Here is a 245400-nt window from a genome sequence, read left to right on the forward strand (position 1 = left end):
GCAACAGCGGGACCCACAGGTACCACCCCACAGCGACCCACGGCTGCCCCACAGCGACCCACAGCTGCCCCATAGTGACCCACAGGGACCCACAGCTGCTCCACAGCGACACACTGATTGATTCCCTGCCCCACACCTCCCTCTGCCCTAAAGATTGGTTTCATGCTTCATGTCACCTCCTCTGCCCCACTGATTCCTGCCCCACACATCTCATCTCTCTCTGACCCACACCTCTTTGTCTGCCCCACTGATTCCTGCCCCATAGAGATGTCAAGGCCGCCAACATCCTCCTGCCCCATACCTGGCCCCCTGATTCCTCTTCCCCACATCTCTTCCTCTGCCCCACTGATCTCCACCCCACTGAATCCTGCCCCACTGATCCCTGCCCCACTGATTCTTGCCCCACAGAGATGTCAAGGCCGGGAAAATCCTCCTGCCCCACGACAGGGTCCCTGATTTCTCTGCCCTACACCTCCCACCTCCTCCTGCCCCACATCTTTTCCTCTGCCCCACTGATCCCCGCCCCACTGATTCCTGCCCCACAGAGACATCAAAGACGGGAACATCCTCCTGCCCCACACCTGGCCCCATGATTCCTCTGTCCCACACCTCCTCCTGTGGGGTGGATCTATGGGGCTGAGGATCTATGGGGCTGGGGGTGAGATGTGGGGCTGGAGGGGATGTGTGGGGCAGAGGAGCTGTGGGGCTGGGGAGGAGCCGGAGGTTGGATCAATGGGGTTAAGGATCTACAGGGCTGGGGGCAGATCTGTGGGGCAGGGGGCAGATCTCTGGGGCTGGATCTATGGTGCAGAGCAGGATCAATGGGTCTGGATCTATGGGGCAGGGGCGGATCTATGGGGCTGGATAACGTTTTGGGGTGTTTGGGGGCATTTTCGGGTGTTTTATTTTAAAGGGGTTTTGGGTTATTTGGGGGCCTGTTGAGGGCATTTTGGGCCATTTTTGGTGTTTGGGTGTTTGGCGTTGTTTATTATTTTGGGGCATTTTATATGTTATTTTTTTATTTGGGGGCATTTTCTGGTTTCTTATTTTGGGGCATTTTCTGGGTTTTTATTTTGGGGCATTCTGGGGCATTTTCAGTGGTTTTATTTTGGGGCGGTTTGTATCATTTTGTTTAGATTCATTTTAGTGCAATTTGGGGAATTTTCAGGTTTTTCATTTTGGGGCATTTTCAGTTTTGTTTTGGGGTGGTTTGCATCATTTTGTTTTGGTTCATTTTAGGTCAATTTGGAGCATTTTCAATTGTTTTATTTCGGGGTCATTTGCGGGTATTGGGGGCATTTTCAGTTGTTTTATTTTGGGGTGTTTTGGGTGTTTTCGGTTGTTTTGGGGTTTTTTGGCTTATTTTGGTTTGCGCTGTTTTGGGTCATTTTGGGGTATTTTCAGTTTTATTTTGGGGCACATTGGGTCACTTTAGGTCACTATTTTGGGGTGTTTTCAGTTGTTTTCTTTTGGGTTATTTTGGGTCACTAAAGATATTTATTTTGGATCTTTTCAAGGGTATTTTGGGGTCATTCTGGATTGTTTTGGGTCACTTTGAGTCTTCGTTGGCCATTTTTATTCTTTGTTGGACTTTGTTGGCTGGTTCTGTGTTGGGGTTCTAGAGGGCTTTCTGCGAGAGAATGGACATATGAGCAATCCTGCGTGAGAACAAGACTGATGAGAGCCTCAGCCGAGCGCGAATGCGATAAGGATGTGACCCTGAATGAGGGGGGAGAAACTCGAGGAGACAAACAACCCCCGGCAGGGGTTGGGACGGAAGAGGAAGTTCCACAGGGCAGGCAGCCTGGCACGGCCGATGTGGCACTTTTTATCCAATCGTAAGAAGGTTTAAAGCGCGGGCTAGGTTAACTGTCCAGTCTTGAGGACTTGTACTGCATGTTACTCACGTGTGCGGGAGAACATTAGAAAAGGGCTGAATTAGTTGTAATACACGGGCATGGCTTGATCACATTGGCCGTGTGCGTGCTCAGCTCTCCCGCAGTCATTTATTTAAATGTCAGTTTCGTAATGTACAGTCTTGGAACAGCATTCGAAAAGTCACGAGTCATCCAGGGAAAGACTCTTACTCTGTCCCCCTGCAGAGCAACCTGGAAGCACTGATGAGCTGAGGGCTGTGAGCAGAGACAAGGCTTTTGCTTGTTGGCCCAGACTTTGTGGCCACTTGTGTGTCAGCCAACAGAAATTTATGATTTGGCCATTGAGATCAAATCTGGCTGGGCTTTCTGTGTTATGCTAGGTCATGAGCAAAGCCTGGGCATTGCCCCGGAGGGGCCTGCATTGCTATTTTAAGTGGCAGAAACATGCTTTCTGTATACAAGTTTCCTTGCAACCCATTTTCCATACTCAGGGGTAGGATCTTGAATGACTTCTGACTGGAATAACTCTCAGTGGGGATCAGGAGCAACAAACTCATTTCTCTCTGTATTCACAACTTACAGGTCAGTGAAGGAGACGCTGGAATCCAGCCTGTTTGAAGCTCAGCAGCGCTTATCTCAGCTGGAGATCACCAGGAGTCAGCTTGAAATCCAACTCCACACGGTCACGCAGGCCAAGGAGGTGATACAAGGTGAGAGCCTCCTGTCTCTGGTGATCCCCTGCCTAGGGAAGGTGGTATAAAAATAGCTCTGTGTCCACAGTGCTTCTGAGGAGTGAAGGGGATGGAGGCAGATCTCTCCTACACTGAAATTCAGATGGCTTAAGGTCAGGGAAGTCAGAACCAGTGTTTAGACACTGAATCTTGCCATTTGTCCTGTTTGCAGGGGAAGTGAAGTGCCTTCAGTGTGAACTGGAAACAGAGCGATCTCTAATGAGGCAGGAACGGGAAAACATGGCACAGCAGCTCTTGCAGATGGAGCAGCAGTATAACAGTTCCCTCAAACTGCAGCAAACTGATCATGAAGTGGAAATAAACAAGCTCCTGCAAGACCTGGTAGGAAACAATACGCTTCTGAATTCTTCAAGCAAGCTCTGTGGGCTGGCTTTAGAAGAGTAATAGCCTGAGTGTGTGAAAAGGCAGCAACATCTGCCATAGGTCACACCTTGCTGGGCCAGGCAGCAGAGCCAATGGCTTGTACTTGAAGGCGTGTGAAGACCCCCGGGACTCTGCCTCTACTCTCAGTAGAAGCAGCCACAGGTTCAGTGCGGGCCTAAGGCGAGTTTAACTGGAGGTTGGGTGCTCCCCACCCAAAGCCTGGCAGGAAAGGGGCAGGATCTTACCGGACTCCTGTCTGCCATGAAGTGGACTCCTCACATTGCTGTCAACTGCAGTTATGGGAACTTTCTTCCTTTCTTTCTGTCCTTTCACTGTCGTCAGAGCTGTTGTCTCTGGGCTTGAAGCATGTGGAACAGGCCCCTTGTTCCTGGTACTTTTGTTCCTGGCCTGTCTTGTGACCGGGGCATCAGGGTACCCGTCTCTTTCTCACCGTGCAGTCCCTCTACATCTTTTCACTGATGAAAAGGGATGTGAGCTTTGAAAACAGACTCTTAAGAATAGAGGGAAATCCTGAGGAGACAGGTGCTAGGAAACGGGCAGCCATCGGAGAGAGGAAGGTAACATCTCCTTTTCATAACGGTTGGACTCAATGATCTTAAAGGTCTTTTCCAACCTAAATGATTCTGTGATTCTTCCACCTGCTGACCCACCTTTTAAGTCCCTTGACAGGATGTGATTTATGGAGAGTACAAAGCCGTTGTTGTTCACTGCTGAGGTGGGAGGGATGAAGCTTCACACTTGTTTTGAGGAGCGTGGCTGGGACCTTCACCTTGAAGTCTTTTCCTCCACTCATCAGGCAAGCGAACAGGAGGGGCATCATTCAGAGCTGCAGAAGATACTGGAGAAATGGGAAAAAGAGAAGGCGGAGACAGAAGGGGAGCACGAGAAGAAGCTGTTTGATATGAAGCAGAAAGTTGCTGCCATGCGAGCTCAACAAGAAGAGGAACGAACCAGAGTCGAAAATGCCAAGCGAGAGGTAAAGACTGTGAGAGGAGAATTTGTGTCGCTTTTTGCAAGGCTAGAGCTGTGGGAGATGTCTGGATATTGGGCTGTGTGGAGCATGCCCTACATGTTTTCTACGTGAATTTGGTGAGGTGAAAGGCAAGCAGGGTTCTCTTTGAGACTAGAAGTGAGTCCTGTCTTAGGAAGCTGGGCAGAAGCATCACCTTTCAATTGTGATTTTTGTGTTGCTGTTGTTCGGGTTTTTTTAAGACTTACCTCAGAGTATCTTCACGGTCCTCTTTTGATCTTTACTGATACATGCTTATAACCTGAACTCCATTAAAGACCAAACTGAATTTGTAGGACTGGATCTCCATGAGGATGGGGTTTTTGTTTGGAGGGGACAGGGGGACATGGCAGGACATGGCAGGATTGTTGACAAAAGAAAAAAATTTTAGATTCCTCTGAAATATTTCTGAGCAGTAAAACAGGGGTGTTTTCTGGGCTGTTTCAAGTCACTTGCTGGTAAGCAGTATTTTGTGCCCAGATCTCCTGTGCAACCCTGTCACACAGTGAGAGTCCTCCTTGTGTCCCCCCCGAAGTCCTCTTCACAGAGTCTGCCTGGGGACAGCAGTACCCCCAGCTGTGTCTGCAGGTACTGAAATGCCAGGGCAGTGCTCAGAGATGTCAGCGTGTCCCTGTAGCGTCAGTACTTTACCAAAGTCTAATGAATACCTTAAAAATGAAGTAATTTTCACCAAACCCCACTTGGAATACATGAGTTTTCTGAAGGAGCTGCTGGCTTCAGCCCTCTGGCAGCCCTGCATTTTCTCTGCTACTAACTGGGTGTAAAAGTCACCACTGAAAGACAAACAGGCCACAGCAGAAGAAGAGGGATACCCTCACCAGCAAGGCGAGACATCTGAGAAGTGCCACTCATTGTCCTGTTAGGTGTTAGCTGTTTGCTGGAGATTCAATCACAGAGGGACTGTGTCTGGACCATGTTTATGCTGCCAGTCTCACTGAGGGAGCTGTGTCTGCAAGTGGCAGAGAAGGGCCTGGGGGAGCAGCAGCACAGCGCTTTGAGAGCACCTCAGCCCACCGGTGTTGGAGCCTTGCCACACAAATTCTGTGTGGGAAGTTTAAACCTGTCTTCTCTTTGTTTCTGTGCAGGTCCTGCAAGAAAAGGAGCATGAGAAGAGTGCTTTATTAGAGACACTGCTTCAGACTCAGGGAGAGCTAAGAGAAGCCAACCAGCAGCTGGAGCAGCTCAGGCAGGAGGTGAAAGAGCAGCGCGAGGACGGGCAGGTAATTCTGACTAGTCGAGTGGGTTGAAGGAACAGGCTGTGGCAACTGGACGTAAGCTGAGAGAGGCTGAGAGTCCCAGATAAGAGTGAAGGGCAGTAACAAGGAAATAAAGCCTAAGTGCTGTGAGTGAGGAGGCAGGGATATTATTTGTGTCCAAATCCATATTTAGATTTCTAAATATCTGGATCAGAAAAAAGGGGGGAGAATACAGAAGTTTGCTAATGATAGAAAGCTGTTCAACATTGCCATCTGAGAGCAGACAGTGGGGACAAAATAGAGACGTTTGAGAAACAAAAGTGCTGATCCAGATAAATATGTCTGCCTGCAAGGGGACAGCTAGTCCTGATGTGAAACACAGAATGACAGTCTGTGCTCTGACCATCACTCCTTCCAGAGGGCACAGTGTGGTTCTGGAGGATGGTACCATGAAAACGCTACACAGTAGAGGTCGTAAAAAAATCCCAACCCCCAAAATGGGAAATCAAATGTCAGGGTTGTTCTATCTTCCCTTCCTCCCTGATAGAGAGAACATCATCATGCCGCTGCCTAAATCATGCTTAGTCTGGACTTTAAGTCCTGGCTGCAGTTCTGGTGGCTCCTCCCCAGAAGAACATCTCAGAATTTCAGAGAAGGGCAAAAAGGCAGATAGGACTGGCTGAGTGAGCTGGGAAAGACTCAGCCTAAAGGGTGGCTCAGGAAAGGGGTGCAGCATACTGAGAGGCAGGGAGGGGGCAGCAGTCGGTCACTCTATTTCCAAGAGTCCGTCTGATGAACAGACACTGATGAACAAGCACTGACTCTTGCCCTTACCAAGAGTGAAACGGCCCATGGGACTCTGAGGGAAGGAGCAGCCATCCTGCAGAGTATGGTTTCAGAGAGGGACACGGGCCGGTTTCATCATCTATGAGGGATTCTAAAGATGTTTCCCATAAAGATATGGGAATCTCTGTTCCCACAAATACATGACCTGCTTGGCCAGAGAAACCATGACTGCAGCCAGCAGGTTTGCCAGTCTGTATAGCTCCAGCCGGAGACCCTTCACCTGCTAGAATGTTTTCTGTCAAGCCCAGAGCTACTGAAGGGACTATGGAGCTTGCTGTTAAAATAACCTCAGGTGCAAAAGCTGGGGACGGGTAACGGGTTCTCTCCTATCTGGGCAAGTGCTGCCAACATGTGAGGGTGTGGTGGTTTGACCTTGACTAAATGCCAGGTACCCACCAAGGCGCTCTATCTCTTCCCCCCCTTTCCCCTTGTTTTCTCAACAGGGCAAAGAGGGGAAAGAAAATAAGATAGACCAACCCTTGTTGGTAAAACAAAAGCAGTTTTAATATAAGCAAAGTGAAGCAAAGGTCCGTGTGCAGAAGAAAAAAAGCAAACAGATTTAGTCTCTACTTCCCATGGAGAGATGCTGTGGGGCCTTCTCAGGAGCAGGGCTCCCGTACGCGGAGTGGTTGCCTCGGAGGAACAAGGGTGACCCCACCCCCTTCCTCCTTTCTCCCAGCTTTATACTGAGCAGACGTCACAGGGTCAGGAATGTCCCTTTGGTCAGCTGGGGTCAGCTGTCCTGGCTGTGTCCCCTCCCGAGATCTTGCCCACCCCGTCCCACTGGGGGAAATGTCAGAAAGAGCCTTGGTGCTGTGTAAGCACTGCTCAGCAGCAGCCACCACACCAGGGTGCTGCCAACACCCTGCAGCTCCCAGCACAAACCACAGCACCGTGGGGGCTGCTGTAGGGGAAAACCGATTCCAGATCAGCCACACCCAGTACAGTCTCCACCCCTTATTCCATACCATTTACATTATGCCCAGGTCCCACATAATATTCATTTATCCATTCCATCAGCTTTCTTCACTCCTTCAGATGTTCAGTGACTTGGTTCCCATCTGTCAAGACAGATGTTCAGGACAGAAGTATGCTTGACCGTTGGACTCCAGCACCGGCTAGGTTTGGGTCGTCATTGCACGTGTCTGGTTCACTCTTCATCGTTCCTACTTCCTCCATCACTTCCTGCAACATACAACTCACCCCACAGATTACTTTCCCCCCAAGGTTAAATGTCCTTGAGGCACACACTGAGTAGTCCCATCCTCCCGCATTACCCACCAAGTACATCCCGCGAGTGGGCTTGCCTTTTCCCAAGGGAGGAGCAGCCATCTCCCTGTGTGTACTACAGGGACCTTATCTCCTCCCACAGGATGAAGGGGGTTTGTTTGGGCAGGACCAGGACAGTTAACAGATCCTCTGGTATTAATTAGCCAAGTGGCTTCTGCTAAATTTATATCCCAATGCTTCCATCCCCCATTGTCCAATGCTCTCAACATAGTCTTCAACAGTCCATTATATCTTTCAATCTTTCCAGAGGCTTGTGGGTAATAAGGGATGTGATACACCCACTCAATGACGTGTTTCTTTGCCCAGGAGTTTATAAGATTATTTAAAAAATGGGTCCTGTTGTCTGATTCGATTCTTTCAGGAGTACCATGCCGCCATAAAATTTGCCTTTCAAGACCCAAGATGGTATTTCGGGCAGTGCCATGATTTACAGGGTACGTTTCAAGCCAACCCGTAGTTGCTTCTACCATGGTGAGTCTGTAGCGCTTGCCTTGGCGTGTTCGTGGCAGTGGTCCAATAGAGTCAATCTGCCAGGCCTCACCGTATTGAAAACTCAGCCATCGCCCTCTGTTCCAGGGAGACTTTACTCTTGTGGCTCGCTTGATTGCAGCACATGTTTCACATTCGTGAGTGACCTGTGAGATGGCCTCCATGGTCAGGTCCACCCCGCGATCACGAGCCCATCTGTACGTTGCATCTCTGCCAAGATGCCCTGATGTTTCATGGGCCCATCGAGCTACAAACAGCTCACCCTTACGCTCCCAGTCCAGGTCCAGCCGAGCTACTTCAATTTTGGCAGCTCTGTCTGCTTGCTCATTGTTTTGGTGTTCTTCAGTGGCACGCCTTTTGGGCACATGAGCATCTACATGACGCACCTTTAGAGCCACATTTTCCACTCAGGCAGCGATGTCCTGCCACAATGCAGCAGGCCAGATGGGTTTACCTCTGCGCTGCCAATTGGTCTTCTTCCACTCCTGTAGCCACCCCCACAGGGCGTTAGCCACCATCCAGGAGTCCGTGTAGAGGTATGGTACTGGCCACTTTTCCCGTTCAGCAATCTTTAGGGCAAGTTGGATCGCTTTTACTTCGGCGAACTGACTTGACTCGCCTTCTCCTTCAGTGGCCTGAATGACTTGTCTTGTGGGACTCCACACAGCAGCTTTCCACTTCCGATGGCTTCCTACCACACGACAGGATCCATCAGTAAAGAGAGCATAACGCCTCTCATCTTCTGGTAACTCGTTATATGGCGGTGCCTCTTGGGCACGAGCCACCTCCTCAGGCAACGCTCCAAAATTTCTACCTTCTGGCCAGTCCATGATCTCTTCCAGGATCCCTGGATGGTTGGGTTTCCCCAGTTGAGCCCGTTGTGTGATTATCGCTACCCATTTACTCCAGGTAGCACTGGTTGCCTGGTGTGTGGAAGGGATGTTTCCTTTGAACATCCAATGTAATACAGGCAGCCGTGGTGCCAAGAGGAGCTGTGCTTCTGTACCAACAACTTCTGAAGCAGCTCGAATCCCCTCATGTGCTGCCAGTATCTCCTTTTCAGTCGGAGTGTAGTGGGCTTCTGATCCTCGATACCCCCGGCTCCAAAATCCTAATGGTCGACCTCGAGTTTCACCTGGTATCTTCTGCCAGAGGCTCCATGTGAGTCCGTGCTCCCCAGTTGATGTGTAAAGTATATTTTGCACAGCTGGTCCTGTCCGAACAGGCCCAAGAGCTACCGCTCGAGCTATCTCTTGTTTGATGTGCTCAAAGGCTTGTTGCTGCTCAGGACCCCACTGAAAACTGTTCTTCTTTCGGGTCACTTGATAGAGAGGGCTCACAAGCTGACTGTAACCTGGAATATGCATCCTCCAAAATCCCACAAGTCCTAGGAAAGCTTGTGTTTCCTTCTTGTTGGTCGGTGGAGACATAGTTGCTATCTTGTTGACAACATCCATAGGCACATGACGGCGTCCATCTTGCCATTTTATTCCCAAGAACTGAATTTCTCGTGCTGGTCCCTTGACCTTGCTTTTCTTTATGGCAAACCCAGCTCTCAGAAGAATCTCAATTACTCTTTGTCCTTTCTTGAACACTTCTTCTGCCTCATTGCCCCACACAATGATGTCATCAATGTATTGTAGATGTTCAGGGGCATCACCCTTTTCCAGTGCAGTTTGAATTAGTCCACAACAAATAGTGGGGCTGTGCTTCCACCCCTGGGGCAGTCGATTCCAGGTATACTGGACACCCCTCCACCTGAAAGCAAACTGTGGCCTGCACTCTTCTGCCAAAGGAATTGAAAAGAATGTATTGGCAATGTCAGTTGTGGCGTACCACTTGGCTGCCTTTGACTCCAGTTGATATTGGAGCTCTAACATATCTGGTACAGCAGCACTCAGTGGTGGCGTCACTTCATTCAGGCCACAATAGTCTACTGTTAACCTCCACCCTCCGTCAGACTTTCGCACTGGCCATATTGGGCTATTAAAAGGGGAATGTGTCTTACTGATGACACCTTGGTTCTCCAGTTGACGAATCAATTCTTGGATGGGAGCCAGAGAGTCTCGGTTTGTACGATACTGCCGTCGGTGCACGGTCCTCATAGCAATTGGCACCTGTTGTTCTTCAACTTGCAACAGTCCCACAACAAAAGGATCTTCTGAGAGGCCAGGCAGATTAGACAACTGTTTGACCTTCTCTGTGTTCACACTGGCCACACCAAAAGCCCATCGGTATCCTTTTGGGTCTTTGAAGTATCCCCTCTTGAGATAGTTAATGCCCAAGATACAAGGGGCTTCTGGGCCAGTTACAATGGGATGTTTTTCCCACTTGTCCCCAGTCAGGCTAACCTCGGCCTCCAGTACTGACAGTTCTTGACATCCCCGTGTCACTCCTGAGATCCAGATAGGTTCTGCCCCTCTATAACTTGATGGCATTAGTGTACATTGTGCCCCGGTGTCGATTAAAGCCTGGTACTTCTGTGGATTTGATGTGCCAGGGCATCGAATCCACACTGTCCAATACTCCCGATCATCCCTTTCCTCCTCCTCGCTGGAGGCAGGGGCCCTCTATTCCGGTTTTGGTCAAAATATTCACTGTCTGACCCTTGCCGTGCCAGGCTGGAGATTCCTTCATCAGGGTCAAGGGAAATGATCTCATTCTTCCTGCCTTTGGGAGATTGCTGGTTCCTTTCTCACGGTTTTACACAGCTACATTAACAATCTTCTTGGATGTCTTCTTCTTGTCAGGGGTCTTTCCTCGCAATTCATGTACACAAGCTTCCAACTTAAAGGTGGGTTGACCATCCCACTTCCTCATGTCCTCCCCCTGGTCGCGCAGGAAGAACCAGAGTTCACCACGTGTCATGCGCCTTGGCTTCCCTTTCCCCCTGGCTGGGGCAGAAAAGAACTGATTTCCTGGGGAGCTCCTAACATCCAGGGCACTCGCCCGTAGAGATGAGGAGGTACCAAGACTCTCTTCAAAGTTCTGAAGCCAGGAAGAGACTGCCTCCACAGTTGGCGTACATCTTAGTCCTTCTCCTGCATCCATTTCTGGGTAATACATTGCAGCCAAGCCGGCAGAATACGAGGATGGCGCACCTTTAATCACCTTCCTCCACATGGCCCGTGTGCATGGGACATCCTCTGGATTTTTAGGGGCTTCATCATTATCTGGATCACCATAGATGACTTCCATCACTGCTAATTCTCTCAGGTACTGGACACCTTCATCTGCAGTAGCCCACTTCCCTGGGGTGTGGTCCATAAGATCTTCCTCGAAAGGATACCTTGCTTTAACACTTGAAAGGAGCCGTCTCCACAGACTGCAAATTGCTGTCTCTTTTCCAATTCCCCTTCCAATTCCTCAGTTTCTAGAAAGGAAACCCAGCTGTTGGGCTTCCTTACCTTCCAGCTGTTGAACATCTGCCCCGTTATCCCAGCATCGCAGCAGCCAGGCAGCGATCCGCTCACCCAGCTGGCGACAGTAGTCTTTCCGCAGATCTCGCAGTTCTGGTGACGTCAGGGACCGGGTAGTTTCTGCCTCCTGTTTCAGTTCTGTTATTCCCTCTTCCGATTCCTTTGTTGAAGGGCCAGCTTCTTCCTCCTCTTTCTCCTCCCTTATTAATCAAGGGTATGGGCCTGTTGTTCTCCTTGTCCATTGTTTCTTTTTTACTACTGGGGCAATCTCGTTGTTATTGTTTGAGTTCCCATGCCAACCACAGCCCTTTGAGAGTGCTGAACTGCAGCTCGATAAGCACAGGCCAGGCCCCAGTAAAGTGCTAGAAGTTGCTGATTCTCACTGGGATAGGCAAGGCACCCCTCTATCAGGTGATGTGTCAGTTTTGTGGGGTTGCTTGCCTGTTCAGGGGTGAGATCCCAGGCTACAGGAGGGGATAACTGTACTAGGAATCTGCCCAACTCCTTCCACTCGCCCTGCCACCCAGGAACAGGCCGCCTCAGAGCACATTTTGATATTGACTCATTCAAAATTTGCCTTCTCTTACACCTAAAACCATACCAAGCTCCACACAGACCACAACAGGCGAACAGCATTCATAAACAGTATCAATGAACTAACATAAGGATGACTACCTCAGGAGACTGCAAAATAAAACCACTCATGATGTTCCCAATTCCTTGCAGCATGTTCCTGAGCTTAACAAAATAAAGATAAGCAGAGCAATCAAACCCACGACCAGCACAAGAGCTTGTTGCCTAATAACTACTATAGCTACAGCACATTTAATATAAAACTGACGTTGTTTTGCCCCATGTTGGGTGCCAAAATAGACTGTGATGGTTTGACTTTAGCTAAATGCCAGGTATCCAGTCGCTCTATCTCTTCCCCCCCTTTCCCTTTGTTTTCTCAACAGGGCAAAGAGGGGAAAGAAAATAAGATAGACCAACCCTTGTGGGTAAAACAAAAGCAGTTTTAATATAAGCAAAGCGAAGCAAAGGTCCGTGTGCAGAAGAAAAAAAGCAAACAGATTTAGTCTCTACTTCCCATGGAGAGATGCTGTGGGGCCTTCTCAGGAGCAGGGCTCCCGTACGCGGAGTGGTTGCCTCGGAGGAACAAGGGTGACCCCACCCCCTTCCTCCTTTCTCCCAGCTTTATACTGAGCAGACGTCACAGGGTCTGGAATGTCCCTTTGGTCAGCTGGGGTCAGCTGTCCTGGCTGTGTCCCCTCCCGAGATCTTGCCCACCCCGTCCCACTGGGGAAATGTCAGAAAGAGCCTTGGTGCTGTGTAAGCACTGCTCAGCAGCAGCCACCACACCAGGGTGCTGCCAACACCCTGCAGCTCCCAGCATAAACCACAGCACCATGGGGCTGCTGTAGGGGAAAACCGATTCCAGATCAGCCACACCCAGTACATATGGTTAGGATTTGGCATGGAAAGGAAGGGGCACCAGTGACCAGAGTAATGTACTAAACTCAGTAGAATTATATCACGATGACTGAACAGCAGCCACACTGGTGGTGCTTAGAGGCTGCTTTCAGAGATTTAGACTTCTGAGGTAGAGTTTTTCCAGTGTATTGAAAAAAATGGAATTTGTCCCATTGCCTGATCTGCTTAATGGCTTCCTTGCACTTTCAGGATGTCCTTGTGCTGTGGTCCAAAAAGCACAAAGGCAAATTTGCATGGATTTCTCCAAGGTGTTCTGGAGGAGGGCCCCTAGGAAGACAGTGTGTTTTCTTGGCCTCTGGACCAGAAGGAGAAGAAGGGACTTAGCACTGTCCATGCCTTGGGCCGGTCACTCTCCCTGACTTGTTGATTCTGGCTCTTCCAACCTTGATGTGGCACCAGCTCACATAATCCCCTCTCTGTACCCAGCAGGCTGCTGCAGAAGGGGAGCAGCTCTCATGGCTGTCGGAGAAGAGACTCCTGTCGCAGCAGCTGGAACATCTACAGCAAGCGGTTGCAAGGCTGGAACGTGAGAAGACGGAGATGAAGCAACTCATTGCTGAGCTCAGGAGGACTCCTGAGCAGGCAAAACCAGCTTTCACTGCCTCTGCAAAGGCTCACGGTCCTCTGGAACACAACACACTTCCACAGACAGCACTTTGGAGTCCTCTGCTTGTTTCCTTCCCTCTCCCACTTTCCCTTGTGGACACACACTTTGGTATTTTCTCTCCTCCCACCCCATTGCCTTCACAAATGCACATTCATTCCAGTACCACCCTTCTTGCCCCAGTCTCCCCATGTGCACCCATTTGTCACTCTTGTGTCAGGAATTGTTTCCTCTTCCTATTTGGAGTGCTTTTTGCCCTCATTGTTCTCTGGTGCAGTTACAGTCTCTGAGCAGAAATCTCCTTGCCGTGATGTCCAGAGGTCCTTTCACTCCTTGTTTGGTCACAGCTTTCTGTGACCCTTTCTCCTGTCCGATGTGCAGGTGGAATGTGAACGGAGGAGACTGAAGAGATGTTGCAGTGGTCGGTCGCTGCCAGATGCACGAGGATTTTCCCTCTCTGACCAGCACAAGATCCCTGCTTCTAGAGAGGTGAGAATGGAGTCTTACTCGGTGGGAGGAGGGTCTGGCCATACAGAGCAACGATGGCAAATCCCAGTGGCAGCAGCCCCCCAGTACAGACCTATGAGAAGTTGAGTAGAGACCATGGCCCTGACCAGACCGGAGACTAAAAAGAAATCTTTGCGTTTTCTTCACAGGAGGAGTCTCAGGCTTGCTGCAGTCATCGATTAGCTGAGTTGCAGAACCAGGTGAGGAGTAGGAAAGCTCTCTTCAGAAGCTGCTGTGCCTGTGCTGATGGGCTCAACTTTGCATGGCACTACAGCCCGAGTTCTCTTTGGTGTCAGGACGTGAGTGCAGCCGGCGCTGGCAGGGTCCCGTCAGACACAGCTGTTGGCCATGGCCAAATGACATCATTCACTGGGTCTACTCTCTGACTTGTCGAAAGGTGGGGCATGGTGGGAAAGGGGTTGAAGGAAATTAAGAAAACTGGAACTCGATGGAAAATAGAGAAAGAAGGATGTTCCCCTTGAGTTTTACTCATCTTGTTGACTGTTTCCCTTTTCCCTTGACTCCGTTAACAGTGGACTTTGCATCATATCAGAGCTCCAGGGATCTGAGGCAGTGCCAGAGCTTAGAGCCTTCAGGCAATCATCAGTCTTGTAGTGCTGTGCTGTGCTGTGCTGTGCTAATCATGATCCCAATAGCAGACTGAGTCAGCGTCCTAAGCACTGTATGGACATTTGTTTTATCAGTGTAAGAATGTACATTCCAGCAACTGAACCCTTTTGCATCCTTTGACCGTGGTGTTGGCAGGAGCAGCAGTAGCCAGACTTCTCTTCCATGTACTTTTATGGGTCTGGTAGACCCTGGTCTCCCTGAGGACCTGAATCTTTATGGGTATTTGGGGCAAAATGGGTGTAAGATTTATGGGAGTAAAGTACGTCATGCTTAGCTCTGGTAAATGGTCCAAGGATACTGCTGGAGCCATCGAGTTATCTCTGAGGGCTGTTTTCACCGGGAAGCCTCAGTGTCTGAAGTTCTGTTGCTGCAGCTGACTAACTGAACCCCATTCCCTTGTGACTGTTGTGTCTGCCGGCACTGTGGATCTGCTCGAGCAGTTCGGCAGGGAATTGAAGGTGCTCTGCTCAAAGCATCATCCTCACCTGGCTGGCTGGGCACACCTGTGGGTCTGGGAAACAGCGCAACTGGGACTTCATCTCCTGCTTCCTGGGAGATGCTCTTAGCAGCAGATGGCCGCTTCTCCCACGCATAACTCTGGGCTACCTACCAAAGCAAGGCTTTTCAGGCTTCTAAGCCCAGTTTCACAGAGGTGCCCTTACTTCAGAGAGAAGGTCAGATCTGTCCCTTTCTTCAGTGGTGGTATTCTCTAGCCTATGCATATTGCTTGCTGTGAAGTCCCTTTGACATTTTACTTTCCGTGTGCACTGCTGGCTTTGCATCCAGCACTGCGCGTTCCCCTTTTGGAGCTGGCTGTCTGGGTTTCACATCTAGTCTGCTCTCAATGCTTAGCAGATTAGGGTCCCCCTTTTCATCTGGTTTTGCTTTATTTTGACAGGCCTTGGTATTGTAATTCAAATATAGCAGGTTCCATAAGCCACAAACCTCCTCAGTGAATTGCTTCTGTTATTTGAGTTCACATGCCAAGAGAATATTTTCATATTCCTAGCCTGAGGTTGGGGGTGGCATTTCCGTGGGGAAATGGCCCTTAGCAAAGCACGCGTCACTTTGAGAACAGAGGAAAGCCTCTGCCCTGAGCTGTTTCCCCCAAAACAGCAAATCACCGAGCGCTGCTCCCAGAGCTGGCGTCTCCTGCTCTCCAGAGCAGGCAGAGGGCAACGTGCCAGAGGTGCTGTGGCTGCACCGCACTGCAAACCTACCGGGGGTGGGAGCAGCGGGGTCTGTCCCACCAGACAGCCCAGCAGGCACCACCCCACGTTGCCAGGAAATGGTAGAGTTTGAGGATTGCCAGGGCCTCAGCAGTCCTCATCGAGTTACACTCTGCTCCTTTGTGAAACACTCTAAATTTAGGGAAAATGAGGGTTTGCTCCCTTCTCGTGTGGTAGCTGTCAACTTTTTAAGCTAGACCCTAACAGAGCAGTTCTTCGCTGCCTTGTGCAACCAGTAGAAACTGGAATTGTTGATCATTTGAGCTGGGCTGAGGGAACTCTGGGAACCTGCTACTCCCCGCTGCACGAGGACACAGTGTTGGTCAGTGCTGGAGGTAGAAGGTGCAGCCGGAGCCGTGGAGCTGCAGATGGTCCAGGTGCTGTGGGCTTGTCTGAGCTCGGCCTTTTCCATCTTCCAGGCATCCCTCCTGTGTCACAGCCAGCCCGAGAACCAACAGACAGGCAGAACTCTGCTGGGGCGAAGAGCAGCCAGGAGCTGTCGGACCTTCCCCCAGAGCTGTCGGACCTTCCCCAGAGCTGTCGGACCTTCCCCCAGAGCTGTCGGACCTTCCCCAGAGCTGTCGGACCTTCCCCCAGAGCTGTCAGACCTTCCCCAGAGCTGTCTTGCTCCTCAGCAGCCGGGGTCAGAGAGCCCGAAGCTGCTGTGCTGGGAGCAGAGACTGGGGAGCCGGGTCACCCCCCCTGAGTCTTCGTGTCCTGCAGAGGAATAGCTGCAGTATCTCGGGGTTCCTTTCTTTTCCTCCCAGAAATGTGTCATGTTTTGTTGTGGGAAATGGGGGGTGCATTAGTTCTCTTTGCATTTGGAACCATCTCCTAGTGACAGAGATTTTTAAAATTATTTTTAATAAAAGAAATTTTGCAGGTCTGCACTTTTTCACCATTCTTGGTCCCCATCCCTGAGGGGGTTTAAGGGCCGCTGGGATGAGCTGTGGGGGGATGTGGGGTAGGGGAGAACTTTGTAGAGTCGGGCTGAGGGTTGGACTCGATGATCCCGAGGGGCTTTTCCAACCTGAATGATTCAGCGACCCAGTAGGAAGAGGCAAGCGGTGGGTAAATGTGTGGTTTCGGGGAGAAGGTGACCCTAGTTTTTTGCTGGCACAAGGAGCCTGTTCCGAGCTCCTCTCGAGTTCCGTTCGCGGCCGTTGGCGGGAGGAGAGAGGGCAGGGGGGGCCTTACTCAAGCGAAGAGCGGGGGGCACAGGGCGGGGGGGGGGACAGGAGGGGGGTTTCCTCCCTTCCAGCCTCAGCACGGAAAAGCGCCGGTTCCCTCCCCGAGGCGGCTGAGATGCTGCCAGGGAGCTGCTGCGAGAGCAGCCTGAGGGCAGCCCGGGGCCGCTCGAGAGGGCCGCGGAGCCCAGCCCCGACCTGCCAAAGCGGGAGGCGGCGGCGGGGGGGCGATGCCCGACCCCGCGGGACTGCTCTGCGGCAGCGGCCGCGCCGCGAGGTCGGGCCCTGCCCCGCGCACGGGGCCCGGCACGGGGGGGGCCCGGAGGGGCCCTGCGGGGGCCCGGGGCCGGTGGCGGGGAGGCCCGTCCCGCCGCGGGGAGGGAGCCCCGGACCCCCGCCACAGCCCCCCGCGCCGCGCTGCCCGGCGGGGCGGGGCCGGGGCGGGGCGGGGCGGGGCGGGGCGGGGCGGGGCGGGGCGGGGGGCGGTGCCGACCCCGCACCGGAAGGCGCGTTGGCTTCCGGCCGCGCGGCGCCATGGACGGGCTGCGGCGGCTGAAGCGGTTCGATGCCTTCCCCAAGACCCTGGAGGACTTTCGGGTCAAGACGTGCGGGGGCGCGCTGGGTGAGCGGGCAGGGGAGGGCGCCCGGGGGCGGCGGGCAGGCCCGGGCCTCGCCGAGGGGCGGCGGGAGGCGGGGCGCGCGGGAGCGGCGGGGCTGACGGCGGGTCTCGTCTTCCCGGCAGTGACGGTTGTCAGCGGGCTCATCATGGTGCTGCTTTTCTTCTCGGAGCTGCAATACTACCTCACCAAGGAGGTGAGTGGCGGCGGCCGACGGGGGGGCCCGGCTCCGCGGTGCCGCTTCCTGCCCGCGGCGCCTCGGCGGAGAGGCCCCCCCGCCGTGCCGCCGCACCCCCGCCGTGCCGCCGCACCCCCGTTCTGCCCGCGCAGCAGCCCCGCCCCCCGCAATCTGTCGGGGCTTTTCCTTGCCCCCGGCCGGTCGCCGTCTCGGCGGGAGCCGGCTGCTCTCCCCCGGGAGCCGCTGGGGCCGGGCTGGGCCTGTCGGGCTGTGGCGAGGGAGCGCGGGAGCCCCCGTCCCCACCCCGGGCTCTGAGCTCCCCGAGTTACAGTTCTGTCAAGGCGTTGCACGTGGCGAGGGCTCAGCTGCCCCGGGAGGGGTGGGGGGCAGCGGCTCGGCTCTCGCTGATCCCACGTTTTAAAAATCGTCTCCTAAGCCGGAGCGATGGAGGGAAGGAGGCCCTTGGATTTGCCTCCCAGGGAAAGAGGACTCTTTGTTTTTCCTTTGCTCCTAGGTTCATCCGGAATTGTACGTTGACAAATCGAGGGGAGATAAACTGAAGATCAATCTAGATGTTATTTTTCCTCATATGCCTTGTGCCTGTGAGTCAGACTTCTGAACTCTGGGGGTGATTTTCACACTTGCCAAGGGCCGAGAGGCTCACTGTGTCTGGGGCTGCCGAGCGCTGCCTGGGCCAGGGGCAGGGAGGGCTGGTGGTCCCTTGGGCTCCTGCAGTGATTCCAGCCGGGCCCGCTGGGCGCCTCAGCCAGCGTGCCCAGTCAGGAGGCGTTATTTTTCTAGGCTGTAAGTGAGGCTACAGTGTAAACCCACTTAGACTTCTGTATGGTGGTGTGCTGTGTCAAAGAGCTCAGTAGTACTGAAAAAGCTGCACAGAGTTCAGCTGGGACTCAAGATCTGACTGTGTCATTGTTGAAAATCTTTATAGAGCCTCCTTTGGCAGTTATTTGATGAGGCACAACCTTTCCGTGATTTTTGTACTCTTGACTGCAGTGCCAATGCCACATGATAACCTTTCTCCAAGATGTTTACAATCAGAACGAGTATTCATAATGTGATTACCTTTGAACTAAACTCAAAACAAAGTTGCAGGGTGAAGTGACAGAAGATTTGGCCAGTCTGACTGGGTGTTACTGCTGCACACGTTACACGACTGTCTGCTCATCTCCCCTGCCTCTTGTTCTGTTGTAGTAAGTCCTCTGGGTAACGTGCTGGGCTCTAAACGTAGTGAGTCTGACTTCCTCTGACCACCCAAGATATTGCTGGTTTTTCCCTTCCTCACGTTCAGAGGGTGTGGGAAGGCTGCAGAGACTGGCGGGCTCTGCTGTTCTGTGCAGAGCAGCTTCAGTCTCACAAGAGCGTGTGGCCGCAGGTGCATCATGGTGCTTCAACACCAGGCCAAGACCACAGACCTTCTGCATCTGCTGTGTTAAAGGGATCCCAGGGAAATGTGCTGGTGTTGAAGGGGGAAGGGTGAGGGGGGTCAAGGTAGGAGGCGACTTTCAACCAATGTTAAACTGAACTGAAAATGGTTCTGGTCTTTGAGAGGTTTGGTTTTGGTTTTTTTGCCTTGAGTGTATTATTACCTTTCAGGGTAATGCTTTCTGTGGCAGTTGGCAATGGTTCTTCTTGTACACCAAAGCCCAGCTTGTATTTGGAAGGGTCATTCAGGGTGCTGCAACGTGCATTTTATTCCCTATACGTCCCTTGGCCTCAGCCATACATACTCGTCCAGTTTGGCACAGTCTCATCCCCCTCACTGACAGATTCTGTGTGTTTGCTGGTTGAATGCTTCCTCAGCCTGCCACAGGCCGTAACAAATGTCTGTTCACAGACCACTTTCCTTGCACACTGGTTTCAGATTTGAGCATCGATGCCATGGATGTAGCAGGAGAGCAGCAGCTGGATGTGGAGCACAATCTGTTTAAGCAACGTTTAGATAAAGCTGGCAATCGTGTGACTCCAGAGGCCGAGCGACACGGTAAGATGCTATTGTGCCTTTCCTGGATGGGTGCTGCTCTCATAATATTTCCATCTCTGTATGACTGTTTTGAGATTCACAGGAACAAGTGACAGCTGAAGAGCATTTCAATACCACAAACTAATGAAGAGTTTATAAGCACACAAATCTATTGAACTGGCAGATCAGGCAAACTGATGTTATACTCACTACTTCTGTGAGGCGAATCTTTGCCTAGTCCCTCTGAAATTATGACAGGCAGTCATGGATGCCTTTCAGGCATAAAGCTGCTGAGTTAATGGTCTTCGACTAGGAATCAAGCAGCAGTTCTGGCACAACTTGGCTTTGGTTGTATCTTTAAATCACAGTGGGCTGACAAATGAGACAACGTGGTTAGAGGAGAGCGCCTCTCTCTAGGGAGGGCTCCAGTGACTGAACCCGTAAGCCTAAACGTACACCTCGCAACGTTTACTTTGTGTTAATGCATACCCGATGAATATATATTTTAGCTGACTTACTGGTTACAAATCATAGCAAGTAGTAAGTGATCCTTGGCTACATTTTCCAGATGTTATGTCTCATCGTTGTACTTTGACACAAACCAGAAAGGATTCTGGCAAAGAGTTGCATTCTAACAGTAATACTGTCCTGACTTTTCCGTGGTTGCTGTAAGAGACTCCATGTATTGTACAGGTGTTCTTGTAGAAATGGTGGGAATCACGGCTTTGAGAAACCGTAGCAATGATTAAGCAGTCTTCTGTCTCCCTGATGCTATCTTCTGGTGTTAATTAAAATTAAGATTAAAAGCCATATCACTTTTTAAACACTTAATTCCAAAGTGCACTTTCAGCTGCTGTGAATGTTGTAAGCTTTAAACAACTGTGTGAGACTTTCTTGCTAATAATGGGTGTATTTTCCTAAAAGTTTATTTACTTGATCATAACTACCATAAAGTATGTGACTAAAGAATTAAAGTTAGTGGTTGATTTTCATGCATATTTCATACTTTCTAATTAAAATATCTTTTTTTCTGTAGCTAACGTGAAGTACAGACATCTTTAATACTCCCTTCCATCCACCTGTTATACCTCCCGATCTTGACAAGCAGGGCCCTGATGATGTTTTATCCCCTCAGCAGTGTCTGACTCTGTAGCTTATCCCCTTCACCAGCATTAGTTATCCAAGGAGCCACCTTTTCAAGGCTTACAGAGCAGTGCAGCAGTGCTTGGACAGGGAGCCTTAGAGGACTTCTGTAACCCCAGGACTTGGTCCTGGCCTTCAGCGTTTGTGAGCTGAAGCAGCCTGATTCTAAGGGGGCCTCTTATACTAGGAGCCAGTGTTTTTGAAAATTTTAGACACACACTTCCTTGGCTCACTTATTCCTAACTCAGAAACTTGTGGACGTCTAGTATTTATTTTGGTTCTTGAGAAAACAGAAGCCCTGTTTGAATTTTCTGTAGGCATCTCCTGCCCTTCGACAGGTTTCAGCTGCCACCAGTTCTCATGTCCTCTGGTGCAAGTCCCTCTTCAGGCTTCTGCACATAAGAACATAAAACTCCCATGAGTTTGTGCCCTAGCCATACTGCAGCTGCGCATTCAACACACACATGGCGCAGACATGACAGAATTGTTAAGCCACGAAGAAGGTAGCAATTCCTTGGAGATTTCTAGTGAGCAGTGGCACACGTGTGTGCCTTGTCAGCATTGTCACCCTGCAGGACGGGTGTCAGTTTTCCACTCAGGAGGCTCCCACTCTGATCTTGTTTCACAGCAGTATAAAACTGTGTTCCGTACATGTATTGGGATAGGGTTATGCATTATGCACTGTTGACTGCTACGTAAAATTTTGTTTGTGTAACAGGTCCTGTATCAGTCGCAATTTACTGATTGGGTCTACTTTAGACAATGTTTTGACAAAGTCTTTATGCAAGTAACGTCTGATCAGCACTTCAACAAGGCTTACAGATAGCCAGTTCCTTCTATGGAGGATGTTCTTGAGATGACAAGTGCTACTCTGCTTCTTGTGCTTGCTTCACACCTCAACAGGCTCTATGCCTACCATTTCAGGTGGGCTTTGGGTGCAGGATACGCAGCTTCCGACACAAAATCATTGCGTTCTTGTGGAGAACAGTTATTGCGTGTAGAACAGAACAGTAGTACAAGACAGTGTTTCTAGACATGCCTCCTCACTTGAATCCTCTTTTGTCTTAGAGCTGGGGAAGGAAGAAGAAGAAGTGTTTGATCCAAATTCTTTGGATGCCAATCGTTGTGAGAGCTGTTATGGGGCAGAGTCAGAGGACATTCGGTAACCTTTAACCCTTTCCATATCTTCTAAGCACTTGACTTAATGCGATTAAGTTGCATGTGTAGGGGTTTTTTTTTTTCAAAATGTCTATGAAGACCTGTGCAATGAAATCCTCCTGGGCACGTGTTCAGAGAATGATGACTGTTGTGGTTTTGGTATGCCTTTGGAAGCTGTAGTTGTGATTGTTAAGAACGTGAAGCATTAGGTTTTCTAGTTTGTCTACGTGCCTGTTGGAGGGCAGTGCAAGTTGCACTACCTTTGCAGTAGCACAAAGACCATATCTCAGCAAACAGAATCTTTTCTGGGGTTATTTGGTGTCCAGAGGGGAGCTGTGTAAATTATTTCACCATTATGTGAGCTGTCTTGGAATAAAACCTGGTTATGGCTTTGCCTTCTTACTTCAGCTGCAGGCTTTGCATCCTTACAGGGGCAAAGACCAGGCATTTATCACTCATACAAACAACAGTGTCTGTTGGTGTTTCTCCTTCCTCCTACCTGCAAAGTTGTGGAAGAATGGATCCGTGATAGTCCACAGGTTCTGGGCTGTTCTAATCCTTTACTATTATTGTCTCTGTAGTAACTTGGTTTGTCCCATCTGTCGAGTTGTGTCTCCTTCCCCAGACTGTCCTGAAGGATTCAAAATTCTCACCTTCAGCTTTTTCTTTGGCCCAGCAAAACATAGAACCCAGAAAGAAAACTGTTTTTTCCAGTGTTTCCAGGGGTAGAAAACTAATTAAGAAAATTTCTCACTAACCCTCCCTCCAACGTTGACAGTCTTGCCCTAAAAAGAGGAAAGGAGGAATAGAAGCAGGCAGATGCTTTGTTGACATGGGGAAGTTCCAAACTGCTCAGAGCTGTGGGACACTGCTGTTGTTTTTGTAAAAAATTTCTTTGCCAAGGGGTGACTTGGCTCTCTGAATGGACAGGCAAAGCTCTCTTCAGACTCAGGCACGGCATTAAACCAGCTTGCACCCACATGCCAGAATCTCAAAAAGTACATCAAGAAGCTTGAGCTCCTTCAGGAGCATTAGGCCACCTTTCAAAGTCCAATCCCTGATGTCTGCTTTATTGCTCTGTTGAAGAAAAATCCACCAAGGATGCAAGTCTTCAGCTGGAGCATCTTTTTATAGCCGTAACAATGGTAAGATGGTGCTTGTGCTTTTGCAGGTGTTGTAATACTTGTGACGATGTCAGAGAAGCATACAGGCGGCGAGGCTGGGCCTTCAAGAACCCGGATAGCATAGAGCAGTGCAAGAGGGAAGGGTTTAGCCAGAAAATGCAAGAGCAGAAGAACGAGGGCTGCCAAGTGTATGGTTTCCTAGAGGTCAACAAGGTGAGAGATGGGTTTTGCTGTGAACCTGCTTCATGATGGTGACAACTGTGAAAAGGCAGAGTTGGGGCATTCCTCTCCCTTTCCAGCTTTAGGTGTTCACAGGACTGTAATAGAATAACCCCTGGGCTCAGCAACATCCTTGTGCCCATAAAGGGGTTCAGTAGGAGAGTCAGGATAAGTGTTGGGAAGGGGATAATTGTCTGTTTTGGTGTGTGGGCTGGTAGGAAGCGTGCTGGCTGAGAAGCTTCGCTTTTCCTACTGCCTGGCTAGCAAGTCTTTTGCCAAGGTTTCTGGAGGAGGAGAGGCAGCTTCTTTGAGGTTAGAGTGTCCCACCTACCCTTCAAGTGTTAAAACAGACCACCAGTAACCACAACTTGCTAGCAGAGGTGCTGGAGAGAGGCAAATGTTATCTTTAGAAAAACAGTGGAAGCAAGACTTATTGGAGTTGATTGTCAAGGCTGAAGATACTCAGGGAGGTGGTTTTTGCAACTGGTGTATGAAAATGTAGTAGGAGATATACCAGAGCACTATGTAACGACTCTGCTATTTGGTGGGTTACCAAGGATTCAGAGAGGAATGCTGGAGGTAGCAAGGGTCCAAGGGTGGGTGTCCTGGGGGAACTTCTGGGGACTGTTGTTATGCACTTGGAATTTTGCACATCTCCATTCTCATCAGGTCTACAGTTAACATAAGCAATGGATATGCACAGACACCAAAGGTGTAATGTAGCACATGAGATTGGGACATTCAGATCTTCCAGGGGAGAGTCCATATGATTGCGAGTAGGTGTCATGGAGGACTGGCACTTGATATCCATATCCCTTTCAGATTCTAGGAGGAAATTTTGACAGCCTTTGTCTTTTGGAGTGGGTTGGTTTGTTTGTTTGCTGGGGGGGGGGGGTGTAAGTTTTGTGCATTATTTTTGCATGCAGCTTTATTTTCATGGATGTGTACATAGGGTCACCGGTTTATTGTATTAAGCGTTTTGTTACCCTGCTCACTCTCCTTCTCAGTTACTTTCTCCACTCCTTTTCTGTGATACCTTTTTGTATTTCCTGCAGCAGCAGTCAGTTCCCTCTCCATAGACCTAATTCCTCCTTCGTCCCATTTTTATGTCCACTAAAATAATCTGCATGGAACAGTTACTGTCAACGTCAGTATGTAACTATGGGTTTCCACATGACTGCTGTGAGGATGAGGGGAGATCCATATCTCTCTTAGGACAGTATCTGCTGATAGTGTCACCTGTGGAAATGAGTTGCTTGGTGTATATGTTGTTTAAACAAAAATCTAAAAATTCAAACAGCTCTATGACTGCTTTTTATATAGATTCACACCTTTTAATGAAAGATCACTATCTCCTGCAGGTAGCTGGAAATTTCCACTTTGCACCTGGAAAAAGTTTCCAACAGTCTCATGTACATGGTAAAGTATTTTCTTTTCCTGCTTACTGCGACCTTTAGCTTCCAAGTATGTCTGATTGTTTTCTTTTAATATCTTTGCATTGCTATCCGTAATACCAGCAGCACTGCTTCAGCAGGGAGGACATTGTTGAAGTTTCATTACAGAGGTTTAGAACCATCATGAACAAATAGCAAAGTGTTTTCTGGAGGTGCTGTCCCATGGGTGTGGAGGAACTTGCAGGACAATATTTCTGGGCAGTCTATCAATCTCACTTGTTCTACAAAACTTTGCTGTTCTGCTGTAAACCATCCTCAAGTAAGGTGTTCAGTCCAGGACCTAATATCAGTATCTTTGGAAGGGGTAGTTTGGAGAATACCTCAGGAGAATTTTAAAGCAGTTCAGAAAGCTTAGAGTAAAATTTAAGTTGTAAAGGACTTCCTCAAGTATACATATAAATACGGTGGCCAGAATATTAGTGGTACTTCTACAGAATGGTTTGGGGTGGAAGTCACCTTTAAAGGTAATGTAGTCTGACCTCACCCTCTGCAATGAGCAGGGACATCTTCAACTAGACCAGGTTGCTCAGAGCCCCGTCCAGCCTGACCCTGAATGTTTCCAGGGACGGGGCATCTACCAGCTCTCTGGGCAACCTGCTCCAGTGTTTCACCGTCCTCATCGTAAAAAGTTTCTTCCTTATACCTAGTTTAAATCTACTCTCTTTTGGTTTAAAACCATTGCCCCTTGTCCTATCACTACAGGCCCTCTTAAAAAGTCTGTCCCCATCTTTCTTACAAACCCCCTTTAAGGAGCTCATGACGTTCCCATGGGCCCACTTCTCAAGCTTGTCCAGGTCCCTCTGGAGGGAATCCCATCCCTCAGGTGTGTCAACTGCACCGCTCGGTTTGGTGTCATCTGCAGACTTGCTGAGGGTGCACTCAGTCCCACTATTGGTGACATTGATGAAGGTATTAAACAGTACTGGTCCCAGTACAGACACTTGAGGGACACCATTCGTCACGCATGTCCATCCAGATGTTGAGGTGTTGATGGATCCACTACTCTCTGAATGCGGCCACACAGCCAGTTCCTTGTCCACTGAATAGTCCGTCCACTGAATAGTCCACCCACTGAATCCATCTCTCTCCAATTTAGAGAGAAGGATGTTGTGGGAGACTGTGTCACAGACCTTACGGAAGTCCAGATAGATGACATCACAGCTCTTCCCTGGTCCACTGATGTAGTCACTCCGTTATAGAAGGCTACTAGTTTGGTCAGGCAGGACTTGCCCTTGTTGAAGCCATGCTGGCTGTCTCGAATCACCTCCCTGACATCCATGTTCCTTAACATAGCTTCTGGGAGGATCTGTTCCAGGATCTTGCCAGGCACAGTGGTAAGGCAATTCCCTCAGGACTCTAGGAGAAATCTCACTGAGTGCCATAGACTTGTGTATGTTCGGTTTCCTCAGGTTGTCTCAAACCTGATCTTCTCTTACAGTGGGAGGAACTCTGCTCACATAGTCCCTGCCTTTGTCTTTAACAGGAACTTGATTAAAAATATTTGTGGTTTAATGGAATGTTTGCAATTCCCTTGATCAAGTTTTTGAAGTGTGAAATTTCACAAAGGTTTCACAAGGAGCTTTAATTTCAGCCTGATTTTTCCCCTTCCTGTCACTCAGGCCAGTTTAACCTGTACCACTGAGGTAAAGGGAGGAGAATGTGAATCTGCTTTGTGAGACTAACTGGTATATTTGGAGAAAAATAAGCAAGCTTTTAATCACAGTTTGTACAGATGAAGAAGCACTTCTGTGGAAAAAAAAAAACAACACACAACACAAAAACACAACCAAAAAAACCCACCAAACCTGTTTTCTCCCCCAGTATGACTTGTTGTTAATAATAAAACACTTCTACCTGCAGAACTTTGTGGGCTTAAACTACTATAACAACAGCAACCTTACTACAGCCAGTATGTGCAACTTCACAGCGTGTATCTAAGTTAACAAGAAGCATCTCTGCATTGCATCTGTTCTCTGTAATAGGCATAATGCAGGTTGGCTGTCCTGAGAGCAAGTACTCTGTGTGTGTAGAGCAGGGAGTGAGGTGAGGTAGGTCTCTAATTGCATGTGCTGTAGAAGTCTTGCACAACGGAATTGAAAAATGAAGGGTTTACACTGGAGAAAACACAGTTGAAAACCAGAAAGGACTGTGTAGTTACTGCAGACCTTTTGGAGGCAGAGTTAGGAATACTGGTGTTTTAAGGACAGTGAAGAGGAGTAGGAAGAGGGATGATGGGCAGACAGACTTTCTGGGAATTCTGTCACATTACATAATGAGGAAAAAAGGCCCCTAATACTTTTCTTCATGTGCAACTGTTTTCAGCTCTTGGGATCTCCTGAGTCTGTTGGGGTCTATTGAAAGCCCTCGGTGGTTCTCTTTCAGGTACTTTTCCCACCTCACCATGAACCCATGTGAACATTTTGCATTCACAACACCCAGTTGCGAGGCGTTCAGCAGCCCTGCTCTGCTGTAAGAAAAAACACCCCCCCTCATTTGCTTGCTCCCACTAGCTGTATCCAGAGGCTCTTGTTCCTCTGCTGCAGAAGAGTGAAGAGCTGCTGCCTGCTCTGTCCCTGCCTCTCAGGATGTCACAGGCCGTTCCTGTGCAGCCCACAGGCCGTGTCTCTCCCCTGCTGAAGAGTCCCAGCTTACCCAGGTGGTCCTTTGTGGAAGCCATTTGACCTCTGAGCTTCCTTGCTGGATTTCTCTGAACCTTTCAGTTCAGTTCTGTCTGGAGGTACCAGACTGCACCCAGGATTAAGATCCTGGATGAGCATGATGTAAGCAGTGGTGTAATGATTTTCTTCCTTTTCTTCTCTCTTCCTTCCTAGTTGTTTGTAAAACATGATCTCCCTTTTTTCCCAGCCTTTGTCTGGGCGATGTTTTCATGGCACCAATCAACAATCAAGGAGTTTTCCCTGACCACCAAGGGAAATGAACAGCTCAGGGTGTGGTCTTTTTCTTGTATGTGAAGCTGAGACTGTTTTCTGCCTCAGGATAACCTTTCTTCATAATCCTTTTTTTCTTTAAGTTTACAGAAAGAAGGAATGTTTTTTCCCCTTTAATTACAAATACAGGACATGACTAGTATTAGTCAGAGGATGGAGCTCTGTGAGATATTTCCAGAGCTCCCCTAGAAATACCTCATTTGGATCATAATTCCACACAAGACCTTAGGAGCGTGTGATTTTTGATCCATTTAAGGTGTTCTGCATTGATGATCATGCCTATTAATATACTCAACAGAATGTCAAGCAGAATGAAGTTGAGTGTCTGAGAGGTCTGAATATTCCAAACTGTTATCATCAAAACCCACGTTAACAATCCATTCAAAATAATAATTTTACTAGACCTGTTTGATACAGAACTGTGATGACTGACAGTACTTTTGCTACTGCCTTCTATTCCCTACTGATTTGAATCAGTAGAGAATAAGGGGGTGAGTGAGAATGTCATTACTGTGGAAACTTCATTCCATTGCACCACTCTTCTTGCCTCATGTCAGAGTAGCTATACCACATTTGTACAGCCGGTGGTTAGACCTGAGTCTGTACTTCTGTTTTTTGGTGCTATTCAAATACTGAAGCTAGCACACCAGCTTTTGTTTCTTGTGCTGTTACTCTCTCCTACTCCTGAGGGTTACTGTTGTTTAATAGATAACCTGCTAGGGAATCTGCACAGTGTAAAGGGTACTATTCAGAAGCACTTTGTAAATCTGACCATTAATATAATTCTGATCCGAGCTTCCAAACTTTTGGTGCGTGCTTGCTGTTAACATCTTCAAAATTGTAACTTCTCTATTGGGTGGAAGTAAGTTGAAATTGGTTTTTTTGGAAAGTAGACTAAGAAGTAAGAGGAGATCTGGGGCTCACACGCATGCAAACCAGAACCAGCACTGAATAAGGTGCAGTTTTATTTCTGTTTAGTTATGTTATCTTTAACTGTGTGTACCTCAATCTTTATGCTCTTTATTTTGTTTGAGTAGCTGCCCTAGGATAGAAGTAACCCAGAAGACATCATCTTTTTCAGGGATTATTCATTTCTTGTTTGGGCTTCCTTCACACACAGTTCTCTCTCCTTGCCTGTGTTTTTGTTCTTGCATACTCGTATTTTGTCCCCAGAAATCATTTGCCTGCAATAATACTTTCTAGATTCCCAACATAAGGTGTGGTTTGACAGTGCTGGCTGAATGTGAGAGGAATATAGGTAAAAGGCAAGGAGCGACCTTGGCCAGAGGAGCTCATCCCATTTCTCACATCTGTGAACCTTGATTCTTTGTCTTTAGCTTGGCAGAAGTCCTTCCCTTAAGACAGAGAAGATCAGAGATCCTTGTTTAGACTAGGAAAAAAGATTGAAATTACATTCAAGTTAACATTAGCTAAGTACAGCAGCCTAAATTCAGCTACTTTCCTAATCAGGAGAATGCTAATGAGTAGCCACCAAAATCAAATTATCAACAATTGCTCGCCAATTTTTTTTTTCATTTTTAAACACTGTATGAGTGGGTAAGCCTTATGAAAGCCACCCTTCTTAAGAGTTTACTGAATATCAGGTTTTATTAGTTACAATCACATTGGGTGATTCAAGTTATTTATTGACAATATGGTATGTATACGTGTTTTAGTGCAGACATATATGTTGACTAACAGGAATCAAAGTTTTGAAGTGTAGGTAGCCCATGAATCTCATGCTCTTAAGAGATGCAAGTGCTTTATCTCTCAGAGGGTGGCATCTGCTGGAATAGATTCAAACCATATTTCACTTACGTTTGGCATTCTAAATGTCCTGAGGGTTTTTCATGAAGAATCAAGCCCCTAACATCTCAGATTTTCTCAGAAAAATGCATTACCCAGTCTTATGTGACCACAGACTTACTTCTTAAATATCCTTATACCATGGTAACCTTTATGCCCCAAGGACCTCTTATGTCCCGAGAATCTTTTTTTTTTTTTTTCAGAGTAAATGTTTGACATTTCACTTGTTTTAACGCAGGTTCTCCTAGGAAAGACAATATTGCATGTTGTCTTTATGCAATATTCATGTTTCTGAAGGAACCAGAAACACTGGAAATACTAAAATCGTGTTAAAAAAAGAAGAGAGTTTGTCCACTTGTAAGAAAAACGTTATTTTGTCCTTTTTATTTTGTTTTGTTTCTGCCTGTATGAATGCTAAATCCAGGTGAGGTGATTTACTTCCCTTGCTGTTGTTTGTGTGGATGTTTTTCTGTGCTTGTATGTAACCTTTGTTCTTGTGTGCTTTTGATGTTGTTCCATGTTTATACATATGTACCCAAACTAGGTGAAAGCCCAGTCATTAAGTACAACTTCACATTCCTTTTGGTTTCTCATAATCCCCAAGACCCTGAAGAAAATGTAGTTTGGAAGTTGAAGGAGGGTGTTTAGTTAATCTGCCTTTAGATAACTGAAGAGAAGGGTCCGGTCATGCTGCGGTAGTGCAATCTTTATCCATCTATATTCATGTTTCCAGCATACCAAAATGGAAGACTCAAGAACTGTTCAAGTTTGACACCTATCTATAAAAGACAGACTTCTACTGTGCATTCCCTCTTGGCTGGTTCATGAGTAAGGACATGTTCTTCTCAGCTGACTACTGGAGGCTGAGCACTTTATTACTAGAGGTATTTCTTCAGCATAGATTTTGTTCATATTTTGTCTTAGTTTTTGTCATTACTGGATGTTTTAGTGTGTGTTGCTATGCACTCCTCATCTTGGGTCATCAAAATTTTTCTCTCTGGGAGAATTCACACAACTGATGAGCCTTTGTGCCACCTGTAATGGTTAATTACCTTTTAGCCAGTGCATAAATATACTGCTTGTGCTTCTTGGGCAGGTGCTCTGTCTGTCTGTCCTTCATGTGCTGTGGTCTTGGAGAATCCAAGCTGAAACTTTGGGAATTTGCTATAGAGGCAAGCAGTGATGCTAATTTTCATCCCAAGTTATTGGAAGTATTGAAAACTGGACACTTTAAGCCTGCACTGTGATGCTCCATCAGACCAGAGTGTCAGAGAAGACCCCCACCCAACTCCTGAATGTCGTACCAGCTGCAGATGCTCTTGTCTTGTTCCTCAGCTCATCTGTGGTCCAGTTGCACTGAGAAATCCCAGGTCATTAGGAGAAGGACTGAAGGAAGTCATGAGGAGGACTGAAGCACTTCCAAGCAGAGTTTTTGGCACTGAAACTAGTATTCCTGGCTCTCCTGCATCAAGGGAAAACCAGAATCAAACATTATTGATATTTACAGTCTTCTGTTCCAAGCAGCACAGCCTCAAGCCCTGCTTATTCATTTGGTACTAGTTGAGCTTGGGCTTGCTTCACTGTTTTTTGGTCCACAGGCTTTTAATTCTAAACAGCGATTTTTTTGTTTAGTTTGTGCAGGGTGCTGCAGGTATTGGTGAAATTACGTATTTCACTTATGCCTCTTTAAGGACAGCCTACAGCACCAGTTGTGCCTGTTTGTGGTTCTGGATATCACAGCTGTTTTCTTTGCAGCAATTCACACGTTCTTTCTTTCTTTCCTTCCTGCCTCTTAAAAGAGGAATGATTGAATAATCTAGCTTTTTAACCTCCTGAGGTTTGTGGTGTAGGTGCTGCTGCCATTTCTGTCCATGCCTGTACAGTAGCAGTCATCTTCTAAGCCAGCTGTGGTGATTGGCAGTGAGTTTCCAACATGCAGGAGAGTTGTTAGCGATAGGTTCCTTAGGAGAGAGATGATTGTCATATCACTTCCTTCTTTTTTGCCATATTTCTTCTAGTGTAGAAGCTGAGGCTTCTCATTCATCCTTTAGATTATCTTTGGACTGTTCTGTTGTTGAGGTTGCATCACCATTATTTTTTAGGGGAGGCCTTGTGCCTTACTGACAGCCAGAGAGCTTTTCGGGATTCCTTAAAATGTATTGTTAGATTCCTTCAATTCCTTAGAAAAGAAGCTGGTGACAACATTCAGGACATTTTCTGTCCTACAGACACACTCTCAATGAACAGGACCGTTTCTGTGGGTGAAGCAATTCTGTATGTGGTCTGAATTTTGTGGTTTTCTTACTCCCTAAGTGGTCAACTGGAGGAACAAATTTATCTCTGAAGGGACTATTTGTGATTTCCATTTGTTTTTCTCCTTGTTTGTGGTGATGATTGTGGAAGGAAAAAATCCAAGTAGGCTGCTCTTTGAGATAATGATAGTTTGGGCAAAGGAGCAGCCTACTCAGTCACCAAGCTTTGCCTAGAAATGTGCAAAGCTTTGTTAGCTGTCTTAAGAGCACAGATTCAGTGGTCAGTTGTATAGCTTCATTAATGTTCTGCCTGTGTACTTAAGGGAGGATTTATTCCCTTCTCTACTAGAGACTTGTTTGACAGCCGGAACCTATTTGAAGGCATCCTTGGGCTCTATGGATGATCCCTAATAGCCTCTCATATTTTACATACTTTTTAATGTTTTAAATACTGAATTGGAAAAGGTCATACTGTCTTTGACTGAAGACTGGTTGTCATTTTTAGGTCCCTTGGCATCTTCTCATTGGCAACCAAGAGCAAGTGACACTAACTCTTTTCTTCTGCAGAGACTGCAGCTTCTTTCTCTGTTCCTTCCCTGGAGTCCTATTAGTTGAGGGGCTGTTACTATTGCACAGGCATTTTACAGATACCAGTTCCTCTTCTGAGCTCTTCTCCTGCTCATCAACACTCCTGGAAGAAAAATAATGTGAGATTCAATCTCCATCAGTTGATCTAAATCCTCTGTACAGTATTCCTTCCACAGATGGTGTTTGTGTGAGCTCATTCTGACTTCTGCCCAAAAGTAGAGTCTGCCAGGGAATTAACCATTTTGATACCCAAACTGAATGCTGAAAGCTGAGATTCTTATTTCGTTCTCAGTATTGCTAACAACTTTTCTTTTTACACTGGTGAACTCCTTTTACACTGGTGAACTCCTTTTACACTGGTGAACTCCTTTTACGCTGGTGAACTCCTTTCGGAGTTTGGTTGTCTTAGTGCTGAAAGACATAAGGTCTCACCTATTTCCATGCAGATGGACAAACTGTTTTCAAGATAGATCAGATCGGGTCTGTTTTGGAGACCACAAACATGGTATTTCCATTTGTCACTGGACTATAATCCATCAGAGCTCAAGTCATACCAGTTGTTGGGAATGTGTAATGTTTGTCAAGCAGCCACCTGGAAGCTCTCCATTACCAAAAAACATGTTGTTGTAGAAGCACCACCAGGGATGTAGCGTGTGGCAAAGTTAATCAAAATTTCCACATGAAGGATTCAGAGGCCCATCTCTGAGGAGGTGTAAGTCTGAGTGTTACTGGTTAGCCATGCAGCGTTGAATATATGTGAACAGTCTTTAAAAACAAGCAGAAAAGGAGGTTACTTAACCTCCTCTGAGGTATGCCATCCAAACATACATTTTCCCTGCCTCACATCCTTTGTTGGGATCTTGCAACAGAACAAATAAAAACCTCATGGTTTACTACCTTCTCTGGGCATCAGGTATGATGAAAGAAGTACAGGACTCACCAAGAACAAAAACTTGTTCCCCAGCTTTGAATGTTAATACATTGTGAATGTAAATCTTGAGTGCACTTCTGGATAGCTTTGGTTGCTGGTAAAATGACCTTTCTGTTACCTTAAGACTGAAAAAGAATCTAAATACAACCAGCGTTGTTATCTGCCATGCTGCTTTAGAGCTCACTTAACATATGTGGACATCCCACTTTATTTTTCCTTTTAATAATTCCTGCATTTTTATTTCTCTGTTATACTTTAAACGACTGCTTGTCCAAATATAAGTCCTTTGGCTAGCTAGGGAATTATTTTATATGACCTAGAAAGTAAGTACACTGGCAAAGCTGTTGCTCTTCCCCTTTTTGGTATGAGTTGTGAATGTTGTTCTATCTGAATCTTTGTATCTTTTCACTGTAAGGACCTGAATATTTCTCTTTTCTCTCCTATTCTGCTCATTTTTGAAGTGCACGCTGTTGAGAGTAAGTGTTGCTGTATCCTTATCCTTTTTTTTTTTCCACCAAAACTGTTTATTACAGAACTAATGTAATTTCTGTTATTTGCTGTGTCTGTAAATCTCCTTTGGGAGGAGCTGTTGATTAGGCCAGGATTTGAGAAGATTGCCTGGAAACTAAAAGGAGAGCCATCTCCTTTTAGGAGAGCTAAAAGGAATGCATTCTTCTGTGGTAAAGGGGGTACCAGGTGGAAAAGGTTGAGAATCTTTGTCTTAAACGATTTTAATGTATCAGTGTTGGAAATAATATGTTGGTGGATTATTAGTTGCTCTGTGCAGATAATGTAATTGATGGGGGCATGATGTCATGTTGGAGAGACTTTGCCTTTTGAAGTCGAATGGGATAATTCTTTAATCTAATTTGTACAACAAGCTAGATAATTTCTCCTGGGAATTCAGGCACCAAGCCTGCTAATCTCAGAATACTCAGTAGGAGGTTTTCCAAGGGTTTGTAAACCATTGGATTTTTTTTTTTTAAGGGTAATCATGGTGATTACAGGTTGAGATGTGATGTTTTGACTTGGTGACATCTGGTAGAGGGCTCAGGCTCTTGGCTTTGCTCACTCCCTACCCTTGCTGCAGCATTTTTTGTGTTGCTCCCTGCTTCAATCTCTTCTTCACTGCAGCTGTGCTTCTGTAAGATATTGTCCTCCAGAAAATTTTTTCCAGTTTGAAAATTGGTGTCCTAGTGCACCTTGGAGCAGTGTGTTTGGGTAGCTGTGTTGGGTTTTTTGCAGTCTTAAGGTGTTTATTGACGGAGTTCTGAGCAGCCAGAAGTGCTGTTAACCCTGTTTTACAGTCCCTAGACTTGGACATTAAGTCCTTGAAGTCTTTGTGGAAGTTCAGGTCAGAAATGCAAGATGGGGAGAATTCTTCAGATAGAAAGCAGTTCTTAAAACTGTTACTAGAAAAGTGAAGAAAACTAGGTTGTATAAAAATAGTCAGACTTCTTGATGTCTAGAGACACTAAGATGTTTTACAGGTGTCTCTGTTTTACCTAGCCAGGCACTTAGCTGCAGTTAAGGGAAAGGAAGGAATGTGTGTCTTTCTTCAGAAATAACAGTCTCTGATCCTATCTGATAATCTCTTAGGATCTTCTGTTTCTTCTCTACACAGGCCTGTTGTTTTATGTTAAACAAACTATGGCTAGCTAAACGTTTATCTACAACCTAGAGTATATACACAGGTGATCCTCAGTGATCAGACATAAACCTGTGGTCTGGTGGAAGACTGCTTCAGAAACTGAACATATGAATCACGCTTTTTTTTGCAGAGTGGTACATTTATTGGAAAGTTTTATAAAAACTACTTAATCGGTGTTTTATCTGTGGAAGGTATAGTAGAGCAGTGTGGGGAAATTTTTGTTTTGGATAGCCATGTCTGTTAAAATGGGTCAGGCAGGATGTGAATTAGTGTAACAGGTTTGATAACGACTGGTTAAGTGCTGCCCTTGAGTTTCTTGGGTACTGCCCTATTACGGTAAGATTTGTCGACCTCACTGGTACTCAGCTCCCATTTCACATGCCAATGAATGTGGGTACCCAAGTGTTTTAGCTGATAAACACCATAATCCTGTGCAGGGTTCTAGGAGCACAGGTACCAGGAGGAGTCCCTGTCCCTCCTAGTGCATCGCTGCACTGAGCCAGCACAAGGATTTGTGCAGCTGTGTGTCTAACCTTACTTTGGAGCTACTCTGGCTGGAAGAGTAGCTTCACATAAAGTAATACTTAAATTTCAGCCTGTTACGTTCTTTGATGTGGCTCATGACCAAAAGGAGAGTGGGGCAGCAATGAGCCATCAACAGAAAGATGGGAGGATAAAGACTGTTTTATTCCTTTGGTAGTAGGTCCAATTTAAATGCAGATCCACCAGAGCCAGGATCTCTGTAAAACTTCATTGTTAACGGAAGCTTAGCCTGCTGGTGTCTATACAAAAGGCAGCGGACCTCAACACTTCACTGACAGCTAAGCCTCTTAACCCTTAAGTGCAAATAATACTGCAGCGTGGAAGAGGGTGTTGCTGTAACTGTTCAGAAAAACAGAGTAGCATAACCCCAAGGCGACTTCTCCATTCCTTTCCCTGCCCACCATTCCACATCTGTTTCCAAAGTTTTAGTAGGAGTTTCTTTTTTAAAAACAAATGAGTTCTTTGGTCCAGTTGCCAGCACAGGCACACAGACTGCTGTGCTAGTGGCAGTGGTAGGTCTGCACACTTGTCAGAGACAGCAACAGGAAGATCTGAAGCCAGTGCAGCTCTGAGCTCTGCCTTAATTCCAGTGACTTCGGCCTTGGTTTCTGAGCACTGAACATTTTAACTGTGAATTGCAAGGGCCTCCCCATGGATCAGACCTTTAGGAATATAGTTTTAGGCTTAGGCTTAGCATTTCCTTTTCTCTGTTTTGCATGCATCTCTCTTTGGGTATAGTAGTAAGTAATGCTTCTGGTGTTTTACTGAAAGAAGTTAGTGGAAAAAAATGAGTTCACAGCATGCTAATGTTAAATAAATGTTTTAAAGGAGGGGCTGTTTCCAGTCAGTTCTTTAGCTTTGCAGCCTGTCTTGTGCTGGGCTGTATATCAGAAACCTTTCAAGGCAGCAGCATTCCTAACCTTTGTTAATAGTGTAGCAGCACTTGATATGCCTCTAAGCAGCTCCTAAAGGAATAGCCCACAATTTTTGAAGTGTGTTTTTCTTTGCTAAGGTGAAAGGTGAGGTCTGGCTTGCTGAGAACATGAATTTACCTGTTAAAATGCACCACAGCCTCTGGGGACTTTAAGATGATTGTGTGACTTTGGACAAACCTGCTAGGAGCGATACTGAAATCGAGTTGTAAGTTATATTTTTCATCCTGAGACTGATGCTTCTGGCATTGCATAAAGTCTTTAAGTAGCCAACCAAAAGATATCCTGCCATTGCTTGGATCTTTGCTGGACCCCTTCTAGGGGGGCATGGTGCTGCCAAGGGCGTCATATCGCTGTATGCAGGAAGGGCAGAGAGAGGGCAGGCCTTACCCAGTTCCTAGCACTGGTGACAGTCATCTTGGCCCCACCAGTGATTTGCAGATACCCTCCTCAGGCAGTCCCTGCAAAGACTTTTCCTTTCCCTGGGTGTTCTCTGGCCAGCAGTAACAATGATGATAGGCAGACCACTGAGAGTTGCTAAGATGATGATGATGATTTCTTTAGGGCATTTGCATGTGATATTAAGGCATGTGCCCTCCTCAGTTGTTAGTTTAGATCTGTTCTGCCTCTGTGTTTTACAGTAGCTAGAGGAGTTATGTGTATCAGGTGGTAACTGAGATAACAGTGAAGTTTTCCTTGCTTGCTTCTGGGATCTTGTTTTTAGCCTAGATTAAGAGTACATTCAGGTGAGGACTAAAATACCTAATCTGAAGTAACCCCAAATTAAGTTACTTTACTTTAGCAGTGGTTAGTCTATGTCAGGGGGGGAATTGCAGCAGTTTTATCTGTCCCATGCTCTACTGCAAGCAAGAGAGAAACCCAGACCATTTCCTTGCTGTTGTAGATCGTGATGGAAATGAGAGGAGATCTCTTATAGTCTAGAATAAGGTAAAATAGATATGCTTGTTATCACAGTCTAAACTATATTGTTAAACTACTTTTCTATTACAGTTCATGATCTGCAGAGCTTCGGACTTGATAATGTAAGTGTTCCCAAGACAGTGTTCTACTTCTCTTGGCCTGTTTTCCTTCTGGATGTGCCTTTGACACATGGAGGTCCTAGTGTAGTGATCTCAGCAGGATTTGGCTTTATGAGCCTGAGCAGAACCTGGGACCTGCTTTCACACAGGGCTCTGAAGTATGTTCTGGGACATTTGTACATTGCTTGGCAGTCCCCCTCTTCCTGAGACTGCCTTGCTCCTTAATGTGTGCGTCCCAGTTTTTTAAGGTTGACATTTTCACAACTGCTTCTGGATCTGTTGGAGTTTATCTTGTGCTGGGAGTAAAGCAGATGATACCCCTACCTATGCCACCCAGGCAGCTGACAGTATGATGCTCCTATGGCAGGGAGAGGAGTGGGTGGGAGAACCTGCATTGGAGATGGGAGGGAAGGGCACCGGGATTTATTGTTTAATTGTTAGGAAGTACAGAATAAGGGAGGACCTGTCCCTGTTCCAGAGCCAGGAGAATATACAAACAATTAACTTTAGGCCCCTTACCTTGTCCCTCAGATGTTGTGCATTTGTTTGAGTTACTAGCATTTCCGTTTCAGATCAATATGACGCACTATATCAAACATCTCTCATTTGGAAGGGATTATCCGGGCATTGTGAACCCTCTGGATGGGACAGATGTCACTGCACAGCAAGGTAAAAGCCAGCTGAGAGAAATCTCTTTTTAAGTGTCTGTATTAATAACTGTTAGAAGAGAACAGGAGTGAAGTTCTCAGTCTTTAACAAGAACCCTGACAGCGTTGCGTAAAATGGACTCCTCTACCTTGTGCTCTTTCTGGAATAGCTGCCTCCGTTCATCTGGAACAAATCTGCCAACGTGTTTTGGTTCTGTGACCTTTCTGAAAGATCTCTCTTTTCAGCGTTCATGGGTGCACAACAGCAGGTACAGCACATCATTATGAAATGCCTACATCAGGTGTAGTTCAGAGAGAGCCCTGTCTAGCTTCTGTGTACAGCAGGAGATAAACCAGAAGATGCAGGATAGAGAAGAAAGGCCTAATAGAAAGTTGCTGGAGAACCGTAGTGTCTGCCTGACCTTGGTCTATCCAACAGTAATGGCTGAACAGCTGCAACGAAGTTGAAATATTTCTGATCTTCTCTGGATAGCTCCAGTTTGCTGGCTTGGGAAAGAAAGGCAATTCCCTCTTCGTGTTACTGCTACTCAAACTATAATCTTGGTTTATTCACATAAGCTTTGTACATTTTCCATGAAAGGTCCTGATCATGCTACTTTATATGCCACTGTGGAGATCACTTATTTTTTTTTAGATCTGCTGAAGTCTGCAAAGTTTGTCTTTGCAGGTACTTGGGGTGCTGTTATACAGTAAAGCTTGGAGAAAGAAGTCATTTGCTGTGAGGTGGTGGTAGGATTGTTAATCCTATCTGAATCCATTCTTTTAAATTTTTCACCATCAATTTTAATTCTTGTACCCAAATCAGAGGATGATGCTTAAAATAAAATACAGAAAAATGAAAAGGTATCTTAATGCTCGATGTGGTTGTGATGCTGTAGTTTTTCTGTGGAGTAACAGACTGTCTGAGAGGGGGCCTGTAGCTGGCTGGTAAATTCTTTCTGTAGGCTGAAGCTTTCCATCCTGGTCCTCAGAGAACCAGTTGGCAAATTTTTGAGGAATTAGGACTGAAGACATGCTCTGGAGAAGTGGGAGGAGTAGATTGTAGGTCAGATTTGTTTATTGCAAACCAGCTAAAGTTATCATATATGAGAATTACTTCTTCTGTAGAAATGGATGAATAATCTTCTCTAAGGAATTTCATAGAAAATAGGTTTTCAGAGCGACTCCAGCTTCCCGTTATCCTGAAGAGAACTGAAGGAACAGGCTGGTCTGAGGCGGCAGAAGTTCTCCTATTTTTTTCTTCGCTGATCCAGATGTTCTTCTTTATATCCTGATAAGATAAAAAACATACTTCTACAGGAATAAACTGAAGTGTTAATTGAAGTTGATAGAGTATGCTAATTTAGAGTTGAGTATGTTTTCTTAGGGCTGTGCTGTTAAATATAAAGGTTTTTATATGCTAGGATAAGAATTTTCAAGAAGCTATACTGGTAACAGATAGCTGCTTTCTAGAAAGTTTTCCATTTAGTCAAGGCCAAAATGACAGTTTTGGTTGGAACATGAACGAGATTCACGTTGGCAAAAGGAAAACTCATGTCAGACATCAATTTTACTGTCCTTGAAAACTTCCAGTAATGTTGTGCAGAAAGATGTTCCCTGACAAGCTGAACAAAACCAGTTTGTGTCTACCTAACCTGTCAGTTGTGCTTAACAGCTCTTTTCCAGTTGTTAATTGTATCTTTCTGTCTTTGCTTACAGCTTCCATGATGTTTCAGTATTTTGTGAAAGTGGTCCCCACGGTGTATATGAAAGTAGATGGTGAAGTAAGTAACTTTTTTCCCTATTGTTTTGGCAAATGAAAGCCTTCAGACTTTCTCCTCATATTCTGATGTTGACCTTAGCTGGCCTCTGGTGGAAGCAACACAGTCTGACTTTCTTTGTATCTCCACCCCAGCAAGAATAACAATTTCTGTGGTGTAATGCTATCTGTAATGTTGCAGCAGTGATAAAGCAGATTTCAGCCTCCTCCATCCCACCCAGATCAAAGTGACCATGACATTTTCATAGTGTTCCCTCATGAATCCCTCACAGTGCATACTCAGGAGAAGTCAAAGCAGCAAGGACATCCTAAAAATGTTCTTTGGAGAATAATGCAAGATCAGCTTGTCTCCAATTTAAAATCTCCTTTAGCCTCCAAAAGAGTGTGGCCCCACTTTCAGAATATGTCCTTCTTTTGGGACAGGAAGGATAAACAAATTACCAAGGAGATACCAGAGTGAGACAAAGATCTTGAGAACAGGCACAAACTTAGGCTCTCTTCGGAAGCCAGCAGAAAGAACTGTGGCTTCTTTTGTTCCTTGGAAGCGTTTATTTTTGGTTGCTGTCATTCTGCGGGGATCTCAAGAGCTATGGAGAAACTCTTTTTAAAAAACAAACCAAACCTGTCAGTTGTTATTGTTTGGGCCCCCATAGTCTTGGGGCAGCAGAATGATGTACGCTGTTAGGTTTCTTTTGCAAAGAAAACACCAGTAGAGGCAGAAGCCCTACTGTTGTGCAGACTTCACCACCAGTGCTACCCAGTGTACTTTCCTAACCCTGTGAGGAGGCAGCAGGTGCCACGTGCCCCAGTACCTCTGTGAACACTCACGTACAGGGTGGCTTAGCTCCCTAGCTGTCTCCCAGGTTTTGGTTTTGTATCTGCTATGCTGTGTGCAGGGTCTGTGCCCAGCTTCACTGTAACACCAAACCAGTTTCCTCTGAAGTTAAACCCAAGTGTGGTTCTGGAGCTTGTTCAGCGTAAGGACTGATCTACCTGTGGACGAAACTACACCAGAATTTGACTCCCTTGTCCTGTGCGGTTTTATAGTGCTGTGCAAATGCCACAGCATTGGGAACCCTTACCACCTCAGGCTCTTCACCCAAACTCATGCCACTTTCAGGCCTGTACCACATACCCTTGCAATCAGAACAACATACTACTGCCCACCCACACAACCTGCATATTGCCTTCGGTACTCTGAAATGTAAACCACCAACAGATTATTAGTTACGTCAGAGGCTGCATAGGAGCCACAAATCTGAGGAGCCACACGGCCAGAGTAGACACGTGCATACATTCAGGCAAAGCTATCCTAGAGCAGTGTGGGCAGAGCAATCTAACAGAATCCATTGGGAAGGTAGACGTAGTTTGTGTTTCTTCACCTGCCCTGAAGATTGAAACTGAGAGACTCAGTTCTCATGTGATAAATCTTTATGTGGACCACTCTTTCTTCAATGCCTCGCCTAGAAAGGACCCATCTGTTCTTTCCTGGAAGTCAGGTGGAAGTTACTTGCTATGGAGTGATACTGTGAGAACGCAGACCATGTTTGAAGCTCATTCTGCTTGGATTCAGGCTGTCTCTGCAATTTCTATGTGTGATTGAAATTCCTGAAGTACAAAGGATAGTTAATTGGAGCTCTGTTCTTAGAGCCACTTCCCAGTATGCCTTCTGTTTCTCTTGATGACATCTTGCATTCTACTGTATAGAGCTGTTGTTCAGTTTTCAACAGACTTCTGTTGAAAACTCCTTCCAGGAGAGGAATCCATACAGTCCATGGTACTCAGAGTAACTGTGGATCCAAGTGTGCTGCCAGATGTATACCAGGGGCTGTGTTATTCATTCAGTACTTAGAACCCCCAAATATAGAACTTGGTAAAGAAACTGGATAGTATCTTTCTCAGCGTGGATCATAATTTGCATCAGATACCTTATAATAGAACATCATTTAATTTTACGGAAATAGAATTTATTTGCTCTAAAAACAAGACTGGTATGAACAAAGTGTGGAAGGTGTGTAGGATGCAGAAGAACGATGCAGGGTGATCTTTATTTGTATAAAGATGGGCAGTCTGTGTCCTTCTGCAGCCCTGGCACTCTCCTGCCTTGATGTATTATTTTCTTTCTTCTCACTCTTGAATATATATGGCTTTCTGACATCGGTGCTGTCTCCTGAGGCATGCTTAGGCAAACTGCATTTTGGTAGAGGATGACATGGACTTGGGGTTGAGGTCAACAGGGACAGCTTACTCCATTACTTGCCAGCAGAGACCAGAAGAGTCCAGCCTGGAGACCGATGCATCATTCATTCTTTGGGCTAGCTGAGGGCTTTAACTGATAGCCTGTAGTAAAAATAGACTTGATCCTGATGGATGCTCTTTATGACCCTTTGTAGCCACTGTCAGGCCCTCCTCAAGGGATTGGGCAGGGCTACATTGATGTGGTTCACCAAAGACATGTTTTTACAGCCTTTCCTATTCCTTGTTGGCAAAACAGACTTTGCTGTGTTTGTTTCCTGCTAGGTTGTAAGAACTAACCAGTTTTCAGTTACACGACATGAGAAGATAGCCAATGGGCTACTAGGAGACCAGGGTCTGCCTGGTGTATTTGTGCTATATGAGCTTTCACCCATGATGGTGAAGCTGACAGAAAAGCACAGGTAAGTGACATTTCAATCTATTTCATTCACCCTCCACTGATTTTTGTCATTTTGCATAGCTTAAAACTGCACCCTTGCTTAGACATGACAGCGCAAATGCCTGAAAGTCATCCAAGCTCCATCCCAGTCAGTGGAGAGGAAGAGCCATTCCCAGATGCCCTTCCTCTCTGTGAACATCTGAAAGGGACTGGGGTTTTTCTGATACTATCTGAAGCATTTTAATCCAGTATCAAGATGGAGAACGAAATCAGTGCAGCTAGCAGAAGCCTGTTACAATGATTCTCGGTTCAGACTCAAAGTCTTATTTAACGGGAAGACTAGATTTATAGCTTATCCATCTTACCAGCACCTACAGCAGCACCCGTGCTGATCCAGCCTTGTTACTTACTCTGCATTTACCAGAGCTTTTCTGCATGTTGTAGTCAGCGTGGAACCTCTTTCTTCTTTCCAGGTCCCCTGTTAATCATAGGCATGTCATTGGAAGGGGTTGTAGCTGTCCGATCTTTTGGAATCATAATGAGAGACAGCCAGTGTCTATCCCTTAACGTGTGCTTAGGGATTTAGTTTCTGTGTTACAGCAGCCTGCTGTGCATTCTCTCTGGGCAGGAATGGATAAAATCGTAGGGATTACAGGTCCACTCTTTTGTACTTGCCTCCTAATGTTGCCATTGAGCTCATTAGAGCACACTGCCCTAATGCTACTTAATGCTGCTTATTAAAAGTATCAGTGACAAACTGCATTCTGTAGCCAGCTGGGGGTATTGTAAAATCTGTTAATTGTCAGCTTATTTGTATAATGCATAATTGTGTGCCATAATCAACATTATTATAATTATGAATTAGGTTTTAGTAGTTAATTGTTACTTATCTGACTTGGTATCTGAGCTCACGATGGTTGTTCAAATTGTTTTCCTCATTCTAGGTCCTTTACACACTTTCTCACGGGAGTTTGTGCCATTATTGGAGGCATATTTACAGGTATTGCACCTTTCAATCTTTTTTCTTTCTAAAATGTAAACATTTGCCATCTTACTCTTTCTAAACTCTTCACGGCTGGTAATAAATCCCTGTTTGATAGGGAGAGATGATTTCAGCCTTCAGGAGGGGATACAGCATGTTCTACAGAGCCATGGGAGTGGCATCAGATTGTAATTAGCACTGCAGACTTTCAAGAGGCTGTAGATGATGTAGACCTATTATAAGATTTCATTTGATGAAATATTTAATTTCATAATGATATAGACCTATCATAATATTTCATTTTTATGCTCCAGAGGACTTTGTTTTCAAATAACGTGGTCTTTCACTTAGCATATGAATGCATTTGTACTGTTTTCTTGGCCATCCTGGGTCTGTAAGCAGATAGTTGCTTTCATGTGGAGCCAAAGGTCAGTAAAACCAGTGAACCCAAGTAGCCATGGGCATAGCCATCTCGGAGGTCTCAAACTGTGTTCCCAAACATAGGAGCTCCGGTGAGTGCTCTGCATGGACTAAAAGCAGCCCTCACAGCTAGACAAGGTCCTGGAAGGCTGTTCCTGCAGAGCCGTTTGAGTGTCTGGACTTCATTCTCAGTGCTGGCTTCTGGAATAGCTCTTCAGTACCTGCCCAGCTCCATACATGTGACAGAGCCCAGCTTTGGTCCACCCCTGCACTCCAGCTAATAACCCAGGAAGCTCTGAAACATAGTCAGAGATGTCCCAATGGCTGTGAAGGGCCAGCCTAGAGATCTGGTCAGCAGATCTTATGGCCCTGAGAAGCCAGCTGTTGTATCACCTAACACCTGTATACATACCTGTATTACATAATACCTTTATCTGCAAGGTTTTCCCATCACCTGAGGTGTCACAATGCTCAGTTAACCTGATACTGTTAAACAGGATTTCTGTATGTAATAAATTTGATCATTCATACTCATTTCTATGGTTGACTTGGGAAAAGGCTTTCAGAAATTATTTTCATGACAAATGCAAGTGCCCTCTAGCACTGATTAGGTTTGACAGCCAGTTCATGGTGTTTGCTGCCATATGCCATGTTCAGACTCTTCATATTCTAGAGGACAGATCGAATCAGCTGTGTAACAGTTTTTCTGCTACAGCATCAAATTGGTTCCGCAAGTAGAGATAATTTCAGTGCGAAACAACCACAAAAGACTGATCTGAAGTGTTACTCAAAGACCAGATAGTACGGCAAATAATTCTGTATTCTGTAGTAATAAACAGAAGACTCAGTTCCTGTTTTAGCTGCTACTTTTGTCTTTGTTTAGGGCCAAGTAATTGCTTACTTACTCCTTAGATTGAGGTGTTGAATAAAAGAAAAAAGAACATGAAGCTTTATAAAGGCATTGAAAATACCTTCACTCACTAGCACTGTGTGTTCCCTCCCCTGCGATCTCAGGGTTTCTGTGCTGTGAAAGCTTCCTCGATGGACGCAGATTGTCTGGGTATTGTAGTGCAGTAAACCCATTCTGAGCTTTTCTGTGATCCTAAACACGCTCAGGTAATGGGCTGCTTCTGTGCTGGAGAGATTTGGGGAAAATACTGCAGAAAGAACTAAAGGCATCTGCGTTTTTTGCTTTGTGTCCTTGGTGGGGTAAACATTGCAGTCTCTGATAAAGGGCATCCATCAAGGGCAGCATCGGGTAGAGCAGCTTACTTCTGAGGTCACTGTGAAATGAGCAAGAAATGGGAAACATGCCCTTGGCAAGCTGGGTCAGGGAATGACATGGCATAAGGCTCTCGGCATCAGCTTCTTCTCCAAAGTCTTCTCACTCACACATGACTTGGCCTGTCTCATCTTTACTTCTGTAAGAGAGATCTTCTGAGCAGCAGCAACTGTTTTCTGTCTGGGGGAGCTGGAATTCCTTTCCACTGACAGAGGGGTGTGTGTTTTCTTTCCCTGAGAGTTGTTCTCTCTTTGAGGCATGTCTGGCTTGATGCATCTGTTTTTTCCTTTTAGTTGCAGGATTCATTGATTCCTTGGTCTATCACTCAGCATGTGCCATCCAGAAGAAAATTGAACTTGGGAAGACAACATAAAGAAGCAATGACCTCACCCCACAAAAAAAACCTAGAGAGAGATAAACAGGTTTTTCAAAACAGAGGTGATCTTCTGAGTGCACAAGAGGTTTGGAGTTACCAGATGGCCCTGACCCCTCTTATTTTACTGCCCCATTGTTCTTTGTTTGGCATTAATTTGTGAATGGAACTGCTTAAACCTTGCTGCTATAAAGATTAGCAATCTTGTCTGTCTGTGCAGACCCTACTGTAAAAACCCTTTTGTGTCAGTCCATGTTCACCCAGTTCTGTCCCCCTCCCCAAAAGAGATGCTGGATGGAGATACTGCATTCTCTTTGCTTCCAGGAATAATGTACTGTATTGTCATGAGACCTGGAATGAAGTTGCCATCAAATAAGCTTTCTAGCAAGACCATCTAGCTTTTTAAGTTTTTGTTAAATGAGTTTCTGAATGTGCTGATGCTGTATGCCAGACCTCTGTGAAAATGTGCTGAACCCCATGTGCTTTCCCTTCAGCTGTCCTGGGCAACGTGGTGAGACCTAGCACTTAGAATGTGCTTAGTGTACCGTGAGGCATTGCAGTTGCTCCAGATGGCTCTGCCTACAAAAGGTGCAAGTTGATGTTTCAGCAAAAAAAAAGTGTTTGGAGTTCTAATTTTTAAATTGGGTTGTGCTTTTCACTTCCCCCTTGAAATAACAGTCCATCCTCTGTGTGTTTTGGTAAAGCATTTGGAAGAGTAATTAAATTATTTGAACTAATCCTGGTATTGAATTGGAAATTATAGTTAAAAAACACACCTGCCTTGTGGTGGTGGGGTTTTTATCTTTTTAATGATCTATGCAAGTGAGTAGAGTGCTTGCTATGTGAAATTATAGTGGGATAAATGTGAAAATAATGAGGAAAAATATAATATTGTGAATTCCTGCCTCATTTTGAGGCAAAATAGACTCATTACTCTTAAATCTCAGCTCTGAATTTGCTTTGGTGCTGACTCTAAACTTGATCCAAGCAGTTGGTCCAACACTGCACAGTGTGACAGACACAGGATGAGATGTCAATCAGGGAGACAAGCAATTTGAAGTGTGCGGAAGGAGACCCTAAGATTAATCTTAAAGCTAGAATACTGAACAAAATGAGTTTATTAAAAAAAAAATAACATTTCAAACAAGGATATTTAATTAATCTGTTGGTTTAGGATCATACAGTACTACTACAATGTGAGGAAGGGGTCATAGTATCTGTATGTTTTATCAAGAATAAAAGAATTTGAACAGCATCGGTTGCTCAGCAGCTTTGTAACTAAATTTGAAAGAATAATGAGGAGGGGGAAGATGAATGGAAATACTACAGCAAGAGCTTAACCCACAGTTTAAACAATTACCTGCTAATTGCTTGTCTTTTTGATGAGAAAGCCAGTTACCTGTAAGCATTGGCGAGCATTGCACACAGCACTGCTTAGCACCTAGAGAAAACAGAGGGAAGGTGAAGGGGCAGGTAGGTGCAAGACTCGTAGTGTGGGAAACTGGATATAATAGAGATGAGAAACAGAAAACATATAGAAATGGAGGTTCCACCTGGAGGGGTAGGAAGTCAGTGAAGCTCATAGTTAAGTGGGAGCTTATGAGTAGAAGAGATCTGGTGATTTTAATAGACTGGAAGACCAAGTGACTAACAGCCATGGAAAAGCTGAGTCTGATTCAAGGGTGTGTATTTGTGATTGAAAATGGGAAAAGCCATCCTGCTAACCCTACTGTGGAGGAGAAAAACTCCTTTGGGGAGCTCAGTCTGCAGGGTCTGCAATCTTGTTCTGCAGGCTGGGGCTAATGTAGATTGTGCTGTCTTTTCAAAGCAGTAAGGGCTCAGAAAGTAAAGCAAATGTTAATAATATTCACATATATTTTCAAAGTTTATTCAACATAAGATCGTTTCAGCTGTAGTTCAGTGTCACCTACTGATTTAGCATGCTTGTTTTTTTCCTTTCTTACTCATTGATATAAGTTTAAAAATATTTCCTTAGTTATAAAAAGGAAGGGAAGATGCCCCTCTCCCCCTGCCCAGATTAGAACTATGAACCCTCCCTGGAAGCCATCAGTGGGTGAAAGTGTCAGCTCTGTCATGCAGCTAGCCACACTGGAGCAGCTGCTGTCACCACCCCCTGTCACCCGATGGCTTTGTGGCCACTGCAGGGACAGGCACAGCAGCTCATGGGCTCCACACACACTTCCAGCCCCAGTGTCTCCCCTTCTTCTCTCCCAGCCAGTGTGGGTAGAGCCATGCCCACCCCTTGTCCGGCTAAATGCAACATCGCTGGTGCCATGGAAGTCTGTCAGCTCCTGTCACCCACGGTGCCCAGTGGGTGTGACCAGCACAAGCAACACAAGACCCTGAGGATGACAGGGTCTGTCAGCCTGGGCACATGCCAACTCTGGGGGGAGAGGGAGAAGCAAGCTGAAGATCAGTGCAGGGGGGGTGCCGGTTCCTGTGCTAACAGCCTGACTTCAGCTTGGAAATGCATCATTTGTAGAACAAAATCCTGCCTTCAGCTGCCAGTCTGTTAATGATGCTGAATTCAACGTCAGCATCATGGACCCTCGTCCTGCGAAAGGCTCCGGACCAGCGGTTCTTCTCCCAGTAATGGTGCCAGTTCCCTTCGCTGTCTGCTCCAAAGCCAAACACGGAGACCTGCGCACATGCCAGCAAGAGCCATTGCTGTGCAGGTGCTTGCTCAGCCTGAGAGCACACAGGCCCGCGGCGTGGTGGCAGTGCCTGGTCCTGCTGGCCCCACTCACCTGCTGGCAGAGGTGCAAGGCGAAGAGAAGGGCTGTGAAGCCAGTGGAGGGGTATCGCCCGTGGCGCTGTGTCCAGTTGTCGTGGATGTACTTGAGGAAAGCTGGGCTCAGGATCAGCACCTGAGTGGGGAGCGGAGGAGCCATCAGCTTACTGTGCTGCGAATGGGACAGCCCGCTCCCACCACCAGTGCAGCCACCAGCCCTTCCCCTCACCAGCTCAGCCCACATCCTGCAAAAAAAAACCCAGCCCAGTCTCTGCCCAGAGGAGCCCTACCTGCGCAAGAGGAGCTGGAACCCACCAAGCCCTTACCTTGTTTCTGTCAGCTTTGATGAATTGTTTCACTCTCACATATGTGCTGCAAAAGCCGGAGAACAGCTGTGAGCATGGGGCACTCCCACTACCAGGGCCTCTCCTTTGGAGGCAGCTGGTTTGCAGAGGGTGCCTGTGTCCCCCAGCACCTGGCCCCATAGCACCCCCAGCCCCTTGGCTGGGCCAGCAGCATCCCCTGGCCTGGCTGTGGGAAGGGACACATCAGGCCCATGGCCCCACAGCGGGGACAGCCACCACCCCACCCATGGGCGTTACAGGCCTGCAGGATGCCCAGACCCTGCAGGGACGGGTCAGTGCCCACTTCCTCAAGCTGCAGTGCAGACGGATACCAGGACCCTCACCCAGGGGCCCCTCCTACCCTGCCAGGACCATGGTGCCAGAACCCCAGTGAGGCACCAGGGTCCCCAGGACCACCTCATGCCTTCCCCAGGCTCTCCAGCACAAGAGGTGTCACACTCCCAAAGCTGACGCACTGTGTGAGCTCTCCAGTGGAAAATGCACTGGCCAGCCACCACAGGTCCAGTGGCTTGAAGGGGATGAGGATGAGGTGGACGTTGGGCCCAAGGTTCACTGCGCTCTCCGGGTACATGAAGTGATGGGTTGTTCTCATGCCAACATCCAGCTCAAAGCCAGGGATCTTTGCTCTGTTCATCCTGGGGACAGCGGGAAGGCACATGCCGAAATGCAGCTGCACGCTGTACCCGTCCCAGGCTGCTGATCCCACCAGGCAGGGACACCAGCTCACACTGGCCAGCAGCAAAGAAGGGGACATGAGTGACACAGGGCTGGTATGTGCCCCAGGGTGGGGGCGCCACAGAGCAGGCACCGCCTGGCTTGTGTTGACAGATTTCACAGTGGCCAGGGGCTGGGGCATGCCAGGGTCCCAGGGAGACAGGGAGGGGCTAAGCTCCTTCAGGTCACCCACCTCAGCACCCAGTCATGGGCATCAATCCGCAGCCCGTGGCCAGACCCCTTCAGCCGCCCTGAGTTCCCCACCACTGCACAAGTCCTGCAGCGAGATGTGTCCCACATGCTGCTGGCTGGGGCCCGGAGGACAGTGAAGAGCTGCTGAATTATGGCCTGGAGTTGGCCACCACGTGGGGGACCCTGCAGTGTCTGGGGGAGCAAGGCAAGCAACATGCAGCATCACCACCCCCACCAGTACCCCCAAAGAGGGGACAGAGCCCCACTCCTCCTAGTGGAGCCCTGAGAAATGCATGGGAAAACCCGATGGAATATTAGGAAAAGGGTGTGGGACAGGCCCGCGGGGGGGGGGGGGGGCGGGAAGGTGATAAGCTGGGGTTCCTGCACCCTCTTCACCCCCTTCACATATGTCCAACTTGACCTTGGCCCTGCCCCACCACAAACAGATTTGGGGAGCCCGGGAAGAGCCCTGAGCTCCTGCCCAAGCCCTGACTCACCAGCCACCACTGAACCACGTCGGAGGAGAGCTCATGGGCTGCGCCCGTCAGCAGAGGCCCCATGGACATATTATAGCGGGCACGGAACCATGCGGAGCTGTTGGTGCTGGCGCCACAGTGGGCAGCAGGGGTGTCGAAGAGGGAGGGAGTCCAAGGGAAGGGGCCAAGGCCATCCGTGGGGGCTCGGAAACATTGCCACAGGACCAGCAGCAGGCACAGGGCCAGCACCACCCGCATGCGCCTCTGGCACAGCATCCCTCATGCCACCTGCAGCGAGATGTTACAGGGACAGTTGCATGGCCCCACAGGACCCCTTCCCACCCACTGTCCCTATCCAGCCTCCTGGGACACCCCTTGACTGCTCACCAACCCTGCAGGGACCTGAAATAACCTGGTACGTATTTCCTTTTCAAACCGTTCAATGGCTTTATTGCTGTTCTCTGCTTCGGGCACTGCTGCAGTTACTTAGGTCCAGGCAGGGCCACCTGGCAATATGTCCTGTAAGAGGTTCTGCTCTCTGCCTGCGGCACTTTTAAGGTCTGCAAAACTAGCCCGCAAACAAGCAGCAAAGCGTCATCACCAAAATCCAGCTCCCGTCCAGAGTGGCAGCTGCCCATCCGCAAGGCGCTGCTGCCAGGAGTGAGCCCCGCTGCCTCCTCCCCACACATTCCAGCCGTGCAGAGCAGACACTGGGCACAGCAGCCCCTTGACTCTCCACTGCCACCAAGCCCACACAGGTGCCATGCAGCCGGCAAGGCACTCCCTCCCCAGCAGCCCTGGGGTTTTGCAGTTTCAAGGGCACTGAATCATTGCCGGGAGGAAGGAGCCGGAGGTACTAACTGCCATCTGTGTGCATGAGCCTCTCTTAAATGCCCATATTTAAGTGACATTTCTGTTCTCCATCTAAAATCACCCAAGTAAGCCTAAAGTCAAAGGGTTTTCTCATCCTCAGGGAGTTCAAAGTGCTCAGCCTCTCAGGACCAGGCTCCCATGGGCAAGGCAGGAGTGAGGATCGGGGATGAAGGGACGGCCTCCATCCCATGATCAGAAGCTACTGCAGCAGGTTTGGGGGCGGGGTGAGGTCCCCTCTGTACTGGAAAAGCTAAAGGACAGAAACCCCCTCCTGTCCTCTCAGGAGTACCCGGTGCTCCCCCCAGTCCTCTGGGTGCGGATGTGGGGCTTTGAGTCAGCACCAGCTTAATTTCTCCGCATTAACCATTTTTTGTAACTCCTGCAGCGTGGACATACCTGCTCGCCATTGTATCCAACCAGCTGCACTCAAATCTGACCCGCAGGACATATACCTGACAGCAAAACTGCTGCTCCTGGGGGTCCAAGCAATGAGCAGAGACAGGAAACTGGGGGTGGGGGGGTGGGGGGGTGGGGGTAGTGTTTGCATGATCCCAGGTGGCCACAGCAGGATGCCTTCTGCTGCAAACCTGCCCTCTCAAAAAACAACTGAACCGTAACCTCTTCTTGAAGGGAAGTGCAAACAACTACCACCAGTGCACCCGAAGTGCCGATGTGGGTGCTCCTGAGCAGGAAGCGGCTGTGAAATGCCAGCTCTTCACCCTCCAGGCTCAGGGGGACCCCAAAGATCCCCAACACTCTCCCTGATGGTGGCTGTGGACCCCCATGACTTAGTCTGCAGCAGCCATGAGCATTTGCTGTGATGGAGGCACAGAGCACCTGACATGCTGGTCAGGCCAGGAATCAGCAGTCCCCTGGGCTGGTTCGGGCACTCATGGAGCCTCAGGGTTTATTAAGCTGCAGACCATGGACGGGGACAAGCTGACTGGCAGCTGCACGGCTGGTGCCAGCAGCTCCATTAAGCCCTGAGCCAAGGGACTCAGGCAGTGCAGTGAATATCTCATGAAGCCTTTAGCAGTCACCCCTCACCAGGGAGGACAGGGCTCTGGACAGGCAGGATTGAGCAGTCCCGTCTCCCTGCCTGTGCCCATGCACAGCCCCTGCTCCATGACCGGGACCTCTCCACCTGCACCTGCAACCCCACGGTGGCTGAAATGACCCCTCCTGGCCCTGAGCCCAGAGGTGCCCTCACCTTGGGGTTCCTCAGCCCAGTGTCATCAGCCACAAGGCCACAGCCACGTGGCTGCTACATCGGGCTGCACCCAGGAGCCACAGACCTGTCCCCATCCTTTCTCAGCCCCAAGGGACACCAGCAGGAGCTCCCCAGACCTGGATCCAAGAATGAGACCCTCATGGGTGTTGCAACCCCCCGGTCCCCAGCCAGCTGTCCCTACGGCTCCTCACCTCCTCAGAGGAAACGCCACTGAGCAGGGCCAGGCGATGGTGATGCTCCCGGGCTTGGTGGCCTCACCAGTGCTTGTTGCAAGCTGCAACAACCACCACAGGAAGAGGAAGTGTTGCATCACGACGTGGGGGAGAACAGAACTTTGCGGCAAGTGACACAGTGAGGCCAGGGCTGCTGTCCCTCCTCCGGCAGTGCCCACCACGCTGGTGTCGCGGTACAGCCCTCCCACCCAGCGCAGCACCATGGTGGCCACCAGTCCCACTGGAGCTGGATGCTCTACCCACGTTCCCTGGGCTGAATCAGGAAATTCATCATTCAAATGTTCCTCTGAGGATGGCAGAAGTTGCCTGAAGTGGAACCGCCCTCCTGCCCCTACAGGTCCTGCTGGGATGGCTCAACTTTTGCCAACACTGACATAAGTAACACTTGAAGTCTCAACAGCCTCATGCATGCAGCACCTTACCAACCAGTTTCTTTTGCTCACCTGGATGGGATTTTGGCTCAAAGAGGACAGGAGGGCTGTGAAAAGTGCCTCAGCAACCATAAAAATACAGCCATGCAAGCTGAATTATGAGTAATTTTATCCAGGGGAGGTCATCCCTCTGCTCTGATGCCTGCAAGGAGGTTTGATGCCTAAGGGAAAGAAGTGAAGAGGAAGGATCTAGAGATTCAAACTAGAACAACCCTGCAAAATGCAGAGCACCAAAGAGCCGGTATTTATTGGCAGTGGGCTCAGAGGTCCTTTCCACCATTGCTGGGGGGGGGGGGGGGAGGCACCCAAGGACCAGTGCCCTGAATTGCCACAGAGCATATTTCTGGAGCACGGACAGTGAGACCTGGGTGGGAGGAATTAGGGATGGCACAGCACTTGTTTGCATTGCCAGGCTCCCAGTGTGCTCAGCCCTCAGCAGAAGCCCCTTTCCCCAGGGTTCAGAGCCATGCAGGGCACTGTGCTGCCCTGCTCTACCATCATCTCCATTAGCTCTGGAAGAGCAGGGAGTACCACAGGACAGGCAGAATGGTCAGGGCGAGGCCAGAGTCAGGCATTTGGCAACGAGTGGCCCAGGCCTGTGTCCTGCATGGGGAGGTGGCTGGGGCAGGAGCACACGTGTGGAGCCTGTAGGTTGATGTGTTCTCTCCCTTTGCCTGGTCAAGGGATCCTCTGAGACAGCCTGGCACTGCTGGCAGCCTATGGGAGGAGCAGGCTGTGGGGACAGGGATGCTCAGACGGCAGAGGTGACAGAGACAGCACACGGTGAGGCCCTTGGTACAGATGGGAGCTTGGGGAATTGCATTTTAAGCAGCTGATCAGATCTTCCTTCTTGAATCGAAGCAAATCCTACTCATTGAGCACGTGAACGAATGAAGCGGGGAAGACACCTCGCCTGTAAGGCTGTCCTTCAATCCACCCTTTCTGCAGGGAGAAAGGAAGAAAAAGGAGTGGTGAGGATGGCACAGGGACATTCAAGGGGATGAAGAACTGGCCCTGTAACAGCTGTGTTTGTTTGCCAAGGAAAAGATGGAGGATGTAGAGACAGATGCAGAGCAAGAGGTGACAATCCCACAGTCATGGGCAGAGGCAAGAGATGGACAGAAAGGGAATCATGTGCAATCCCAGTGCTGGTCAGTATACACAGGTTCACTCACCCACCAGTTGCTGTCCTCCTTTTCAGACACCACAATGATCTCGCCTGTGTGGAAAGTCAGCTCATCTTCCCGGTCAGCATTGCAGTCATAAAGAGCACGGACCCTGCAGAGCAGCCGTCTGTTCTGCAAGCAGGAGAGAGAATCATCAAGCCTTCCCAGCTTCGTCAGACACAAACTAAAACAGCTCTAGTGTCTTGATCCCAAAGCCACTTGAAAAGATGTGAGGAGCAAGGATGAGAGACTGGGAGGTTTCCTGTGCAGAGGGAAGGCAGAGGTGGCAGGTTAGTTGCTGGGAGTTTGAGTGGGACAGGGATCCAGAAGACACCTCCTTCTGCGGGAGCATCCTTCCAGAAGCACCTGCTCCTCTGCCTCAGGACTGCGACGTGTGCAGTTGCACTGTCTGGGGTCCCCGTTCTCTCAGGGCAGGTCTGTGTGAGGAGCTAGTGGCACTGCTTGACAAAATCCCAAGCCCAAGCAACCCAAGGAAGGTCCCCTTAATGACAGATCTGTGTCTGCACAGCGTTCTGTGGGAGAAGAGGGACCCCTGGAGCACAGAGAGGCAGGGCCAGTGTGGACGCTGCACACTTGCCCATGTCTAAAACTGCACCCTGACCTGCCAACAACCCAAAATCATAAGCAAGGCTTTCCTCAAAAGGCAGTGGAGCCTTATGGGGATTTTGGTAGCATTCCCAGCACCTAGCAGAGAGACATCAATGCCAGAGAGTCACAACTGAAGTGCTGGGATGAGACGTTGCTGGGATTGATTCCACCTCAGTTCAAAACCAAAGGTGATAAATATGGGCAGATGTAGGAGCTGAGCTAGCCCTGGCTGCTGGCCACCTACCAAACTGCTCCTCCGAGGAAGAAGAGGTGGAATATCCAAGGTATGGCCAGAACATGGATCTGGCTCCTCGAGGGACCGGTGTGGGCCAGGCTGTCCCGCTTTGCTGGGGCCAGGAGTGCAGAGGGAGTCCGTGGCTTTCAGGGCACCTAGGACACAGGCTGGTCATCTCCTCCCACTTTTCATCATGAGTGGACAACAGCAACCACCACTGTCAGGCAATATGCTGCAGCATGGTCCTTCTCCATGGTACAGCATAGGCAACAAGTACCCCATCAGTCTGGGAGCTGGAAAGGGGAGGGACTGGGGACAGGGTAGAGAGAGGCATCGGGGGAAGGGGATGTGGCCAGAGAGCAGATGGAGATAGAATGCAGTCTGGGGTGAGAAATGTGTTACCCAGAGGTGGAATATGGTCTGTGCAACTCCAAGGTGCCCCAAGAGCTGCCAGCACTGGGGGAAGGATACAGCTGCCATGGGCCATGCACTTGGCACCTTCTGTCCCCCCATACTCCCCAGGCTGCTGAGCTCTGCTGGGATGAGGCTGGTTCCTAGAGGTGCCTGGAGGCTCCAGCTGACCTCCATCATGAAGCACCCAGGGCTGCTCCTGGCAGCCCTCACCCCCTTGTCAAAGGGTTATGTTCTGCAAGCCACTGCCTCAGTCCCCAACCTGCCACCCTGCCTGGGTATGGAGAGGGGGACATCATTCTGCCACAGGGCACCCGTGGAAACAAATCCACTGCCTGAAAGATGGAAACAGAGCCATTCGCTTCTCTGAATTCAACATCTTCAGCAGCTCAGCAAACCCCAGAATAACCCTGCCCTGGAAGCACCCGTGTCTAATAGCCAGGGTGCGGGAGCCCCATCGTGATCAGCTGTGGACATGCCATGCAGTGCTGCAGCTCCCACAGATCTCCCAGCCCTGCATTCGAGCAAGAGGCCTTGCAGGCCTGATCCAGGAACAAGGCTTGGTCAGAGAAAGCCACAGACAATCTGACCTAGTGTGGGTGCTGGACTGCAGACCTCCAGCAGATCCTTCCCACCAGCGTGGTCTGGCTCCTTGTGCTTTCATTACCTGAAGCCAGGCTGGTCAGACTGGGCTGCTCAGAGCTGAGTGGTACCCAAGGCGCTGGCTCTGAGGATGTGCGCTTGTACTTGACGCTCAGAGGCAAAGGTGGGCTCCTGCTGCTTCTTGTGTCCTCAGCAAAGACAGATGAGCTGGTAAGGGAGGGTGGATATGCCCGCTGGGGAGCTAAACACAGAGCAAGAACAGATCAGGAGTCAGAAGCAAGCTGGCACTGAGCAGGGCTCCTGAGCGAAGCTCCAGGGGAGAATGGGCACAAACACGTGGACAGAGATTTTCTTTTCTCTGCTTGCAGGTCTGACTTTTTAGATCAGGTTGGAAGCAGAGCTGGGACTGGCAGAGGGGAAGTCAGTCAGAATTTGTTGAGTCTCCCAGAAAGCAAAGTGAACTGTTGGAGGTGGGTCATGCCATGGGAAGGCTGGGCAAGGATGGCAGGAGCCGGTCTTGCTAAGGAGCAGAACTGCGATGCTGCTGCTGTTTCTGCCAGCAGCTTTGTCTTCCCAGCCCTGTCTCTAAAGACATGTGCCTCTGCCTCTCCCAACAGGCAGGGGACAGAACATCCTAACCGCGCCAGTGTAGGAGCTCCAAGGGTGAGAATACATTGTGTTGCCCTTCAAAGCAGGGATCAGTGCTAGGACACCAGCCAGCACAAGCCAGCCTTGGTCCCTCAAGGAGCAGAGGGCTAAAGGGTGCCCTAGGCCACCAGACAACCCCTCACACCCCATCAGGGGCCCAGCTCCCTCCCAGACCACCCTTTGCGGATGAAACTAGGTTGCAGCAGCAGCGGCTCAGCCTGCCAGCCCCTGTATCACCCCACTGCAGGCTCTCACCTGGCTTTGCCCACTGGTGTGGAAATGGAGGTACAGAGGAGGAGGCTGGCGTCACATCCAGGTGGGCAGCTGGCGCGTTGCAGGTGTCTGGCCACTCCCCCCAGGACACTGCCCCTGCTTCCTCCAGCCTGGGGGCAGTGGCAGGGGGGTGGTAGCAGCTCTGGGGATGAGCAGACCCTCTCTTCACAGAACCCAGCTGGAAAGGGATATTTTCAGATTAGATGGATTGGGTATGGCTGGGCAGGTACAGGTGCCTGCCCCTGCATGTGTGGCCCTAAGCCAGAGCCTATCAGGACCTCACCTTCTCATCCAGGTCTTCGTCACTCTCATACATGTCATCTTGGCCCAGCCACCACTCATACTCCACGTGGACATGGGGGTTGAACTGATTGCTTTTGGCCTGCAGCAGCTGGGGCACAGGAGCTCCCTGAGGACCCAGCAACCCTGTCCTGCCCTACCAGCCCCACAGGCAGCTGCTGGCCCCATCCCCAACCACCTAACAATCAGGGCAATGTCTGTGAGCTGCGAGCGGTGCTTCCCATCAGTAATGGGGTTTTGAGTTCTCCAAACACACAAATCAGGATGTGGCAGAAACAGCCTTGGACTCACCCCAGGCAGTGTCAGTACAGCTCCAGGTCTCCCTGCCCAGGCACAGCACGACCCCTGCCTGGCCTGTCCCAAACTGCTCTGCCCTGAGTGACCCCACACCAGTAGGGCCAGCCCCCACTGGACTCCTCTGCACCTTCCTCTGCATCCCATACTGGCACTGGTGATGCTGAGGGGCACAGGTGGCCCTGCAGGACGTGTCCACACAGGTGTGGGACCCCTGACACTCTCTGCCACTGGGATGTGTCCTGAAACTGGAGAGGTGATGAGACACAGTCTTACCAGCTCCTCACACAGGGGATGTCTCATCCTCCTGGCAACATCCAGGGCCGTGTCTCCTGCTTTGTTAGCTGTTGGGGGGGGAGGAAATGGCAGCCTTGAACACCACTGGTCTCAGCAAATTGAAGAACAGTGCTGCATTCAGGGCATCTGGGGTCAAATAAGCCTTCTAAGAAGGGACAGCCTAAACCCAGACCAAAACAAAGGCTCAGCCCCTTAAGGGATGGTGACTGAGGCACCCAGATAAGGAGAGAAAGGAACACGAATAAATCCTGATTGACTCACAGAGATGGAATAGGATAGAGAGACAGAAGAACTTAGTCACTGCCAGAGCCTTAAAGGCTACAAAACCAGAGGGCTCCACAGCCAACACCCTGTGTGTCACCACAGGGAGCTTTGGACAGACCCAGTATGTGTGCCCTGATACCTGGTAGACAGAGACCACACAGACACCCAGCTCCCAGTGCTTGCAAGCAGGGGTGTGAGTGCAAGTCTGAACAAGTGACAACCATTTTACTTCAGTTTCCTGGAAGGTCTGAGGGTGGGACCTGTGATGGTGTTGCTGTAACTCTGCAAAACCCCTCCTCACAGGGCTGCAGCACAATTCTGGCTGTGGAGGGGTAGGCTGGGGGGACTCTGGGGACGGGGAAGGGTGGGAGAAGGGAACAGCAAGAGGTCTGTGCCTTGAGGAACCACAGATTATCCCCAGACCAGCAGTGGGGTCTGCACTGTGAACTTCAGATGCTCAAGATAGTCAGTAAAGACAGGTCAGGCACAGCTGCACCCAGCAACGCTGAGGTGGTGAGAAATTTGGCTGTCAAACCACTGTGCAATGGGGGGATGTGCACCCAGTTTCTGCTGCTTGCCACAGGGTCTTTTCCCTCCAAGGGTCTGCCACCCCGCTGCCTGGAGCAGGAAGCATCTCCGGCCATCCCTGGGAGCATGGCTCAGTGAACCCAGCAGCTCAGCTGATAGTGGAAACATCTGTGCCCTCGCATTTCCTCCAGGATCCTAGTTCTAAAGCTCACTTCTGTGTTGGGCAGTATAAATGGCTGGACCTGTGATCTGGGCTCCAGAGCACCAGCACACACTGTCTCTGAATCAGTGCTTTGGCAGCCCTCCCACCTGCTCTCCAGCATTGCAGCGCTGGCTTTGAAAATGAGTTAAGTGCCTGTTTTGTCTCCTGCTGTGCAAGTGCTGCGTGTGGAAGAGCAGCTCAGGCAGTGTTTGCCTTGCTGGACTCTGCCAGCTCAATGAGCCCACCTCAGGGCAGTCCCACCACGGAGCTGCCTGTGGCTGCCCACCTGGGAGGAGGAGAAGTGAAGTGGGACACAGGCACAGTTTGCCTGGGGTCAGGAGTACCCCAGAGCAAACCAGTTCCTCCCTGGGGAGCAGAGAGGAGCATTCCCTGCTCCAAGCTGGAGAGCAAAGCCACTGCTTCAGTCCTAGGCTGTTGAGAGCAGGAACCTGTGAAATGTGGTCACCCCCCTCACAGAGGGCCACGTGCACCCCAAACTGGCTTGTGAACACCACTGATCCTGAAGAGCCAAGAGCAGTATCAGAGCAGGGCGCCTCACTAGACATGCAGAGAAGAGCCTGGGGTTGAGTCTGCCACCCTGTGAGCAGGGTCCCCACCCAACTCTGTCACCAGTCCACTTCTCCCCAGATGCAAACCCTACTGAGCACTTAAGCAGGGCTAAGGAGGTGTTTCCAGAGAAAACCTGAGAAGCACGCTGTGTGCGCATGGGGTGGGGAATCCTGTGACCACTCACTGATGGTGATGTTGGCTTTGGCCTTCAGCAGCAGTTTGACACACTCAGGTTTGTTGTGAGAGCAGCAGTAGTGAAGCGGCGTGTTCCCCTCTGCTGTCCGCTTTGCCAGGCTCCCGCTGCAGCAGAGGGTGGATAATGTCAGCACCCCTGGGAAGAGCTGCTGGCCCCAGCCACAGCAAACACTGCCTGGTGCTGGCACACGTGTCCTTCCCACCTCGCCTGGAGAAGAGGTGGTCACCACAACCATCACACCTCAACCCAGAGGAGACAAGGCCCCCCCTGATCTACAGGGTAGTTACCCCAAGCCCAGACCAAGGTACGTTTGCTGGGAGGCCTGCCCTGGTGATTTTTCTCTTTTTTGGGAGCATTTTGGAGAAGATCATCAGTCTTGCACCTTTCACTACCACAGCTTAGCCATGGCAAACTGACTGGGTGTCATGAGCTCACCTGTTCTGGACAAGAAAATCAACTATATGCAAAGACGTTCGATCAGACAAGAGCACTGCCAGGTGGAGAATGGTCTCCCCAGGTTCCTGTAGCCAAGAAAAATACAGCAGGGATGAGACTGTGTCTTCCTGCACCATGAAGTGGGAGCACTGTCCTCTAGGGACTGTCCTTAGACGTTTTAAATCCCTAAGAGATGAAGAGGTTTGACTGTCTCTTCAGAGCCCACCAAAGCTAGTGAGAACCTAGTTAACATGCATAGAGTCATGGCTTATGGCTTCATGAAGAAGAATCAGTTATTCCCTTTTCACATTTAGAAACTGAGGCAACCAAAGATGACTTTTCTCCCCAGGCCAGTGGCTGAACTTTGCTGAGTCCATGATCTCACCAGAGGCCTGGGGTATGAAACAACTGCTTCCCATGGAGCTGCTTCTTGCTTGCCATATTGAATTTCCAAGACATCCCATACTGATGGTGCTTCTTGCAGCATTTTGCTCCCTTGATTTTACTCTGGAGGACAACCCCCAGCATCCTTGATGGTAAAGGGGGTGTCATGGCACTGTGTTTGTGGCTGTGCTCTCCTCTTGCACTTACAGCTAGGACCTTTGCTGAGGTTTTGCAGGAAAAAATGCTGCCCTGATTTTTCAGCCTACAGTGAGATTTGGACTCTGCTCAGAAGTTTACAGGTGAATCTTGGTTACAAACTGGCCTCTGGAAAGCCTTGGGCCTGTGGTTATGGATTCTGTCCCCTGCATACACAGCACGAGGAGGGCTGTGGGGTCACAACCAGAAAGCCTCCCTCTGCTGTGATGTTCCTCACCCTGCCCAAGTCTGCCTGCCAAGCACTGTTTTCATCAGAAAACTGTCCCCTCCTGGGCACAGGGACCCTTATGGACAGGCTGGAGAGGCAACAGCAAAACTGTTTGCCATACAGGCTCACAGGATGGGTAGACGTACCTGCAGAGGTGCCAGCACAGGCTCGCTCAAATCCATGTTCTCTGCATACGCTTGGAGCAAAGAAAATATGTCCTTGTCTTTCACAGCTTCTGGAAGGCCAAAGCACTGAGCAGCAGGGCTCCTCTTGGCATATTTCTTCTCAACATACTTGGAAATGATGAAATTTTTCCGAAAAGCCCTGGCAGAGACCAGCCAAATGAGAGTTAGGGGCCACAGAGTGACCCAGTGAGCATCCTCGGGCCATTCGCCTCCTCTCCTGCTGCTTCAGGCACCTTCCTCTCTCCTTCAGACATGCCAGGCAGTTTAGCACCTTTTCTCTCTCTGTCTCATTCCCCAAACTCCTCTGTGGCAGCATTCATAACTCCTCTTACAATACAATGTGGTTTCCTTAAAGCTTCCTCTCCTACAGTTATATAATTAAACGAGGACTTGACTACCATGCATTTAGCGTGTGAGCCCTGCCATGGCTGGGGCAAGGACACCTGCACCCACCAAGGGAAGCCAGAACCAGCTCCCCGTCTTTCCTTCCAGCGAGGATCCCACTGCCTTCATCCAACACCCAGAGGTCTTGTGCTGGCCGGGATGGGGAAGGGTCAGTGCTTCTCTCTCTCTCCCAGGCACTCCTTGCTTTCCAGAACCCCCTCCATCACCTCTGCTCTGGGATGAGGAGCCCTGACCCCTCCACCCTTCCTGGGTGGGAGACACTCAGGGGTGCACTGGGGATTTCTGTACAGTCCTGGTCATCTTTTCTGCTCTCTTCTCCCTTCCTTTCCTCCCCAGTCCTGACACATCCTTTGCCTTTTGGACCCTTCTGCCCTCACAGTTCAATACTGGGCTCAGCTCCCTGATGGTGAGAATTAGGGGAATGAGCAGAAATCTCATTCCCAGACTCATAAGGTCTGGGAAACACCATGTGGCATGAACTGGCCAAGATCCACAGGTCAGGAACAGCATCCAGACTGGCCGAGTAAGTTAGGACTCTCCCCCTGGAGAGGCCAAGAACAGCAGAAGCAGTGGTCAGCCAGAGGATCTGAGGTGGCCACAGGTGCCCCAGGGGAAAAGAGGTGCTCCAAACAGAAAAGGCCACCGAGGAAGAGATGAGTTATTAATTTCATGCAGTTTCAGTTTCACCAGCATCCAAGCAGAAGGATAGATCTGGCAAGTTGGGTCTTGACCATGTATTTTCCTGCTCTCTCAGCTCTCTGCTTCTCTCTCCCTGCCAAGTGCAGTTCCTTATCCACCTATTCACTGCAGGGTATGTCCACACTGTCTAAATGATGACCTAGTCAGAGCATACATGCCTGTAATGGAACCTCATCATGCCTGTTCTGCTTGCTCTCCAGCCTCCTGAAAGTTCCATCAGCCCGTGACAATAAGCTCCCCAGCTATATATTTCCCCCAAAAGCTCTGCTGCACCCCAGGTTTACAGCACTAAGCCCTGGAGAAGACCCCAGCTACTGCTGACACCAGTCACACCATCCCAGCTCTCCTCATCCTCTGCAGAGCCTCAAGGCTGGGGCACTGTGGGATGAAGAACTGGGGGTTCCTGCATCCTCAGCAGATCTTTGCTCAATGCCTACACTGATCACAGAATCACAGAATCGTCTCGGTTGGAAAAGACCTTGAAGCTCCTCCAGTCCAACCGTTAACCTAGCACTGACCGTTCCCAACTCCCCCAGATCCCTCAGCGCTGGCTCAGCCCGACTCTTCAACCCCTCCAGGGATGGGGACTCCCCCCCTGCCCTGGGCAGCCCATTCCAACGCCCAACAGCCCCTTCTGCACAGAAATCCTTCCTCAGAGCCAGCCTGACCCTGCCCTGGGCAGCTTGAGGCCATTCCCTCGGGGCCTGGCGCTGGCTCCTTGGCTCCAGAGACTCATCCCCCCTCTCTGCCCCCTCCTGGCAGGGTGTTGCAGAGGGCCAGGAGGTCTCCCCTCAGCCTCCTCTTCTCCAGACTAAACCCCCCCAGTTCCCCCAGCCGCTCCCCAGCAGACCTGTGCTCCAGACCCTGCCCCAGCTCCGTTGCCCTTCTCTGGCCACGCTCGAGTCATTCAATGGCCTTTTTGGGGTGAGGGGCCCAAAACTGAACCCACTCATCGAGGGGCGGCCTCACCAGTGCCGAGCACAGGGCTCAGATCCCTTCCCTGTCCCTGCTGGCCACGCCAGTGCTGACACAAGCCAGGATGCCATTGGCCTTCTTGGCCACCTGAGCACACTGCTGGCTCCTGTTCAGACAGCTGGAAATCAACACCCCCAGGTCCCTCTCTGACTCTGAACCTGGGACCCAGCCACAGGACACAGTGAACTGCTCTGCATTGTGCAAGTCCCTGTCCCCTGTCCCACTCCAGCCTCCCACCCTTCCCTGCCCTGCCAATGTATAGCCAGGGCTGTCCTGCTTGGCAGCTCCACTTGTTTTTTTATGTTTCTCTGCTTTCCTTTCCCTTTCCAGCATCAATTCCTCAATCCTTCTCCTGACGTCAAGGCCAATCCCTGAGCTGTCCTGCTGGCTCTTCCTCACTCTTCTCTCCTTTAACAAACTTTTCATGCTGGGCTTGATGAAATTGCTTCTAAAGAGAAGTAACAGTCTAGGGAGAAGATCAGGCAGTGCCATGTGCCTGGTCACTATGGGGATCACACAGGACTGCAGATTGTGTGCCCGTGGGTGAGGGCCCCATATCTAACCTCCCACAAAAAACAGCTTTTGCAGAGCAACTCACATGTCACTGTGCACTGTGGGCTTCAGGGAAAAGCTGGGGAGATTCACTTCCATGATCTTGTTGAAACCAGAGTTGCCAATATTCCTCGCCAGCTGCAAAACAGCCAAGCCAGAGGTCACATGGGACATGCAGCAGTTCTACATGTGTGGCAGCAGGAGAGGGAGCTCCAGACTGAGATCCTGGGTTTGAGGGGATGTCACGGGGATGCTGGAGACTCTGCCCTGACTCCTACTGCTGAGCTCTCCCAATGCCAGCAGTGCAACCAACCCCTGAGCTGACCCTCGGCTCAGACCTGGGCAAGCAGATCCCTGTTAAACACTCCCATCCCCTCCCTGATGCCCACCAGCTGCCTGCAGCTCCCATCACAGCCCTACCAAACCCCTGAGCACCTGGAGCATTGTGGCCCTAAAATAGCCTCATGCAAGGTCTCCAACCCCCTGCCTGCCCCACACTCTTCTCTACTTCAGATCAAGCTTGGCCCTGCCCCACAGCTCCCCTGCACCAGGGGACACAGATGGGGCAAGGGGACTGAGGGAGATGGGTCACCCAGTAGCAGTGAAATGACTCCCTCCTCTCCTCCTTGAAGATGACAGTTCCTGTCACAATAACCACTAAACCCTTGGAATTACAGAAGGGTATGGGTCAGTTTAACAGGTGGAAACCCCACTGAATTAACTTAGTTTCAGGAATGTCACAGCAGAAGCAGGGGGAGGCTTAAGGACAAAGTGCACTGTCAGTGTCCTACCAGCAATTCGGAGGTTGACAGCTTGTCCAGAGACAGCGACTGGATACGGGAGAGATGCACACCCATCTGTCTGTGAATCCCAGAGCACTCAATGCAGATCAGAATGCCCAAATTAATGGAGAGCCAAGTGGGGTCTGTAGAGACAAGATCACCAGGCTCGTGCACATCTCCTGCCCGCTAGCCCCACACCACCCCAGGGCACAAACTCCCCAGCAGGAAAGAGGGGAAGGGCAAGAACCCAGATGCCTGCAAGTCTCCAGGAACTGGATGTTGTGGAGGGCCAGGCAGAGCTCTGTCTGCCCAGGGTGGAAGAACCATGGCAGACCCATGGCCATGGGTTGGCTCTCACCTGGGGCTGAGCAGTCGCAGCACTCGCTGTTCCCAGGCAAGCCTCTGACCTCCTCGATGATGGCCTGTGTCAGCTCCTCCCAGCTGCTCTCCCTTCCGCCCTGCCCCTTGCTGAAGGCCACGTTCAGCGCCTCCTCCTTGCTGTTGCTGAGGATGGACACCCAGCTGCATGGGCAGAAAGCAGCTTAGGAGCAGGGTCCCGTGTAGCTGTGCTTGGGATTCGGGGTGAGGAGGGCAGTGGGACTGATCCCATTGCTGCAGGGGAGATGCCACTCTGCCTCAGTCTGCACAGCAGCCACCACACTCCTGCACGGGACTCCAGCAGCAAACTGGATGCCAGGAGCCTCCATCAAGCTCCATGTCCTGTTTGCAGGAGGCCAGACCCCCGGGGAGGCAGGGACACAGTCAGGATGGGAAGGGCATCAAACAAGGGTCTGTGGCATGCTTCTCAATTAGACAAAGAGCTGGCTCCTCAGCAGCAGCCAGAGGAGCATTTTTTGGTCCACAGCAAGGCACTGGCGGTACTTACGCAACACAGTCCTGCTCATCCTCTGCCAGAAAGCGGTATGTGCGGTTGTCTGAAACACACAGAACCGGTCTTTTCTAGGCACCCCTCTCGTCCATCTCCCCTGCCAGCCTCATGTCAGGGACAACACATCTGAGCTGGGCTCAGCAGAGCTGGGAGCAATCTCCAGCCCAGGCACCCAGGGTGACAGTCACCTCTGTCTGACTCAGGCCCTCCCCAGTGCACCCCAGACAAAGACACCTGCTCCTGTGCCAAGAACGAGGGATGCTGGTGTTAGCTAAGCTGCAGCCTGGGAACTACACTTGCGTGGTTCCTAGACACACTGCACTGCCCCGTGGCAGTGCTGCCTATCTCACACCCTGCATGTGCATCACTGCTCCTGAGCAGAGCTGCCTCCTGGCATAATTTCCCCAGAGTGACACCCCAGCCTGAGCTGGCCCAAAGCTGCAGAGCTTCCCCTCATCCCTGCCCACACTGGCTCTCTGAGTCCAAAGCACTGTGGCCTCTCTGGGCCCTTCCCAGAGGAACAGCAGGGCAGGTGCCACCACTCACGGGAAACCAGATCGAAGCACTTCTTGTCATCCATGTTCGGCTTCACCTGGCAGGTCAGTAAATTCAGCTTGACTGGTGGGCGGTTAAGCTACAAGCAGAATGAGGAAGCATCAAAGAGCTGTGGTCCAGGGGTGTGGAGCACTGACTGGCTCTGGAGACAGAGCCATGGATCTGCCTTATGCCCAGCACTTTGTCTTTGGCTCCACTCTCAGGAGCAATGCAAGAAATAGCAGCACAGACCTTTTCTCTCCCAACAGCCACCCCAAGCTTGGAGCCAGGTCCCAGGCTCATGCCCCTCCATGCAAACAGGCACGTGAAGACCTCCTGTGTTTATCTAAATCTCGCTTGGATTACAGGGACTTAAGTCTCAACAGAAAGTCTCCTACACCAGGGCAGCCCAGCAGGGTAAGCAGCAGGCATGAGGGCTCTGACAAGCCCCACGAAGCCACTGGTGTGCCCGGCATCAGCCGGCTCTGTGGATCCTGCAACAACAGGCAGCAGCTCCCAGGCAGGAACAGAGCAGAATGGAAGAAGCAATTCCTACCATGCTGTGAGAGATGGTCAGGTAGCCATTGCTGATGGTGCATTTCCTCTTCTGCCAGACTTTTCTCAACCTGGAAATGAGTGGAGGGTGAGCTGAGAGGACACACATACAGAGGAGCAGACATGCAATGCAGTGCAGCACTGATAAATGCAAGAGTCATACAAGGCGCAGCATGGGCCTGCAGCTCATAGCAGACATGCCGGCTGGGCTGCCACAGTCAGGGTCTATTGCTCTTGGTCTGTTATGGGCTGAGAAGGACCCATCATATGGCATAAGCCAGGCTTGTACAGACAGGCAGCACAGCAGCTGTGGAGATGATACAGATGCAGAGGGGCAGCAGAACCTGCTAGCAGAGCATGAAGCCCTTAGAAGAAGCCCTCAGCAAACATCCAAGACCATCCCCTCCAAACTGCTCCCAAGCTGGTTTTTCTGCGCCTGCCATTCAGGCAAGACCATAACACAGGTGAAAGGTGGAAGAGATACACCCAAAAGTGGAGAGAGACCGAACTTCAGTCTGCAGTGAAGGCGACTCCTGAGCCCCAGTTCATTATTTTCTGTCCAGTTTCAGGTTTTTCTAGGATACTTCACAGTCCTTTCCAGGTGTGCAACTCCCGGTGCAGGACCCATGTGATTCCCAGGAAGCATACTTCCACACACTGGTGGGAGATGATCCTCTTTCCAAAGACAGTGGAGTGCTTTCCAGGAGCTCAGGGTGTGGCTCCTGGGAGAGAGGCACAGAATGGCTGCTGGCTCTTTCCCTCCTCTGGCCTACTATGCCATCTCCAAGGCAGCACTGATGTATGCTGTGTCTAATTCACCCCAATTTCTGCTCATTCCCCTAATTCTCACCATCAGGGAGCTGAGCCCAGTACTGAACTGTGAGGGCAGAAGGGTCCAAAAGGCAAAGGATGTGTCAGGACTGGGGAGGAAAGGAAGGGAGAAGAGAGCAGAAAAGATGACCAGGACTGTACAGAAATCCCCAGTGCACCCCTGAGTGTCTCCCACCCAGGAAGGGTGGAGGGGTCAGGGCTCCTCATCCCAGAGCAGAGGTGATGGAGGGGGTTCTGGAAAGCAAGGAGTGCCTGGGAGAGAGAGAGAAGCACTGACCCTTCCCCATCCCGGCCAGCACAAGACCTCTGGGTGTTGGATGAAGGCAGTGGGATCCTCGCTGGAAGGAAAGACGGGGAGCTGGTTCTGGCTTCCCTTGGTGGGTGCAGGTGTCCTTGCCCCCAGTGCTCACAGGGCTTAACAGGACGTTGGGCAGCTTCATGGGAGAGGAATGCCCCCAAAGCTAAAAGATGGACACAAGCTGCCTGGAGTTCTCTGTTGTCAGCAGTTGGAGGCTAGCACAGTGCTGAGCACACCTTCATGCATGCTTGTCCTGTTCCTCTGCCTTGTGGCCACACCAGGGAGAGGAGGGTGGTCTGAGTGAGCCCTGGCCCCAGGTCACCAAAGCACAATTGAAAGGGGCATGCTAGATCCCAACTTACCCATCACTTTTCTTGAAGAGGGTCCCCGACTTCTCTGTGCCATACTGCTTGTTCCCTTGCAGCTGGTGCATGTTGTACACTGCCTGCTTGTTCCCAGGGTCCTGGCAGAGGAGAGAAATAGAAGCAAGGCCCTAGCCCATCGGTACCACTGACAACCAGGAGCCTGTCCTCACAGGACGGCCAGGGATCCTGTGCTCCCCAGAGCTCACCAGAAACCTCACGGCTTTTTGCACTGGCAGGCAGGTACTATATAAGCAGCTGCCACGTCATGCCTTCTGTGGGCACCACCCCGCATTCCCTTCCAAGAAGGATCAGGCTTTACCTCTTTCTGCTCCAGCTGCAATGTTTTTTTAAGCTGATCCCGAAGGGAGCAGAGCTGCTTCTTCTCCTCGTCCTGCCTGATCTTCATCTGAAAGGCACAGGAGCACAGTGAGCTGCTCACATGGCAGCAGGAGGATCCTGTCTCAGCTGTGGCATCTCACTCCTCTTGGTCACAGCAGAGGTACCCCCCACGCCATCCTCTGCCCTCTCTGCCTCCCCATGTCTGTGGGACTCACCAAGCCCCATTCCTACAGTGGGAGGTTGCTACTCGACCTTCACATGGTATGTGGTGTGTGCAAGAAGCATTTCAGTGGAAACTTTGCTGAGAGGAGGGAGCGGGCATGTCCCCAGCACTGGGACTCTTGCAATGTGAGACTGAGAAAACAGCTGTTTGCAGCTCTCTGCAGTGTAAACACAACAAAGAGCTTGAAGGTCACTGTGGTTGTTGTTTTTTTTCCCCTTGGTAGTGTCAGTAACGAAAATAATTAAAAGGTCTCCAAGCCATCAAAAAGTTGATGGACCTTGGCGCAGGAATGTGGCCCTGAAATGGAGCCTGGAGTGAGGGATCCATAAGTTGCTGCTTGCTGTGTTCAGCTACCCTGCTCTGGAGTGATGCCCCCCTTCTTTTTGTTATTTATATAATGGATTTTAATATGAATGATTAAAAATTATGGAACAGGAAGGGTAACACCCCTAAAGCAGATTAATTCAAACAAAGTGCAGATGCCTAGAGGAGACCTGCACCACAGGATCAGGGGAGACAAGTACAAGTGATGCTGACACAGTATTTGGGTGAGGACCATATCCCAAGCCTCTGTAAATTTTTGCTTGTAAAGAGGTATGGAGAAGGATGAGCAAGCCCACATAAACTTGAACAGCCGTCTAGACATGCTGGTAAATCAACATAAACCCTCTGCTGTACTTGGAGGATGTCATACCACCTGGGACGTGAGTGCACAGACTGTCTCTGAAAGCCTTGCCACTTGGAAAAACTCCTTTCTGTCTCTGGGCCATGTATGACTGACAGAGCTCAAAGTCAAAAGCTGAAGTTCACAAAACTTACGTGACCTGCCTCTACAGCAAAACAAGGCCCCAAGGAAATGCATTAAGAACTTGAGTTGGCAGCAACAGGCATAGAAAGCTAGGAGCACAAACGAAAAGTCTGGAAGTCTGCAGAGCAGCTAGGTCTCTGACAGATGAATATGTTAGTGCCTCCTTGGTATCCACCTTTACGCTTGTTCTTCCTACTCTGTGTCCTGGGGTATGGCACTGTAATTTTCCCACTGCTGGTTATGACTACATTTCCCCCCTCCATGGGCCACTTCCACATCAGAGAGTCAGGAAATAATGATTAAAAGATGTGAAGAGCTGCAAAAGTCCTCAGTTCTGCTTCTGCAGAGAAAAAGGAGGCCCTGGGATATACATCCTTGGTCTCCAGCCTGCTACTGCTTGCCACACCTGACTTTAGATGAATACTCACAATCTGCAGTTCTGGGATGAGCTTCTCTGTAAAATTTTTAAGTTTTGCTGTTGTGTTTAAACATTCCTGGAAAAAACTGAGAGGACATGTTAATGTAAGGGCAAGTCCTGAAATTCTGCTCTTAGCACTGGCTGTGGAGCTTACAGACCCCAGGCTCCCCCGAGCTCCTGCCTCAGAGCCCATCATGATTTCAGCAGGCAGCACTTTCATTTCATGGTGGAAAAAAAAATCTTTCTTGGGAAATATATTTTAGAAAGGTTTGGAGGCATTTAAATTCAGGGAGAGTGCTCAGCACTCTGTCTTCATTGCAGCCCAGATTTCCACTCTACAGTGTCAGACTAAAGAGAGGAAACACATCCCATTGAGATCCTTGCCTCCACTGCCTCCAGGAAAAGAGGACTTCTGCCAAGTTACAGGACAGGCCAAACTGACTGCAGGAACTCACGTTCTTCAAATTAAGCCATCCCCAGGTCCCCTCTACAACCAGCGCTTCTGGAGAGAAAGAGTGTGAAGGCAGGTTACCGGTTGCTCTTACTTGAACTGTGAGCTGCAGTGCTTGATGTGGTTTTGCAGCAGACCAATCCCTTTCTTGGTTTTGATCTCATTCACTTTGATTAGATACTGAAGGGAAAAGGACACAGGGACTGAATGTGTAGCTTAGAGAGAAATGCCTTTTACACACTTTTTGATGGTCCCCCTCCCAGTGTGTTGTGGCCCATCCTGGCAGTCAAGCCCTGACAGGAGCAGCTCATGTGGCCTTTATGGGGTGAGAAGATGGTGGTAAGCAGAGCCCAGTGATTTGATCTGGCCTATAGAGTGGTGGGCCCACTGTGGTGGCATGGTCCCTGGGTTTGCTGGGTTTTACTTATGCAGAATAAACACTCAGTTAATACACCCTCAAGGAGAAGAACAGCCAGCTTTCCTATAGACTTTCAAACCTCATTGCTCAAGACCCAAGTTCCTCCAAGTCCCACTAGACTCGATCCATGAACTGCACCATTTCCACTTGACCCTACTGACAACATCAGTGCTGCAAACCTGCCTGCCTATATCCTACACACAGCCTGCCTTGAGGACCTTCAGAAGTGAGTTGAAGGTTCAGATTCCCAGTCCAAACTTACCTGCCACCTCACCCAGCCCATCCTCCACCATAATAAGCTCACCTGTGAAAACTAACACTGGCCCTTTCATTTGGTGGACTGACAACATGAAACAGTGTGTTGTGCTGTGAAATACATTGAGTATTTCTCCATACATCTCTGGACTACTCCTACACCAGCATCATCTCTCTTGACATTGCAACTACTGTAAAAATAGAAACTTTCCAACAACCTTTTCCAGAAGACCCCCAGGCCAACGTAGTAAATCACCTACCAAAATACATGTTCAGCTTTGCCAGCCTCAGACCTCCCTGTATTTATTCTGAGAGGACCATTCAAAACACCCTAAATCCATCAGAAGAAGTGTTTCCTAGAAGACACCCTCTTAGGAACCGGAATGCCATGTGTGGACTCACATCAGCACAGATGAAACCTCCTCCTGACCTACTGTCTCTGATTAAGGATGATGCAACTCTGTAGCACAAGGGCTTCTGATATTTTAAGTAGAACACTTTCAGTACAGAAACAGCAACAGTTTCCAAAACATGGTTACAAAGAGCTGGATATTTTTAATGAAATTAGTATCTTCCAATCTTTTATTCATACTGTTGCTTGTGACCTGTGGCAGTGGGAGCAGGAGATCCCATTTGCAGGGACGATGGGCTGAGTTTATTCCAACAAGCAGAGGGAGGGCTATGGTGGGACTGCCTGAGAGGGAGCAGGGACGTTGGTGCCAGCAGTGACCACTGTGAACAATCAGGAAGGTGATTGGATCCAAAGCTTTTGTGGGGTTTTTCTCAAGTTGTTAGCTCTACTGCCAGCTTAATTAATATAGGCTCAAGCTTTGGCTAAACTCCTTGATTGGCCCCTACCCCAGCTTGGCTTGAGCCTACCACAACCCAGGCAGCTCTCCAACTGAAGGAATACATCCAGGGTCTTGCTGGCACAAGAGATGTGACCTGTGAGCAATGGCCCCTGGGGATCTGCAGCCCACCCCAGTGTCGCTCCCCAGAGACCAAGCAGAGAGAGCTGCTGGATGCTGCTGGTGACTGGGGCAGAGCCTGGGGTGCTTCAGCATCACAGGAAGGCAGAAAGGGACCTGCAATACCCTGGACACAAGCATGAGTCACTTACTAGGGAGAGAGCATGACCCTGAATGAAAAATCAATGTGGAATCAGACAAAAAAGCTGCTTTGAAACAATCCCAGTTCAGAGGGCAAGTGACAAATACCAGTGTGAGGGTCACTGCTGATGTCTGCCTGCTCCAGACTGGGCTCTGCTGGGGCTGTGGCACAGCTGCTGTGCTCCAATAGAAGGAAAATTCATCTCTTGGATGCCAGTTTAGCAAATCTAACACTGCTCTGCATGGCACTGGCTGATCCCTGTCCTTACCTCACACATGTTCAACTGGAAGGTCCTGCGTTCCTTTGCCATCTCCTCAGCAATCTCTCCCCCGCTTACCTCGCTCCGCACCATGCCATGCTGCTTTGCCAGCTCACGCTTCTCCTTCTCGATCTTGGCTCTCAAGGAAAAAGGAGACGTGTGAAAGGCTCCGTCTGACTACTTGCCAGTGAAGGCAGACAAAAACCAGCCTCCAAGTGCAGGCCTCAGGGTGAGGGAGACTGAAGACTTACAGTTTGCTCTCATAGTCTTTGCAGGCCTTCTCAAAGGGCTTCTTGAACTCCTAGAAAGAACCAAAGGCACCATTTAATGACTACGACCGGGTCAGAGCCTTCCTCATCCTCAGTGTACTGTGCTCCCACTGGGTCACCCTAGCAGAAAGGTCCTTGCAGACCCAGGACATGGCTGTCCACAGGAGTGTCACTCACTAGGAAGATCCTTGCCTTTCCTCAGTACACAGTGGACAAGTGCAGGTTCACTCAAGGCACATGGTTGCACACACACGCAAATACACGTATATCACACATGTGTACATCACGTAGGTGCACGTACATAGCAGTACCCAGCTATAACACCTTCTACTGACTCACAATTTTAAGGGCAGAAGGAATTGCTCAGCCAAGCCAGAAAGTACTGACCAGGTTCTCACCTGCTGAAGCCAGAATGTTATGTTTAACCAAAACAGCACTCAAAGACATCAGAAACCTACCCAAACCTGGCAACATAAGAACAATCTCATCCTTCCCCAGGCATTCATTTAGTGTTGAATTATTCTTGCTGCTAAAAAGCCATCATTTGTTTCTCATTGGACTTTGTGTGACTTTAGCTTCTCTCCAGTGGTCACCATTTTCATATGCTCATCTGCATTTGTCCATTATTATGTCCTTTATATGTGCATTTACTCAGATCAACCATGTTCTGCCCTGTTCTCACCACTTACTGCTCTGTAAACGTCTGTGTCAAAGAAAGACAAAGTAAATCAGGTTGGAAGGGTCTTCAGAAGGTCTCTAGTCTAACGTCCCACTCAAGTCATGAACAGCACTGAATTCAGACCAGTCTTTGTGCGGGCAGATGTTGAAAAAACCCAAGGATGGAGATTTCACAGCCTCTCTGGGTCCCTGTCTCTTGAGGAGAAATTTCTTTATGTCAAGACAGAACCTTGTCAGAACAGATCTTGCATTTATCTCCATTCTAATGAAAATGTCAAATTTTCATTTCTGATGAACTGATTCCTGTTGGATCCCATTAGAAATGCCTTCAGCTTAATCATGACTCCTTGTGGGCAGCTGGTATTTTTCCTCTCTCTGCCTGTTTTCTTGGTTCCAAATCTTCTTGATGTTGTCCTTAACAACACAGACAGTGGATTTTTTTTCCTTCATATTTATTTATTCTTTATATATTCTTTTATCAATTTATTTCACACCAGAAGTTCCAGAATTTTCTCTCTCCTTCCACTTTCATGCTCCAAAAGGATGCCTAAATGCTTATAATCTGTTTTGGTGTTTGGCATTTAGTCCTTTGGAAGTCCCCAAATGCTGCCACCATTCCCATCTGTCTTTCTGCAATCTTGTCCAAAACATTCCCTCCACTTTCCCAGAAGTTCAGCTGTTTGCTCAAGGATCCCCAACCCAGCTCTGATACAATCCACCTGCAAAACCTTCATCAGGCATCTGAGGAAACTGCAGAGCTGTGAGAAAATCTATAGAGTGGAACCATACAAGATTAAACAGGTATAATTACAGAGTTCAGGTTGTTGAAACAAGTTTGTTACTAGCTCAAGGACTCAAGAGGAAAAACAGTACAATGGAAAAATATAAAATCCTAGAAGAAGAAAACACAAGGATTTGCCAGAGTATGAGCAAGTCTGGTGAAAGACAGCAATGACCAATAACAAGAATCTGTTTCAGGGAGCAACAGGACTGTCCCTGCTCCTCCTGAGCTGGTTTGCTTGGCCAGCGTGAGTGCTTGGGTGTCTCATCATGGTGCTGAGCATATTAATGCCAAGCTCATTAAATCCTAACCAACTTGTGTATGCATCGGCTGAGAAGTAACTGCTTTACTGTTACAATTCATACATAACCTGCTTGCAGAGTCTCTGTGCCCAAAATCACAGAGAGGAGTGGTGCCAAGTCAGAGCTGGCAGCAGGCTACGATCAGCAGCCCTCCTACAGCAACCTTGCTCCAGCATCAGGATAGGGATTGGTCCAGCATCCTCACCCTGAACAGGCACAGGCAGAAGTGCCCAGGGGCAAGTGCACATAGCTGATGGCCCGAGCACAGCCATGGGGACTTAGCAGCAAGGACATGTGTGCAGACTTACCAAGAACCAGGATGGCCTTCCCACTGGTTAAAAAAGGCAAAAATTAAATAGGAGTTTGATGTTTTTCCTAAAATCTACACTGATGACCACTGTGAAGCTTTCTGATATCTCTACAGCACTGAAGATCAAATTGCGTGGTCACTTCAGTACTTGCTACTCTGCAGTCCCTGAGAGGTACCTGCATCTGGCAGATCGTGTTGGTTTAAGCCCTGCCGGGACCGGAGACCACGTTGCCATTGTCCCTCCCCCACCCTCGAACACAAATAGAGCACAAACCCCGGGTTAAAATAAGCAGAAATTTAATACAATAGTGTAATAAACAATCTGAACAACAACAGTAGCAATAACAACAATAAACAGTAATAAGAGTAAACAAGACAAAAGGTATACAGAGAAGTACCGCAATGGTTACGGACAGCTCGCTCGCTTGCTCCCTACCACCAAAGCCACAAAGGAAAAAGCTTGGACCTGACGCCAGCATGGTGTGAATAACCCGGCTGGAGATCTCTTCCCCCTGTCTGCTGGGGAAACGTAACCCTATCCTAGCTGAACCAGGACACAGATACACATATGCATGCTCAGAGTCACACCAACACGAGTGCTTACACACATAAATGCAAGAGCCACAGGTGGGCCTGCAGGGTAGGAAAAACTCACTGGGAGGTTTTGGGGGAGTTTGTGCATTGATGGCCAGGGAAAGTATCAGTATTTGGTGCACAACACCCTGATTTTTTCCCCACATAGCAAATGCCACCAGACTCCTCCAGATTCAGCCAGGTGTCTGCAGACAGGCAGAGGTCCCAGCTAAGGGGCACCACTAGCTTGACCTGTGGTGTGAGACACCAGCCTCAAGAAGGAGCAGGGTCCAGCATGCAGGAGGTGCAGACAGACCTGCCCTTCCAACATATATCCCTGCCTGTGGACAAGGCGTGAGCCAGGGATGAGACCCCACAGCTGGTACCAGCTCTTCCTCCAGCCACTCGCTTACCAGCCCCACCTTGGCATAGCCCTTTCAGCCCCTGCTTACCCCTTTGAGCTCTTTCATGTCACTCTTTATTAATGACTCCAGGGAAAAGTTGATGTTGTGGTACAGACTCTGCAACTGGAAAGGAATGAGAGAGATCACATCAGTAGCACTGCACCCCTGCACCACTCCTCATGTGGAGAAAGCAGAGCTATTTGTGAGCCTGCAGAAGAACCACTTTGGAAAAGAGTCAGGAAAATACCAGGCTAGAAAGAAACACAGCCAGCCTGACCCAGTGTTGGTGAGAGGTCAGCTTCAAGCAGGATGGTGGACAGACCTCCAGAGGCCTCTTCCGAGCAGCCTCGGATGTCTGCACAGGCAGCCCCAGCCGTGCAGGCTGTGCTACTGGTGCCGCAACCGCACACCATGGCTTCCTGCCTCCATCTGGGGAAGAGGATGGGCTGTGGCCCAGAGCCTTCTGCTTTTCCTGGAGACCCCTGCCAGCATCCCCTTGCAAGCCAGGAGCCCCATTCTGATGTACATGCAGGGGACAGAGCTGCCTACCAGGCTCCTGACAGCGGTCAACAGCTCCCGGGAGAAGGCAGCAAAGGTGCTAAAGGCGCTGGCCAGCTGCTCCTCGCCCTCCAGCTGGTAGTTGGTGGAGAATTTCTCCTGGGCAGTGATGTGGGCTTCAAGGTGGTTGATGAGGTCTGGGGGAACATGCATGGTCTCTGGTGAGTGCAGAGAGAAGGTCAGGATGTGTGACCAACCTGCCTCCCTCCTGGGAGTCTCCATGCCTGGTTCTGCTCACTTACCCGAGCTGGCTTCTGGTGCCATCTGGTGCCCCCCCGCGCCCCTCCAGCTATAGGGACCGCTGAGACCCCTATTCCCTGCTGTGGCCAACCCAACCTGCAGTGAGGATCCCCATCATCCATCCATCACCATCTCCCCCCACCTGAGGCTCCGTTCTGCCCTGACCTTGTCCACAGCTGTGCTCTGCCTTAGCTGCTTTCCTCATCTTCTGCAGTATGGCTCGGTCAGCATCCAAGGCCTAGAAATGCAGAGGAGATTGTCATTTTCATAACCTACAGGACTCAGCACTCAGCATCCCCAGGCTGGGCTGTCCTGCCAGCAGATAAGTGATGATCTAGTGGTAGTAGTCCATATAGATCTTAAATATCTGCAAGCCTTGCTGATGTTCTTCTGGAAGAAGTGGTCAAGCATTAAGGGAGAATTGGAAAATATATTAGAAAAAGGAACATGCAGCACTGACAGAAAATGTGGATTTCAGTGGCAAGAGACTGTTAGTTACAATTTACATTTCCATCCCTGTCAGTGTCTTTCCTGAGCTGAGAGGAGGAGGTGTAGGTGGCTGAGGGGGCATCTAAACTCTCTACCTATGAGAGACTGGATTACAGATGTTATTTCATACAAGTACTGTTTGGAAGTTGGGATGAAGTCTCTTGTTGGGACAAGGATTATTGTCAATACCAGATCAGGTTGGTTGTGCTTTGCTTCGCTGGGCTTTGAAACCCTCCAAAGATGGGGGTCACCTCTCTAAGTGACCTCTTGAAGGGCTGCACTTCCATCTGCAGAAGAAACTTTTCCTCCCAGTGCTCAATCTGAACTTTCTAAACCACAAAGTGGGTATTGCTGCATGTTATATCATCTGATGTTGCCCAAAAGAGCACCATTGCCTATAACTGCCCTTAGAGGAGTTGTGGGCTGCTGTCAGAGGGCCCCTCATCACCCAGCTAGATCAGTCCAGCTCTGTTTCTCTCTTACTGACTCCCTCTGTTTTTTCCACATCACTCCTGTCTGGGGACAGCATTTCAGGGGTGACCCGTTCATCGAATTGATGTGAGCTCCGACAGCTCCCACGGGCTGGCCCTGCATGGAGTGACAAGGCTTCACACTGAGTGTTGTCCTGACAGTGTCAGAGCTCCAAAATAGGACACAGGTTTTTAAGATCCAAAACCACTGATTCGTGGGAGCAAGTAGTTTTACAGCAATTTGGGAATCTGAAGAACAGCTCAGGGTAGACTTGCATGCTACAGCTAAGGCTATGTAACAGCTGAGTGGACGAGCGGGGGTACCCAGAACAGTGGTACCACTGCTGGCTTTATCCTCTATTGTGCAGCACATCAGTCAAGCCTTGCAGCTGTAGAGGAGGATGTGAGTCAGGCTCTGCATGGTTCAGCACAGTCAAGACTGTGGTATGCAGGGAAGTCACCATAAACATTTAGGTAACCAAACAGCAACAGTGCTGAAAACTTATCTCCTGCACATTTCCAGAGTTCAGTGCAGCAGGGATGTTGAGAACTTAAATTATGGACTTATACCACAAAATAGGAGTTGCCAGACATTCTGCTTCCCAGGGAAGAGCTGCCACCCATGACTCGGCACCTGCACCTTCTTGTCCAGCCCAGTTTGGGACTGGCGTTTTCCAGCCAACCCCTTAAATAAAGATTCCACGGGCAATTAACATAAGACCTCTAGGACCAGCAAGACTATGCTCACACCAAGCATTGCAAATCCAAGGAATCCAGTATTATGGTTCAAAGAGATCCCTATGAGCCAAGGTCAGAAAGGCAGTGGTGGGATAGGGCACCTGAAGCACCTGACCGTGTACTTCAGCAAAGCTGTTGGAGACACTCATACCTCTGTGTTCAGAAAATGACTTTAGGTTAATCCATTACTTCAAGGACTATTGCATCCCTCTCACAACCATGCAGTTACTGTGAGTACCACTGTGAGGCAGGTGCAGTCACCTCCTGGATCATAGCTCTCTGCAGTTTTTCTAAGCCATTGCATGTGGGACTCATCTTGCTAACCTTAGGCATCCCTTCACCCTTCTTCAGGTGAAGCCCTTTTGGCTTATGTGAAGCCCATCTCCCTTACAGAGACTCCACCAGGTCAGCTTTCCCAGTTCCAGATGTCTCATCTCCTCAACTCTACAGCAGTTTTTTAGCCACATGGCCACTCAACCTCTTCCCTTCCCTGCCTGCCCTTGTACGTGGCACTGGTGGGAGTAATCTGGAGCCTGCTGCCACTGAGACCCTGATCTCCAACCCCTCCAGAGCCTCTCTTCCACTCACTCACCCACTCTGCTGGGACCCACCTTGATCAGGACAGATGCCTCCTTCCCAAAATGTCCCTGGAGCCTGCCCAGGCCCCTTGTGATTCTGCTCTCCACACACAGATGCTCAAATCTCCCACATCCACGGCCTTCCTTTTCCTTTCTCCTGACAATTCCCTCCCTGAAGGTGTAACCTTGGTCCACAAGTGACCCATCCACACCTCTGGGACAGGTCCCTGCCTGCTGGGCCGATACGCTCAGGCCAGGAGGCTTCCCTGCTTCAGAGGAGCAACACCAGGGTGATACTGGACCATGGCATCCCAGAGGCCATCACCAACAGGCACATCCACCTCCTCAGGCTGTCCCCATCCAGTGAGCCCAGCCGCAAGAGGCAGCACTCCCCTCAGGGATCATGAAGTGTGTACAAGTACCGTTGCTGGCCACAAGGCAGGAAATTACACATCTGGCACTTGGCACAGGAAACCCCAAGCTCCCTTCCTTGCCTGTACTTTTACCTGCGTTTGTTTGCCTTGCAGGCACGGATCTGGTTCTGCACTCAGCCAAGCTGTGTGACCTGTGTGAAAGAAGCTTTGGGGACCTGCCTCCAGTGGTGGAAAACCGGTTGATGTTCTTCTCCTGCAGCTCAGCGCCCCTTCCCTCTGCTGCTCACACTGCTGCCAGGCTCAGCACACGCTGTGCAACAGCTTTTCTTGCTCAAGGATGGGCTCTTGCTGTGTTTACTGCTGGTGCTGCTCTCTGTTACAAGCATGAATCTGCTGATGCACTAAGACTCTTTCCTGTACAATGTTCCCTACACCATCAGTAAAAGTTGCTGGCTGAGCCACTGAAGAAGTCACCAGTACCTGCCTTTCAGAGGTGAGACCCTGTGGCTCCAGCTCTTCTAGATCTGTTTTCATCCCTGACTGTGATTTCCAGGGTGCTGGGGTCACAGCACGCTTCTCCCTTCTCACTAGTTTGCAAGAGTGCAGAAAGAGTCAGATTGGGAGGGACTGTCAGTTCACATCATCTGCATGGATGTGGCATTAACACAAGACAACCTTGCATGAGCCTATACCCTGATGGGACTCAGCAGACTCCAGAAAGACATCCAAGCTACATTTAAAGAGGATGAAGACCAAGCGTTCACTTCACCTTTTGGCCATGCACACCAGTAGTTCATTACGTCACAGCTAAAATATTTCAACTAATTTATTTTTACATTTCAGTTTCAGCTCCCAGTTGCCCTTATCCAGCAGCAGAGTCTTCCTCCCAGTGAAAGCGCACAGAGGTGTCAGCTGAGCTACTGCACAGGCCAGAAGGAATTAAGTCCCAGGTGAGAGCCTGGTCAGCCTCACCTGACTGCATGGCGAGAACGTATCAGTCTCAGGGAGGAAGCAAGACAGAGGCCAGTGCTGATGCAGGCAGAGGGGACCTTCCTCTAGGACAGGCAGCTCCTGCCAACACCAACACCCAAGCAACAGCAACTGAGGATACCCCCCAATGTTAGAATTTCCCCTCACCATCTGCTCAGTCCAGCCCTGATCTGCACCCAGAGATGAAATCACCTCCCCGTGTCTCCTGGCTTACACAAATGCTGCTCCCTGGCCACCATCGCTCCTGGCTTTCACTGCAGCAGATCTCCCGCAGACCATGCTGGGGGTTGCTGCCACACAGCAGTGAGAGCGTGTCCTGAGTTTTATGTCCACTCTGACACACAAGCCCCAGGCCAGGGGATCTGCAGACATGAACAAGTTCAGCAGCGTTTCTCTCTAACCACAGCTTCCTGATGTAGCGGCACTGTTTTAAAGGACTGATGTTTTAGCTTTTCTTGGGGTGCAAGTGACAGAGTAGCAGTTGAAAATTAAGCAACACAAGGAAATTGCCCCATGCCCAGAGGCCTGAGAAGAAAAAACCCTCAGTGACCACCACTGACAAAACAATCTACAGGAGCACAGCTCCCCATCTGCTCCAAGCCTGCAGGTGCTGGGGGACTTCAGGGCAGTGCAGCAGCCACAGCCCACAGACTCTTCTGCCGAGACTACAAAATAATGAGAGGTGACATGGTGATGGCGCAGTTTGGTTGCTCCCAGCACATTTACCAGACCTACCAAGAGGAGGCACCAGGAGGCTTGGACACCTCTGGACCACCAAGCAGAGAGCCCCGCCGCAGTGGCAACATCTCATGGATATTTTCCACGGGGGGCCAGGATCTTGATTTGCCCAGGAGCAGGCCAGCATGATGGTTACTCTATACTGGCCACAGCTCCGAGCTAAGTCCCAAGGGGGCTCTAGGCGGGCAGTCGGATGGTCTCAATGGGAAGCTTGGACCCTCCAGCGAGGTGGCCTTGCCCTCACTCACGGTCTCCCCAGGGCATCAAGCTCTGCTGCTCACTCTCACGTGCCAGCAGCAAGCAGCAGACACTTTACCTCCCACACCACACCTGATAATGCCTATCATGGTCTTCTGGCTTTTGCCATTGGGTAGAAAGCAAAGGCATTTGGTCCAAATAAGTTGTGTGTCAGATGGTGTGCTCAGCAGCCAGCTCTCACCCCGTCTATGAATTTTTGGAACCACTCACGCATTTGGCCTCTGAACATCCCACAGCAAGGTATCCCACAGGTTAACTCTGGGCAAGCAGGGAAACTATCCTGCCACTTCCAAAAACTTCCCTTAATTTTTTATTTTGCTTTTAGTTTGATGTTTGTCTGGTTGAAGGGTTCTCTCCTCTCTTTACCATGTTATGCAAGCCTGGTACAATATACAGCCTTCCTGCACAAACCTCTCCCCCTTTGCTCTTGTCCTCACCAACTGACACCTGTCACCCAACCACCACGACCCATCACAGGCCTTCACCAAATCTTTGCTTTGAGTGTTTTGCAGACACCCAAATATGCTTGCACCACTCTCCACTCATGGTGACAAATGATATGGTGATGCCTGAACTGGGGTGTAGATCCTGTGGGACCACAATGGGGATGGCCCCCCCAACCCCTCAGGGTGCACCCCTGCGGTCCCCCACCCCTGCTCACCTCCTCTAGGCTGTTGGCAGTGGCCTTGCAGCGGCCCATGTGGCTGGCAAATGCAGAGGTGGTGGGTGAGCTGAGGTCTTCCTGCGCCTGCCGCACGAAGTCGCACACTGAGATGAGGGCTGCCATGGTGCTGCAGTGATGTGACGCCAGGAAGGGGAACTGCTGGCTGTAACCGCGATCGCGCCAGGGCTGGGCAGGGGGCTGGGGTCACGCTACTGCCAGCAGTTAGGGCAGGAGGGAGGCCCTTGCCTTGCACACCTGCACCCCAAACACAGACACCCCCCACAGTGTGCACACACTGACACACACCCACATACCCAGGCACACAGCAGCACGGACGCAAATCCTGCAATTACAAGGTGAAATATTTTGAGGAAGCCTGAGGCAGACACACTTTGAGTCACAGGGAGACCCAGCCTGGAGGCGCAGTAGAAAACGTGGCTGAGCAGGGCTGCAAAAGCCAAGGAGCTGCCTGGGGCTGTGCACTGGGCATGCTGGGGTGCACTGAGCTTGCTGGCACGGATGGGTCACCCACCGCTGAGGTGCACCAGGTGTGCTGGGGTGCACTGCCGGGGTGCACCAGGCACCATTTGCAAAGGCAACGTCCCACTCAACCAGCCCTGCAGAAAAGCTGGGGGTGACGCAGCAGTGGGAGCAGAGCTGCCGTGCCCCAAGGCCCTGCTCTAGCCCCACACAGGTGCTACAGGACCTGAGCCCTTTCAGCCTGCTTCGCTCCCCTACAGCCCAAGGGACCCTGGGGGGAGAGGGGGCTTACCCTTTGCCATTCTGGGGATCTCACCCAGCAGCTGAACTCCAGCCCCCCTGGGGGAGCACTGTATATGCCCCCCACTTAAACCTGTCTTCAGCTCCAGCCAGAGTCCTCACTCGATGCTTATCTGCCTACTTGGCTCTGCCCAGGTAGTTTTCTCCCCAAAACTTACTCTATTCCTCCCCCCCTTCAAAAGACAATCAGTCAGCTATGTTCACTATAAAACTCTGTTGTCAGTTAATTTCTTTGGAAACACAATGGTCCCTCTGAGCATCATTTCCTGCACCAGGATGAGACCCCTCAGAAGGAATCTGTCCTGTCAAGACTCAGGGCTGAAGCACCTCCACTTGAGATCAGATCACTGTGCAGAAGACAGGAACCCTGGGGCACCAGAGACCGTGCCGAGAACAAGTCTCATTTAATTTACATCAGCCCAACACCTCAATACAGATTCATACCGACAACCCCACGGCAATGTCCCAGCACTGTGCTATCCAGGAGGAAGGGCAAAGGGGCATCAGCAAGGACTGCCTGCAGCAGGCTGGCCTCCAGCTCCAGAAAGCAGGTATAAAACACAAGTAGCATCAGAGAGAGGAGCCAAGGAGCTTTTATTTCTGTGGAAATGAAGTTCAAAGTAAGCCCGAATCCAACCCAGCACACGCAGGAAAAGCTGTTAAGCAGCTTGTAAGGAGTGACAACCAGAAAGTCCGTGTCCCAAGGAGTGCTACCATGTCCAGAGCCGACTCCCAGAGCTGTCCTGTGCTCTTGGCACAGCAGGAAGCTCATGGCTAACTTGGCTCTGTCGTTCTCTCTGGAGAGGCCCATTCAAAGGTCTTTCAGGGCCTACCTCCACCAGGACCCTACACCAGACTCGCCTTTCCCCTGTACAGTGTGTTTCAAACTCTTCAGGTAACCTGGGGAGTGCCAAGTGTTGTCAAGCTGGGGCATGGATGGGCTCTGTATGTCCTCATCTCTGCCAGAATCACTCTCAATGGCAACAGCTGGTTTCAGCTGCCATGTCAGTGGGGACAGCCCCAGCAGACCCCGTTTTCCCACCCTCCCACACCCATCCCACAAAGAACTATTTTTTTCCCAAAGCTGTAACTGTCCTTCAAGGAGTTTTCCTTATTTAGTAGGTTGGTTACTTGGTTTCTTAGCATCTCATGGATACATAGCATGAAAAATGTCTCCCCCAAAAGAAGCCGCTTCTGCAGGTCTCTCACTCTGAAGGTTGCCTCTACACTTGAAGGATTTCCTTAAACTTTCTGGTCCAGTCTCAGTTCCTGCAATAATCACCCCTGTCTTTGAGCAGTCCTGTGCTGAAGAGCATTTATCCGTTGATGATCTTCTCACTAATGTATCCGGGCATGGTGTAGATCAAAAGAACAAGGAAGATGGTCAGAACAGCGACAATGAACAGCACAATTATGTATTTCTTGTACCGCTTCCAGATAAAGAACACAAAGGTCTTCATGGGATTCACAAACCAGTTGAAAGAAGTTTTTGGTCGGCTGGAACAGGAAAGGAAAAATAGATGAAGCACAGGTTCAACGCACAGAGCAGTACCTTGGCCCCTCTTCTTTAGTGCTCTGACACCCTCATGGGTTGCCAGCTCCTCCTGTTGATCCTTCCAGGCAGGATCGCCCTAGGAGCTGCAAGAACTACAGTGCCTGTGAAATCGCTGGAGACAACAGGACCTGAGCCTCAGGACAGCCCCTGCAGAGCTGTTCTGCACCCATGTAGCTAACAGGTGTATTCAAGTGGTTAAACCAGAGCTGCCCTTCTGTACAAGCAATGTTAAGGCATAGCTGCCTTGAGTACCTCACTGAGATCATCCCTGGCCCAGATGCTGCAGCTACAAGTCCTGCTGGACCCCCTCAAGCTCTGTGAAGCCCTGGCACCCCCAGTCCTGCAGTCCCCACCGCCCAGGGCCTAAGTGATTGCTCTCAGCTTCCTGACAAGCAGGTGCTCCCTGTCCCCACACAAAGAGCTGCTGAAAACACAGCACTGTCCATCCATGTTAAAGGTGATGACACAGATACTCACTTGGGCTTTTCCAGGGGTTCAGGCTCTTTTCGGCCCAAACCAACAGGACTTTTCTCAGCCTCCTCCACAGTCAGCAGCTGGAACTCCGCTTCCACCTTACCCTGGAGGGGGAACATGTCTGAACCACAGCCACACATGTGCTTCACAGACCAGCCTCCTGACCACATGTCCTGACAGGACTGAGTATTCTTCTCCCAGTTCCATCTACAGATGCTCAGAGCAAGTAACTTTTCACTCTAGGCATTAGCTATAGAGTCTCTCACTTTGCAGCCAGTGGAAACTCAGGCCTGGCCAGAAACTAACTGTTTTGCAGTCAAGGCACTGTATTGTAAGGCTCTCCCCAGTTGCCTGGATCTGTCTGCAGCTTCCCACACTGGCACTGAACAAAACTCACCCTTGGGGACAAACAATGGGCCAATACCAGGCCCATCAGCAGGGAGTCTCCCCTGGGAAAGTTGGCACCTGCCTGTCTAGGGAAGGCAGAGACCCTAGGACAAGCTTTTGCTGTCCTGTCTGGTTGATAGGGAGCCATGTGCCTCTTGCTTTCCTCCCCTCACTTAGCACTGCTCCATGGGAAGCTCAGAGGAAGACACAATGTGGGATGCCCCCTGCATGCCACTGCAGCTGGCACTTCTGGGCAGATGAAATGCTGGGTTTGTAGCAGATAGGAAAAGTCTCCAGCACCTTGTACAAAGTCCTGGGCAGCTGGGTCATTGATGCCTCTGTAGGTTATGTGGATGCAGGACAAGCTGCCATGTCAAGGCAGAGGCAAAACAGTGCCTCTCTGCTCACCTGTGCCAGCACCCTTCCTTACCGTCAGGAGGTACTTGTTCCCACTGGGGTCTGTGAACTCCACGTCCTCCGGTTTGACTGAGCTGCTCCACTTCTTTTTCTTCTTCTTCTTCTTCTGCTTCTCCTCCCTCTCCTCTCTCTCCTCATCTTCTTGATCTTTGAGTTTGATGAAGGGCCACCAGCCTCTCATGCGTTTGTTTCGGAAGATGGAGAAGCGAGGGGTTGCATTCTCCTTGGCCATCCTGATGGTGCAATGCTCTGAGCTCTTGGCTGCCCTCACCATGTCATGCAGCTTCAGCTCAATGGATCCTGCAGGGACAGCGAAGAGGAGAGCTCACAGTGAAATCCTGAGGTCAGACCCACACAACATTTGGCTTTGTCTCAGCCACACTCCCACCACGATGAGTCGGTCCCAGCTGCTGTAATGATCTAGCAGAGGTCCACACATTTACAGGTGGAGAACTTGAAGCTCAGCATAAGAAAGGACCAGCCCAAGAGTTAGAGACCAAGAAGCAGAAGCCACAGGTCTTGTCTCTGATGTGGTCAGTTTGGTTTGCATGTGGTACAGAGGGTTATTTTCACTCATTTCACTCCACACTACTCTCCTCACACTCCTCTTCCCCTCTAGTTCCTGCAAATGTCAGTAAAAAATCATAAAATCTGGGAAGTTCTCTAAAGGTTTCAAGTCTGGTTTACATCTGAAACAGCCTCAGTTCATTTCCCTGCTTGGTCTTGTGCCCCTGTCTTCCTAGGAAGAAGCTCCTCTTCCACTTCAGCACTGAGCCCTCACAACAAATCAGTCTTATCATGTCCTGGTCTGTCGTGTCAAAAGCATAGCCAGAAACCAAGGGATGTGGGTGTTCTCCTCCACTCAGCTCTGGTGAAACTGCATTTCGATGCAGTGCCCAGTTTTGGGCCCCCAACACAAGAAAAGTGTCAACTAACTAGAGAGTCCAGTGGCTGAGATGGTCAAGGCTGGAGTTGTGTGTAGCAAGATGGGTTGAGAGACCCATGCATGTTCAGCCCGGAGAAGAGAGGTCAAGGGAGAGACCTTACTGCATCTCCCACAGCCTTAAAGAAGCTACAGAGCAGATGGAGCTAGCCTCTCCTGAGAACTGGATGATGAAAGCATATAAGGCAATAGACACAAGATGTTGCAAGTAAGTACATTTGAGAATTGTAAGAATGGTGCATCCAGGAAAAGGGGTCCAGAAGGGTGCTGGGATCTCCATCCTTGGAGATACTCAACACTCACCCAGACGAGGCCCTGAGCAACTTGACCTACATTGCATCTAGTCCTGCCTGGAGCAAGAAGTTGCAATAAAGACTGCAGAAGCCCCTTCCTGCCTAGAGGTTCCTGAGATTGTATAGGCCAGGAATCATTTGGATTGCTAATGCTTTCTTCAGTGCCTGAGTAGCATGGCTGAACCAATCACGATTGGAAGTGCCTCATGGAGGGGCTGCATTTTAATGGGGAGGCCAAAGTTGAAGAAAGAAGGGACAACTGAACAGAGTGCTACAAACTTAGGGATGGCAGCAGAAGCAGAAGAGAAGCAGCAGCATTTGTGCTAACATAGTGGAATCACCACCAGCCCAGTGCAGCAGGTCTGGTTACTGGGAAGTACCAGGCAGCTGGGGAGCTCTGAGGCCCCAGTGATGGGATGATCAACTCAAGTGCAAATGGTCTTGCAAAGGTTGCCAATCCCTGTGCCCACAATATAAACTCCTAGGAAATCTGAGCTTTGGCCAAGTCTTTGGATCTGCAGATCTAAGTGAGAGCAGGGAAAACAAGAAATTTTATCAGAAAGGTTGTAAGGAAGCAGAACCTGGAAGTTTTGTGGCATGACAGGCCCCAGGACAAACATGCAAGCTCAACATGTCTGTGTAGGAGAGGTGCGTATCTCCAGGCTTGCCTATGAAAAAACAGCCCAGGTGACTGCTGAGCTGAGAGATTCATCTGACACCCCTGGTGTCCCTTCTCAGAGAGCTGGGCCCGAGGGGACATGCTGTAATACTCCAGCAAGGTGAGGGACAGATTAGCCCACTTCCAGCAGGTCACATCATACCTAGAAAGTCATTAGTTGAAATCCTGTCGTAATCCCAGACCTGGAGGACCAGAACAGCCGGCTCCCGAAACTCTGATTCCTCCACGGAGAAGACAGAGTCCTTCTTCTTGTAGGTTATCTCCTTCTCAGTTGGGAGATAGTTGAAGCGGAAGACAAACCTCCAGTTGAAATTGCCCTCCCCAGTCAAGGAATTAAAGTGAACATCTGTCTCCTGCTTCTCGTGGTCAAGACCCTTTATCCAGCTGCAGGAAAAACTCAGTTATCTTCTACCCCTGTCACCCAGCCCGAAAAGCAGAGCAGAAGGATGGAGGGACTGAACCCTATGGGGTGGCAGGAAAGGAAGAGTCAAAGAGCCAAACCAGGCCAACACCTGACCAACATCTTGGGGAGTACATCAGTCCATGCAGGGGACTGGAGCGGGGCACCTTGTGCTGAGGCAGGGAGGAGCAGAGGTTCAGAGGAGGCACTGAGGGTCTGGGGCAGGGCAAGTAGCAAGAGAGCCAGGTTCTGGCCTCCCTCTGGCTCCCATCAGACCTTTTCACGTAGATGTCACTGGAAGGCTCTCCTGTTATTGGGTTGACATCATCAAGGATCACATCATCCGTGTTCCAGATAATCACACGCAGCTCGTAGCTGTGGGAAGGACACAGAGGTGAACGGGACACATGGCCTCATCTCTGGTGTCTGGGAGGGTGGGTCAAGCCCACACTGGCAGAGCAGGAGGACTTGAACCCTCCTAGCACTGTGGTCTCCCCTGTCACAGGGCTCCTCTAGTCAAACACAGTCCAGCAGTCTTGCTGCTATGCACAAAGCCCTTCCTGGGGGGCTACAACACCACAAGACAAACACCCACAGTCAAAACAAACAGCTTTTGCAATCCAAATCACTGATGCATGGGAAACCCACCCAGCACCACTTAGCTATAGGAGCACAGGAAGGCTTAGGCAGGAAGAGACCTCTGCACTCTCTCCTCCAGCCTCTTGCTCTAACTTCACAGTAGATCAGATTGCTCAGGGCCTTGTCTGCACAAGTTTTGAGTAGCTCCAGGGTATCTAGCACCTCTCTGGGTCACTCCATCCCTATCCCAGGGTAGCTTCACTCTCATTGGGAAAATATTTTCCCTATATCCAGGGACCTTCCCTTGCTGCAATCTGTGTCAATTATCTCTTGTTCTTTCATGTGCACTTCTGAGAAGAATTGGGACCCTCCATCTCAACAGCCCCATTAGATCATTGAAAACAGCAGATCCCCAACTTCACTTCTCCAGGCATCCAGAGGACATCTGTCCACTGGCCAAAATAGAGCTAGATAGTTGAGGAGCTCTGACCTGGATTTCTATCACCTTTATGTCCAGCCTTGGAGAGACTGACCCTGCCCCTCACAAACACTTGTGCAGCTGAAGTGCTTATGCCCCATGCTGATACACCCAAGAGACCATTCCATGGCCAGAGCTGAAGCAGAGAAGAGGGCTGCATGCCAGGCTAGCACAGACTGTCAGCCTGGGCAGGGCACCATGGCACATTTCAGCAGGCATGGCGAGGGACACTGACCCTCCCTGCTGGCTTGCGAGCCCCAGCCCTGCTTGCATGGGTGCTACCTGACAGGCAGTCGTGGCTTGATATTGACAGGCGGCGGTGCAGGGACGTCATTTGGAAACATGTCAATCCACATGTGCAAGGAGCCCTGACAAGAGAAGACAGCAGAGAGACCTCAAAAGACAGCTCACCCTTCAGCTCTTCAAGGAGCAAGAGCCTGGTCCTGCAAGGAAAGCTCTCACCAGAAAGCCACTGCTTGGCTCTCTCCACACCCAGCACTTCAGAGTGATGTGTGACTGGGTTTTAGATAAGGAAAAAATTAAAATTACCAAAAATTGCTTATTTTCCTCCCCACCCTGCTCCCAAGAAAAAACATTTCAGCTGAACTGAGTCTGTTTCAAACAGGCAAATGTGTCCCTGTGTTTTATAAGACGCATACAATGATGCAACATTTCAGCATAACCAAGAAAACTAAAAAGGGATGGGTCTGACCCTCCCCACATGCATTTCCAATGCTGACCAAAGCCAGAGTGACTGCAGAGCTCTGCTTTGTTACAGACCTCCGGTACCCGAGGGAACAGGACATGTTCAGTGCAGGACACTGAAATGGTTAAGCTCAGATCACTTCACTCCATAAAACTGAGGATTAATGTCTCTCCTCCAGCCAGCAGTTATGTTGTGCCCTTAGGAAGAAGCCAAGGGGGCACAACGGGGCTCTTGCAGGGGAGCAAAGCATCAGTGATAGGGAACAAAGCAGACAAAGAGGCAGGGATAAGCAAGGACACTACCACCCCACATGGTGCATGGTGGCAGGGCTCAGAGGCAGAGCAGGTCCCTTGCCACCCACACAGCATCCTCATCAGAGCAGTGGCCTGAGGAGACAGAAGGGACTCTGGGACACCAGCACTGTGACCACATCAGTGGACAGAGGCCCCTTGAGGAAAGGGTGTTCAGAAGCACAGTGAGAGGTTGGAGGGTGGATCTGAGCAAAGGACACACAAGGGCAACAGTCCTCACTTCATAGCAGGGCCAGTCATCCACAGACACAGCTCCAATGGCCCACCCAGGAAGGGGCAACACATGGGATTCATCCCATGATGAGGAGACAGAAGGACAACAGGGGACCAGACAGGGGGCTGGGAAACAGCTGCCCCAAAGGTCCTTCCCCAGAGCAATGCCTAGGCTGGGCAAGGAAACACATCTCACCTGCACAAGCCCAGGGTTCTCCGGGTTGTACAGGGACCGGATCTCCACATGCTCTGGTACCAACTTGTACCCATATCCTGGCATCTCTTCCCAGTGCTGCAGGACGTACAAAGCCTTATGTTCATCATCCACTGACAAGTTCTCATCTGCCACTCCTCTCCTGTTCCTCACATAGGCCTCTGCAGCAGGACACAGCCAGGTAGAAGATGAAAGCATCTGGCCAGCAAGAGCCACGTCAGAATGTTAGTCACAGGCATAAATAAGGGAAGATGATGGACTGGGAAAACAAGCATCTCACCAGAAAAACAAAATGGGGAAAAGCAGGAGGGCAAGGATGAAAGGAGTAAGTTCAATATGTTGCAGTGATGAGGAAAACTGTAGGCAGGAAGACAAACAAGCTAAGAGAAATAAGAGGAAAGGGGCAAAAAAGAGTTTACTGTGTCTGTGGGAAAAGGATCCAAGGGACACTGAGGAGGATGTGAATCTTTGAGGCTGTTTAAGTCCCCATGTCACTGTGGTAGTGCCAACAGATCCATGGATGAGAAGTTTTGCTCCAGGAAAGCACCACTTGTCACTTGGCAGTGACACACAGCTGTGCTCTCCGTTAATTAACAGTCTGAGTGATTGACTTATTTGGTACAGTGAAGCCAAATGGCAGTTCAAGATCAAATCCTGCTGGTGGGGAGAAAAGCAGGAACAAACAGGTGAGGACACAGTGACCAACCCACCCCTGGGTTTATGGAGAGCATCTACCCTTTGGAGATCAGTCTGAGACTAAAACCATCCCACGCAGTCCCTGAGCACAGCAGAAGTTCATGGGGCACCAACTGCAGCCATGTTTGAACCAGGGCTGGCTCTCAGGGGAACACAAGGAGAACACCTCGTTTCTTCTTCCCCAGCTACCTAGTGACCTGAGAAAAGGGGTAAAGGGCTTTTGGAGGTTCCTTGTCCTCCCTTGAGCAGGATTTCTTTCCCCTTCATGACATAAGCCATAGAGGCCAGCAGAAAGCTGAGGAACAGTAGCACTGAAACAGCAGAAGGTAAAGTTGGCCATACACGGGGTCCCCCCTCTCCCAACAAGTCAGGCACAGGAATCATCCTTCCTAGAGGCTAGGCAGCATTGCCTCGTAGGACCCAGCCATCCACAAGTGGGCCATATCCACTCCATCTTTTCCTCCAGGCTGGATTCAATGGCACAAGTGTTGTAGGGAACGTGCACATCAGGGACAGGCCTATGCTCAGGGAAGTTCTCCATCACTGCTGGTGGAGGACATGAAAGGTTGCTGTGTTCTTCGACATCCGTGGCCCTAGCTCAGGGTTTGTAACAGTAGCAAGGAAGAAAGAAAAACAGCAGAGGAGAAGAGAAGCGGCCCCACAAGGAGGAAATCAACAGTAGTGAGGAGCAGTGGGGAGTCACCCAAGGCAAAGCCACCAGAAGCAGAGAGCACCCCTGAAGGACAAAGCCAGCTAAAATCAGGAAAGGAGACCGAAAAAGCCCCTCAAAATAACCCCCAAAAATAGAAGGACACCAGTATCCTGCTGATGGTTATCACAAGCAGACGGAGGTACAGCTTTGTGCCAGTGTCAGCCACCAGAATAAGCTGCATCTTCTCTGGCTGCACAAGCCATCAAATGCCCATGCACATCGCTGCCATGCACTCTGGCAGGTTCACTTTGCTCCACCCATTGTCTGGGAAGCCACTTTGGGACCTAATGGTCTGGATCACACCTTCTCCCCGTGCAACACCATCATCCACTGAAACCAGTCCACTGAGCACCAAGGATGCTCCCAGTGTGACCCAGAAAGCTGGTCCATGCAGGGCACAGAGTGAGGACAGCAGCCAGTGCACTCCCAGACCTCTCACCAGCACATGCATTGCTGAGCACAGGAAGCTGTTTAAGGGAGCAGTCATTGTTCTCCAAGCTCTGTACCTTCAGGAAAAGCCTCTGGAGGGACCTTGAATATTTTATTGTCCACTTTGACTTCCTCCCGTCTGTACTCTGCTGCAGGGAGTGAGTTTTTCTTGCATAAACTATCCAAAACCTGTGTGGGCTTGAAAGCGTCTCGCCACATGTTATAGCCATTTCTGCATGGAAGAGAGAACATTGAGAACATCTTCAGATGAGACACAACAGGTTTTTTCCTAGGCTGTGAAATGCCCTGCCTTCCCTACAGCACAGGCTACGCCACCAGGTCCCTGCTTAGACTTCCACTGGGAAAAGCACAGGCACACAAAAGCTTAATGAATGAGAAACTTAACAAGCTCTCCTCCCCTAGAAGAAGCCAGGCTTGCACCCCACAGAACCATTAGCTTCAGAGCAGCAAGAGGAAAAATTCCAGCTGCAGCTTGTAAGTTCAAGGGAGATTTGAGCAGTGCTGTGGACTTAAATTCAGGTCCATAGCTAATTCTCCCATAGTGGGGTAGGAGAAGAGAAGTTTACCGAAAACTGGCCAAAACCACAAGAGAATCCATACTGAATGGGGCCAAAGGAGAACAGATGTCATGAGTCTTGCTGCTCACAGCATTAGCTAGTGCCAGAGAAACCACCCTACTTTCTGAAAGTGGTCAAAATCACATCAATGTCAAGCGAGCACTTTTCTCACAGAATACCAATATGAAAGCATTAAAGAATTTTTTGCTAATATATGTAAAATGTATTCATCCACAGTAGGAATTAGAGCTATCCCAGGAAGCTGGTAGGAGTCTAGAGAACATGGAGTTATCTGTGTAACTTGCAGAGAATCTGTGGGGCACTGCTCAAAGGATACTGTGGATGCAAGCTCTGTCCTGCAGAACTGGAGGTGGTCTCTTACCCACCCGGATGGTAGGCAAGAAGAATGCATCTCATGGTGCTAACGTGACACACTGGTACCTACACGTCATACTGAGAAGCCACTCCACAGTTGGCCCTGTGCTTGCTGTAGAATCGATTCTCCAAGTCAATCTTGGTCTCCCCAATCAGATCATCAGAACCAACCAAATCATGGTCAAATATTGCCACAGTGAGTTCTGATTCCATGGGAAAGGAGACTGTCAGCTCCACAACTCTGGACAGAAGCAGACAGGGAGAATGCAATTAGCAAAGAGGATGAAAATAAAACACATGCTCTGCTTCGATCATCCTACATGTTTAAGAACTGTATTTGACAACAACTCAAAGACCTCTGATAGAGTTTGGTTCTCTGTAAGTTCATTGTGTGCAGTTTTCAGTGCGCATGTTCAAAGGAGCTACTTTTCTAGGAATGCACGTCCTTGGATAGAGGTCCTGGAGCCAGGGAAAAAGCTCTCCAGTGCTCGGTTGCTGCTTGGCTTGCTACTTTTCCTGTTAAATCAAGCCCTTGGGAGTGCTCTCCTCCTAACCCAAACCACTTATGGCTCCTGTGTCAGCCAGAGGCAAGAGAGTGCCTGGGACTTTTGTGTTACAGCACAAGATTCTCCAGCAGAAAGGAACAGAAGATGACACATGCTGAGTCACAGCCTGAGCCAAGCCCAGGATTTGCACTATTCTATTAAACCTGCTAGATGAAAACTTTCTGCATACTCTCCAAACACAGGATTGAGCTGCTTTGGGATGTACCGCTCCTTTGTGTCCTTCTGCTCCTGCCCCACAGTCACCACAACATAGGGGTCTGCCTTGCCATTGGGGTCTGCTGGAGACAGGTTCGTAGCCTAGAACATACAAGAGTTACAGCCATAAATCAGCTGCAGAGAGCAACCGACACAAGGAACACTGCACAGGCCTGAGACCACCCAAGCTTTCTGGGCAGGTCCCTTCAGCAGTTGCCCCAGCAGTGAAACAGGCATTTGTGCTCATGCAAATTCCCACTCAACAAGTCACCAGTGTCTCCAGCCACTGGCCCACCTACTTGCTCACTGTCTCAAGGCAGATCAGAGGAGCCGAGAAATGCCCATCTGAATTTTTAGCACCTCCTGAAGCTACAAAGCACAGAAGGCTCCTTGTGGACAAGATGTAACTGACTTCCACCGATCTGGCAGAGCCTTCAAGCCAGCACTGAGCTTTTCACAAGTGCCACTGCTCGTATTTACCAAGCAGAGAATGGCAGGAGGTCCATAGGGAGGGACAGACTTCCAAGCATTACTGCCACCACCACCAGAGACTTACCTTAACAATGTAAACTCTTACAAGAACCTTGATGGGTCTGTTCCTTGGAATGCCCTGGGAGACCCTGGGCTCCGTGCCAGCTTCCTCAGTGGGGTAAACGTAGAAGGAACCCTGCAGTACAGACATTGCAAATAACAGCTAGATACAAAAGAGAGTATCTCAGATGGGATTGGAGCCACCAAGACCAGCTTCACCTGCCAACTGGAAAACCAGAGCCATTGCCCCATGCAGACCACAGACATCCTCTGCCCATGGGGACAGTCCTTTCCAAAGGCACTGTCACCTTCACATGGCCCAGGTCCCTGTCTGCAAGTTAAGCTGCAGGCTGTCAGACCACTGCCAGATCTGAATATCTCCAGGCACTTTGGACTGCCAAAGGCAGGGGGCACCAAAGGTTTTCTAGGGACCTTCTTAACTTCTGTAGTCATATTTCAGAGTCTTCAAGAGCTCCTGGGTGAGAGGATGATGCCTCTTTTAAACAAGTTTTAGTAATTTTAAAGCCAGTGAAGCTCACTAATTCTTATTTGCATACTGAACATAACCAGAGGCCCCAGCCAGAATGAGTCCTTTATGCTTCATGCTTTCTCCTTACAGGATCTAAAAAATATAAATCGGGTGCATTTATCAACTAACAAAGGACCACAGTACACAACTGCTTCAACAAGCACCAAGAGTACCCTGGCTGTGCCACACTGTGGCCTTACATCACCTTCCACACACATACACTCTCCAAGGCTTTGCTGGTGTTGGCATGCTCTGAAATATAGGTTATCCTAAGGATTCTCTTCCACATGCAGCATAAATGTCATTCAAATGATACAGTACCTTGTACTTCCCCACAAAATGTTCATCCTCATTTCCATCTTCATCCTCATTTGCTTTGCCACGATGAAGGGGAAAAATACACAGCCAGTCTTCAAAATTACCAAACTCATTTTCCAGCTCAGAGTTGTAGATCTGAAATAAGTAGAAAGTAATTTTCGGCCTCTTCCGGGCATTTTGCAGGAGAGAAGATTCAGAAACACCATCCTTTCCCTGCTTCAACCGTTTCACCTGGTCCTATCTTACCCCTGTACTACCCCATGCAGGGTGTTATGGTTTTCCCTTTCCCTTTTCTCCACATCCATCCTCAGACGTGCACACACACCCCAGCTTGGCTCCAAGGCCTCCCTAGCTGTTTCAAAGCCTAGCAATGATGGGGGGCCAGTGCACACTGCAGGTTCTCCTCCCAGTCTAACCTCCACTGCAGGGAGATGAGGATGACAAGGACAAAGGGCCAGGATTGAAAGAAGCCAGATCTGTCACCCCAGTAATCACCTGAAGAGTGGCGATGAGCTTCCTCTTGGGTCGAGCAGGTTCAGCTTCAATTACTGCCTCATCATCTGCTTCCATGTCAATGGAGGATGCATTTAAATTCCCTCCATCTAGAAATGGCAATAGGAGATTAGGAAATGCTCTGAGCTCTCCCATCATCTCAAGTGTCTGCCTGTGAAGTGACCCCAGCAACAGCTTCCACTTCCATTCAGGGCTTTGGCCTGTGTCAGGGTAACTGGAGCTACTGCTGTCTGTAAGGAGTGTCCTTACGGCACCTCAGGTTGCCCAGCAGGGCATGGCTGGATGGGACACACACACACACACACACACATCTGCACAGACTCACCTGCCTGCATGGCTACTGTTTAGGGAGGAAGTAGGCAGAGACCAAATGGAGGAAGGTGGCTGAACTAGCCCACAGGTGCATGAGAGAAGGCACAAATGAGAGCTAACCCTCCTTCTTTGGATGGATGCTTATTTGACAGACTGCTGTTTTGAGTGGATGTCTAACAGAAGCACCACTACCACTGTGGGCACAGGCAGCTGTGCCTGGAAAGAGCATAGCCAGACCCTTCTCTGGGGCAACTGCAGCCCAAGAGAGGGTGCATCCTTGCCCCATTTCCCAAATCCCTTGAGCACTAACAGCACGCAGGTACCCTCCAGCCCTCCCCTTAAATAGGGTTTACATAATTTCTATACGTAGTGTCTCACCTTCCCAGGTCATCACTAGGCAAGTCACTGCTTATACCACCACAAACCTGGCTTACAGCTGTAACACTGTTCTCAGATCATCTGTTTATTATCACTGTCTTTCCGTTATCTCATAGTGAATCCTGTGTGCCAGGTGAGTATCCCGCATGCACAGAGTGATGCCCAGCTCCTGGACAGTTTCACCTCTCCACTCTCTCTCCAGCCCACTTTTCTTCCTGCTCTCACCCTGACAATCCCATGATCCTTGCAGCTGATTTTTCTGCAGATTTTTCCTCACTCAGGAAGGCTCTTCCTTCAACACAATCTTCCAAACTTTTCTGAGGGAAGTTTGCTGTTTTCAACTTGAAAGAGCCTTTGTTAGCCCTTGCCAATGTTTCCATCTGCACCCTTTTGTATTGTTTTTGCTGAATGCTGCAAAGTCGTTGCCTGCTCAGACCCCATTGCTACAAGCCCAGCACTCTCTGGAATGATGTAAGCTCTGGATCTCCCCACAGAAGAGCTGGGTATTGCTAGAGGACTCACCTGCATCATTCAGGTCATCATTCTCAGCATCTTCCTCATCACTGCGTGTCTGAAACATAAACAGTCACCCCACATCCTTGAGAGCAAAGGCTTCTCCATCGAAGCATAGAACACTTACAAAGCTTTCCTGCCAGCAGAGTCAGTAATACCTAGCACTGAGATCATTTAGCATTAACATTCTAAAGGAGGGTATCCAATGAGTGCCAATGACCATTTCTTCTCCACAGATCCTCCTGCTGCCTTTTTTGATTGCGATTTAAGGGACACAGGGCAAGTAAGGAAATCTGGGGCAGACCTGCTCTCATAGCACATCCTGGGAAGACAGCCAGGACAGAGTAAGCAGCATGAAAGTCCCGGTAGTGCAGGTAAGATCAGCAGCGTCACATTTTCAGGAGTGTCTCAACAACAGACTAGTCACATTCTCAAAACCACTTGGGCACCTAGCTTCAGGGATGGTTCAACATCCATTACCTGCTGACATCAGTCTGCCTGGTGGATTGCTCGATACCTGGCTACCTTAAGTGTGCTTGACACACAAAAGCCCACATCTTCCTGCAGATTCATACCAGGAGGGCTACTATGACACTCAGTGCTGTTGAAAACATCTTCCTCAAGCCAGTACAGACACTTTTCCCCTCTGCTGGCAGCTGTCACAAAAGATTACCTGGTTATACAGCTCCTTCAAGGACTCATAGTACTTGGACCACCAATCTAGTTCTTCCAGCTCTGGTTTTTCCTCTTCATATTCATCTTCCTTCTTTACAAGCTTATTGATAGGAAATTTCTGCAAAGGACCCTTAAAAGAATGGAGAAAAGGGCTCAGAGAGAGGAAATGACCACCCAGAACACCCGTGCACCCTACTCTAGTGCCCTGGGAGCCTCTAGCAGAGGCTCAGCTTTCAGGCAGAGCACAGGAGGTGCAAAGCTACCTGTAGCCACAGTTTTGTGCTTTGCTACAAAAGCAGCAGTTTTCAAGGCACAAGGCAACAAAGCTCTCCTCCCTGCACCAGAGCCCAGACATGCAGCTGTGCTGATGAACAGGCAGGAGAGAGGAGTGTTTGAGTCCAGAGCAAAAACTGGCAGTTGAAACCTAACTCTGAACATCCCAGCTTTCTTTTTTGTTTGTGGCCTTCAGTTTGGCTTTCCAAGCTTCAAAATTTGCTGGGTCCAACACATCACTCACCTTCACAAGACTCAGGGGGTGAGTGCTGGAACCTGGGTCACCCGCTGTCAGGCCAACGTTTACAACAATCTGAGAGGGAAGACGCTGGGATGAGACTTTCCGAGCTGAGAGGAAGAGAAGGAGCTTCATGTTTCATGCATTTATTTCTGCCCACTGCTTTCTACTTTTTGGCAAGTTCTTATTCCACAGGAAAGACCACCCCCACTGTAAGTGATTGCTTTTAAAGCTTTTCATAGCAGACCCAGCAAAAATATTTCTGGAAATCCAAGTACAGTGCTGAGACTGGCCACTGTTGTCAACATGCTTGTTGCTGACTCCCAGGAATTCAGATGTATGAGATACACCTTTCCTACTCAGAAACAACCACAAATTGATCAGTCCTTTGCTCCTTCCCCTTTGTGCTGTATTTATTTACACACTTCCAGTTCAGGAGCTATGGCTGTTGCTATCACAGAGCTATTTAGTGAATCCATTACCCAATGAACAGACCTTGGCCCAATGATGTGAGAGAAGCATAAACCTTTCAACCCCTGGTCTTAGTGGACCAGCTCCTAAAGCTCGATGGAGGTCTCACTAGGAACAGCTCTCCAGCCCAGGATTGAAATAGGTGAATACAATAGTTCTCCTCAGGCTAAACATCTTTGATTCTAGACAAAAATTTTCCACAGGGATAGGTTACTGTCTAGTATCTAGCCCCAGCTAAATGTCCTGCTGGACTAAGATGTCTTCACAAGCCATTCTCCTTCCACCACTTTCTACAAATGTAAGGCAAACAGTGCCTGGGAAAGAAACTCCAAGAAGATGCCACATCCACAGATGAACAGTTCTGCCTGTGGGGTGGGAAGGCAAATGTTAAGCTAACCTTGGAAAAAACAGCCCCAAAGAGAGACGCCAGCCATTACACAGCACTCCATCGCTTGGCTGCTGCTGCCTCGTGAACACCAGTCTGGATCCAAGTGCTACAGACCAGGGTCACAACCTGTCTCCAACCCTAACCTGCCCCACGCTGTGTTTTTGCTGAGTATTTTATGGCTCTCAGGAGAGGACTTTGCTGCCTGGCTAGGAGAGAATGAAAGGGCCAGGGATCTCTGCCACTGGCAGAACCTGTTTGCTGCCTCCATGGGAACCTTGCCAAGCAGCTCACCTTTAGGCACATCTTCTGGTTCCTCCTCCAGCTCTCTGGGAGAGAATTTCATCACATCAGACACAACATGGGTACCCACCATCACCAGGCGCCCAAATGCCCGCTTTTCCACCACGAAGATGCTAAGAGGAGGGTGCAGATAGACCTGCTCTGGGAGCTCCTGCAAAAGAAGCATGCATGGGGTTCACAGGAGCAAGGGTGATACCAGTGGCAGCCCTACCACACATGGGGAGGTCGGAGAGCACCTTGCAGCTCTGCCCAAAACCCAAAACCTTGCAGTGACAGGTGATGGCTGAAACTGCTCTTGGTGGGCAGTTTTACAAAGGCTTTGATCTGCAGCTGAACCATGTGGCCACAGGAGAGCAAAACCCTGGGGGTAGCTCCCCTCCTGTTACCTTGCCCCACACAGACAGGCAGCGCACGGGTGCAGGAGAGCCATGGTGCACCCTGGTGTGGCAGGACCCCCTTCCCACTCACCACGTCCATGTACTTGACCAGCTCGGTGAAGTTGGGGTTCGCTTTGTAGGTCATGATCACCTCTGACTCCACCTTCTTGCCAGCACATTCAATGATAACCTGGGGCTGATCCACCTCGAACAAGTTCACTCGTTTAAGGTCCCGCAGGCCCCAGAACAGGATCTGAAGCACAACACAAAGTCATTGGGCTGCTCAAGACATGCCAGGCATGGCATGGCCACACAGCCTGTAACCCTGACCAGTGATGCCATCCCCCTCACCCTGCAGGACACAGACCCCAAGAGAGGCATGAGGTCACTCTCCCAACCCAGACACCCAACAGCTCTGACCGTTAAACTGCTGACACTCTCAAGCACCTTCATTTCTGGCATCTGATCAGGCCTCAAAGGCACGCTTGAGCTCCAAATGTGACTCCCTCCCAAGCCCTGCCCTCTACACAGGCCAGCTGTGCTGTCCGCTTGGGGCAGCCCAGTGGGGAGCCAACTCAGTAGAAGACAGCGCACCTCTATGCGAAACTCCTTCAGCACTGGGCGGATGCCCTCAGGGATGATGAACCGTCCGGCACAGGGGTCTCCCAAGTAGTCAGGCTCCTTGGGCTCCACATCCTCAGGCACTGACGGCTGAATGGGTGAAGCCAGAGTGCAGCAAGTAATGAAGTCATTTCTACTCCATGCCATGCCCCCTCTCCCTCCCCTCTTGATCTGTGCTCACAGGCTCTGTTCCTGCAGCCTCCCTTCAGTTGAAAGCCAGCTGTGGTTTTCAAAAGGGAATCCTCTGGTGGGCCCCATGCAACCAGTCCCTCACCCACACAGATCTTCCCAGAGAGCTGGCAACCATGTGCAGCTTCCTACAAGCTCATTACCTCCAAATAGCCACTGTAATCCAGCTCAATCAGCTCAAAAGTGGCAATGAGCTCTCCCGCTGCTTTGGTGCCTTTGTAGAAATCGAAGAACTGCAGGGCAGGTTTGGTGTATGGCTCATCGACCAGCTTCACCTGTGGGACAGCAAAGGCCTGGCCAAGGAACTCAGGGGAGCCCTACAAGAAAGAGGGGAATGGGTCAAAGTGTCCCTGTGTTTTATAACACTACCTCAGAGAAAAGACCACTGCTAATTCCAGCCGATTTGGGACAGCACAAGACCGCTGTTCCACCTTGCCATCCTCTGATTTCCTCTGCTCCATCCAGAGCTAGGAGCAGATGAGATGTGTCTGTAGCAGCTCCTCAACTCCCAGCCCATCTCCATGCAGATCTGGGCAAACAGCACCATAGAACACCAAAGCTAGATCAGGTTGCTCAGAGTCTCCTCCAGCCAGGGTTTGAATGTTTCCAAGAAAAGAGATACCACAAGCTCTCTGAGCTCCAGGTCCAGCATTTGAACTCCCTCTGTGAGAAAATTGCTTCCTTATATCAAGTTGGATTTTTTTCTTGTTCCAACTTGTGTCCATTGTCTGTCATCCTGCCCTGGAAACCTCCAAGAGAAGTCTAACTCCACCTTTTCTACCCTCTCCCATCAGGCAGCAATAAGACACTGCCTTTGCCCCATCTTCTCCAGGCTGAATATGCCCTGGTCTCCACCTCTCTTCACTCTGTCCTGTGCTCCGACCCCAATCACCTTTGTGGCCTCCTCTGGACTCACTCCAGTATGTCAGTGTCTATCCTGTACTGGGGCCTAGGAAATGGACCCAGGAAAGCTGCTGAGCTACACAGGATAATCCAGTGCGAGGTACGTCATTCCCCTTATGATAACAAAGAGGCCCCAGAAATGAGTGTAAATTTGAGTACTAATGAGAGATGAAGGAGGACTGAGGAAGGAAGTAAAATGGCACCTGGGGGACAGAGGAACAGCCCTAAGAGTTGCATCATCTCCCCCTGGCTAAAAGTCCTCTGCAACATAAGCCTGCCGAGGAAGAGGGGCAGGCAGCTGTGAGAGGTGCAGTGCCTCTCCAAAGAGGAGATCCTGGATCCACTGAGCACTCATCAGGCCCTGGCTCGCAGCATCTCCGACTCGTCTGCACACTGCAACCAGCAGCTTCCCTCCAGCTCACAGCAGAAGTCTGAAGAAAGTCTCAACCTCAGCTACAGTCCCCAGGGCTCACTGCCACCAACGGACCAGAATCAAGCTGAGTCATGGAAGCCAAACAGAGGTGGGGCTCCTAAGTGCCTGTTCACAGCACCCACACAGAGCTCCTCTGCCTTCCCTGTCCTGGCAACAACAGCAGGAGCACACCATGGCTATACTTACAAATTTATTATGACTGAAAAGGTTGATTATAATGATGGGGGTCTCTGTTTTCAACTCTTCTTTTTTCCCGTCAATAATGAGCTGGTCAAACAGAAGTAGCTCATTCCACATGGGGCTCAGTGTCTCCTCCAGCATCTGCAGACAGAGACAGGAGGCCTGAGCGTACCACAGCCAGTGGAAACAAACCACATGCCCTCTGTAAAGAGAGTGAGGCAGCGTGGGCTGATCCCCTCTCCCACACAGCTGCACGCAGCTGGTGGTACCTGGCAGGAGGGGAGATGGTAGAAGTGTGAAATCAGCACTTGGAGCCAACCAGAACATGCCAATCAACATTTGAGACCATGCTTAATGATATATATGTTTTGTCAAATGTTCCCTGAACATAGTCACACCACCCAGAGAACACAAATACCTCCTGCCTGGAGTTACAAAGTTTCCAGGAGGACTGCCACAGCACTGGCCCTCAACATGTCAGTGAGGACTTGATGATTTTTCTCTCCCAAGTCCCCAGGAAGGCAGAGGCAAGAGTTTAGGCAGTCTCACCCTGGTGGTCTGGCAATGAGTCGAAAACACCACTCTCGCAAATGGATCTGAAAGGCCATTGTCATCTACAGGGAGGATCCCTCGAGCCTGATACAGATGAGCTCGGAGCTGGAAATAGCTGAAATCTGGTAAAAAAAGAGAAAAGAGGTCCCGGTTCCCCAATCCATCCCTGTGTGAGGTCAAAAAAATGCATGAAGAAGAGGACCAGCCAGGTAGGAGTGGGCACATCCTGCAAGGAGTGGGTACCACCTCCAGGGGCACTCACTGTGGTTCTCAGAAGGCCAGCACATCTCAAAAGGTTTGACGAAGCCAGACAAGATCAGTGGGCTCCCCAGACACCTCTGGGAAGGACATGACATGTCAAATGTGCTATGATCTGCTGTGAGCATCTGCTGTGGGGGAGCACCACCAGGCCTCAGCAGAGAGGCAGACCTCATGCCTATTGCCAGCTTGGCAACACATTTGATGCCTACAAAACACCCATCCTGCCGCTGCTCCAGCTGTGAGGTGCAAACACGTCCTCATGAGAGCAAACTGGACCTGCCTGTCCCACTCATCCATTGGAGATGACATGGAGGTGATATATCAGGTCCTACTCCTTGGACACTGACCCTGGGGCAGGACCTCTCAGATCTCTGCTCTCCTGCTCATGATTAAGCCATGGAAAAGTGGCATCTGCTCTCACCATCTCTGCTGAGCCGGCTGGGAGGGCTGTACGCTGAGAGCTGGGCTATCTCCTGTCCACTTTCAGAGAGGTACTTGAACTCCTCAGGCAGCTCTGTCAAACAGTTCTTTGCATATTTGGTTACCCCAAGCCACATGTAGATTTCCAGTTTGGCAAAGATCTCACCAGTGTGTAAGCCAGGGACCTGAGAGCACAGGAGATTTAGCAGGTTTCTGATCTCAGCTATGCTCCCTTCAGACCAAGATGATCACTATCAGCCAGTGACCAACCAAAGAGCACAGGAGATGGAGGAGAACACTGGCAGAGGCAAAAGGCAGTGGTGGAGTAAGAGCTGTGTTTACTTGTGAACTCCAGGATTTCAGGAAGGAGGGCTGAAAGCAAAGAGCGAGAAGCAGCATGAAGCAAGCAAGAGCACACTGTTTTGGTATAAAACTACCTACCTTCATAAAGACAGTCTGGATCTTTGCACAGTCCTTGCCTTTCTCCTCTTCAACTACCGAGTAAAGGATGTTCTGTGCAGGAACTCTTGCATACGCCACACGCCTGTTGTTGCTGAGCATCCAGATGAGTACATCAGGGAGGGTGCACTGGGGCTGGAAGGATGAAAGAGAGGAATGTCACAGCAGAGAAACAACACATCTTGTCCTCCCTCCACTGACATGGTGAAAGCTTCATCTCCTCGCAGAAGGGACTGCTGGCTGCACGGCAATTTGGAGATCCAGAAGCAAATGAAGGGCCTAATGCTGGGCACATACTTCTGGAAGCCTCCACCCTGCCGTATGGCTCTGCAGGTGTCGTGGTTTAACCCCAGTGGGCAGCTCAGCCCCCCGTGGCCGCTTGCTCACTCCCCCCTCAGTGGGATGGGGGAAACAATCAGAAGGGTAAAAGTGAGAAGACTTGTGGGTTGAGATAAAGTCAGTTTAATAGGTAAAGCAAAAGCCGCGCACACAAGCGAAGCAAAACAAGGAATTCGTTCACCGCTTCCCAAGGGCAGGCAGGTGCTCAGCCATCTCCAGGCAGGCAGGGCTCTGTCACATGTGATGGTGACTTGGGAAGACAAATGTCATCCTGTCAAACATCCCCCCTTCCTTCTCCCCCCATTTTTATACACTGAGCATGATGCCATAACACATGGGATAGCCCTTTGGCCAGCTGGGGTCGGCTGTCCATCTCCTTGTGCACCCTCAGCCTACTCACTGGTGACAACCAGAAAAGGCCTTAGATCTGTGCAAGCCCCACTCAGCAGTAATGAAAACATCTCTGTACTACCAACACTGTTTTCAGGACAAATCCAAAACACAGCCCATACTAGCTCCTGTGAAGAAACTCTATCCCAGCCAAAACCAGCACAGGAGGTTTCTTGGAGGGATCTGTGATCCGCCTTGTTTTTCACTGTCAACACCAGTGGGATGCACTCAACCCCACGCTGTGCTGGGGAGAGGGAGTGCCCACAAGACTGGAGAAGTGGCATTTTCCCCCACACCTCTGACAGGAACCTGAGTGCTGATCCACGGGAAAGAACTACAATAGCTGGCATCCCAGCAACACGAGTGCCCAGCGTAAAGCTGCAGTTCAGGCTGAGAGCAGGACTTGCAATAAAGCAAATGCGCAGATGGAAGCAATGACTTCTTTTAAACTCTAACCTAAGTTCTCTTCCTCATCTCAGTTTCCCTGCCAAGCACTTGTGCTTGGTACTTGTACTTGCAACCTTTCAGTACACAAGTAGCTCTAGCAATTTATTACTGAGCCAAACGAGGAACACCAGCCTCCAAGAAGCGACCGAAAGCGGCAAGTGCATGTACAGGCATGACTCCACAGAGACGGCAACATTCCCACCTGATTGCAGGGAGAAAAATGGGAGGAGGTTCCTCCCTGTCTGGGGAATCCGCTGCAGCCAGCCTTCGAGGCTAGAGCCTGAGGACAGCTTCTCCTGGTGATGTGTGGGGTGGCATCTTGTTCATGTTAAAGTCTACCCTCACACTGCTAAAGGTGTGAAAATCATTTGCCTTTACTTAAAGACTTCTCCAAACTGTAAACCTAACTCCAGCAAACATTGCATTCTGATTTACACTACACAAACGCACTGATTTCCAGAGTTACTTAAAATAGAGCCAGTGAAACTCTGAAAATGGAGAGTCTCTGGTATGGATGACAGACTTTATTTCAATGTAAGACTGAATTTGCAGAAAGTGTCTAGGGCCAGTCCCTGGTGGGAGTGCAGCAGCACAGGCAAGACTGTTTTCCCAGGCAGGCTGCCTGCAGTCTCACTGTAGGCACAGCCTCAGGCTGGCCTGGCAGAGTGGGCAGGGAGGCCCAGGGCGCCTGGAGCTGACCCAGCTCTGCTTCCAACCCACCACTGAGCTGCTTGGACCCCTGCTCTGTCACCAAGGGACCTGCAAGGCTGCCAAGCCTCATCCCTCATAGGAACCATTACACGAAATATGGTAGCTTCCAACAGCTCAAACCTGGGATTTTACATAGCAAGGAAAGACAGTAGAGGAAAAGTCTCTATGCAGGTTTGCAAGAGCCCCAGCAGCCAGCTCAGTGCCCTCTCCTTGTCCGCACCCACTCCTGCTCAGAAACAGGGTGCCCTGAGAGCAGCTGTACCTCTTTAGCCAAAAAGCGTAGCTTTTCCAGGACCTTCCTTGTCTCCTTAACCTTCTCCTTGACGTTGGCTCGAGTCAGCCGACGCCTCACGCGGAGCCCCTGCTTGGCATACAGGATCTGAAGAGAGAGCACAGCTGTCACGCCTGGCTGTGACCCAGGCACGCCACACTGGCACCCCTCACAGGGGCTCTGAGGGGAAATATCCGTGTGCTGGTTGCATCCATCCTGCCCCACTGCACCCTGACCTCCACCACGGCTCACCCCTAGCTGCTGGGAGCAAACCTCCATGAACCTGCCATGAGACATCTAGTGAAGGGTGCCAAGAACTGGAGACTCCAGTAACTCATCAGTTCTGCCAATACCTGCCAGTTACATGAGCTTTTGCATCATTTGAGGCAGAAAGATATGTAAGGAATAAACATTTCAGACACTGGTAGTCTAAGGCTCCAGATAGTGCCTGGGGAAGGCTATGCACAAGGAGCAACTTAGGGCCACAGAAACATGGGAATATGATGTAGAAAACTGGAAGACAGGGCTGGGCTTTCATGTCCATTAATGTATACATCTGAGAGGTGACTTTGTGATGAACCAAACCTAATAATCACAGTGCAAACTGACAAGGCCAGAAGCCTCAACTCTTGGGCTGGTCCTCTCATCCTCTCGCAGAGTACCTTCACCATAGCTCAGTTCATGATGTGTGAGGAGGCAGAGGGAAGGGAGCTGGGACCCAGATGTGCCTAAATTTTACTTCCTGCTGCTGTCATTGCATTTTGGTCAGTCTTTCAAAGCTTTGTAGCTTGATGGGTACTATGACTACAGCCATGCTCTGCTGTGCTGTGCTGGAGGATGTGTAACTGTGCTCTCATTCAGTGAGGTGGCTTTGTCTGCAGGATTATGAGTGCCTAGATGTTGCCCTCTCCAGGGACAGGCAGATGGCTGGCTGGTTGTAGATCTGCTGGATGGGTACCTAGCCTATGGCCTGAGTTTCTGGGGGCAGTGGGTCTCAGTGAGCTCCCCCAAACTGACTGCAGGAATAGCCTGCACCAAAAGGCCTCCAGCAACCTATGGGGCAGCAACATGCATGCGCTCAGCCACACATGCCCCACAGGAGAGGAAGGATGGCGTCAGGGCACAGCATCTGCATAAAGCTATGGCCAGTCTCTGCCTCTGTTCCCTGTGCTGGAAGCTTTATTGCTCTGAGCAGAAGTGGGAGATGCTGCAGTAAAAGCCTATGACTGACACCATGAGTCTTAGCCCCAGGTTTCCTTCTTAGCATCAGTGCTAGCTGGTCCTCCAGAAGCACCCCCCAAAGCAGGGATCGCACAGGCTACCACCACCACCAAGCCTCACAGCTTACAATGCTGCGCATCAGGTATTTCATCCGACATCTGTCGAGGTTGTTCGGATGTGCCATTGTTTTTCTCTCTGCGCTGAGTGAATATTGCCTGCAATGAGAAAAGCAGCACAGGCTCCACATCCTCTACATCCTCTGCACCCAGCAGGCACAGCACAGTTCACGCAGCAGGAGCACAAGCTCCAGTTCCCTGGTACTAATCCAGATGCATCAGAAACCCCCCTCTCTGCCATGCCCTCTCTTCTGCAAGCTTTGTGATTCAGAAAGTACACCAGCTCAGCACCTGAAGCTCCCTCTCATCACAGGGCTGGGGACTGAAGACCCCACCAGGCAGCAGCAGTGATAAAACTTCATGATTGAAAAGAGTGAAGGAAATGTCCTAACATTTAGGAAACACCCAGAAGTCCAGGAATGCCAAGGTCCCCATGCTTCCCAGGACTGGAGTCTCCTCTCCAAGGTTGAAGAGCTACAGGGTCCTTTCCCCGAGTCATCCTGGTTTCCTTCCACTCATCCATCTCAAGAGGACAAGACAGCAGGCTACACACAGCCCAGGCAGAACATGCTATGACCCCCTAACCTGAAAACAAGAAACCTTAGGAAATCATGGGTATGCTAACCTGCATCCAGCTACAAATTCCTCCAGCACTTCTCTGAGCCTCTCTTCTGCTTTAGCCTTTGGCCTTCTCACAAGCTTCTCCACACTGTCCAGCCCCTGCTCCTGTGGAGAAAGCACAACATTCAAGGAGCTTGTGCCTGGCTGTGGGGTCAGAGTGAAACATTGCAAGGATGTGTTTGCCACAAATGGCTTGTGCCCTTCTGCGGAGCTGGGGATTGCGAGAGTGCTGCAGGTCAGTGCTGTGCTACCTGGGACTCTCTGGAGCCTGGGAATAATCTTAACACTGGTCATTAAAACACCTTCTGTCTCGGTCCTTGAGCAGCCACTGAAACACACCAGCAAGCTCAGCTTTTGGATCTCTAAGCCCAAAACAGAAAGATGAGGCCCTTGGAAGAGACTGTACACCGCCCCACCAATAACAGCCTGAGATCGAGTCTGCTGGCAGCAGCACCTCCCCAGTGCACATGCAGCTCAGGATTGGCAGCAGAGGAGTCTGTTATCACAGATATGGCATCACTCACACCTCCAGGAGCCTCCACCAGGCTGTGGCACGGCACAAGCAGCAGCTCTGCACTCACTGCCCTGTCCCACCTGCCCTTCAGGCATGTGGGACTGAGTCCTGCGAGAGACATGTACTCACACGGGGCGGGGTGAGGATGTTTAATGCAAACGTCTCACAGAGCAACTGCATGTGCTACAAGGAAAGCACACCAGGAAGAACCATGCCACAGACAGACACCCTGAACATGCTACCAGGCGCTCTGCCAGCTTGACAATCCAGTTGGAAATGCAGAGTCTCCAGGTGTGATCCTCCCAGTAGCTCCACACGTACACGCAGGGTTTCTCATGCATCATGGGCAGGCAGCTGTATGACCTAAAGGGCAACAGGCACAGAAGGTTACAGCTGCTGTTTGCAGAAAGCACATATCATGTCACAATGTGGTGCTTGCACACCCAGCACAGGGGCAGTGTCTGGGCTCTGTCGTCCTCACAGAGAACAGCTTGTCTTGGGCCCTGTAGCACGGACATGAATGCAAGCTGTTGGATCTGCCCTTTGCTATCCCAAACTAGTGCCCAGGGTTTCTAGCAGAAAGAGCAGCACGTGCCCAGATGAATGAGGCTGATGGGAGCGTGGGATGCTGCAGAGAGTTCTTGCGGCTATGCGACTGATTAGTAGCAGGCACAGAGCTCACAACGCAAACACCAAGACATTGCCAGGCCGGTGGGACAAACCAGGCAGCATTCCCAGAGCAAACATAACACCAGAAGAGCTTGTGTATGTGTCTTGCCTGCCCAACATAGAACAGCATGTGCCAGAGTACTCCTTCCTCCTCACTGGATTCAAGCCTTTAGGATGCTGCTTGTTAACCAGAAAAAGGACTGCTGTTACTGACAGGTCACAGTTTCCCTTAGGCCCTGTCCTTGGCCACCTGCACACATCAAGCAGACACTGTAGGGCCTGTAGGGCTAATGGGCAACAGCAGTCAGTGAGACCATGGCAAGCTGCAGGGTTGCAAAGAGGAGAAACACCTGCACAGCACTCACTTTGTTGAGCAGACCTTTAACAATATCAGGAATAACCAACCTGTGAAGCTGGGCAGGACCAGGGCAGGTGGGAAAAAAGGACAAAGACTCACCTGTCATACTCCATGGGCTCTGGTCTCTGGCTCTTCGTCACTGACTTGTTCAGTGCTGCGGAAGCTGGGGCCAGGACTTCAACATCCGGCTCACCATCTGAACCAGGGTCCAGCAAAGGCTGCTTTTCTTCTTTCACTTCTCCCTTTTCCACTTTTCTCCCTACTTTGGTCACAACCTCTTCAGCTTTGCCATAGTTTCCTTAAGTTAAGCATTGAACAGTAAACAGACAAGTGGGATCACTGTTAAACAAGTTTGCTCGCTTGCAAAATCAGAGCACAATCATCCTGCCAAAAGAAGCACATGGGCACGCACTGCTTTTGGAACTAGCAGTTCAGTAGCATCCAACCATCAAGCATCACATGGACAACCAGGAGGTCTGAGAGGGAGCTGGACAATGCAAAGAAGTCCTTGTGCCTGCCACCAAGTTCCACCAACTCCCCCAAATGCCTGCTAATTGCCATCTACACTCCTATACTGGGGTCAGCAGCAATCACTCAGGAAGACTTCTCAGCATCAAGCATCTCCACCCATCCAGCTTAGCAGCTGAGGGCTTGGACCTGCTCTCCTACCAGTTTCCCCATCACCCACTGTTGCAGCCCCTCAGCACCACATGGCCAAGCCCAGCATCCTGGCTTCCCCTCCTCTGCTTCCCTTTCCTGCTTCCAAACCCTTCTACCTCTTTGTACTCCCACCTCCCTGGAGAGCTTCAAACCACTCTTCCCAAACAGGCAGTTCATACAGATACTGCAAATCTCCAATCCCATAGGAGCACATCCAGACTTCTAAGATAATCAAAGCACTGTGCGCACTCCCTGGCCTCATCCCCCATCCTTCCTGAGTTCTTGTTTTGGAGGCACAAACTTTGTAAGGGCTGGTACCCTTAGTACTGCAGTGCTGACTTGGGCTGTCAGAGGGAGATTCACACTGTTCAGTAGTTTCTGGACAGAGGGTTCTGGGGAATACCCACCTATAGAGACTTCAAAGCTGACAGGCTTGGAGCTGAGAGAGGAGTCCATCATAGTGGCTTCAAAGAAGGCAGCGAAGAGGAGGAATTCCTCTTTCCTCCCCAGTGCGTTCTGAGCAAGGAGACAGAAATCAGCCCAAGAGCCTCCTATGCCAAAACACTGCCTCAGCAGAAATCTGGAGAGCACCAGGGCATGGCTGGTGCCTGCCAGCCCTCCCAAAGAACATCAGTGGGATGCTGCTGAGGTCACCACCGCTGGGCTGCCAGACATAGGACAAGTTTTCCTGGAAATTCTAGGGGGTTGGTGCAGAGCCACCAGGCTTTGGATGGTGCTTGTGTAAAGCCACTGCGCAGGTTTGTAGGTTAAGGGATGGTTACTGTACTAACACAGCTGCATCTTGCCTGCCTTTTCCAGGACAAGTAGAGACCCAGAGGCATATAACAGCTCCCTGGCTCCAGGGGATAAAAAGGAAATGCTCAAAGGCAGCTGTGCCCTGGGAATAACACCCATGTGAGAGTCCATCCTGCACCAGGAAGGCAGCACACATGGGGATGCTCCCGCTTTACTGTGGGAGGCTGAGGGTGTGGCCTTGGCTCTTGCAGAGGCTCAGAGAGCCCTGGATGGCCCAGCAATGGGCAGGCTGGGTTTGCTCTGGCACTGTTACACCAGCAAGTGATCCCACTGCCTCTTCCTCATGAGGCCCATGCATGCTGCAGGATGGCATGGGTCAGCCATGCCAGCGTGGCAGAACTCACCTCAGGGAGCGGATGAAGCTCTTCCACCTCCACAATAACCTCCCCGGGCTGCTCGGCCCCCTGAGAACCCCCAGACTCCTCCTCTCCCTGCAGCTGGCTCAGCGCTTTGGCTTTCTCCTTGGATTTCTTACTTTTCTTCTTCAGTTTCAGTTTGCTTAGGGCACCTTTCGTCTTGTCCCCAAGCTTCCTCTCTGCCACACTGGGGCTGCTGAAGATCTCCACTGTGATGGCCATGAGGATGCGCCCGCGGTAGAAGATCCCCTCGCCCATGCCCTCATTGAGGTCCTTGTGGACGTCCCGCAGAGCTGAGTTCTGGGGGGAGCCATACAGGTTCACCCAGGCTGGGCCAAACATGGGGTTAAAGCCTGCAGCAATAGGAACAGGGTCTAATTACACCACAGCATGCTGCTGCAGAGAGACCTTCCCCCAAGAAGACATCCCAGGACACAGGAATGTGAGTGTCCTCCAGCCACTCCTGCTTCCCACTTCCAGGAGACCCCCATGGCCAAGCAGAGCGTGCATGGCATGAGGCTGTCCAGGATGCCCTGCTCTGGGGACAGCCATGCTAGGCCTCACCATTCCTGCCAGGGTCTGAGATTTGCTGCAGGTCAATGTAGTGGGTAGCAATGGCCACATCACCAACATTGGCATCATCCAGCACCTGGACTTTTATCTTCCTGGCCAGAGGTGGGAACATCTCAATGAAGCTGATCTGCTCGTTCCACTCAGGCTCAGTGGTATTGCTCTCCACCGACGTTTCCCCCTGGGAAGGAAAAGGTGTGAAAGCCACGCAGTCCCAGCCAGCTGCCAGAACCTCTCTGGGAATGGCATGTCCTCCTGCCCCACCTGCAGACGGTTCCAGGCAGGCTCTGGAGGTGGCAGTGTCCCTGCTTGTGCCCCATCCCAGCAACTGTTCTCTGTGCTTCATCAAGGGGGGCTGGCCCAAGACCCCAGCTGTGCCCTGCACAGCCAAGGGAAACTCTGGAAGCAAGTGGGCAGCACCACCAGTCCTCGAGGTGTGGCAGGGTCCCCTGAGAGCACCACCAGGCTGCCTAGGGACTGAATCTCATCTTGATGGATATGATAGGACCAGAAACCCTGGGCTTGAGTGCAAGACAAGGGTCATCAGCTCAGTAAACTTTCCCGAGGGTGGCGAGCTTGCCCCAGAGGACTTCTACTATACAAGATTTATTTGACCCTCTTCCTATGTTTAGGGATATGAAATCTCTGCCTGCACTGCCATTAGCTCAGCCAGTGGCTGTGCTCAGGGCTGGGGCCATCTCCCGTACAGCTCTCTGCAGAGACAGAAATCCCACGACAGCCTCCTCATCCAGACACCACACATCCACGTGGCTCAGGCCACTGCCCAAGACAGCAAGACTTGGGCTCTCCCAGCTTATCTCTGGTGGGATTGCTGTGTCCCAGGGAGGCTCCTGACAGCATCAGCCCAGCGCATGCTGCCAAGGGAGGATCCGCCTGGCCCCACACAGACCCCCCCCCAGCAGACTCACCTGCTGCCCACAGAATGAGACCTGCACATATGGGTCAATAAAGACTTTTTTCTCCCCTACGATCTTGGAGAAACCACCCATGATGCCTGCGCTCATGTTGGGCAGGCCCTCGGCACGATACAGCTTAATGCAGACCCTGGCCCAGGGTCTCTCTGCAGGGACTCTTTTAGGCAGCAGCAAGTTCCTGAAAGACAAATTCATGTTCTGGTTCTCTCCAGGAGCCCAGGAAACACAAGGCTGGGAAATGCCCTGACTGGCAGGAGGTTTGGATCCTGACCCACCACCGGTCTCTTTCCCTAGGTCTTTCCCCATCAGAAGAGGAGAAAAAGGGGGCAAAAAAGGTAGTGTGAAGAGAGACCTGACTGTTTTCCCCAGGGCCATGCAAGAGCACAAAGCACCTACCTTTCAATGTCCTCATCCCGGCTGCCGGAGGAGGTGGGAAGGGAGGCCACAACATCCCCACGTGCAGTGACGGAGATGTTGCACTTCACAAAGCCTTTCACACCTGCCCGGGTGTCTGTGGGGTCGCTGATAACAGCCCACTTCTGGAAAAACCTGTGATCTGAGAGGGAAGGGAAGGAGTTCCCTGTGGAGAGCCCAGGTTACCATTTCACATTCCAACTGTCTGCACAAAGATTGCCCTGACCCTGCCTCTGAAGGTGCAGGAGGTGTCACCAACAATCGGACAGCCAGCAGGAGAAACAAGTGCTGGTCTTCACGTGAACTAAGCACTTTAAAGCCAGGGTCCTCACCAGACCCAGCAGAGCATGAAGGAAACATCAGATTCAGACAAAGCCACAGTCAGGGAGCAGGTATGCAATGCAGTTGGTCATACCTGGCTGGCTGTACACTGTCACAACATCCATCTTGAATGTTCCTATACACATTTCCAGAAATGGTATGTTCTTTGAGTGAAAAACCTGCAGACAGCACAAATCCCCCTGAGCACCAAGAGATGTAGGCAGCCAGGCGGCATGTCCAGACATCGCTGAGGAAGACGGGACTGCTAGGAGATGCCTGTTCCCACGCACAGCTCAGATAGTGGTTGCGAGCTCCTTGTGCACACCAACCCATCTGAGTTAGCCTTGGGACAAACCTGCCCAAACATTCTCACAGAGCCCACCAGCCCACAGCCCTCAGTCAAATCCAGGCCAAGGCATATTCATGTGCAACCAATCCAGCTTCTTCTGCCAGCCCCAGATAAGCCAGAGCCCTAGAACAGACCAAGGGCAGACCTGCTCTCCCACAGAGATTCCTATGCCCATATCCTGCTGGGTCAGGGCAGACCTGTGCACCCACCAGGCTAGTGTCCCTCCAAAAACTTGAGCTTTGCTCAGGGCTTGCTGAACCCACACCAGCAGAAGAGGCATGCAGTCTTTCACAGGGAAAGAGCTGAAGACTGTGTGGTAAAGGGGGTGCTGGCTGGGTTTAGCTATCTTCAGAAAAGGCCCATGTCTTGGGGAAACCCCTGCACTTTGGAGAAGCTCCTGCGCTTTGGGCCAGGGAATTTCTGAAGACTGCTCTCTGCCTGCCTGGACTTTTCTACAACACTGCTGAGCTCCCCTCACACAGTCATTTGCCTCCACAACCTGCAGGAAATCACCCCCAAAATAGCAAGGCCACAAGGCAATGGGCGAGAAACTGCCCCAGAGACCCCACTTCAGCCACTGGATGCAGAGAAAACCTGACACAGAGGAGATGGGAAGGCAGCACTGCCCAGCACTAGCTCAGAGCAGGGCTGGTCTCTGCCCCACTGTGGACACAGGAAGACCCTTTGGTCTCTCTGCTGGGCACATAGAGGAGGGTGCAGAGAGCTGGGGATGAGCCTCTTTAACCAAGTAATAAGTGATAGGACAAGAGGGAATGGCCTCAAGTTGCACCAGGGAAGGTTTAGACTGGATATTAGGAAGGATTTCTTTGCAGAAGGGGCTGTTGGGCGTTGGAATGGGCTGCCCAGGGCAGGGGGGGAGTTCCCATCCCTGGAGGGGTTGAAGAGTCACATCGACATAGCGCTGAGGGATCTGGTGGAGTTGGGAACTGTTAATGTTGGGTTAATGGTTGGACTGGGTGACCTTCAAGGTCTTTTCCAACCTAGACAATTCTGTGATTCTGTGATTCTATGCCTCTGGCTGGAAATCCTGGCTGGTGATGGTACCCTCGCTTTTCTCATCACTCCCAGCATCCACACACAGAAACATCGCACTGTGCTAGTTACCGACGAAGGATAGAGGAGGACATACTTACCGAGATCTCTATGAGTCTGTGGAATAAAACATCCCTTGGCTCATGGAATTCAAACAAAAAATACTGCAAAAGAAGAGCAAGACAGCTGAGCCCCAGGCTCCCAACATGGCTACACAAGCACCTCTGCCTGAGAGAGCAGCACCCCGAGCATCCCCTGCAAGGGACAACAGTAGGGCAAAGACAGAGCCTCTGTCCGTATCACATACTTCATTGTAGAAAGGGCAGTTTGTGGACTTCTGCGTCACCGTGTGCCTCTTCTCCTCTCCAACCTTGACTACCACAAAGGGGTTAATGTTCACCCCCACCAGCTTCTGAGCTTCAATGATATTAACTCCAACCTGAGAAAATGTGGAAGAAGACCTTTGGATCAGCACTCTCCTCGTTTCCAGCTCCATCCTGAGCTTGTCTCAGCAATACCAGTACACAAATGTGCAGAGCCCTCTCGCCACAGGGGTGGACGCTCAGGGCAGGCAAGAGCATGGCTGCTGGAATCTGCTATGGCCAGGACAAACCAAAATGGTATTTGAGATATTTGTTTCTTTCAGACAAGCAAGGAAATGAAATGTTAAATCTCCAACACCTTTAGCAAAAATGGCCTCCCCAGCAGCACTGTCCCCACTCAGTTCATAATCCCAAGGGGATGCAAACCCACCGCTCCCACATGGTGGGGTCTACAGAGCGTCTTGGAGAAGATGCTCTTTGTATCTTCTGCCAATATTTCTCTTTGCATCCTACTGGGATGGACACCATTGGAGAGACTGGAATGTGACTGTCTCATTTGCTGTGACTGTTTATGAGTCTGAGATGTGGAAGAAATGTTCTCACATTTTCTCTCAGTACAAGCAGCTAGGCAGTTGTTAAGGTAAAGAATAATAGCTTCAAGAAAATGATGGTAGGAAATTCCACCCCCACAAAAGCTTCCTGCTTGGTCAAGAGGACCCAGCCCTGAAAAGCAGGAGACCAAAATGTGAGTCCATGTTTACTTAGAACCAAGGAAGGATTTAAATCCATAGCCAGATGACCTGCCCTGAAATCTGCAGGGGAAAATGATGGGACTGAACTCCATTTCACAGTGGTTTCAAATAAACCTGATGTCAGAGCATCGGCCAGAGCCACAGCTTCATACCAGCCTCCTGGCACCTCCAAGAAAGCCCCCTGCAGCAGCCCTCCACCCCCAGCCATGTCCCACAGATGGTCCTGGGGACTCAGGCAGAGCCCTGGGGAAGCCCTGCCCGGGTGCTCTCCAAAGCTCTGCTCAGGCAGTGTTTTGCAGTGGCACATGTGGCTGCCACGCTGATCCCCTTCTCCTGTACATCCATAGCTAAATACACAGCCCACAGAGAAATTCTGCTCTGGGCTGGCTAATGTTGAAGACAGCACTTATGGATGCAATTCATTCAGGGAATCTTACACCTTGCTCAGGGAAGCCACACAAAGCAAGATGTCTTCGTGCTAGAGGCCTTGCTGGGGTATGTGGCAACTGGAGAAGTCTCGGCCTGCAGCAGGGCAGTGAGGGACCGGCTGCAAGGCCAGAGGTGGCTGCAAGGACATGCACCCAACTCCGCAGTACCTGGAAGCTCTGTGGGGTTGGGGTGGCAAAGAGGTCCCGTGCGGAGCAAAGTCTGGAGCGGCTGCAGAGAAAAACAACCCAGGTGAGCAGGCCTCTCCATCTCCATGGAGCTGAGCAAGCCCCCGCCAAGGGAAGCAATGGAAACCCTTGCCCTGGGAATGAGCAAATCCCCAACAGTCCCTGTTCGGGGCCATTGGATATTGAGGGCTGGCATTTTGCAGAAGCAGAATGCCAAGACATGCAGGATTCCGCCATGAGCTGGCACTTCCCACCCCAGGGCCCAAGAAGGGGCAAGAGAGAAGAGCATGCCATGGGTACCTCTTCACAGGGCTGAAGACAACACCTGAGACCTCCACCTCAGACACATCATAGAAATCTTCTTCCTCCTCTTCCTCATCAGTCTCCAGGCCTTTTGCCAGCTTCCTGCCCAGTGCAGCGGCCCTCCTGTCCAGTTCACTCGCTCTCGGTCCCTCAGCTGCCCTGCAAACCCACCCCCCATCACCCATCGCATCGCCAGCCCTGCCGAGCAGGTTGTGCACTCTCCCCCCACCCGGGAGGGTGTGCTGATACACTCAAGCAGGGCTACTTACTCCAGCTCCTCAAATCCAGGATTGCGGATGATTAACTCTGAACTGTAAAAAAAAGAGATGCTTTGCTGAAAAAACAAGTGTGTTACAGCTGTTCACTGATGCATTTAAGTAACAGTGCCACAGCCATGCTTCTGCTTGGCTCTTGGCAGGGACACAAGCGTCCTCCTAAGCGTTTTTCCACTGTCCACCCTGAGTGCCTACTGCTTTGTCTCTGGCACTCCAGAAGTGACACTCCCCAGGCTTTACTGCTGCCTGTCATCCTGTCCATCCAGACACCCACATCTCCCCCAGCTTTTGGCACCACCTATGTGCAGGGTGCCTGGGGTCTCTACAGGCCAAAGACATGATCTCTGCAACTTTGCAACCACGAAGTCTTGCTCCCATCAGAGAGCTCCCAGAGAGGCTGAAGAAATGCTCTTGGGTTTGAAAGGACTCCCAGGGTGCAATGGGTTGTTGCAGTCCCAAGCTCTTTGTGAAGACAAAGTATTTTCTTTCCAAGAGCCCTGCTCACTTATCGCTGTTGTAGACCGGAGATGCATCAGCCTGGCCAGAGGTGGAAAGCAAATGAGGCTGGATTGCACCCCAAAGGCTGCCACTGGCAAAGGCAGCTGTACAAGCTGCCTGGAAATTTGCTCCTCCCTGGATTTCAGTACCTGTCCTTCATCTGGTAGGCAAAGTCCTCTTCAACCCAGGTCCCAGCTGAGCCATCTGGAGGCTGGTAGCGCAAATCCAACTCAATGTAGATCTATAAACAGAAAATGAAGCTGCCCGAGAGCTTGGCAGCCACAAAACAACTAGAGAAATGTCACATAAAAGGGGAGCATGCAGGAAACAAAGAAGTGAGATGCTGGTGGAAAGAAGAGGAAGGAAAAGGGTCACAACCCCACAAAAAGTCTATTTATTCCACAGTCTCCTTGTCTGCTTCCATCAACAAGCTAGAGATAACCAAACTCCCTCCCCTTGAGCTTCCCAAACTCCATGATTCACTGAATAAAAGCTGATTCAAGTTTCCAAATCTAAAATATACCATGGAGAGGCCCCTGAGAGCTGTCCTGGGCACTTTTGACAAGGAAGGTGGGGAGAGCCCTGCAGCAGAGCAAACTAATGGACAGGGGTTTGGAGCAGTCTCTCTGTGGAAGGCACGAGACAGCTGGCAGAGCATCCCCAGGCATGGCAGCTTGGTTTAAAACACCACAGAAGACATAAACACACCCAGAGTCTGCCTCACAAAAGACATGGACATAGTGTTAGTGATGAAAAAGCATGTCCAGAGAAGTATGGGGCACAATGGCTATTGGCACAGCCAGCACAGGCCTGAAAACACTTGGTCTGCAGGTGACCAGCCTGATCTCAAAACCACACAGACACACAAGAATTTCCCAGCAGATGCTAAAATTGGAGAGACGAAGGGTGTCACTTCTCAGTAAGCTGAAGGGAATGTACAAGCTGGATTCACACCTCAGTCCTTGGAAAACATGTGTTTCTGGGAGGAGAAATACAGCCCAAGAAAACGGTAGTACGGTGGCTGGGAAAGGCAGCAGCAAAGGCTGGATGGATACAGAAGCCTGAGATAAAGCTGGGTGAATAGCCAAGGCTCTGATAAAAAACCCTTCAAACCACCAGGAGAAAAAAGGATGCAAATAACTCAAGTCTCGGAGAACAGGACTTGGAATAGCAGGAAGGGCTTTGTTCCCACTTTGCTAAAGGAGCAGCAGTCGAAACAGCGTCTCTCCCTTGGGGACATGTCTCTTCCCAGCTGAGCTGATGGATGGGTGTCCAGTCTTGCCTGTTCTACATCTGTCCCCTGCTGCACAATCAAAAACTAACCTGGCAAAACCGAATGCAGCTTGTTTTTGGTCAGAGCAGCTCATCAGCATGAGTGCTCCTGTTAGCACAAGGGAAGAGGCAGGCAGGGGAAAGGGCTGGGCTGCAGAGCAACTCTGACCTTACAGCGGTGTAAGGGCCCCTTGCTCAGTCCCCTCAAATCATCGCCAGCACCGAGCGCTGCCCAGGGATCGGGCTAGGCCCTGTCCCTTTGCTGGCACCAACATCTGTGCAGTGAGCTCCATCAGGCTAAAAATCATCCTGGAAACACTCAGTTTCCACCTGGACCTGCTCCCTGATCCAGCCAGCTCAGCAACATGGGAAGGCTCTACCTGTGCCACTGGGGCTCACAGCCTGGTGGCCGCAGAGCTGCATCCACATGCCACCATGAGCCAGGCTGCCTGTGGGAAGGGCAAACAGGGGTGCAGCACACGGCGGGGCTGCCCGCCTCCACCTCTCCTCCTCCCGCCCTGCCTGCAGCCCTGGCACCAAGCCCTGCAGTGAACCATGCCTGCACACCCAGCTGGCAGGAAATGGCTCATTTTTTGTGTTCATTTCCCACTGGCATGAAGGGCCCAGTGAGCCTTGGCACCAGGGCAGGAGGGGAGCGGGACCCACAGGGCAGAGTAGAGGGGCAGGCAGGTGTCAGAGCCACTCACACTGCCCCAGACCACAGTTAAGCCATCCAGTTAGCACTGGTGTTTAACCCAAAAGCTCACTGGGGGTCCTGAGACCCCCTGCCACCTTCAGCCTCACCCCATCAGCTCCCCTCTGCTTCACACCCCGCAGCAGCCCACACCCACACCCATGCACTGCGTGGTGCCAGGAGCAGATGAAACACCACTTCCTACATCTGTCGCCCAGACCTGGGGAGGTTTTACTAAGCCTCTCTCTGCTCATTCAGGACCTCAGCAGGTTTCCAAGGACCCAGCCCACCCCCACACACTTCTGGATGCTTCTAGAATTACTTGATGGGTGTAAAGTATCTGTACCCTTGCACAGAGAGAGCACAAACACAGCAACGCTCCCAGGCTCAGAGCAGCACCTTGGGCTCCCCCTCCGCCCCAAATCCACCTGGGAAGTGCCATGAAATGTTTCCCACAAAGCTTTCTTGATCACTGTTGGCCAGGCTCCCTGCAGAGGACTTACACCAGTGACTCTCTGGTTCCTGTCAACAAGGGCCTCCCGGAGGATCAGCCTCCCAGACATCCTCAGGTGTTGAAGGCTGAGGACAAGGGTACCAAGGAGCCTGGAACAAAACCAGAGGTTACAGCAATACTGTACATAGCATCAGTGCTTACACCCTGGGGGAAGAGAGTACCAGGATCTCCACTCTCCTGCTCACAGCCCCTCCAAGATGCAGTGAAGTGTTGCAGCACTTTCCACAGGGAGTCTGGCAGCCAAAATACCTGAGACCCACTGACCCTGCAGCAGGTCGTGCCTCCCTAACCCTAACCCTAACCCCAGTCATGCCCAGGCAGCTGCTTGCAACCAAGCTGCCATCCATGGTTAAAGGCTTGTGCAGATCCAGTCCCAAGCGTGAGGGAGATCTTCCCTTCAGCAGAGCTGGGATTCAAGGGAACCAGACTGCGTTTGGGCACCCAGCAGAGCTGGGTTACTCTTCCCAAACAAAACTGGCAAGCAGAGGCTCCACAAAAGGAAACACAGAAATAGGACATAAAGCCACAGCCGCAGGGATGTCTGCAGAAAGTTGGGCAAAATTTACCAACTCCAAAGGGGCTTCTCCCCAGGGAAGGGTTGTCTGGCTCCCTGCAAGTGGTAGTAACACACACGGGATCGCTTTCAGCTGCTCCTAACCCCACCTTGTGTTACTGCTATCTGAAACCTGTTTGTATGTTGGCCTCCATCTCCCCATGGCAGCTGCCAGCAGCCAAGCTAAGCCTTGCATGAAGCTGAGCTTCCTACTGCCTGCTGGAAACCACCATCGAAGCATTTCACTGCCTGCCCGGGACCAAGACAGGAGGAATCATTCCTCAGTCACTCCATTTCAGCTGTGAGCTGCTGACCTCCATATTCCCTCTCACCTCCCTCTTCTCTGAGATGCAGAGCCTGTCTAGTCTCCTACCTTCAAGGAGTCTCTCCGCTCATGCCCCTCCTCCCCAGCTTTTCCAGCTCTGTGCCGCTGCCACAGAAAGGCTGCACATGCAGAAGCCCAGAGACCAGAGGTCAATACAGCAGCACAACAAATTTTTCCCTTCTGTCCTTCCATACTCCACTTATTTTTGATCATCCCAGTGTGCTGACCACCTGCTTTTAAATGTCTGTCACCTGCCATCACTCTGCCCCCCAGCAGTGGAGGTGTGTGGATAAATGCCGTCAGTGCCAGCCCAGTCATTTCCCATTGGAATTCTTCGCCAGCACAATCAGGTCCTGGTGATTTGTTACTGTTTGTTTAATCTATTTGTCCTATAGCAGTTTCTATTGACATTTCAGTCAGAGACATTCCTCTGATCCAACTCCCATAAGGAAAACATCCAGTAAACAGTGACACAAGGTTCAGCCACATTTTCTGCTCTGGCCTTATCTTTAATTGTCTCACATGTGCTGTACTCATCTGTTTCCTCCACACCCTCTCCAGCAGGCTTGTGATGGCTTTGAAAAGGCTGTATTATTAGCTGCCTCTACAAAGTTGTTCCTGTTGATCTTCCTTCAGTTCATATATTTTGCTTATCAAAGCTGGCATCTTTCGCTGCATCCACACGTCCTGGAAGGATGTGCCTCTGTTCCCTTGCTTGCTCCACCACCACTACTCAACCTGTCAGCTCTACTCTTGGCTTTCCCTGAAGCGTTTTACAACTGCTCCACTGAGTTCACAGCAATGTGTCTGTGCCACCTAGAAGCATTTTAAATTCTAGCTGACCCTTTAAATTTAAATTGCTGGCTTTTTTAAAAGGTTAAGCCATACTACCACGGGCTCAGGGCTTTTTGCCACCGATAGGCATGTTGAATTTGGGTGCAGCATGGTCACCAGTCAACACATGGATCTACAGAGTAAGAGCAGGACCCCTCTCTGCTGCAAGTCCTGCCCCTGGAGCTCTATTTTTTCGGGCCCTATTTTACCTTTGTCCCACCAGGGAGTCTGGTCTGGATCTTTAGATAGTCTCTGTAACTGCTGGCACAATTCAATCATTCCCCCTTATTTAACTTGATACATACAACATTGCTGCCCCACCAGAAGAAACCAGCTCCATCCTTCTGTAACTTATATCCTGCTGTTTTCCTTCCATCAAATTTCCAATAAAAACATTTTCTACTCCCAGTAGGAAATTTTAAAGCCCAGTACGTCTCTTCCCCCACCTCTGCTGGTCACCCCAACAACCAAAGGACCTACCTGTTACTGAAAACCTTGCTGCAGTTGTAAACCTTAATGGACAGCACTTCTCCCACGACGAGCTTCCCATAGTGAGGCCAGTGGAAGAGCTACAAACAGCAGTGCGGGAAGAGATGACAGTTCATTCCCAGCCACACTTTCCCATGTTTGGTGGCCAGCTGGTCTCCCCTGCGGTGACTGAGCCAACGGGTGTGACAAAAAGCTGCCGTGGTGGGAAGTTACTTTCCTGCTGGCCAGGGCAGACCCTACAGCTGGGAGAGGAGGAAGGATGGGGAGGGGAGCGAGAGCCCCACCGGCAGCACAGGGCCGCAGGCCAGCTTCTAAGGGAGCCAGAGCATCATCCCCCCGGAAAGAGGAGGATGCCGAGGTCCCCGAGTTGGCAGGTTGTGGGGTGAGACGGGGCACGGGCCCGTGCAGACGTACCTGGGGAGAAGAGCTCGCCCAGGGCAGGAGCCATCAGGCCCAGGCACTTCGCAAAGCTGCGCCCTGGGGCTGTGATTCAACAGACACCCCAACTGGGTCCCTTGCGGCCAGCAAGAGGGAAAGGTCCCTCCGGCCCCCCAAACCTTCTCCTCTTTCCCCAGGCGGGCGGACCCGCCCGCAGGGGACGGGAGCTGAGCGATGGGAACCACCGGCCAGGCCGGACTCCGACAGGCTCGGGGCTGCCCGGAGGAACGCTGCCCGGCCCCTGCCCCCCGGGGCCCCCTTCCACCGAGGCGCTGCCACGTCCCATCCCTGTCCCATGGGCGACACCTGCAGAGGAGCCCCGGGGCCGGTTTGCCCTCACCTCCCCGAAGACGGCCTCCGGGCCGCAGCGGATCTTCCTCGTCTTCTGGGTGAAGCCTTGGGAAGAAGAGGGGAAGCGTGAGGCTGCGGGGGGAGGCAGACCCGCCCCTCCCGCTCGCCCGGCGCCCACCTCGGAAGCTGAGCTGCACCTGCCGCTCGCCGCGGCCCGGCAGCCGGCAGAGCCGCCGGACACCGACGCTGAGCGCCATGGAGCCGGTGGCGGGCAGCGCTGCCCCGCTCGGCCCCACTCCGCCCGCCGTGACTCAGCCCCGACTCGCCCGGCCGGTTCGGCCGCCCGCTCCCCGCCCCGGAGCCCCCGCCCGAGGACTCGGCGGAGCGGGGCGGCCGCTCCGCCTTCCGCCGCCCCGGACGCGGGGCCGCCTCTGGGCACAGGGATGGCCCCTGCGGGGCGACCGGCCCGAGCCCCCCGCGGCCACGGCCCCGCCGGGCAGAGAGAAGCCCCGGTCCCGGCAGCGGGCGGCCCCGGGCCTCGCACCGGCCGGACGCTGGGGCCGCGCAGGGGAGGGAGAGCGTCCCGGCAGCGGCCGCCACCGGGGCCTGGGGGGCGCTGGCCCGAGGACCGGCCACCCCAGCCCTGCGGCTTCTCCAGCACAAAATCACGGCTGCGGTGGTTAAAACCCTCCAAAGCAAACAGAGGGTGGGGAAGGGCGGCCGGGCGGGCCGGCTCACGGCCCCTCTGACCAGGAGGGGTGGGCTCCCGAGCAGCAGCCTGTGCTCGCCAGCCCGGCTCACCCCCCCACCGCTAACGCCAGGCGCCCGCGGAGCCGAGATCGTGCCGGGGGGGGCCAGAGCACTGCACCAGAACTGGAAAAGGAGGAATGCTGAAGCCCTTCTGGAGCACAGTTTCAGGCCAGATTAAAGCAATGGTCCCATCACGAGCTGGGCAGGGTTTGGAAAGCGTTCCTTCCTCCCGGTGGTCCGGCTCTCCCGGGCAGCGCCCAGCACCAAGCACCTGCACCCGCACATGGTGCAGAGGCGCCTTGGGGCAGGCCGGGGAGGCTAATCCAGATCTGCAAACACGGAGCACTGGGTGGGAACAGCACATTCTCCTGAGGAAGAAAGCCGGAGTTTAAACCTGAGCTCTAGTCTACCTCAAGCAACAACCGTGCTGCAGATCATTCCAGCTATACCCAGGGCAGCCCAAGGCAGGAGATAACCTCTCAGCCTCTCACCGAAGGTTTAGGTGTTGGAATGGGCTGCCCAGGGCAGGGGGGGAGTCCCCGGGATCCCTGGAGGGGTTGAAGAGTCGGGCTGAGCCAGCGCTGAGGGATCTGGGGGAGTTGGGAACGGTCAGGGTGAGGTTCATGGTTGGACTGGAGGAGCTTCAAGGGCTTTTCCAACCGAGATGATTCTGTGAATTTGCAAAAGTGCCCAGCAGCCATCTTCACTGCCTCTAAAACCAGGAGCCTTGGGGAGAACCGAGAGAGAAAAAGGGCAAAACTGTGCTGTCCCAGTTCAGCAGCTCCCAAGCTTGACATGCCCCTGGCTCTTCACCTGGGCCTACACCTGCACAGCTCTTGTTCTCAAGTAACAACCACAGCACTTGTGTCACTTCACATTTCAGCCACTTATCTAAGGATAACCAGCATCTCCTTCAAATTCTCCTCTGCTCCTGCAGGGAGAACTTCCTCAGGCCTGCCTCAACCACATCTTGGCTCTTTCTCCCCAAAATAGGGAAGGTCTCTCCTAACATCAATGAGTCCAGCACCTGGAGACACCTCAGCTAGCTGTAGAACAGTGACTCCACTCCCCATAGCCAGTACAGAGATGGAGGATTTACTCTCTTCCTTTTGAGTGGGAACTGTTTAAAAAGGAGAGGTGAAATGGACTTCCCACTATGCATTCTGCCATCTCAGAGCTCATCTTCTGCCCCTCAAGGCTGGAGCAAAGAAAAGTCCCAGCATGCGTCTTACATCTTCCCAAAGAAACCACTCACTGAAGCCAAGCACTACACACTGCAGTAAGTATTTCTTAGTCCCAACAAAGGATTGGTGAGCCTTCAGGACTACTGCTGTAAATATCCTTTAAAGAACACTTTATTAAAAAAAAAAACAACAATTCACACACATACACAAAAACCAGCCTTAGGTTTCTTGTACATGTAATACAGGGAAGGAGAACTCTGCCTACAGCTTGTAAGCAGCTGGAAACGTGAGTAAAGGATGCTCTCAACCACAGTGCAGTTTCTCAGAGAAAACTTCACAGTTTTCCTCCCTCTCTTTCACACTTGTAGCACATTTTAGTTTAGGCAGCCACTCAAGGAGAGGTTGTTTGGTTTCCTTCAAGAATCTAAGTGCAAGAAAATTGGGTGCTGCAGGCCAGATGATGGGAGTATTTCAGGAAAGACAGCCCAGCTTTCTCTAGGGGAAGCTGTCTGCTGCTGTGGAACCTGGGAAAACATGTCGTGGTCAAAGCTAAGTTTGAATAAAAACCTGCACAATTCCTCTTTGCTCAGCAGTAGTCCTAAACACACAGCCCTTCAAGAACAAACTACATCCTAGTTTGGTGGCAGATACCATCCAGAACAACTAGTCTAGTTGAGGATGTGGATTCAAACACAGGCTCTGCTTTCATACACATTTGTAACCTACGAGTGTCATAGCCTGAATCATCAGGGCAGTCTTCCAATGTATTCTCATCATGGTTTACCTGATAGAACAGACAGGTTCTTTCATAATTTCACAGTAAAGAAACGGCTCATCCTACCGCAGGACAGGGCTGCAGGATATACGTTCAGTCTTAGTGATTAACAGGTAACAAAACTACGATGATAGATAACTTGCTCTGCTTTTGCAGCTGATAACACTCAACCTAGGCTAACTCAGATGCTGAATCCCCACCAGGCTAGTACTATAGCAAAGACCTTCCATAAACCAAAACTTCCACACTGTTGGAAAACAAAAGGAAAACCCCAGACAGGAAATAAGAGTCCAGACAGGTTATGCATGTCAAAGCAGATTATTTATTTATGAAACTAAAAGTGATGACCACTTGTAGTGCAATTTATCTCTATTTTGAAATGAACTATCAGTCTCTCAAAGCAACTGTGCTTTGCTATCACGTGCCTGGTCTACAGTCCCCAGAGCACATAATACACACTTAACACTCCTGAGGACAAGGACGCACCTCGGAGTTCTACAGATAGTTATTTCTTCATTTTGTAACTTCTGTGACACAAAGAAATCACCTTTATTTCATTAATTCCAGTTGCTGGATTTAGAAAGTCACATTAATGTGACTCATCAATCCCACCCTCAATTAATTAATGATTAATCTTCATTAATCCCCCCATAAATAAGCAAGGTGCAGTGTTCTTACATTACAACAATGGCTCCAGGCAATAGGCCATCACAGAAGCAATAATAGAAAAATGTGATTAAAAAGAAGATTCCATAAGTATGGTCACTGAAATTTAAAAATAAACCTCTACGTACAAAAATACACTGGCACTTTATGAAGGCACAACAGGAACTACCTCAGGCATCCAATCAAGACTTTGGTACCAACCAGGACAGAAGAGTCCCTATTCCCAAGGCAGCTTGATAGAAGGGAAAAAAAAAAAAAAAAAAATATCAAGGAAGATATGATAAGTACTATTACAGTAAGCACGACTGCAATGCTTCCCCTGCTGAGCCCCGCACTGAAGCGGTGCCATGTGAGCAGCTCAGGGCACATGCCACTCCAACACTGAGCAGCAGATGGGCCGTGCCAAGCAATGATGCGTGGCATGATGTGTCGCTGTTTCAAGGTAGAAAACCAACAAGGTCTAGTTTTCTGTGACAAAAACTGCCAGCAGTTGTGGGTTTTTTCCATACTTACGTTTTTTAGGAACAGGAAAGATCAAAGATACAGAGCACAAGCAGGTAAGAGAACTAGTGTGAATGGTACAATCTCAAGGCACTGAGCACCCCACAGCGTGCAAGGGAGCGTGGGTGCAGACAGCTATCTGCACCCCAGTGATGCAGGTGGCCAGGGTCAGGCTGCAATCTACATCATCTTTATTTCTGGTGGTTTCACAGGTGGCCATCCCTGCCATTTATAGTATGACACCAGCTGCTTCGGCACTTCAGCCAGAACCATCTGGGAAAGTGCTTCCCGGGGAGCCTGCAAAGACAACAGGGAGAATAAATCAGAAATACTGCAGAGAAAGGATTTATCAGCCCAGGGACAAACTCTCTTCCAGAATACAGAGCACAGCCCCACACCTGCCACATCTTATGCTGTTTCAGGAGTTCCTTGCTGTGGTTTTGGGAGCGTTTCCAGTCAGTCTCAGTGAACACTGCGGATGAAGAGCACTGCTCCCACCACCTTTATATGGCCCTGGTCTGGAGGAGAAATTCCCCCAGCCACTAGCAATTTCTGGTTTGGGTTTTCATTTGACTCCACTCTTCAACCCAGTTCACTGTGGAATGTGAATGAATGCTCCTGCCCACAATGGAAGCAGGGAGGAGCTGGGGAATGACAGGACTGCTTTCAATGGCAGGGAAGACTTTCTCAGCTTAAATCACTGACAGGACTCAACATCAGAGACTGGCAATATGATTTCAGTTTCTTTCCTAAATGTCTGCATCCCAGGAGAGAAAACATCTCCTTTACTCCTTTAACTGCAACAGCCAAGAGACAGTATGCAAAATCAGTGATACAAGAGATCTTTAAGAAAAGCTGCAAGAGAGCTGCAACAAGGTACATGGTTTCAAACACAGGAGCAAACACCTCAACTCCCACTGGAAACAAGCATCTTGCATTGCACTGTGAGCATGCAGCTTGTTGCCTTGTCTAGACCCATGCTTATTTTTCAGATGTAATAAGTGCATATATACTGGCACCAGGACTCTTCTGAAGTTAAAGACAACTCACATTTTTGAACTGCCGGAAAGGCACAAACTGGACGATGTCTCGTGCAGCTGGCTCTCCTGTCAGGGACTTCAGGACACCACTGTCTCCATCAAGGAACTCCATCGCTTTGAAATCAGCTTCACCAACTCCAACAATAATGATGGACATTGGCAGCTTAGAGGCATTAACAATTGCTTGCCTAGTTTGGTCTAGATCAGTGATCTCTCCATCTGTGATGATCAGCAAGATAAAATATTGCTGAAAAACATTAGAAAGCACCCAGTTAGGGAGTTCAACACCAATGTTCACATAACTGAAGGCAAACAGAACAATTTCTTACTCTAAGAAAGAAATCCAATGGCACTGTGGATGAAACAAAACCAGAACATGAAAGAAACATGTTTATTCACATGTTTTCATATGCAACGCCTTTCATTGTGCACTTCAGATTTCTTCTGTATTAACAACAAGAGGTTTAAATTAAATTTATAAAGAACAATTACATCAATTGGCATAAGGTACTAGAGATGAGGAAAGTACTACTAAATCAACAAAGCTCCGTACAAAATTCACTGATGGATGCTGCTTTACTTACTGACATCTGAAAAAGACCAAAGTTTCATATTTAATATCCCTGAAGTGTCATTTTAAGTTACCAATAATTTTAAGTATTAGAAATCTCAAAACACAGCAATGACAAATGTCATGACACAAAGATGCTCTAGAGATAACGAGAGGGGAAGAATACAGGAGCTTTTCTACAAAGAAAAGAAATACTTCAAAGTGGTAAAGTGTTTAAAATTTCCTTCCTTTTCCTGACGCTAAGGTTTAGTACCTGGTTCTGAAATGAGCAGTCACTGTTTTATAGCAGCTATCTACATACTTAAAATGAAAATAAAAAATGAGACACACATAAAAGAAAAATTAATTTCCAATTCCAAAACGCAGTTAACACAAGTGTTAGTATGGCTGTACCCCATTACTGACAGATTCTTTATTAAAACAGTTTTTCATCTGTAAGAAAAAGTAGAGATATTTAACATATAAAGGAAATAAGATTCCCCCAAGTGTTGGGAAAGCTAAAAAAATACTCTCAGAAATGTAAGAAATGGATCTCCTAGACCGAGCACCTCACAGTGTGGGAAGTGTTTGACATACACACAAAGAGAAGTAGAACCAAAAATACTCAACACAGTTAAACCATAAAGCAAGTATCAGCGTGTATATCAAAATTCCTTCTGATTGGTCTGTCCAAATGGAATCAGTTAAGTCTATCAGGAAATACGAGTCCTTCGTCCTGAAGCAAAAGAAATTAAGTTTAAAGAAATGGGAGTTGAATTTTAACAGCAGCCACAGCCATGCAAGCAGAGAAATGAGACGTGCAACACAACCGTAGAGTAGTATGGATGCTCTGCAAGGCAATTAGCACACCAGTTTAACAGTGCTCAGGCTCCTTCATTAATTTGACCCTCTAGATATCTTGATTCTGCATCCCACTGTGGTGGGATGGATGGGGAAGCCTCTGATATTTTCTTGGAGGTGGTCTTTGTGTGTATTTTTGAGAGCAAAGTTGTTTGAAATAAAAGACACATGGCCCCTCTATACAGTATGCATTCCCTACAGGTGATGGAGCTTGGCAGGAGAGGTTAGAGTGAGGCAACTGCTGACAGAGTGCAACTGGTCTTAAAGCCAACACAGCACCCCTGTATACTTCAAGAGTAAGTACAATGCCAGCTAACTGCAAAACAGAGAAATAAGTATCACTTGAGCAATGGAAACTAATGTCTACCAAGTACAGGTTCATATTAACATGTACCAAGAGAGAACCAATGGCCTCTCTGTAGGCTGGGAAGAGAGGACCAAAGATGGCATCCTAAGGAAGGAAGACAACATCACTTTACCATTCCATCCCATCATTAACATGGAAAACAGAAACATCAACGCAACGCCAATCCACAGGAAAGGACGTGCACTCACTGAAGCAGTTCCTTGCTGTGCCGAGTGTGCTGCAAACCTCGCCACATGGTTTATAATAGGAGAGAAATTGGTTGGCCCGTAGAGTCGGATCTGAGGCAGGACCTGGCGGTAGGCATCCACTATGCCTTGGATCCCTGTAACACAAGGAAAGCAAGCTGCCACAAGAGCCTCACAACTTCTCCAAGTAATTATTTTATAAGCATTACTAAACAGTACAGCAAAAGGATAACAGCGCTCACACAGCTGTCAGCTATAGCGCAGATCAGCAGCAGGGTAACAGTAAATATACAAAGCACAGGGCTGAAACCTGTGGACATCTGCAGAGATAGGATTTGCAGATTTCTCCCTCATCTGACATCCTTCACATCACTCTCTGTGCGTCTAACATCACAAAGCTCATGGAAGTTGCGGGAAAAATAATCTGGTGACGACACGCTGATGAGTATGTTTATCTTGTCCTTTCTATACCTTGTCATCCGATTTGTCTTGTTTAATTGCTTATAGTCTAATTAGACAGTAAGGCCAGAAGCTCTCTGGAACAGTAACTTTTCATTTTCCTTGTATGAAAGTTAGACAATGATTCTTGATTCAGGATTTAAACATTTCTGTAACAGAAATAGAAATCCCTAAGGTTTTTCCTATGCAAGAAGTTTTTCTGAGGTTAAACTAAATTTTTTTAAAAGTGATTTTAAATGGTTCATATTCTTCTATGGATCCATCTAAATTGACCTGTTCCTGGCTTTTATCTACGTAGCTTCATTTGCCACTGCTGTCTGCAGAGTCTACCATGCAGGTTTTAGTGCAGTGCCTCTCAAAACTACTGCACAGGGATCCTAAAGACCAAAGACACAGATCCCAATGAAGCAGACAATGCTGAACTGACCAAGAAAATGCTTGCATTTTAACACTGAATCTCAGATTCCATTTTTCACTAGCCTTAGACCAGCAAGAAAAACCGAACTGAGTTAAAAATGCTTGGTCAAGAACAATTCTGTATCATTGCATGCTGCGAGAGGTCTTGGTCCTAAAAGGTTGAATTCCAGTTTAGAGAGCAGCCCTTAAAAAGAGCTGAAACAACCTCCACTAAAGAAGGTGGATATAAAGAAAACAAGCTTTTAAGACAACCCTGTAAAAGATAACATATACACATTGCTGGCAAAGTAACCATGGTCTCTACCAGCCTGAGCAGACTGTTGTGCTGGAAGCATGACTAGCACAGGGCATATTGCTGACCTGAATCCACTGCCACCTGTAACATCCACACAAACAATCAAATTAAATCTAGACCCCTTCACTGGAGCTTACGTACACTGCACAGGAGTCTGTATCAGCACACATCCACTCTTGTCAGCACCCAGGTCAGAGTGAATCTAGTTTGCTGCATGTCTTGGTGCTGCATCTGTTTTTTACCACTTATGAAAGAAATAAAACACTTCAAACATCTGTCCCTCTCAGTAAAACATTAATAAAGAGGTGTCCTCACCTTGACAATAAGGGTTGCTGGGGTTGAAGTTCAAAGCAAACTCATGAGATACCTAGGAAAGGGGACACTACAAACAGTTAGGGAATGCAGACATGGACAGAGCAACTGCCCAGCGCTGTGAAGGCCCTACCTGCCAGCTAGGAGGAACTTGAGCTCCAAACCCAAACGCAGGAAACAACTTGTCCCTGGAGAGAAAGGGCAACAAGAAATGAGAAAGAACAATTTTTATTAACTCACTATTCTGTTTTATTCCCAGAAAGCCACAGAGACCAAGGTTCAATTCCTGCCGTAAGGAATGGGTACACCATCTAGCTCCCCATGGCCAGTCATTGGTTACCCAAGGGTTTCAGGCTTGGGCTTGACAGTTTCAGAATTTCTTTCAGTACAGCACTCCACAAGACTCTCAGGAGATTTCAAAGTAGCAAGAGAAAAGCCAGCCCAACCACAGCCCGGCTAAGGGACAGAGGAGACAAACGTGTTTCTATTGAATCAAACAGGGCGTTCATGTTTGAAATGCACCGTCACAAAGGGTTAATGACCAGCTAAAGCATCATTACAGAGGCCATCAAAGGGCAGACCCGGAGGGACAAACCAAGCAAATATGGCAAATCACAAAGGGCTGCCACTGCCCTTCCTGGCAGTGACAGAAGCAGAAGGAAGCAGTAGCAGCTCCTGAAGGGATCTCCCAAAGAAAGGCAGCTCCTCAGTCATTCACACACTACAGCTCTGGAACAAGCTACCAGCCCCGATCACTGACACCCACTGCGACATATTTTGATGGCTACATCAGTTAAGATCATTACGTACGTGTCATAATCCTGGACTACACTTCCCACACTCCAGATGGCAATCAGGTACTCATTTATCCCATCTGGGCTGATGTAGTGAAGAGAATCTGGTGACTTGGGATCTCCGTTGGAGCCAGTGAAGTCTACACCCACCTAATCAGTCAAGATGATGACAGCAAGTCACTGATGCGTCACCACAGGCAAATTAGAACTAACCATACTTAGAAACAGAGGGTTAGACCAGGCACACACAGCTCCCTCCCTCACAGGCACACAGACAGTCCTACATATGAACGGGCAAAGAAGCCTACGTACCGTACCCTTCCCCATTGGAGCACATGCCTGTTTAAGAAGTAGTAATCCTTTCCACTGACAGACTGAACTCATTTCTCAAAAAAAGTTTAAGAAACCCTAGTTCCATTACAGTTGCTACTTGATCACAAAAAGTAAAAATATAGCATTGTTTGGGTTTTTGCAGTCTTTATGACTGCAAATTCACACTGCATTTGCAGTCATTCACGCCACAAATAAAACTACTAATCACTTCATTGCTCTTGTCCTGTCACCCTACCAAGATGCCAGTGGGGAAACAACTCACAGTAAAGTTAATCTGGCAGCCTCCCATGACATAGTCCAGAAACGAATATTCTGTCTCAATCTAGAGGAACAGACAGACAAGGTTACACTTACTCCTCCTAAGAACAATTTCATTATGAACAGAAAATATAAAAACCAAAACCCAGCAAAAATCTTCCTACCTTGCATGATTTTATCCTAATAATGCCAGAGTTTTTGTAGCTCTTTTTCTTTTGTTTTTTCTCAGGATGAATGCATTCAAATTCCACCTACAGAAAGCAAACATGCAAGAAGCAAGCTCCAAGATATCTGCATTTACAGCAGGACAAATTACTGAAACAGAACGGTGTCATACATCACACAGTTTCCAAGCTACCCAAACACCTGGCAGAATTCTGAAACTTAACTTTTAAAAGGCTTGCAACTACTTTGGCTGCTGCTTAGGTAAACTGTATGCTTTTGCTACAAGCACCAGGCAAAACACAAGGAAAGACTCAGAAAAGTCTGTCTCTTCAACATAACTGTATGCAACCATGGAACAGTGACACTGTATCAGAGGGAGGAAAAGTCAGTCACAAAACCCAAGAATTTCTCTTAACATCATCAGGTTCTTTTTCAGTTAAGGGAAGAAAATGCACTCAAACAGAAGACAAGGAGACAAAATCTCAGGGTGGGGGAGGCCAGAGAAGCCTAGGTTGCAGGTTACCAATAGCAGTGTTTCACTGTTTTGTTTCACTTGCATTAGTTCTGATTTCACACGGGCTAGGGAAAAACGCAAGAATCTTTCACCAGCTTTAGGATTACAACCATAGAAATCAAGCTGGCTGGCAACTGGAAGCAGTCATAGACTAAATCCTGTGTGCAGGTTCATCTGTCTGGATTCAGGCAAGACATCTCCCTGAGAACAGGAGTTCAGGTTTTCAACGCAGACAACAGAGAGAAACTGGCACCACCAGCAAATGATTCAACTTATTCTAAACTGGATGCCCAAGACAAGGGAAAGAGCGTGCCCCATGGAAGCACTGCTTCTCTCCATTAGCTAGAAAGGTGACCAGAGTGCTTGTGAGACCAGCTCAAGCACAAATGCTATCTGAGACAAACCCTACCTCTGGACCCATCTGTTGAAGCATGAACAAGCCCTTTTATCTCCACTTGACTCAGCAGAGGCAAAAGCAAGCTGAACTGCTGGAAAAAGTGGCTAGCAGCCAGCAGACAAAGGGCTCAAGGATGTCTTTAGGAATTGGAATGGTAACAGTACCCAAGGAAAACAGAGCAATAATTCCCACACCAGGTGTTTTCTTTCTATATGTTGGCTTAGTAATATAAAGATACAGACAGAAAAATTCAATTTTGGAGTCAATAACTAAAAATGTATCTCTGAGGTCAATATTAAAAAGGGTTTGTGGAAGACTGAATTATGGACTAAAAGGGACTGAGAAAGCTCACCGGAGAGCCGTCACCTGCTTTCTGCAGCTGAGTCAGGTTCGTTTCAAATGTGCCTATCAGGTCATGCGACCCGTCGCTGTCGTGATCTGCACACTCCACCTGCAAGGGAGGAGAGCAAGCCTTGGGCAGGCGTACAGCCCTGGGGAGAGCGGCACCTGCTCGCTGCGTGGTCTCCTGTTTCCAACGGCTCTGCAGCAGTGCCAGTGAACTCCCCGATCACATCTGAACTGCTGGTGTCATCCATATCACTAACTGAAACCTGAGAGTAAGAGAGACACCCGGAGTGAATCTCAGAAAACAGATGATGTTCAACTGCCCACCCGTTTAAGTATGTGCAGCAAAAGTTTTAATTAAAAGTTTTCCTCAGTTTGAACACAAGAGATTAAAAACCACAAAATAAAACAAAAACCCACACAAAACACCCCAACATTTCACAGCCCAGATGTATAAATGCGAGATCATTCAGGACAAGATACACAACGGGGGACAATTAAAAGTTTGTTATCTAAGCACTTTCTGAATATACTCTTTTCTTCTGCTCAGCAATAGCATTGATTCACAAAGAAACTCCAGTTTCCACAGAGCACTAAATCTGTCTTTTTCTGCATCTTATACCAATCAAATTATAACTCCTATAATTAATAACCAGTTATGTTTAAATTGCATGAAAGCTTTAGAACTAGATAATGCAAAAGAGCAATGCATTTAAAAATAAAAGTATGCTAATAACCAGGCTTAGAGCAAACACAGTAAGACACACATTGTTAACAGCTCCCCACAAAATCAACTACGAGGGACATTTATAGCATGCACAATACACACGACTGCAGAACACAAGTAATTCCAGAAGCAGTCAATCAAGAAACAGTTTGGGAACAGCTGCTTCCTGCCCACTGAGGTTCACACGCTACACAGATTACAATGCTCTCTCTGAGATCTGCCTCTAGCAATCAAGAAATGGGTGTTACTCCAGTATAAACCACAGTCACTGCTTTCTCCTCAAGACCAAGAGAGAAGATGAACCTGTGAGTAACACCTCAATAAGGATGTCAAATTCAATAGCAAGCTATTGGAATTTGAGATGGGGTTCTTCTAGGATGACCCTGATCCACCAGGGATCTTCCACTGGTATCAGTGGGACACCTGTACAGCAAGTGAGTGAACCATGGCCTCATCCAGCCACCTAAATGGGAAGCACCGTGTCATCCTTCAGACACTTCATAGGAAAACAGCATCACCTCAGAAACTCTGCCTGCCCTTCTCCGCCTTAGTCCTTCCCAAAACACCACCTTTCCTCTCCTTTCTTCTGCGTGTTCCACCATGAAGCAACTCCCACACTCCTGCCTGAACTTCACTCCGCCTCTCTCAACAATTTTGATGTTTAAACATCACCCAAAGGCAACTGGGTTATGCCAGGGAGGCCAAAGCAGCAGGCTCTCGTGCAGAAGCCAGGGTGCAGACTCCCAGTGCAGGGTCTCCTTCGCGTTAATACACCTGGAGAGCTCCAGAGAATTCAGCAGCTGCCGCCTTCACGCACCTCCTGTCACCTCCTGCTTGCTCCTGCTCCCACTCTCAGCCACATCAATAAAATTGTAATTAGGAGCAGTTTTATTATTAGTTTGCAGCATGACACCGCTTAAATCAAACCTCTTCTCACAAGCATTTTCTAAAACTGGCCAAGATTCCCTGAACACAGCCCAGAGCACAGTGCTACTGCAAACAAAATCCTGCTAGCAATACCGCAGAACACTGTATATAGTTATTTACTGATGAATTATTTCTTCACAGATGAACTATCCAGTACTCATTATAAGCCTTGGAATACAGTCAGTGGGTGAAAGGCCTCTTTCATCTAGAGAAGGAACTTTCAAAAGTCACAGAAAATGCATTTGCCTCTATGTATATGCCATCAAACATGTGGACTGGCAGCTTTAGTCCCAAAACCAACACCCACAAATTTCACATTTGTCATTTTCTTTTAAATAACTATGGGGGAGAGGTGCTACTTTCATTTGCCCCTATTTTTAATGAAACTGTCGGGAAGGTTAGGCTGTGTTGCAAATCTGAGCTGTACTTAACACAGAACAAGGAGAACACCATTCTGCATCACAACAGATGCAGAATGAAAGCATTAGAAAACACGAAGAAAGTATTACCAAAATATTAGGTAGCATCATTAATTTGATCAAAAGATTTATGTTCACACACATATTCAGTACATAATCTTCACACATAGCTGGCAAAGTAGATATTTAGGGGACACATCAAAATGGCTGCCTCCACTGTGCTGAAGAACAAGGAGTTCTCCCTTCAATGACTAAGGTTATTTCACACAAAATTGTTCCTATGTAAATTTTTGGAAGCCTCAAACAAGAGGTTCAGAGCAGCAAATACCAGATGAAAAATGAAACCCCAGTACAATATTATATTATTTAGTGCTGATAGTGAAACTCCTGCTTGTCAGCCTGGATTCTCTTTTCTGACTTCCCTAACCTGTTAAGTACAAGAATAGTATAATCCTTTTTCACAGCTGCATTGTGAAACTTTAAATAGATTATTTGCACGTTCATCAAGAATTTTGTCTGAAAAATTAACAGCAAAAAATCTATCCTTTTTAAGAAGCAGGTCATTTCAAAGTGAATTCCAAAGCACAGAAAGCTTCTGGAAAACGAACATACAAAACCCCCCAAAACCAATTAAAAAAAAAAAACAAAATCAAAAAAACAACCAAAGAAAACCCCAAAACAAACAAAAAGAAAAAAACTAATTCTTTTGGACTATAGCAAACACAGCCTCACGTAACAGAATGTTTAAACCATGCCATCTCATGTCGTCATTGACAAATGATAATACGCATCTTCTTTCCAGACTTGCTGCTCACTTTCGGACCAAGAGGACTTCTTTCTGACCTAAGAATGTCAATTCTCCAACAATAAAAGCTCATGAACACCACTTACAACACTGCCACGTATCAACAAGCCCAGAATACCTGAACATCTATTTTCAGGTTAATGATCTCAGTAATGCTTTGGTCCTGCCATGCTGCACAAATATAAACATGAGCATGCATGCTTTTTGCTAAACCTTTCAGATCAAACTTCCAGTATGAGATTTCTTCACAGACAGGACGAGGCAGGAAAATCCTGCAAATGGAAAGTGTTCAGGAGTTGGATAAGCAGAGGAAGATTATACTCACATAGAACTATGGATTTAAATGCCTTCACATTATCCACATACTGCTTAGAACAGAAATTAACAAATTTATTTTCTAACAGATTTCCTTTTGTAGAAACTTATTAAAAGATGCAATTATTCTGCTACCACCTCCAAAAGCCAGGACCAGCAAGAATTAGTCATCATATACAAGACCACAAGGAGTTGCAGTTCCTACTCAAAACCAAGTTTCTAGTTGGAACAGATTGAAAGAGAGTCAGGACAAGCCTGCCAGTCTCATGAATGGATGAATCCAACAGATGCATTAAGGTCCTCTCTATATCAGTATCCTAAGGCTTATATAACATGTATGAGCTTCTCAGAAACAGTGCTAGAAAGCCATAATTTAAAAAACAAATGAACAAAAACCAAAAAAAGCCCCCACCAAAACCAAAACTGAAACCCTGGCCAGAATAATAAAAAAATCCATTATTATTCTTCTTATGACTAATTATTAGAAAGTGTGTCACTTCTGCATTTCCTGACTTCTCAGTTTGACAACTCATAATGTTTTAATACAGACTTCCTACTTGATAGACATATAATCACTTATCTGTCACACTACTATTCTAGAAAGACAATCTAAATATTTAAATATGACTAGACAACCTGATAACTGATAGTTAACATCAACAGATTGGATTACTTATAACAACAAACAAGGAGAATTTCTGAATGCTGTACCTTGATAGGTTTATTAAAATCTCCACCACAGAACGTCTGCAAAGGAACACTGCACTTCCTCCAGCATGGATTTAAGTTGTTTTTAATTACCTTAAAAAAATTACAGCATAACATCATGTGAGGATTGCAGCATGCAAGTCACTGAGAAACATTAACATGAGGGTTCTGCGTGGCTATCTTAAGAACAGCCTCAGTCAGTTCAACCCTGACATGCATGGACAACCAAGCAAAAGATCTCTAAGAAATAAAAGCTTGAATTTCAGGGTAAATTTTAGAGCCAAGACAACCTAACAGCTCATCACCACTGAAAGGGAGGCGACTCCTGCCACTCTTCACACTTGGTACATGGTTGGACTCTTCACTGAGACAGCTTAATCCTGTCACCATGCAGCAAATAAACAATTTTCTCCCAGATCAGTGAGCAGAATCCCTTTTTTAGGATACAAGACAACTTTCATTGCAGAACTGGTGCAAAGCATGACCAGGAGTGGGACTGCCACTTTCAGTAGGAGTAAGCTGTCACATCAACTCAAGAAAAACATCAGCATAGAAATACTACCTCTGATCTGTACACCAGCTGCCACATTCCAGCATCACTCTGCTTGTAAAACTCCAAAAATGGATCTGATTTACCTAAGAAATCCTGCAAACAAAAACCCAACAGAAGTAATCAGTCTCTGATATTTTATTCAGAAGAGAGAAGAGCTGGCTAATCAGTACACAGTACTTCAAACAAAGCACAAAGTCAAACAAACTAGACATTTGTTTTCCTTTCATTTTACTTTTCTCTTTTAAACTGCTGTGCTTGCTAAGCCACCAGAATTTACCAGTTCCAAGACCACCTTCTCAGACCACTTTTGTTACTAAAAATCACGTCATTCTGCTGACTGAGCAGTGAGTGCACTAAATCCCTGGATTGATTTTGGCTTAAAATGACACCGAGGCAGCACATCTAAATTTCCACTTTTTCTTCCTTAGTAACATTTTAGAAAGCTTGGTTCACAGCTACAATATTCATTGGAGACAATTATGTTACTGAACTGTATTAATAAACAGAATATTACAAAGCCAAAATAATCCCCCAAAACCTAAACCTGGCCATTGAGTTTCTAGTTTGACATGAAATTATGTCTCCAGTTCACTTCACCGTAAGTAACAAAACACGGTGAGCCTTTTTTCATACACAGATTAAGTCCCTTAGTTAAATGACTGCAAATACAGAGATTCCTGGCCAAAATACACTAACTGTAAATATCACAGAAGCATGCAATACGATTTAAAAAAATCAATACCTTTTTGTCCAAGTTCCGAGCTTCAATTTCCAAGTACACAACCCTGGTATCTTTAATCTCCTCTGCTGAAATCTGTGCCACAGAAAAAAAAAATTAAACAAGAAATCCCACAGAGTTTTTTACTTGTACTTTGTTCATGAAAGAAACTGTAGTTACAAATATCTGTATTTCCTGTACACATGTATAATTTGAAGATATTTCTGGTTTTCTGTCAGTATCTTACTTTGTCCCAGCCAACATATGAAAGAATGTAAAACTTTTTTCGACACAAAAACCTTATTTACCGTGATGGTGCCCTTTCCTGCTGGCTTTCCCTGCTTCAATTCCAGCGGTCGGGTGAACACCAAGCTGGACACAACCTAAGGTTAAAAGACAGATAATGTAAGTATCAAGTTAGAGAGCAAAGAGCTCTTCAGGATCAAACTCTCCTAAAAGATCTAAAAGGATTTGAATCTATTTCCAACAGTGACAGCCATGAGAGTTTGTGCTCTTCAGTGGCTGAACGGTCTGAAAATTATCTTCTCTCACTATCCACAGACACTACCCAGTCTCTAAAGCTTAACTTTAGCCTCCTACTTTTGCTACCTCCGAGACACAAAAGGCATTTTCATCACAAGTAGCCAAAAAGCTATTAAAAATCGGAAGACTGATTATCAAATCTTTATCTAATCACATGAACCCTATTTTTCTTCTCTGCCCTAGCTATATAAACCCCACCTCAGAAAATTAATACAGATTCTCAGATAGCCTTATTTCCCCGAATTTGCTACCTGATGTTCACTTTGTGCAAAGGAAACTCCATTTGCGCTCTCCAAGCACCTCACAGACTGCCTTTAGTGCTACAGAAACCTCCTAAATTAAGCAATTGCAAATCATAGAATCACTGAGGAGTGATTGAAGGAGCTGGGACTGCTTAGCTTGAGGAGGAGGAGGCTGAGGGGAGACCTCATCCCTCTGCAGCTCCCTGAAAGGACATTGCAGAGGGGTTGGTGCTGGTCTCTTCTCACAGGGGATTAGTGACAGAACAAGAGGGAACGGCTTTAAACTGCAACAGGGGAGGGTCAGACTGGACATGAGGAGAAAATGTTTCCCAGACAGAGTGGTCAGAGAGTGGAACAGGCTGCCCAGGGAGGGGGGAGTCCCCATCCCTGGGGGGGTTTAAGGGTCGTTTGGATGAGTTGTGGGGGATGTGGGGTAGGGGAGAACTTTGTAGAGTCGGGCTGAGGGTTGGACTCGATGATCCCGAGGGGCTTTTCCAACCTGAATGATTCTGTGAGTCTATAAAACCATGGATACTTCTAACCTTCACTTGGTGACTGACACAGTGATTTTTCTACTTTCAACAGTAATGCAAACTAACCTGTTCAACAGGAAAACATTTCAAATTTGAATGTTGAAGCCTGTGATAAAGCATCCTTCACTCTATTTTTCATAATAAACCCAACGCTTGCTGCTGCTTTGGAGATCACTCAGCATGCCTCTATGCATACCTGTCCCAGTGTGCACTCGATTCCTCCAAGGTAGTCATCATCACTTAAATCAAAGGACTTGTTATCGATATCATACACACCGAATTTCAGCTTCTGCACTTTCTCAAAGTAGTAATCCACAACCAGTTTTTTGCTGAATTCAGGGTTTTGGCAGTTCTTGATCCTCTCCGTGCGATCTAGCTGCACACACAAACACAAAAGCAAAGCTGTTTATGGCGAATAAGCAGCACGCTTCCTTCCACACATCTTTTCATCTGCACCCCCGGGGTCCCGCACTGGTCAAACCCAGGCACCAGCCAGGCTGCACACCCCGGGCCGTGCTTTGTGCTCGGAGACAAACCAGGCGAGTGCCAGCAGGCTGACCGAGGCTCCCGAACAAGAGAAATGACCTCGGGTAATAAACACCACCGTACAAAAAATTCTGAAAAATCAGGGGAAAAAAAGGCTGGTGAGACACTGTATTCTGGAGTGCGTGAACGAAGGACAGGCCACACCGCAACGGGCAAACGAACCTCCCGGTGCAATTCTACGCAAATGTACGAGCAATTAATGAAACCAAAATGTGTAAAACTCCAGAGTTTGAGCGCGGGGATGGGGGACTGACCGCAAATCTGAACCGAACGCATCACGCACCCGCTAGGAAAACCGACTGGGTGGAAGCGGGAGAGGCCGGTGCGCTCGCACGCGCGGGCCGAGCGGGGCCGGCAGCCGCCCTTACCTCGGCCCAGCGGCCGGCGCCCACCTCCTGGAGCAGGACGCAGAGGGGGTCGGACCGGGAGCGCAGGTCCCTGTCGAGGAGGCTCCGGCAGGACACCGACAGCTCCACCCTGGTCACGCAGGCGGCCATCTGCGGGCAGAGCAGAGGGTCAGAGCGCCCGCCCCGCCGCCCCCCCCCCCCCGCTGCTGACGGCGGCGGGCGGGGCCGGGCCGCGCCAGGTGCCGCCGCGGCGGGGCCGGGGCTCGCCCGAGCGCGCCCGCAGCGAGCGCGGCCCCGCGGCGGGAGGCCCCGGCCGCTGCCCCGCGGGGCCCGCAGGGAGGAGCGCGGCCTCCGCGCCGCCGGGCCCCGCGCGCGGCCCGGCCCGGCCCGGCGCCTCCCTCGCTCGCGCGCGTGCCCCGGGCTTCGCCCGCCGCTCCCGGCGGCTCCGGCTCCCCAGGGCCGGGCGAGGGGCCTTACCGCCCCCGGGGCGCGCGCCCGCCCCGACCGCCCCGCGGCGAGGGGCTCCCACAAACGCTCCCGCGCGCGGCGGCGGCGGCGGCTGAACCGGCCCTGCCGCGCGGGGCCGGCCCGGGCAGGCGCTGCCGCAGCCCCTCGCTTCACGGGGAACGGGACCCCCGGGCCGGCGGCGGCTGCGGGCAGAGCGGCCCCCCCCCGCCCCCGAAGCGGCCGAAACTGGCTTAGCACAGGGGAGGGGGGTGAAAGCCTGCCGGGCCAGCGAGACCACCCTGCAAGCCTCACAGCTCGGCCACGGGAGCTACAGAGCCCCATTTCTTTTCAGGGCTGTCTTTAAAAAAAAGTAATATTATCTTGTAACGAGGTGATAACTAAGTTTTATTACGTATCAAACGGCAGACAATTCTGTTCAAGGAACAACTACAATTCTCAAGACACAATTGAAGAGATAAGCCTTCAAGCATCAAAACATTTAAGAGATTGGGCAGCTTGAGAGCTCCAACAAGTACTTTAAATGTGAATATTTCATAGAGAAGCTCCTTCAGAGTTCAGAAAGCAAGGAAATAATTGGTCCTTCTAGAATCTGAGTGTCCACATGGCTTTCTCACACTTGCAGGGTGTAAATATTTATCTCAATGAAGAGATGAGCTTTTATTGGACAACATTTAATCCCTTAGACCTCCCAGTCTGCCATCTACCCTGGACAGATGTTAACAACGTCACTTAATACACTATTGCACGGCACTCGGATGCTCCAGTGATGGTGGCAGGACAAAACCAGCACCCCGTAAGAACTAGCAAAGCTTAGTAGCAAAGAGGATCATAGTTCTGCTTTCTGCTAAGGTCGTCATCATCATCTGCTTCAACACCAGCATTTTCCAAGAGGCTAGTCGGAAGCAGTCTGGTCAACTGTTCAGACTACTAGTTGGAGACATCCATCTTCCACTTCAGTTGCCTTCAACTCCAAATAAGATTCACAAAGAAACCATTGCCTTTAATCAGTCTGTTTCTCCTAAAATCACAAGTCACAGGTATCAGGTTTTTTCTTTACCTACACATACCATTCCACCAGACCAGCTTCCATCTCACATAGCCTCACCTCCGCAGAGCCTGCAGTTCTACAGACAACCACACACACTTGTATGACACCAGCTGTTTGACAACAAGCAAGATCAGGACAACCAGCCTTGGCTCCCATGCTAACACTTCTCCTCTATTCTCCTCTGCTGCAACATTTCTGTACCAACAGGAGACAGTACCAGGAACCACCTTTCCTCTCCACCAGAGCACAAAGGATCAGGAGTAAAGTTGACCTCAACAAAACAGCTCCCCTTAAGATTTAGCATCCCCAAACAGCAGCAGTCCCCTTCTGGAAGGAAACCATTACTACAGGTATTAAGCTGCATGCAGAACAAGTCTGTACATATTTATTCCATGTTACAAAGGCATCAATAAGGAAAAGTTAAAAGTTTGAGATGGGAACTGTTAAACCACACAACGAAGCCAGGAGGTAAAGTGACGCAAGTCCTCAAACCCAACCACCTCCCATCTGCTATCTGAATCTCTTCTCCAGATCAGTAGCAATGAAATTATGAAAATACTCCACTGTTTCAAGGATTTATCTTTCAGTATGCTAATACCCAGAAGGCCGTCTCATCCCACTGTTTTGGATTTAGTAATGGCATAGGATTTCCCTTGAAACACAGCCGAGATGTAACTTCCCAGGGGTTCAGCAGAACAAGCCACAAGAGATCCTTTCCCCCTACACCCTCCTGCTCCATCCAGAGATTGCAGGGCACCAGCTGACACATGACAGCCAGGACACAACAGAGTACAGCCAGGCAGGTTGTTTGGAGCAGCTGAGCAGGAACTGTTCTTCTAACAGGCTGTCCTCACTCTCTTCTCACCAACTCGGGGGATAACAAGAAAGCAGGTTTAACAACTACAGACAGAACCTTTGTGGAAAGAAGAGGGATAGCTCCTTAACAGATTCAGATTAAAAGTTCATGATTCATCTAAAAACATCAGTTTGAACATCAGCCAGCAACTGTTTATATATTGCTGCCTACAGACATCCTTGAATAGTCCACACAAAGCTTTTCGACTTCACAGCTTTCCAAATACACTGTATCGTGTTCTCCAGTTTCAACACATCCCTTGAATAATAGCAGCAGAAAATACTAATCATAGACCAGTTTAGGTATCTCAGCAGCAAGAGCAAGGAGTAGGTGGTCTGTTTAGATACAACATCCGTTTCAGTCATGCCTGATGATCTGCTTAGCCTCTAGGTAAGCACCTTCACCCAGTTATCCTGCTTGCACAGTTCGTGGGAGAAGCGCCAATCTCTTGAAACCTGTCTGCATCTGAAAAGCTTAAAAAGATACATTTTCATTCCCAAGCACAAACAGGATTTAGTGATGATAACCACTGGCTCAAATATTCTCTTCCCCTCCCTAAAGCAAGAATTCTGGAATTTACTTTCATTCTTCAGATTAATTTACTATAGTACAGTTTACTATATTTTCCTATTAAAAAAATGAATTGTTCATGTGAAATATATCAGTTGACTTTCATCTCCACCTCTCTCCACAAGGGCTCTGTTCACTTCCTCCGAGACAAGTGACCATCCTGAAAGCTCCAAGAATGCCAGCAATCAGCACTTGCACTTGGAACAACCCCATGCCTAATGCAACCTCCCATCCTGTTTCTCTAAAAGTCTACGATGCTTTCTTTTCTCTCAAGCTTCCGTGTTCTGAACTTCCACACAACCTTATGCCATCATCTTGATATTTCATCACTTCGAAAACTGCCCAGCTGCCACATGCCAGCTTACTCCCAAGGAACAAGCACTGAACCATCAGTAAGGTTTTGAGCAACACCGACCAAGCAGTAGCACTTGTTACACAGCACCGGTAAACTATGAGATACACCATGAGAGAAAAAGGTTCTAGTGGTTACTGTGCTCAACCAGTGCACAAAGGCTCTGATCCCAGGCTAAGTATAGTTTGGTGTAACTGAAATGAAAGAAGTTGGGGGTTTATTATTTTTATTAATAGCCCTCCTTTTTCCCTTGGTATGCACTCCAAGAACACCAATCTCATTCAGCTTGCAGATTCGAGTCAACATTTGAAAAACAAGTTTCATGTTGTTTCACTGAGTTTTCTAGAGCACAGTTATATCTATTCATACACACAAAAGAAATTAAGTTTTTAGACTCACAAAAATCTTTACTATGACTGAATTATTTACATTTGTTGCAACACTCAATTTTTTCTATTTTCCAACAATTCCAGAAATTCTAAAGTTCACTGATTTTTTATCTTCCCCCTCAGCCCTCCCCCTAATAACTAATACTGATGTCTATTATTTGAAACTTTTGCTTTACAGAAAACAATGGATAAATCCAAAGCAGCTAAAGTAAACTGCTGTCCATGAAGGTATTGAAGTACATTCAATTTATAAAGGATGTATTATGGATTGATCCTTAACAGCTTGCAACAACAATTTAACAGTCTTTCCAACTTACCACTGACAGATTACGGTACAGCATGGTCTGGAAGTTACAAAACTATTCCAACACCAGAAGTTCAGTTTGCCAAGTAAAAATGAACTCCAAAATGATAAAAAGTTCAAACGCTATTTAAAATACATAACAGAGTCACCAGGGTGCATCCCAGCATAGCAGGTTCAGAAGAAACAAGCGTAAGCAATACACTCGGCAAGTGTTGTTAGAAATAGCCTGTGAAGTCACAACTGATGTTATACCCTCATGGTCAACAATTTATATTTACAATAGCCACATACATCTGATCCAATGCTCCCACAATTCTGAGATCTCACTGCTGAGAGGCAAGGCCTGTGAGGTTTCATCTTGAGCTGAATTCTGCACATTCCTTTTTCAAGGGAAGAGTTTCCGACAGCTTCAGATCCATCAGGCACCTATATTTTTTGCCTTTAGTTAGAATTGCACATGATATAACACCACATTCTGATGAAAAATAATACGTCACGCATCTTATCCCTCAAACTCTAGAGCAAAATGCTATCCACAGAAGTCTGTACGATCCTGAGCGCATATTCCATAGAAGTCTTTCACTGCTCAACCAGACATTGTTCCCAGTTATTCAAGTAAAACACAGAATGGCTCCGGACTAAGTATGGTTTAAGAAGGGTTCAGACAAGCAAACTCAAGTCCACACTTTAAGGGCTCAGACAACCAACCTGAAGTCTAATTTAAAAAGTCAGAATGATTTTTACTATGCATACCACCTCTTCCCCAGAAAGAAGATCATGAACTCCAATAGCTGTGGAAACTGTTGTTTATAGTTGTGGGAACACATGGAAAGGTAAATCCCATATTTCCAACAAAGCTGTTCCACACTGAATTGAAGCATACCAGTAAAGAAGTTGGTCCTAAATAATCAAACCAAGACCAAAATAATGCTACATTCTAGGAAAAAGGAAAAAAAAAAAAAAAAAAAAAAAAAATCACACAGGAGGTACATTAAGAATAAGGAATTATCTGGTACTTAAGCTCTATATAAGCATTTCAGAATTTACAACCCCTTTCCTGTGTTTCTACAGAAAAATCAACTTCCTTTCACACAGAACATTCTCTAACATAACCAAAATCCACAGACAAGTCTAGCATTAATTTATAATTATTCCAGTGATTCTGCATAACCAAAGCTTAAAAGCAAATCAAATATAAGAGAAGAAAGCACTGTCCACCTACACTGGAAGCAAGCTCCAGAACAAGAATGCCGAAATAATTTTAACTGTCCCAGTTCAGGACTTTGGAGGGTCTTGCATTTCCCCAAAATGACACACAGGAGTGTTTGAAACATGAACAAACTCCACTGTACTTAGCCCTCTGCAGTAGGTGCCGCCATTTAGTTGACTAAGGATCAAGTGTTGGACCACATAAGGTGAAAATGATTGAATTACATTTGGTTTTGTATGCTTCCATATCCCACTAAGCCGGAGAGCCAGAAGCTCCCCTTTCCCTTTAGGCCGGGGAGGACAGGCGAGAGGGGGATTGTGACTTAGATCATTGCAGTATGGCAGCTCACAGAACCCACAGAGTCACCTGGATAACAAAAAAACATAACCTGGTAACTTCATAGCATCAAACAGCACCAGCATATTTGTAGTAGTGCCAGGAGTGATGTCTTCTGGAGAGAAAATGTTACCTAATCCAGTCCTGGGGGTCAGCTTGGTTTCACTACTCCACATAAGGCAGAATATAAGCAAGGATACAGCACAAGAAAACCTGCAGTTTGTTCCTAGTTAATCACACTAATAAATTCTCATCAACTACATCACTCTGTACAGGATACCCAGCGTGCTCTACTTCAGCATATACCAAGTATTACACATTAATTTAAGAACTTGGTTAAATCCAACTTAAGGCTTTAATTTCTAATGATCTTATTTTATATTGGACCAACTATAGTTTCTGCCTTACATTCTGCTTACAAATGCAACATAAATGCCAGCAATTCTGCCAGCGGTATGTACCAACTGCAGTCTTTATCACCTTGGCCTTATGCTACCCAATAACTCAAGAAATACACCCAACACATGTAACAGACCACCACAGTTAAAAAAAATGTTGCACTTCCCAACAACCTAACATAGTCCCCTCCTTGTCCACTGCTTAGTTTAATCCTACACCTTGCAGTTACCACCCTAATTTCCTCAAAACAGCTTATCTTCTGCTCTGAACCCCGAATGTACAGACCATCAGAAACAGTGCTCTCTCAGGTTACTAGTTCAATTTTCAGGGAGCAGGTTTTGATGTTACAAAGCTGACGCTGCTGCAAGGTAGTGTCAGCATCACTTTCTAAATGTATCACCAAATAAAAATTCTAATGTGATCCTACTTTCTTGAACTCCATAAGGCTCTAAAAGAAATTATAAAGCTAGGTTTGTATCACTAAACGTACTTAAAGACATTTTTATTTTAAACTGAGATTAAGAGAGTTTCTTGAAAAAGATCACAGTCCACAAATATTATTAGTAAATACAGCTTCTTCCCAGCACACCAGCTCTTCAGGGGCCACAGAGGCTCATCCCACAGCCCAGAAGCTCTGCAGAGAATATAAATGACTTTTTCTATCATTTCATTATCCCTGAGAGTTTGGAGCAGATACTGTTAAGACCAGCTTTACTCCAGGCAGATAATAAATTGGTATTCTCTATACTGTGTTCCAAGTTATCTGTCACCACATATATTGACTGATCAATCAAAACTTTGTGGAAAGGAGGTTAATTAACCATTATTATGAACTTGACATAAAACCTGAAACAAAAGGCATCTCCCAATTGTTAAAAAATAGAACATTGAATACTATTAAGAACACTATTCTAATCATATTGCTCTGGCAGCTTAATTCAGTATTGGTAAGGAATGTCCCTGGCCCCACCAGCCAGCCTTCATCCCAGGGATGAGAGCTCTCAGGGAGGACGGACACACAGGGAGAGGCTGACAGGGCGCAGTGGTGAAGTGTTGAGGCTGTGCTGACATTGAACCACTCCAAGCCACAACCAGAGGTAAGCAGAGTACAGCTGCCAGCCCAGACAAGCCTTTCCAAGCTCTGAATTTGACTACAAGCCTTACGCAAAGAGGTTATTGACTCTTGAGCACCTAAGGCACTACTGGACACACATGGAAGTTACGATCTAGTTCAACTTCCCGAGTTGTCTCCACATGAACCCTGAAGCTCCAGCATCACCACAAGGATTTGGGTTCTTCTGTATCTGAAGGCAGCCCCCAGGTACAAGCGCTAAGTGTGGGCTGTGGAAATCCAACCTCCAAAACATACATGGAAAGTGACTGAGAAGGCAAAGCTCCCATTTATATACTAAAAACAAGTTTAGAACAGTTTTAAAAAAAGATGAAATAAAGCACAAAAATCACACATGGGACTGTAATTTCCAGCAGCAAATCCTAACAAGAACTTCAATGATTTAATCTTTACTGCAGCTTTCTCCCTGCCAATGGAGAAGAGCTAAGTCCCAACTCTAGGGAAACAACACTTTATTCTACAAGTTCACCTTTATACTGTTCAATGTTTAACTTATGCACCACCAAAATCCCCCTTAATCACAACTAACAAGTTCAAAGAAAGGCCTGTGCATGCCTTTACATATATATATTTGTGTATATATATATATGCACACACACACACACCACTTTTCTGAGAAATAAGTAAAAATAAACTGTTAGGTCAACATTGATTCTATTTCAGATATTAGTTTGTAATACATTAAATTACAATGGGGTTCAAATTAACACCTGAACTGAAGCAAAACCTAAGTTACTTTTCGAAGATCTTTGTGCAAAAGAAAAGGCATTTCAAAGTTCTCCATAGCATTTAGTAGCAGAATATAAAAAAATCATTTCCTTGAAAAACTAACTTAAAGCAGGCTGGAGCTTTGGGGTCAATCATTCATGTGGCTTCAGCTGAAACAGTAACTGCAATCCTAGAAGTGCTCACTGACTTCTCCCACCAAGCAAGAATTTTTTCACTCCTTTCATACTCTTACTGAGATGCTTTTTTTCCCGCCCTCTGTAACTCTCAAATATTTATTACTGAAATGTAAAGAACAACTTAATTGAAAAACAATTAAAAGCTTAACCACACTGACCTTTATAACAACCCCCAAACATGCCATTTTACATCACAAATGTTTGCCTCTCTCAAGTAAGGCCTTATTCTTTCCCTTAAAACTCCAGCTATTCCCATCTCATGCACAAACAGCTCAACATTGTCTCCTACCTCCAATTAAATCAAACTAGGTATGGCTCAATCCTCCACTTCTCAGTTCAAACTCCTTACACTGAAACTGAAGACTACAGCATATTTCTCCTCTTTGGTTCTTCAGCTACACTGCAGCTTCACCTGCAAGTACATCAACATACCTCTTCTTACTTACACCCACGATTTTTGAGGCGACGTCTTGGTGTTCATTGTGCCAATCCCTTTAGCAACTTCTACCCTTCCCAAAGGCTGGAAATCTAAACCATCCTGTACTTAGCTCTACAGCTCACATGGTATTATCCATTCCCCCAAACACAGCTGTGATATTATGCAGGTGACTTTGAGGCACAAACTCATTAAGGTCCATCTGTCTAGACTGGTACACACTGTATGAACAGCATAACAGACTTTAAAAAGAAATACGCTCAGCAATACATTTTATATCAAACAAATTGACATTATTGAAGAATTTTGGTGACCACATAGTAGCAGTAGCCACTTAAAGTTTGCCATATTTCTTGTTTGTGTTGCACTGCTGAATGATCACAAAAAAAAGGCTGAGATACACCAGATGAATTCTCTGGACTGTTCTCCATTGCTCTGCACTTATTACTGCACAGTGACAACTCTTGCTTAAAAAAATGGGTAAGGACATAAAGAAGCAACCGTTCAAGTTTTCATGCATTACAGAATCACGCTAACCCTCACATTATGTAATTGAGGCTTTCTTCTTTATGGACTCGAATCTAGCTCCTCATGAAATATGATCTCGAAAAAACCCACAATATTGCTTCTGCAATACTCATAAGAAATTGCTTTCGATTTATTACAAGTTCAGCCCTCCTTATGCCAACATTGTCTTTCTCCTTTTGAGTATATGCTTTTTTTTGAGTATATTTCTTTTTAAGATAGAGATTTACACCCCCCATAATACTTTTCTGCCACTTAAATTATTACCATCTGTAGTATGAACATCTTCTCCATCCTAAGCTGTTGCAGAACAATGGTGCTTCAAAACAGAAAAACCTACAAAAAAGTCACTACCACAAAAACCTGACATCAAGGAAGCAGAACAAAGGAAAGGATATGGCAAGGGATTTTAAAAGTTCTTTTTTCTCTCCTCTATCCAGACTAACAACAGAAGTATTTAAAGGCCACAAAGCATCACAGTGACCTCATATCCCTTTTCTGTTTTCTGCCAGGTCCAACTTCTGCCAATGTACCTCCCCAAAAGCACAAACCCATTACGATGGATTCAAGCTATTCCGCCTGTCTCAGTGCCAAATGGGCCAAAATGACCATACAATCTCCCTGCATTAAGGGAGAAGGGATTCTACAACTGCAGAGAAGTATTTCCTGAAGTGCTTCTTCTGTGTCTGCTATCCGTAGTATATGTACTGCAATACTTTTCAACCTATACGCTACAAGTCTGTTACTACATTTGAATTTGCTATAACAGTGTTCCGCACCCTTTAGAAAACACGCCTCTGCAGGTTAACCTGAAAACTCCTATAACCCAACGCTAGTAAGCTTTAGATTCTCCCACAAGTGAGAATTTTTATTTTCTCAAAGTCAAATGAATAAAACATGGTCAAATTAATAAACGTGACCAAACTGAGGCAGAGACTAGTTCTCTGAGCAAAAACCTCTCTGATGACAAAACTAGAGTAAATTTAACAGCTGTAAAAGCAAGAATTGAGTTACATGTACTCTAAGTAGAGAGACTTGGAGTTATCACCATCAGGTGGAACTGGGAATCTCAGGTTACAAACTGCCCATTCTCTGGGCAGCAGAGCACTATCTGCATCGTAAGAGAATGGCTGAATAGCTGCGACAGGCAGCAGCCAGGATAAAACATCAGACAGGCTCAGCAAGTTACCAGTTCGTTCATCGCAGAGTCTTCACCAACAGGGCTTTTACATGTACCTAATGCAGTAGCAGAAAGATCTGAAGACCAGAAGAAGATTAAAGCAGTATTTGTTTTCATGTTATACATGTAAGCAACCTTGGAGTGTGGGCTGCTCAAAAACATTCAAAACAACAGGTTCTTACTACCTTTTCAAGACTAAACAAGACGTAGAGGAAGGTTACTACACCACCACACCATGGCTGGCACAGAATTCAATTACAGGGATTCCTCCCACCTTTCACAGTAACAGAATTAAATGATGATACTATGGTTGTGTTCAGCTAGGTCGCTGCACTGAAAATAGCTGCTGTTTCATAGAGATGTAGCATTATCTGCAGACTCCTATCAGTATTTATATTATGTTGGTGTATCACTGTTTTGTTTAAACCAAAGCATTTTTGTTTTCAGAAAACTCATATTTCTGCTTGAAGTTATTTTTACATGCAGAACTAAGGACAAATTTTAACATGAGAAGTAGCACAATCCAGCCAGCATAAGGAAAACTGCACACTCTCCTGTCTGCTCCTGGAGTAATAAGGGTAGCCAAATACTACCTTCTCATTCAAAGAAATAACGACATATTGCCTGCATTGCAAGGAAGAAATGCCATTTGGATTATTGTCTTTAAAATACAGTGTCAGTTACCCAAAGCGAGGGATGAGTGTCCAGATGACATAAAAGGCCTTAAAAAAATCCAGGACATTTGTGTAGTATGTCATGGTGTTGTGTATGTAACTCGAAAGGTTTTTTTCTTTAAGAGATGCACACAGTTTACTCAAAATGCTTTTACATACTCAGAGGGGTTACCACTGACCTAAGCAACAACAACTACAGTTGTCTTTAAAAACCTTAAAACAGACTTGACCATCAAAACCAATTCTGGTTCATCAAAACCAAACTATAGACTGTGCAGGGCTCAGGTTTAATGACTTAAGAGCAAGTCGTTTAGATCAGTTACATCTCATACATTCTATCATTAACAACTGAATTTATGTTTCAGATTAGTTTAAGAATCTAACTATCTACTCATTGGTTTATTCTGCTTTTTTTCACAGAAGCTCAGTGCTGAAGTTTCTGAACCACAAACATTCTTCATTAGATTAGGCCATCACTTGTTTGTTTTTACTAAAGCTAAAGAGTGAAAGTTTGGCCTCAACCTCTCAACTTCAACCCTAATGCCACTTCACTGATGTTAATGCTGATGTGCCTTTGATGTGAGGGTGAAAACTCTCTGCCACTGGCTTACTGGTTAGAGACAATTCAGCTACACACCACCACCCTGCACACACACTTACCTCACCTCCTAAAAGCATTCAAGTTCACAGATGAAGAGAGCTCTAAGTGGTACAAAAATCACTCCATTTATTCATATGAGACTGGACCTATAACAGAAGACTGGCTCTGCAGCAATGCTGGAATATAGTGGGGGAATCCTAGGCAAGTGAATTAATACTTAACAACACTTACCCTCCTTAAAGACAGGAGTTTCCCCTCTTTCTTGCCTAATTTTACTCTAATTAGGCTATTTGCTTTTGTAGCTGGTTGCAGTAGTGTTCCTCAAGAACACAGGATTTATAAACGTTGCCCCTTTACTAGAAACATTTGGCTAATAACAAAATGGTATCAGCAGCCATCATTTTCACTTTCAAGTTAAGCTTCCTGTTCAAGCAAGCAAGGACTTTTCACATTCCATATCCATCCCCCTGTCAAAACAAGCGGCAATGCTTTGGTTATACTGCTGAAAACAAAAGTTTCATAAAAACCTCATATTACAGAGCACATCCTGACAAATGCCACCACAGCAAGAAGGTCACCAAGCAAATAGGTGCTACACAGAGGCTTGAAGTCTTAGGGACATCAGTCATGAAATTTATCATAAAAGGCACTCAAAATTACCTAAAAGGAATTCTTGAAGTAATTTAGGTTCTGACTATATTGCTATTTTCCCTCCAAAATCTGCCTTCATTTCTAAGTGACCAGAAAGCATTTCTAAGCTTTCTACTGTCACATGGAGCAATGCTACATCCACAGTCACATTTAATGGGAAATGGTTGAAATTAAACTAATGAAACTATGAAATAGCTAGCTGGAAGTGCCACCTACCTTCAGTCAGAAATCAGCGATAGCATCCTACCAATTCTGTGGTTAACAATACTGTAACTAGAATATGAAGATTTCAAAAAGTCACCAGCCTTCCAGAAGCAGTGAACAACCAGTCCATGCAGCCATGCTATGCCAACCAAGAGTTTTAGGCAGGATCAATCCCTCTTTTCCCTGTGCAAGCCAAGTCCTAAATTTTCAGTTTTAAACTTTACAGGGAAATTATACACCCTCAGCTGTGTACTTACTATAAAGCCAATCCCCACTCTACCTCTTGAAGTTATCCTGGCTATCAATTACCAACTGAATGAGGAACTACAATCTAGTTCACTATTAATTCATTACAAAAGACCTCCCCAAAGTTGGGTAAAAACAGCGAAGCTAGTGTGAGAGCAGTAAATACAGTTACAAAATTAATTTTTTTTGAAATTGTACTTGTGTTAAAAGGAAATAGTGTTCACTGTTTCTGAGATCTTACTTTAAAATTTTCAGGAAGCAACTGCTAAGACCATTTGAACTTAAGGCTATAGACATGAGAGCATACAAGAGAAAAAAGCCATAAGGGAGTAAGCTTTGACTCTGCAGAAGCAGTCAAGGAACTCAGGTCAGAATTCATCTGGTTGCTTCTCTAAGCTGCCATGCTGTGAATACATACATATAAACAGAAGAATAACAACAAAGGAAGCTGCACAGAAGTGAGCACCAGTGAGTGAAAAGAGTCACAGCTAAACCATCCAACACCCGCGTTCAGTCTGTAGTTGTGGAAAAGGAACACTTTCAGGGCTGCTCTTCTTACATACAGTATTTATACCTGAGTGAAAAGCATTCAAGTCAGGAAGGTGGGAAGCACTGCCTGCACAAACACCAGCCATGCATTCCACATAGTAATAAATCTCCAGGAAAATTACTGACAAAGTCATCTGTATAGAAAATAAGCTACAGTATACCCACCTGATCATAACATAGGGAAAAGAGTAGTGGAGTTCAGTACACAGCCACAAACCTTAAATTGAATGCACACTACCAACCAACAGATTTTAATTCTGTGGGAAAGCCAAATCTTTCAACTACAATCATGTTTTCCCTGCCAAAAACAGATAGGAAGAGAACCCCTTGAGGTTACTGTTCCTGCAGAAGCATTTAACAGTTTCACTTCCCCTTCCACCAGGAGGAAGAGACATTTGCTCTGTATACAAACCAGCTCAGTTTTCCCAAAACCATGAAAAAATATACAGCCACAGAACAAAAGGGAACATCAGCAAACCTGCAAGAGGCTGAAGACAAGCAAATATATTTGGCAACACTGCTTCCAGGACCAAGGCACCATTATTGAAAAACCTCTTACTGCAACAGAATTTAGCATCTATTTTTTTTCTTTTTAAAGACCTGCATAATATCTAAAGATGCAAACTGACAAAGAAATAATTTGTGTATGTCTCTAGACTCAAACTAAACATTTCCTAATATACCAGTCCAGTTTCAAAACTGCTTCCCTCCAAACAATTATCTTGTCAAAGATAGGAACCAGTATTTTGTTTGCACTAGAGTCTGTATTAAGCAGGAACTGCAATCCTTTGATTTAGGGTCTAATCCATGTATCTGAATAATCATCTTAAAACAACTGGTCTCAGAGTGGTCTGTTGTCCAACCAGAGGCTTTAAGCAGTCCATAATACGTAGTTGTTTCAGTTTTGCAGATCAGAAGGCCAGCACCGTTCAGAGGTGCACACCGCCAAACAACATGCTGAGGACCAACAGAATTCGCTATGGGAAGCAGCAGATTTGGAGCCACCACAGCAGAAGACTGAGAAACAAAACACAGAAACTGAAATTGTTATTTACAGTTAACGCATCACGTGTGCCTAGGTTACTGGAAAAATATTTTGTCTGCAGTCTTTAGTGCACCAAAATACATTCAGCAAAACAAGCTGCTAATTTCACACAGCACAGGCAACAACTTCAAGGACAGCCTGAGCAGTTTAGCAGAACTGATCAGCATGTACGTTCTTTAGAAGGCAGAGCTCCAATGTCAACTTGAACATAACTATACTCTGCATTTTTGCATCGATCTTCCTCTCTACTCATAAAAAATTCAAGGAAAATATCAGATGCTATGAAAGGAACACTACTTAGAATTAAAAAAAAATATCCTTCAATTTTCATTAAATCTACAAAGCCTCAAACCTCTCATAAATCTACATTTAGAAGGTGGTAACAACAATTCACCAATAAAAAACTGGCTTTAATGTTGTCTGTGGTATTACAGAATTGACTTGTGTTAAAAACAAAATCCAACTGCAATATATACGTGTAACTGTTTGAACACGTGGTAACTTTAAAGTCAGACTTTCACCTAACCATTGCAGTTCTTCTATGTAGGTCACAAGTTTAGCATTGAATAATTTATTACATTCATACTTGCTCTTGTGAATGCAAATATATGTTTAACAGAAATCACATCATGAATGCAACACTTTACCACTTTTTTTTAGAAGTAGTACTTAGACATGAACACAGAACTGCTAAAAACACCAACTTAGTTATATAAACACAAGTACCTTCTTTCCATAACTTGAAGAAAATGGGACATCAGTGTCACCAACTGTATTGTTCCGAGGCTAAGCAGGATGTTGGTTCCTGACACTCAAAGCAAAGCCAAAACAACTGCGAATTTGAGCAGTGTCCATCAGCTGATCCTTTCTGTTGCTACCTCTTGTTAGCAGCCAGCCTTGGAGTGTATACGATGCAAGGGCAGTTACATACCTTCCACACTGGAGATGGGACCTCAGAGGTCCTACCCCTTATTTTTAAGGTTGTTCACAAACATAAACATGTGCAAAGTAAGCAATTTTATCCAATCTAGCCATATAGTCTCGTTAATATATGGGTATCCCTCAATTTCACATGTGGTTTAAGGCTGCTTCTAACATCAAAGTGAGCTGTTACAGAAAACTTCTACTTGCAAGTGACAATAATACTTTCCTCTAGATATGCTTTAAAGGATCAACTGTAACTATGTGGGACAGCAGTTGTATTGTTTATAGTAAACAGAGAAATTCTAAGTATGCTACAACTTCCCTTTTTTCCAAGAGCCTACTCTCAAGGAAGAGGGGATATTTACTAATGAAATTTATGCTAAAAAGATACGGACTGCATGGCAAGATGAAAAGCCCCTTCCCCACCCCAAATCCTTCACTTATGCATTCCATCCATGTCAATGTTCCCAACACCAATGGCTGTTTGTATTGGCTTGCGGCTTTTTTTTTTTAATAGGGTAAGCATTTAAACATCTTCAGACCATACAGAAAAATCAAGAATCAGAAAAGAAAGTATTTCCAAAACAAACCTGCACTTTTAGAAAGTCCAAAGGAACAGGCACACAAGCATGTCTCACAGCATATGCCGTGTCTAACACAAACACTAATAACCCTGTATCAATTACCAAGAGGATCAAGACATGAAATCAAGACAGTAACACAGAACTGTGTATCTAATTCCAGACACCTGTAGTTTAATTACATGTCACAACAAGGCAAGCATTGTTGTGATTCATTTGAACTTGAAAAAAGTTATCACCAGTTTCCACAAGTCAACACACACTAATATCTTAAATCAATTCTGTGAACAATGAAGCCAAGTTTTCCTTTTCAGTAATTTTATTCTAATGTGAAACATGAAGAAACAAGCACCCAAATAACTCCAATATAGTATGAAACTTTAATAAAAGTCGTTTAAAAAACAAAGAGCAAAATTTTAAAAATAAACTGAAAGGCTTGACTCCTAATCACACATCTTTCTGACATCAGCAAGAGTACTTTCAGACTTTCAAAAGAGAAAAAAAAAGAAACAAAGATCTGCTGTTGAAACATTACTCCCAAAGACTGTTGAAACGCATAACATGAAGCTTCAGAGACAGACAGTTTTATTAACAGGAGGCTTAATTTTAAACAGTATATACAAATCACATGACTTTTCCAAAGTTGGGACCACCTAGTAATCTGTCAAAACAAAATTATGCTAATGAATTACAGAAGCATCCGTGTAATGCGACCGCCTCTTTATTGAAGTACACCTTTATACAATCCTTCCACATATTCCTGTACTGTGAAATCCTCTCAGGATGCAGCGCTGCACAGGTTTTCGAATCTCTCCTACACACCACATGAATAAAACTGTTGCCACTTGCACCTCTCAATTTTGCCTGACCATACACTTCAGTGTTCCATGATATGCAACACCAAAAGGCACTGTTTTTCTTTGTCCAAAAAACAAAACAGTTTAAAGTTTACTATGTTTAAGTACAATGATTTGCAGGGAATAGCAGGATTTTTCAGGCAATGCCTAAGTCTTAAAATTTATCATAAGCCAAGCAAGGATGAACCAAAATAATTCTACTTTTCACCTGCGTAATTACTTCCTTTCCAATTCTCTGTTTCTCCATGGAAGGTTTTACTGCACAGCAAAGAAAATGGCAACTCTTTACAGACTTTGAATACAACAGCACAACTTTATTGTAAAAATATATAGTAAACTCAGTATTTTCAATTTTTGGAGAAAAATAAATTTTATCTCTGAATTCACCCATAGCAGTAATTCATGACAGAGTTGCTGAAGATAGAAGTTTCTTTCATATATAAACTAATTAAAAACTTTAGCTGGACTCCAGTCTTCTACTAATAATCACCACTTTGGTTCTCTTAGCAGAGACTCTATGTAAGGAGTTCAAGAGACACATGAGAAATACAACATCAATATCCAACTAGTGTCAAAGATCCTATCCCAAGTAATTAATGTAATCCTAACAAATCAAGCTACTTAAACAATAATGAGTATTTTCAAGTTGTTACTTCTACTGCAAATGTTTTATAAGTGTACTATAAAACTCATATGATAATGTTCGAGGTTAGCTATACTTGTGGCAAAAGTCTTATTCTGCACAGTTATAATTGCAATATATAAATAACTAAAGGTTATTCCACAAAGAACAGCTTGAATTTTACAGAACGATTCTGCTCATACTTATAGGAATTAGTTTGGTAGACACATCAGCAATGGGCATAATTCAACTGTTCATACAGTGAAAATCTTGGAAAAAAGATACATACACAAAACAATTAATCTGTGTACACTGAGAATTCGTTCAGTTGCAGAGTAAAATCAGGACTTTAAACAAAGCTTTGACCTGTAAACAAAGCAAATTCAGCCAGCTTTTAACCAAATCTAGAAGTATCTATTTTACAATGGCTTGCAAGAGCACCCACTGAAGAGCTTCACTGACTTCATCTATCTCCCTTATCCGAAACTACATAAAACCAGTCGAGATTCCTTGATAAGCACCGTGTCCAGTATAGTTTACCAAAGTTCTATGATGAATCTAAGAATCTGTCTAGCTTCTCCACATATTTGTACGGGAAAATCCACTGCACATCTATCCTCGCAGTGTTTCTTATGTAATGGCTAACCCAGTGCTCTGTCTTATCAAAACCAACCTGTTTTACAATTTAAACAATCCACAGGTTCTATCCTGGAAATACTATAAAAACCAATCCAGATGCATTTATCACAGCACTATGAATATCTATTCTACAACTACTTCATATTAACAGCTACCCTAAAACAAGTTTTACTTTTCTGGAGCCTATAGGCCTGTCATTTAAATCAACAACAGCTGCCATAGCTTCATCACGAGACTCAAATGCAACCATTGCTTCTCCAGTGGGCATGCCTTTCTCATTGTATTTCAAGCACACTGAACCAGGTATCACTTGGTAACCGTAAAAGAAATCCAAAATTTCATCCACAGAAACAGTAAAGGGCATATTCTGCACTTTAATGACAGTTGGTCCTGGCTTCCCAGACCCTGTTCCAAAACCTGGGGGTCCACTAATATGTATATTCCCTGGTCCAGGTCCAAACCCTGGAGGTCCACTTAAATGTCCAAGACCACTAGCAATTCCAGGAGGACCAGCACCAAAGGCAGGGGGTCCACTTAAATTGCCAGGACCATTACCAAAAGTCTGAGGACCCCCTGCAAAACCTGCCGGTCCACTCAAATTACCAGGACCACCTGCAAAACCTGGGACCTCAATACCTGCACCAGGTAAACCACTAGTTGCAACTGTAGGTATTCCTGGTCTAGAATCAGGAAAGCCACCTATTCCAGGTGGAGGTAGAGGGGGACCGAATGTGCCAGACCCGCTGAAGTTACCAGGGAAATTAAACGGAGGACCGTTGTTTGCATCTTTAGAATTTCCCCCCAAGAAGGCATGCTCATCCCCGCCAGCGCCCTGTGCTCCTGGCACAGTCGCATTTCCTTGTATTGGTATCTTCAGTATCTTTTTCCCTTGAGATGGTGGGTTTCTCTCAATATCTCTCATTTCTTCTACAGTTATCAAACGCAAAACAACATCTCTTCCATTCAGCTTTTTACGGTGCAAACGCTCTGCCTTACGAGCATCATCCTCAGCTTTAAACTGAACCAGTGCTTGTCCTAAACCTTGTCCATTATTATCAACAAGAATTTGTACAGAGTTTTCTTCTACTGCCAGTCCCTCTAAAAACTGGAGGATTTCCATTTTAGTTATATTGTATGGAATATTAGATATATGTGCACACAGTTTTGGCAAGCCTGGTTCTCCTTCAGCGTTCATGAGGATTTCTCTCTGGTCATAGTTGAAGTTCTGCAATCTTTTGCGAATTATATCTATTTTTTCTAACATTGCCTTTTTAGTAATTGGATGAACTTGAATAAAGCGATTCCCTATGTACTGCTTATGATGACACAAAGCTGCTTTATAATCAGCTTCATTCCTGAACTCAACAAAACCCTCTCCAATTGCCTTCCCATTAGGTCCATAAGCTATATAAATGCTGTCTTCAACTATATCCAGCTTTTTAAAAAAATCTATCACATGTTTGTTCTCCGATTCAAAGGGAAGACCTTTCAAATAAACACAGAAACCCTGCTCATGGGGAGATCTTGACCGTGACCTTTTCTGTCCACTAGGAGATTTGGACCTAGAATGGGCCTGGGGAGGAGGAGGGTGCGACTGCCCAGAGGGACCCATGGTTTGCTTGAAAGTTATGTGGCCTCCAGCAGCCACCCACTGTCTCTCTGTTGCAGGACTAACTTCAACATAGCGCTGAATCATCAGCATTCTGTTTCGCTTCAGTGCTTCAAATGTATCTTGAGGAGAAAAAAACTTAACTAGTCCATTCCCATTATTTCGGCCTACATGATCCTTCAGCATATGGACTGCATCGACACGGAGCCCAAGGAAAAATTCTTTCACATCAGATTCTGTTGCAGAAAAGGGCATTCCATGAACGCTGACATACAAATCATCTGGATTGACTGGAATTGGCTTGACACTACTTTGAGAATTCATCTGGATAGCATTTACAGGATTCATGGGACCAATAAACAATGGATTCAAGCCGCTGTTCATATTCACTGCTGCTCCAGACCCATTCATTCCAGTGGGTAAAGGTGCTACGGGTGGAGGATTCATAGGAGGCATTCCTGATATGGGAGGCATAGGTGTCATTGGAGGTACGGGGGGCACAGGGGGTATCGGAGGAACCGGAGGAACAGGAGGCAGTGTGGGTACAGGAGGTGGAACAGGTATTGGAGGAATAGAAGGCATTGGTGGCAAAGATGGCATAGCTGGGATGGGAGGGATTGGTGGAGGAGGTACTGTGTTCATTGGGGATGCTGTGCTAGGTATAGTTGAGCTAAATGTTGGGCTACCAAAGGTACTCCCAAGATTTGGAGGTGCAGTCCCCATACTGGCAGTAGAAAACGTGGATATGTTTTTATTGCTTTCATGCACAGTAGTAGAAGCAGTTACTACACTAGGAGAAGGATTATTAAAGTTAGGTACAGTAGTAGGTAAGTTAACCCTTCCACTCATTCCAGAACTAGGTGGTGGTCCCGACCTGCTCGCATTTGCTGGTGGCATATCTAGATTGGCAGTTTCAAAACGCCTACGACTGAGTTCTATCATGTTCTGCATTTCAGTTTTACTGCTCAGCAATAACGTTACTTTTGACCCTTTAATTGTACCACCTGTGCGCATCATACCAAGCCTTGCATCTTCATCAGTGGCAAAAACGATGAAAGCCTCACCCAGTTCACCCCCTACAATATGCACGCCCCCATCAGGAATGGTCAATCCAGAGAAGAAGTGGCGAATGTCCATGGTCCCCGCCACAATCGGGAGACCTTGCAAGCGGATGACCACAGCCATGCTGCGCTGAAACAACACACACCTGCAGATGAGAAAAGGCAACGGCTATGTCAGACTACTGTTTATGACACCATGCAATTACCTACAGACACCATCTACTATATTTGTTTACATACACCTAACAACATCTTGTAAAGATTAGCATGTTTATATTCCAAGTTCCTTATTCATGTTTACTTCATACAGATTGAAGTATTAAACATTTACCAACACAAATCAGTATACATTTTGCACTAGAAATTCCAAAATAACTGTTAAACTAAGACCCACAAGTGTCAGTAAAAAAACCCAAAAACCTAAGGAACAGTAAAATTCAGAACTATTATATCAATAGTTGAATATTTAATGGAACATAAGCAAAGTGAGTATTTTATAGCCAAGCAAACGTAATTAATTTACCATACACTGATATGGTATTCACTGTACCTGGCAAAGTAACTGTGACAAATTCTGCTAACCTATGGGAAATAAACAGTTCTCTCATTTTGGGGGCTAGAGGGGGGATTTTTATCTCCTGCCAGGTGAAGAACATAATAGAGGGTTGGTTACAAACAAAAACCCAGTATGGACAACTAGCAACAGTGAGGCTCACGTGACATCCTGACAGGGACCATCTAGATTATGCTGATCTGTTTTTCTCCTAGCAAAAGCAAGAGGTTTAGGTGACCACAAAGCTAGCTAACCATTTTAAACCAGCCCCAGTCATTTTGTGACTATATAAACCTCACCTAAACTAGATTAACATCTATGCACATCCTATTTATATTTGACCTTTACAACTGTCAAAAACTAGTCAATTTTTTCATAATTGCAGATGTTCTAATATTACCCCTTCCATCTCAGACACAAGTAAATCACCTCTGCAGCTGAGGTTAGCGGAAGCTTAAGATGAATTCCGAACAGCTAGATCTCGACAGTTACATTGTACACCTTCTATAGAAGTGCCTGAAGTCGTAACAGAGGTTCAGGATAAACAGGAAGCTAGGTAAATCTTGACAAACCTTCAGTAAAGACTGAAAGTATATTAATACTAGCACTATTCACCAAGCCTCTCATCCTAAACCATCAGCAGTAGCACCTTGTTTCACCTGAGCAACTTCGTCTCTGAAACTTCTCAGCTTCCTAAGTACAAGCCAGTTCAGTATTTGCATGGAAGATGTCCAAGGCTCCCATTAGTCACATACAAATGGCATTAACGGCATTTGAAATCAAGAAGGAACCAGATGATACAATGCAACACCAGGAAGCAGTGCACCAAAGACTTCTGGCTGTATACCAAAGCTATGACCAACTAATCAGTGACTATCTCCCAACATTCCATTCCACATTCAGCTAAGTATTGTATCCCAGCATGCAGTCAAATCTTTTAAGTCACCTGCATTTGCCTGTCCAGGTCTTCCAATTGCTTTAGAATAGCCACACCTTGAATACATTCTTAACTACTAGGCAAAGCCACTATCCAACAATTTAACCGCACCAGGTAAGGCTGAATTCAGTACTTAATGAGAACAAGAGTAACAATTATTCTACAGGGGGGAAAAAAAAAAAAAGCAGCAATTCCTTTGTTAGCACAATGGAACTTCAGGTTACTCAAATAGGTACTTAAGTATTTTGGTTTGTTGCCCAATAAACCAGAGCTAACCACTTCCATACACTAATGAACTCAAGCAACATACTGGGGTATTACAGGGCATTGGCCCACATCCAGCTGACACCAGAAAAGTGTGGAAGACCAAGGAAACAGCAGACAAGCCCACCGGCACAAAGTCAGCTCTGCTCTAGTCACTGTGAATGAACATCTGATTCCTTACTACACCGGTCTTGAAAGACAGTCTGGAACTCGCAAGATGAACATGAGAAGGCCTGAAAAAAAAAAAATCTAACTGTACATACCACTAAAAAAAACCCTACTCCACCAAGGGATGGCTGCAACAGAAAGAATATATACTAAACCTCAAGGATTGTTTTTTTTGAAAGCAACTTTTCTATCTCCATGGTGAGGTAACAAAAGCAGCATCCTTGCATTTATCTCTTATAGTAACACTTTTAACTTGAGAATAAGGTTCACTGCCCAGTCCCTTTTCAACAGCAAAATAACCAGCCTATGTGAAGAAAAAACACATCAAAGTAAGATCTATGCTATGTACATATTTAGGAAAGCATAAGACTTTTTACACTGCTTTAAAACAGCATTACTTTCCAATTATTCTGTGGTTTTATTTTAAATTTGCCTAACCTTGATAGCAATCTCTGCAACTAAAGTTAAAACGAAAATTCGGCCTACTCTAGGGAAGCCATACTAAAGGGTATTGTAAAACCGAAATTTACTCCATTATGCCACAGGATTGCTTTTGAATTGGATGATCCTGAGGCAAGCAAGCACTATAAAAGCATCCCTGGTTTTGCACCTATGCTTTGAAAACTAAAACAATAATAACAGCAAATCTTGCTAGAAGATTTACATTTTCTCTATTACTTATTATACAAAGAAAGTAGTTTCAGAAATTTTTATGCATCAGGAGTTAAGATGCTAAGTTTCTTGTGTTAAATGGAAAATTACTTTTAGTTATTGCCTTACTAATGCAAAAGGGATGACAATCCGGTATGGCCATTAGCTGAACAAAGGCCATTTAGGAAGGTTTTTCTGCTCCAATGTGCTGATTTAGAACATCATATATTCTTTATCAGAACTGACACTTGCTAGATAACTGCAGTTACTAATGATCCCATGAATCTAGCCTAGAAGACAAATTAACGGATAAGGTCACAGAAGAATTCTTAAGAGTTCAAGCATCTGAACATTTACATAACTTCTGGGATAAAATAAGTGTTTCAAGCTTGCACTAAATTCAAAACCTCATTATAAATACTAAGTGGTATCTTACAGTTTTGTTACTAAGAATTCTATTTTGGTCCACTAAAACACTATTGACAATAAAGCCCCTAACAGCTTCTTGGGCATACAGTTGCTAAAAAAACTAGTTGCAATTACTTCAACATAGTTAATTCCATGCATGATATTAAGCAAATGCTTGCTATTAAGCAAGAGCTAACAATAGCATGGTATGAATAAAAAGAATTAAGGACTTCAAATATTTCTGGCAAAAGAATATTCTGCCAACTGAAAACATAACTGCTTCAAATTTTTCAGGATTTCAGTGCTTTAGCAAAGTCTTAGTTTCGCTGCTATGACTTAAAGAAAAAAATCACAAGGACCAAGAGCCAAATTTTACATTTCTGAACACTCACAAGTCTGTTTTTTTCCAAAATGCACTTACAAGACAATAACCCACTCAGATTTTCCAACTAATGAAAAAGCAAAGCCTGCTCAAGTATTTCCCTGTTCCCTTGTAAAGATCAACATACATGCAGAGGCAACATTAGCTTCAGACACAGAATTGGCTACATGCCTGTTAAGTGTGCACTGAAGGCTTTTTTGTTGGGCTATTAGAGATCTTCTCAGGCTGCCTGCTTTTCCCCCTGTACAAAAAGGTACTTCAAGTCAAAAGTGGGTTTTGTTGTCATTTTGTGTGTTTGGTATATTTTTGGAGAGACCAGAAGCACAAAATCCTAGGGTACTGCGGACAATCCATCCCCATTAGCAAGCTGGTATCAAAAATGAACTAAAGGGCTACCAACATTCAACCTGATTTAACTCATCTGATGAGCCGTAACAGCATGTTTACATCTTGACAGTAACATCTTTAAAAATGTTGACGTTACAGTGGAAAAAAGGTGTTCAAGATGTCAATATTACCTCTTCCATCTATGTGCTAGTGAGTAAAATAAGAATTTGGGTCATATGCACAAACTGATAAAAACACCTGAGTGCCCTTTTAAGATGTATGCATTTTTCAAATTAAGAAAAGTTTAGAAGATTCAACTTAGTCCCTGGGGAGTATTAAAGTACAATACCCACGCAGTACACACACACAATGTATTTGGCAATTCTTGGATGAAGACTAAGAACTGGAATAACATTGGTATTGTAGGAGGAATTTTAAGTATCCAGGCTGAGACTGTCTAGCAAAAGCTAAAACTGCAGACTACAGCTTTGCCTTTTTTTTTTTTTTAAAAAAAAAAAAAGGCTAAAATCAACCTGTCAGACTAAGGCAGTCATCTGTGAGCTAATCTGAAACTATATGATCCCTTTAAATGCTGCAAAACCTAATTAGAACCAATTGCTGTACACTTCTAAACTCCAATAGTTAGAACATGCAGACCTGTGGCCTGCAGCAAAGTAGCTACATTTTCCAACAGTGCAAAATAACTGGGAATGCGTTCCGGACTACCACATGCTGATGAAACAACAAAACATTAGTTTGGCAGAAAATTCTGTTTACGAGAACAACACTGCCAGAACCACCATCACCAGCTGGAGTCAAAGTAAAGCGACAAGCTATAGATTATTTGACCCAAGTGTTTTGATACCAATTCACAGATTCCAAAAGCTTCAAATATTTCTTAAGATATACTCATACATAAAGAAGTCTTCAATTCAAAGGCTCTTACCTGCAAAGACAGATGTTTTTTCTTAACAAGTAGCAGAAGCCAAGCCAATCCTGTGGGCAACCAATTAAAACCAACTTTTAGACTGCAATAAAGAATAAATGGAGGCAAAAATCAATGCAGGCAACAACAGCAGTAACAGTCCACAAAGAACTGTACATATAGAAAGTTCAAACCTGCAACCACCACAAGGCACTGCAACATACAACAGCCACAAGAGTAAGAGTGCATTTTCTAATACCTTATCCCTGTATGACTAGTTGGCAATTGCACTGCAGTTTTTGTATGGTTTTGAGACATAAATATGCCTTCCACAAAGAATATAAGAAGAACCAGAAAACATTCAAAGAATTTTTCAAATTTCCCCATCACCAACAGGTGAACAAATCACTTTAAAAGGCAAAGAATGAAAATACTTGAAAACCCTGAATTTTAACAAACCCTTGCTTCACCAACAATGGCACTTATCTCTCCAACTGCACATCTTCTTACTTGAACAAAGCAACGTAAACAGCACCTCAGAAAACCTCCCTATAGCTGCACACAAAGAATCATTCAGGAGTCACGCAAACTGGTGAAACTAAGTGACATTTCACGGCGACCTCTAAGCAGCCACCTCTACAGAGCACACAGTAAGAGCTCCCCGCCGACATACTGCATTTTCAGTTGTAATCCGTCATTTCATTATCCAGATCCTGATCAAATAACCATTTTTTTCATTCCTGTATAATAACTGTCTTCCTGGGATTACAACTCAACAAAATAGCCAAACATTTTAAGTGTCAACATATGTATTTTGTAGTTAAAGAAGGGATGGAAAACCCTTGCTCTTTCATTGCTTAGTAGACCATCTCATATTAAAAATGTGATTCTTTGGAAAACTATCCAGGAATTAAATCACATTAAGAACAGGTAACTGCCTCTTCCTCAAACAACCCAAACAAGCCATTTCCAGTTATAAGCATCATTACCAAAGTGAACTTGGAGGAAAAAAAAAAGTACTACCAAACTATCCACAAACTCCCTAACAGAGGTAATTAAACACATATACTCACATCTTCCAGAACATTAACAGCAGACTTACAAGTGAGAAGGATACAACTATGCTCTTCAGACTTACAGTAAAACGGCAAATGCATTCAGGAAAATAAGACCTTTTTATTAGACCTTTGATAGAAACAAGCAATCCTATATTAGAAAGATTCAACTACATACTTTCATACCTAGCAGTTGTCAAACAGCAGTTTCACAATGCAGAAGAGTGTAATCACCTGAAAAAATTTTCATGCAAAAACACACCTGCTTCAAGAAGCAGATAAATCTTTCATGCACACGGAACTTTCCATTTGGAAGAAAAACCCAAATCATTTGATGTATTTCCAGTATAGCAACCACAGTGTTGCATATGTTCCTCTTCACAACACCGTAAACAAGCTGAAGATACGCAGTGGACTAACACAACATGCTATGATGTAAAACAACATAAACAAAACCCAGCAGTATTCTTCAGAAAAAGTGCAAAACTCCACTCTCCTGTATTTAACGTTTCCACCAAATACCATCTACTTTTGTTTGCAAGTCTCAATTCTCTCAACCTTAAAGAAAACCACCCATCACTCTCACAAGTAATGACAACTTCTCCAATCACCCGATTCGCAAGAGCGTACCAACTACACAACCATCGACCAGAGCACAGGTGCTCCCAACACAACCCTGACACCGCACCTCTGAGACTTCACAGAGGAGACTCCACAATACCCTATCAGCTATACAGCAACAACCATCATCCGCTGGACACAAAACAGCCGATGACACAACTTCAGGAGTCCACCAAGGACATAACCTGCCGATTTTTCTGCCTAACGTCAGCACATCGAGGTGGGTAAGAAAGTCACTAAGACGAATGGGTAAGTTCAAGACTAAGTAAAACCAGAACCAAGAGGTTTTTCGAAAGAAAGCTCACACAGACTCCTGGGACCCACTTCAGCACTAGTCTGTTTTGGGCTTTTTCGGGGTTTTGTTTGCTGTTCGTTTTTTTTTTTTTTTACAGAGTTGATTTTTATTAGTACAGAAGAGCGCTACGTTACTGCACGGTAACTCCGCTAGTGCTTACAGGGTAACCCGACGAGCAGTGGCAGCGCTGCAGGCACCAGGGGCCTTCTTCCCGCAAAGTGCAGAGCGCTCGCCTCGCTTCGTCCCCCGGGGGCCGGGCGAGGCGCAGCCGCCGGGCCCCGATGAGCCTCCCCGGGACGAGCCCCACCGGCACCGGCCCCGCGCCGCCTCCTCCCGCGCCGGGAGGGCGAGGCGCCGACAGCGGGACCGCGCCCGCGCCTCCCGCGGCCCCGCCGCTCCGGGCACGCCAGGGCCCGCTCCCGGCCGCACGACCCCCACACCGCCGCGGCACCGCCCGCGCCCGCCCAGCCCCGGCCGCCGCCGGCAGAGCCCCCGCGCTCCGGCTCCGGCCACGGCCCCGCCACGGGCTCGGGCTCCGGCCCCGGCGCCGCCGCAAGGTCACTCGGCCGCCCCCGCCGGCCGGGCCCTCGGCGCCTGCGCTCGGCCCGCACATACTCACCTGCCCGCGCCGGCCGCGCAGCTCCGCGGGCCGCCGGGCGCGGGCGGAGGCGCAGCCGGAGGGCGGGAGGGAAGGAAGGAGGGAGGGAGGGAGCGGGCGGGCGAGCGCCAGCCCGCGGCCCCCGGCCTCACGCACCAGCCCGCGGCGAGGCGGAAGCGGCCCCCGCTCGGCGCCCCGGGCCCGCAGCGCAGGAGGAGGCGCCGCCCGGCCCGGCCCTTTGTGCGCGGGGACGCGTGCCAGCCGCGCCGCGCCCGGCCTCCCTCCCCGCGCCTCGCCGCCTCGCCGCGGGCCCGCAGCGCGGGGCAGGGCAGGCGGCCCGGCCCCCCCCGGGCGCCGCCGCGCTCTTACCGAGGGATCTGCACGGGAGAAAGAGTTAGAACGGAGCCGAACCGCCGCGGGCCCCGCTCCGCGCCGAGCCCAGCGCCACCGACCGCGCAGCGACACAAAATGGCCGCCTGGATGCGGCGCCGCCACCCGCCGCCAGGGAGGGGCGGGGCCTGGCCCGGGCGGCCCGGGGGGGCGGGGCCCGGCGGCGCGCGCAGGCCTCCCGCGGGCCGGGGCGGGGCCGGACGGCGCGTGCGCGGCGGGGGGGCGGGGCCGGGCCCCGCGCGCGGCCGGGGCGGCGGCCGTCGCGTCCGCGTGCCCGCGCGGTGCGGAAGGCGGCGGCGCGGCCGGAGGGGGCGCGGAGCAGCGCGGGGCGCGGAGCGGGGTCCCGCAGGTGCCTCTGTACAGCCGCGACACGCTGCCGGCGCGAGAAGCGTGCTGGGCACGGATGGTACAACTGAGGGTCGTCCCCGAGGAAACGGAGACTCCGGAGGAGGCATCGACCTTCCATGGGGAGCGCGGTCGTTCCCGACTTCTTCACTGCAGGCCAGGTCGCAGAATTAAAATCGGGTTACCCTGGGCCGACGGCCCCTCAGTGTAGCTGCCCCGTGCTGTGTCTGTCCGTGGCTTGGCTCAGTGCAGGTGCAGGCCGGAGAACAGGCCCGGCCTGGGCTGGGGAACAGCCGGACACCCCCGGGAGATCCCGGTCACCGCGCCTCAGCGCACACCTGCTGCTGCTGCAGCCACTGCCAATGGAAAAACCCTGCATAGTCTGCTGCAGGAAATGAATGAGAATCACTGCCTCACGTGGCAAACACCTTGCCATCGAATCTGGGAGTTCAACAGCTCAGTTAACTTCAGATGTTTTTCACCACTTCACAGAAACCAGGGCCAGAACAGCAAGGGGCGTGTTGTCCGGTGGCTATGGGATCAGGCCTGGGGCTGCTGAGAGCCACAGTAGCTCCCACGCCGTGATTTGTTTCCCTGCATATCCCCTCTTTCTAGTCCCAAATTCTCCTCCTTCCAATAAACAGCCCACACTTGTTTATCTTCTTGCTATTATCCCTGGTTTTACAGATTTTGTACTCTATTTGGTATTTTATGATAATGGCTGCCCTGACAATGTATCAGTTCTGTGAAGCTAATACCTCCTTTTTGCCTTGCTAGGTGTGCCATCTGCTCACCCCTTACTCCTTGACTGCTGTAGGTAGTATCCAGTAATTCCCCAATTTTTCGTAGCACTGGTGACACTAGGCAGGGTGAGCTGTCACTGCGCACCCCTCACAGCCAGCCCTGGCAGGGGTATCCCCAGCTAGGCCCGCTGGACCCTCGGAGAGCCGCTTGCCCAAGGGTGCGAGGGGCAGCAGGAGCACCTGCAGCTCAGGGCCTCGCCCTGCAGCACTGCCACCCTTCCGGGGCCGCACCAGCCTCCCTGCAGCAGGAAGAAGGTGTAGGATAACCAAAGGGCAGCACTGGAATATTCCAGGTCAGAAGAAAACTAAGGCTTTTCACCTTTTGTGCAATGTGATGAGTCACCATGTTGCGTTTTGCTGCTGAAATAAAGTCTGGTGGAGAGACTTGTGACATTTATGGTGTGGACCAGCAGAGAAAACAGGACTCAACTCTATAATCCTCAGTAGGCCTTGTCCTGGTTCAGCTAGGATAGGGTTAAGTTTTCCCCAGCAGAGAGGGGGAAGGGATCTCCAGCCGGGTTATTCACACCATGCTGGCGTCAGGTTCGCACGGGAACTTTTTTCCTTTGTGGCTTTGGTTGCGGGGAGCACAGGGCTGTCTGTATCCATTGCGGTATTTCTCTGTATATCTTTTGTCTTGTTTACTGTTATTGCCGTTTATTGTTGTTATCATTGCTACTGTTGTTGTTCAGATTGTTTATCACACTGTTGTATTAAATTTCTTATTTTAACCCGGGGTTTGTGCCTCACTTCCAGCCTGACCAGCTGAGGGTGGGGGAGGGACAACGGCAATGTGGTGTCCGGTCCCGGAAGGGCTTAAAACCATCACAGCCTTCTTGGCGCACCAACGTGGGGCACAAGAGGGTTGAAATAAGAATCAAAAAGGGACAGACCCTGGGCAGAGTGTGCTAGAGCAATCTGTTGGGTGTAATTTTTCTGTTTGCATTTGTACTGTTTGAGAAGAAAATGTTTGCAATGCTGGCCCACTTGCTTGCGTGGTGGGGCTGGATTACTCCTTATATCCACTGTGTGTTCCCAGTGCTGGTGTTTGTTGTCGGTGGAAAATGTATAAAGGGGATTGTTTTGTTATACTGGCTACTGACGGCTTATGCTGCCTTTGTATCGCTGGGGGGGGCGGCGGGCCCGTACCTGTTTGCTGGCTGGCCTTTTGTTAGGGGTCTCACCCCCTCTGTGGGTGAGCCAGGGGAAGAGATCCTCTCGGGTTTTGGGAGTTTCAATTATCCTTGGAGCCTGCAGGCCAGTGTGATTGCGGCACTGTGCTTTCTGAATGCCTGCCAGATCTTGTTTTGGGCCATACAGCGCTTCTCTAACAATAGCAGTGCCCGTAAACCTGCCCCGAGGTCAGATAATAGTGAGTGGCAAGGGCTGTGGGAAGAGATGGGCAAAGGCCTGAGTCGGTGGGCACCCCCAATGCTCTGGAATTTCACTCCCGAACAAATGCAGAGCCCTGAGAAGCCGATGGAGTGCTTAGAAAGGGTGTGTTACCAAGCGGGCAAAACCCAGGAGACACAAATCGCTGCAATGTGTTGGGGACTTGCCCATGCCTACCGTGTCCTCTTTAATACCACCCACTGCCCTCAGGGGGGAGAAAAGGCTACAGAACCTGGTACTGTTACTGGTGCAGTATCTGGGCCGAGGAAACAGGCAGAGCCAGTCTCAGTCGCCTCCACCAGCACAGCGACTGAGCCAGAGAGCCAGGCAGTGCCAGAGTCACTCGCCCCAATACAGAAAACAAAATATACCAGAAAGTCAGTTCGCAGAGTGAGGGATGGGGAAGAGGCAGGCCCATCACAGGAACAGGAGGAAGGACCAGAGGTGATCGTCAGATCTCTATCCCCAACTGAGCTGCGAGATACACGGAGAGATTTCAGCCGCCTGGGAGGCGAGCAGATTTGCACCTGGCTGCTCCGATGCTGGGACAATGGAGCCAGTGCTTTTGAAATGGAGGGGAGAGAGGCCAAGCAGCTGGGATCTTTGGTCAAGGATGGAATTCCCATTGATAGGGAAATAGGGAAACAGACTCAAACCCTCAGCCTTTGGAAGCGACTCCTGCTCAGTGTAAGGGAGAGGCACCCCTACAAGGATGATATCCTATGTCAGCTAAGCAAATGGACCAGCATTGAGAAGGGAATTCAGAACCTCAGGGAACTGGCTGTGTTTGAGATGATCTATGGTGATCTGAATGATGAGCAGTCACCCATGGACCCAGATCAGGCCCCTTGCACACACCTGATGTGGCGAAAGTTCCCGAAGAGCGCACCAGAAGCGCACTCGAAAGCATTGGCAATAGTGTCCTGGTGGACAGACACCCACACTCTGACAGTGGATGGAGTGGTTGGCCAGCTCCGGCAATATGAGGGAAATCTCCCTTCATCTCAGCATTCCCTGGTCTCAGCTGTGGAGGAACTGTCTCAGAGGGTCCAGAAAATGGAAGAGGACATGTCCTACGTTCCACCTGCACGGGCTGATGTCTCAGCCATTAGAAGTAAACGTTTCCCCACCCAAGAGAAAGGCAGCAGAAGGCACACACCACGAGGTACCGTGTGGTTTTTCCTCGGCGACCATGGAGAAAACATGAGGAGGTGGGATGGACAGCCCACTGCTGCCCTAGCTGCACGAGTAGAGCAGCTGAAAGGGAAGACCATCATAAAAGGGGAGTCCTCCAAGAGGAGCGCAGCTCCAGTGTCCAGTCAGAAATCCCCCAGGCAGAACAGAATGGTGAACGTTATGTCTGACCCTCTTGAGGGGACCAGTGAATCATTCTTACAAGAAGTGAGTGATGATGAGCAGGATTAGAGGGGCCCTGCCTCCAGCCAGGTGGAGGAAAGGGATAATCGGATTTACTGGGCAGTGTGGATCCGATGGCCTGGCACGTCAGACCCACAAGAGTATAAGGCTTTGGTGGACACTGGCGCTCAGTGCACCCTGATGCCATCGAGCTACAGTGGGGTTGAATCCATCTGCATCTCCGGAGTGACAGGGGGATCCCAACAGCTGACCCTACTGGAAGCTGAAGTGAGCCTGACTGGGAAGGACTGGCATAAGCACCCCACTGTGACTGGCCCAGATGCCCCGTGCATCCTGGGCATAGACTACCTCAGGAGAGGGCACTTCAGAGACCCAAAAGGGTACCGGTGGGCTTTTGGTGTAGCTGCCCTGGAGGAGGTTGGACAGTTGTCCACCTTACCCGGCCTCTCAGAGGATCCCTCAGTGGTGGGGCGGCTTAAGGTTTAGGAGCAGCGAGTGCCGATTGCTACCAGGACGGTGCACCGGCGGCAGTACCGCACCAACCGAGATTCCCTGGTCCCCATCCATCAGCTGATCCATGAAGGTGATCAGCAAAACTCACTCACCCTTCAACAGCCCTACATGGCCAGTGAGAAAGCCTAATGGTGAATGGAGGCTAACTGTGGACTACCGTGGCCTGAATGAAGTTACGCCAGCGATGAGTGCTGCGGTGCCAGACATGCTGGAGCTCCAGTATGAACTGGAGTCGAAGGCAGCCAAGTAGTACGCCACAATTGACATTGCTAACGCATTCTTCTCCATTCCAATAGCGCCAGAGTGCAGGCCACAGTTTGCGTTCACTTGGAGAGGCATCCAGTACACCTGGAATTGATTGCGCCAGGGGTAGAACCACAGCTCCACCATTTGCCATGGACTGGTCCATGCTGCACTGGAGAAAGGTGGGGCCCCAGAACACCTGCAGTACATTGATGACATCATTGTATGGGGGAACACAGCCAAGGAAGTCTTTGAGAAAGGGAAGAAAATCATTGAGATCCTCCTGAAGGCCGGCTTTGCCATTAAGCAAAAGAAAGTTAAGGGGCCTGCAAGGGAAATTCAATTCCTAGGGATAAAATGGCAAGATGGGCGTCGCCACATGCCAGTGGAGGTGATAAACAAGATAACAGCCATGGCCCCACCAACCTCTAAGAAGGAGACTCAGTCTTTCCTGGGCGCTGTGGGTTCTGGAGGATGCACATCCCGAACTACAGCCTGATTGTGAGCCCTCTCTACCACGTAACCCGTAATAAGAAGGATTTTGAATGGGGCCCTGAGCAACAACAATCCTTTGAACAGATTAAGCAGGAGATTGCCCAAGCAGTAGCCCTCGGGCCAGTCCGGGAAGGGCAGGAGGTTAAGAACATGCTCTACACCGCAGCTGGGGAAAATGGCCCTACCTGGAGCCTCTGGCAGAGAGCACCTGGGGGGACCCGAGGCCGACCTCTAGGCTTTTGGAGCCAGGGATACAAAGGTTCTGAAGCTAATTTCACACCAGCTGGGAAGGAGATACTGGCAGCGTACGAAGGAGTTCGGGCTGCCTCAGAGGTGGTCGGCACTGAAACACAGCTCCTCCTGGCACCCCGACTGCCGGTGCTGGGGTGGATGTTCAAAGGAAAGGCCTCCTCCACGCATCATGCAACAGATGCCGCGTGGAGTAAATGGGTCGCATTGATAACACAACGGGCTCGAATAGGGAACCCCAGCCGCCCAGGAATACTAGAGGTGATTATGAACTGGCCAGAGAGCAAAGATTCTGGGATGTCACCAGAACAGGAGGTGACACGTGCTAAGGAGGCCCCACCATATAACGAGCTGCCAGATGAGGAGAAGCGATATGCCCTGTTCACTGACGGGTCTTGTCGCATTGTGGGAAAACATCGACGGTGGAAGGCGGCTGTGTGGAGTCCCACACGACGGGTCACTGAAGCTGCTGAGGGACAGGGGGAATCCAGCCAGTTTGCAGAGGTGAAAGCTGTCCAGCTTGCTTTGGATATTGCTGAGCAGGAGAAGTGGCCGAGGCTCTACCTCTACACCGACTCGTGGGCAGTGGCGCATACCCTGTGGAAATGGCTGCAGCAATGGAGCAGAACAACTGGCAACGTAAGGGTAAAACCGTCTGGGCTGCTGAAGTATGGCAGGACATTGCAGCCCCTGTGGAAAACCTCGTTGTGAAGGTGCGCCATGTGGATGCCCATGTACCCAAGAGTCGGGCCACTGATGAACATCAACACAACCAGCAGGCAGACCAAGCTGCGAAGATTAGAGTGGCTCAGGTGGACTTGGACTGGCAGCGCAAAGGTGAACTGTTCATAGCCCAGTGGGCCCACGAGACCTCGGGCCACCAAGGCAGGGATGCAACATACAGGTGGGCTCGAGATCGAGGGGTGGACCTTACTATTGACACCATTGCAGAGATCATCCACGGATGGGAGACGTGTGCTGCAATCAAACATGCCAAGCGGGTGAAGCCCCAGAGAAATGGAGAGCGATGGCTGAAATATAGATGTGGAGAGGCCTGGCAGATGGACTACATCACACTGCCACAGACCCGCCACAGGAAGCGCCACGTGCTCACAATGGTGGAAGTAACCACTGGATGGCTGGAAGCTTACCCAGCGCCCCACGCCACTGCCCGGAACACCATCCTGGGCCTTGAGACCCAAGTGCTGTGGCGACACGGCACCCCAGAGAGAACTGAGTCAGACAACGGGACCCACTTCCGAAACAACTCATAAGTGCCTGGGCAGAAGAACACGGCATCGAGTGGGTCTGCCATATCCCCTACCATGCACCAGCCTCTGGGAAGATCGAGCGCTACAATGTACTGTTAAACACCACACTGAAAGCACTGGGAGGTGGGACCTTCAGAGACTGGGACATGCATCTAGCAAAGGCCACCTGGCTAGTCAACACAAGAGGGTCTGCCAGTCGAGCTGGCCTGGCTCAGTCAAAACCTCCCCGTGCTGTAGATGGGGATAAAGTCCCTGTGGTGCGCATGAGGAATATATTGGGAAAAATGGTCTGGTTTAGTCCTGCGCCAGGCAAAGGTAAAGGCAAACCCATCCATGGGATTGCTTTTGCCCAAGGACCTGGGTGCACCTGGTGGGTGATGCAGGACAATGGAGAGGTCCGATGGGTACCACAGGGGGACTTGATTCTGGGTGAGAACATGCCATGAATTATGCTGTGCCTGTGTAAATTATTACTTTGCTATTGTTAACTGCTAAATGGCAGCTGGACATGACGCAGATGGTATAGAATAAAGGGGTGGATTATGTTATGGTTCAGCTAGGATAGGGTTAGGTTTCCCCAGCAGAGAGGGGGAAGGGATCTCCAGCCAGGTTATTCACACCATGCTGGCGTCAGGTCCAGGGGCGGGAGTGCGGGAACTTTTTCCTTTGTGGCTTTGGTTGCGGGGAACACAGGGCTGTCTGTATCCATTGCGGTATTTCTCTGTATATCTTTTGTCTTGTTTACTGTTCTTGCTGTTTATTGTTGTTATTGCTACTGTTGTTGTTCAGATTGTTTATTACACTGTTGTATTAAACTTCTTATTTTAACCCGGGGTTTGTGCCTCACTTCCAGCCTGACCGGCTGAGGGTGGGGGAGGGACAATGGCAATGTGGTCTCTGGTCCCAGCAGGGCTTAAAACCATCACAGGCCTCTAGACTGGGTCTGTACTGACTCCATGAAGACACACTGGAGAGCAAGTCCTGATGCCCTGAACAGCTGCTAGAGACCAGCACCTCGAGTTCTGGTCTGTGCTGCAGCTCAGCCTGGAGCAAAGTAGATGCCTGTGACACAGAGTACCTCCACAGGTCTCAGTCTCCTCAGCCATGCCCAGACTTCCATGGGGAGAGAATATTTAGCTCACTCAAGATTAACAGAAGCAGATTTGTTTGTAGAGTGGATGAGGGAACAAAATCCTGGACTAATATTAGGAGCATGACAAGTGACCAAAGAGGAGTTATAAGCGTGATGCAGCTGGGTACCAGTAGCAGGGGGAAAAGTGTCTCTGGAAAGCAAAACAGAAAAGCAAAAAAGTGTGTCTGGTAGGCAAAAGGTTAAAGGACAGGGATCATTAGTAACCATGTTCAAAATGTTCCCCTGTAACATGCATGTGGTGGAAAGCAGGCAGAGAAAAACGGTGTTAGAAAAGAATGGGACTTGACTTTATTAGGTACTAGGAAACTATTGAGAGAGCACAAATTTAGCTGTCTCCTCCACCTAAACAAAAAGTGAAATAGGATGTTAGGTATGCAACTAGGGGAAAAAAAATGTACACAGCACATAATTAAATAGCTTGAAGTAAAGCTTGAGGGAACCAGCACCTGTTGTGCCAATTCCGTGTCTGAAATAAAAGCATCTTCCTGCTTGCTACCCCATCAGTCTGGAAGCATTACCCCAAATCCCAGGCTCCGTGCTCTCCAGCACCCTAGAGATACCATTCTGTAAACACAACCTCTGATCCTATTCCTTCATCTGTACAAGGATGTCACTTGAATGAATGAACCCAGGTTACTAAATAAATGGTTCATATCACTTTGTATTTTCCTTTCTGATTACCATGTGTCAACTGCAAGTCTTAATTATTTCCAGATCATTTAGAAAAATGTTCCAACAGAAATATTCCTCACAGACGCCTCCCACAAATACTCTCCTCCTTCCTGTCTATACTTAAAATCTGTCAGTCAGCTGATGATGTGCCTTATTGATCCTGTATACTTTTTAAAAATGAAATTAAACAGCTTGTTGGTTTTACTACACCCACTCAGCACAAAACCACTTTGATTGCTCATTAGTATGAGGTTTTCTTCATATAAGAGCATCTTGTACCAGCCTTTTTTTTTTTTATTACTCTGTTTCAGATAGAAAGGAGGAACATGAGCTGTCAGAGTGCTGTTCTCCTAAGCACTCAGCTTGTCCATTTTAAAAAACAGCATTTGCTTTCTTCCCATGCAGGACTATTTACCATCATGGAATTTAATAAAAACTGTCTTTAGTGGGGAAGAGATCTCTCAGGCCAACTTTGGGAAACTTTAACTTCTAAGCATGGGGCAATACATGTTGTTAGCAGAAACAGTGTGACTGACAAGCTGAACCATGACTGACATCACACCAGACAGGCAGAGAAGAGCAAGCCCATCCATCAGGCAGATATAAGATCAGAGGTGGTATTTTGTTGGGAGCAATAGCACTGTTGTTAATTTATCATTTTAAAAAATCCCCAGTAAGTTTATGGCTGGCTGTATAACATTATCACCAAATCTGTTAACTGACCCTCTTCCTCTGTATCCTCGAGTCCAGAATAGATAACTAATTCTGTATTATCCTTCCTGAAGAAATATTAAATATTTTCCGTAGTTAGGTGATATGTTCCATCAGCATTTAGAAACGCTAAAATCCATCAAGTGGGTTTTTTTGCTTCCCTTGTGGAAGTTTATTTTATTCTTATGTCACACGGGTTCATTTTTTATTACAATTGCAAAATGGTGACGCTAAATCCTCACCTTGTATTATTAATTTAATGCCCTGAAGATGGCTCCAATTAATCACCAAAAAAAACCCCCACATCTCCCTCACTTCAGAGTTACAGGCAGTTCCATTCGTAAATATTCTCCTCTGAAAGAAATTTACTTCCCCATACAAAAAGCCTTAACTGCATTCAGTGGCCTACAACTAGATGGTCATCCTTGGCATTACTTCTTCTGTCATGGGGAAAAGTATCTCCACTTTTTCCTCATATTTTCCTATAAGCATTTTCAAACAAACATTTGTTAACTGTATGAATGAGTTTCCCAAACCTTTACACGTAGAATTTATATTTTAAATCTTAACACATATGAGGTGGTCAATCTTCAAGATTTGGGGCTCCCTTTTCTCAAAATAATCACAATTTAAGCTATTTGAACTCAAAAAAAGAAAAAGGCACTGAATTTGAGAATGATTTGTCAAAAGTCAAATGTCAACCTGATGACAGAAAGAGCTTCTAACAGTGTTCACAGAAAACTTAGTTTATCTTTCCCTGTTCTCTAATGAAAGGCTGCAATTTAGCAACTTACTGATTGTGCTGCATAGTTCAGTCAGAAAGGTGGATGCAAAAAGACTGAAAATAGGCAAGTTTAAGTCTTATCTATTATTTTTTTTCATCCATGAAACACAATGAAAGAACAATTTCATAAACACATAGTTCTAAAACATGCTGGAAAGTGTTATCACATGCTTAATCCAGAAAACAAATATGGCACAAGGATAAAACATAGTACATACAACACCTCTAAACCTATTTATGCTTATGGTAGTTTTAAAAGTGTTGTGATGAAATACAAGGTGCCAGCTTGAAGTGCTAAGGCTTGGACAATAGGCCCTAGCCAGAGTTGACCTATAGATGAATCCTGTATATTTAATAACTGATAACCATTGTGCTAACAGGTATTATACTAAGTTATAACGAACCACCTATTCTGATGTAAAAGGTGGAAGTATTGAAGCCTGAGCAACAGACCCCGAGCCAAAGCTGCTAACTTAATATGTAGTCATTAATGAAATTATCTATGCTCATTAATGAAAGATGTAGCTCAGATATCATACACTCATTACTGGTGATGGATGTAATGAAAACATGTCTATCCTGAATGTATGTATCTTCTTCTCTATGTAGGCGTAAGTTAACAAGGCCATGAAACCAGCTGTCTGGCCTTGGGACAGACGTGTGGCCTTGTTTTAAAAAGAACAAAAATAAATTAGATAAGGAGGGGAACTCCCTTGGCTTCTGCCTTGATCCCTGGCCAGGCTCTGGGGGAATCTAATGAGAGAGTGAAACCAGATGTTCCACTCAAAAAAAAGGTGCCAGTTATTCTGGCTAGCTGATTTTTAGTATCTAAGGCCGGGCCCATTTGCAGCGACTCCGGCAGCCTCAGCTACGGGTGGAGGCACCGCGTAGGATTTCCCACGGGCCGGGACAGGCTCTGCCAACCCTCGCTGTGACCGGGGCTGCCCAGCGCTGCGGGGCTGGGTGATGGTAAAGTATGGGAGTGGTGATGGATCTTTCTTAATCAGTATTGTCTCTCTCTGGTAGTAATAATTTGATGCATTACCCTGTATTTTCCTATTTAAATGCACTATTCTGTCTTTTCTTACTGTATGTTTTCTGTATTATTCTGTTTCATTATTTAGTTATTTTGAGTAAAATACACCTGCTCTTTTCACTCTGCTGTCTGAGTTTAATTGGTATCTCTAATCAGCAAAACACAGCAAAACTACAATATTAAAACTGCTAATAATTTCAAACGGAACAACTGAGGATTAGCTTTGCATTACAAACAATCAAATCTGTCCTCGGTAGAAAAAAACCCACAAGATTCTGTAACACGATCCACCTTGTGAGATTTAGCTTCAACTTTCATATTACACAGTTCACCCTTGAGGTAGGTACCATCCAGAACTGAAGACATACTGTCTATAGCAGCTAATACAGCCTCCATCAATCAACAAATCTAATTTGAGAGCTGTCTGCTTATGCAACAGAAACAAAGGCACTTCATAATACAGAGTTAAGTTTTCTACTGGAAGGATTAACAAAGGTAAGAAAGGAGAAACACTGCTAGGAATTAAAGTAATGAAATCCTTTTTAACAGACACCTTCCCCCAGCATTTGCAGGGAACAGATTCCCATGTAACTCTCTAGTCTGACAGAAGTAGTCTGTCACACAGAGGAAACTCCAGAGCTGCAGGTTCTTATTTCCACACAAAACATTTGAGGCTCAGCTGGGTGAGACTCTCTAAAGTGACAGAAACCAACAATCCATAGGCAAACTCTGAGTAACAGCAAAGGACTCATCACAGGGAGAGAAAAAAACCCCAAACCAACAAAGAACCCAGACTGCATTAAGACATTGCACTGTATCTGCTCTCCCTACCACCTCCACCACTCATGTTGCAGCTAAACTGGTACTGCAACTGAAGCTGACATACTCTGCCTAAACCCCTCCCTCAGTCATTCAAGTTTTCTTCCCTCACTTAAAAAAAAAAAAAAAAAAAAAAAGGCATGAGAAAAACACAGTGGAGGGGACAGCAAAGTGCATCATCATTGAATCATGAACTAACACAGAAGGATGTTTTGAATTCATGCACACTGGTCTGCACAAGCATCACCCAAAAAAAGATAAAATCAACAGAGGAGACAAAAATACTCTGTTTCAGAAAAAAAAAAATTGTTCTTAATGGCACATACAACTTAACTGTGAAGGCACATGGCCACACTGAGGCATCCGTTCCACGAAGCTTCTTTTTATCTGAGAATTTCTCGCAGTACAATGCATTTGAGCAGCACAAAACCAGCTGCTCTTACAGGATGCCCGCCTCAATTAGAAAGAACAGGAGGCCTGGCAATAGGTTTGTGCTGCAAACAGAACAGCTACACAGGATACTTTACACTGAGAAGCAACAACCTCTTACCAGAATTCCACTAGCCCAGGAGTAACACACTTATTAGAAAATACATTTCCAAATAAATTACATTTTAGCATAAATTTCTGCATGTCAACATAAATGTAACGGGTGTTACATTATCCTGCCTTTCTCCAGGATAAAGACTAGTTTAATTTTTGGCTTCTTAGACTTGTGATCAGAAAGGGTAGTCTTTCAGTGAAATTGCAAGTGTCAAAAAGCAGAAGTGCTGCATAATTTGTTCAGGAATGTACAGAAAATGCATTTTCATCCACATCTAGTCCATGGATAGCGATGTTTTCTCAGTGCTGAGTCCATTTAATGCTTTTGAGGTCAATTCCATCCTGCACCATTTCCCAGAGAGGGCTGTAAAGAAAGGGGAAAAATGAGGGCTAAAATGCACAGGACAACATCAACAACAATAACCAAGCAGACAATTTCATCAACAGCACAAGAAATTGGGAGATACCTATCTTCATCTCTGGACATCAGTGAGCTTCAGATCTTCAGTCCTCAACTGTGTCCTCAGCCCCAACACAAGAGGTGAGAGGGCAGGTGCTCCACCTCACCTCCTGCTCCCATTCTGGGCATGAAGTATGCATGTCTCTTACAGACTTGAGCCCTTGCATTTGGCACTGTCCAGATGAGTCAGGAGTCTCTCAGTTTCACCAAAGTAAAACAACTTATTGATAGATAAACTCAGTAATATCATCTCTGGCTGAGAAACTTCTGGGTACTGCCTTACATGCTTGTTCTACTCATATTCTTTCCCTGACAAAGGCAGGATCTAGGAGAAGATCAGGCCCACTACCCACTCTGGCAATACTGCTTGCTTATATGCAGAGATAACACCAGATTTTTGAAGCAAACAATTACTTTCAACTAAATCCAACTCTTCAAATTATTATCATACCTAAGCAGCCTTTAAGTTCAGTAAGAAGATGGCTCACCTCATTTCCCTCAGCCTCTTAACATGCTGTATGCACTTCTGCACTGTATAATCCACTTCTTCTTCTGTAGTGAAACGACCAATACCAAATCTAAACCAGAAGAAAACCATTAAGGACTAGAGTAACATGTGTATGGAGTGAAGAAACAAATCCACCACCTACTTTTAGCGGAAAAAAATATTTGGAAGCATTAGGAAAGACCATTCCACGCACCTTATAGATGAGTGAGCCAAGTCCTCATCTGTCCCAATTGCCCGCAAAACATAGGAGGGCTCCAAAGAAGCTGATGTGCAAGCACTGGGGAAAGGCAAGGCAGGCAAATTTCAAACTTTTGTTCATGTGCAGACGCTAAACTGAAGTAACCACTGATCTCCAACAAAGAGTAAGTCACTTACAGACACTTAATATTACTATGACTCTTTACAACAACATATATGAGCTTCCTCAACCTCTTAGAAACCACCAGCGAATACAAGAAAGAGTGGTATTTCTGCTGCTGAAGAAAAAGAATGGAAGGGGCAGGCGTTAGAGATGAATGAGGGTAATAAATTAGGAGCCTGAGGTAAGAAGAAACAACACAACACAGTTAAGAATAAACACACTGCCAAACAGAAGCAGCAGGAATGGCGACTAAGAGGTAGCTGAAGAAGGCCATGAATAAAAGACAAAGGAGCCAAGACAGAACTAGCCAGAGAAGGTAACACATCAACAGGAACATTAAAAAAGAAAAAAGGACTTCACAAGCTGCTGTTTGGCAGCAGAACAAATAAGTGAAAAACAGCACACAGAGGAATCCAGAGCAAGATGATCTAGTTATAGTTTTAAGTAGACAGAACTTCCATCTTGAAGCAGTAGGCAAAACTGTTTACATGTGGTTACTCAATTTTTACAGGTAGCAACATGCAGCACAAACCAGAGAACTGTTTACAGCTCTCTAGTGCACAAAGCAGAGCCTCAGAAGGGATTTTTCAAATTACAGAAGTGTTCAGCTTCAGAAACAGTCATGTGGAGACTTGTTCTTCCTGTTCATAGAGCCAACATATTTCTAATTAAGATTAGAAGCTGACCACTTTTTTCTCAAAGGTGAGGAAAGGAGGGCATCTTTACACTCCATTAACTTCATCATAAGCATCAAGTTCGTCTTCGTAACAGAAGTGTTACGTGTCCCTCCTGTAGAGTCAATAGAGCTCCATAAAAGTGCATTTAATTTTCTTTCTGCTTTTGCATTAAACACAGATGCTTGAACTAATATAATTCCGGTATTATTTGTCCAGCTTTGCTAGATTCTAGTCACAGTCTGCCACTTGTGTGAAATCCTGCTGAAGGGCAGATGCTGCTCAAAGGCTGGTAGCCTTTAAAATGGAAGTGTCACCAGCAGTTACAAGCCAAGGCTACTCAGATCACAGGTAACCAGTCTGCAAGGCTGGCAGGTAAGAATTTCTAGGTTGATTTTTCTGGTTTTGTTTCTTTGGGGGTTTTTTGTGTTTTTTTCTTTCAGGATGAGTAAATCTGATCTTCATTTGAAACATGCCACTTCAGAGAAACACCATTTTAGAATGCAATCAATGCCAGGTTGACTCAATAACCTAATACTCACATACAGGGCACAGAAGAGACCACTGCTTAGTTTGTACCTCCATTAGCAAATGTTATTTTCTCCCCAAAATATAGCACTATCCTTTCCACACATCCCACGTACCTTCCTGAAGAAAGAGCCACGTCTTTCAGAGCCATCAGAAGACTCTCCCCTTCCACATATGCAAAAGATAAATTGATGCATCCTACATGCAAATAAATGAAATAAGGAAAAAAAACTTCCATCAACTGAAATCTTGGGCAAATCCTACCCCACATGGCCATACTTGCACAACGTGTAGCTAAAGTGCATTATTCAGTCATGGCCATTAACACTGAGGAACTAGACAGTTCTAACAGGCTCAGGATTTTGCTAATGTTACCTGGATAGCGATGCTCTCTATCTCCATTCATAACCACATCAGGAACTTCACTCATTATTTTTGTAACCAGTCGTTCTGCCAGTTGTGAGATTCGCTTATGGTCATACTAGCAAAGAAACCAGAAAAGAGACCAAAATAATAAACAGTGTACAGTTTGACCCCACTCAGCTTTGTGTCACCAGCAGACTGAAGTAGCTGGGTTTGCTTAGACTAGGGAAAGAACACATCTGAGACTTCAAAAGAACCTGTCAAACTTTGCTTACTCTAGAGACTGTTTTAAAAGAGAATTACCAATTAGTCCTGGCTAGCTCAGCCTTGAAAAATATTCCAAACCATTCAGAAAGATCTATGTATACAATCTGCTAAATTGGTTTTCATAAAAGCACCAAGTTCTTTGTGTTTAAAGACAAGTTAGGTAATGCATAAGATGACACATTTTGCAACACAAAAGAGGGCATCTATTATGGTAAGTGCCCCTTGTTTCCCCAGGAGCTCTCAAACTGTACTACTTAAAGACATGGGCTCGCAAATTACTGTGAACTCAGCTTTTACAACACACAACCTACGTCATGAGAACTGCCTATGTGTCTCGTTCTCGACTAAATAATGAGGTCATTTACACTAAGAAAGCAGTGAGGTATCCTTATCAGCTCCGGTGCACAGAAATGGCCAGACGCACATATGCAATTCATGCTTGTTTACATGTTTGAAAAAACTTCAGAAGAAAACAAGGCTATCTCAAATATTACTTGGTTTAGAAATGCTAAAACTCTGCCAGACAAGGAAGAGAATCCCGACCTGAGGCTTGTGCAGAATTCGGGCTCTGCAGGCTCTCCAGCCTCTAACGAGGCTTCCATAACCACCCAGCTCAGATGGCTGATCTCTGCCTGTCTCCCAGGAAGAAGCCTGATCCTATGTGTACAGATATAGGGCTTATGCATCCCACTGGTGCTGTATTAAAGGATTTTTACATTCCAGCTGTAAGGAATGCATTGGTGTCCACAGACAGAGCAGCGTACAGAGGCTTCGACACCAAACATAGCGAAGAAACTTTACTGTTCAAGCTAGAAAAACCCCTAAATTCTTAGTTGCAAATCTGCAGTAAACTTGAACTTATATTTAACTGGTATGATAATGGACTAGGAAGTCTCATTTTTCTTAATATACATTACACAAACATGATTTATTCAATTTTAGAGATGCTGCTAATACGTATGTGCAGAATGGAGATTACTACAAGCACTTAAAGCCCTATTTCACTAAATCTGTCAAACCTGTTGTAGAAGATCATGATTCAAACCACTTAAAGAAAAAAGACACTTAAGAAAACTGAAAATCAACTTCCAATTACCCAAAACCATCCCTGAAGATCTCAAAACAGTGACAATGTTACAGCATGAGAATCGAATTTAATTCAGGCACATGGACACAGAAAGACCTAAGGAACCTGAGACCTAACTGGCCCTGTTATATTATTTTCTGGAATCCAGGACAAGTATCTTCTCCCACATACCTCCATCTCCTGCTGTGCCACTTCACATGCTGCCCCAAGGCCTACTGCTAAAGGAGTGGGCACAGTCCCAGACCGCAGGCCTCTCTCCTGGCCTCCCCCACTCTGCAGGGGTTCCAGCCTGACTCGTGGTCGACGGCGAACATAAATAGCACCAACCCCTTGAAAACAAGGAAAGCTGCTTTAGTATACACTCACAGCTCTGAAATTATGAAAAGGGAATCCAAGATTTGGAAACATTCCCTGTTTCCACGGCAAACACACATTCGGACAGCTCACAGGAAAAAACCACAGTGAACACATACAGAAGCACAGTATTTTCTAGGAAAAGGTGTTTGTTCCCACTGTTCATGTTCCTCTTCATTCAGCCTCCCAGAGCCTCAGCCAGGGAGCAGCTCAGTTTCTCCCAGTGTGCTTCAGCCACCTAAGGACTCAGTACTTCCCCCACTTGTCACAGTTCCAGTGTACAGCTCAAGCTCTTCCCTTTGCACCGTAGTTTTTATGTGCAGGTATTTCACTCACTGATGTTCCCTTACTGACTTCCAACCAAAAGCCCTAGAACAACTCCTTTCCCTGGATTACAAGGCCAGCACCTGTCCCAGGAGTCCTCTCCCTTTCTTCTCATTGGGGACACACATCAGTGAAACAATTTCCAAGGAGCAGATTAGACGAGCCTGTTTTAACAGCCAGCAGCATTTCACTCTCTAGTCTCCTCACCTAGAAACCTGATTTTCATGTCTTCATGTGCACTGGCACACCTAACGAGTGACTGGCACCACAGGAAGAATGCTTGCAACTTCTGGTCATAATTAAGTAGTGAAAATGTGTGCCTGTCACCTACCCAAAGTTAGAGGTTGGAAACTTAGTCCTCATTCAGAGGTATGTCTTCAGCTCTCAGGAGAGCTTGTACAGAAAAAGAAGACATATTGAAAAGATCACAATTTTGCCTTTTGTTTCTGAATATCACATAGAATACAGCAAACATGATTTCTGTCTTTCTATATCCACTGTTACATACTAAACAGAGCACAACAGTGATAAGAGCTAAACTTTTACTATTTGAGTCAGCTAGAAAATCCATAGCTGGATTTTAAACTCCATTCTGCAAAGATGCACAAATGGTGTTGGGTGGAAGAAGTCATTGGAAGTAGAAGACCACCAAAATCACAAAGAATTTAAACTTTCCAGTTACCTTGTGATCTCCTAGTTGCAAGTTACACTTGGGTCTAAACTCTGTCCTATAACCCAGGGATTTCATTTCAACTGTTTCAGCATCAATGCTGAATCACACCAAGCAAATGATCCTGAAAAGCCACCACTCCTAATGCTGCCACCACCATAAGATACTGTTTGTCCTTCAGTGAAGCCACCTCACAAACCATCAGCACTGAAAATCCACTTACGGCAGATCTAAGCCTGGCAGCAGTGCCTGAACTATGCAGTCAGTCCAATGCCAGTCCTAGAATGGTTTTCTACTGTTTCAGTAACAGTCACTAGGACATAGGTTTGACTTCATACCTTATGTAGCTACCTTAAGGCAAGCATAGAAACAACAATTCCCTAGAAAAGCACTTCAGTAAGTACCTTTGGGACCATAAATTTTATGGCCACTGATGCTCATTAGATCAATTTTCATGCCATTGACATCCACAGGAATTTTACCAATTGCTTGTGCAGCATCTGTGTGGAAGAAAACCTTATGCGCACGGCAGATCTCACCTGTAATAAAAACAGAAAAGCAAAAAACCACCATCTTATCTCATCTAATCGTTATGTCAGCAATGAATCTAAAGCATCACTTTATAGCAGGTACCAGTTCTGAGGTGAAAAGGGAAGAAACAGGTGGTGCCATGTTTCTTTCACAGTAAAGTGTCTAAAGCTGTGTAGGAGCTATCCTAGGTGATGTCTAGCTGGGCACAGGTTTAGGCAAGTCAGGAGGTACGACTACAGTGAATTTCTTCAGGTGAGAAGTTAAAAAGTCTTCTGCTGTTAAGAAGTTACAGATCATGTCCAAACCCACACCTACCAAGTTTAATACAAATGGCTGCACAGCCCATCCAAGTTTCCCCACAGGGATGACTCCACAGCTGAACAAAATTTTAATTCTTTTCTTGATGCTTTCTTCTCAATACCAGTGGAGTACAAGCCAGCTTTACGTTCTAGCTTATGCTCACCAAGCATTTTTACGCAATTTCCTCTGTTTTTCAAATATTGCAGTAGTCAGCTTCAAAAATGTTCTCGAATTGTCACTAATCTTCACGCACATTGATTACTCCCACCTAAAGTCACTCAAGCCTGTAATCACTGTTTTTGCATCCAGAGCTAAAATACACTAAGGAACAAAATAATGTAATGTTCATGGGCAGATAACTTAAATATTATTTCTTTTTGTCATCAAAGAAGTCACAACTCATCTTTCACAGAATCTGTAACCAGCACAGTTACATCCCAGACCTCTCCTCTGAACAAGTTTCACATTATTTTTCATTCGACCTCCTGTGGGCCAGCAGGAATGGCATTGCTACTGCTAATATCAGGCCACAGGCCTCACGCTAACAGGGCCTTAGGCTGACTCTGCAAGGCCTCAGTCCTGGCCTACTAGACTGGTTATCAAGGTGGTATGAGAACTTACTGTGGGAACCAGAGCTTGGTACCAGGTATCTCTGTCATTTAAGTGTCAGACAACAGCAGTGGTCTTGACAATATAAGGACAGGAGGAAAATAGAGTTCTCACACCTATAAGCAACTGACTGATGGTCAATTACTTCTCAATGAAGAAATACAACCTTGAAGAGTCTGGGGGAAAATGCTGCTCTGAGCATAATAAAGAAGAAAAAATGCAGCAACTAAGCAAGAGGAAAATTAGCTGCACAACAGGCTAAGAAACTACAGCCTGGGGAAACAATACCCTCCAGAACCATGCAGCATAAACTCCAGAGCACAGGCCAAAGCCTAAAAACTCAAACATCTTACGAAAGGACATCTTGAACATGAAGGGGGTGGGGCGTTTTGTCACTGGCATAGGAAATGTTACCAACGAATCACCATGGGATCCAGGGAGCTGCGTATGTGGGCCACCCGCTCACCCTGCCTGCTCCAACGACCCTGGCCCTCCAGCTCTCCCTTCACCTGCTTTACAGTCCCCGTCTCTCCATCTGCCTGCTCAGAGCCTGGTTCACCCTCTCCCTGCCTCCTGTTCCAGAAACCTGGGTCTGCAGCTGTCTTTTGACCTACAAACCAATTGCTCATGACTGTACATGGCAATGTTGGGGAGGAGGGGTGTCTCAGTGTGGTGCTCATCAACCCCTGCTGCTCCAAATTCTGCACATTTCTCCTCTTAAACACTACAAGTGCTCAATAAACCATTATAGTGTATAAATTCAATTTGGCCAGTTATTCTGTGCAATTTTTTCATCCATTGTACAATTCAGAATGAAACTAGAAACACTGCAACTGATCTATACTACAAGGCTGTAATTGCTGCAATAGTAACTGTAAAAGTACTGAATTTCATCCTCTTTTCCCTTTTAAAATAAGCTTTTATTTGGGACAGCATTATTATTTATTCCTTACCTATACTACACAATTTTTTGCATCAGTAGCACTTGGCTATGAAAATATTAAGTAAAAAGAAGCAAGAGTGACATCAGGCAGCCTCTGGAAGCCATGGTGTACTTACCAATGTCATGAATTGGCTGCTTTACTCCTATTTCGTTATTCACAGTCATTACAGAAACCAAACTTGTATCTGGCTGGAACGCACCCTCCAACTCCTGGTGAAATATTCAGACAGAAGTAGTGACTAACAGAAGAAACGAGATTGCTGTGTACACCTTCAGTTTGCTAGCAAATCTTAACCACCAGCCCCCTAACTAGCACATTACCAACAAACCCCTCAGGTTATGACAAAGAGCCATGGATTAGCCTCTCACTAATCCATGAGAACACAAAATTCCTGTGGGAAGAGCAGAACAATCAATTGCATTTCTGTGCATCCTAACCCATGCGTATCCTACGCACCATGGCACCTGACTGGATTAAATCAAGTCAGAACAGGCTCTTGCTATGTCTTGTACATTCGACTGAACTATTTTCTTTAATGAATTAACCACCCACAAAACACCTTAAGCCACATGTAGATGAAGTGAGGTTGGCTGTAAAGGAACTGCACTACATACAGGACAGCACCATGCAAAGAAGGGGTCTGCCAGCAAAGTTCTTGGGGAACACAACCAACACTTCTGCACCTGCAGGTCTGATCCCGCTACCTCACCACATACACACAACATCTCTCCAAGTCAGACAATGGGGCTAGAAATAAAACTGATCCTGTCCTGTATTACAGGTCACAAATGATGAAATAAGCACATACAACTTCTAAATCCTAGGACTGTGGCCAGTACACCCAGAAGGACAGCAATGGGAAGGGAGTACTGTAACAGCTGTGCCTGATGCCCTGAGTAGCTCAGGTCATGAAATTTCACTGCTAATTCCTGTATCAAAGCCAGCTCCATCCCAGTCATGTACTGGGCTGTCTGTAGGGCGTGCAGCAGCTCCACCTGCATGGGTATGAATGGCAGCAGGGGAGTGGTGGGATGAGAGATGGATGTTTTGGTTGAGAAAAAGTCTAGAGCACCACAACGGAAAATCCTCCAACTGTGATGGAGATTAGACTATGACTCTCATTCTACTTGTAATATTTAACATCCTTTTCTCTTTATCATCAAGAGAACACAAGGTCCTCTTCAGCATCAATTTGAAGGAAAAATCTCTTCTCTTTTCACTTTATTTCTGTCAGTAAACAACTTACCTTCAAATCTATGAGCCCATTTTTTTTAACAGGTAGATATGTAACCTGAAAACCTTCTGTCTCCAAGGAACGGCAAGAATCCAACACGCACTTGTGCTCTGTTTGCGTAGTAATGATATGCTTTTTTCTGGATTTATAGAACCTTGCAACACCCTGTTGGGCACAATTCACAAAGAAATTTGCTTTACAAATTTGCACAAATCAAATTTGTGTAAAGCAAGCTTTACACAAAAAGATCAGAAACAAGAAATTAATATTTAGACATAATTCATTTGGATCTTCCTTATTTTCCCCAAAGTCATGAATCTAAAAGGTACTGACATGTAATTCACACTACGTATTTCCAACAACGCTCATTTTTCAAAGCATCTAACTTTTCAAAAAGCCTGTGAAAATGTTAACTGATATAAGTTCTAGACACTATTAACAAAACTACTTTTTAAATAAGATTTGCAATAGTCACAAACAACGAGAAGTCTGAACAACTACATACTTAGTCAGAAAAAGGTTTGTAATCAGCATCTCCACTAAATTTCATGATAAAGATTTTAATTATGCAAGCAAAAGGATTGTATTTGGCATATGTAAGATAAACATTGAGTAGTATACTCCATCCTCAAAACATCCCAGTATTTCTTCCAAGTATGTAGCAGAAGTAAATCCAGGAATGCAAATATTTGCTAACTAGGCCAACGTATTAACATTTAAACTGTTGAAAGAGGCATATAGTTCTTAAGAGCATCATTTTAACATAACAAATAACTATCAGTATAAACCTTTTACCTTAATTGCCATATTATTTGATTCTGTTGCACCGCTGGTGAATATAATTTCCCTTGAATCAGCTCCTATTAAATCTGCAACTTGCTGTTTAAAAAGAAATATAAATTCGATTTGTTAAGATAAAATATAGTGAATTCACCAGAGCAAAAGACACGCTAAATGTTTTCAAGAATACTCTCTTGAGCCTTGAAAGGTTTACTAGTATTTGACAAAGTTATGCTATGGGTACAATAGTCTAAATGTCTGCATTAATACAAAACACATAAGGAATTCATAGTCATTAGCAGTAGTAGTATTAAGCATTAGTCTGTCATTAAAGAACATAAAAGTTAAACAGGCAAAACCCCTGTACACATGACTTACAAAAAAATTAAGAAGACCCATACCTAAGATTAGGAGAATGATAAAATATAAAGTTAGAATTACTGCAGCAGCACACTTGTGACCTCAGGAAATCAAAAATCCTGAGGCACTTTTGCCTGAAGTACTGGTTTCTGCCACTTCAGTTGCTCTAATCTCACTATTTTTTCTCGCAATAAATCTGCTGAAGTATAGCTAAGCGAAGAGGAAGCTGCTAAATCCAGCCCACAGAGAACTAACTACAACAGATTTAACATTGCTTTTGTTTTTATTTTGACACCGAACCTCCTCGCTGGCAGAAAAACCACAACGGCTGGGAGAGCCAAAGACTAACCCGCCTGGCCTTCTCCACCGCAGCCTCGCTCTCCCAGCCGTAGGCGTGGGTCCTGGAGTGGGGGTTGCCGTAGCAGGCCATCAGGTACGGGAGCATGCTGTCCAGGACGCGGGGATCCTGAGGGACACGAAACCACCCAGCCTTAGAAACTGAGAAGGAAAAGCATCTCTGTCCCCTCCACACATGCACACCCTCCCCCTGCACCAGGCTTAGCAGCACTTCTGCTGCAGCCTCTGGCTTTAGCTCAGGCCAGATCTTGAAAACTTGAGGTTATTGCACGTTACACACAGAGAGCCTCCAGCAAATGAGTGTCGGGCAATCACGTCCTGTGCCCTTGCACGTAACCTCAATCTGCACCAAAACCATCACAGAAGGATGCGATTTTCCGAGAAAAAAATTCCGAAAAGAAATACAAGTTCTTAAAAAGTCAGGAAAAGTTAACCAGGTAAGTACTTCGGTTAAACGAATTTCTTGCCACCGCTGCCCGCAGATGCCGGTGTGAGCTCCGAGGCTGCAGCGGACCTGCAGGCACCGAGGCCCTGCGCACCCCGGGGCGCGGCGGCATCCTCGGCCATGAGACACCGAAGCTCGAAGGCCTTTGGGGAAGACCTAGAGCTGCCCAGGGCCGACCCCCGATAGCAGCCCCTGCCCTCCCAGCCAGCTTTCACTGACGCTGCGGTACCCACGGGCACCCCCAGGGGTGCAGGGAGAGCCTTAAACTCAGCGAACACGGGAGCGCTCCAGATAGAAACAAAGTTTATTTCTCCCCTTCCCCTTACACTTGCTGTTCTTCGGGGGGGGAACCCGTGGATTCGGGGGGCGAGGCAGCGGCTGCGGGAGGCTCCGACACCGCGACCCGAGAACGCGAGAGGCCGGGGCAGCCCCGGCGCGGCCCAGCCCTTACCAGCGGGGTGGTGGCCTGCACGTCCATGTAGAGCGGCCGCAGGGCGCCGCCGCCATCGTCACTTGGCGCTGAGGGGAGGGAGAACGAGCCGCCGTCAGACACTCACGGGAAGAACGGGCCCGACGGCGCTCGGGCTGCGCGCCGCCGCGCCGCCCCCCCGCCCGGGCAGCGGCTCTACCCCCGCCGCGGCCTTACCCGGAGCCTGTCGCGGAGCCTGTCGCGGAGCCTGTCCCGGAGCCTGTCGCGGTGCCCGGCGCGGCGCGGCCGCCGAGAGCTGGCGGGGGGCGGGGGCCGCCCCCAGGGCCGCCAGGCGCCTCCAGAGCAGCATGGCGGCGGCGCGCGGCGGGAACGCCCCTTCCGGTGACGTCAGGGCCACGCCGGAAGCGGGCGCCGGAGGCGGACGCCGGATTAGGCAGCGGCGGAGGGCGCGGCGCGGCCGGGGAGAGCGAGGTACGGGCGGGCCCGGGGGTCCCGCGGCCGACCCCCGGGTCTCCCAGGGTAGGGGTGGGTCGCGGCCGAAGCACCCGCCGGGTGAAACGGGCGCTGCGGGCCCTGCTGCGGGAGGCGGAGGCCGCCCCTCCCGGGGGAGCCGCTGGGCCGGCCCGCGGCCTGAGCCCCCGCCTCGGCCTCCTGGAGGGCAGGTCCGCCGCCTCGCTGCTCTGCTTCCGAGGCCGGTGGCGGCTCGCAGGGACGGGCCCGGCGGCGGAGGCTTTGCCATGTGGCGTCGTGCGCGGCTTATCAGGAGCTGCAGAACACAGTGAGGTCCGGAAACAGCTCTCGGAGACGGCGGCGCTCACCGGGGCCTGCTGGGGGCGAAACGGGGCCATCGTCAAGGCACTGGCATTCCCTCCCTGTCATTTGTTGCTTGACAGACGAGGAAACAAGTCTGAAAGCCTGTAAAGCCTCCAGCACTACGCTTGGGAGAGGCTTCGAAACCTGCGGGCCTGCTCTCTGTCACAGTTTGGTTGTAGAAACGTGATGGACAAAGCAGTAAATCTATGTGGGGGCTTGTGCTTTCTTTTCTAGATGCCTGTGACCGTGGGCCCATATGGGCAATCGCAGCCCAGCTGCTTTGACAGAGTAAAGATGGGTTTCATGATGGGCTTTGCAGTGGGCATGGCAGCAGGAGCGCTGTTCGGCACGTTTTCCTGCCTCAGGTATGCAGAGGACACGGCTTCCATGGACAGGCCGTGACAGAGCGATAGCCAGAGAGAAATGCTCCCACTCTGGGATTGGGAAGGGAGGTGTGGGTCTGGTCCTGTGTCATCACATAGGTGAAACTGCCCATGGCCCTGAATTAGCCTCAGTTCGAGAGCCTGCTGTCAGCCCAGCCTCAGATGGGAAGGTCTGGCGGCGGCGCCGCTGGGTCAGCTGCCTACGAGGAGGTCGCAGCTTCACAGACCTTGTCCTGCCACTCATGCGGGAGGTTGCGTTGGGAAGTTGAGGCTGTGGAAGATAGCTCCAGGAGCTGGATGAACTGTCTGTGCAGTTACACATGCAGCCCTCTCCTCACTGTAAAGCTTCCTGAGCTACTCTGCAAGCTCTTAGGTATCTGCATCGTGGGTGCTTTGGTTGTCCCATACCCCTGCATGGAGGCAATTACCGTACTGACCCTGAGTCTTAACTGCAGGAGTGTAGGCAGAGCTGTGGCTGGCTCTGGCACAGTCTCACTGTGAATCAGAGAGGGACAGTATTCCACCAGCACTCCCCAGCATGGAAACAAACCATGCCCGCTGCTCCAAGTTAGCTCTTGCACTGCTCACTGACTGGTTTTGGCACATATCCTTGAAAAGAATTAGTGAAACAAATTCTTTCTGCTTGAGGTTTTTTAATCTCTGATTAAAGAAAGGTGATGCTTTGGTAGTGAGCCTAAAGGGAGGAAAAGGCACAAAGTCTAACCTGGTAAGAGTTTAAAAGGTTTTCTGATCTCTCTCAGATCATGGAGAGTATTTGTAAATGGTGCAATGCTACCAGAAAATACAGATCTGGGTATTTAGAAGAAGCAGTGACAGTGGTTCTGTTGTACTTGAATGACACAGCTACATTACGTCTGCTGTACCATTTTTGAGAGAAAACCTCCATGTTTTAAGAATCAAGTGCATTAGATTCCTTAGACCTTACAGTCACTACGGTGCTTAAAAGCCAACTATTACAAGAGCTTCCTGAGATGGAACAATTCTTTTTGCTTCAGTCTAACCTCAAGTAAAGGGGGACTGAAGAACAGAAATGCCTCTGAACACTTGTAGGCCTTCCAAGTTTCTCTCATATTAAAAATACGGTGTCAGTAGTAAATAGGAAGTGAGTTTACAACATAGTTTAAAGTTGGTGGTGTTAAAAATACTGCCACTGCAGCCAGACAGCATGCTAATACAACAAGCTCAGACTCTTTTTATTCTCTGGCAAGTCAAATACTTGGACAGTGTAATTTTTCTTTCACCAAATTAGGGGTATTTGGGGTACTAGCAGGTGAAACTGTTCCTGCTGGTGGCGTGGCAGGAGGGTACAGCATCAGCTGATACCACTGCCGGAAAAAAATACACGTGGGACAGTGGCAAGGGTCACTCAAATGCCCCAGAAAGAACAGCTCCCCCTTTTTTTTTTTTTTTTTCAGTACTTCAGGCATGGGGCACCACAGCCAGTCTCCTTGTGGAGGCAGGAAGTACCATTTTACATTTAGACTGAAGAGGAGGTGATTTGGGTGCTCAGGCAACCATTAGCTGGTTGTATTAGATGTTTTCTGCTGTATGTTTGTGACCTGTCAGGCTCCAGCTTTTATATAATTCCTGTTTTTCTTTACCTCAGGATTGGCATGAGAGGACGAGAGCTGATGGGTGGAGTTGGCAAAACGATGATGCAGAGTGGTGGGACGTTTGGGACATTCATGGCTATTGGTATGGGAATCCGCTGCTAACCTGGAGTTTGGGTTTTATCCCAGAGCGTCCCCTCCAGCCATTCCCCCTCTGTTCCTTAATAAAATCTGTAGATACCTGGAAGTGAGAGCTCTTCATGAAGGGATGAAGCACCTTCCTCCTTGCTCTGCTGATTGTAAACATGCTTTTTACCAAATTTCTACTTTTCTCCCATCTCTTACTACCATGATGAGGAGAATTAATAATGCTTTGTTCTACATTAAAGTTCCTATTTGACAGGTATAAGTACAGTGCACGCATTTCTCCCTGTGGAACTTGGGCAGCTCACGTTGTCATGTGTTGATGTGGAGCTGTTCTGTTGCATTTGTGCATTCCCCAGCCCAGGAGAGTTACTCTGTGGCCAGTTCAGATCACCTATCAAATCTCTCTCCTCTTGCAAAAATAGGTGGGTCGAAGCTGGCCCCATTTCCCAGTTCCACTGAAACTTGAGATACGGAGAAACACCCTCACAGAGTTGAGGACAGCAGAACTTGGGTGAGTCCTTTGGCAACTGAGGGCAAACTAGAGCAGCTGAGGCACTTCCCACCAGCCTGGCAGCACACGGGTGCAGGGAGCAGTCAGGGAACAGCACAGAACAGCTGTGGGCACGCTGCTAGAGCTGGGAATCGTTCAGTTACTGGAAGAAGGAAAACTGCTCCTGCCCTGTGACAGCTAAAGGTATTTTGTGGTGAGTCACAAGGATAACTGACACCAGATAGGAGTTTAATGTCCTTGTCAAGCCTTGAGCAATGCTTTTCTTAAGGCTCTGCCCTCGGGACCAGCTGTGCTGCAGCAGAGTAGCCCAGCTGGACCAGGCCTGTCCCTGCTCCCAAGGGTGCAGTCTGACACCCTCGGGGCAGGGGCACAGCACTGTGCAGGGAAGGGAAGGGCAGCAGCAAGGCTTGGGGCTGCAACAGGAACAGGCAGCAGCTTTTTCCATCCCCCTGGCAGGGGAATGGGCTTCACCTGAGGAGCTGTGCTACCAGAAACTTCTAAATGTGGCCATAAGGCACTGAACACCTCCCCAGGAGAACAGGGGATTTACTCTGACACTCACCAGCCCACAGCCCTGCCTACAGCTGAACTATGAAATGTTTAGTTTAGTGTTGCAAGCTCCTATTATTTGCCTTTTGAAACAAGGCTTACCTTTGCTTCTCCATTTCTGTTTAAAGGCAGGACAGGTCAGCAGCAGCGAAACCGGAGCCAGCACCTGTACACCATTTACCTAGTACAAGTGCTGTTCCCCATTTTTAAAGGAAACACAAATTGCCAGTAAAAGCCAGCTGCTGTCATAGAGCTTGGTAACCTTGGAGAAACTGCTCTGTAACAGCTCGGTTTTACTGACTGGCACCAGTGGATTAAAACCAGCCAACTAAGCACACACTTGGCTTTCTTCAGCCATGTCACACAGACACCCACCTCCAGAACATTCCTGGCTCCTCCCCACAGCTGCCCAGCCCCTCTCCTCCCAGCTCCCCCTGGACCGCCAGCAGTCAGTCCTGCCCCTCCCTGAGCAGCAGCACTGCAGGGTGGGCCCTGGCACCGTCCCTGCCCACCCAGCTCCAGCACCTGGCTGGCACACCCCCTCTGCACCTGTCAGCACGGGTTTTATTAGCCAGTGGCTACAAAAGGACGGGCAGTGGGAAAGGGGTACACAGAAAGGGCAGTCAGCTGGGGCAGGCTTCCCTACAGAAACCTACAAGGCAACATCCATCACTCCTACATCCCCACAACGCACAACCATTTGTGAAAGATGGGGGTGGGCATGGGCAGGGGGGAGTTCTCTCGAGTGAATCTTCAGCAGGCCCGAAACAGGGCAAGAACCATCCACTGCCTGGCCAGGGAGAGAACCCACAGGCTCTCCACCACCACAGCTGCAGTGCAGAGGGTTAAAACAGCAGGCACCAGTTCCTGCATTTTCTGCAAGAGAAGCAGTATCTCCAGTCTTCAGCATACACTGCTTAACTCAAATCAAGCAGAGAAATGAAGCTTCATGAAGGCCTTTTTAAGAGAATTTTATTTGAGTGGTTCTTACAAAGATTGTTGCAATATGAAAGTCTTTGTTTGATAGAAATATCAAGCTGTCTTGTCAAACACACTGAAGTAACCCAAAAATATATTTCAGAGCTCACAGAGCTTAAAAAGAGCAAAGATTATATGCAACCAGAACAAAACACGTTTCTGTATTTCCTACCAACTTTCAGACTTGGCTGAAATCCTTCAACTGTGCCACACTGCATACATAGAAACTTATGTGGAAATGCAGAGATCGTTTTGTTTGGAAACTTAGACACACCTCACACAGTATTTACAAAGAAACTTTTACAGATACATTAATCAAAAGTTACCATCAAGAAATAAAACCCTTCAATCCTTCTATTCTTAGCAATTATTCAGCACAAAGCAAGCTGAGTGGCTGTCCAGAATCAGCTTTCAGTAGCCTTTTGAATTTCCCATTTATACAAAACACTAAATATGTCCCTTCATAAAGTCTATTTCCGATATTAACCTTTAGCAGATCACCTACATTTAGTGAAATGTAAAATGTAATTGCTGCATTAAAAGAAAGGCTTGTGAAACATTAAAAATGTCATTATGTCCCATCTGCCTTTTACAGAGAACTTGTTTTCTATGAGCTACTCCTCAGTTCCTACAGATCACCTTAGTAAATGTACAAGAATTACAAGGCAGAACAAGAAGTCAACAGCTTTGTATACAGTGGAAATGCTAGTTAGGGAGAATGAACACACTGCATTTCTGCTTACTTCATTTTATTTTTTAAAGGTAGCAGGAAGTGTACACAAAATGACATTAAATCCTTTCCTTTAGTTTTATCTAAATAAAAGATAACTCAATCTTCCTCCAAAAAATAACTATGTACAAAACTGACTAAATCCGTCTTCATCGTCGAACAGGAACCAGTAGTTGGGTTGCAGTCATAGAATCTGGAAAAAGGCTATGGTACGTTGGAAGAGGTACATACGCTGCTGTAATCATTTTACCTAATCAGAAGATTTAAAAATTTTTTTTAAAAAAAACAGTATTTGGTCATTTCTGTAAATAATGACAAAATGTAGGTCTCTACATGAAATCCACTCACCTGCAAACCACCTCCCATGCAACGCATTTACAGCTGCAATGGCAGCAGCAATTGAAGGACATTTGACATACACATTGCCCTGTAATACAGAAGTGTGACAGTCCATTAGAAGCTTGGAAAAAGTCCCACATCATCTATTTTCAAGACATTTCCTCAGTGTGGCTGTGACAGAGGCACACCTGCCTCACTGGTGTCTGCTGGTATCAACCAGTAACGCAGAACAAGCATGACGAAACAGAGTAGTGGACAGCTTTCTACTGACATGCATCACCGTAACTCTAACAGTTATCTTGGCATGAAACTTTTATAAATAGGATTTGCAAAACACACCAAATGCGAGGTTGATCTGAAATCAACTAGTAATGGATTGCTCAATTGCTCATGACGACCCTTCAGAAAGAGCATGTAATGGCTTCTAATTACAAATCTCATGAAAAACAGAAAAGCACAGTTTGGCTAGCCATAAAGTTCTGTAAATCACCAACTTTAACCAGAAATACTTAACTAGATAGGCAAGTTCAGTCTGGTTTTCAAGGAATCAAGCATTCCCCATTCCCCAGAGCAGGAAGGATGTCCAGCACTTCAATGAAAACTGGTACTGTAAAAATTCTCCTACATGAACTTCAGCATCTGTCTGTCTTTACCTGAACAAAGACTGAGACTAAGGGAAAAACCCATCACAGCAAGGCAAGAAGAGCCTACGATGGTGTCTAATGAGAATGACAGACTGATCTTTTAACTTTGCCAGAGATAGCTGAAGTTTTCTATCTGCAGATTAAGCACTAAACCAGCCTAATCCAGAGTACTGCAGTATTCACATTCAACAGCTCAATACAGACACCCACAGTAAGGTGCAATGCATTTTTCTGGCTGCCTGCTTAAAAATAGACTACTACCAGTAATTTTTGAACCAGATCAGATTCCAGCTGAAACAGGTTTTACAGGAAAAGAATATATTAAGAAACAGAACTCAGCCTTCCCTTTAGCAGCCTTTGCCTGGCTGTACTACTGTACTAACTATTCCCCCTGTGATCTAACTCATTTCTCGGGGTGGGGGGGGAACAGGGGACAGAACTTTAGATCAGGGGCTGATGTTTAAGGCACTAAGCAATTCACATGCACAGTTCTGTTCTCAGCCTCCCCCTGCACAGGCATCCCAGCTGCTTAAATGGTGAAACGAGATACAACAACATAAAGCCTTAGTTTTCCTTAACACACCAGTGTAGACTAGTGTGGTACATGAGACCACACGTTTAGCTGGGACTGCAATCTTTTCACCCACAACAAATCACATCTTCATGGCTGATTACTGACAGCCCTTAGCATGGGAAGTCTGGTTGTCTGGGAGAGAGCCCTAAAAAGATGGGAGATGAAAACACATAAAGATAACATGACCAGAATCTAAGCCTGGAAAACAGAATAGCACAGTGGAAACTTACATACAAACACAGTATTTTTAAGTATCAGTGGGTATTTTACTTCTAGGTTATCACTGCTACTGTGACTAAGTGGATTTCACATAACAAAGCTAACTCATGTTTTTTCTTTTAAATCTACTTGCAAACGTGAAGCAGATTTGTAGCTCCATGTGCTCAAACTTACATGAGGTACAGTTGAGGGCTGTTGCATTTGAGGGTGATGTTTTTCTGGGGGTTTGTGTGTTGGGTTTTTTTTGTTGTTGGGGTTTTGTTTTGTTTTCCCCTATCTGTCAAAGGACATTGTTTCCTCTAAGATAGTAATAGACTAACATACTGTGGGAAAGGTTTCTATTACACCTCCCATCAGCCCAGAATTCCCAACATACCAGTGATCTTGAAGATTAAAAATGTGCTAGGGAAGAGTATGTTGGTTTATGTACCAGACTGAAGATCATCTCTAATTTAACATCTCAGTAATCCCCATGAAAGGGTTTCAGGTGACAACAGTCTTCTGAAGAAGCAGTAAATTATAACAAAGGTTTCTGAGTGCCAAGTGCATCACCAGGGCACCACAATTCCATCTAAGCAATAGTAACAGTGGCAGTAGTGTAGATTTCAGCCTCGCACAACAGAAGGGAAGACATCAGGCTGCTTCCAGGGTCTGACAGTCAGAAATTAATTTGACTATGTGAGCATCTGAAAAATGTACTTCAGTTCGAGCTGTGAATTCTATATAAAACAGGTTCAAGCAGGCCCATCTCTTTACAGACCTTCCGCAGTTTATATTTTAAGAGCTAAAATGCAGGAGAAAAGATAAGCAGTCTGGGGATTGTGTAAACAAAGTGAACACAGAACAAAAAAGTATTACTAGCCTTTTTAAGATGCAGGCTGAGAGTCCCTCAAAACAGGCATTAACCTATAACTAAATCTGCATCAGTAGCCCTTTTTCTTCTCCTCTGTTATAAATCTAGGTGCTCCTACTGCCCACTGCAAGCCTTTAACATTACTAGTGAGCGCAACTGTTTCCAAGCGCGAGATGAGACATGCGTTTAACTGCACATTTTGAATCTGCCGGAGCAGGGTGTCCCTCATGCTAAAGCCTGTACTCTCTAGAAAGAGAGGAAAGTGTAAGACCCTGGCTTTTGGGATATGCACAGCCTAAGGGAAAAGCCAAATGCCAGAATTAAAGGGGTCACTACTCTTCAGCCTGTATTTCCACAGTAACTTCAGCTGTGTAAATCTAAGAGTGGACTGCAGCACCAGAAAACTGCATTCAAGTTACAGACAATAACTAAAAACAGGAGGGGACAACCTACATCCTGCAAAAACTACAAAATAACTTCCAGAAATTTAGATTCAGTTTAGGAAAAAGCCAATAGTATTTGTAATGCTCCCTCTATACACTACGAAGCAACAAAACTCCTAAGATCCACTCAGTCTCTCCTTGGAACCAGGCATACCTGAGCTGAGTTTTTGTCTACATAGATGTGGATAACTCCTCCATGTTTGTTACATTCCTCAATCACATCATCTTTAATTTCTGTGTCCCAGCCAGCTTCTTCTTCACTGTAGGGAGTGGAAGAACAGGACAGAGATGGAACTGTTATCACTTGGACAAAATCCACCCCAAAACCCATCAGAAAAACCTCTGCAACATTCTGATTCCTTTCCCAGATGTTAAAGTCTTCAACAAATGCTAAACAAAACCAGCCAATAATAAATCACTTACGTTTGAGGATTAAACATGTTGGAAAGCTGGAAGCACTGTGTTGCAAGTGGTTGTACAGAAGCAGCTGCAGCCAGAACTGTTGTAATGGAAAGAAACAGTAACAAGTCTAAGAACACACTATGCATTGCTCCAAATTGAGTGTCTTCTATCTATTCTTTAAAATCCCGACGTTCAGCAATAGTAGCAACAGCTCTAACTAAACAGAAAGTCGAAGGCAAGAAAGCAAAATTGTAACTAGACACTATGATAGAGAAATTTTAAATTGATTAATCCCAAAAATAACACAGATGCACTACAACTGAAACTGAAAAATGAAAAGATAACTCCGTACGTCAGTTTTGGCATTGTCAATTTAAACATTTAAATGCAGATATATGCATCCCCACATGCATCTAAAAATTCTGCCTGATTTGGATGCCAGCAGCACCTTTTAATTTTTTTCTCCTCATGGAAGCCAAGCAGCAGCTCAGGATGGAGTAGCACCACCCCATCTGACTTCACAGGAAGTGACAGACATATCTTTGAGATTTCTCAAAATATATTTTAAGCACATTGAATTACCCTTCAAAAAAGTATATCTGTACTTTTGTTCCTTGGAAACGCATAACGTAGGAAGTATCTGACATCTAAAATTATAAACATTTTAACTGTAGAATAGATCTAGACTCTTTCCCAGTAACTATGAAATTATTACTTGTCGTTTATTGTTGCTCATCACAGTACATCTTATTAAAAATAAGCACTGTCTTATAAGCTGCCCTTTCCCTAGGCTGTAAGCTGCTGTTAATTTAACTAACAGCCACCTTCTCTCTACATATACAGACATTAAGGGCTGCACAAGTAAGACAGTGACTAACCCAGGGACAGGAACCCCAAACTCCTGATTCTCAAATGGTACCTCTAGTCCCTATGCCTAATGCAGGAAAAAAACCCCACACCCAACCACACCCAAACCCACGAACAAAACCACAAACCCACACATTTTCTAGGATTAACATATGGCTGGGGAATGTTACCAACACTGAAGAAATGCTACTAAGAAAAGGCAAAGTGTTTAAAATACATTCTGTTATTTTCAGTCAATAACCGATAGTATGATCCCTACAGACATAAAAAACACTAACACAATATAATTTCTCAGGCTGTTGGCAAACTCTACACCAGAAGCATTTCACTTACAGGTATCTTCAACAAAACCTACTGGTGACAATTTATATCAAATGCTAGTTTACCTTCATTCTGCTGAGATAGTCTCGTTTGTAAATCTAAAAAAAAAAAAAAAAAGAATATACAGAAGTTAATCAGTACGCTTGCTAGCATTATTGTACCATTACCTGCCAGCCAGGTTGTATTTTTGTGGTTAAGAGCTTGTTCAAGTACCTCAACCCATTCTCACTGTTCCTCTCTAGTTGTGAGTAGTTTCACTAATTTCAGCTTCTCAGCTAGAACATTCCATTCTTGATAAGAGATTCCACAAAGGTAAACATATTTCAAAAAGAAACAATCTTAAAAGGAAAGACATGACCATGTCCTTTAATTCAATGTATTGTTTCCACCCTGCCTTTGCTGCACTTGAACTCTTTGTAAGACATTATTCTGTTCCATGAGAAAATAATTAAAGCAATTCTTACAGGCATTAGAAGTTTAGCATCTTTACTAATAGAAAGCATTTAAGGACAGTTATCCAAATGCAACATTCTGAAAGCCGTTATCAAATTTAATTTCAAGTAGAATAACATGGTATTTCACCTGCTCTCTTTTCATGTAAGTGTCACAATGACACAAGTTCTATTTTTCAAATTCAAAACATTTTCAAACGTTCAGTACATTTAATTTGCCAAGAAAACACTAATTACTTGTTTGACAATATATAGACATCCCCATGTGAAGTAATGGGAACAGACAAATGCAGACTTTCTAAGCACTTTTGAGTATATGACTCCAATACTTGACATCTTTAAATCAACAGAGTGCAAGAAATGTGCACAAGCCTCTTCACTTAAGTTCAAATTCAATTCACAGGAACACAAGGCTTAGTTAGAAGACTAAAGTCATCGTATTAAATCACTTGTTTAGAAAGCAATGAAGCGATGGACCCCCAAATAAGCTTCCAAGCTTACTTGGAAATACCTGAAAGTTTAAAATATCAACATACTTTTTCCCTTTCTAATAAATCTTCCTCCACAATACTGGGGGACTGACACAAGGAAATTTTTTTGCTCAAAGTATTAGGCAGTGAGAGCCCTGAAGCCAAGTGTCTCCCCCAAGTGCCTTCCCAAGTGACTTCCATAATAGAACACATACTGGGAACCATATTGAAAAGTAAGAGATGGAAGGAGCAAGCTCTGAGGCCTGGACTGTAACAAGAACTGACTATGTTTAGCATGTTTTCCATCTAGATCTGGAACACAAGGAAATCCTCAGCTCCACAGAGAAATACCATAATGGGGAAGGACTATCTTGGCCTGTATTCTCTGCAGAAAGTACAGGGATTTGGCCAAATCTGTACGTATTACCTAGTTATTTACTACGCAAATGTTTCTGTAAACAAGTATGTTTTAAAAATAGTAAAACCCCAGATCTCCTAGATCTCTCTAGATGAGGACAGAGACTTCTCCCTCTACAATTCTGACACAACTGCACACACTCATCATGAGCAGCTGAACTCCCCAGGCGCCCGTCACCCTGGGGCTCTGAAGCCAAATGCTCCAGGCCACCTGCACCACATGTGGCAAATGGACACAGATCACCAGTTCAAATTCTGTCTAGGAACAAGAATCAAATCTGTTCTAAACACAGGAAGATCAGCTAACAGTATCTTTTGGCAACACATTTCATAGGTTAATTATCTACCACCTCTGAAACATAATCCCCTGCCTACCAAATCTTTCATCAACCAACTGAACCTTCTTGTTGGTCATGACTGAAGAATCATCCTCTCACTTTTAAATTCACTCTGAATTTAGAAATTCATTGTCACTTCATTGTCAACTCTTATTCTTCCCTACATGCAAATTTAAATATTATGTGGAAACTAAAATTAATACATCTGCCAAGTTATGATCAAAGTAACTTTTTCAGTATGTTCTGGATATATGTTCTATGAAAGCAGCAAGTTCAGCATAACTAAGAAGTACACGCTTAGTACAGAGAAAGCAGAAATACAGAAATATCTACCAAAGCATTTTGTGAAACAGCTATCTTTAAATAAACAAAAGCCTGCCAAGTATTCTCCAGTTTTCTAAGTAATTGCTTACAACAGAATAGCAGATCAAATCGAGGTCCTGGCTAAGAACACCTATTTGTTCCTCTACTGCAGCAGACTATCTCAATCTTTTTCATAAACAGATAGTTCCTTCCCAAAAGGATGTTTTGTCCCACAAAGCATTAGAAGTATGCTCTATAGCCTCATGGCTATTTTTAGATGGAATTTACTGGAAAATAGAAAAGTACACAGCTACAACTGTTTAGTTTCAATCCTTTTTCCTGCTGGATTTTTCTCTGTGGGAATAACGTCCAAGTTCTTCGGTCCCCCATAAAACAAACTTTTTAGCTTCCCTATTTTAGCTCGATTCAACCCATCTTGAACACAGGTGACCAGAAGTGTTCATGTGTACATGTTACATCTCTCATGCTCAAGTATGATACCTCTAGGAACACAGATGCCCTTTCAAAGATGCATCACACTGACAGTTCATATTCACTCACTGATAAACTGGAGTTCTTAAATATTTTCCTCCTCCTTGGCCATCTTTTACTGCTGAGCTCCCAGGCTATACAACTAGAATTTGTTTCAATCATGAACAGGTGAACAATGTACAACACCCCAAGATTCCACTGACAGCACCTCTACACGTATTTACTTACCTCACTCCTACTCTTGCTGACCACTGTTATTCATGTATATATTAAACAAGATCAGCCCAACACCTGAACTTTGGCTTCAACAACAGCCTCTAACTTTCCCAGCTTTCACCCAAAAAAAATCCCTCTTTCTTTGAGCCATCTTCTTCACACATCTTGTACTTCCTGTACTACTCACTTCTCTAAACTTCCAAAGGACACAGCTCAGAAGTTCAGAGAGTTCTACTACTGCTTCTCTGTCTAGGAAGGTCAGTTTTAATCCAAGACTGTTAAGTCTTAATGTAGTTCCTCTGAAAGTATGTCACACTTTAATAATACTCTCCAGTTTACCCATCTTTAGTATGACTTTTGAAGGGAGGGAAGTGAAGTCAGGTAACATGACTGGAAGCCAGCCAGATTACACTCTTCAAGTGTAGGTAATCTAGAATTAGATACTCCATCTATATATCTATATATATATATCACAGACTCAAAATATTTATCGATAATACCAGATGTCAGACATTGTATTTCATGTACCTACTTATTAATTTGATGTGTTTTCTTACTACTCTGAACTAAGTCTCTTCAGCTCTTGGCTTTGCTTCTACGTTATGAATAATTTGGTTTTTTAAAATACATATTCCTAGCTTATCCTCCTCAAATTCCAAACTTTATGACCAGTGTTCCCACTAGAAACTGAGACAATGAGATTATTTTGAAACATCCTGGAAGTAACTTTTCTTCAACGTCAGCCCTGCCTCCTTTTTATTTTCCCTCTTCACGAGTTGGTAAATACTCATCTATGCTTTTACAAGGTCTAACTCAATCTGACTGTTAGCAGGTAATTCTCATTTTATCAATTTCCCAAACTAAAAATACTGGTTTATTATCAGTTCTTTTTCCTATTCTTCATAGGCTCTGTGCTTATTTGCTCTTTCTTTTGAGACAGTTAATCACCCAGGCTGGTGTGGAGCCCATTTCTAACAGGACTGTTTCTTCTTTCTGCAGAATAAAGATCCAATGCAGCATTACCAATTGGGAACTGAAGAAACTTTTTACATCCTGCCTGTGCAAACATCCAAGTTGCTTAGACCAGATGACTTTATTACCTTGTTTCTTCAACCACTGCTTTTGAAATCAGAAGCCTTACTTACAGACCTGCTTTGTTTATCCTTCCATTTAAACTTGAGCAACTAATGATCCCTCAAGTCAATGGTCATTTCTATTCTCACCCATAACATCTTCATTACTTACCAAATTGAGTTTAAAATAGCATCCCCTCTTCATGAGTCAGTGAGTGTTTGATGAAGAAATTTGTCGGATATCACATCCAGGAATATCTGGGCCCCACCATTATTACTAGCAATTCTTCTCCAATCTGTATCAGGGAAGTTAAAGTCTCCCATAATGACATAATTCCTGGTAGTAATTTTCTCTAACAAGAGTAAAGAGATCTTTAATCCATAACCAAATCTCACTTTGGGGATAGCTCATGACTCTATGGTAGTAAACAGCTTTATCTTTTTCTAAAGTTACTTCTGCATTATTCCTTTTGTACAATACAAGTGGAATAAACAATGCTGCTCCTACCACTTTTATTTCTACAGTTATTCAACATGCACATTCTTCAAAAACCTATATTCAGCCTTATCATTTATTCCTCCACAGCAATGTCTCCCCAATTCTACGCTATCCCAACAGTTCAGCTGTGTCAAGCATTTTCAGCCATGTTCCCCATTTTGGAAGTTTAGATTTCTTCGGTTGGTTTGTTTCAAATATGGGGGTGGGGAAAGACTTGGTATTTTTTTTTTAAATATTTCTCTCATTTCTCACTGACTACACTCACTTTCAAGCAAGACTGTCATACCACTTTATCACGTACATTAAAGGTGATCTAATTTCAGTGTTTTACATATCCTTCTCCTTCTGGACTGGATATGCTTTTTCCTTGACACTGTGTTGTCTTCTTTCTCTTCTCAAATAGGAAAAGACCTAATTCCTCAATCCACACTGTAATTTCACCAGCCAGTTCCTTTTCCTTCCAAGGGTATAGCTATACAAAGACCCTATTATACTCTTTTAGCAACTGTCCACAGTTTCATGTGTGTGCTCTTAAAACCTAGATTTCAGTAACATGATTCAGGTCTACCTTAAGTTCGAATCACTTCTGTCACAAAGTCTGCTGGAAGACAAATAAAACAATGCCACCTATTCTTTGTTGCTTTCTAACACTTCTCACACATTCCAGCATATAGTCATTTGTGACATTCAAGCCTTTTCTACTGCTACGACAATTCAGCCCCCTTGTTCTTGTATTAATAAAAAATAACAAGAAAAAATTCCACTCTACAAATTGCTTATCTCCTGCAGGAGGTTACTCATTGCTCTAGTTCTGAAGCCCTCTTGGACAGTGTGTTGTTTAGGCCAACTATGAACTAGCAGCAGCAATCATATCCTCAGCCTCATTCCCTCTTGCAACAGACTGAAGTCTCGGTAACACTTCAACATACCCCCTTGCAGAACACACAAACTATGGACAATTGCAAGTAACATACACATTCCCTGACAGTGTCCTTACCAGGACAAACACTGTGTGAAAACTAACACTACTGTAGTCTTAGTTGCCGTGTTCCCCATAAAGTCCTAATAATCTTCTTGGCGCTGGTACAGCTCTGTTTTTTCAGAAGGGTCAACCCCCTTCCAATTATAAGCCTGCCATTTTAAACAGTCAACATTTACACTGCATTAGAACATAAAAGTCCCCATTAGCACAGGGAATAATAAAGACAAAGAGATGAAGACTTGGATGAATTAAACTACAAGAGAGTTGCCAAAAATAACACAAAATTAATCACATTCAATTATATACTGTCACTGTGTATTTGCTCATAGATTTGCATGTTCTAAAGTCTGTAAAACATGTGTAAAACCTATGTTCTCGTTTTAAAAGACCACAAAATGTAGTTAAGTACCTTGTCTCGAAATTATAAAGCATGAAGTATTTTTGAAGAATAAATAGGTCATCGTTTCTTACCTGCCACAGCTCCAAATGCCAAAGACCCGCTCATCTGCAGAGCCTGCTGTGCAGCTGGGGGAATCTGCAAACCAGTACCTAGAGCAAAATATGAACATACCCTGTAGCAAGCACTTTTCATTTACTTAGGGATGCAGTCTTACTTTTGTCAAAAGCTTAAAAATACCATTCCATACTTTCAGCATGATATTCTGTGAGGTGTATTAACTCAAATTCTGTATTTTCACACATTGCCTACTATCATCACACGTACCTTCTGCAAGTCTTGCCATCAACTGAAGGCGACCAGTTGTTCCCAAGTCAATTCCAGTCCGTTCCAACTCATCACTGTCCAAAAACGAACTAGCACTGGAAGCATCAGTGCGCTCAGTTACATGTCCAACTTTCATTGGCCTACCAGCTAGCTCAAATCCATTGAGTTGTTCCAAGGCCTTTTTGGCACACTCAGAATCTGAGAACTGTAGATTGGAAAAATAAAAATTCAGTAATTCTGCCTACAGGATTCAACACCACTTCTATTGTATGTAATAGCCACAGTTACATAAACGTGAGAAACACTAGATTTAAGGTAAAGGTAGTTACAAGCTAACCTAAATGTGCTCTGTATTTTCCATTTAAACTGAACACACACAAGATTGGATATTTACTTTCTCATATTTAGAAAATAATATATTTAAATATAAATTACTGTCGAAGCTAGAGCATCTAGATATTGCAATCAACAGAAGTCATGGCTGCAGTTCCCTTTCAACACTTTCCAATAACGACAGTCACTTCCTTTGTAACCTTGTGTTTTCCCGATTATTAGGCCTAGCATAAAGGACACAGCCAGCATAAAGATGAACCAATAACCAAACTGTATTTGATACAAAAGGGTCAGTACATGGGTGAGTGCTGAGGGTACAAACAAGTCAGTCAGATTATACATAATTGACATCAATCCCACTGACCCCAACAACGACACCGCACGACCAACAATGGTGGAATAAATGGTGACATGCAGTCTCCCATAGAAGGGACAGGAGACAACCGAGTCAACAAACCAAACACATAAGACCAAGGAAGCCACATACTGAATCTCTACACAGCCCGCGTTTACAAAGGCCAGACCTGACTGGAGCCCAGTCCCAGGGAGGCGGGAGGTCCTTCCCCAACAGGGAACTCTGCACAGGGCATCCCCCTCACACACAGACACTGCCCCTCCTGCAGTGGTCCCAGCTTTTATCCCTAAGGGGGACACCTGACCTTGGGTTACTTAATGCAGACCCCTGGGGCTCCTTTACCCAATGGCTCTGTCTGCCAGGCCGGCTGCACCCTGGAGGGAAGCCTAAAGGCAAACTCACCCCCCTTTGGGAAGGGCTGTGGGAATCACCCACATGTCAACCTTAATTTGGGGCTTGGGGTTGAAACCCCAGAATTTCACCTTGTAACTGCCATGCAGTTACTGGCTATTTAACAGATGTTCTGCTTTACATCAAATTAAATATACTAATATTCTGTCAGTGTTAAAACCATCAAATATTGGGCATATAGTTAGCTTGGTTTCACTTGTCACCAAGTGCCAGAGGTCCCAGCTGAGACTTTCTTTCCCCCTGACAAATTGCCAGGTCAATCAAGAAACCCAAGTTCACAAAATCATGTGTCCAAGGGTCATGAGGAAAGATGTTTTCAACTGAAAGTTTTAACCTCTGAAACTTACTTCCCCTAAAAATCTCAAATTCAATCATTTTCACAGGACTCACAATACCCACAGAGAACCGGCACAAAGAAAAAGGCTGCTGTATGTCCTGCAACATGACATTTCTAAGATGAGACTGAACAGACTGTCGAGTAACCTATACTACTTCATGGGAAGGTTATACTCAGAAATGTCTAAGAAGTCTGGCAACTCCAGTCGTACCGTAATAAATCCATATCCTTTTGAGCGTCCAGTTTCACTATCCATCATCAGCTGAATGCTTTCAATCTAAAAATAAGAATAAAGCTGTTTATTATTAGACATTTTGTAACAAGACACAAGATAGCACAACAAAACCTGAATACAACCCTGCCAAATATACATATAGAAATTTTTTTTAAAATCAGTTTCTCAGTCCTTCAAGTCAAAATTAGTGCACAAGCAGCTAGGTAAGTATTTTGATACTAAACCAGAAGCAGGTAGACATAAAGGATAAATTGTACATCACTTTTGAGTCCAGCTACAGGCAGAGGCTTGGTCCTGACACAAAATTCTAGCAAAGAGTATGCAGACATCATCAAATCCTAACTGAAACACTACAGTCATAGAATATCATATACTGAGAATCTCCATTTAACAATTAAGGTAAGAAAAGCAGTTTGCATGTCTTTGACAAGGGACTTGAAGAAAAAGGTGCATATTTTAAATAATTCTTGGCATATGGGAACTCCTAGAAGTTTACAGATACTGAATTTAAAACATAGTAAGTCATCCATGAGCCATAAGAAGTGCTGGGAAGAGAGAGCAACAGAGAAGTAAGAGGAGAAACTGAGTTTACGATGGGAGTATATGGAATCAGAAGGAAAAAACCTTCACAGCTCTACAGTAAGCCTCCTAAACTACGTTAATCCTACTGCCAGACCTCAAGAGAAAACAAACCAAGAATAGTCATGTGCATTAATATTTAATAAACTGATGCAATTTTCCAGGCTTTTGCACAACAGAATTAAAGGCATACACATATTGAATCTTAAAAAAGCATCTAAAAAGCACTGTTACAGTATGTATGAGGCAGGATTAATAACCAAAGGTAGTAAGAAAAAACAGCAATGGACTTGGTAATTTTTTATTTTCTATTAACAGCATATTAAGCATACTACTTTCTCCCCCTATCTAATAATGATATACCCAAGTTACCTTAGTTAGGACAGTAGGGCTAATATTTGTTATAACTCCACCGTAAACCTCAGTTTCAATCTGCTGACTTCTGCAACTCTCTCTACAAAACCGTATTACCATGTTGCAAACCAGAGCCCAATGATGAGGAGTGAAAAGGGGCCTGTGTCAGACCTGTACATGACATACCACTAGTTCAAGGTAGCAACATGAGCTAAAACTTAAAAAAAATCCTTAGAAACAGATGAAACTACTACAATCACAGTGAACATAACTCTGACCCAATTCTGTGCTTTGTGCTTTAACCTGTGATATAGGGCTCACGATCACAGGGAGATGGGGAGAGATGTTTACAAGCTGCAAAAGCAGGATAGAAAATACAGATATTGGGGGTTTGTGTTTTGTTTTGTAATTTTAGGTACTCACTGAATTCTCAGCTTTCTTTCATAAGACCTGCCATTTAAAATCACTGGATCACATGACAAGTCAAGGTTCTGATTTGTTCTGAAATACTAACTATGGAACTGAAGCCTCGTGAGTGTACAGGCACAGAAAAGTGAGAAAAAGAAACCAATGTTTTGCAGGTGTGAAGTTGAATTATTTCCAGAAGCTGCAAGCACTCCACAACCAATCTAAGTTTTTCAAATAAACTACTGCAACACAAGCCAAATTAAAATTTACCCTGCCAAATGGCTCAAAAATTCCTCGAAGCATATCTTCAGTTATGTTGAAGTGTAGTGATCCCACATAGAGCCTCATAGGACCAGCACTGCCCTTCTGCAAGTTATTTGCCATTGCTGCTGCTCTGTTTTTCTCTGCCTAAGGGAAAAAGAAAAACTCACCTTCTGTAAGAATTTAATAAAAACCCCTAACATAAGCACTATAAATCTATCAGATTCAATAAAAAATACAAGCTGTTTTATAATCTGCACACTATCCATCAGACTTAACTTAAAATCTACAAAATCCAAGACCACAATCAAGTATACAAAGCTTCCAGAAGCCCTCAAACTGAACAATTTCATGCAGAATTGTGGCTTGTATCCAGTAAATGAACACTTTTTACCTATGCTGGAAAGCATACATAATATATACTACCATTCTGTAACACTATTACAGTTTCATTATTACTACTGTCTTAACATCTGTGTTTTCAAAATGCATTTATATCACTTTGATTTGCTTTAATTTGCCTGTCAACTATGGGAAACAAAGGCCCCTTTAGAATCGGTCTTGTTAAGGTTTTCCAAATGTTCAGTGGTAACCAACTTTTCAAACAGTTTTCCAGCAAGATAAAAGAGGCACTACTCAACATGAACAAAAATGACATTTACAACTCCTTACCTGTGATGCTTGTACTATGATTGGTACACCCAAGACTCTCTGTCCAGTTAGTCCTATTGCCAGAGGCACTGAACTAACATCAACAAATTCTACATAGGCAATTCCCTTTGAACGCCTGGAATTTCTATCTGAAATCATTCGAACATCACGAACCTGAAAGACAAGTACAGAAATGCTGTTAGAGATAACAGAAAAGACTAATGCAGTCCATTTCTCAGAAAGGTATTAAGAGCCAGACAATTATTTGCCAAGCCAACGGCTTTGTAATTATTCTACAAAACTTGAGTAGCACAAACCTATCTTAACAAACATATCCCAGAGGCAAGCTAACATTAAAAGCTGCCATTCAAAGTCAAACATAGTATGCTACAGGAACAGGGGCAACAGAATACTTGCAGCACTATAACGCTTTAAGCCAGGACCTTACAGCTGATGGAACAAAAAAGTTTTCAAAATTAAAAGTTAAATGAATTTTTAAATGACACTGTAACTGCAGACCTATCTGCAAAAGACAAACTTTGAGAAATGCAGTTGTTTGAATCAGAATTGTATTGCTATGTTTTGCATCACATCACATGCTTACCAATGAATTCCTGGTACATTATGTTTTCATGCTCAGACCCTTTAAGAATTAGCTGATCATTCATCCCCCCTTTCACCTGTACAGGAAGCTCCAGAAAGCCACTTGCTTACAATTCTACAGAGTATCAATCCTGTACTAGGACAGCTTGAGCAAGTATTCAGTATCATTTTAACCTCACTATTAATTACCTTCCCTACTGTAGAGAAAAATTCTTCCAGGTCTCTCGGTCGAATTCTTGCAGCCAGCTGCATGCAAAATACTGTTCGAGCATCCCTCTCTTCAGGGGTAAGATTATCAATAGGTTCTCTGAAAAGAGGAAAGTTCACTTAGAAAAATAATCCAAAATAAGGTAACTCACCTCTGAACCATGCATGGAATTTAAAAGTATCACTACTTCATATTCTGATGGGGAAAGAAAACCATCCACAGTATTAAAAATGGCACGGGTTCAGAACCAAATACCTAGTATTAATATGATAGTAATACAATTTACTACTTTAACATGACTAAACATCCTGTTTCAACTATAAAATATATAAAATTGTATTTTAAGTACAGAAGCCCCAATCAAACGGGGATGTCATTTGCTACTGTCCAGAACAGGTAACAGTAGCACTATAGAGCCTGCAGTCAAAAAGATCAAAGGCCAGGAAAACAAAGGAAAATGGGACTAATTAGCAAAGGCTAGCTGTCTGGACTCTCAGACAAGTAATACAGATTTTTTTGGTAAGATTTTAGTTTGCAAAGCAACATCCACCCAGTCACTTTGGAGTCATGACAGCCACTGCATAAACAATACTAACATCTATACAAACAGAATTCCCAGTCCTCACTTTAGATTCAGCTAAGTCATAAAAAAGTACGAATAGTGAATAATTACTCTCATCCTTGACACCAGAAGCACTGAATTAATTTTATTTCAATACCAACCGTTAGCTGAAATTAGATGCACCACTTTTAAGGTGTTAAAGCTTCAAGTCTAAAAAAAAAAATATCTGACTTGTACTTAAGTACAGGACAGAATTAGCTTGCCTGAGCCTGGACTGAATTTTCAGTCATGCAATATGTATTTACATTTTTATAAGTATTTTTTAAATATTACTGAGAATACATACATAAAAAAACCCCTACATTGTCTCAGTGAGAGTTTGCTAATAATTAAAAAAAAACAAAGCAAGACTGGTTAAATTTAACTGCATTAATTTGGAGACTAAGCTCATTAGCAGCTATCTAAATCCAATTCCCTTAAATGAGAAGCGAAAGAATGGATAAGCACCTCCTGGATTTCAGTGGTGCTTGGCTTCTCTACAAATAACATCCATATACGCTGAACAGGAAAACGAAGCACTTGTGCAGTACTTTTTCATTCTGTATTTAACATTATTAAGATTCAGCAGAAAAGCTAGCCAACTTAAATCACAATTAACAGTAGAAAGATTTGAGAATACAGAAACACAAAAAGCAAAGCAAGACATGCTTTGCAAACTGGTATTATTTAAAACTGTACACCGCTGGGGGTGGGTGGGGGAGAGAGACAGTTTATGACATGGAGAAAGCAACATGTTTTCAATGCTCTCCTCTAGTGGGCTTTCTGCATGAATTCCAGCATTACTTGTGAGTATAAACTGGAGAGCAAGTAGTCATGCATTATTTCACCATTACTCTTCCAACTCCAACTGCACAAAAAACCCATCCAAATGTGTGTGAAAATTCCTACCTAACAGGGCTCTTGTCTTTTCTGAAGGGACTTTTGCTTCTGGAGCGTCGCCTGCTATAAAGAGAGATTAAAGAGACTGTAAGAAAACCTTCAAATACACCAGTCTGATTTTAATCAAAACCTATTGATGATAAATAAAAAGTAGAAAAAAAACTCAGAAACCTTAATTTGATGCTGTGAGGCAGACCAATCTTCCCTCTGATGGCACTGTTGAATTTTGGACCAGAACTATAGCAAAAGCAAAGACAGACATTACTCACCAGAGTACCTGAATTCAAGACTTCCTGTCTGTGCTCACATTACACTGCAAGTGCTCACCCACCCTTGTACCTGAACTTAACACTTTCCATTAGCAGCACCCATAACATGCATAGTTACATGCAGCACCCCAAACCGTAAGGCACAGAATAGGCTCCCTGCTCAGCTTCACCTGCATCACAAAACCCCAGAATATGCAGGACTCCAAGGAAGGATTGAATCATGAGCCAGCCAGACATGGCACATTTGTATGTGCAAAATATTGTGAGATACAGTTACTGTTGTAATCTTCTTTATGTGTTTTTTTTTTGTCCACCTGCATATTCTACCTACTGATGACTGCAAAGCAGTACCCTAATGGCCTGGAACTCAGCCTCAGAGTTTTGGGCAAACTGGTGCTGGCAAGACTATCTGCTAAAGCTTAACATTTTAAAACTGAAAGTTTAGTGAAATTTAAGGTGCAACTGGAAAACACAGTAGCTTCCTGCAGACATATGCAAGGGACATATTCACTAATGTTGTCTCAGCTCTAGCCACTAAAGTGCTATGAATATGTAAATATAGCTTCCTTTACTTAAAGTTTTTAATGGACATCAAAACACTGAACCATTTAAGCCAGCAGTTAGCCTTATATAAACATGTCACCACAGAAGGAATCCAGTCTCTTGGCTGAATCTAATTTTAGTTCTCCAGGCTTCACAGAGGCTGTTACAACAAATGGCAATTTGCCCATAGCTTCCATGTTAAACAAAGTTCTCTTGCTAGTTATTGTGGCACAGGTAAAAGATTGTGACATGAACAGTAAGATTCATCCTATCATGTTCTCCCTGAATTTTATCTCCTTGTAGATACAAGGCAAAGAACAACACCTGTTAACATTCTTCCTGTATATCCACTGAATGGCAGAGGCACTGCTGCACAGACTGAATGCTAGGGGGTTTGTCGTTCCATCGGCACAGAATTAATTCTTTCTGCTGTGGCTATAAATTGATGTGAAAACACCCTGAAAGACACGGCAGTCTGACGACATTAAGGAGTCTTTCACTAAATCCATTTAGCCAACCAACTGGTCTGATAAAAGTCTTCTTCCTACTCAGTGGAGCAGTAATGCTTAGAGTTAAACTCAGCATCCACAACAAGGAGGAGAATGCCTATTTTTAAAGATGTCATGACACAGGTGGAAGTAGTGGGCCAAGATCCAAAACCGTGCTGGCCAGGTTAAAGCAAGGGAAATATGGCCCTGTATGACACTGGAAAAAAATAAAGAAAAAAAGACCATTTAGAAACTACTTATTAAGAGAAAATAAGACATTAAAAATAGGCACATGTTGAGATGAGATCACTATTGATCAAAAACAGAATTTTTTTGCTTAAGATAAATTACTCCACTTCCTACTCAAGTTCAGAGAAATGCCTGCTGGGAGCGTGGTTCAGGTTCCCCAGTGCCTATGACACATACTGCCAAAAGCTGCCCCTGGAATGTTGGTACTAATTCCAGAGGCTGGCTGCTTACCAGAGCTGGGATTGTCTTGCATCTTTACACACTTCCTGATGTAAAACACAGTGCTCTTCATTTCAATTCAAATGCAGGAAGACACACCCATTAGTTACTCCAGAATACTAACATGCAGACCAACTAAATGGTGATCAATAATCAAGACCATGAGTTTTTAAGGAAACAGTGAAAGAAATGTTTTAAGTGTTTGTCCTAACCTAATGAAAAAACCTGAGAAGATACACAATAACAGTTTTCAAATACACACAACTCCCAAGAAAAAAAAATCATCCCCCCACAACTCCAAAAATCTCTTTTCCATTTTCACTCGATAAATAAGTAGTATCTTATTTATATGGCTACATGGGAGAAACAGTAAAAAAAAAACAAACAGCAAACTAAAGCTGTAACAGACCACTGGAATGGACTGAGCAAAAAGCTGCCTGGGGCAAGATGATGATGTAAGTTACCATCTGAGGATCCTTTTTTAACAGTACTCTGCAGGATGTATTTCTCTGGGTTTTCCTAAGGAGGCTTGTTTGTAAAGCTGTTGATCTCAGGGGAATTTTCTTCTTTCCTCCTACTGCCTAAGAACTCTTTGCAATTGCTGCCCAGTTCCTGCTATCATGTATGGAAGTACCAAGTCACAAGCAATTTACGTCCAGGGGTTACCTTCTCCATCAGCCAAATGCACTGGAGTCCTGCGTACAGCCAAAGCACAGCTAGGTACATGTTCTCCTCAACCTACGTGATGCCACATGGCCCAAGAACAACAGCCAGATCAGCAGACAGTAAAATATCAGCTTTCACCTGCTCAGTCATATACAAGACTCCAACAAAATTCTCACACAAGGCAAGCTTTGGCTAACAGTCCAGGAGAACCATGATGCACTTTCAGTCCTCATGTAATAACCCTGTTTGCCCAGCAGCTTTGCCCAAATTCTTCGTTCTAGAATAGCAACAGAACAGTCTAAGTGCCTTCTACTTGTATGTTAGCAATAGCTGGTATTTATCAGACAGATTTCTAAACAAGAAGTTCTTTCTCCTGACCTAATAATATATCTGCAGAAGGAGCAAGATAGGTGAGAAGAATAACACTTTAAAACCCTGTGAACACTGAGCAATGCAAGCTAGTCACCCAATCTTATAAAATTAAAACATTTAATCACTATCTCATGCTTAAAGTTGACAAATTCAAAGTCCTCGGGTTCTGTCACACTCTTCCTTCTGAATTACCTATACTAGACTTTCTCTTCTCACTATTGCAGAGATGCTTCCACATCACCCCTGGCAGCAAAATCATCTTGGTTTACAAATAGTGGCTTGAAAAGGGGCCTTAATAGAGCCAGTAAGAAAGATCATAAGGAGGAGGAAGAGTAAAAAATAAAACTTAAAAAAAATATAGCCACAAAGCATTCTGAACTCAATGTTGCAGCCAGCTACAACACTGCCTGAAGTACCACCAACCCAGAACTGTCTGAACAGCCCCACAAGGTGAGAATCCAGATTCAAATGCTCCAACCAGTGAGAGCATTCTGGTAGTTACTTGTGAAACTCTGAGCTGATGGAACTGCTACAGAGATGGTTTCTTCATATGGAAGCACCCTTTTTGTAGATTCAAAGGAGTCTGATGGTATGGAAGGCTTCATCTCCAGAACTTGTGTCTTCCTGAAAGTCAGCGTCTGTTATACAGCTTTTAGAGGTGAACATCTGCCTCAAAGAGTCCTAAACAAGAAATTAAGAATTCTTCCCCCTCCTATCTTCTGAGGTCCTTCTCCTTCACAACTTCTAGGCCAAAAGTACAAATCCAGAATCACATTAGCATGTACATCACTTCAACAGCATCATCCATGACCTACAAGTGAACAACAGCCAACTACTGGCTACCCAACAGTCAGTACCAATGCCTCAGGGATGCACCTAGTTGCCCTACACCAGTGCTGCACTAAACTATTTTAAATGCTAAAATTCTACTTGGTTAAATGAAAGCATCAATTCAACAACTGAAGCAAAGAACACAACACTGCCAAACCAATAAGCACAAGCTTGTATTCTGAGGGGATACTAGATTATCTCACTTTTTGGTTCACGGTCTTCTCAATAGTAGACAAATTGCCCAGAAATGCTATGGAACAGTATCATAACAATTGAAAAGACCTCTTGCAATCGTTTACCTTCCTGGTGCAACCTATCAATACATTAGAACAGACATGGGTTACTGTAGTAACATCCATACTTTCAACCTCTACTTGAGGAAATTCTTCCGGAAGACCAGAGCACTGAAACTCCCAAATTTCTCCAAGTGAAGAACCTTCTCACCTAGTGCCAATAGAAGAAACAAATAATAAAACCCCCCAATGCAGCAGCTCCCAATCAAGCGGTCAAAATGGAGGACATGCTCTGGACATGACATGATACTGGAGGTGAGAAGACTGGCAGGCTCCACATACAGAAGGCTGAAGTTCTTGATGAAGGTCCTCAGTTCATGACTCAGTCTGGAGCCACAACAGTGGCACTGGCACAACCCACCTTGCTAATGCCATCTTACAGGTGCCCAGAGCAGCTTTACAGAGGCTCTGAAAGGCTTGATACACGAGACAGAGTAATAATCAGAGCTCTTATGCTCTATGATCCCCAAGTACACAGGACTGTTGAAAGCACAGGATGCCACTGCATCCCAGCAGATTCAGGAGCTGCAGTACATTTTCAATATGAAAATGCCAACATCCAGGTGACTTAGTGCAAAATGAGATCCTGAGACCCCAGGCATTTTTCATCTGCATTCCATGAGCACCAAAAGGAATGTGGTCCCTGGATTGGGACACAGCCACCTAGAAAAACATTCATATGCAGAAAACTGTACAAGCCTGCAATTTATCAGAGGTAAACACCATGTTCTCAAACATCTTGAGAGAGATTTCTCCATCACGGATGACGTTACATGCCATGATTTTTTTAAAAAAAAATAAATATATATATATATATCCTTTCCAAATGCCTGCCCCTGACATGATTTTGCATTCTGAGATTTGACAACAGTTAAGATGCGACCCAGACAAAAGCAGACACAAACAGCAGCCTCAGGTAATCAATGAAAGCCAAGCATACAGCCCAGTTCTCACTGTTTTTCTGCTTCTTTGAAGGCAAAAAGAAGTGATGGAGAGCAAAGGGGAGGGCAGAAATACAAAACAGCAGAAACAGAATAAATACTGATGAAAAAATGGTTATTGAGAAATTATTTACAACTGTTGGGAACTAGCTATAGCAGAAGTTCTATCAAGCCAAAGGTCTGAGAAGAACTGAAGAATTAGCCTCTAAACAAGTTTGAGAAAAAGCAAATATGCAACGCATGGGCATTACTAAAACAAGACACTTCCAGTTTGGATGCCTAAACACAGGAAGCGTTTCTGCATAACCATTTAAGAGCAGCAACCCCGTAAAAACTTTTTACTACTTTTTGAGTTACATGTTTTATGAGTCCATAACAAAGTCACAGACTACTATTCATTTTTTGACAGATGAATCGCCAGGTTGATATGCTAGATAGTTAGGACATGTAGAAAACCTGCTCGTTATTTTAATTTTGTAATAAACTTTGCCTTCCAGTCAGTGGTACACATTCACTTGCTTTTACATCTTTCTGCATTTGGGTAAGAATGAAAACTATCAGGAGAAACCAAGCAATGTTACTGTCCTCCTCTTTTTTCCTCCATATTTATTGACACTGTTCAACCTTAATCTCTCAGCTTCTTTTTTGAGATTAGTGACTGATTTAGAAAGCAGAGAGCGAAACTTTAAGCTTCCGCATCATACAATGAAGCAGCACACATGCAACTCTACATAAATAACCTACTAGGGACTTCTATAGCGGCCTCTGAATCTGCGATCTCTACTTCTAGAACGGCTGCGTCTGCGCTCTTTGCTTCTGCTCCGTTTCCTTTCCCGGCTCCTGCTCTTCTTCCTTTCCCGATCTCTGCTCCGTTTGCGTTCCTTACTTCTGCTCCTCTTCCTGTCATGGCTTCGACTTCGGCTCTTGCTCTTTTTTCTCCTGAGAGACACAAATACAGCTTTGGTTACACATGTAGTTCAGTGTTATTATTTACCTCACATTCCACAGTTCCTCTAACCTGGTGTCACAGACATTGATAAAAAATTTCTAACCGTTGCTATTTATACAAGTTTCTTTTGTTAAACGGGAAGTTACTCATATCAGCAATCTTTTAAAATTTATCATGCTCCAAAGCACTTTATTTTAAATTCTGTAATCACATTTCCAAAAACAGTAGGACTGAAAAAATATTTCCTGCATTAAATCTAATACATACTAAATGCAGTACTTCATGTGCCTTTCAAACATACATTAAATACACCATCAAGATGCTAAAATGAAATTATATTATACAGAAAAATAAAACAAAACACAACAAAAATAGAAAGGAAGAGACAAGTCTGAGGGAAAGTTGTTTCCTCTTGATACTCCCTGCCAACAGTCTTAACACACTACACTGGCTAAGATATTACTTCCTACTTGCTACTCTCACTCATAACACCCTTGTTTTTCTAAGTCCGCTGCTCTTACAGGTTTGGGGCAAACTGCAGATCTTCATAATTTTAACTATTTACTAAGAAAATTAAAACTTTTATAATCTGTAAGTCAATTATACCTCATATTTGAAAAACATTGAACCACTGTTCCATTCTTGGCAGACTACTGTGTTATTTGCAATTTTTTTTTTTCCTATCTCAGTCTCAGACCATAAAAACTTGAGTCTCCTTAGTTTCTGAAATATGTAGGTAAGTATACATAAAACACACATTGAACAGGTGCTCAAGCAATTATTTAAGACAGTAATTTACCTCAAACTACGTTTTGGGAATAACCAACAGCTGCTAAACTTCCGAAATTCAAAACATCCTTCATTTCTGAATTTTTCCTCTCCCCCTTTTGGGCACTTTGATTATATACACCATCTTTTTTCAAAGTGTTCACTCACACACTTATATCTCTGTATGCTGCCACCTCCCCTTTCTAAAGAAGTTCAGCCCTGTTAGTTTATACATGGCCATTGAAAGTAAGACTTCTAGTTAGTTTCAATTACTAAAGTAAAAATCTCTCAGCTACTATATCTGAGCCTAACCATCACTAGCAGCTTTTGTTCTCCTATCTCCACCTCTGATGACCCTTTAAAACTGTATTTATCTCTCAAGAGAAACATTTTGTGATTTGGTTTTAAAAACTGGAAATATTTCTTTTAATTGGCTGCTTATCTAAAATATCCCATCAGTTTCTCTAATTTTTTTGTATGGATGGAGAAGCTGCTGCATCAAAACCAGATATTCAGAAGCTTCACCATCCCTGATGAGGTGACACCACCCAGAAATCCAGACTGATCCACATGAACGTCACTTAATCACACTTTCTACTGTAATGCAGTTTGTCACAGGCATGCACAGTCTCTCCAAGGATCCATACCAGTATCTCCCTAAATTAAAACCCTCATAATGGCTCTGAAAAATACTACTTGTAGCTCTGTATACTGGCCAGTACCAGTAACTAATAACTGCAGCTAACAGTGTCAGTAAAGATAGCAACCATTCACTATCCAATTGTGAGCTGAACCCTTTTTGCATGCAGACTCCTAACAGTTAAGATCCATGTTCTGCCTTTCAATCACATTATTAAACTGGACATACAGCATAAGCATGTAGTAAAATTGCAGATTCTTAACTTTCTAAAACAGAAATTTAGTATGATTGGACAATTTTGAAAGCTGCACACTGAATCTAATGTTATTTTTCAGTTGTTGATATTTGTTGTGGATTACAGTTGTCCTGACAGTTTCAATCTTCTTTCAGTATTGTCCAACTGAAGTAGATCAAGACTATCCTCTAGATTCTGACACCCCAAGCAATTTAATTGATAAGCAAAGCAAGAAGTCTTGTAAAGCCGATATACACCTTAATCTTCAGCAACAGAGTACACTGTCACAAGTCACATACAAAATGGTGATTTGTTCTTTAAAGATTTAGGGGAACAACAGCTGTATCAAATCAAAACTCTGGGACAAAAAAGCTTCATACTATCACAGAACTGCAGTACAAGAATAACTAAGCTTCTAGCAATTGCTGAGTTGAAAACTGAAATGGAAAGATACCACAAGAGCAACATTTCTCAACAGACACAAGGAGTACAATTAGGAAAGCAGAAAGAGGTGAAACTCCACACAAGTAACACTGCAAGACTAATAGCAGCAAAACAACTCGACTTTCTTCTATTTTACAGTAGTAAGATTTTCTTCTAAACTTGAATTTACTCGTTTTCTGAGTATAAACACAAACTCAGTGCATACAGGTCCAACTTGAAAATGGGACCATGGGGAGAAAGATAAGAAATGTCATTACTTTAGTCTTGAAGTTACAACAACTAAAGAAAATTAGCTGAAGTATTTTCTATTACTCTCATCATTATACCATGAACCAAGGTCAGAACCAATTCTAAAATTTAAAAACCACTGCTTTTCTTTCAGATCCCAGTTTGTATTTTGAGACTAGCCATCCAAATAAAAGCAGTGTTTTACATGCCATGTATATACTTTAAAGCAATAGAAATTCAGAACTTAAAAATACTGGGAGAAGCTGCTTTTGATGGGGTTTTAGCAGTCTTGAGTATTTAGCATGATAATGATGTTCACAGTATTGTCTAGAACACAGATATAAGATATAATCAATTTTAGATTATTCAATTCCAATGTAAGTCTGATGTTGGAATTGGACTTTTCATGTGCCAAATATTTATATACCTAGGAAGAAATGTTCTTTGGATCCATACAGCATTTCATCTGTACTACTTCAGAAGATGACAAGAGCGTACATGCTCACTTCTTAAGTTAGGTTTGTATTATACAAACACACTGGTTACTGTTCACTTGACTATCAAATCAGTATTATTCTTCCTACAGCAACTAACAAGCATCATTTGGTGATAAGGAAGGTAAAGAATTTAACAGACTTAAAAGCCTTCCATTTCAGAGACTCTTCTATGCAAGGCATTTTCCTTCAAACTTCTGATTTGATTCCAGACTGTTTGGGTCATCAGCAGGTTCATACCCTGGTTCCTTGAAGGGGTTACAGTATCATTTTATAAATTTTATATTAGTAACAAAAAATTTAGAAATTTTCAAATTGGGGGGGGGGGGGGGGGGGGCCAAGGGAGGAATAGAGGGAGGGGATCCAACACCCTAAACATTTTTATGAAGGCACCACTATCTTTAAATGGTTTGAACTCTTCCAAATCACATAAAATTCTACACCAAACATTTTTTTTAAAATGAAAAGTCCATTGTACTGCTAAAGAACATAAAGAAATAAAATATGCTGCACCTACCAAGTCTGTATTTTTATCTAATGCTAATATTAAATGTTTTAACAACTTTGATGACAGTGACCAGGGTGTAACTACATCTGTAACCAGAAGAAAATTTCATAAATGCTGCAGTTGCAGCAACTGCAAATATCAATCTTTTCCCGTTTTATTTCCCCAAACACTACTGACATGCATTGCCAAGTTTACAAATCCGTACCCTCCCTCCAAATGTAGAGAATTGAGAAAATACTTACTTCTTGCTGCGTTCTTCATGGCCATTGGCACTGCTCAATTTGTTCTCATCCTAAGCAGGGTTGATAGAAGAACATCGTGAGGACGAAGCGGAAACATTTCAAGTGGTCAAAGGGTAATGGGAATAGGAATAAGAAAATACAAAAACAAAAATTTTAATACTAAATTACTTGTTTACAGATTAATGTGGAAAGCTTTAGAAAATTTAGGTAGGCATGTTTAACCACTTTGCTGCTTAAATTTAAGTCATACAATTACAAAATACAAGACTTACATCATTTAAAAGTGTATATTAAATTGTAGATACTTCCTTACATGGTTTAGAGAGCAAATTATCCTGTAGAATTCAGCACTCAAGTGGTTAAATGTTATTTCTATAAAACGTAAGAGGAAGTTTCAGGTTTGTGTTTGTGTGCCCCTCTGATCAGTACCAAGGCTATATCTCTGCCTAAGCCCCAGTGGCTATGCTAGCAGCCAGCCACTATGGATTTCCTGTGACCGATGTCATTCCCGAGATCTTCGCTCATTTTCGTTGAAGGGTTGTAAGAGCTTGATGTCACCTCTGTCACACATCTCGCCCTGAAGCAAACAGGGATTCACACTGCTTTAGTAACGTCGACTCCCAAGAAAGTCATCAATAATCCACCAGTCCAGCCTAAACATTCCCTATTTCCATACCTGTTTACATGGAAAATATCCATGTTAAACCAGGACACAAGAATTTTAACATAACAATTTACAAATTTCTCTTCAAGATTTTAACGTAACTGCTACATATTACATAAACTAAATATACCACTTAAAACTTACAAATGCTCATCCAAAATTCATGACATGGTTGTAATAAACACTGCAGAATAGACTAACAATAGCTGCTATGTAATTTATATACTTGCTTTACAGTTTAATCACATCAGTTACATCCAAAGTACAATTCCTAAGCAACTTATACTTAATATACATTTTTTGCGAAACCAGTGCTAAAGCATGCATAATGTTAACACTTCACCACCATTTGGTGAAAAACAAAAAAAGACAGTATTCATTTGCTGCTGGTATAGGTAAAAGACATCACTACGGTAATTGATAAAAATTTTGAGAAAAAATGGACATTTCCTAATTAAACAACTAGGATAGAAGAATACAAGAGTTTATTTTAGAATGACACCGCAGACTGTGATACTGTCTTTTACTTGCTAAGAACATTCTATTCAGGGATCCAAGAATTTCCGAAATTCGTTCACTCAGCAATAGATTTCCATCTGCCCTGTTAAAAGATTAACTGCCACCAGTCTTCTGCATTAAAAGCAAGTCTCACTCTTCTTGCACTGAGCAGATTGTTCAAATATTTACTTGCCATGGGACTGGTGAAAAGGTTATTCTTGGAACCCTGCTGTTTTCCCAAACCACTGCATTCACCTTGTTGCTATACCAAACTGGACCTGGCAATTTTAGGAGAGGTTTTCGGTTTCTTGGTTTTGGGGGGGGGTGGGGGGTGTTTTGGTTTTTGTTGTTGGTTGATTTTTGGGTGGGGGTTTTGTGCTTTTGTTTTTGGTTTTTGTTTTTTGTTTTTTTTAAACCTAGGGGACCACGGTACAGCGATACGTCACTCAATTACTACCTTATGATTGACAGTTCACACTGGAATCAAAGGTGAATTCATGGGAGTAGAGGTGAGATATCGTTAGGCAAGTCTACAAAGAGAGATAGATGGGCATTTATTCATCACGCTGAAGTGAAACTACTGCACAATATAATTACATTAACAGTATATATTTACTTGTAAGTTACATGTAATGCATCTCCAATAAGATAAATCATGAGGGCTCCAGGGATGTTAGTTTACAGTTCAGCAGTAGTTTCATGAATAATGCTAAATTAAGGTAAGCAGGACCTCACTGCCACATTTTTCTCACCTTCTTGTAAGGAGCCTCAAGCATTGCTTCAATATCAATATCATCAGCCATTTTTCAGGACACCTGAAAGAAGAAACAAAATCCACCTGAGACAGAAAACACCCTTGTGGCTTTATATTCCAAAGGCTTTTGCTTAAGAGGCCATCACTGCACTGGCTCAAATTCACAGAGCAGTCTCTCAGAAGACATTTCCAACAGGAACTGGAATGAAGCTCTGCCCAGTGAGATGATAAAAGAATGTGACACAAAGCAATTATAGCGGTGAACAACAAAATGCTATTGAACACAATTAGCCAGTGGAAGCCCCAGAGATAATCCACCTATTTCTTTCAAAACAAAGAGCACAGAACATGTATGATAGAGAAACAGAGATCTGGTGGCCATCTTGAGAAGTACTAGAGCTTGACCAAAGGACCCAATAGAGACATGTAAAGAAAACAGAAAAAACATTCAGGCAAACCTGTTCACAGCTTCCTGGGATTTACTACCATCATATTTACTAATCTGAAAACTTAAGGTGAACACTATGGTCCTTTGAGAAATGCAGCCTCCTGCACCATGGGGGCCACGAAGAAAGTGTTATGATTCAAGCAGCAAGATCTACTAAAGCATACACAGGAGTCATCCAATCTGGAACTTCAGGTTTCAGACAAAAAAGATACACCTTGTCATGTAACACTAGTCACCACAAACTTCTTTAAATTGTTCCTCTAATTTTTCAACTTCAATTGCGTGTTCATTACACCCTGAATCCCTCTGATGTTTGATTTCCTTTCCCCATACAGGTGCGCTATTAAGAACCTCTCAAGACTCTCTGCATTAAAGGATGGAGACTGAACTTCCTCAAATCTCTTTAATGTAACAGTTTCTCCATTTTCTTTCTTAAGCTCAAAAATGGCCAGGCCTCTAGATCCAAGTCAGACAGCCCAAGAGTGAAGATTTTCCTGCATGTGTGCCAGAAAATGTTTTATTCATACAGTTAATTCTCGCACCTAGGTTACAGGTACTGCTGCAGGAACTGGGCTGTCCAGAGACTTGGCCAACATAATGAAATGGCTCCAACATTTCAAGATCCCTAAAGTTGTTTGCTCATAACCTCACACCTGAGAATATTATACCAGAGCTGCACCACATGTAAGAATTAAGTCACTTCCCCACCCACCTCTAACAATCATCCGTTAATACAATCAAGAATAAAACATAATCCTTTAGCAATATCCGAGCACTGGAAGTTCTTAAATACTTCACCAAGGCACACTAACCTCATTTTCAACTTATTACCTCTTGGGCTATAGTGCTATCACAAATATAATCATCCTTAGTTTATATGTAACGGTTACTAGAGTATTTACATTCAACTTTGAGTCATCTACATACATACATATGATTTAATTCACTCCTGCACTCGGTATGAACAAGTACATCAGTATGATTGAGGACCATGAAAAAGCACTATGCCAAACCTGAGTTCTACAACAAAATTCCCACCCACAACTATATTTTCATATATGTAATTTAGCCAACACATCCGGCTACATCTAGGTTGGATTCTTCATCCTGAAGAGAGGTACCCGGAGGGGAGGGGGAATGCAGGCGACAATAGGGACCCATCAAATCATGAGCAGCATGGAGAAGTGAATAGGGAATGACATTCACCCAAATTATAAGAGTGGATGAACTATCACCCGGTGGGTTCAAAACAAAGGTCTTTATTCACACAGCGTTTAGCCACGGAATGCACTGTTACAGAGCACTGTGGATGCTCCAACAAAGAAAAACACACATGCAGTGTTCAGAAAAACCCAAAACAAAACAGCACAAAAGTTTACAGAAAAAGCTTTTCATTAAACAAAGCCATGCCTTGTGACCCTGAACCACAACTAGCTGACAACTAAGAGCACAGAAAGAAGCATCGTTGTATGACTGTCCTGTGTTTTCTGTTCTTTCTTAGTCATTTACTGTTGGCCAACGCCACAGAGAAGATCTTGAGTTAGGTGAACCTTCAGTCTCACCCCATGATATCTGTGCCCTTTGTACTCTGTACAGAACACTTTCATTGGTATAACAACATGTTTTTATCAGAACACATTCTGTTCAAACAACACAGACCTACTATTGACTTTGCGATTCACATGTAATGCACATACTCCATGTAATTCACCTGTAACGCATATACTCCTTATAAAGTTATTCTTTCTAAAAAGTACCATGAGTCCTTATTAATTTCAAATGAGTAGAAAAATCATGACAGATTTTTAAGTATCTTTCATTAAACACTGAAGAAGCTCAAAATAATTTTCATAAAAGCCTTTCAGCTTGCTCAAAAAGCTGCCTATGCCCAACATCTCTGCAGAGGAAAAAAAAAAAAAAAACCAAAACAAAACCAAACAAAAAAACCAACACGGCGAAAAACCCCAAAACATCACAAAACAAGAAAAGAACGATACCTGAAACTTTGCAGATCTACAGAAAACCTAAAGGGACATGAACCTTATTGCTGAGGAGCTTAAACAGGTCCTCTCCTCAAAATTACTTGCTTTTATTTTGAAATTCCAAGAAATGACAATTCCACTCTCGCTTTGCAAGGAGCCTCCTGGAAAAACACCAGGAAAATCCAGGAAAAAAGAATGATGCTCCGGAAGCTCAGCTGAGCTCTCAGCAGCACACGCACCTCTGCCCAGCGGCTTCCCAACCGCGATCCTCCGCAACTTATCGACTCCGGGTTCTCCAACGGGCCGCGGCAGCAGAACCAACCCGCCCCGGCCGGCCGCGGCTCCCGCCCTGCTCCGAACACCGCAGCTCACCCGCGCCCGCCCGCAGCCTCCAGCCCCTGCGCGCCCCGGCCTAAGCGCCGTCCGCCCCGCCGGCTGCCGAGACCCGGGAGCCGCCCGCCCGCGGCGGCCCGGCGCTCCCCCGCCTCCCGTCACTCCCCGCCCCGCAATGTAAACAGCTCCGGGGCCGCTCCCCGCCGCTGTCAGCTCCGGCTGCAAGAACGGCAGCAGGGCCGGACCCCGCGGCCGAGGCTGGTCACTCTGCACAGCGCCATCGTGGGGGGGAGCCGGGGAGGGACAGCATCGCGGCGGGGACAGCCGGATCCGCCCGCTACGTGGCCATAGGAACAACCAAAACTCACACGGCCGGGCCGCGGCCTCGGGGCGAGGGCAGCCCCGCCCGGCGCTCAGGCCCCTCAAAGGTGCGGGACGGGCCCCGGGAGGCCAGCGGCTCCGAGAGCGAAGGACGGGGAGAGGCGACCAATGGCGGCGAGAGGGGCGCAGGCCTCCCGGGCCGCCCCGCAGGCCAGGGCCACAGCGCTCCGCGGGTCGAGCCCGCGGCTCGCCCAGCGGCGGGGCCCAGTCCCCCACCCGGCAGTACCTGCGCCACGGGCGGGTGCTGTCCTCGTTCGGGCGCCTGCGGTCCTGCGGCGGCAGCGGCGGCTCCCGGATCCGGCGCTGGCTGCGCTGTCGGTGGGGGATGGGCCCGCGGGCTCCGGGGCCCCTCTCTAGGCGTCTAAACCTCGGCTGGACAGCGCCGCTCGGCCGGCCCCGGGGCGGCAGGCGGCGAGGGGCGGCGCGACCGCGGCGGGCGGTCCCCAGGCCCGCGCTGGGTCCCGGCTCTGGCACAGGCGGCGGCTCCCCGAAATGGCGCCCGGCGCGTCTCGCTGCTCGCAGGCTCGGCGCACGGCACGGGGGCGCCCAGCGCCCTGCGCAGGGGCTCTCGCGAGACGCAGCGGCCAGACAAGGCCGCGCGCGCCCGCGCCCGCCGCCTCTCGCGAGACATCGCGCCCGGAAGCGGCGGCCCGAGCGCTCGCGAGACCCGGGCGGGCGGCGCCGTCACGCGCCTCCGAGCTCTCGCGGGAGCCCGCGCGCCCGCCGGGGGCGCCGCGACAGGTCAAAGGTGACCGGCGGGAGCCGCCCCCGGCCCGGGCCCCCTCCCCGGCAGGGTCGGCGTGCGGCGGCCTTCGCCCGGCCGGGCGCCGCGGGCGCCGGAGCGGGGCAGCCGGTGCATCCGTGTCATCCGTGTCGGGGCGGCTCAGCAGCGCGCCCGGGGCTGCCTCGGGGACAGCCCAGAGCCGTCAGGTGCTCCCGGCGGCCGAGTGCCGAGCTCCGCGCCAGGGGAAGGAGCCCTGCCACCGCCTCTCGCTTTGCGGCAAATCTGTTGCAACTACCCCTCTCCCCGGTTTCATTCCGTCGTGTGCCGCAGCCCTGTCCCGGCTGTACAAGGGGCTCTTGCCCGGGGTAGGTGTGTGCGCTAAGCAAAGTGTTACCTTTTCCCCTTTCATGCGCACCGTGTGACCACGAGTGGTTTAGTCTCTTAGCAACAAAAGCTGTGTTAGCTCTTTGAATGCTAATTGCGCTACACAGTTACTGGAACACCGGGAGTCTGTCCTGTGTAGACAGGCCATTTAACGTCTGTGTCCACATTTCTGCTGAAAGGGCTCAAACCAATGAATTTCTAATTAAGACTAAACTATGATGCAGGAAAGTTTTGCTTGTGTTTGTTTCCCAAGGACGACTCAGCTGTTTTCCCTCGGCCTCCGTCTAGACAAAAGTGAAACGCTCCCTGTATAACTCGCTGAGGGCAGACTCAAAGCCCTCAACAGGCACTTGGGCAAATTAAGATAGGGGGAACTTGAACAAAAGGACACAGAGATACCATCTAGGGAGGGTGATCTTGCCGATTTAGGAAGAAGACACCTGGACTTCACTTCACAGCACAAGCAGACACCGTGAAGAAGACCAGGTACTTCCCTTGAGCACCAAAGACCCTCACTCTTACTTTTACTACAAGTGCTCTGACTATGTAAATGAATCCCGGGAACTCATTATGATAAGACACCCCTTTCCAGGAAATCTAACAAGTATGTATGATTTGTGTGTGTGTAAACTGATGTCCCTCACTAGTGGAGAATCCCCAGGGCGACCCCAGCACTGCTAATAAAGAATACCTGCTGAACAGTTATGTTGGATTCTGACTGTTCAGTGAATTTCTTGGTTTCACTACCCACATCTGTTGCATCAAATAACTTTGTGCTTGCTGTAAAAGAAAACTAACACTTTTCCTGAGATCCCAGTTGACCCTTACATTAACGTTTCCAGTGTAAGTATGACATCTTGTGTCTCAGCCCCAAGTGTGATTGTGTTGGGGATCTCATGCCAGAGGAGGAAAGCCCACTGCCTTTTCGACAGGGAAATAACTGAACTGGCGTGACAAACATACAATCTCTGTAAGTCGTGTCTGGGTCAGGAAGTCCCAGAGCTCCTGAGGCTGGTGCCTGAAAGCACAGGAGGAAACATATGTGCTTACCTTGCTGAAATACTTTTATCTTGTCTTGGGATGATGGTCTGGAGTAGTTAAAGATTTGATGTTTCAAGCTTGTTCTTTATTGTAGGACAGGGGAATAGAGCAGATTAGGTCATAGATTGGGCAGGGAGGTAAAATTGTGTTTCTTAACAGTTGGTTCTTCTGATGTGATTTAGCAAGGCCTGTGGTCTGACCTTCCTCTGGTTGAGGTCTCAATGGAATCCATTAAGTTTATTAAGAGTAACAAGATCTGAAGGTGTTACAGCTGTACCTGTCTGTCAGAAACTATTGGGATTCTAGAGGACTTTCTGTGAGAGAATGGACATATGAGCAATCCTGCGTGAGAACAAGACTGATGAGAGCCTCAGCCGAGCGCGAATGCGATAAGGATGTGACCCTGAATGAGGGGGGAGAAACTCGAGGAGACAAACAACCCCCGGCAGGGGTTGGGACGGAAGAGGAAGTTCCACAGGGCAGGCAGCCTGGCACGGCTGATGTGGCACTTTTTATCCAATCGTAAGAAGGTTTAAAGCGCGGGCTAGGTTAACTGTCCAGTCTTGAGGACTTGTACTGCATGTTACTCACGTGTGCGGGAGAACATTATAAAAGGGCTGAATTAGTTGTAATACACGGGCATGGCTTGATCACATTGGTCGTGTGCGTGCTCAGCTCTCCCACAAGAAACTACCCCCCTTAATGGGCCACCACTGTCTGACAGCTTTTTAGCTACTTTAGTCCCAAGTGTAACTTAAATTGTCACTGACCTGGCATTCTAGTGCAGCTTTTAGCCCAAGCCCCTGCAGCTTGTTGGAATCTTGAAGCTGTATGATTTAACTCAGAAAGTAAGTAGTGTTGTGTGAAACAAAACCCAGTTGCCTCATTAACAGTGCTTTTTTTCCCCTGGGAGCCCACAAAATCGCTCATTTGTATTTTAATTTAATAATACGCAGTAAGTTTTGGCCAACTGTTCAACATAGGGTAGATAACACTGAGTGGGTTTCCTGCTGAAGTCAGCCCAAGAATAACAGCTGGGAGTTTTAGGTTATTTCCTTTTTGTCCTACAAATCTGAAACAATGTAAAGAGAAGTTCTAAACAAACTTTGCCTCCCGAAATGACAATTTTGCTATTTCATATAGAGACACTTAAACCAATTAAGGTACAAGAACTCAGGCCCAGAGATTTCCAAATGAAAACCTGTTTTCATGAAACTGCCAGTCTATTGTATCATTTAATGTAATTTCTAACAAAGTTCCTGAAATGTTAATAGCCTAAAAAGATCCTGAAGCTCTTCTCCAGTGTCCAAATCTTTCCAAACTGAACTGGTCAACTTAATTGAGTTTGGGACATTTAGGAAAAATGAGCTGTTTAAATTTTTTTTAAAAGCATTGGCTATAATAGGTCTATTCCAACCTAATAATTTATGTACAGGTTGGTTGTAAACAAAATGAATAATTTTCTCACAGACAAAATGAGGTTTATTGTGGTGGTTCCCACAGCACCGCACATGTCCCTCACCCCACCGCCACCACTCGTGGCTCGTTCCTGCTGCTCCTGTCAGCCACAGCCACCAAAAGGTCGGGTCAGGTCTAACCAGATCCCTGTTCTTTGTTCCCCCATCACTGTGACAAGTATGTGCTTGGGCTCGTGCTGAATTTCTCTGAGGGTTTTTCTCTCCCTGTTTCCCTACGGAGCCAGGCTCTGGAAGGAGGCCGGACGTCTTTTTTTTTTTTTTCCCGGTTGGTGTGGGAGGAAGGATGACCCCAACACCCCTCGGGCTGGCTACTTACAGACTGGGTGGGGGTGGCTAATGAGGGACCTTGACTGGGAAGCAGCCGCACAAGCTCCGTGTCCGGCCAGGCGCCGGCCCTGGTGTGCCGAAGTGCTTCCCTGGCTGGCAGCGGCTCGGCTGCTGGTGCCCGGGTCTGCGGGGCCGCTGCCGCCGTTGCTACGTGCTCGGCTGAATTCACCTCTGGAGCTGACGGGAAGGCGGGGGGAAGCTCTCAGTAACACATTTCCTAAGAAAAGTTTTCCAAGTTGTGGGATGACTTGATCTGTCTGCAGGAGGGACTGGCTCTGGCTGCAGAGCTGTGCAGGGAACGCCAGCCACTGCTGGTGTCTCTTCATCCTCCGTGACTCTGCTGCGAGCGCCAGGGTGTTGTGATAAACGGGTCCCTGGGGAGACACAGAGGGCTTGGGGTGGGAGCCGTTCGTCTTACCCAGCGCTGCGGGTGGGGGAAGCGATCTCACAGAATTAACACCAAAAAACCGAAAGAAAATTAGGGAAGTAAAAGTAGCTGTGCTTTCCCACACCGGGAGTCGAACCCGGGCCGCCTGGGTGAAAACCAGGAATCCTAACCGCTAGACCATGTGGGACCGCATGGCAGCCACTCTTGCCAGGCTGCCTGCACTCTGTGCGGCCGGTACTGCCGGTACTGCCTGTGCTACCGGTACTGTCTGTGCTACCGGTACTGTCTGTGCTACCGGTACTGCCGGTACTGCCGGTACTGCCTGTGCTACCGGTACTGTCTGTGCTACCGGTACTGTCTGTGCTACCGGTACTGCCGGTACTGCCTGTGCTACCGGTACTGCCTGTGCTACCGGTACTGTCTGTGCTACCGGTACTGCCGGTACTGCCTGTGCTACCGGTACTGTCTGTGCTACCGGTACTGTCTGTGCTACCGGTACTGCCGGTACTGCCTGTGCTACCGGTACTGCCTGTGCTACCGGTACTGTCTGTGCTACCGGTACTGCCGGTACTGCCTGTGCTACCGGTACTGTCTGTGCTACCGGTACTGTCTGTGCTACCGGTACTGCCGGTACTGCCTGTGCTACCGGTACTGTCTGTGCTACCGGTACTGCCGGTACTGCCGGTACTGCCTGTGCTACCGGTACTGTCTGTGCTACCGGTACTGTCTGTGCTACCGGTACTGCCGGTACTGCCTGTGCTACCGGTACTGTCTGTGCTACCGGTACTGTCTGTGCTACCGGTACTGCCGGTACTGCCGGTACTGTCTGTGCTACCGGTACCGTCTGTGCTACCGGTACTGCCGGTACCGCCGGTACTGCCGATACTGTCTGTGCTACCGGTACTGCCGATACTGTCTGTGCTACCGGTACTGCCGGTACTGCCGGTACTGTCTGTGCTACCGGTACTGTCTGTGCTACCGGTACTGCCGGTACTGCCTGTGCTGTCTGTACTGTCTGTGCTGCCGGTATACTGCCGGTACTGTCTGTACCGTCTGTACTGTCTGCACTGTCTGTGCTGCCGGTACTGCCGGTACTGTCTGTACTGTCTGTACTGCCCGTACTGCCATCACTGCTGGTACCGTGTGTACTGCCGGTACTGCCTGTACTGCCTGTACCACCTGCACTGCCTGTGCTGCCTGCTGCCTGTACTGCCTGCATTGCCTGATCTCGCCGCCTGCTTCCCGCACTGCCCTCTGCCCGCACTGCCCCCTGCCCGCACTGCCCTCTGCCCGCACTGCCCTCTGCCTGCAGTGCCCCTTGCCCGCACTGCCCCCTGCCCGCAGTGCCCCCTGCCTGCAGTGCCCCCTGCCCGCACTGCCCTCTGCCCGCACTGTCCCCTGCCCGCACTGTCCCCTGCCCGCAGTGCCCCTTGCCCGCACTGCCCCTGCCCGCAGTGCCCCCTGCCTGCAGTGCCCCCTGCCCGCACTGCCCTCTGCCCGCACTGCCCTCTGCCCGCACTGTCCCCTGCCCGCACTGCCCCTGCCCGCAGTGCCCCTTGCCCGCACTGTCCCCTGCCTGCAGTGCCCCCTGCCCGCACTGCCCTCTGCCCGCACTGCCCCCTGCCCGCACTGCCCCCTGCCTGCCCGCGTCGCTGCCGGGGGGGGACGGGTGCGGGCAGGGGGTGCGCACGGGGGCAGCCCGCCCCCCCCGCAATGCTCTGCAGCCGCGCCGGGAAGCGGCGCCCGGGGGCCGCACCGGGGCCGTGTGGCCGCGCCCCCCCGTGCACACCGGCCCGGCAGAAGGAAGTAACCCTCGGGGTGGGGGGCGGGAGGCGCTCACGGGTCGTGGGAGTGCGGACACGGGCTGCGAGCAAAGGAGTCGGGCTGCCGCACTCCTCGAGTTACACTGCACTGAATGAAGAAGGCTGATGGGCAAAACCCCACGAGATTTAGGGTCATCCTTCCCTACGTCATTAAAATTCTCCCGGTTAAAAGATGGGGATGGAGGCTGACAAAACTGCAGAAGGAAATGACAAGTGGGAGGATAAACAAATGAAGTCCAGCCTAAAAAGCTACAGAAACTGTCTAACAGCCACAAATGTGCTTCTGCACAAATTATAGCAATAAAAAAATAAGTCAGAACAAGTGCAGTACCCAGTTTTGCCTGAGAACAACCTTATCAGAAACTGGTGCAAGGCGGATGATCGGTCGGACACTGCACTAGCAGACTACAGATCTTACAGGAAGAACCAGCTAAACTGTGCTTGTGGAGGAGTGATGCTGGATGCCAGAGAAACTTCGGAGTCAATGTGCCTAAACAATTTTAATCTTCCACATGTAACACCGAACCCCTATAATTAGAAAATTCACACTTAAATAGGCAAAGGGGCATATTAGGACTACTATAGTGAGCAGTCTTCAAAACCAGTGGTGGTGACAGTGATATATTTAGGAGATTAGAGAGGCTGCCAAAAGTAGAAAACATCATCAGAATGAAGAGTCTCCAATTACCCCCACATTGAGTGAGTAAATGTCACATCAGCATGCCATGTGGTTGCTACATTTCAGATACCACAAAGGCTTGATTTTTTGAGCATTTGGTTGGAGAACATAAAAGAAGCAACTGGGTTTAGTGCTGAGACATGTGAAGGGCTGCGTTCAGAACCATGCTATTAAAAAAGCTACACATAAGAGGGAGTATAATGTATTTGATCTGGTATCATCAAAAGAACAACAGCAACAAAGATACTCCTCCCAGAAGAGCTTATTAAAAAATGAGTAAGCCAAAAAGATAACATGTTTGTAAGAAACATGGAGATTGCTAAAATGGCTCAGAACAGTTTATATCACCAGGAGGAAAAAGACTAAAAATAGGCTGGTATGGCTGCAAAGCATAGTAAAGAAAGCTATTGAAATATTAAATTAAAAATAAAATGCCCTTCAAATTGTGAAGCTGGTACAGGCCATGTCCGTGTGCCAGCAGAGGAGATCCTGAATAGGTTCCAAGGCACCAAATGGATCTCATGGTAACTGCATAAGGTGGATCTGAGCAGGTTCCATTTCCTCGTGTAGATCCCAACTGCAGCCCGCTGGCTTGTGCAAAGTTGCTGTGGTTTGTGCTGAGGACATGGGGCAGAACTGGGGCAATCTCTGCTTTTTTGGCAGGAGATGATCACTATCCATCTCTGTGAGATGAGGGGCAATTTGCTCCCAAAGAACTGAGGATCTGAGCTTCTCCCATGCACCAGGCCTTCCTGTCCTCAGCTTCTCTTCTAGGCTCAGAGGGCTTGATGCTGCCGCTTCTGCTCCCAGAAGCTCTGGGGAGGCGTCAGTAGAAGGAGCAGCAGTGCCAGCACCTACACCCCTCCACCTCTACTTGCCCAGGAATTGTGTATAAGGAAAGGGGCAAGGTCACCCTTTGCTGACCGCTCCTGGAGATCAGGACACCAGGAGAGGCAGACCTTCGGCTTCGTTTAGGCTGACCACGCTCATGCTGTTATTGTACCTGCCAGTGAAACTGTTAGCAGGGCCCCAAGGTCACCAACGAGACCTGACAGCTCTGACGAGCCTCACCTGGGGCTTGCACCCCAGGAGCCCCAATTCAGATCAGCCCTGGGCCCTCTGTCTCCACCTGGGCTGTGCTGGAGGTGCACTTGTCTCCAGTGCCCTCACCAACGTGCCTGTGCCAATGGCTGTGCCCAGCCCTGGGTCTCTGTGACCCTGACCTGCAGACTGCCTGGCCTGGCCTGGCCTGGCCTGGATCTGTCTTATCGCTACAAACCTGCATGTCTGTCACTAGGCTGTGTCTGATCCTGGTCCCATTGCTGCCCGGATCCTGACCCCGACCTGCAGATGGGCTTCCCAGACCTGCCTCATCCCCACAAGCTGCCTGACAGCCTGGGCTCAGGGCTGCCCTTTGGGACCACTCTGGCACGGTGGGGCTGACCACAGCCTCCTACAGACACGCGGGGGATTACTCAGGGTTTGCATCAGGTGGTCCCCTGAGACACTGCTCAGGTGTGAGCTCAAGTGTTTCCCTGTGCTCCAGCACAGCTGTTCACAAAACACGGAGGTACTTGGACGGAGAGGTGTGCGTTCAGTGTCAGCACTCAGTCTGTGTGCAGCGCTCAAAATACAAAAACCTGTTCACTGAGTTGTCTGCTTAGTAGATATTTAGTAGATCACTCAGTAGATGTTTAAAAAACTAGCAAAGAACAACTTTCAAAGTGGTTTCCCGAAAGCTGAATACCTGGATGCTGGGAAGAACTGAGCTTGCCTGACAGTGTGGCAAACGCAAGCAGGGATTTGGCATTTTGGCATTGCAACACTGGCAACTAGAGGTTCAGAAACCTAACTTCTCCCTGCAGTGACGTGGTAGAGCAAAGAACTTGCTGCTGTTCCCACTGACTTCAGCAGGAGCATGGCTGGTCCTCAAAGCCTTGACTGTATGAGAAAGGATAAAAGATAAAGAATAATAAACCACTTCCTGCACTCATTATGGGACTTTTTGTTATCAATATGTATTAGTAAGCACGTGGTGTGCAGGCAGAACTCAAGACACTATCTGAGGGCAAAAGGGATTAAGTTTAAGTTTTAAAAAATCAAATCTGTATTATTTCAGTGAAAAGATACAGTGAGAAATAACAACCTGCAGATATTTCAGCTGGGGACACCTATAAACAACAAAATGGAGCAAATATTTTTTGTGATAGTTAAGAACGAGAATAATGGGATGAAGCTGAGAAAACTGAGAAAGATTATAATGCAAAACACCCTGACAGGATCGCAGATAGATGTCTGAATGATTGCCCCAGGAGACAAGACCAGCAAGAAATATCCCCAGAAGAACCTCTGCACTGGTGAGAAATGGTATAGTGACCTCGTGAATCTCCATCTTTCTTTAACTCTGGAGTCCTGACTGTGGGACTTTCCTTCCAGGTTTATCACAGAAATAGGGATTAATTTGTCAAGGCCTGTAGCAAAAAACCATCAGACTGGAGGATTAGTTTGAGGAATTACAGGTTCCGTCTGTGGCTAAAAAATAAAGTCAGTTCTTGACAACATTACACTGTCCAGCACAAACACCAGCCACAGCAAAGCCAGACGGGTCAGGCAGCTCGTGCAGCCCGGCAGGAGAGGGAGCAGGGAGCTGCGGTGAGACTGGGCAGCCGTGTCACCACTGCTCACGCTGCTGTGTGGCTGCACGTGGCAGCACCAGCTCAGTCTTATGTCATCGGCCTTGGCCACCTGCCTCTCAGCAAGTGTCTTCTCCTCTGGGCAGCTGTCCCCCAGCTCAAGACAGCTGATGGTGGGACTCATGTAGCCAACCCCACACAGAGTTTCATGTTTTCCAGTGTATAACGTCTCCTGTGGGATAGAGAGCATTGTTGCCCAGCTCATGCATTTGGACTGATGGGTAAATCCTTAGAGGACGTAGATTGAAAGCAGCAGAGCTCTTACCAGACACAAAGAGGTGTGAGAGGCTGTGGCAGAGTAGAAGTCCCATGGGAACCTGTAACTGATGTGGTGGCAGGGACATATGCACCTTATTTTGGGGAGGTTTTGTTCCACAGGAATTTTGAAGCAAGGTGGCCGAACATCTGCTGTGGACATTTTCCTGGGAGCACAGACTTCCCTTCATGTGTCAGCCAAGCTTTGGGACAAGGACTACCCAGGACAGCAGAGTCAGTCTCTGTTCACAAGGGACAAATCCACCTTCACCTTCCTCCCCCATTCTCCTCTCCTCCCTGCCCATTCTGGTCGTGCTAAACACCACTCACTTCTGGTTTGTGCCAGTTTGATGAACTGAAGCGCTTCACCCAGGCTCAGATGAACACCAGAACCAAGACTCAGCACAGCAGGAGGATCAGCCCTCAGCTCAGCTCAGCCATCTCACCCACTGCACCCTTCTCTCCCCTCTAAGGGCCTGTAATCATTGTACCTGATGACCTTCCCCTCTTTGCAGATGCCCTCTAAAAGGGCAGAGCTCTCCTGTGGGGAGCAGTGGGGAGCGGCAACGCCTGCTAGAGCTCATTCTGTAGCTTTGTCAGCAGCCAGGGAGCCACAGTAGCAGGGAAGACAGCAGAAACCTCTCATGTATGTTTTTAGTCACAATCTGTTTTAGAAAGCAGGAGAGGAAACAAAGAGCATTTGCTGCTCCATCTGTTTCCGCGTCCCATGCTGCTAAGGTTGGGTTACAGCCAGCTGCTGCCATTGCCAATTGGTAATGCGATAGCGTGACTGCTTACTTTGCAAGGGAGCTAAAGACGGTAAGATGGAAAAAATTGGGACAGGAAGATTTTTAAAAATCCCCATTGCAGAACATCTGGCTTGTTATATAAATTTACAACATGCCCACCATAAAAAAACCCCTGCTGATTATTACTCAAAACATGTATTTTTACAAATGGCCAAGTAGTTCTTTCCAAAGGACAGTCCTGGACTATACGATATCTTCAGTCAGCTTCAAAACACAGACAAGGTTACTTAACAACAGAGATGGTTTTTTCTTTGCTTCATACATGCCAAGACCATTTGTTAGAGAGGACTCTCACAGTGCACGATTCAGAGAGCCTCAGTCAGCAACTCCCTCACCCAGGCCAGCCGAGTCCCATTCAATAAGGTATTCGAGACATTTAGTACATGATGTCTGTGCTCTGAAATTATGGACAATTCACCACAGCTGCCTGCCCAGCTTGAACCTCAAGCCCCCTGACATGGAATTAGTTGTGTTGGTCAGAAGGGACCTTTGGAGGGCGTTAGCCCAAACTCTTGCTTCAAGTGAGACCATCCCCAACACTAGGTCAAGCCAATCACAGCTTTGCATAGCCAGACCTTGAAAATCTCCAAGGATGGAGATCCCATTACCCATGAGGATGAACTGTACCTTCTGGTCAACCTAGCACTTAATCTTGTTTCCTCTTGCAACAAAGAGCTGCTCTTGTGAGAAATCTTGCCCACGTGTAGGCACTCACAGTATTAGCTTGGTAGTAGTTTGAGCTATTTAACATACAGCTTTCCCAGTACAGAATGTTTTCTGGTGTTATTGGCTCCTTCAGTACAAGAGTGCACAGAGCTGCTCCTGTTCCCATTCCCAGCCACGGGGGCTCGTGGTGCTGAGGGCAATAGGAGGTGACAGGTGATCTGGAGACGAGGTGACAGCAGGGCAGTGCTATACCCACCATGCAAGAGGAGCAGAGCAGGTTTGGTGATGGTCACCAGGGTCAGTCACACTCGAGTGACCTCTGACCCAGTGGTGGGTCAGGGTCAGCGAGGTGCCAGGCCTGGCAGGAGCCTCACTGGAACATAGCTCAGGCTGGGCTGAGCGTGAGGACCTGAGATGAAATGTTGCTCCCAAGTGGAGCAGGGAGCCACTGATAAAGCATCTCCCAACTCACCCTCCCACCATCACTGGTGCCCTGGAAGGCTGATCCAAGGTTGCAGCTGCCCCAGGTCAGTGCTGGCCATAAGCCCAGACACCCAAACCCTGCCAAGCATTTTGGGCATCTACTCCCAGTACCACCAGACTCTCCTCAATACAGGGTTTATTCACACCTGACTGGAGCTGTTAGTCGTCCCTTACTGTATACGGAGGCACTTACTGTGGGACTGGCACTGAGCTGGGCTGGTTTCAGGCTGTGCAGTCCAGTTTGTTAACAGAGGCAGAACAAGGGCAGTGCCCACTGGCCCAAACCTCCAGGACAACATACTGGCTGCACTCACAGCTGTAGCACATCTGCCTGAGCACTGCCCCATCTCCCCAGCCCAGGGAGGGCAGCGGCAGTGCAGTATTGAGCTTTCCTTACCTTTAGTATCACCAGTTCTTCCATACCCACAGATGAAGAAGACCCCTCATGCAAGGTCCTCCACCTGCTATTTCCTGATGTGGAGTGTGTCCACAAGTACAAACGTCCACCAGCCGAGCAGCTTCATGAACGGGGGGTGGGTGTACTACTCCAGATACAGTTTCCTCCACCTGGGAGCATCTGAATAAATGATTCAAGCATGATCTCAGGGTGCTGGCTCCTTTTGCAGTTCTTTAGTGACAGTTGTAGGAAATATCCCTCAGCCAAGAACAGGCAGCAAGGGGATACTTTGGCCTGGAAACATTTATCATACATCTCTTAATTCATCTCACAGTGATCTAGTGTTCACAGCCTCACAATTCATGAAGGCTGTTTCTTCTTGTAGGCAGTGTGGTTTTGTTATTAGCAAAAGAGCCAGGGTTTATAACCCTCTGTTCTCAGAGACATCATGATGTCTTTGCCATGTTCTCAAAGACTGTTCAGACACTTCCTGTTCACCTCCTGCTGCCATCTCTGGTGTACGGATGGCAGGCAATACGACTGGTGGACCTGGCCTTCCATGTAGGTGTCACAGAGTGACCCACCAGTATCTCTGGAGGAGGACCTTCTTATGTTATGGTACCAGGTACCACTAGTAGAAGTTTTCCTCAGCCCATGACTGCCTGAGCTGTGAAAGCCTCTGAAAAAGTCACTGCAGAGGTCCCACAAAAGAAGCTTTTCCCTTAGCTGTTTACTTTTTCCTCTCCCTGTCCCTGAGTCACTGGTGTCGACACGGCTCATGTGCACTAGCACTCCCTGGCTCTCCTGAAGAGGTGGACCCTAGTCTGGCAGCTTTGCACCTGTGTGCCAGTCACAGCCTCACAACCATCTATTGTTCCTGGTAACTGAACCCCTTTCACCCAGCTTTCCTCTTCCAGCAGTGGGGATCTCTGCTCCCAAGACTGTCCTTGGTGCCGGCAGGCATGTGACCATCCTCTGGTGGGAAGGTTCTGCCTTCATGGTAGTTTCCTTGCTCTTTATTTTGATGCCTTGTTGCTGCGTGGCTTTCTGCAAGACAGCACAGGGCTGCTAGCTCATGAGTAGGACTGATCTGAGATGTCATCTCAGCATATACTCTGTGTCCTTGAGTGCCTCCAGCTTGCTCGCTTTGGCCTCAAGAGAGAGGGGATATCTTGCGTGCTATGTGCAGAATCAAGTCCCAAGAATTTTAGCTGCAGCAGCTAAACAATGAAGTTCCAGGTTCTCCAGCAAGACTGCCAGAGGTGTAAGTTGAAAACAGCCTACACATTATCATCAAACCCTGAAAGAATCAAAATAAAATGAGAATGTTGCAGAAAAAAGGAATTCTTGTCTGGTCTCTCCTGCAGCCAACTGCCCATGTACCGTGTCAGGTCATTTTGGGGGGCCCCTGAAGCTGGAGCTCTTGCAACCTCCCATCTCCCGAGCTTCTGTTTTCAGTCTGTCCAAAGGCTCTTGCTAGCACAGCAATGTCAGTCAGGCGGTTAAAGTTTTTATACACCAAATCTGTATCTACAAGAGCCCTTGACCAGTGGCTGCTAGGCTGCTATAAGCTTTTTCCCAGTATCACTGTTTCCCTCAGAGGACAGGTATAGCCTTTCTTGGCAAAGGTGAGAAATATCTGCATCTCCACAACGAAAGCTGCCAATTTAACCATGTTAGAGCTACAACAGCAAACTTTTGTTTCCAGCACGGACCTGCTTTAACTCTTCCTTTCTCCTTCCCTGCTAGCCTATGCCTCAGTCCCTGAGCTTTGCAGCCCTACAAAACTCAGCCTTCCCTGCCTGCTCTCCTGCAGCACCATGGGGGCATCTCCATGGGCATCTCCATAAGCTTCGCAGCCCCTGCGGGGGCCCCGCTCTCCTCCAGCCCCCACTGCACGGAGCGCCCTGGTAAGCACAATGCAGCTGTGCGTCCAGCCAGTGAGCAGAGCGGCCATGATCTCACTGTCTCTCTATTTGTTATTTAAAAGTGCAGTGGGACTTCCACGTGAATGTCTTCAGATTAAGTTACTCTTAAATTCTTCAGTAGTGCCAAAGCACCGTCTGCAAAAGAGCACCACCAGTGCGGTATTGCTCTGTGCAGGGACCCCATCCACTGGCTCGCCTGGGGTGATTAATAAGCTGAACAGACTCATTTCTGACTGTAGCAGAAATTTGCTGCATGGTGTGATAGGGCCAATAATCACTCTGCTAGTGGCAAAATCCACTGAGTGTCTGGCCAAGTCTTGCACCCCCAGTTAGAGGGGTCTGAGGCATCAAGGCAGCTCAACCCCCAGATCTGCCTGTGCATGGGCTTGTTCCTATTCTGGAATAACAGGACCCCATACAAAAGTTGTTGGGATCAGTGCCACACTGCAGCAGTCGCTGAGATAACAGGGGCTCTATTGTGCCACCATGCCAAGTGACATAATCCAAACCAGTGGCTGACAGAAGCTGATGTAGTGGGCCTGACCTTTAGGGCACAGCTTGTTTACTCAGGCTGCTTAGGGTACCGAGGAGCAGGGCTCTACCTTTTCCTAAGGCCTCTGCATTGCGGTCTTCACACTGCGGGTTGTTCTGTGCATGCGTGGGGGACTCACTTGCTCTTCCTGCACAGCCCTGACCATGGTACTGTGTTCTCAGACGAACACAGAAAGTCCCCAAAATCTGCCCAAACAAAACTGCTTGGGAAAAAAAGAGGGCATGTCTGGGCAAACCCGGATGAGTGGCGACGTTACACGAAGGCCGACCCAAGGCTGGCCATCCGCTGTGTGACCTCAGGGAGAGCCCAGCACCCAGCACAGACGAAGACATTTTCCTCCCTCGATGCTCCAGACTGGTTCAAGTCCCACCTGCCTAAATCCCACTTTCCATCCCCACTCTCAGAGGATGTCGAGGATGACAGAGGGCAGAGCAGAGCCGTTGAAGCACTGTGCACCGCAGATGGCACCTGCCCCTTTGGACCCCCCCACCAACTCCAGGCGCAGTGTTGGGGTCACCCATCACGGGGACAAACGATTTACCGGGGCAGCTGCGGTCCAGGGGCAAGCACCGGCCACATCTGAGACCTGCTCCAGCCGCAGGCCCCAGGCCGTGTGGTGCCTCGAAGGCGGGCAGGTGTGGCCCCCCCCGCGCCACTCGGGACGGCTCCTGCCGCTATCCACGATCTTCCCCAC

The 245400-nt window shown here is 47.2% G+C and overlaps 10 protein-coding genes and 1 non-coding gene across 23 annotated transcripts; 3 read left to right on the plus strand and 8 right to left on the minus strand.

The window, feature by feature from the left end:
• Positions 1-2459: 2459 nt before the first annotated feature.
• Positions 2460-14454, plus strand: LOC141966999 (uncharacterized; the record flags this gene model as incomplete). The annotated part of the gene is made up of 8 exons (XM_074920306.1): positions 2460-2587; positions 2781-2950; positions 3810-3989; positions 5129-5263; positions 13204-13356; positions 13760-13867; positions 14035-14085; positions 14419-14454. Coding segments are annotated over 8 exons (961 nt in total), but the record flags the coding sequence as incomplete, so codon positions are not given.
• A 2988-nt stretch (positions 14455-17442) lies between these two features.
• Positions 17443-46867, plus strand: ERGIC3 (ERGIC and golgi 3). 7 transcript variants are annotated; one of them, XM_074920183.1, is made up of 14 exons: positions 17443-17553; positions 17674-17744; positions 18241-18328; positions 19579-19725; positions 21916-22009; positions 23177-23342; positions 24710-24767; positions 33789-33803; positions 37465-37496; positions 38066-38162; positions 39860-39924; positions 42441-42577; positions 43500-43555; positions 45533-46867. In XM_074920183.1, exons 1-14 carry the CDS (start codon positions 17466-17468, stop codon positions 45610-45612), a joined length of 1194 nt encoding a protein of 397 aa, XP_074776284.1. In that variant the 5' UTR covers positions 17443-17465; the 3' UTR covers positions 45613-46867. The 7 variants fall into 7 exon arrangements, with proteins under 7 accessions (XP_074776284.1, XP_074776287.1, XP_074776285.1 ...); XM_074920186.1 differs by having other exon boundaries at positions 19606-19725; XM_074920184.1 differs by lacking the exon at positions 33789-33803.
• A 1238-nt stretch (positions 46868-48105) lies between these two features.
• Positions 48106-50387, minus strand: LOC141966995 (CMP-N-acetylneuraminate-beta-galactosamide-alpha-2,3-sialyltransferase 2-like). Its single transcript, XM_074920300.1, has 6 exons — positions 50133-50387; positions 49637-49827; positions 49185-49364; positions 48691-48736; positions 48381-48500; positions 48106-48273 (listed from the first exon to the last, which is right to left on the minus strand). The coding sequence occupies exons 1-6, from the start codon at positions 50385-50387 to the stop codon at positions 48106-48108; spliced, it is 960 nt and encodes a 319-aa protein (XP_074776401.1).
• A 3334-nt stretch (positions 50388-53721) lies between these two features.
• LOC141966833 (arf-GAP with SH3 domain, ANK repeat and PH domain-containing protein 1-like) lies at positions 53722-81606 on the minus strand. Its single transcript, XM_074919989.1, has 26 exons — positions 81481-81606; positions 76350-76422; positions 75936-76081; positions 75435-75509; positions 72321-72370; positions 72079-72208; positions 70122-70207; positions 69587-69662; positions 68108-68194; positions 67786-67886; positions 66296-66365; positions 65752-65839; positions 65203-65251; positions 64675-64838; positions 64326-64459; positions 63581-63672; positions 60865-61042; positions 59911-59996; positions 59464-59579; positions 57695-57762; positions 57108-57215; positions 56807-57002; positions 55968-56144; positions 54899-55044; positions 54055-54177; positions 53722-53821 (listed from the first exon to the last, which is right to left on the minus strand). Exons 1-26 carry the CDS (start codon positions 81604-81606, stop codon positions 53747-53749), a joined length of 2820 nt encoding a protein of 939 aa, XP_074776090.1. The 3' UTR covers positions 53722-53746.
• A 1724-nt stretch (positions 81607-83330) lies between these two features.
• On the minus strand, positions 83331-122860 carry LOC141966848 (fer-1-like protein 4). Its single transcript, XM_074920027.1, has 45 exons — positions 122782-122860; positions 122653-122708; positions 121866-121954; positions 119663-119762; positions 117343-117434; positions 116690-116731; positions 116418-116579; positions 116100-116160; positions 114736-114867; positions 114530-114592; positions 113121-113205; positions 112688-112847; positions 112286-112469; positions 111351-111537; positions 110775-111139; positions 110022-110130; positions 109054-109252; positions 108170-108290; positions 107418-107518; positions 106804-106891; positions 105447-105563; positions 103280-103432; positions 102840-103023; positions 102155-102279; positions 101612-101746; positions 100233-100406; positions 99874-99990; positions 99371-99532; positions 98894-99053; positions 97750-97853; positions 97231-97362; positions 96567-96615; positions 95337-95443; positions 94845-94976; positions 94020-94130; positions 93438-93565; positions 92773-92943; positions 91827-91981; positions 89895-90073; positions 88751-88836; positions 87688-87786; positions 87154-87395; positions 85110-85396; positions 84296-84396; positions 83331-83760 (listed from the first exon to the last, which is right to left on the minus strand). Exons 1-45 carry the CDS (start codon positions 122858-122860, stop codon positions 83580-83582), a joined length of 6066 nt encoding a protein of 2021 aa, XP_074776128.1. The 3' UTR covers positions 83331-83579.
• A 2760-nt stretch (positions 122861-125620) lies between these two features.
• Positions 125621-169198, minus strand: CPNE1 (copine 1). 4 transcript variants are annotated; one of them, XM_074920425.1, is made up of 17 exons: positions 169081-169153; positions 166164-166213; positions 141176-141304; positions 140458-140637; positions 139252-139326; positions 138968-139039; positions 138235-138318; positions 137676-137765; positions 133779-133877; positions 132515-132601; positions 132355-132414; positions 131776-131909; positions 131099-131153; positions 130969-131020; positions 129486-129619; positions 127530-127766; positions 125621-126776 (listed from the first exon to the last, which is right to left on the minus strand). In XM_074920425.1, the coding sequence occupies exons 3-17, from the start codon at positions 141302-141304 to the stop codon at positions 126660-126662; spliced, it is 1605 nt and encodes a 534-aa protein (XP_074776526.1). In that variant the 5' UTR covers positions 166164-166213; positions 169081-169153; the 3' UTR covers positions 125621-126659. The 4 variants fall into 4 exon arrangements, with proteins under 4 accessions (XP_074776526.1, XP_074776525.1, XP_074776524.1 ...); XM_074920424.1 differs by lacking the exon at positions 166164-166213 and having other exon boundaries at positions 169081-169198; XM_074920423.1 differs by lacking the exon at positions 169081-169153 and having other exon boundaries at positions 166164-166238.
• Positions 157101-169137, minus strand: RBM12 (RNA binding motif protein 12). Of its 2 annotated transcripts, none has more exons than XM_074920422.1 (3): positions 169081-169137; positions 166164-166213; positions 157101-161673 (listed from the first exon to the last, which is right to left on the minus strand). In XM_074920422.1, exon 3 carries the CDS (start codon positions 161649-161651, stop codon positions 159009-159011), a length of 2643 nt encoding a protein of 880 aa, XP_074776523.1. In that variant the 5' UTR covers positions 161652-161673; positions 166164-166213; positions 169081-169137; the 3' UTR covers positions 157101-159008. The 2 variants fall into 2 exon arrangements, with proteins under 2 accessions (XP_074776523.1, XP_074776522.1); XM_074920421.1 differs by having other exon boundaries at positions 166164-166245; positions 169081-169113.
• A 9976-nt stretch (positions 169199-179174) lies between the features above and the next one.
• On the minus strand, positions 179175-193462 carry NFS1 (NFS1 cysteine desulfurase). 3 transcript variants are annotated; one of them, XM_074919878.1, is made up of 13 exons: positions 193324-193462; positions 193115-193175; positions 192211-192327; positions 191517-191600; positions 190734-190886; positions 189603-189696; positions 187508-187642; positions 185927-186084; positions 184414-184519; positions 184155-184236; positions 182669-182752; positions 182456-182545; positions 179175-181871 (listed from the first exon to the last, which is right to left on the minus strand). In XM_074919878.1, exons 1-13 carry the CDS (start codon positions 193440-193442, stop codon positions 181808-181810), a joined length of 1347 nt encoding a protein of 448 aa, XP_074775979.1. In that variant the 5' UTR covers positions 193443-193462; the 3' UTR covers positions 179175-181807. The 3 variants fall into 3 exon arrangements, with proteins under 3 accessions (XP_074775979.1, XP_074775978.1, XP_074775980.1); XM_074919877.1 differs by having other exon boundaries at positions 193115-193182; positions 193310-193462; XM_074919879.1 differs by having other exon boundaries at positions 193336-193442.
• Positions 193463-193490: 28 nt separating this feature from the next.
• On the plus strand, positions 193491-196107 carry ROMO1 (reactive oxygen species modulator 1). Its single transcript, XM_074919882.1, has 3 exons — positions 193491-193564; positions 194141-194271; positions 195917-196107. Exons 2-3 carry the CDS (start codon positions 194141-194143, stop codon positions 196023-196025), a joined length of 240 nt encoding a protein of 79 aa, XP_074775983.1. The 5' UTR covers positions 193491-193564; the 3' UTR covers positions 196026-196107.
• Positions 196108-198022: 1915 nt separating this feature from the next.
• RBM39 (RNA binding motif protein 39) lies at positions 198023-230602 on the minus strand. Its single transcript, XM_074919880.1, has 17 exons — positions 230305-230602; positions 226933-226995; positions 225019-225068; positions 221255-221449; positions 215811-215876; positions 215649-215702; positions 214120-214237; positions 213349-213501; positions 212686-212823; positions 211051-211116; positions 209404-209608; positions 209151-209228; positions 203503-203535; positions 202271-202346; positions 202002-202107; positions 199124-199202; positions 198023-199025 (listed from the first exon to the last, which is right to left on the minus strand). The coding sequence occupies exons 2-17, from the start codon at positions 226981-226983 to the stop codon at positions 198925-198927; spliced, it is 1569 nt and encodes a 522-aa protein (XP_074775981.1). The 5' UTR covers positions 226984-226995; positions 230305-230602; the 3' UTR covers positions 198023-198924.
• Positions 230603-234535: 3933 nt separating this feature from the next.
• Positions 234536-234607, minus strand: TRNAE-UUC (transfer RNA glutamic acid (anticodon UUC)). Its single transcript has one exon. It is a non-coding gene; the product is annotated as a tRNA-Glu (tRNA).
• Between the last annotated feature and the right edge of the window lie 10793 nt (positions 234608-245400).

Source organism: Athene noctua, chromosome 16 (assembly GCF_965140245.1).
Source record: "Athene noctua chromosome 16, bAthNoc1.hap1.1, whole genome shotgun sequence".
NCBI lineage: Eukaryota > Metazoa > Chordata > Aves > Strigiformes > Strigidae > Athene > Athene noctua.

Excerpts from the sequence above, each read along its gene's own strand:
- ERGIC3 (XM_074920183.1), top strand. The coding sequence starts at position 17,466 with ATGGACGGGCTGCGGCGGCTGAAGCGGTTCGATGCCTTCCCCAAGACC. Across the intron at positions 19,726-21,915 it reads TCCAGAGGCCGAGCGACACG|AGCTGGGGAAGGAAGAAGAA; the intron begins GTAAGATGCTAT and ends CTTTTGTCTTAG. Across the intron at positions 39,925-42,440 it reads ATATGAAAGTAGATGGTGAA|GTTGTAAGAACTAACCAGTT; the intron begins GTAAGTAACTTT and ends GTTTCCTGCTAG.
- RBM39 (XM_074919880.1), bottom strand. The coding sequence starts at position 226,983 with ATGGCTGATGATATTGATATTGAAGCAATGCTTGAGGCTCCTTACAAG. Across the intron at positions 212,824-213,348 it reads TCATAGTACAAGCATCACAG|GCAGAGAAAAACAGAGCAGC; the intron begins GTAAGGAGTTGT and ends TTTTTCCCTTAG. Across the intron at positions 203,536-209,150 it reads GGCATTTGGAGCTGTGGCAG|ATTTACAAACGAGACTATCT; the intron begins GTAAGAAACGAT and ends TTTTTTTTTTAG.
- LOC141966995 (XM_074920300.1), bottom strand. The coding sequence starts at position 50,387 with ATGCTGTGCCAGAGGCGCATGCGGGTGGTGCTGGCCCTGTGCCTGCTG. Across the intron at positions 48,737-49,184 it reads TCCACTGGAGAGCTCACACA|CACATATGTGAGAGTGAAAC; the intron begins GTGCGTCAGCTT and ends CGGCTTTTGCAG. Across the intron at positions 48,501-48,690 it reads TCAAAGCTGACAGAAACAAG|GTGCTGATCCTGAGCCCAGC; the intron begins GTAAGGGCTTGG and ends CTCCCCACTCAG.
- LOC141966848 (XM_074920027.1), bottom strand. The coding sequence starts at position 122,860 with ATGGCGCTCAGCGTCGGTGTCCGGCGGCTCTGCCGGCTGCCGGGCCGC. Across the intron at positions 97,363-97,749 it reads ACCCCCTGAGTCTTGTGAAG|GGTCCTTTGCAGAAATTTCC; the intron begins GTGAGTGATGTG and ends CATTCTTTTAAG. Across the intron at positions 87,396-87,687 it reads AGTGACATCTACGTGAAAAG|CTGGATAAAGGGTCTTGACC; the intron begins GTCTGATGGGAG and ends TTTTTCCTGCAG.
- CPNE1 (XM_074920424.1), bottom strand. The coding sequence starts at position 141,304 with ATGGCCGCCTGCGTGACCAGGGTGGAGCTGTCGGTGTCCTGCCGGAGC. Across the intron at positions 133,878-137,675 it reads ATTTTAATAAACCTATCAAG|GTGGAGTGTGCAGATCACGA; the intron begins GTACAGCATTCA and ends CCTCCCTTGCAG. Across the intron at positions 131,154-131,775 it reads GTAGTCCAGGATTATGACAC|GGACAAGTTGTTTCCTGCGT; the intron begins GTACGTAATGAT and ends CTTTCTCTCCAG.
- NFS1 (XM_074919877.1), bottom strand. The coding sequence starts at position 193,442 with ATGCTGCTCTGGAGGCGCCTGGCGGCCCTGGGGGCGGCCCCCGCCCCC. Across the intron at positions 184,237-184,413 it reads TAGAGAGCATCGCTATCCAG|GATGCATCAATTTATCTTTT; the intron begins GTAACATTAGCA and ends ATTTGCATGTAG. Across the intron at positions 182,753-184,154 it reads GTGGCTCTTTCTTCAGGAAG|TGCTTGCACATCAGCTTCTT; the intron begins GTACGTGGGATG and ends GCCTTTCCCCAG.
- LOC141966833 (XM_074919989.1), bottom strand. The coding sequence starts at position 81,606 with ATGGCAGCCCTCATCTCAGTGTGCGACTTCGTGCGGCAGGCGCAGGAA. Across the intron at positions 75,510-75,935 it reads TGACCGCTGTCAGGAGCCTG|TTGCAGAGTCTGTACCACAA; the intron begins GTAGGCAGCTCT and ends ATTCCTTTCCAG. Across the intron at positions 57,763-59,463 it reads CAAAGCCAACATCACCATCA|CTAACAAAGCAGGAGACACG; the intron begins GTGAGTGGTCAC and ends CCCCCCCAACAG.
- ROMO1 (XM_074919882.1), top strand. The coding sequence starts at position 194,141 with ATGCCTGTGACCGTGGGCCCATATGGGCAATCGCAGCCCAGCTGCTTT. Across the intron at positions 194,272-195,916 it reads GGCACGTTTTCCTGCCTCAG|GATTGGCATGAGAGGACGAG; the intron begins GTATGCAGAGGA and ends TCTTTACCTCAG.
- RBM12 (XM_074920422.1), bottom strand. The coding sequence starts at position 161,651 with ATGGCTGTGGTCATCCGCTTGCAAGGTCTCCCGATTGTGGCGGGGACC.